Raw genomic sequence first — 288,358 nt, 5'->3', positions numbered from 1 at the left:
TCAGAGGGGGGTTCACTTTTGACAGACAAACCCCAAACCCCCCACCCCCCCTCGTAGGGGTTGTGCCAAATTTGCGGTCTTTTGACGGTGTCTGCATGTAATGTCTCAGCAGCTATGGGGGGTGTGGGGGTGTGGGTGGCTTTGCATTAAAGTGGCTGTATTGTCACAACCAAATCCAAAGTGTAATTTGCAGTTCTCAAGTTTGGTTAGACCCTATAATTTTCCTAAACTCAAATATGTTCCCTTGACTACCAACCAGACCCCAACATAAGCTAATCCATTTTGGAAATTTGATGTCTTTTTCTTCAGCTCTGGATGCTGCTCTTCAGTTCTTGCATTGCTTGAGATGAGGCCATTGGTGATTTGGTTTGAAGTGCTAAAAACACCACAGAGGAGCCGCTGCTGCTTAAACCTTAACTCATTTTCCCAAAACCAGTTTCAAAGTAAAGATGCTTTTCTGCGAAATTACTGGACCGTAAATGCTCCGCTCCCACACTGTCGTGACTGATCCCCCAAAACATGGTTCTTTTACTTGTCAGATGTTTTTAGACGTTTTTTTCCCTAAAGCAAATTGGCTTTACCTGCCTGGTAATATTGCAAAAAGGAAGTGAAATTGCAACGCTACATGGGCAGACATATTGTATAAAAGCTAGTTGACTGCTGCCGTACGCACTTGAGTGTTTCAGCAGGTATTTAGTTCCCTCTGGGCTTCTCTTCTCCGTGCATGGATATTTGCTTTTCTTGCTTGAATAAAGTCAGCCCTGCAGAGTTGTCAATTACCCAGTTGAAGGATTCATGGAAAAGTAAATAAGCCTCAGCCAGGGCTTTAATGCTCCATTTTATTTCCCCCATGCGGCATTATAAGAAATGAAACTTTTGGCCCCTTGTTCAACAAATACAGAGTCGTAATGAATATGTATTGTAAATAACATCATGCACGCAGCTATATTATGATGACACATGATTGACCGTGACTGCCGATTTATTTCGAAGCCAAAATGAACTTTGGTAGGGTTTTCCATGAAATTGTTCTTCCTTAGCAAACACAAAATCTTCTAATCATGCAATTAACATTTAAACCCGTCCTAGATGGAAAAGGTAAATAAATATGCTAAATAACTTCTGTCATGAATTACGACATTCTTTAGGTTTTGTTGACTTTTGTTGCCATGGTTGTAATTATCAGTGCTGACTTCACCCACTTCCCACACTACTTTTTTGCTATTCATAGATTTTCTCCATTGCCCAGATTTATGATTATTATGACCACACATCACTTGAATGTAGGTTGTTCTAAAAATGATATTTTTGCAGTGTTATTACCAAAATAAATAATTGGGAACACCCCCCTGACCCAGCCTAGAAATTATTTAAATAAATGTAGAATACTCTCTTGTTAATGTCTTTCTTATTGTTTGTCCCATAAAATGTCACGTTTTAATTATTAATTGTAATATTAGAGCCATGTTTATTTATTTTTCTTGGTGATCTTCTGTTACTTATTCTAATCAACTCCTTGGCTCGGCTGCCAAAGTGTCCAAGTGTCATTCTGCCAATTAGAGAGCCTGAGCAGCTCAACCCCTGGCCCTCGTCGTCTCAGCCATCCATTTGGAGAGGCTCATTATAGAACCAGCAGGGGACACTCAAGGGGCGAGACCTGGGACTGGTTAGCAAACAGCTCTCCCAAAGGGGGATGGGAGACGCTGACTGGGAAATCATTATCGATCGAAATAGTCGAGAAGGTGTCAGGTGTTCTAGTTGTCTCTGTTCCACTCGGATTTTTGTACAGTAATCCTACAACCTGCCCCAAAAATCATTTTGGTTACAAATTTCACATCAAACTTCTGAATAACTGAAAATAGTTTAGTTATTAGTTTTCTAGTAAATTTAATGTGGCCTTTTATAAAAGGGGAAGTCAACCACCATTTTTTTGGGGGACAATATGATCTATGCAGCCCCACTGGTCTAAATACGGTATTTTGCTTAATATTCCGTTAGTGGAATATGTGGTAAAAAGCCAAATCCAGCATAACGGTGGCCATTTTGCAACTTGCTGTCGAGTGAAAATGACATCACAGTTGCTCAGGTCTCGGTTAACAACCAATCACAACTCAGCTTCAGAAAACAGGTAAGCTGTGATTGGTCATTGCCTGAGCAACTGTGATGTCATCATTAGTCGACAGCAAGTGGCAAAATGGCCGCCCTCTTAGATGGATAAAAACAGCTGGTTTTTGCTGCATAACTCATATTCCACAAATGTAATATTAATCAGAAAATCATGTTTAGACTTGTGAGGTCACATATAACCTATTATTGTCAAGAAATGCTTAAGGTTGACTTCCTTTTGAAGCAAGAGGAAAAACGCACATAATCACGGGGACCACTTGCTAACTCCCCACAGGAAGCTGTGGTTGAGAACTTTATAACTATGAGGCAGATGTGCTAACCACTAGGTCACCGCGCTGCCCAGTAAACATTATCTTTCTAAATGAAGAATTCTTTTAATACATATTTTACCTAACGAAGACATAATTTATGAACCATAATTAGAATTCCTTTGAATGATCCACATACACATATAGCTTTAAAACATGATGTTATGTACATTTGACTTCTTGTGTGGTGTAATACATAATGTAAAGGCATAATAATTAGAATAATACGTTAAAAAAAACTAGTTAACATATCAAGTCAATATTATACCCAGATGCCATGTTATGTTCCAGTCAGACAATAAAACAGTTTTGTTGAGACATATGAAAGTGAGTAGCATTTCCGTTGACGTTTGCTTCCTTTATCAAACCATCTGTTACTCGATTTATTCTCAGACTAATCCATTGCACATTGTATTTGAATAGACGGGTTTAAAGCACTTAAATGGCTAATCTGAGTCAGATTTGTCCATTTGGGTCAAATATGACTCATGCGTTCAAGGACATTTGCCTCCGACTGTCTTCTTTCTTACATTTTGCGCTACTGAATGCATAAGCAGAATGCTACTGTGTTTATATATGTCTGTGTGTGTATATGTGTATTATTCACTCTTGATCCTGTAAACTAGGTCCAACATGCGACACTCACGTGAAACAGTTTGAATATAACGAAATGACCATTTGACCACAGAAACACTCTTATGAAGGTTAATCTCCTCATCTCCCATGAACAGTCGACTCAGTGTTCTTTCCATGTGCTTTCATGCAATCCTAGCTGAGTTTTTTTTCTCTCTCTCCTAGTTTCAGTTGCGAGCAACCGCTTACAGTATTCCATTAGTGGGGATTAGCTGCTGTTCTGGTACGGGTTATTTGTCTGAGTCATGTTAATGTGGTTTGTTTTTGAAGTGGAAGAGCATGTGTATGATGTCATCATGTGTGGGTGTGTGCGCGTGTACATGTCTGATTATCTAATCTTGAGATGTCCGCTAAATCTTTATCCATATCGATTGATGAAATTAAGGCTGCACTTGGGTTTCTGTAGCATTGTGACTTTTCAGCACAAGATGTTAAATAAAGTCATCCTTTCATTTTGATACAGGATGTAGCCAGGGCTGGACTGGCACAAAAAAAATGGCACTGACATTTTAACTTACACCGGCCGGAACCTTGCTCAACAAAAATGCCCTGTATGCCAGATAGCAGTCCAGCCCAAGGTGTTCGTAGCTTATTGGTGAACTTAAGGATAAGCACTCCAAAGATAAAAAAAAAATTATGTAAAAGATATTCAGAGAGAAGTGTTTCAGCCAGTGATATGATGATGCAACGTCCTGCTCACCAGAACCTTGAGCTTTTAATATCACAAGGAGATCGGCGCTACAGTGGACTCAGACTGTAAGATTCGTAATTAGCGTTTGATACTTGATGATGTTTAATATAATTAAATGTAATTAGCTAATGGGAATAAAACTGCCAAGACCATAGCAGTTATAACTGGGCATGCTTATGCATACTGTGCTCAGACACAAATTTGCTCGCGAGGGTGCTCATGAATTGGACTTAAGTATTCCTTATCACTCACTCACTGTATCATATGCATATTATTTTTCTATTATTTTTAAATCAAATAATCAATTTCAAGATACATCTTTACTGACATTCCATTTATTACAAAGTCGCATTGTCACCACGCCGAATTAAATATGTAAACATGATCATAAAATAAGTTTTGAAATTATTTTGACAATACAGTTTTATCACTTTCATCATTAGCATAGCAATCCCAGGTCACTCTAGTGTATCTCCCCCCTGCCTTTATTGTATGCAGGACCAAAACTGCCCAAATAAATGAATAAATAAAAATATAATTCAGAAATTAGATAAAAAAAATATATAAATGGAAATAAAAACAACAAAAATATACATCATAAAAGTAAACATAAATGCAAAAATAAAACAACTAAATAAAAAAAATCTCTAATTAAATATGAATCAAATAAAAACACTGCTCTGGTATGTATTTATTTCATGCTGCAGACGCTGTCAGCATGAGATGCGTCATGAAATTTTATTTAAATAAGGGGGGCGGTCCTAAGCACATCTTGGGTTGGACTGTTCACAGTAGTGTGAAATCTGGGCCCACTTTAATGAACACACAGCTATTCTGTTGTATAAATGGCAACAGGTGGATGCTCATGTTAATAGTACCTTCTTGGGGAAAAAAAACAACAACCTGTTTTTCATTACTGTTGCTTTAAGAAGCCTCCTCTTGTGAAATCTTTCCTGAACCACACAGTGGTTGTTAATGGTGCGTGAGGGAGGAAGATTTTGACTTTTTGGGCTGTGACAAATCAGCAGTGTGATTGTGATTCTTGTGAAAAATAATCCACTGGTGGCTCTTACACACCTCCAGCTTTCCCTGCTTGATTTATGGATGTCTCAACAGTTACTTTGTTTACAAACAAAGTAGCGCCGCTCTTTCTCCAGAATAACAGGGATGCATTTCTGCCAACTGGCTGCGGTGTTATCTCCTCGAAGCCCCTGAGCGATCGTCCAAGTGGTTACCTTTCTATTTGTTCAGGTCTGCAGTGATTACTTTCGCTGCTGGTCAAATGTGAAGTGCTGTTTTTAGTCAGAGGGAAATAGCTGGTTGCAGCAGTGAGATGGTGGCCCATTCATCTGTTTGTCTACCCGTGAATGTGTCATCTATCCTTTTGCATCTCCAGCCTCAAGTGGACTTTGTTTTTGAGGCCTCCTCATTGTCTCATTAGCATCCAATGCTAATTTGGAAGCCATGTGGGGGTGGAGACTGGCTCTGTCCTACTCAGTTTTGATCGCACCCGAGTATAATGGACCCACTAAAATCACCATCAAAGCAGTTTGCCCCACCTCTACATTTATGTATTGTGATTTGCTGGCATCCTTTATTACACTGGCCAACAATTATTTTTTTGTTTTGAGCGCCAAAGATGTTTTCATGGTTTCTGATAATTCCAGCCTCCAGAGTCCAAAAATGATATCCGTTTCTTTTGGTTGGCTGGAACCACCACTAAATGCTGACAACGGGTGTCGTATGATACAATAAAATTAAGTTTTTATTTATTTTTTTATTTTTTTAGTGTCCTTAATTAGTGATTGAAATTTATTAATTTAATTTTTTTTGCAATTTCGAAAAATTTGTCAAATCAATTACGCCACGACAGTGCCATGAACAACTTAAAAATAAAAGTGTACCGACGGCACTTGTGTAGTGGTTAGCACTTAGCAGCTACTCGCTAACGCTGGAGCTGTCGATAAATGCTGCCAACAGGCGCCGTGTAATACAATGTCACCATAATTAAGTATATTTTTCAAAATCCTCAATTAGTGATTGAGCTTGATTTCAGGACATTGTGTTGTTGACATTGGTGGTGACAGTTTGTTAAATGACCACAACTGCCAGGAACAACTTTAAAATAAAAGCATCCCAAGGCACTGATAGTATATATTATTAAAATATTTTATTTATATATTATTATATATATATTATTATTTTATATTGTGATTTGCTGGCATCCTTTGTTACGCTGGCCAACAATTCAACAAGTACGGTGGAATGATTTTGTATAATTTTATATGGAAAAAAAAGTAGCACAACAGAAATATAATAGATTTAGGTTCCGGCCACATCTACGCTTCTGTTGAATCTAACCTGTTTGGATTGTGCAGGTCATATTGTGAAAGAATGACAAAGAGGATCCTTCTCGACGATGAAACACTCAAGACGAATATTGCTCTGATAGCTGAATGAGAGGAAAAGACATCCTAATCAGATTTATGCTTTATAAATGTTTGCATTATAACCTTTGAGCATTTTATATCAAGCCTCTTGAATAGGTTTGAAAGAGCTGTGTGTTGTTTTAGTGCACCATTCAGCCTTCCCTGCGTGATTTAGTGCACACACTGAGAGTCTTTGCTTAAAGTATGCAATACAGTATTACATAAAATATAACTGATGGCTTATGGCTGATGAGTCATTACGTCCGGGGGGAAGTCACTCCTGCTTCACTATGATTGATCATGCGTATGTTTTGGGGGCTGAAAGAGAATCCACCAACCTCCAGCATAACAGCTCCCCTCTTTGGTTTTCTTCTTCTTTTCAATCCACTCTTGTGTCAGCATCTGTGCCAGGATGGAGGAGCTCTACGCTGCAGTGGTGATCCTCTACTTATTCGCTGACTCAGACCACCGGACCATTTCTAACTCGGGCCAAACTGTGGTGATGACTGTGCACAAAACAGACAGTTGCGGGTTTGCTTGTGCTTGACTTTTGGATTCATTCACGCCACCTGATCCTTTCTCTTCCTATGACATTTTGGAGGAACATTCTTTCCATTCCTTTTTGGTGTTTTTTCCCCCATGTAGGCATTAACAAATTTTTTTTGTTGTGTATTTTAATATTAGTGTTTGTTTAAAAAGTGTGCCTAATATTTAGCCTTGCTTGTGTAATTAGATGGAAAAAACAAATTAGAAACTGAGTTGAGCAGCAAAATCTACCCATTTTTATACATCAATCAGGGTGGTCATTTTGCCAGTTGTTGTTGTCTGAAAATGACATCACATTTGCTCAGGTAACGACCTCAGGATCAGCTTACGAATGTCACATGACCAAATTTAGGAAACGGTGAAGGTAGGTCGTTAGCTGAGCCCTGAGCAACTGTGATGTCATTTTCAATTGACGGCAAGTAGCAAAATGACCACCTCCTCTGGTGGATATAAACAGAGTTTGCTGCTTAAGTCTTATTCCACAAACACAATACTGTACAGTGGTACCTCGGCTCACGAACGCTTCAGCTCACGAACTTTTCGCCTCACGAACATTAAATTCGCGAGCATTTTGTCTCGGCTGACGAACTAGTTTTCGGCGGACGAACCAAATCTCGCGACACGAGAAATCACGAGAAGCTGACGCACGCTCACGGCGTCCCAGTTCGTCGCCCCCTTTGTTTGAGTGCGGACGTGGTTTGTGTTCGGTAGACATTTTGGAGTACTTTTGGAGTGTACTTTTGCTACCATGGGACCGAAAAAGACCCCACAAAAGGCTAGTGTTAAGCCTAAGAAGACATTGAAGAAAATTACGGTCGAGCAGAAGAAGGAGATCATCGACAAACACGAACGAGGTGCGCGTTTGTCAACATCAAGTGAGAGCATCAAGACAAAGTGGAGTGATGTGCAGGATTTTGTCGAACAGTACCATTCAGAAAAGACTGTGGCTATGAGAATCATCAACATGATGAATGATAATGGGATGCCTCAGTTTCGTAAGACCTTACAACTCAGAAAGCAACAGGTGTCAATTAAGAGGTTTTTAGTCAGCGACAAGGATAAAGAGTCTCCTTAGAAGCAAAGAAGAGAAGCCACACCGGAGGACTCTCCTTCCAAACAGTAACTCCCTCCCTCCCTCCTCCTCCCACTCCATTCCATCAAGCCTTCAACTACTGTACCATCACAAAGGCAAGTTGCAAGTTTTGCAAATAAAAACACTTCATTATACAGTACAGTGTATTTCTTTAATTACAATACAATAGCACATTTATTATAAATAAAATAAGGTATATTTTGTGTAGTTTTAAGGCTTTTTTTAGTAGAAAATTGTGTTTTATGGGGACCTGGGAACGGATTATTCTCATTTCAATGGTTTCCTATGGGAAATACTTGTTTGGAAGACGAACTTTTCGGCTCACATACTCTCTGTGGGAACCAATTAAGTTCGTGAGCCAAGGTACCACTGTATTAATCATGTTTAGACTAATGGGGCTGCATAGAACGTATTGTAAAGAACATTTGTGGGTTGACTTCCCTCTTAAAACCAACTGTATAAATAAAAACTGCTTAATTTTGTTTGCAAAGGTAGACTTACTAACTTACCCACTACCCTCAATTGAACTGTTTCCTTATAATCCCCTCCTTTGTTCATAACATTCTAAACACATGTAATATAAATATTTAAGTCTATGTACAATTTTGAGCCCTGCACGTGCTTCTCATGTGCTGTTCAGCTCAGAATTGAAGGCCTGCCAAGATCTCCATCTGTAGTTGTGGTCAGGTGAAGGACAGCAGTGGTAAAATCTAGAGACGGGCGGGATACAATTTTCATCTTCTTATGGTTGTTTAAGGAAAACCATCATTCATCTTTAGTTGAAATTAAATATACAGTAGCTGGGATTTTACATTTAGCCTATAGAAAGAGCACCACGGCAGTAAAAGAGGGACTGAGAATCCACATGTGATGTTTTAACAGTGAGCCAGCAGCTACTGCTGCTTTTCTCCTTTGTTCATTTTTTGGCTTTATTTTTACGTCATAACTCGCCGGGGTTGTGAGGCATTAACTTAAATATTTAAATGTCTCCTATCCTTACACCAAATGGTTGCCATTGCAAAGTCTCTGCACAAGTAACTTAAAACAAAGAAAACAATGATTTATTTTTCTGCAACCACCACTGACAAACTCATTCAGCTAATGTGTTTTTTTTTCTTCTTCAGCTGTAATGAATGTGTGCAAGTGTACTCAATTGATAGCAAGTGCGGTTGGTGCTTGTAGTAAAGCGACATTGTGAGTTGTCTTTCACTGAGAGCATGCGGTTAAGTCCTCAGATGAACCTGAATGCATTTTGTTTCCCTCAGCTGGGTAGAGTTTTGGAACTTCTGTGCGAGTACCCATAGGGAGCACTGTTGTCCAGGTTGTGCATTGTGTGGCTGGACTGGCCAACGCTACTTAAATCATTGAATCCTTTGTCTTGGTCTTTATTCTGCTCTGCCAAGTTTTCACTAATGGTGAAAAAATATGTAAATGTGTTTGGTTCTAAATGTTGTATTTTGTTCTTTTTAAACAATATTTTTTGGCACAATCTTGTTCATGGAGCTGAAAGAATTTCCTTGTTGGTTAAAACAATGAGTCTAGTAAAGCTTTGTACAGTACTAGACTAAATGCTATTTAATGATTTGAATGCCCTCCTCTGGACATCAACGTCATTGCACCAGTTGTCAGTACTCATGTCACTGGCTATATTATCATCAGTTTGACACATTATGAAACTTAAGGGCCACACACTGTATGTAAGATTATTTGTTTTTATGGGGTCTATTTTGTTTGTTTGTTATGGGAGTTGAATTCAACTCATCTTGGATGAGGAGTGGTCAGGGAACGATAGCTCGACAATTAGCTCGGCTTGTCTTTATCCTGACTAAACAATAATTCAATGACATGCTCAATGGCTTGCACGTATTTAAATTGGATGCCTGTACATATGTTCATGGCGATATGACTTGTGAGGCCTGGGTCACTGCACCATAATGGAGCACAGTGGAGAATTCACTAAGTTCTTATCTGCTTGCCCTTCACTGGCAGAAATAATATGCTGCAATGAATTAGCACACAGATACTGCAGTCCTCCTATGCGCTTCTATAAAGACTCACGAGTCACTTCATTAGATACACACACACACACACACACACACACACACGTACAGTACTACTGTTTGGTTTTGATTAATCGGGACAGAGAGATATTGATTTAACAAACCAGAAACTGCTTTCATTATGATGGGTAAGTACTGCACTACTGTAAACACCAGCCACAATATTAATGCATTGTTTAAAAACAATATCCCTCCCGCAGTGTCTATCAAAATCGAGCTTAATAAGTTTGTACGCCATTAGCATGTGCACATAATGAAGTTCCCACCAATTAAACTCACACAGCAATTAACTACCGTAATTTTTGTTCATGTTATTGGAAAGTAAGCATTTCAATGAATATTAATGTTTTTACGTGATTACAAATAAAACTACTTTGTAATAAATAAATGAAAAATCTTCAGGAAAAAAAAAAATGCATATGCAAATATTTGTGTCCTATTTGGAGAGGGGAAAACAAATCCAGTTACTTATTAGAATATATGCAAAGTAGGCATTGCGCAACATCTGTGGTCTACTTCTGGCATTGCCTTTAAGCTTGTACACAAGGCAGAGTCATTATTTCATGAATTATGAATCAAAAACTTATTTTTACTGTGAGGTCCTACAAAACATTATCGAGCCTCTTCCGACACTAATGGTCACAAACTCTGTACTTAACTAATTCAGACCCAAAAACGTATAAATACATTTTTTAATGCTTTATCCTGCACTCCCAAAAATGTATTTATATGTTTAAAAAAAATTTTGTTTAATGCAGCTTCTGACTTGAAGAGGTCTCTTGAAACAATGGTAGTTATTACAAAAAACGGCAAGTAGGTGGCAGCAGAGTATACGCGATTAGCCAGGGCCATGTTGCAACAAGCTCTTTTTGCCAGTGTTTGTGAATAATGCTGAAACCTAGCTATAGTCTACTGCTATTGGCTGCAAAATGGACACAGATACAAATATACTTTTTTTCCTGATGAAAAAAGAGACTCTAATCTTTCTTTTGGTAGGCTCCATGTTTTTATAGCAATAGAACGCAATATTTTGTTGGCCTCGCAAAATCAGTCAAAATCCAGTAAAACAGCCGGGAGTGAAGGGGGTTGCTTCAGTGAAAATGGCTGGGAGTGAATGAATTAAAATAACATACATTGTAAAGTGCAAATTGCTCTAAACCATGAAACAAATGGAGACTCAACCATTAAAAAGTATTATTTTCCCCTCTTTACGTGATTGAACACATCCTATGTTTACTTGAATTCCAAAATACCATCACATGATTAAAGATGTTATTTTGAATGTTACCATGGAGACGCCATAATGATACTTAAGGTACATGAGGCAATAATCGAAAACATCTCACGCAATAGCAGTGTGCTGTTATTTCCCCTCTAATGGACAATTAACATCCAACAGTGTTCACAATAATATTGTAGCGTTTATTGTTGAGAAATAAATGATCTATTATAATATGGTAAGTTATGGCAAATTGCGACAATAAGTTCCAGTTGCTTTTGCTGCAGCCCGTATTCACAATGTTGCACAAGCTCTTTTTGGCCTTATTGTCGAAGACTCGCGGTCCACTTTTGATGGATGCATTGGCATAGAACTGCACTATAGTGCTAGACACTACAGTGTTATAGTTGTATTGATTCTTTTGCCTTCATCTTAAACGATATAAAACCCTGAGAGGAATCTCAGTTACGGTCTACCTTAAAAACTGAAACCTAGAACTGTTCCATGGAGGCCTGGTGAGATGATGTTTCATCACTTCTTATTTTATCCCAAATAACTGTGATTAATATGACAAATATTTGACACCAACTAATTCAAACAAAAATTCTTAGAAAAAAAAGATTTGCTTTGATGTGACTGATGAGAAGGGCTTTTAGCCTTGTGGCTTTGCTTGAATAGCAGTGTGGGGGACACGAGTGCAGCTGCAGTTGTGATTCATATCGTTACACAGCCCACAACTGTAATGTTTCAGACCTGCTGTTTTTGTGTGTGTGTGTGTAAATGACTGTGCACTCTAGAAAAAAATCATATCATGAAATTGACAGCATGTAATTGGGCCTTTAGCCTACAATCATTTGTTGCCTTAAACCAAGTCAGTATGTCACTTTTTTTTCTTGGATATATCATAATTTTGCTACAACCTCCATCTTCTACCTTTTTTGTAGCTGCCATCGTATCAAAGACTATTACTTTTTAAATTTTTTAGCAACTCCCCATATATCACAGAAATGTGTGTTTTCATCAGCATAATGTTTACAGTCGACAGGCTCCAAAGTATCATCGCTGCTGTAAAGCCTAAAATAGGGATTAACATCCAGATGAGGATTTGTTTAGTAACAAGCCCCAGAGCATTTTCATCTCAGCTAAGTCCACGTGCATACCAACACACAATACGCATGTACAAACATGCGACACATTATTGTGTGCTTTCAAGCTACACACATCCGTACACGTGGATTTTCCAAGTCCATGGTTTTTGGCTACAATGTGACTGCAATTGGATCTTGTGCGTCTGAACAAGGCAGAGGTTAGTTGTAGGCTATCAAAGACTAAAATAGCAAATAAGAATACCTATTTAAATGAGGAAAGTTGCTTTTAAATGATCTGAACAGAAAGCCTGCTTAACATTGAGATATTATAACTCAGGATTTAAAACAATGTTATGATTCAATTTAATGAAGGCATTCTTGTAAGTATAATAACAATGTTCAACACTGACATCTCGTCGGTAAAAAAAAAAGTCTAAACCCTCATTATTTACTGTGTTTTCCCCTTGACAGAGTTCATTATTGCTCTGTCAGCCACTTCAATTCTCATTAACATCTACAATTTGTCATTTACTGTGCATGTATATTGTGAGAAACACCCTTTCACACTTCATCATTTCATCATTTCACAGCTTGTATCGAATATTCATCACATAATGTCAATAGCGTGGATGGACAAATAGGTCAAATAGGTTCCTATACAATGACGGGCCAAAGGAACACCCACTGTGATTGACACTCTAAAGGTGGTATTCTTTTAGTATTGTCCAAACTGTGGCTCTGTGGCCATTTGTGGCCCACTGTACAATATTAAGCGGCCTGCGGCATGTATTAAAATTGACATTTGCAACTAATGTATTAGTTTTATATACTGTAGAGCTTTTCTAAATATGCAAAGATGCTCATGAACTGAACAAAAATATAAATGCAACAATTTAGTTTTTGCTCCCATTTTTCAAGATGGACTCTAGGATCTAAAACTTTCTACTCTGTAGAGATAATCCATCCCGCCTCACAGGTGTGGCATATCAAGCTGCTAATTAAACAGTACGATTATTGTGCAGTTTTGCTTTATTGCGGGGGTCAGAAAACCAGGGCCGTTTGTAGCTTCATGGGGGCCCTAGAAAAGATGTTTGGGGGCCCCAATATGCCAAACTACAATGAAGAGATTCCTAACTCTTTAGATGGTCTCCTAACATTCTATTAGACTTTATGAACAAAACAGACTGCAGTTAAAATTAAAAATCTTAAATTGACAGTCATTTTTACATCAATAAATAAAACAGCTTTTGGGTTTTTAGACAAATGTTTAATTTAAATAAAAGCTTCCCTGAGACGGTTTCTAACAGTTTGTGCAAATTTTCTTTTTTTAAGTTATGCAGCCTATTGTTTCAGCTGGCTGGCTGGTCTCAGACCATCTTAGAGGTGAATACCTCTGTATTAAGTTTACTGAGAGCTGATTGTAATATTTAGATTTTCATGATCGAGATCCATATAAATGATGAATGAGTTTGTGTAAAATTTGAAGTGTGGCTCATGTTGTGCCTGGAGAGTGTGTACGTTGTTACGGTTTGTCTTAAATTTTGTGCTGTATAGAGACTCACCTTGAAGAGAATTGCCTTTGCACTTGTTGAACCGGTTGAAATTGTAACCTTTTCCAGATGGGTCTGTAAACCCAATCTACGAGTAAGCAAATTAAGCTTAAGTTTAGAGGCTATCTTCCTAATGCAGGTTGGATCTGTTCCCTTGCCTCCATTATGTTATTTCTTCATGCGCTCTCTGCACGCCTTTTGGCTGGAAAATGCCGTTTATTTCCTTAATCAACCAATCATCTTGAATTGTTCAATGTCGGTATGGTTCTAAGACTGTGGTGGAGGGATTTCAGGCATTCCGATGATGAGATAAATGGCTGCCATGAAATCCGTCTGTAGGGTTAAGAGTCGAGGCTGTGGGGGTTGACACTCTACTCTGTCGGTGAAGTAAACACGCAGCCCCCCCAGCGAGAGTGCTTCCTTCAGAGCTGCCAAGTCTCTTTGCATGCCAGGATCTAGGCTCATTCATAAGACGTGTGCGTTAGTGTGAAAGTATGTGTGAGGACTAGCAAGATGACACCATTCTCGTGCTGGCAAAAAGGATGCAATGCTGTTCTGTTGAATTGAACTTCTTGTTAATCATGATGAACCGTCATACAAGGTAAAAACATCCCATCCCCGCTGTAACGAGGAGCTATCGGCACATAAAGATTGTGACTCAACAATGCCATAAAAACCTTCATTTTGCCCCAATGAATTAAAACTAACTGCACAAATAAACTCACCCCGCAGTTCATTACATTTGCAGCTTTTAACGCCCATACCAGCTTTAAATTTGATGTATTTTATCACATTTTGACAACAACACACAATGTACCCTATGAGTCAATGTCAGGCAGGCAATGAAGGCGGCTGCATGAGTGAGCGCGTCGCTCACTGTCATGGCGTCTGATGCTTCGTTAAAATGAGTTATTGACAAGATGACTGGCCAGGGACATCTTCGTTCCATACATGTAGTCCAGACCGCTTCAAGTCGAGTGAAACAGGTCCAACAAACTGGTGGCGGTAATGGAGAAAATTGTCAGTTTTATTGTCATTCAACGGCACGTGGCTTGTAGCCGGAGAGAAATAAATGATGGATGTTTGGAATAGTTGCCTCAGCTCACGGAGTAAGGTGATCTGTAAGACGAAATATTGTGAGTTTCTGTCGGCTTCTCTCTTGGTTGCATCTCTCCAGTACCTTGTACATGAGATAAACCTGTAACCTGGCAATAGCCAGATTGATATTGTGATTCACTCAAGGGAGTTCTCCACAATATCAATCTGGGACTGCTCCGCGGTGATTTGCTCGGGAAAGGCGGGACATTCTGTACAATACTTCAGGCTGATTGGGCCATGCGGCATCTTGTACACGTTTGTTTTGATCAATCACGGCCACGGTTGGAAATGTTGTTTTCGTCGAAGGGGGGGAAAGCATGAATATCGTGACCAGTTAAAAATGCACGAAGCGCCTTTCGCTGTTCAACATTCAACAAAGAAACGGTGAGTAATTCTGCAAGGACAGAATTAATTGCAGCGCCCATTCGTCCATGTTAGGTTTGATTGTTTCCCTCGGCGTCCGCGCTTCCTGGTTTCGTCACAGCTGCATATCACGCCCCTAACACAATGTCGCTCTGTGATTGGTCCGAACCACTAGTGGTTCAGATCGGTGGAAATCAACGGGCTCCGTACAAGATGTACTCACGGGAGTTTGAGAATTCACAAATACCGTGAGAATTCAGCTTGCAGAGCAAGGTTAATGAACCTGTCCATATGTGGCTAAATCAGGGGGCAGCAACATTTACTGTCAAAACAGCCATTTCAGGCCAAAAAATAAATAAATAAAAAATCTGTCTGGAGCCGCAAAACATTTGAACATTGTGATGTATTCTCATGTAACTGAGGGTCAAAGAGCTAATTAGAGCTGCACCATAACAGAAAAATATGCAGCATCCTATTCATAGAGATTCATTTTCTTCTACTTTTTATCTTCCGTATTTTGGATTTTTGTTGTTGTAATGTTTCAGACTTTGTTTTTCTTTTTTTTCCTTTTAGACTTTGCTGCCTTTTTTGTCAATTTTCTGACATTTTTGGCAATTTTATAGATATATGATATGTCTCCCTTCTTCCTTATTTGGACTTTTTTTTTTTTAAAACTATCAATTTGGCTTTTTTGTGGTCATTTAATTGTCATTTTTGGAATTTCTTCTTTTGTTTTTGGATATTTTATAGTTACTTTTTATTTGTTTGCATTTATGCCTTTTAAAAAAATAAAATCAAGTAATGTTTTGCCTTTTTGTTTTTGGACATTTCATGGTCACTTTGGAGATTTTTAGGTATTTTTTAAGACTTTTTCATCTACCTTTTGTGTCTCTTTTTCTTTGAAAATTTGGACTTTGACATTTTTGGAATATTTAATTATTCTTTTTTATCTAAATCATTAATCATCCAAACCATTTATCCATTAAAACGATTTAATCTAAAATAAAAAAATATTAATGTCTACTAACTTTTTTAGAGATCCAGAGGAGAGGGACTAAAGAGCCACATGTGACTTCAGAGCCGCAGGGTGCAGACCCCTGGGATAAATAAACAATCTTCAGATATGATTGTGAACATATTGCGCCACAGCTCTTGTTGGTTGTATTGGATTGTGCAAGAGTACCCAATGGAAATAGATTTTTGAGAATGTACAAAGCAACAAAATTCATTTGATAGTTTCAACCCATGAAAAAAAACGACACCTAAGTGAGAAAGGAATGGAAAAGTTAAATCTTTATTCAGCGCCTCGATTTCTTAGATGAGGAAAGGAGACTTTATTTATTTGTTCTTATGCGTCTTACACACTGCTGTATTATTCCAGACACTCTGTCTTCTCCCATTGAGCAAGAGAAAAATAGTTTCATCCACAGGGGATCCTTAGGTTTATATTAATAATGCTGAATGCTTGGGAAGGACAAGAATGGAGTCCCCGCGGAGGAAGCTGCCCGGATACCAAGTGCGATTGTGTGTGGTGAATGAACCCATGAGTGGTTCTATTTGGGTTATCGGAGGGCACTTGAACATGAGAGGGATTCACTACAGCTCATATCGGCTATTATAAAAAGCTGGTGGAATAAGGTTGAAGCCATTTCATGGTGAGGCGAAAGGCCACATGAGGTTGTGTTCAAGTGCCTGCTCGGTCTCCCAGTAGAACTTGGACGTTGCTGAGATATGTACTTCTCGCTATAAATAGAAAATTATTCCATTTTCAATCTATGTCCTGATAAAAATGAAAATTATGTGAACATTCCAAATCCTTCATAGGTGTGAATGTGAGTGTAAATAGTTGTGACCTGTGATTGTCTGGCAACCAGTGCATTGCTTCCCCTAAGTTTTTTGGTATAAGTTCCAGGTCACCGACCATTCCAAAATCAACAACTGATTGCCTTCAAAAGAGGAAAATACACCTTCTGGATTGGCACCATTGATGAGTTGTGACCTCAACCTGACGGAAATGCTGTGGCATAATCTCGAGAGTGACCAGACGTCGCAAGAATGGGCCAAAATTCATCATGACCGTTGAGCATGACATATGATATAGTTGCATACTGTAGGTTTCCTGTAGTTACGTAACAAAATTTATGTTATCTTCGATGTTGCCAAAAGTTAACATTTTCTTGTTCTATTGGGAGATATTTTATCTTACGGTAAATGAGGTGATACAATATATTCCTTATTTTACGTCATTCATCCATCTGGTCTGAGGTTATTGTAGTTAACAAATACCAACCATATAACTAAAACTAAAATTGAAAGGATAATTTTGTTTAAAAAAAATAAATAAAAACATGAGTGTATTTTCGCAAAAAAAAAAAAAAAAGATAAAAACGTGAGTGTTTTAGAAAATAGCAAACTGAAATTACATTTGAGGTATAACTATGATTTTAGCAAGAAATACCCATATTTTTGTCTTTGTCATTTTATTTCAAACATGAGCTTTTGGGGTTGATTTTAAATGTAAATGTTTTTTTTTTTTTTTTTTTTTTTTTTTAATATTTGTTCTATTACTGTATGACGGTACAGAACAAGGAAAGCCCAATCATGTAGTTTGTATTATTTCACAGTACTTAGTGTGACTTTTTTTTAGATTTTTGCTTTTTTACTTGCACTGGACAAATGCGCCATACACAGAAAAAAAAACTAATGCTAAAACCAATAGAAGATACACTATAACAAAGTTTTGTTTTTTTTAAAGAAAAAACTCATTCAAATTTATTTGGAAAACAAAAGTAAAAATTAAATAACTGACTAAAAAATCCCAAACTATTCAAATCTTGGTCTTACCTGCTCCTTCTATCTCTTTCCATTGTTTGTCTGTCAGGCAAATATTTAAAAGGTGAGTAGCTTTACTTTATACAGTAATTCATATTTAAAAGTATTTCATTTCTCTTTACACTCATGTGAATGTTAACAGTGGTAAAGTGTTATGATGGTTACAATATGCTTCTGGATCAATTGATTTCGCTTTACAATAATCCCCAGATTTTTATTTTTATTTTTTAACATTACCATAACATGGAACGGAATTCATCCAACTTTGGTGGTTCCACCATTTGTATGTTTTAGAGCAGCCTTGCATTGCACTGACTCTTTCTCACTTAGGAATTCAGTGAACGTTGCACATTTGTGATCTCTACTTCTTGGCCGCCACAGAAATAGCCTCTTGTTCCCTGGCGGCTATCACAGGCCTCCTCTTTTAATATACCGCAGTACATCCTCTCATACCCGACACTTGTAGCCCGCAGCTCGCTATGAACCTTCAACATCATGCTTGCAGGTAATGTCATTATGAAAGGAGTCGCATGATGACGATGTTTGAGATTTTTTTTCAAACCAAGACTTCAAAGTAAGAGGAAAGATGTCCTTAATTGTTAAAGGAAGCTTTAAATGAAACCTCAAAAGGATCCTGTAACAAGATTAAAAAAAAAAAAGACTTCTTACAGCTGTATCCAACCCCCAGCTTGCCCAAATCTTTTCAATCTAAAACAATCCCCGTATTTTCCACCCATCATGCGTCTTGAGACAGACTAAATCCCGCGGATTGCCGCAGTTTATTTTCTGCGAAATTAATGCGCCCATCACACAGACGCACGCAAATTAAATTGGGAGCCCGTTCTCTCGCAAGTAATTTCAGGGTCAAAACATTATCATCCAAATGCAAAATATAATCCCTTCTTCTCTAAATGATCTCACCTTGCTGAGATTGCACGTTATTTTCTTCTCGCTCTTTATCGCTTGTTTTTTTTTTTTCTCCTGGCAGAACTCCTATGCCAGGCGGGCCACTCTGATTGGAAAACCTTATCAGCAGAACACACATTTGATTAGAATTGTTTCCTAAAGTGAGGTCTCATTTCTGGCTAGTTGGCTGAGGTTTGTCTGAGAAAGTTCTGATTTTAGAGAATTCATTTACTGGCGTAATTAAAGAAAGTAATATAGATTATTTTTTATTTTTTTTGCATTTGATTTAAATCTTTTTTTCTCAGCTGCATATTGTTGGTGTGCACAATAAGAATATAACTGTAACATATTGTTTAACTTTGTGGTCCAGTAAGTTTTGAAGCCAATTAAAGCATTACCTCGTCTGAGCTTGTTGTAGTTAAAACTTTTTTGACTTTATATGTCTTAATGAGCCCATTAATAGTAACCGCAGGGCTCTTGGCTGGCGTGTTGATCTAAGTGTTATTAAAAAATAAAAATAAAGCCTCCAGCTTTGTGGTCCTTTTTTTAAAAACATTTGACACACATCCCAAGCTTGTCACATGAGTTCCCATCATTTTTTCCCTCTTATCTTGACATGATTATTTGTTGATATAATTTGTCCTCTCTTTTTATTGGTTACACAATCTAAGGAGCTCCAATTCAAAACCAATTTTGTTCAAAACAATAAAGATAGCAAAGCTATAGAGACACACAAACATCGATTTTTGTGAGTGAATGGATGAATGAAAAAAGAAAAGAAAACATGAGCTGATATAAAATATATTAGCTCTTTATTCGTGCAGTGGATGACTCAACTCAAGCAAGGCCAGCAAAGACAAATTAATGATTAATTATGTATATTGTAGAAATTAGCCACATTTCCTTCAAGCACACAAAGCTCAAGTTTTTCAGCTCAAGGTTAGAGACAGTTCAGACAGAGGAAGCCGATACATCCCTGCGACCCAATTCCACCGTATAGAGACATTATTGTAAAAACGTTTTTTTCTCTCTCATCTATTCTGCTCTAATTTGAATAATTCTTACATTGCTTTTAATGCTTCTCATGTTATCATTAGTTCTTTTATACTCAGTGGAATTGGATGTCTTCGAGCATAATGATATAAGGATATAATGAATAATGAATAATACAAGACAAAAGAAAAATATCAAGATCAAAGAGCTCTTGTAATTACATTGCTGGCTACTTTAAGCTTGGCATACATTGTGCAAATTGTCAGTTTTTGCCAGTTTCAAACCCAGTTCCGAGTCAATTGATCATTCTTGAATAAAGGCCCATTTGAAGGGTTACTTGGTTAGAACTTTAACAGTTTAACCCAGGGGTATCAAGCTCATATTAGCTCAGAGGCCACATGGAGGAAAATATATTACCAATGAGCCAGACCGGTAAAATCATGGTATAAACAATTGGTGTCAGTTATACGCAGATTTTCTCTATTTGCAGGCCAGCCCTAAATAACGGGTCTGAACTGTGAATATATTGTTACGAATGCAAGTAGAACGCAGCAACACTTAGCCCGTATGAGTTCCGGGCGTGTTATATCTACCTGTTTTGCATACATATTGTTCCCAGAATGCATTGTGTGGCACATTCATGAAGTTATAGGACGTTAATCCATGTCATATTTGAGTTTGTGTTAACAGTAGCTGAATGTGTGTTGTATTTAGCACGTTTGTTTGATTTATGTTGGTCTATGTTATCAACAATGTACGAACTGCATTGCTCATCTGAGGATTGCTTGTGAAATTGCACATTTATATGTTTTGATTTTGGCCGACTGATTAATTGGTCCAACGTTTGTTTTTTACTTTACAAAATCTCTCAGTTTTTAGTAAATCATTGTGGATGAATTCGTTCAGGCCCGCCCTCTCCATCTGCCCTCATAAAATTGGGCCTGGTAATTATTTTTTAATTTTCTATCCTTCCCAACATTCATAAAAAGCATTTAGAAAAGCAGCATGAACGTGCTATTGAAATGGATCGGGCACTTAAGAAGCTTCTCATTTGGAGCCTCTTTAGGGTATTTTCATTATATGACTCTCTGTGCAGGAACAACAAGAAAGCGTCTGTGCTTTTATAGCAGGCGTTCACTCGAAATCAAAGCAACACTTTGAAATTGCTTCGCTTGGCTGTTGGAGAGCCCATGAACAATTCACAATTACCAAGTGGCTTTTTTCCCTATTACACTCCTCAATGTCGAGTGTACCCATGATCAATTTGAAACACACACTGTACACACGATCAAAGACAGTTAAATTCCTATGTTTTATCGCTCTGTGGCAATCTGCTTGTCTACGATAACATTTAATAACAGTAATTCTTTATGCATTGACACTGTACATTTTTCTGTATTAATCTTACAATTTATTTAGAAAGGACTTTTCAGTGCAGACTGAATCAAGGACAGTGGCAGATGTTATGTGGTCTCTCTCGAGCGGGGTGCTGTAGGTGAGAAGGTCGAGTATGTGAGAAGCAGGCAAGGCTGCCAAGTGATTTACAAACAAGCAATAAATTTAGTAGTGGTATATCGGCAGTCAGGTTCAGGATGGAATGAGATCATAGTTTATTTTCAAGTATTTTGTTTTCATGTTTTCACGCTTTTATGGATCCATTAAGAGACACAGACATGTATTTTATTTTTTATTTTTTTAATCATCAATCCTTCATTCAGTATGTAAGAATTAATTATAAATTATTTTAATCAGTGAAAAGTGTTCTTTTTTTAAAATATGCAATCGCTGATTAGGTTAGTGGCAGCCTTGTGCGCTAAATGACAGATGTTGTTTCTCCAACTCGGCCACTCTCTTGCCTCATACATGATACTGATGGAATTTTAGCATTTTTATCATGACGTCTGATGTAATTAGAGTAATGAATTGAGGCAGTTTCTCAGAGCATAAACAAGCAAATCACTTAAGTGGAGAATGCATAATAGTCATTATTTGTATTTTCTGAATGCTACTCGACTCACCATGAAAGTATGTTTGAGTTATGCATCAATGCACTGACATTTTCTACGCCATCTATATTTAAGAAAAAGAGTCTGACAATTAGCTCAAATTGTGAGAGTACGTGTCTAGATAAGTTGCAATTCTCAATATTTGATAATGAGCTACCATTAGCCCTAAACAATGATAAAATATCAATATGCGTGTGGATGATTCAACAATCTATCCAGGAAAATTAACAATGGCAAACATAGGAGTATCACATATCAGGAAATGCAGTTTGAACAGATAACCAACAACAAATTAGTCCATAATGTTTCTTAAGACAAAATTAATTGCATTTTGGACAAAAACTGTTCATGAATGAGCCAAAAGTATCAGTCAAAGCTAATGATCCAAATTAATAGAAATTGAAAATATCGTCACTATTTGTCTTTATTATAATAATAATAATAATAATAATAATAATAATAATAATAATAATTAGTATTATTATTACTACATTTTTACATTTTGGGGATGTCTGCATTAAAGTTTCAATAAGTAAAACAAAACAAAAATGGACATAAGTGTTTTCCACATAGCAACGATATGCTTAATGAAGCCTGAGCCTACCAATAAATTTGACCACAATTTCACCTTGAAACTTGAGCATAAATGAGACAAAATAACTTTCCTAATAGATTTCTAATAGATACTGTACTGTCACAAGAGAAGCAAACTCAGGGCATACTTTATAGAAAATGAGATTGAGAGATCATATTTGTGATAAGCTGTCTGCATCCCACTCCAATTCTGTTTCCTTTCATTTACAACATGAATTATTCCTTATCTTCAACTGCAGGGTTCCCTGCTGTAATGTTGGCACAATGTTTCTAATCGAGTTTCTTATCTTTTAAACTCACATTGTTCTCAGAAGGGCTACTAAATCACAATATTACTTCTTTTTTTTTTATACTGGTAAATCGGTGGATTGGGTGCATACGTTTTTACTTTGACAGCAAGCAAAACGTGAAATGTACCACAATAACTAATGACAATGTCTCTCGAAATGGAAGGAATGCTTAAGTGGCAGCTACTGCATGTTACTATTTGCTACATACATTATGAATATGACTACAGTAACGACTATGAATTTATGATGAGGCGGAAGGAAGAAGCAACCCTGAAAGTAAGATGCTTTCATAATTTCAGCACCATGGACAGCATACATGTCCAAAAACCACTGTAAACCACTGACTTGAGTCAGAGCGAAAATATTCAGCTAAATAGCCAAAAAGGTCAAACCAGCCGAGCCATCCAAGCCCTTTAAACTTGCATACACATACACACATATATGCATATGGCTTTAAAGGGCTCTCGCATTTGATCTTTTAAGCCGAAGTACAAAGTTCACGCGCGACAATAGAAATCTCTGCCACAACTTCGCTTTGTCCATTTAAAGCTCTATCTCCGCTTTAATGACCCACGGATGTTAGCGCTGGCTGACTGCCTGAATGTTAAGAGTGACCATGTATAATATTTTATTTGAGAAGCGGTTTTGTGACAAGGATGAAGGACAAGCCCTTCCTTGTCCTTGAATAAATGCAGATGTATGGTAGTAAATACATACACGTTTCTTTGATGTAAGAAAGGAAATATGAGGAAGGAGGGAGGGACAAAAACAAACTCAATCTGTGCTTCTTTAAAGGGGTAAATATGATGCATTCATGTTAGCATGTATTCCGCCTCACCTGATGACAGAGTGCATGAAATGGTTTGCTCATCTTGTTAGCATTCTGCATCTAATGATGCATAAGAAAAGCAATCAGTGCGTCGGTAGCAGATGTTGTTGATGAGCAACCTTTATAATTTATTGAAGATTGCTGCAGCAGCAGAACCCCCCCCCCCCCCCCCGCCTCACACACACACACACGCACACACTTAACATGTTCAATAAACGGTGTTTGCATACCTTGCTTTCACCCTTCCTGCTAATGTGTACTTTGCATGTTATTTATTACATGCATTGTCAAAAGACCAGGGATTAATAAATGGTTTTGGAAATACAGTAAATGTCAACAAAAAATTGGTGCATTGCTGAGCAGTGTTGCAACGGGTACCTTGAAAAAGTAACTTAGTTACTTACTGCTTTAAAAAGTAACGTAGTTACTTTACTGATTAATTGCTTTAGAAAGTAACTTAGTTAGTTGACTAATTACTTGTTTTAAAAAGTAACTTAGTTGCAGTACTTTGTTGATTACTTGCCTTAAAAGGTAACTTACTTACTTTACTGATTACTTGTTTTAAAAGTAGACTTTACATTGATGGGATCAGACAGTATTTGGCATTTGCAAAATCGGTCATCGACTGTAATGTCTTATTTTGCCCAAACGATCAATGACGTCATTGATCGGCTCCACAAAATAAGATGTTAGATTTTACATTTATTTTTGATCAGTGTTTTTTTTTGTGTGAATCCCCCGCACTCCTTCCCCACTCCCATGCATTTCAATTGCCGTCAGTTATACTTGGGTTTACGGTATTCGTGGGCTGGGCTAGTCCCTATCGCCGCGAATGACGGCGCTCGACTGTAGAGTAAACATACGTTGTTTTTTTTAAATAGATATATTGCTCCTTTTTCTGATCAACTAAGGGATCAGTTAACTTTTCTTTTCTTTTTTTCAAACTCGTTAATTGCTGATTGGTCGAAAAAAATCTGGATTGTTTAAAGCCTATTTAAAAGTAGCTTAGTTACTTCAATGATTACTTGCTTTTAAAAGTAACTTAGTTTACGAATGAATTGCTTTTAAATGCAACTTAGATTACAAGTTCCTTTGATTAGTCCATTTAGGTACCGACCACCCTGCCTTACATAAAAATAATACACTCGCTCTCTCATAAACGTTTTATGATGCTTGTATGTAAGAAGCATATTCATTCTTTGCAGTAATTTTCACGGAGCTTTGAAGAGTAACTTAAGTCTGATTACTTGTTTGGAAAAAATTTTACATTCCAAAATGTGCATAGCTCGGTAAAACTCATGCGTAATTTAATTTGTCAAGGTTTATGTCAGCTGCAGCTAAATAGTATCAAAGGAGTGTGGTGTCCTTCAGTCTCATTTTTTTTCCCATCCCATGAAATAGATCTTTTCATTCCAAGCTGCTTTGTGCAATTGACCTTCAAAGCAACATTATTCTCATGTTGTCTTAATAGAAGTGGCTCATTCTATAGTTTGCGCGTGAAGGACGCTGGGGTCCACACACTGCTGTCCTCAACTGTCTTTTGATGCGATGGGCAAACGCAGCTTGACAGGGTCTTCCAAATTGAAACGTCAGCCATCGTTACACAGAACCTGCGTACAAAGAGTGACAGCGAGAGAAAGTAGAAGCTACCACTGCACCCCGTCCCCTTGTTTATGCATTTTTAATTTGCTATAGCATCGCTGATTATTCCACATCTCAGTCATATTCTACCACTTGACCAGATGCTCTCCTCCCCTCCCCCTCCCCTTCACCCCTCTCTCCCTCTCTCTCATTCTCTCGCTCGCCCGGCTCCAGCGAGATGAAGCAGGAGCTGGCGGAGGAAGGCAGCAGATGCTCCATCCTCTGCAAGCAGCACCGTTTCAACGAGCACTGCTGCATCCGCTGCTGCGCGCCCTTCACCTTCCTGCTCAACCCCAAGCGCGAGTGCCTGGACTGCCAGTACAACGTGTGCAAGACCTGCTGCACGTACAACAAGAAGGACAAAGCCTGGCTGTGCTCCGCGTGCCAGAAGGGCAGGTTCGTACTCGCGCACACACACTCCCGCGCGGGAAGGGGAGAGCTTTGGCAGAGGGGTGAATGGGAGCTCGGAATTGGAATTGGGTGATTGTAAGGAGAATGGGACTGAATATACACTTCAGGGATTCATGAAAGGGAAGAGGGGTGATTAAAGATGTGAGCTGATAAAGTGATTTTTTTTTTTTATTACTTGATGTGTGACTTTTATTGACATGTCATTTAATTACTAGTACGGGTGCATGTTTAAGTACATGACATTTCCTGGTCTTGATTGATGATTGTTTGTCTTTCAATCACATCTCTGTATACACAGTCAACATTTAGACTTGAAAGACGGCGAATATTTGTTGTGTGTGTGTGTTTTGCGCACACCGCCTTTGGGTGTTAGTGCCCCCACTTGCCAGTGGATGAATAGGCTTTTTCCATCGGCAGGGAGGGGGTTGGAAGTACTGTTGCATCAGAGCGGAGGAATTCATATGCTAATGGGGAAATCTAAGGCAGGCAGAGCAGATGTCAAATTGGAGAAGTAAAGGTGCTTGGGTTTGACAGGATGCTGTCCAAAAATGTTGCCCCTCCACTTGGCCCCATTTTCTCCTTCCATTCCCCTGACACTGCTTCTATTTGACTTTCATTGATTTTTGCGGTGTACTGAGGTAGCTCCACTGCCGTTGTGTTGGTATATAAGACGCGAGGGAGAATGAAATCGGCGGTATCTGAATGAGGTGGGCAAGGTTTGGTCTCGCCCCAGGCACACGCCTTTATTGGATATCGGCATCTGTGAAACGCGCCGCTTCTTCCCATGGGCTCAAATGTTCTCATTAGGGGTTTAGACTGGTCACAGATGGGCCTGATGTCACAACAGTGTCATGGACCGGCATCATGTAAACGCAGCACTTATCATTAGCGCATTATGCTGCCTTAAATCCGCTCTTAGCATGAATTACTCTCTCTGGGTGGTGTTGTGTCATTGGAAACGACTGTTTACAGCTTGCCCAAGAGTTATAGGCTTGGAAATATTTCGTTGGGCATATTAGCACTTACAGAAGACTGGAATTATGTCTAAATTATTTGTAAATGAAAACTCAGGACTGTGTACACCGTCCTGAAAACAGAAGCATGCAATCATAATAGAGAATGTGTATATTTGTGTAACTATTAATGATAGCAATATTTTAATAAAATGTGCTTTTTCCACCCAACATATCAAACATGTTGCACCAGGATTTGCTGTTGATTGCACACGCACACAAAGTACTCACAGGCACTGCTCACATTTCTGTAAAATAGTCAAATTGGAGAGATTTATGTCATTGCTATAAAAAAAAAAACACCAACAACATGTTCTGTATCTTTAAAAACCGTGGCCTCTATATCAAATCCCCATTTATCGCTTTGCAATTTTCTAACGGCATTCTGCACAATCCAAATGTAAATCCAATTCCCGATGGAACAGGCCAAATGCTCTCTCCCTCTGTCTCTCTCTCTATGCCTCTGTCTCTCTGTCTGTTTTTCTGTCTGTCTGTCTGTCTGTCTGTCTGTCTCTGTCTGTCTTGCTCTGTCTCTGTCTCTGTCTCTGTCTCTCTCTCTCTCTCTATGTCTCTGTCTCTCTATGTCTGCCTCTCTCTTGCTGTCTCTGTTTTTCTGTCTGCCTGTCTGTCTCACTCTCTCACTCTTTCTCTGTCTGTCTGTTTTTCCTCTCTGTCTCTCCCTCTCCCTCTCTCTCTGTGTCTGTCTGTATCTGTCTCTCTCTCTCTATGTCTGTCTGTCTTGCTCTGTTCGTTATCATTCCCAGTCGCACAAGTGTGATCCCTCCAGAACAGTAGAGTTGTAATCATTGCTCATATACTCGCACACAGAGGCTAAAGTCGCCTCTTCGCACTCATTAGTACCAAGTTTGTCAGAAAAGTTCCAAGACTGCTGCCACAAAAGATGTATCAAAACAAAACTACACATTTTCGGGCAAGACAATCACAGTACATCTACTTTGATCATTTGGCGTTTTCTTCATTCAGTGCGTGATAATTTTATATTCAAGAAAACTGAGCTGCAGGAGATCATATATATATTTAAAATATATCTTCTTTTTTTTTTTTAGAATAGTTCTGGAACTTTGCTGAGACAGTTCAGAAACAAAACTGCATCTTTAGACACACATGCACACTTGTATTGACTAAAACTAATTGTTTTAATGAGGCGCTTGAGAAGAAATAGAAGAAATATTGATTGGGCTTTGAGTTGTCCTGACCACTAATAGGGGTTGGAGTGTTAAAGGTAAAAATAGAACATGGAGAGAATCATGCGTGACTTTTCACTCCTGAGTAACCCTGCTCGTTTGTAGATTGAAGCAATTGCCCCCCACCCCCATCCTAAAAGGGGCATTGACCACTAGCAGCTTACACAAGCCAGAACATTTTTAGTGGAATATGAAAACTCCACCATCCAACCCCCATCTCCTGTTTAGGCCCCAAGCTACAAGCAGCCTGGGAACTGTTAAGGGGAAAGAGCAGATGATTAAGAGAGATGAGTGCCGGAGGTCGAGAGGGAGAGGGCAGGAGGAAGAAAGGGCAGCAGGATAGGGAAGGACGTGCGAGTAGTCTGTCCTAATTAGTAACAAATTTATGAAAAACATCTTGAATGCTCAGTCAACTCCCATTTATTTTCCCTTTGCTGGCATTTCTGATTATTTTATCTGCTTATAATTTAGATTTTGAATTGCTTTCTGTCTTTACCTTCCTAGCAATGTCCTTAACTTTACACATTTATATTTAGAGCAGTTGCACTACAGAAAAGGATGATTTTGTGCCTGCATATACAGTACATTCTTTAGGCCATGAAATAATCGAATTATATGCCTCGGTTTGTGAATGTGTGCATGCATACGCGTGCAAAGTGTAATGCACTTAGTGTCAAAACAGCTTTTTCCATTTCATAATTACATTGTAAGCTTGACTGTGAGGAGATTATAGCATTTACTGCAATGTCAATATAGCAACATACAGGACACACATGCACACAGAATACAATCACTTACCACAAAATTAGGAGATATTATAATATATTGAATGAACCGACGCACCAAGTGTGACTTTGTCATGATGGTGTAACACAATAACTGTCACACACAAGACAGCACACTAAAGTTTTCTTGTTATGGATGCCTTGTTTAAATGAGTAGTTGTAGTGGGTGCGGGTTATTGGTACGTCAGTCAAAAAGTACACAGAAACACAATTTAGTCTGCTAGCTAGTAGGCTCGCTCGCTATCTTACTAGTGTATGAGACCGCATCACTGTGCTTGTCACGTCTATTTATTGTTATAAGAACCATCTCATTGTATGTGTCTCAATCCAGCCATATTTATGAAGCGCTAATTTATCTTTTATTGTTTACATTGTAAAGTTCACCTGAAGTTATTTAATTGCCTCATAAGGGAAAAGAGTTAATGTTGAATGACACTGTAATTTCTGATCTCCCCCCCGCGTTGAGCAGGTGTATATCGATGGACAGTCAATCAGAGTAAAGTGAAGTGGTGAATATCAACCAATCAGATTACTGTTGGGGTGGAACCTAAAAGAACGAGGGGGAACGAAAAATGTACGAGGATGCTCAGGGACGGGAATCAGAATTAAGAGTTACACGGAGAGAGGACGAGACATTAAGGGTTTTGTGCCCACAATTAAGTTATACCAGTTCAACTAAGGTAATTGTCATGCTTTTGACCGTTTGTTTTACTTATTGAGATGTCATGAACGAATCCGTCGTGTGAAATTAATGTCCTTTAATTGTGCTGTGTCATTAGCGCAAACGAAGTTCTGCTATTGGCAGTTGGCTGCTGCTTAGCTCAACGTGGGAACAAGCTGAAGTGCGACTTCAGGAACTCAGGAAATGTGAATTTATGTACATTCGTAGTTAACACAGAGTGAATTTATGAAGGTTCGTGAATCTTGTTGATAGTGGGCTTCAGGATAAAGTGTGCTTGGAGACGCTGCTAAACGTACTCAGGACTTGTCGTGAATGGAAGGCCTATTTTCGTGGCCAAGCTAACAAACTTCTCTGCAGAAGGTTTGAACTAACGTTGCTCGGATCTGAAGGAATCTCAAACTTTTCCTTGTGGATTGCAAATGAGCTCCAACAAGTGTGCCAACGATTGGTACCAAACAAACTGAACAATTATTATTTTTCTCTTCTTATTATATTGTGTTTTGTAAATGAATGTTCTGTAATTTCAGAAGAGGCGGTGTATTTGCCATGTTTCACACAAATGTGATTCAAGTGATTTAACATACCATGCCAATGTAGGGTGCTATACATTTTTAACAAAAGTGTATGCATGGGAGTTTAACTACCTTAATTTCCTGACTATAAGGCACACCTGCTTAAGCCGCACTAACTAAGTTTGGGGAATACTGTACTACAGATTGTTCCATGTATAAGCTTCACCCGACTGTAAGCCGCAGGTGTTTTAATGTTATCGTACCGGTATATATAAGAGTTCCTGGAACCACAGAGGGGATTGTCCGGACAGCGATGACTGTTTGGGAACACAAAGCGTCCCATTTATTAACATCTGAACAACATTTGTGCAGTGCACAAATAATGCAACGCACGTCCTGCAGTCAGTCATAGTGCAGTATAATAGAACAAAACTTACAACGCTTGACGAGGCAATAACGTCAAATGGTGAAATTAAATCCGTTTTTGTAAGTGCTTGCCTGTAACGCGGCAGTAAAGGTCCATTAACGCGGCTGTTCAAAAAGACATTATTGTAACAAAAATAACCAGCCTACTGGTATAATATATATATATATATATATATATTTATATATAATATATAATAACAGCGTACTGTTAAAATATTCCCCATCTCTTTTCTTCACCTGCCTCTATGTTGCATTATGTATTGAAGCATCCCAGAAAGAATCTATTGCAGTTGCATGTGTTGCTGTGTCTATATACACCCCTGGTAAGCACTTCCATGAACTCTCTGGCTGCCTCCAGACAAGCACCTGCAGCTATGAGAGGTGGGATGGTCTTTTTTTTGGTCATCTTTCTGGGAGTATTTTTATCAGCACCAGCGAGCAAGACTGCGCTCTCTGGGGGAGGCTGTGCCCTACAGCACCACAAAGCAGGCACCGCCCACGTCTCAAGTTGAATAATTTACATGTCTGTGTCTCTTCTCTGTCCCACCGTTTCCTTGCCCTGTGTTTTTACTCTAAGGCTATTTGTATCTGCGTAGATGGAGGGAAAACAAGAAAACAATTCAGCCATTACTTTTTTGCTTATTATGAGCGTTCATCCTAACAATTTCATATCAGTTTGGTTGTGGCACAGGTTAACAAAAAACACCATTGGTGCTGCAGGGCACCCGATGGGGTGAAGACAAAGGAGAGGAGGCAAATGCAAAGAGAGAGAAGGAAAGCTTTTAGCCTAAAATCAAAATATAGACTTTGAATGTGAGCACTATGACAGGAAAAACTATGGAGCTGGTTGACATGATGATTCGAAGAATGTGTCCAGGAGAGCAGGTAGAAACGGTAATTAGGCTAGTTTAGTTTAAGTTTAGGGCTAGGTTCACATTATTTTATCATGTTGCTGATAAGAACACAAATGGAGTTGGGGTGGAAATGAGTCAGCTCGAGTGATGAGGCTTAAGCTTGAAATCGAGGGTGTTTTTTTAAATGTTGGTAGATAGGTGTGAACTAAAAGAGACGAAGAGATTTGATATATGTATTACATGAAGCTTTGTATTCCGATTAGAATGAGACAGAATGACCAAATGGAATGGAAATGCATCATATAAAAACACCTCAATCCAAATAAAGCCAAAGATGGGATGTGCAGCAGGTTAGGGTGATTAAGGTTTGTGATGGGAATGTCTTGACTAATGCCAGTTGTGTGTTAGACATATGGAACAAATACTCTGAGGAGTTGATGAATAAGGAAATGTGAGAGAAGGAAGACTGGTAGAGGTGATTGCTGTGGACCCGGAGGTAGCAATGATATTAGTATAAGATATTATGGGGAGAGTTCGAAAATCACTAAAGAGTATGAAAAATTTAAAGGCAGAGGTTTTTGACTAGGCTGTTCCATAGAATTCTAAATGGTGTGAAAAGATTGTTGTGTGTTCAAGTATGCTGCTGCTGCATGTTCTTAAGGACAAGGAAGACCTGCAGAGTTGTGGGAGCTAATTAGGAATAAAATTGATGAACCATACAAAGAAGTTACGAGAAAAAGAAATGGAGGCTAGACTCAGGACAGAAGTGAGCATTTGTGAGCTGCAGTGTGGTTTTTATGCCAAGAAAGAGTACTGCAGATGTAGTATTTGCCATGAGGGTGTTGATGAAGAAGGTACAAGAAGTATAGGGTACTCAGAAATGAATTGTGACCTGCATTGAGAGTCGGGATCAGGTGGAGGAAATTGTTGGTAGGTTGGAGCATTCACTGAAAAGCATAAGAGTGAAGATTAGCAGAATTAAGACTGGATGAATTAGGCTACAGGGAAAAGCGCTTCCAAGGGTGGAAGACTTTAAATACTTGGGGTCCAAAGTCCAGAACGGTGCTACCTGTGGAAAGGAGGTGAAAGAACAGATCCAAGCAGGTTGGAATGGGTGGAGGAAAGTGTCAGGTATGTTGTGGAAGAGTTTCTGAGAAGAAGCGAACGGTGTATAAAAAAAAAAATACAAAATAATGAGGCCAGTCATGATGTACAGTATGTCTTAGGGATGACAGGTGTCAGAGCTGGATGTGGTGGAGAAGTACTAATTACAGCTATTCTTTACTTAAATTAAAAATGTTTTTTTTTAAAAAATGCAGCATATTGAAATCCTCTATTTTTTTATCCTACCAGGTGCACCACTAATCACATACTCTGCCTCACTATTCCCTCTGTTACCCCAACCATCCTGGTCGATATATCATTTTGCGCAGGTGATTTGTATTTCCTAGTGGTGGCACAGTCAGCCGTGGCACAAAACGCACACAGAGGATTGCTGAACAGTGACCATACACACGCACACTCAGCATACTGCCGACTTAAGTTCAGACAATCCAGACTAATTTAAATGCCTTGCTCTGATTTATTGAAACATAACCTGAATCCAAAGTGTCTGCGCTGCGTGAAAGGCGTAGCTCAAAGCTAATTGGCTGTCAACTTCTTAGCAATTCGTCTTTGTCCTTTTATTGTTTCACTGAGAATTTGTGTCGATTTCTGCTTTGTAAGTGCTTCTTGCTGTGAGGCCCCCTGTGTTGCATGATAGGGGACGAGGTTGCGTAGCAGGTGATAAATCACTGCTGTCCAGGTAAACAAGTGGGCATGTACTCACAACACAAAGACCGTTTGCTCCTCGTGAATTTTGTTAGCCATGCCTAAATACTGTAGCTTGTGTCATTTTGCTGATTTTTCTCTGAGCTATTTGTGTCTCTAGAATCTCATTGGTTGGCTTACAGTTCTCAGGCAGGTTTTCTACATAAAGTACACTATTTATGTATGTTTGTGTGGCTCAGACTGAATGGATTCAATTATTTGGTTCAGTTGTGAGCCCAGTCACTGCAGCCTGCCTGTTACCAGTAGATGACCCTTGGAAAACTGAACGGCATGCTCCACGTGATCCGGGTGATTTTGTGGCTGGCAGCGCTCAGGCAAGTGATTGGAAAACTCATGATTCTTAAAGCGGTTTATGCTGTGAAATGACTAGTGGTTCAGAACAGAAGCAAAATCCCTTGGTTTTTTATATGCTTTGGTGGGATTGGAGAGAGAACCTGTTTGCTACTTATAATGTCATTACAATATGGACACTGTTGTGTAAAACCATTTCAGCCTTTTCTCTCGTCTTAACACCTAAATGTGCTTTTCACACAGTTTATGTTGCTTTCAAAGGCTTCATTCCTCCAAGTGGCGTCATGAATCCAGCAGATGGATGTATGCACCTCTTGGCCTTCTGGTGGCACAGCTTATCCTCATCCACAGCTTTCAAATGCAAATGAGAACAAATGATGGATTTTTAATGGACCACTAGCAATGCATTATCTGGTATTCACTTAATGCTTGTAAACTCACAATTGCGAAAGGCATAGCAATTCCTGTCCTCTGGAAATTCATGTTAAAGTACTTTTCTTCAGTAGAGAAGAAGCTCAACTTTATTGTTAAAAATATAGGCAGCATGAGTTGGATATAGAAAATATACTTAAAGACATTTTGATTACTTTTTCTAGTGCTGTCAAATGATTAAAAATTTAACTAAATTGCGCAATATTACATTATTCATTGCGATTAATCACGTTTTTCTACTACTATGTTCTACAAAGCTCGTAACTTGAGTAAAATATTTAAATTGATGTGAAATCATTTGCTCTTAGATGCCAGAAGACAGCTGGGATAGGCTCCAGCTGACCCTCGTGAACCAAAGATGTACAGTTAAACTACTTGAATTTAGCTTTGCATAGTGCGCCAACTATTTTAGAATTCTCCAATAAGCGTCAAGCAAGTAAAACAGAAAATAAAACTACCTATAGTCCGTGTTTATCCATCTTCCCGCCAGTGACTCATTCCAAGTTTGGCTCCAAACGTGAGCAGAGGCTAAAGGCCATCACAGGAAGTAAATAAAACTGCGTTGAGTTAAATTTTAAACACTTTAAAGAAATTAAATGAATCTTCCAGAGTTAACGCTTTAATTTTGAAGCCCTAATTTTTTTAATTTGCGGCCAGCAAGTACGGAAAAAGAAAAACCTTTGAATGAAAAGCAAAATATTAAAGGGGGACAGCAAGATCCACTCATTTCGGTCCATCTCAGGGGGCGCCAGCATTTTGCTTAGCCCTGAGCAACTGTGATGTCATTTTTAGTTAACAGCAAGTGGCAAAATGGCCGCCCCCCTGGATAAAAATTGGTGGATTTTCCTGCTTTATTCATTTTCCTGTTACAAGTATTGCCCATCACTCCCAATTTTTTTTTTCTATTGCCTTTTAAAACATTTCAGCCTGGGGAATGTATGTGCGTGTCTTGATGGATTAACCCTGTGTTTCTTCAAACCAACCAACGACAGTTCAACAAGGAAAAACTCTTTAAACTTCCCTCCAGCAAGGGACTGAATTTCATTTTTACTACCCACAGGAAATACATTCTTAAGAGCCTGCAGAGATCTAAAAGCCTGTAAAGCAAGAAGACAAGCGTTACGACCGCTTATCAGTGACAGACCAGTCTTATGGCTGGGACAGGTAATCAGCTATGTATCTTATTTTCAACATTCCTGGAGACAGCTGGGTGGAAACAGTACCCTCGGAAGTTACACGGGACATCAGTGCCCTCCAGCAGTCACTATCAGTATTACCCTCAAGAATCCTGCCGCTCATAATTAATCTGAAGTCTACATAATTCGGGACATAAACGATAAACCATCATCAAGTGACTACTGTTGTTTATTTCTGCACAACCCGGATGCAGGGCCTGGGCATAGGCAAACTAGGTGGTTGCCTAAGGCGCCATCTAGTGGAGGGGGTGCCAAATTGCAGGGCAAACAAAAAGATAACATATTTTACCCCCTCAGGTTTTCAAAAATAAAATATGTTATACAGCATATATATTTTATGTAATAATTTGTTTTTTGTTTAGTTTTGGTGTGGTTTATTGAGCATATAAATGCAATGCAAAATAAAAGTGAAAGAAAGAAAATAAAAATTAAAAAGGAAAATAATAATTATTATTATAGGGCGGCACGGTGAATGACTGGTTAGCATGTCCGCCTCCCAGTGCAGAGGACGTGAAATCGAGTCCGGGCTTCGGCTTTCCTGGGTGGAGTTTGCATGTTCTCCCCGGGCTTGCGTGGGTTTTCTCCGGGTACTCCGGTTTCCTCCCACATTCCAAAGACATGCATGGCAGGTCAATTGAACACTCCAAAGTGTCCATAGGTGTGATTGTGAGTGTGGGTGGTTCGTCTCTGTGTGCCCTGCGATTGGCTGGCAACCAGTTCAGGGTGTAACCCACCTACTGCCCAAAGCCAGCTGGGATAGGCTCCAGCGCCCCCCGCGACCCTTGTGAGGTCAAGCGGTTAAGAAAATGGATGGATGGAAGAATTATTATTAAAGTCAGAATTTACATGTTCAAAAGGAGTAGTTATCTAATCATACCCCCACCAACTTATATCATGTACAATAAGTTATTTTATTCAATAATAAATCATTAAAATAGAAAAAGAAAGCAAATCAAGAAAAAAACGAATAATAGAAAATAAACAGAACATGCACTTTTCTTAAATGTACAGATATTAGTGTAAGTTATAAACCCTTATCCATTGCTTACACTAAAATAAGTAAAAGATAAAATAAAGCCCTACATATACAATTAATCTAATCACAATATGATAAATTTCCCAAAATTAATCGTTGCACATACATGAGCACATACAGAATAACTTCTAGTTCAAATGACTACGAGATCATGACCTGGCACCTTGAACATGACCCGCTGTTTACTGTGAAAGGTAGGGGGAGGGGTCGCGCATCATCTCAGAGCGCTATTGATGGATGGATGGCACACTTGTGTTGTTGTCTATACATCAAAAACCTTTAAAATGAAATGGTCCAAGCCCTCAGGTGCTGCATTAAGAACGCGGCAAAAGGACGAGGGAAAAACAGGTCCAGGGTTGAGGCATGTATCATCATTGTCTATAAAAATAAACATGGAAATAGCGTTAGCTTCTTAGCTTGCTTGTAACTTGTTTACATCCATGCTACTCTGCGCATCAGAGCGGGACAAAGCTTGCTGGCTTTAAAATAAAGCAATCAGTCCAGTCCATATACCTGCAAATAGATATGCATAAATCATTGTTTCACATAACTTCGCTGTGGCACAGCCCTCGCCTTCAACTGAGGACTTGCCAAGTCTCTCTCCCCCCGTGCACCTGAACCAGTCCATAAGTGCGCCTTCATTGCAAGCTGACCATACCACTGGCGCAACGCTTTGATCCAAATATGGCTTCCCTTTTTAAGTTGTTTTAGCCTGATAAATCCTTAACTCCCAGTGCTGTTTGCGCTGGGCTCGACTATCTTGGCCCAAAGATGAATTTCATCATCTAGGGGAAGACATACTGGACTGGGCCGTGTCTCATTTTCTAGTAGGCTTGCATCGTTTCAAAGAGATGATAAAGTCATGTGATTGGCATATCAATCAAGTGGAGTCTTAAATTTATAAATAAATGCATTTTTTTCATTATCATCACATCCTGTAATCATTTTCTCCTTAAATCGTTCTAATAATTTATCGATGCAGTGACGGAAGGTGTTGAATGGATAATATTTCACACTTTTCCCCAGTCAAACCGTCGTCTCTGATCTCCCACCACAATCATTTTCCTCCCTAGAAGTAGTGAAACAACTGGCAGCGATTTTCATACTCATTAAATGATCTTCTCGCATCTACTTGAAATTCTGCTCTCATGAGAGTGAGGTATATTGTTTTCCATTATATCTGTACACGCTGAGGCTTGAGGTTGAAAAAATATTGTAGAACAAAAGTATTGGGACTGATGAGTTGGTTACCGGTTTTCCCTGCTCTTGCATGTTTGATTATAACTACTTAAAATTTTCATAGGTATGAATGAGTGTGCCTGTTTGCAATCCAGAGTGTACCCCCGCCTCTTAGCCAAAATCAGCAGGGATAGACTTCACCCTATGTGCCACTCGAGTGAGGATAAGTGGTATATCACATGGATGAATGGGGATCAAAGTTGTCTTGGACCATTTTATATGTACTACAATATGCAGATTTTTCTATACTGCTGTCAGTGCTGTGGGACCGCAGATGGTTCGCACACACTCATTTGCATGCATTATCGCGCAGACATGCATGTTTGTTTCTGCATGAGTGATGAGAGCTGTTTGAACTCATTAAGTTTAAAATAATGTGATGTTATTAAGTGTGCGTTTAGTCCTGGGTCTCCTGGGACGAGCAGCTCAGTGCTGGCCATATCCAAATATGCTTGTCCCCTTGCGTCCATCAGCTAGAGTACCGTGCGTAAGTATATTTTCAAATAAGTCACATAAGTTTAATCGAGGCAACTGGACAAAACCCGTGTTCAGTTCTAAATTCTTGGTGTGGAGTCCTCTGATTGGGAAAAGCATGAGATGGATGACTGAGAAGCTTCACAGACAAACACTCAAGCTTCACTTATTACAGTTGCTGGGGTTGATAGTCAAGCATTTTTAATAACTGTGCATGCCAACTAAATTTATGACAGACAGATAAAATACAGTTCACTTCACTTTTTATAGGACTTTGTAATTACTGTATACTCACAAATAAAGGCTAAGGTGGCATATATTTACTCTACTGCAGATGGTCAGAGGTGAGCAGGAGGGAGACAGCTACTTCCCGACTTTTCCGGTTTGCGGTACAAGTGTGTAAAGGACTGATGCATTGAAGACGACCTAGTCATTTTTCACAGGCTATAGCAACAACCTGAATGTGAAGTTTAAGACCCGAGAAGTCAACGCCCCCACGGTTTTAAAGCAATTGTCGCTGTTGCGCTGATGCCATCACACATTGAATTATCTGAAAGGGGATTGCCGTAGTATACGTTCCCGGCAATTTGCGCTTGGGTGGCGCCCGTCTGAAAGGGACAGTCAAATAAATCCTGGCTTTACTGGTATGCCTCTGTTACATCAATTTACGAGGAATGCAGTGTGAAAAGGGGCTTTTGTTTCTGTGCATGTGACACTCGGCGCATGGGTGCAATTATGAGCTTACTCAAACAGGCAGGGAAGCAGTAGTGCCTACAGTAAATTTACTCAAGAGGACAAACAAGAAAGAGAAAGGAGGACGGTGTTTGCTATACTTGTCTCAACATTACCCCTTTTGTCAATCACTCTTGTATACAACAAACTACTCCCTGCAGTCTTATGTGATTATTCTTGCTGGTCATTAGTTATAATCAATTTGGTCCCATTTAGGAGGGTGACCAAACCTCCTTTTTTGCCCGGACATGTCCACTTATTTACACCCTGTCCAGGTTTTTTTTGTTTTTTAAATCAATTGAAAATGAAAATGTCCAGTATGTGAATCTGACTGACTCTTAAACTTTTAAGTATCATTTAAATATCTTGAGGTTGAGCCAAGTACCCTACCATATACACTCTAAAAACAGTTAAACAGGTAAAAAAATAACCCACGTTGGGTCAAAATGAGACCGACTCCGTACTTGTGTCAATTTGACCCAACTTTCTGGGTTGTTTCATCCAACTACCGGGTTGGTCCCATTGATCCAAGTAGATTCTACAGTGTCACTCTAAAAACAGTTTGGTCCAAAATAACCCAGTATTGGTCAAAAAGGCAATGACCCAACTTTTTAGGTTTTTCATTTAGCACTTTTATTTTTGGGCTGGGGGGTCAAAATGTCAACGACCCAGAAAGTTGGGTCAAATTGACCCAAGTAGCAGGTCAATCTCCTTTTGACCCAAATGTATTTATTTTTGACCCAACTGTTTTTAGAGCTGTATCAATGTCTGTCCTTATCAAAACACAAGGCATGTCGGCATCCCATTTTTGTTAAAACATAATTTAACCTAATATTATTAACACTGTTCAGCATATGTATTCATCTGTTCAAACTTGCTTTGGTTCATTACTACAGTACATTAGACTTTGTGCAAATCAACGTCGTCACAACTCATTTATCAGCTGAGCTTGTCACTGAGCTTGCCGCAGCGGGTTTGGGCTTGGTCTCCTCTCCACTCTGAAATCAAATCAGCCATTCTGACATCTTATCAGCGGAGGCCAGTGGGGTGAAACAGACATCTGTGAAACGGTGCCAATGTTTTGTTGCTTAAACAGCAAACATTTACATTTGGAAGTATCACTCAAATCTCTGGGAATTGTAGTTTAAGCTTTTTTTTTCTATCTAGCAGCAAAATCGATTCTCGATGAGAATTCTGTTTTACAATGAAACTGGTTTACTGACAATGTTGGTCAATTCTGAGTATTATGTGACTTTTTTAAAACAGCTGTCAAATTAAATTTTATTTTGAATGTGCTGGTGTACTTACTGCAGCAGCCCACTGGCACGTATCACCTTGAATGTTGATCTAATAATCAGAAAGTATTCCACCCGAGAGTCAGGGAGAAACCGCGCCTCCTCTGCTTCTCATGGCTGGGATTGTTAACTATGACAGCATTGGTATGAATAATGCAACGCTTACCCGCATTGGCCATTCATGTGATGTTTGCACACACATGCTGCTTGACATGAAAGCAAGCGGGCTAAAGAACTGAGATGGTATAAGCAGAGTAGAAGTGTTTAAATGAGTCCACCGGAGGAGGCTTTAGCGCTGAACTCCTACGATTATCTCACCATGCAGCCTGTGATCTTTGCTGTCATCATGCAGCATTTTATGTCAAGTACATTTAACTTTTTACACAAGGGAAGTATAATTAAAGGACAAAATGAAAACCGCATATGCTAGCTGGGAAATTGGATTTTGACAATGACATTTCTTTCTTGCAGCTCACTCCATAGGGAAAATTGCAGGGATGTTCTTTTTGTGATTGGGTCGAGACTCGAAAGTGTCATGGGGCTCACAATTGATGGATGGTGCAAGATTTTCTCCACAGGCAATGTTACGCTTACTCCGAGACTTCATAGCAACAGAACCTTTCTTCCATATGAAGTGTTCTGATCTTTATCACAAGCGTGATTTGAATCATGGCCATCGGTGCATGACCACTTATTTATCAGTACGGTAGTTATAAGTACTTATACCACTTTTGTGACATTCGACCTGAGGACTGGACACTTTCACAGCAATGACATTTCCCGTTTTGTTTTTGGAGTCATTTCCCCTCTCATCCCCACCATCTGTCTCTCTCATCGAAATCCTGTAGAACTACATGCAATGAATGGGAAAGGATAGATGACTAAGAGAGAGGGGATTATTGTGTACGTGCACATGCGTGTTTGGTTTGTGAATCGTAACGCCGCTGATTCATCGTTCTCCCACGCCCTGTCTGCCAGACTGACCAGGAGATGGTTCTCCGGATCATGGCTCATGTGATGGCTTAAAGGAGCGCTCACAGTTTACCTTCACTCCGATGAGAATGGCCTGAACGCTGCTGTCATTTGGTACAGTGAACGGATTGTTTTCTAAAGCATCTGTCAGAGTGATACGCCGACTGTGTGTTCGGGTCATATAACATGCAAAACAAGGGTGTCATTACGCTAAACCCAGAAAGCATCAGAACATTGAAGCGTTCTAGTGGCAAGCCATGCAAATTATATGTTTCTACTGTGTGAACTTTGATCACAAGGCTGCTAGGCCTCTGTGAAATTGAAATGAAAGTAACGTGAATATTCTGTTATTCACCAACAATTCCCTTCAATTTTTATAAATTGCAGAGGTGGGCGTGTCGGTGAATTTCGAGAGTCTGTCATTCGTCAATGGCCAGGACACCCGTCTGTCGTTATCAATCCGTCATTATTGTTTTCAGAGGTGGTCACTTCCGTCTCTCCATCGGCTCAGTCGATTGAAGCAAGTTTTCGTCCGTCGATCCGGGTCAGTAATACGAATATGTGGACATCCGTCACCGATGGAGCCGACAGAGAGACGGAAGTGGCCACCTCTGGTTATTTTAACTGCGCTTCCATCATTGTTAAATTACAGCAAGTATTTTATGACTGTCAGTAAATTTCACCGGTACATTAGCCCGTCACTCTGTCATTATTATGGTGATGAACAGGTGAGTGGTGGAATAAAGTTTTTCAATGTTTTGAGTGTTAAAAATGAGATTTTCTTAGATTTTGCAGTTCTGGTAGAGTTTTCCTTGGAGTTCTTTTTCTTCTTCATCATCCTCTTATTTTTTGTCTTCTTTGACTTTTTCTTTGTCATCTTTTTCCCATCATTCGTTATTTGTCAATAAAACTGGCATCCATCATTGATGGATTGATGGACCTTCCACCAATGCCCACTTCTGATAAATATAATGTGAGCTTTAATTTCCTGTCATTTTTAAATTAGCCGCACAATTTAGGGGTTAATAATTAATAAATATACCAGATATACAGAGGGATGCCACAAAATGCCTGTGTAAGATCTAAAAAAGAAAAAAAGATCCTAATTGGTTTTTCAACACAACCCAGTGAGGTGTGATATTGCCACAGCTGTGTGTGCTGTTACACAGCAACCTGCGGCATCCCAGAATCAGACAATTAGATGCATGACAATGTCAGTTCCAGCTTCTGGCGTGACGTGTAAAAAACCTTGTCGGACAGTGACATATAGCTTTGAGCACAACACAGAGTGAGAAGTGACGCATCCCTGTATCGCTTTTTCGGATTTTCCTTCGCTACTTCTCTTGGCTGACTCATTCAAACTCATTTGCTGCCAAAAGCGTATAAATAGGTTCTATTTTAAATATTACCATGCTACCAAATACGTATTTATATGTTGTTGTTTTTTTTATGTTTTTTTTTAATGTTAGAGCATACAAAAGGCCTTGATGCAGCCTCTGAACTGAAGAGAATGCTTGAAGAAATGGTAGTTATTACAAAAACGACTAGCAGGTGGCAGCAGAGTATAAGAGATCAACAAGGGCTATGTTGCAAAAAGCTCTTTACCCCACTGTTTTAAAGAGATTTGTGAATAATGATGAAACTTGGCTACATTCTAATGCTAATTGCTGCAAAATGGAAACAGATGATGAAAGAAGAGACTCTAATCTTTCTTTTGGTAGGTTTCATGTTTTTATAGCAATAGAACACAATATTCTGTGGGTCTTGTAAAATCAATCAAAATCCAATAAAACAGCCGGTAGCGAAGGGGGTTGCTTCAGTGAAAATGACTGGGAGTGAATGAGTTAATAAGCCAGGAACACTAAATTTTTCCAAGTTGTTATAAAATTCCATTAAATCTCTTGATTTCACAGGTGTACTTAAGTGGCCAGTGTGGCTGCAAGTATCAAAGGCCAAACCGGTTCTGTTTGCTGAACGTCGCAAATCAACCATCAAGATTTCTAATTCTTCTGTCACCATCTGGTCTGATTTAGGGGGATTCACTGTGGAACTCTCAGCCCCAGTGTGAAATTTTGTGTGCGGTGGAGTGCCTGAGTGGTTTTGACTCACGGCAGTAAGCTTTGTGGAACTACATGACTACCAACTTTCCCATCAACATACTTAGTTATACAGGTTTAGATTTACATTAAAGTTAATTGCCATTTTTATGTGTTATGCAGGGCTTTGCACATGCACAATGTCATTCATTTTACTGGAAAAGTGTAGAGTGCACCTCCTCTATAATTTCCTACTAATTCCTCCTAAATATCATTGCTCAGATGGAGGGACATCAAGCAGCAATGACATTGAGGACAAAGGCTACGGTGATTCAGTCTCTTGATTTGTGTTGTGTGACTAACTTTATGCTCCCATGTGTGAGGGCATCCAGAGGCCTGTTGAGCCATTCATTTCATTCATAATTGGCTAGAGTGCAGTGATATAGCTCACTTTATAGGCTTGCCTTGCAGCCGGTTCTCCAGTGAAAAGCTCTCAGGGGAAGTGAAAGATGTGGGTCACAATTGGAAAAGGTGGTGTATTCCGTTGGGATATTTTGAATTTATAATTGCACAAGCGCTGCTGCAGGTAATTTTTTGGTTGCAGATCTCAAGACAAAGATTTATTTGTAGCTACATAATAAATAGGTCTGATTCTTGTATTTGTCTGAGTCACACTTTGAACTTTGTAAATTGTCATTGCAGAGACCGTAAAGACAGAGCTGGTCCAAATTGATAGAAGCATTAAAGGATATTTCAAAGAATGTGTGCTTTCTGCCGCCAGACCCATCATGCGCTAAGACTGACAGGAAGTTCAACTTTTCCTGTCTGATAAGTCTTCAGGTTGCTGGCCTCTGGTCATTGCGTTGCTCTTTGAAGTTACCGGCTCCATGTGGCAAAACTTAGGGAGCTATTCTTTAAGCCTCTGTGAAATCATCTCTTTCGCGGAGTTTCCTGTCTTATCAGGCAAGAACAGTTTGCTGCCTCCCCTACTTTTCCAATGACTATTTATTTCTTTTGGCAGTACAATATATAAAATGGGGATGTACTTTTGCAAAGGACTGCTGAAAATGGTTGGAGCCTTCCTTTCATGATGCCAATCATAGCAATGACCTTTACTTTGGAGCTCTCATGTGGCTGCTGCCTTTTGGCCTGCCCTTGCCTCCTGCTGCTTTGTATTCATTGCTCACTCAGCAGCTGCTGCAACCACAATAATAAACACAATTTTAAACTGTGAATACCTCTCTGATAGTGTCAATCCAAGCTAAGTATTGTTATTATTATCATTAAATTGTGCAGGTGACTTTGTCACACCACCTCAAACAGGCTAACAAAATTGGGAGTGACAGCTACACTATGCTGTCAGTGTCAGAACTTGATCCGGTTTATGACCTTTAATCTGCTGTTTCATCACTCTTGTCATCAACTGAGCTAACAGTGCAGTCCATTGTGAAGTGACAGCTTGCATTTCAACATGGCTCCTGATCGATACAACAGTCTCAATAAATGTTGCTCTGTATGCAACGCAGTGTAGTGTTCACTTGTGCATCAACTGAGAGTATCCCTACAATTAATATCCCTACAATCCAGCTGTTTTTTTCTCTCCATCTTTTGATTCCCAGACAGAATGAAATATATATGTAGAAACCCATTTTTGTTTACAGGTTGTTGTTGTTATTAAGCCCCCAGTGAATTGTTCTCCCTGCAAAGAAAGCTGCAGGTTTCATAATCCACACAGACTAGCCAGATAAAGACACCTGTGTTAGTGCTAATCATAACTGCAGGCTATGGTGTATCTAGATTTCCCACAACGCAGAACTGTGCCTCTCCGGATGTTGTCTTCCAAAAATTTCATTTAGTGTTGCAGTCGTGCAGATTATCTCACGTTCCTGTATTTGTCATTTTACAAAGCTTAGTTACTAATAGTGGTAAATTTCATTTGAAGCATGTTAGTATTCCGCAAGTGTGGTATGGTTGTGCTCTGGGAAGTCGTCCGTCTGTTTAGCCCAAAGGCAGAAACAGCTTGAGGTTTTCTAATAACAATCTTTTCTAGGCAAAGGAAAATTGTGTAACTGTTGCCAGGTGATCTTCCCCCCACATTTTAATGACAGTGGCAAATATAAGTAGTGCACCTATGTAGCATGAGCACATCCATGTAAAATCACATCTCGCACTAACGTCCATGTATAATGCAGAAGGCCTCTCTCTTCATTCGTCTTCCTGTCTAGTGAATGGCAATCAGAGAGCCACAGGGAGGTGATCAATATACTGGCGGCTTCCCAGAAAGGTCATAAGACGGGCTAGTCGCTACGAGCGACACGTTTGTGTCCTCTCATGGCCAGATGGTTTAAAACGATCCTCGCGCAAAAGGAGAAAATCTCATCTGCTTTTTAGCATTTGACCCACCACCTTGTCCTCTGTCTGGCAGGCATTTGTGGCAGCTCGAAATAAATAAGACAGCCCAGGGATGGGCAATTTAGAGGTAAATGCTGGAGGGGATCACAATTTTTCATCTGTGCTATTTGGGGGAGCCATACACTTCCTAGCCAGATGTATGACAATATAATATGTGCAAAATATGTGCTCTTAATATATGTGTAATACATTTCTCAATGCATGTCCATCTTAACCCAACAATAAAGGGTTTGAAGAAAACAAAATAATCACATGCTGTATTTGTTTCCCTAGTGCTCTCTTGCCTAAAAATGACCATTTCAGGGACGGTACAAAATTTCAGCAAAACAGCATCAAATACAAAAATCGGTGCATTTTTCATGAATATCAACTCTCAAAACTTTTATTTTTAATTATTGAGGTACTATGTTTGTCCTTCATATTATTCGATACCCGCTCAAAAATGATTTGGCCTACTCATGTTATAGTATGTATAGGGAAGTATAAGACCCGGTGTAAGTCCAACTAAGCCATGTTTGCTATCTAGTGGTGAATGGTGGTATTACAACATGAAACTACAGTCGATACATATTAGCATTTTTGTTTTCACGTTTAAAAATATATATTTTTAAAGACTGGTTTTCTTTTTGTTTTTTTCCAGGATTTCCCACTTCCAACGGCACCCCCCAATTTACCCCCCATTTTTCATGAAAGGCATATTGAATGTTAATCAGCTTTTTTTTTTTTTTTTTTTTTTACCAACCCCCAATTTACTCCCCATTTTTCATGAAAGGAATATTGAACGTTTATCAGCTCTTTTTTTTTATGGGGGGGGGGGGGGGGTAAACATTTTATTTATTTATTTATTTATTAATCACTCAGAATGTAGCTTGCGACCTGTGGGCCGCCAGTTGCCCATCCTTGACCCAGTCTGTGTAGTGTGGTGATGTAGCTGTAAACAGCACTGGCCTTGGAAACTCTGTCATTAAAAATGTACAATTCCATTTTGTACACCGTTGCGTAATTGTTTTTGTTTTCCTCTATTTTCTGTTTATACCCCTTTTGCCAATGTTTTAAACAAAAAACAAGTCATGGGATGTTGGATTAAAAGAGAGTGATTCTTGTTAGTTAAAAAATAAAGCTAGATCAATATTAATGTCCCTTTTCTGTTGTGTTTTCTGTAAGCGGTAGAGCTCAATATTTGTTCTGTTCTGAGCACATCTTTTTTCAACAGGAATATTTACTGCTCCAATTATTTACAATTGGCTAATCCCAGTTGAGGGATGGAAACCAAAGTACCCGGAAAAGCAAGGGGAGAATGCAAATATGTTGACGTTCCAACAGAGATTCAAATGCTGTACTGTTAAGTATCATATTCATATTCGTGTGTTGGCTGTTGTATTATTCACCATCCCTCCCTTCCTGTGCTCTTCCATTCACTCCAGCCTCCTCCCCAAGAAAGCAGAATCTCACTGAAACATATTTTTACTGCATTTTCCCTAAATATCACTCAATGGAGCTCATTTAGAAGGCAAAATAGCTGTGAGGAGAATCATAAGTTGGTTTCCCAGCACTGCAGCCAGTCTAATGAGAGGGCAGGGATGATGGAAGAACGTGTAGAAACAGTTTCGGGAGAGTTTCCATAGGAATCCCTTTTTACTTATTCATGCAGCAGCAAAGACTGTCCCAACCTCATTATGCATGTTTTTCCCATAAACCCATGCGGCTCATCCAACACTTGAAAGCTTGTACTCGATTCTCTTTATGCCCTTTTTTTAAACCACATCACTCCAGGGATGCCATGTCATGCTTCATTCATTGAGAAGCCTCTCTTCCTTCATCCTTAATCTCAAGCGCTCCTCGTCAGTTTGCTAATTTTAATTGTACAGATTTTTTTTTTTTTTAAGAATATCAGAGCATTGCAGTAGCAACCAAATGTTCCTTTATATTTGAGCAGTACGACAATATCCAACAAATTTAAAACAAAACTCATTATGCACTGCATGGCTAACTCACTTAAACATACAGTGATTAAGATCCTAATTAAGATTCCTCACTTATAAATTTGTTTGCTTCTCAGTCCAAAGGTCAGTCAATGCGGAGCTTTTCACAGTGCAGATTTTGTTAGTGTTGTGCATAATGCCAACTCATACAGTAGCTCTCTCTATCTCTCTCTCTCTCTCTCTCTCGCTGTCTGTGTCTTTCTCTCTCTCTCTCTCTCGCTGTCTGTGTGTGTCTCTCTCTCTCTCTCTCTCGCTGTCTGTGTGTCTCTCTCTCTCTCTCCCTCTCTCGCTGTCTGTGTGTGTCTCTCTCTCTCTCTCTCTCTCTCTCTCTCTCTCTCTCTCTCGCTGTCTGTGTGTGTGTCTCTCTCTCTCTCTCTCTCTCTCTCACTGTCTGTGTCTGTCACACACACACACACACACACACACACACACACTTGTCTTTGTATCATCGTGGGGACATTTCATTGACATGATGCATTTCCTAGCCCCTTTCCCTGACCCCAACCGTCAAAAGTGATTGCCTACCCGCTACCCCCATTCGTTACCCTAACCTCAACCATAACCCAATTCAATCCTAAACTCTAAAACCAAGTCTTGACCCTCAAAAAGAGGTCTAAACTTGTAGGGGCCAGGAAAATGGCCCCACGTGGACAGGCGGGCCCCACAACTATGTGAAATCCCCGAAATGTTGGCCCCACTATGTAACAAAAACAAGACCACACACCTAACCCTTGTCTTTGTATCATCGTGGGGACATCCATAGACATAATGCATTTCCTATCCCCCTCCCCTAACCCCAACTATCAAAAATGATTGCCTACCCCCATTCCTTACCCTAACCTCAACCATAACCCTATTCAAACCTAAACTCTAAAACCAAGTCTTGACCCCTAAAAAGAGGTTTGATCGTGTGGGGACCACCAAAATGTCCCCACAATTTCAAGTCGGTCCCCACAATGGTCATTAAACCTGGAAAAATACATGTGTAAGGGCCCCACAATGTAGCGCGCACACACACACACACACGCACAAACTGGTGTGAACATTTTATTTTCTTTTATATTCAACTATAGTAAATTGTAAACAAATTCGTAGTCCGGACAGGAGCTACTGATAGCCAGCCTCAAGCCATCTTCCAAATGATCATCAGTCATGGAGTCACGTGTATCTTCATGTGTGAAAAGGCTGACTCGTATAAATAAGTGGAGCCTAATAATGCTGTCATGGCCTCACTGCGTCATGTAACTGTAGTTCTTCATAGCTGAAGGGCTTTAATTAAAGATAATATTTATGGTTTGTTTTGAAAGTCTTTAACGTAGAATGTGTCAGCTTCTTCACTGAAAGCTTTTAAGGACTTCCTTTACGCAACGTTGCCGCACCCCCCAGCTAGGCCGCCCTGTGCAGCCGCTTATATTGCACATGCCAGAAACCGCTACTGTACCTCAGGCAGGAAATTAAGGAGCTGAGACTCATTAACCGGTCCCGCCGAAAGATGCCGATGATAATAAATCCACTGGGAAGAAGGAAGGGTGTTTAGGGGGGGGGGGGGGGGGGGGGTTTGTGCAGTCGGTGTGGTAGGCCATGGAGCCCCGGGGGCCACTCTGGATACTTTTAACAGTGTTGCTTTTTTCATCTGCTTCATTGATGCACACTACAGTACAAATACCATGAAAGAGAAGTCCTGGCATGTTCGTTCCTATTCAGGATGGTTCATATGTACACAAATTTAGTAAAACACTACTTTTTATATTCACTGTTGTATAGGAATGCCCCCGTAACTATTTTTAACTTCTTTTTTTGTGGCGTGGGAAGAAATTGTGGAGCCTAGAGTTCAAAATAAACTTGGTGAAGCAGCACTTGGCTGTTTTGCTGCAAACAATTGGAATAAGCTGCCAACAGAAGTGAAATGATTGTAAGTATAATTAAAAAAAAAAAAAAAAAAACACGTCTGACTGAGGTCTAATAAAGCATTTAAATTTTTATTTTTTTTAGTAATTTTGTAATCTTTTATTTCAGTTGTCTTTAAATATTTAGTGCTTTTGTTTTTAAATGTTGTAATTTTATGTAAAGCACTTAGTTACCTTCTGTATAAAATGCATTATATAAATAAAGCTGCCTTACCTTATTTGCAGTGAATAGGGACAGTGGCAGATTAAATAGTGAAATTTTGCGAGTTAGGGGTAAGCCTCCAAAGAGATTCATACTGTACTGTAATTACCTATAGATACCACAAGGTGGCTCCAAAGGACTACTTTTGTCCAAATGAAGCAACTCGGCTCCAATTCCACCGCACTAAAGAATGCAAATGTGTACATTTGTGAGGTTTACTGTAATGCTACTTTGGATTGAAACCTTCATAGCGGTGCTGATTTAACACAGTGTGGTTTTAGGTTGCTGCTTTTGGTGAGTCTGTTTATGTATTGTTTGTCATTGGCGACAATGGAGAGTCATAAAATCTGCATGGTTGTGTTCACTTTGGCTACTGATATGCACTTGAAAGTTAAAGTTGAGATACACGGTCCAAGTATTTAGTCATTCATGATTAAAATGTCACATTTCCAATTTTTAAAAGATAAATGACTACATTAAATCAATTTACATAATAGCACAAGGGCAAGATCATGCAACGGTGTGCACGCTGTATTCTGCTCTCATTCTATCGTGCTGCAGCGCTAATGGTGACAAATTTACTGCCCATAAAACTACTTTTGCTTACCATCCACTGCTTGTCAAAGAAGCACACAATGACGATAAACACTGCTAATGTGTAGGGCAAGCACATAGGCATCACAATAGTCTACATCTTAAATGGGTTTTAAACGTGATAGTTTAACAAATAGGCTGCCTATATCAATCAAATCCAAATTACTTTATGGATGGGTTTTTGAAGAAATCAACTTATGATGCAGTTTGAGCTAAATACAAATAAATCTTTCATTTGTGTTTTGCAGGATTTTGAGGACACAGTCCCTGGAATGGTATTACAACAATGTGAAGAGACGCTTCAAGAGGTTCGGCAGCGCCAAGGTTTTGAAGACTTTATATAGGAAGCACATTATAGAGAGAGGAGCACTATCTGATCTCCCAGGTAAACTCATCCCTTGATGTCAGCTTGAATCCTCACTTTGTGTGTGCGTGCATGCGCGTGTGTGGTGATGGTTTCCCTGCAAGTGTGTCCTGCCGGGTAATACGCGCAAAAGGTTGCGTCCATTTTTGTTTTATCCTCCGTGGTTGGCTCTGTGATGGGCAGCAGCAGGGCAGCTTTTATCCATTCTGCGCCCCTCCCGATAGCATTGTTTTGACCCGGCTGCAACATGATCAGTCTGTCTCCACAGGGCATTATTTCCAATCCCAGTAGGCTAGATTAAATGGATGAAGGGAGCACTGAGGGGATAAATCAGGTCAGACTTTGGGCTAAACTGGATGAGGGGAAGGTTCAGTCTCTTGGCTGTAAGACATTTGCAGGCCTGAGTGATGTGGAAATATAATATTAATAATAATAATAATAATCAATACAAAGATAATACATAAATAAATAATTATTAATAATAATAAACAATACAAAGATAATAAATATAAAATAATAATAATAATAATAATAATGTTTGTTTGCAATTCACAACACATACAAGCCCTTATCCTTATTGCACTGAAGATGATGTACATGAAAGACCCAAATGTCTCGCTCCCTTTTCTTTCTCGCTGTCTGTAAGAAGGTCACGCATTCGCTATGGACACGTTACTGAGCTCTCGGCGGCCATCATGTCAGCCGCCATTCCACATCTCCCAACAATTGATTTTGTGAAGATCAGTCCCTTGGTGATGAAAAGAAATAAAAGCCAGCGTTACTGCAGTGCATGTGAAATCCGCCCAAGCTTCAGGAATGGAAGAGTTTATGAGAATGTTTTGCATTCCTGAGGCGTTGCCCCTATTTGCATGAGAGTCCATTATTTTGAGTTTCTGGGCCACATCATAAAATCCCATTCTGGAAGTAGAGCAACAAAGATGATGTAACAACAATGTTATTGAATCCATTTTCTTTCCAATGCAGCACAAAATGAAATTAAACACATACTGAATCATGGAATGTATGTAGAGCCCAGGAAGTTGCAGTACTGAAAAAGAACCATATGACCTTGTAATATTAACAAACACATGATTTTCCTTTGCTGCCTGGCTGGGAGGAATGTCTTCTGCCGATAAAGGATTAAAGTTTAAAGACGACTGAAGTGGAAAGTCAAGCATTCAAGGTAGTTGTTCGATTTTATGCTAAGCTACCAAAAGCAGCCACTGGATCTTGTTCCACATGAAAGTGCCAACATTGCGTTGACCTTCTCATCGCACAGAAAGCTTCGTTTCAAAGAATGTTAAACAACCCCCGAAAGAGTTCAAAACAAGTTTATTTGAGGACCTGTGGGAGTGAATCAGAAAAAGTGGAGAAAGTGCATTTTGTGCTACTTTCCTCTGTGGCTCACAATCTCTTTAAATAAATAAAAAAAGTAAGTGATGTATTCGCTTAAAAAAATATTATTATTTTTTTTTTTTACCATGTAGACTTGTATTGGCTTATTTCACACCTGTTTTACTTGATTAGAATGTTTCAAACTAAGGCATTATACATGTCACGCTTTCCTCCTGACATTTGCATTTCCATACTAGGAATGGCAATGGCAAACATTTGTGGGAGTTTTCCCACCTCCTACAGCACATCTAGTTAACGCATTTGCTTCCAAAAACATATAAATGCGTTCTATTTTAAATGTTTTAAGTATCCCAAAGACGTATGTATACATTTTTTTTATGTTTTTTTTCATGCTAGAGCATACAGAAGGCTTTGATGCAGCCTCTCAACTGCAAAGAACAGTTGAATAAATTGTATTTATTACACAAACGACCAGCAGGTGGCAGCAGAGCAAAAGAGATCAAACACGGGCCATGTTGACAAAAAGCTCATTACTCACATTTCTAAATAGATTTGTGAATAATGATGAAACTTAGCTATATTCTAATGCTAATTGCTGCAAAACGGAAACAGATAGAAATATACTTTTTTTCCTGATGAAAGAATCCTAATGTCATGGCAAATGAACTGCTCAGAATTAGGTGTTGTGACGTAGCTACATCGGCTACTCAATATCCACGCACGCTCCCACTCAAATCAAATTTGTGTGACGCAGCGTCACGAGTCATGACAGACAATCAACGCCAACAATATACACGATCGCTATTTGTGGGCACACAGACCTTTTTGGTAACTCCTGCTAATAATATCGGGAACACGCAACAAAAAAGTTGGCCTGGTAATTTCTTGTTGTGCTTTAGTGATGTGCTAGCAACAGCACATCAAATACAGTATAAACAATCCAATGAGTACACAAAGTAAAAAATCACCTATCATGAACACTGCTAAGTTACCAACATTTACACAGTTAAGATAGCACTTAGTGTATTATGCTCTTATTCTGAAAAACAACATGCAGTTCTTCCAGTGAAGGATTACAGCTAACTTAGCTATCACTAAATGGTAACTTTTGGTGGTTAATGTCACATAAATTACTCCAGAACTATCTTAGGGCAGGACAAGGCACAGCCACAGTGCAATTGAAACTGTTACAAGAGAAATCATGCTAAAATAACAAATTTCTACAACTTTCAACCACCCCAGTTTAAAATAGTGGAAGTCTCCATCCTTTGCTGTGTGTGTGGTTGTTGTTTTTTTAACCACGTCATACTACGACAGTTGTCTGTACTGTGCCATGTAGAGCTAAGAGCACTAGACACAACATTTTTCCTCCGTATTCTCCGGTACAACTCCACTGATATGTCATGGACTCTGAAATCACTCCGCCAGCACCTCTCCTGCCACTGTCACTTTTGAGCATTTGCAGCCGAAATGACAGAAGTGAAAGACCCAAGTTGGTCACGTTACCCTTTTCCGTAATCTCTTCTTTGCTGAAGAGCTCAGCTTTCTTGCCCTCAACCTCCTCTTGAATAAAAATGTTGCTGTCATTTGAAGAGGAAATCTTACTGCCCCAAACTGAGGCAAGAAAACTTGAACTCTTTTAATAGGAAGTCAGTTGCAATGTGTTACACTGCAGTAGAAAAATAAAAGATCAAACAGGAAGGCAACTAGCCAGTAAAGTCATGTTTCCACGCGGAAGTGAAAAAGATGGCTTGAAATGATTGTCTTCCTATGCTGGGTCGTATCATTAGAGAGGGCCTGAGATGCTCAGACACCCAGAAGGAAGTCATAATTTCTCTTGTCTTTGTCCTTTCATCTGAAAGCTTTGTTCCTCAGACTATTGTGCGTGATGGGCAGAATGTTAAATAGAAGCCCAGAGTCACATGAATGTCTGCAATGAAAGTGACAGTCGGTGCAATAATTGAACAAAAAGTCTGCTCGCCCGCATAAAGGGACATTTGAACATGAGAGGAGGGCGAACTGAAACTCTGACCTTTGTCAGCTGAAGCCGATTTTGCTCACTTGACATTCACTGTCAGATTGAATTACGCACATGTTGCTAGTTCCTCGACTGATCCCCAGCCAGAGATCCAACTTTTCAAGAAGCAGCTTTTGCTGTCATGTGATGGGTTGATTTGCCTCTCTGCCACAATCCTTTTCACCGTAATGACAGGTTGACGACTACCATTTAACATCTCACACATTTGGCTTGGTCTGCTTATACTGCAATTTAATGTATTATCCTCTTCTATATACTCAAAATGTCACACATAGTTAATTGAAATGAAAAGACTGGATGTTTATAATTGCGACTGAATGAATTGTTTCTATATTTATGGTTACCTGCAGTTATGGTTAACCCGATTGACTTCAAAATTGGGCTGGACCATATCAACACCAAGATCAACAACAGGGAAATAAATATTGTTTTCAAAGTATTTTTTTAGGGGAACGGTGCATCAAATTTGGCGGCGCATTTCATAATTTTTTCAGAACGAAGAAAACATTGAAAGAAATTGGGAGGCATATTCAACATCCCATGAGCTACAAAAAAGTTGTTTGGAGCCATATGTTAAACCTAACAGAAAGTCCGCCATTTTGTCTTTGTTTTGGAATCGGGCACCAGTTTTGGAGTGGTCATATTTTAATGAAGTCCTCCTAGAAAATGTGTCCGATAATCTTCAAACTTTGGGTGTTTCATCTAAAGATGTTTAAGATGAAAAGTTATTCAAAGATGTATTTTGTTGCACACTGTTGCCGTGGCGATGCGCTCTTTTCAAAGAAAAATTATGCTTTGTATTGAGGGTCTAAACCTTGGCAAATACTCTTTGAAACGTTGCACACACAGAAGGCCTGGCAAAAATATACTGTATATATTTTATATTTTAGAGTGTTTTTGTCCTACATTCCAGGATAGCGAGGGCCCTTTATAGATGCTAGCAGCTCTAGTTATTACTATTAGTAGTAGTATTAGTAGCTTCAATAATTTTGGTTAAAAAAATCATGTTGTTTGTGGTAACTTGTGTAGCGGTTTTAAAGTGTTTTAGCTGTTCCTGCAGCACTACAATTGTTGAAAATGAATACTAAAATCTTCAATTGGAGTCTAATATTGCATGTGGTTTAAAGGATCTTTGTGGAGTTTATCACTTTTTTTACTCACGACTGCCACCTCTGGCCCAAAGCGTAACTGCAGCATCTGTGTCAGGCTCGTTTATGGTGCACGTGCACGATCTTAAAGCGACAGCCACAGTTGACAAACGAAGACATGACTTCAAACGAGGTAAGACAAACTCCGCCCCTCCCCAAAGAAACTGTGGCGTGTGCAGGGTCGCTCTACTATAAAAGGAAGATAAAAGCTGATACGTGCAGTCAGAGAAAAACAGTCAGGGCTCTTCATACTCATCTGGGCATTGGTGGAGCGTGCATGATGTAGAAAAAACTTTGTTACCTTTTTAAACGGCACAATGCACCTTCAATGTCATGACGGATTGCAATTAAAATGGTATCACTTCAGCAGAATACAAGAGAAACTCTTAGTAGATCTGCATGCCAGCTTGTTTACTTTCCTCATCCCTTGTGATGTTAGCAGATAGCCTGTCAGTTGAGTCCTTGTTGTGAAAGCATTGTTAATAAGACATTTGCTGCCAGATGCTCCATTATAATTGAAAGGAAAGCATCTGGACTCTCTCCGCTGTCTTCTGGCTGATCTAAATGCTGCCGGCACTTCAGGATCTTTAGTATGAAGGAAAGCTATACTGTCTCATTTTGTACAGTATTTGTGTTTTCTCTGTATATGTTACTCAGTATGTAAAGTGTTTGGAAACACATTGGCGCCATAATAGCACAGCAAAGATGTATTTTGTAATATAGTAGAATAATTCACACACTGATGAACATTGTGCACATCACTCTCAGTAGTAAGTACACAACACAATTCCAATAAAGTTTGGATGTTATGTAAAATGTCAATAAAAAGCATGCAAGCAAATAAAATGGCTGAATTCACCACAAATACATTTCATGTTCAAACTGATAAACTTTTTTTTCTCTCCCTAGTTCCTACTACTGTATTTACTTCAAAAGCTTGGAATTCTTTCCAATTCTGACTTGCTGTACAACTTCCTTTGCTTCACAGAAGGGGGTCTTTGTTGTCGTATTTTGCATATCCATCAAACACATTTGGTATGCTGGCAGGCCAATGTAGTATCAACGCTCTTTAACTACAAAGCCACATGTGCAGAATGTGTTGCTCCAAAACCTGTATGTACATGTTTCATCCTGAATAGTGCCCTCGCAATGGATGCATATGGATGCTAATAGCCACCCATACTATCAGAGACTTTGGCTTTTGGACTTTTCTTTGATAAGAGCCTGGATAGAATTTTTTTAGTTTTAGCCTGGGGGATGTGACGTCTATGATTTCCAAAACTAATTTGAAAGGTGAACTCATCAGACCGCAGTTTACTTACCCACTTTGTGTCCGACTATCCAAGACGAGCTAAGGCCCAGAGAAGATTTTTTTTCTGGCTGTTGTTGATACAATATATGGATTTTGATTTTCTTTGTACATTTTTAACTTAACTGTTTACCTGATCCCACGTGGTAACTGGTAACATCTTTTATGCAACTATGTGCAACGACACCCCCCCCCCCATTTATTTTCTTTTTTCACTAAATGATCATTATTGCTGTTCCTGAGAAACAAACATAACAGGACGGTTAAATGAGTGACCGAGTACACCAAATCTTATATACTTTAATATTACACAGTTTACTGTAAATGTCCTCGCTGTTGGGTTAAAATGATTTTATTCCAATTAATTTCCTTGTAATTAAATGTACCTGCTAATTTAAAGCAGCAGTTCTCACTTGCAGCCTTATAAAGTTGTTCCTTGGCAGCACTGTGGAGCTTTAAGAACAACAACAATAATGTTTTAATGTTCCTGAAAGGCAAATATTTTTTTTTTCCCTTTTAACAGTAATTTAAATGCCTCTCTTTGGAGCGCGCCATGCACATTGGGGGTGCTGTGGTATACATTAAGGAAGAGATCGAGGTGAGGGGGCTGTGCAAAGAGTGCACAGCTAAATGCTAATGTCAGCACGCTCACACGCCCCCACAAAGACTATTTTGGTCTTATTTAAGCATGTTTGCAAGCCTCCACTTTGCTGGTCAACCTTAAAGGGCCTGGTGACAGCTGATGGAAAATGGCACTTTAGCAAAGCACTGTTTGTTTATTAAAAGATAAAAATGCATTAAGTTAAGTTGTCACAGAGCTCAGGACACTGCATTAATTTTTTCTTCCTCCATTTTGTCTGCTGCGTTCACCGTAAACTCAAAATCTCTTGCAATTGTCACTCTGAAATCCCTCCGCCTTATCTCTACTATTAGATGCGATGTCACATTTTTAAATTCAGTCTTTCCTGATGCAGTAGCTGCCAGAATTTGCAGCGCATACTCAATGGAGTCGCAAATAGTCCACATAATCTGCCTTTCTTTTTGTCTCCTACCTCTCATTGCATCATAGCTGGTCTAATATGAGCTTGTTATGGAAGAAAGAAAAGCAGAAAAAATATGCGTCAACACCCCTCCGCATTGTCTAAGAATATTTGGCAGCCTTGTGAGAAATGTCTTGAAGCAATGTTCAAATATGAATTTTGTATGCGGCATCCCATCTGGTTGTTTACTTTAATCAGCTGACATAATACTGAAATCCCTCAACGTGAATTATTTATAAAGCTTTGTCTAAGTGTGTTTCCAATGCATATTCACGTGATAATAAACACACCGGTCACAACTGCAGTCGGACATCAATGCCAACTACAATCAAAGTAATAAATTTTAGTCTATCATGAGCAAGGCTGCAATGGGCTGTATAAATATTAGATTTTTTTTCACTATGTTCAGCTACTTCCACCATTTTCCTTGCCTATTGTCGTACTTTCTGCCCTGCTCGTGGAGACAATGTAGTTGTAAAGTGGCATTGATTGGGCTCGAATAAAAAAACATGTCACTAATCTTTGGGAGACTGTGAGTCTTTGTGACTGCTGGGTATGCAACGGCGCTGCACTTTGGTAAACATAAGATTCATATTGCAGTAAAGTCACCTCACTGCATATTTTCCTAAGATGAACATTTATGGGAAGACTGAGCTCCCATCCAATGGCAACATGGTGTAGCAGCAGAGTGGCGGCTGTTGAAGCTAGGCTCATCATCTAGACTGGGTGACAGTTTGTTATGGCCGAGGCCGTTAAGTGCGTCTGGCTCCATGAAGGCAAAATCACACCCAAACCACAAAACAGAATCTGACTCTCAAACTGAAACGACAGCCAATCCAGCTGGAAGACCAATCAAGAATGAGGAGTCTTGTGTGGGTTTTGGTTTGGAACGATGACTCTGAATTATGGCTGCTGGAATTTGTATTCGGGTTTGAGAGTGTGAGAGGAAATAGTAAACGCATAATTCACTATGACAGATTCAGATTGTTTGCTTCTGAAACTGTGTACCCATTTATCCTGTGTATTTATACACCTGGATTGATGTTAACTACATAATATGGGAGTCAGCCCAGGGGTAATGATCTCCAAAGGGAAAATGTGTTTTTAAAGTAAAATGATATAAGAACCATTTTAACATTATTCATACAATTTTTCAATAAATTGTAATCACATTTGCATTTAGGTCACATGAATGTCTCCCCAAAAAGTTTTATACGTAAATATAGCAGATTCCTTCAGAGACCTGTCCTGAATAGTCTGAGTGACTGTTTGTTTTGAAGCCAAAATATATCATCACGTGAATTGTCATTGGGTTTTTGTTAAAATAAGAAAATAACTGAAATGAGGAATTCAGATGACAAGAATACAAAGGGTACGAGGGGATCAGCGGCAGCAGCACAGCAGGCAGACTTGAATATGATCACAGTGTTGGCATTAATGTGACAGGGTGTCAGATTGGAGGGGTGACTCACAGCTCCTACGTCTCTTTCCCTCAGAAAGCAGCGTCCACGAGGGAAGTTTTGGCAATGACAACGATGGCAGCATATGTGGCAGTGACTCCTTCTACAAACAGAGTGAAGGTGAGGACGCGGCCTCATTGACATTTCCCACTGTTCTTTTTTCACCATTGAAACTTTTTTTTTGCCTTTTCATGAAGGGTGAAGCTTATACGTTTAGCGTACATTGTCTAACTCATGCCAATGTGTAACATGCTCAAGAAGAAAAAAAAGGGATACCCTTTGAAAGAAAGTTAACCCAAAAATATTCTTGACAATATGTTCTATGCAGCCTCACTAGTCTAAACACGGTAATTAATATTGGAATATGAGTTAAACAGCAATCATCACTTTTCATCCATGTCGGGGGGCGGCCATTTTACCACTTACCTCAACCAAGGAAGAACTGTCTTTAACTGACTCAGACCATATTTTACAACTTGGTAGATATCCATCATATGCCTGAATTTTGTCAGAGCCAAACAATGAGATCCATCCATTTTCTTAACTGCTTTTCCTCACAAGGGTCGCGGGGGGCGCTGGAGCCTATCCCAGCTGGCTTCGGGCAGTAGGCGGGGTACACCCTGAACTGGTTGCCAGCCAATCGCAGGGCACACAGAGACAAACAACCATACTCACAATCACACCTATGGACAATTTGGAGTGTTCAATTAACCTGCCATGCATGTTTTTGGAATGTGGGAGGAAACCGGAGTACCCGGAGAAAACCCACGCAAGCATGGGAAGAACATGCAAACTCCACCCAGGAAGGCCGAAGCCCGGACTCGATCTCACGTCCTCTGCACTGGGAGGCGGACGTGCTAACCAGTCAGCCACCGTGCCGCCCAAACAATGAGATATTATTGAAAATAATCTTAAACGGGGAAAAAGATTGTTGCAGTTACACCTTGGTCAGGATTTGTATTATCTACTCTTCTTTGGCCCATGCTCCACCCATCACAACATTAATTGAAATTAGTTGTCTGTTTTTGTGTGTTTTATATATGTGTATATATATATATATATATATATATATATATATATTTTTTTTTTTTTTACACTTTAAGCCTTTCAATAAAAAAATATTCACTTATTTTCACAGAAAAAACATGATATATTTGTGTAGGGATGGGTGAGTACAGAGACTAGATTTTGGTATTGGACCACCTTAGTTCAAGTTCAAGTTCAAGTCCTTGTGTATTGGCCGCCCTCTTATGGCCGTTTCACGATCAGGAACTACAAATGAGAAGAATAGAAAATTACCATTAATTCTATGCACTTTTAAGGAAAAATGCTGTATTTGTATACTGGTCTTTATAATGGGTTGGGGGGCGGGGGGGGTTGTTCTAGTGGTATCGGTACTTGGTATCAGTGACTACGGAATAGTTGAGTACTCCATAGTGATATCGGTCTGAAAAAAAGTGGTTTCGAACATTCCTATATTTGTTTGTTCTGTTATGTAAACAGTCATTGTTTTCCAACCCTTATTGAGTCAAGGCACCGATAATTACATAATGACACAGATGTACTTAGTGAGTAATCTGGAGATTTTTTTACTGAACACAAATCTAATGTACTCGTAAGAAGCTATAAGTTGTTATTTTGTTATTGGAAGATTCAATTGTTCTGTCTGTCACTATATGTCACTAGCATAGATAGATAGATATTAATCAATTAAGTGAAAATGGATCATTTCCCACGTGCCCCTCTCGGCACACTAGTGTGCCACTGCAATTTGGTTGGGGATCACTGGTCTAAGTGTTCTTCATATGTGTCACATCAGGGCATAGTATGGCTGAGACGCTTACGGTCGCATTGCGTGTTGCTGAGGAAGCCATAGAGGAAGCCATAGCCAAGGCAGAGGAGTTCAGTGACAGTTTGGTGAGACATTTGACCTCGCTTCCTCCCGTCTGTCCCACAATGATCAGAAGAAAGTCTGATTTTTCTGCATAAAATAACCGCAATTATGTGTTTTGGTGATCGCTAAGTCGTGCTAGCATTTTTAATGGGTTGTATGTGTGTATAGGAGAAGCAGAATGAGGCTCGGTATTTGCGGGACCACAAAGAAGAGCTCATAGAAGAACTTGCTACAACCATTGTACAAAAGGTATTTTGAGTTGTTTTTTCTTTCCTCATGCTTATAAATAGAACACTCTTCAGTGGGTAGAGAAGAAAACACAAACTTGGCTAACTATTAAAATGTAAATTCACAGTGTACAGTATACTTATAAATATAATACCTAAAATTCAATTCTCCCCAGACTTTTGCATTGCATTTTTGTTGTAACTGCTTCTTAGTATAAAGTTGTACAAAAAAATGTTAATGCTTTCCCCCCCCTTTTTTCTTTTCTTTTTCTTTTTTAACTGTTTTGACTAGATCATCCAAAGGAGGAAGCGCTCAGAGATGCAGACAGAGTATGACTTTGTCTGGCCTCAGCCTCAGTCCTTGATTCAGACCAGTGATCAAGCCTCACAGTCGCAACCTCAAACGTCTTCACAAGGATCTTCGGACCCCCTCAAAGCGTCCTCCAGCCTCTCGGTTAGTGAATGCCTCCACACAAGCACACCATGCTGCCGGCATCCCAAGCAAAACAAAAAAAAGTCTGTATTTGTGTGCTTCATTGTTAACTAATTGTCTGGATGATTTTATGAGAGCTTGATAGGGATGCGAATCAAAAGCTAGTTCGAAATTTCCTTGCGACAAGAAAAAACATTAAGACTGTTTAGAGAAGGTTTGGGAAATGCTGCGACCTTGAACGAACTCTGATGTGAAATCAGCATTCATTAGCGTTGCAAACGTTCGTCTCTCAGTAGGATACGGGCTTAAAGGCCTTTTCACACTGCACTTGTTTTTTTGGGGGGGGGGTTGCCGCAGGGCAGCGCACAAGGATGACGTTGGCTTGCATAGCACTCAACCAGGAAGTAACAGGGAGGCTTTTGATGCTGGTTGACTTAATTCTGTAAGCACTCTGAAATCACTCCGCCAGCCCCTCTCCTATCGGTTGAGCCTTCTGATGTCAACGCGCCACCGCTTTTGAATTGAGCATCTTTCCATTTGAGGCCTTGGCGTGCGCCCAAGTTGTAGCATGAATTGGTGCAAGTGCAGTGTGAAAAGGTCTTTATAGAGTCAATCAGAAGTCGACCCCCCCCACCCCACCGCCAGATTTTTTATTGTTTTATTTTACATTAGTGTAATTGTAATGTTGTGAATATATTAACTGTTTAAAGGTATTTCTGATCAAAATATATAAAATATTCAGTAATTTATAAAGGAGGCATTCCTTGAGAAACTAAATAAACCTACAGGTGTCTATTACCTGTTATTTTGTCTTTATGTATTAAATCACATTTCACCCAAAAAAATGAAACGACTGAAGCAACAATAAAACAGATGAATAAAAATATGCAGCACACAGTTTACCAGTTGCACATAAACACTTTTGTTAGATTCTCACAACTTTGCCTGCAGGGACTTTTTGTCATCAGTGACATTTGTCATCATCCCGTGCTCGAGCAAAGCATCAAAGCTGCACTCCCAGGGCCTCCCCGCTCCGTTTCCCGCTGTTTTACTGTGTCGTGATCAAAGTCTCGTGGAATGCGCTTGGATCCTTCCTCGGCAGCTCAGCCCGCCACAGGACGGCCTCTGTTTATCAGCTTCCTTTCATACACGCTCAATTAGACACACTTGCATGCAAATATGCATTGGGTTACTTATGCTGTGGTCTAGGCTCACTGTTATCTCAGCATTGCATCCGTCTCCAATTATTGTGCCTCTCTTTTCAATATTAGCTCTTTATTGGCTTGTTTTTAGCGCCACCTACTGATGACAATTTTTAAGCTCACTGAGTTTCTCCTTACTGGTACAGAACTTCTTAGTGGATGTATTGAGATTAGTTACCTCTATTAAAGTGATTGTTTTGAATTCCCTTTAATACATCAACTAAATTCAGGCATACAGAATGCAAAAGGTGTATAATTTAGTGCTTATTCCAAATGAGTAATGTTCAGCCTTCTATATTCCCGTTGTAGCCCAGTAAATGGTCCTTCATGTGCATTTCTACCTGTGTTTGTATGTGTGTGTGTGTGTGTGTATTTTCAGCGCTCACGCTCAGCCTTCTCCCTCACCAGTGACGACTCTCCCGAAAAAAATTCTCAGGACGAGGCTGTCGGTACAGGCAGCAGTCTACGGGAGTACTCGTCTCTGAAGAGAGAGGCCAAGGCTACGTCGCTGCCCACCTGGAAGAGTGTCGACCGTCTGGACAATTCCAGTATGACAGTTTATTTTTTCGTATCCTACCAACTTAGTTTATAGTCAAGATTTATAGCCGTCATTGAATGTGTGTGTAAAATATAAGTGGCGGTATTATTTGGAACACTTTTTACATTTGTCAGCGGAACACAACATGTTCTATAAGCCACTTCAGTCTTTTTAAAAGTCAGAATGTTTTTTTTTTGTTATGGCAACAAAAAGTGATTAGAATCAGAATCATCTTTATTGGCCTAGTAAAACACACAAGGAATTCATCACCGCTAGTTTGAGCAACTGTGACAAACAAAAACATATTCACTAGTATGGTAATTTCGATACATCTTTGAATATGCATTATGCAAAGGTAAAACCTTAAAGGAGAAGTCAACCTTAAACATTTTATGACATGTGACCTCACTAGTCTAAACATGACATTCTGATTAATATTACATTTGTGGAATATGAAAGATGCAGCAAAATCCAGCTGTTTTTATCCATCTCAGGGTGCTGCCATTTTGCCACTTGCTGTTGACTGAAGATGACATCACAGTTGCTCAGGCAATGACCAATCACAGTTCACTTGATTTCTCAAGCTGAGCTGTGATTGGTTGTTACCTGAGCATCTGCGATGTCTTTTTCACTCGACAGCAAGTGGCAAAATGGCTGCCTTCTGATATTGATCAAATCTGTTGGATTTTGCATCTTAACTCATATTCCACTCGCGCATTATTAACCACAATACCATATTTAGACTAGTGGGGCTGCATAGAACACATTATTGTCAATTAAAAAAATGTTTGGGTTGACCTCTTTGAAATAACCCCAAAGTAGCCTCACTTCACCCTCCCACCCTCTTGCGTCTGTGCCTAAAGAAATGGTCCCAGCTCACTAATGCTCATGCACAGTGGCACACAAAGGCAGCTACATTGCTAGCATGACTACTGCCAAAAACTAAATGTTACCAGTTTGTAGTATTTTGGGGAATGGAGAGCACATTAGCCTCCTTTTAACATTTTGGTAATCTACCATGCAATTCTATTTGAATTAAAGTCCCCACCCCCCACCCCTGTTGCTAGTGTCAACTGTTGGAAGGATTTGTTATTATGATATTATTATTTGTTATGAAACCCGTCCTTCGTGTTTTGCCTTGTACATCCAGGTGCATCCTCAGTTCTTCAAAGTCCAGACGGCAACTGGATCGCTCTTCACAGCTCTCAGCTTTCTCGTCCGAGCCTCCTCACAAAACGGAAAAGCCTAGTGTTCAGTGTCTTGGAAAAGGAGTCCGGCGTTGTCTCAGCCTACGACGAGATGGGTTCCGACTCCGAGGAGGACGACCAGGGCAGCTGGGGCGCAGCGCTGCAACAGTTCCGCCGCAAGCTATCCGATGAGACCTACTACACGGACTCACAGCATGACCCAGAGTGGACATATACACAGCACCTGCCCGTGACCTCACCTTCCTCTGGGCAGTACACCAACACAGAGACCCTCAATTCTGACTCAGAGGCATCATCAGCACGGTCTTCGTGTGCTCGGAAACCACCTCAAAACCTGCTTTGGAAGAAAGGACCATCAGACACGCACCTTCACCCTTACCACCAACCACTGTACCAACAACACCTACACCAAAACCTCTCTCCATATCCGCTTCTCTCAGGGTCTCTGGATGTGAACTTTAACCCCAAGGTGTGTGCACAGATTATTTTTGGTGGAAGAATTTAAATACTTCCTTGACCACTAGACATTATAATTGGTAAGGGGCCGCACTAGGCCTTATTTTAAGATATCAGTATTTTTTACGTTAGGGCCCTCTTGTGGCCGTTTTATGATCAGGAACTAGAAATAAAAAAAAATAGAATACAGTATAGATTTGCCATTAATTTAATGCAATTTTAAGGCAAATGCTATATTGGAATATATAGGTGTTTCTTTAAAATTATCTGTCGTTTTTAGGGGAAATTTTAGGTATCATATGTAGTAGTTGCAGTACTTTGTATCTAAATCTGTGAATACTCAAGAGTTAAGTATTCGTACTGGTATTGGTCCAGGGGGAAAAAAAGTGGTGTTGTTTACCCTTAATATTAGCTATATTTACAATCTGTGATGCAGTGCACTTCTATACCACTGTAATCTACAACCAATGATATTGTTAAAAAGTTAATTCTTCACTTAATACCTTTCTAAATTTGTCAGTCACAACTGGAAATGGCATTTCAGCAAATTGAGTTAAATGGTCAGATACTACAAAAAGTGTTTGACCAGCTAAATACTGACTAGTAAAGAAACTCATTTATCCTATCCACATTTGCAGGTGATGGGGGACAGCAGCGAGGCAGAAGAAAGGCAAAATGACCAAGTTAGAAGGTCACGGCGGCGGCGCAAAAGCAAGAGAGAGCCATCAAATGAGAGCAGGTCCGGGAGCCAGAACTATTCGCAGTCCATTCAGGTAACATGGCACCAAATTCAAATTATGACTCCCTCAGGGTTTGTGCATGAATGTTGAGAAATGCTGTTAAGTCAAAACTTTCAAAGGTATAAATAAAGCACTGCATACATACATTTACACTGCGATATTGCTTTAGTGTCAATGAGATTTTAAATGTTATCGTGAAACCTTGATTTGCCACTGGGAGGCGCAAAACATCTACAGTTCCATTCATTTTTTTTGCTGAGCCTATCCCAGCTGACTTCTGGCAAGATGTCTGAACTGCATCCATAATCCATCCTCTATCTCACTTATCCTCATTAGGGTCCTAGGTGAGCTTGAGCCTATCCGAGCTGAATTTGTGTGGGAGGCAGGTTATACTGAACTGAGCGCCTGCCATTAATAAGGCAGTGGGCACACGTTTTAGGAATACTCAAAGAATATATTTGAATTTTAGGTTAAACAGATGCAACAGTTTTGATATCATCATTTGCAATCAATTTTGTTACAGCTCCTGACTTTCTTTGTTGTCATTAAAAGTATGCATTGTTGAATATTTCATTAATATGTTCAATTTGTGTGATAATATTTTTCCCCTGAAGGAGAGCAGTGGTTTTCTTCTCAATGACCTACTGAAAAGGAGCTTAAGCGAGGATAAGCCTGTACCTGACACAGTGCCAATGAGCACAGCAGCACCAGATGCCTTCACATTAGATGCCATCACACCCGAGTCTCAAGACTTGGACAAAGTTGCCCCGAATGCAGTGGACCCGACCAGCCCTCTTTCACCGCCGGGGCCCCGCCATGTCGGCTCGGGACACGTGTCTTGCACTGGCGACCCACTGGAGCAAGAACTGCGGTCCAGAATCAGTCAGCTGGTCAGAAGCCGCACCAGCAGCAGAGAGAGCAGCTCGTCGGAGGAGGACTCGCCCGCTCATAAACAGATGGAGAAAGAAAGTGGCAGGCCAAAACCGAAAGACACGGAAAGAGAGAAGCCAAGGTCAAGTGTCAAATTAAGAGAAAAAGCAAGTGAAGCAGCCGGTCAAGTGAACGGTCAAGAGATGACAAGAAGCGAAAGGTTGATCAAAAGTCCAACATTGAGCGGAGAAGGCCGAGTGACGGAGAGGAGGTTAGAGAAGCGAGCAGGGAGTTTGGAGGAGGCAGTAGATGAAAAGGAGCAGAAGAGAGGAGAGAGAAGGAAAAACAAAAGACAGCATAGGCGAGATTTGGAGAAGGAGATGACAGAATGGAAAAGTGCGACCAGCTCGCCTGCTGTTACGCCATCTTCCCAGGAGGGGCTGCTGTCTGACAACCAGGTACAGTATGCTGCGTATCTGTTTGTCTTGCTATCTGTTTTAAATGTCTTCTTTTCCTCCTCATTTTACCGACCTTTCCTTTCCATCATTCCATATCTGCAAATGTGATGCAACAATTGCCTCTCTGCCGCCCTCTTTTGCGTCCATTTTTCATGTCCTCAATTCTGCTTTTCCACTGCTCGCTTGTGCTTTTCTTTTCTGTGTGTGCTTGCGCGCGTGTCAGGAGCGACACAATGACTTGGAGCAAGAGCAGAGGCTTCAAATGCTCTCCTCTCTCTTACAGCAGGTGAGATTTCAGGAAGAAAAGATGTCAACGCATCTTTTATTTTGATCCAAATCCACTCACTAACATTTACGTTCACATGCACAATACGAATCTATTACTTTCCACTTGTACTATTACTTTCCACTGGTCAGACTGCCTGACCTTCATATATGAACTTTAAGAATTAAGCAGCAAAATATTGCTGCATGTTGCTCTTAAAGTATACCTCCGGAGTAGCGGGTCGAGGTATTGATGGGGAAACGGAGCATATATTGTAAAGCTTGATAGATATCCAATTTTCTCATTTTTGTGTCTATAGTCTTCGGCTTGTTAATTTTAATACTCGTCACCATGTTGAGGGCCGATGTCATGTCAAGGCCGTGTCCCGTGCCCATTAGTTACTAACCCCTTAACAAATACGTTTCGGGAGCTATTACAAACTTGCTTTAATACAAACAGTCAAACAAGAAACTCGCTCGGATGCAGTTTTCTTGATAAACCATATGTATTCCTCTTTCTGGGCACACTTAAATACGTGAATATTATTCACTCTATGCGTCACTGATTTTTTTTTTCAGGCGGCAATGACTCAGCCTTACCTCAAATGTAGTCCTGTAGTTCACATGGGGAGGGGGAGACAGAGTGGTCCAAAGTGTTATGGTTCTCATCTGTACCTGAAAGAAATAACATAACCATCACAAGCTATACAATGTGGCAGCCTCTCCACTATGTTGTGCGCATTATTTTCCTCAAAGAACATGATCAAATTATTTCTATCAAAAGTAAATTAAATACCATATTATTATGACTGCTTCATTAATTCTCACAATAGTTTATCACAATATCCAGTAAAAGTCCTATCAAATGCTGTCTTCAATGATGCCAGTAAGGAGTTACTCCAAAATGTGCATAATTTAAAGTAATGACTAATCTAAAGCGTTACTTTTCCCAGTCAAGTAATCAGACTAGTTACTTGGCATAGTCACAAAACATTACAATGTGATACTTAATAATTTGACAAGGAGGTGACCTTGAAAGTTTTTTAAGATGAACCATTTTATCATCAACATAGCAATTTCAGCAAATGGCTTCTGCTTGAATAGTGAGGCACTGAGGGGAGCTTTCAACTTAACGTTCAAGTCTGGGAGCGTGACGTCACTTATGCGTCATGTCACGTTTTTAACACGTTGACAACTTGCGTGTTTACTCGCATATAAAACAATGGAGGAGGGAGAGAGATTCGTGTTTTCAAGATGGACTAATACAGTCACTTTTTTTATGTTAGCTGAAGATAAAGATATTTAAGGGTTATTGCACTATGCGTGCTGTCGACAAATTGTTATTTAGCTTCAAAAGTACAATCATGGACGGATGGATAGATAGACATACAGTGTGCATGATTCAAGCTTAAAGGAAAGCCCCACCAGATTGTGTGAATGCAGGAAGTCCCCCAAATGTAATTGTTATATTTATAAACAATGTATATTCTAAATGTTAAGTTTTGCCAAGACATGTAAGTCCGATTTTTTTTTTTAAATGCCTTTATTTTATTAAAATTTGTATTTAAGTCTGCAAAGATATGGAAACACTGCCTGTGTTTGCAAAGCTAACGATATCTAATAATTAATTGATTGATTGTACAGAACAGAAATTCCTTAGTCCAACAATAACATCAGGTAAAAACAAATAAAAAATCGTATTCATAAATGCATGTTCACTTTTCATTAACACAATCAAAGCGCTATTGATTTAAAACCAAAATCATAATTATGCTGATAGTTTATAGTGGTATACAACAAAATATTCTCAGATTTTGGATTACTTCTGAATTATTACTTTCCTTTAGCTATTTAAGATTTGAAGTTCTTGTTGTGCATCATTTTTAGTCTTTTAGATTTATTTATTATCTCGATTTTAATACCGTAATCCTAAAGGTCTCATTAAATTGTGCAGTTGTACCTAATATTGTGGCTATTGATTGGTACAAAGGAGGACTAATAGATGACTCACAATCTTAAAAATACAGTACACTCGTCCTGTGCTGGTGTTGCGTGATCACTGTCAGACTCATAACAAGGCCACACATGAGAGTAGTCTCTCACAATATGTGTAATATGGATCATGTTTTCTATATTTATAACTCAACAGCTTGTGATGACTGCTCAGCGTGTAATGGGAAGGGGGGAATCAATCAATGACGATGTCTTTGTCTTTTTTTTTTAACTCAGGGGCATATTTTAAAATGGATTATTTCTACCTCTTTCACCCATTAAAGCCACTTGGGTCTGCATTAATTAGCAAGGTCCGACATTAACGGGCTTTGTCGAGCCACTGTAGTTCACTGCTGCTGGCCTAACCACGCCACTTGTAATTGAAGAAATCAGCACGGTGTTGCTTTTATAATAGCTAATATTCATATTTTTAAAATAAAATGAAAATGAATAAATAGATAAATAATATTAATAAAAATAAATGTGTCTATTTTCTTTGCTCTTTTTACCCATTCTGTGCACATTCAATCACCCCCACAGGGCCACCAAAAGGCTTAATGTAGAACCCTGATTAACACCAGGCGCTTCAACAAAATCATAAATAATGTTTTTTTTTTTTTTTTCCAAAAGTAGCTTAAGTATTCATAAGGATCAGCCCAAAAATTACAGAAGGTAACAAGGGGTACAAATGACTGAACTGCATGCAAAATATAAAGTTAACGGTGGAAAAGCATAAAAAAAGAAAAAAGAAGTCAAAACAGCGGTCAAGCCAACAACTCACAGCCTGCGGGAACCATGAAGCAGCGTACACCAGGTTTGTTGGAATTACCCTTACTTGGCCTGAAATCTAAGGGATGGCTTCTGAAAAGATTAGAGATTTTATCCTCTTAGAAAGGAGAGATCTCTAAAATGGACTAACTTGAAAGTGCGCTGCAGGGATGACATCAATGCACTTAAATTGAAACTACAAAGACGGCGGTCTGCAGTTGCCAATAATACAAGAGTAAAGCAGGCTGAGCAAAGCTAACATAGTACATAAAGGGCAGGTTATCAACACTAATCACATTCATTAGAAAAAAATATGCTTTTCCTAAACTTAGGAAACCTAAGTCTGTGCTTCTCTGCATCCTCCCTTCACCTTAGCAGCTCAAGCTGTGCCTTTTATCACGCTGAGAGTGATCAATACATATACTGATTAAAGCTTCAGCGAGTGATTCATTTCATATTGAGAAAAGATCTGTCTCCCTTCTCTTTCATGTTAGGTGTTTGTTTTTCTGGGTTTGATCAAGCATGACAGTGTCCTTACTGAAATGGATCCTGTGGATATTGATAGTTTGAACACCAGAGAACTATAGTAGTTTTTTTTCTTGTGAGTGTTGGAGAGGTTGTTGGCAATAATTGATCCATTTAGTGCATTATGGCCTGCTACAGTTTTTAGCCCCAGATACATATAAAATGATAAATATAGTTAACTCATTCATTCCCAGCCTTTTTTACTGAAGCAACCGCCTTTGCTCCCGGCTGTTTTACTGGATTTTAAATACTTTTGCAAGGCCCACAGAATATTGTGTTCTATTGCTATAAAAACATGGAACCTACCAAAAGAAAGATTAGAGTCTTTTGTTTTGGGGAGCAAATTAGTTAATTATGTAAACCATATATACTAGATGCTCTACTGGTGCAGCCTGCCAGATCTTGCTTTATACCTGAAAACTTAATTTTGAGTGTTTTTGTAGATAGCCTGTGGCTGAGCTGATAATAAAATGCTGATATTGTGTATGTGTTTCTCAAATGAAGCAGAAGTACTCGGCGGCTTCTCTCTGCAGCATCACCACAGAGGTGTTGAAGGTTTTGAACGCCACCGAGGAGCTGATCAGTGAGGCAGGAGGGGATGGCTGCACGCCCACAGAACCTCAAAGCGTGACCACCATCTCCAACAACTCTGAGACCCGCAAACTGGACCAGAGGCTCACTAAGATGGAGGAGAATGTAACTCTAAATGCTTTGTCTCACCTCCTTGAAGTTATTTGTCCAAATCTAATTGGACCTCATTGGTTCTCACCTTGAAGGTTTACCTGGCTGCTGGTGCTGTGTATGGCCTAGAGGGGGCGCTTGGGGACTTGGAGCAGTGTGCCCGCAATATCAGCAGTGGGACCACAGATACAGAACTGGCTTTCCTGGAAGACCAGGTGGCTACTGCTGCTGCTCAGGTCCAACAATCTGAAATGCAGGTATGAAGGAGATTGAGATTGGGAAGTCATAAAATGATAAGCGTCTTTCTTGCTCACCACATTTAGCGGAGCACTAGGCCAAATAGAAACAGCCCACTCCACTCCAGCTGTGTTTTTCTTATTGGAAGTCTTGAATGAATGCCATGTTCAAACATAAGATTCTTCACATTTTGACTTGGCACCAGGATACCTTAGCCGCAGTTCAAGTTATCATTCATCAAGTTATTCAAGTATCTTTCATTTCATGTCCACTTTCAGGTATCCAACATTGAGGCCAGGATATCAGCTCTTAAAACTGCAGGGTTAAATGTGACTGTTTGCAATCATTTTTCCAAGTTCAAGCCAACAGCAAAGGTATCTAATCACAAAGCCATACAGTATGTCTATATACGTCTCGTGATGACGTCTGTTGTTTTCCTGACAATGCAGCCACAAACCCTGGACTCGTCACGCCATCAGAGGAGGAAGCTGCCAGCCCCTCCACTAAAAGGTACCAATAAAGTGGTTTGTGTTTCAAATAGTGCTGTCACTATTATTTTTTTTTTGAATCAGATATTGGTATTGGTATTGATATCAGAATAATTACTGTCGAGGCTGAAATCAGAGCATTTGGACAATTTTAAGTTAAACGTGGCTCCAAACAATTACTTGATTATTACGTATTATTATGTAACATGCTCCTGGAGTTTGATTTGCAACAACGTATTCCCCAAACATTTTTTTGGTACATTTTCTATTTAATTTGGAATATTTTATTCAAAAAAAAAAAACCTTTTACGGTAACACACATTTCTTTCTTTCTTTTTCTTTCTTTCTTTTTTTGTCTTTCTTATTTAAGGTATGCGCAACCAATAATTAGTAAAAATAATTTATAGGGATGGGCGAGTACCGATACCAGGCGTCTATCGGGCCGATACTAGGCCTTATTTCCAGGTATCGTTTCTCGAAACACCCTCTTGTGGCAGTTTTTTTTAAATCAGTAACTACAAATAAGATTAGAAGAATAATTTAATTTTATGCAATATTAAGGGAAATGCTATATTGTGATAAATTGGTATTTCTTTAAAATGATCTGTCATTGTTTTTGGAGTAAATTTATGTATCAAAAGTAATATTAGCGTTGATACTTGGTGTCTGTGTCAGTGACTACTCAAGAGTTGATTGCACTGGTATCGGTCTGAAAAAAAAATCGAGCATCCCTAATTTTTGGTAAAAAATCTTTTAGAAAATATCATTCCAAAAATGTTTTCTTATCTTGTAATTGACAAATATGCCCTTTATCTCAGTTTAAAAGACATAATCATAGGGGGATTTTTTTTTTAAGTGCATACGTGCGAGTGTGCATGCATGTGTGGGTTCATATGTGTATCTTCGATCAGTGTGTGACGGGGAGAGGCACTTTATTCACTTCTGCTTGATATCACACATTTCCCTTATTGTGCAAAGACAAAAGCTTGCTTGCTGAATGGAAGTAAAAGTGAATGCATCTGCTGGCCAGTGGACTAATTAGTTGAAAAGCTCCATTAGATGTAAAGCATCCAAATGGAAACTTGCACAACAAGAGACCAAGGCTGTTTTATCAACCAACAAGTCGTCGTTGCCTTTTAATACCATTGAATGGCTTTTTTCCCCCGTTTTTTTTTTCTAATAACCAACATCATCTCATATGCAGCTCTGATTCATATTTGTTTTTTTTAGCTAGTTGCATGAAACAAGCAGTGACCAAGACATCTTAGTCACATGGCTGATTTTAGATTAATTACCTCCGCCATGTGTTATTTTGATTACCGTTTGATTGATATGATTTGTTTACATTTTTACACAACTTCTAAACAAAAACCTTATTCATTAACTAATTCTTTGATACTTATCTGTAAATGATGTTTCTTCCTCTCTTTTTTTCTGCATTGTCACATTTCAGATAAGATGGAGCCAGAGCAGTCGGTGGAAATCTTTCAACCATAGCGATGTCGATGAGGAGCAGCAGCACAAGTCCCTCAGGGCCACACATCAGAGCCCTGTGGACAAGGGCCCCCCTACCACCCCACTCATCCAGTGCCTTGATCCAGCGCCCGCCTCCAGCTCCACACCAAACAGGAGCCTCCACCTGCCCTGTTGCGGCCCACAAAGCACTCAGCCCTTTCAACGACATTGACAGGATGCAGACAGCAAAGATGAGTGGACAGTCTCTGCCTTAAAACAGCTACAAAAAAAATCTGTGTACAAATATACAACTTTCATTTCTACCGTGATAAGGATGGACAATAAAGTCATAATTATGAGAGATTTATCTACAGTTGGGGCTGGAATGTCACCCGTGATCCAACTGTTAAGCCCCCTTTGAGATTTCATGAATGATTGTAATTCCCATTCAGGATTGTTGTTTTAAGATCATTCCAGACTGCTGGGAAGTAGGAAATATCCAACTTGAAGCTTATATAAATATATATATGAATTAATATTTTATAGCAGTGGTGTCCAAACTACAGCCCGGTGGCCATTTGTGGCCCGCAGCCCCACGGGATATGTAAAAAAATAAAAAATAAAAATAAAAAAAATAATAAAAATTGACATGACCTGCAAACATATTGGGTGCTAGTGTTGGAAAAAGTGTCGGGTTGCAACACACTTGACACTTACTATAAATCGTAAATTAGACTTTTAGAGCTTTTCTAGATATGCAAAGAAACTACAGCTAAAAAAGTAATAAAAAGTCTCTTTTCTTAATTTTCATCAATTTAGATGTTTCCGTTTCAGAAGCAAAAAAGTATTTCCCCCTCTTTCTGCTGCCTGTCAAAGTCTAAATTGTTTGTAAGTTCCTCAAGCAAACACTGTTTTAAAAATGGTCATCATATTACTCCTGCTTTGGTTCTGAATGTAGAGATCTGTTAAGAGCAGGGGCAGATCTATTCTAATTGGTTGGCTATGGGCCACCCCAAAATCATGAAAAATCTCAAAACTGTTTGCCTTATCTTCAACAGGTGCTAAGAATAACACACAAATAAATTGTTTTAAAATAAATCTAATACATAATGCTTGATTAATTGGTTTTAGCGTGTTTAATAGAATCGAACAATGCCAAAGTGGCCCTTGCATCCTTCTATTTTTCTATATGCGACCCTCAAAGGAGACGTTTGGACACCCTTGCTTTGCAGTATTGTCTCACTATTCAGGCGATAGGCACCGAGCCCTGCCACAAATAGTTAAAATCCGTGATGTGATTGCCCACCCCTAAAAAGGTTTAATCATTACCTATCAGATGCATGAACCACAAAATGGACTCAAAGCACTCATTGACCTGTCTAAATGAAGCTCCTCCCCTTACTTAAACATTGTTCAGTGGCACTAAGACACCACAAGATGGCAGCAAAATAATACAAATATGTGAGTTAGTCAGCAAATTAGGTTAGCACAAACACCTGCGAGTAAGTGAATCCGAGAATAGTGGTTCACAAATATGGGTGGAGCAGTTATTTGCATTGGCGAAGGTCTCTATAATTGTGTGGCATCACATTTAGATTTGCTCCAGCTTTGATTGTTGTTCTAAATCGCTTTTCTAAGTCAGAGGTTGGAAATTTCTGACTTCTCAGTGTCAACATTCTTTTTCCTGCCATCTAGCCCAAAAAAAAGTCTGCACACTTGTAGAACTTTAGATGAGATTTCCAGCCAGTAGCTAGCTGTCTTAGAATGAAGCCAATAAATTACACCTGTGACGATTAGTGCATTATTGAACCATCATATTAGTTTATATATATTTTTGAATTCATACATATTTTTGTATTGTTTCCACATTGTGCTGAAAGCTAAGCAAGAGTTCCAAATGTCTATTAATGTCATATCTTCACTAGCATCATCATATCATATATTCTCATCTAATGTTCTACTAGAATGCAAATGAGAGAAATGGTCTTTACCGAAATGTTCAAGATTAATTAAATGCTAGCCGTAAAAGACATTATTCAAATCAAAAGTGATTAAACGGAGATGGTCCGACATTCATCTTTAGTGTAAAAGTGAAACACGAGCCACCCATTCACTGCAGTATTCTCTTCTCCTGCTCTCATTTTCTCTCTTACTTTCCAACTTGGTGGCCTTTTGTTAGAGCAACGGATATTTTCCTGTCCAAACTTTTGTGTCACATGGATTTTAATGGGCTGTTTTTTTCAGTGTCATGAAACCACAATTTTTGTTACAAGCAATTTATTTTTGTACTTACAGAACATTTTTTATGCACATTATGGCAAATGACAAAGCTTTATTTTATCCTCAGTGATTCCTGTGCGACATTACTCCAAGTGCTTTCTGTCCATGTCTGCATTTAAAACTGATGACGACAAAAGAGATTATCATGATTCTTATTAAATGTGAGAATACTGCTTTTTTTTTTTTTTTTTTTTTACCCCCCCCCCCCTCATAATAGCCATTAGCAAACCACAGGAGTGCAAGGTTGCTTTCCTGACTGAAAAAACAAGAAAGCAACACTTCCTTGCAACCTTTACATGTTTTGTTTATTTGCACATCCTGTTATCTTTTGCCATTCTCGGAGTGTTGATACAGTATATAAAAGCATGTTTGTGATGTACAATGTCATGAGAAGCACAGCTGCAAGGGTCCAATTATCAACGTCCTGTATTTTTGTAACAAAAAAAATAATCTCAGAATTTAATATACAGTATGTATATGTATGGAAAAAATGGATATAATATAAAATGTGTATATTGCCCAATCATAGTTGAACTATTGTAGTATGATGCTTCACACAGGAAACTGCATCCAACGTTAATAATGAAATTGGTAAAGCATCACTTCCTGTTTAACTCCAGTGTGACTGACGAGGTTGAAGTTTACCGTGCACAGTGCCACATTCACTTTATGTGCTGTTGTTTGTTGCAGTCCATTTGCCATGTTGGGGAAAATATTACCATGCAAAAAAAGTGTGTATATATATATAAATAATACACCTATGTGTGCCACTGGGCACTTGGAGAAAGATGTATAATGAATGAAATTAAATTTGCAAGTTGAAACACTCTTTGGATAAGATCATATTTATTCATCAATATAAACAGCATTTCCGTATATACACAACACATTTTCGCAGGTTGATTTTAATAACAATCACCATGTAGAATTGAAACACAGAATGAGTGTTGTATAAAGCAAAGCCTCAGAGTTTGTTGGTTGATGCAAGGGAAAGATGCATGTTGTCATGGTAACCAGTCCTCATTCTCTCCATGCAGCACCTTGCCAAGGTTCTCCTTGTTCCGCAGACTGTCTAAGAGCATCTCCAGCATCCTGACAACCGGCTCCATGCGCACGTCAGCCATCGCCTCAACGTGGCTTTGTCGCTTCCCGAAGCGCCCAATGGGTCTCACGCCGCGGCCCACGTACCAGAAGGGGTCAATCTCTGGACCTGGATGACAAGCAGGTGCAACATATGATTACGAATATCATATAATGAAGAGCAGCGTTACGGGAGGGTCATTTTACATTAAACTCATTGTGAAATTCAAAAAGTGATTCAAAGTCATTTTCAGTATCAAAGTTTAAAGCAAGGGGGCAAGAATCCTGGGCGTACCTAATCAATTGACCAAGATGGCCGCCGCCCTGGGTGGGCGGAGTGGCAAGAATCCTGGGCGTACCTAATCAATTGGCTCAGATGGTTGTTGCCCTGGGTGGGCGGAGTGGTGAGAATCTTGGGCGTACCTAATCAATTGGCCAAGATGGCCGGTGCCCTGGATGGGGCGGGGGGACAAGAATCCTGGGCGTACCTAATCATATGTCCAAGGTAGTAGTAGTAGTAATAGTATTTGCAATAGTAGTAGTGGTACATAGGTCAAGCCTTGAGTACACATAGAAAAAAAAGGGAGTGAATTGAACTCAACAGTGAGAGAGATGACAGGCAGCCCTGATTGGCTGAGGCAGTTGCTATGCAGAGATGAAAGACCAGGCAGTATAGCTAAAAAAAAACATTATTTAAATAGCAGTGCATTCCATTACATTTAAAAACAAAAAAATAATGTGTTTTTATTTGTGATTTTTTTATTTTTAAATTGGAAATGAGCTGAACAGTTTAAAATTAGAACGATTGGAATGGGTCAAGAAATGTGGAAGTTAACCATAATCAACCTAAACTAAAAGTTCCTTACTGTCGCTTTAAGAAACGTGCATTCACGCACACACATTTGACTTTAACTTGTTGGACACATCACGCACACACATTCAACTGAGTTGTATGAAAAAGCGCACAATTCGAACAAAAGTCTCTCGCGACTTAACTGTTCAAGATGCAGATTCCAGAAATAACTCTTTAGAACGGCAAGGGTTTGGGGAACGCGAGCATGTTCTCATTTTTTCTATGGGATGAAAAATAACCTAATTAGAGCAGGTTGAAAACTTGGGATTTTAAAAAAAATGAGGAGGAAAAGGCAACCAAAATAACATGGGGTTGAATGGACGGAAAAGTGTGACTTCTCCTCGCTTGAAGTGAAATAAAAGGTACTAAATGACACCGTTGCCAAACAAAATATCCGAATTTGATGTTTAATGAGCAAAGATTGTGGCAGTTGAAGTGAAAATGATTTTTCTAAATCATTTTTTTTCTCTCCTCACTCTGACGTTGATTGCTCCACTCTGGCAGACGCAATACACACCAATGTTAAAAGCCTTTTTTTCTCCATTTTGGTCACTCTCTTCGAACTCGCACAAGAGGGAGCGCTTACATCCCTTAAAAAAAAATCGACACTGAGCTAAAGATGGGAAAAATTGCAACAATATGAACTAAAAATCATATCATTTGGAAAAAGATTGTTGATTTGTGGACTTTTTTTCCTTTCTCCATTCATTCCAATGGGACTTTTTTCGGGAATTTGGGGAAATTACGTCGCCATGAAAACTTCCAAGAAAAGTCACGCCGCAGCGAGTCAGATTGAGCCGCATCTTTTGATACCTCATTTGTGCCAGTGCGTTCAACGGTACGGGCCGCATTTTTGCGGTAAAATCCAAGGAATAATAATAAACAACAATAATAATAATAATAAAGCCGCTTTTCTAGGATAGTAATATGTGCCTGCTTTGCTTCGTAAGCAGTAGCTCCGCTAATGCTTTGCTCCGCAGCAGTCCCATAATTAATTACATTCTAAATGTAATAAAAAAAAAAATACAATTAACAAATAATAAAACAGTGGATTATAAGCATTATTAAACTACTTTATCTTATTAAAATTATAAATAAAATTAAATTAAATATATAAAAATAATCTATTAGAATTAAAATTAAAGTCTAAATTTAATAAATAAAACATTTAAATTAATAAATAATATTTAATACACATTTTAGTGTGTTTCAGTCGATTATAATCCTTATTATTAAACTACTTTATATGTCATTAAAATATGTAAATAAACTACCTTTTCTATTTAGCAAATGCTATTAAACAAATACATGAAATTCAACTTCCACTTACTTCTGTTGTCCACGTTGTGCACAATGTGGAAGTCGTGCTCCACTGTGGTGCTGTGCGCGCTGCAGGAGGAGAACAGGAGGAGCAGGACGAGGAGGCAAAGAGCCAGAGATGCTGGCAGCCCGCGCCTCACCTGGACGTTGCTCACCTTCCCGGGCAACATGCTGAGGAGTCAGTCGAAGGCACTGCAAGAAAGGGGCTGGTCAGTCACTTTATACACACACCTCACATGCTCAAACAGGTGGGGAGAAGGTCTACTGATTTAATCATGCACTTGACACCACATAATTTAAAATGTAAAATGTTCCAAGGGAACCAAACTTGGTAAACAGTATAAGTATAACAGTATAACACAGCTGGAAGATGTTGGCTGATAATTTCAAGGGCAAATCTGAATTAATACTGATTTTCCATAATGACACATTTTGGACATATCCAGTTTAAAATTGGTTATCAAATTGATAAAGTGATTACAATACTATTAGAGAAATGTGGGGTTTTTTTAAACATTGATTTACCATAATACACAATAAGTCATTTTCTTATCAAGATTTCATGCTAACATCCTTTCAATAATACCTACCGATCGTTAAAAATAAGGGTGAGAATGAATTAAAAAAAATAAAATAAATTCAAGCTGTGGAAATAAAACAGTAAATCAAATACAAAACATGATGTAAATTCTCTCATAAAGCTCAGTAGATTATATAACAATATTATTTTTTTTAATCTTTTTTTTAAATTATTTAAAAGTGAAATAAAAACAAAAGCTTACCCTAAACTTTGGTAAGAGGCTGAGGTCAACTGGCGAGGTCTGTCGTTGTTTGAGCTACCATAAGCAGGTGTGTTGCATCTTATATATCTGTGCTTCTCATGTGCCTGTGGGGTGATGAATAAACACGCGCACGCACGCAGAGGACACGTCTCCCCCACCCCCCTCCCCATGCCCTTACCTTCCCACTCCTGGAAGCCCTTTGCAAATGGACATGTCCTTTTCGAGCTGTCTTGCCGTCTGTCACGCAGCAGAGGCGTCCATCAGCAAGTTGATGACGTGAAGACAACTTTAAATTAGTCAACATGGGGAAACCCAGCTCCTTCAAGTACATCTCTGTCAGACTGTGATCCACAACTGCTGTGGGCGTCTTTTTCATGGACCTTTCATCAATCTTTTTGATTGCTAAGGGGCAAGGCAGGACACAATCGGTGTTCTGATCGGTGTTCTGATCGGAGTGTGAACGGAAATTGCTTGTAGTCAATTTTTTTAACCAAAACACCTTTGGCCATGTGAAGGCTTACAATACCCAAATCAGTCGTCATGCATGTTGAAAAAAAAAAAGAAAACAAATACTGCTAATACATCAATGTGTAACTTTTTCCTAACTTAACTTTGAAATCATTAGCATTTCTTAGCATAAGGAGACTAAAAACTACTCTATGAAGAATCTGATTCTGTCTGGTTCACCTCTTGAGAAACAACACGGTGTCATCAGCACTTGAGTGAATAACTTCACCTCACCTCTGTAAATGGCACCGCAGATGAGACCTGGGAAAGTCACAGCATGGAACCACATCATGACGACTACTGCCATGTGAGATTTTTACATCACAAGTCCTTTTTCTTCTTTTGTTAAAATATGTAGGCTACTCTACAAATGGATTCTTTCAAAAAATTGTGAATTAGAATGTCACGACTTGCCTGGTAGCATCCTACCATTATGCTGCTTCAAGTCATTGAGAAATGTGCTATTGATTGAGAAAGACCAGTTTGGGCGAGTGATTCACAACCAAACCTGCGTTCTCTAATTCATTCCTTGTACCTGCTACAGTATATTTAGTTAATCGCCTTATAAATTGTAGCAGAAACATGGCGTGGGCTTGGTCTTTCCATGTTTGGATCACCCGCTTACCGGGGGGGGGGGGGGGGGGGGGCGGGGTATAAGTGGTAAACTAAGCTTAACAAATGAAAATATTTGTATCCACACAGCATTATTAATAGGTGTTTATATACATATACTGTATATATATTCGTGTTCCTGTGGCTTTTGGATATGGCATCACTTAGTAAGCTAAAAAAAAATGTGGGTTCAAATCCTACATGGCTCATGAAATCTGAAAAACACTAATTGTATTTAGAATTAACTGCATAAACGGTGTTTAACACAATAAAATCAAGGGAAATATTTTAGCAGTAGTAATCAAAGCAACATATTGGTTATAATTTTTAAAAATCGTCTTTTTTATCATTTAACAGGGAAGAATAACATGCCTTGCCTTTTTTTTTTTTCAAACTTTGCTGCCCCCCTGTGGTGAGTATGCTAAGCATAATTCATCCTTTCATTGTAGAACGGCTTAAATTCAAATGTGGGGGCCGCTGGAGATAGTCTGGGTGTGTCAAGTATTTTTTATTTTTTCTAATGTATCTTCTCTAAATCAATCTTCTCAATCTTTATTGATAACAGTTCAGAACATGAACGTTTACTCAAAACGTGAACAAGATTATTGACACGTCTCCCTGGTGTAGTTGAGCACCGCTCCCTCTGTGCATTCAAGGCACGTTAGGGGTGCCCCTGTGTTAAAAATCAAATATGTTTCTTCTTTTTCTTGAAATTGGCTGTTCTTATCGTCAAACTTTCTCTTCATTGCAAGATTTGAAAAATACATGGCAAGGACTGGGTGACAAGATACGAAGAAGACTTGAAAAATCGTCAATTTTATCATGAAATTTACCCGTAACAGTGAACACACACTTAGTGCCACCCTTCGTCCACTAGGTGTCGCTTCAGAATTATGTTTCGCCAAAAGTTGTCACGAGCCTGAGACACGCAACACAAAATTCCTAGGCCACCAAAAGGTAAATGTTTTTTTGCTGTCATTTATTAATTATTATGTCAACATATTTAGTTTTAATTTTCCCTTGTACATGAGCCGGTATTTGAATGTTAGCTACACAGGTAAACATACAAAAACATACATTTGAATTATTGGATTAGTGCACTTGGCAATTGAACAAGTGTGATTTAAATAATTATTTAAAATAAAAAATACTAGTTTATTTTCTTCAGCCTTTCATTATTGAAGAGGTTCTGGCTATACATTTCTCAAGTGGTAGCCGGCCTCACCGCAGTCACACAGGAAAAAGAACCAGGAATGGCAAAAAGGAAGTGGAAGATCACGCAGGCAATCAAATTAAGACAAAAACGTACATTTTCCTGGCATCTAAGAAAAATGTATTTGCTATTCAACATGATCTAAACCTTATCAACATACTGCAGGGCCCAGAGGCAGGCGTGTCACATCTGAGTGGCCCTTGTGTATATTTTTGAAAATATATAGAATTCTAAACTAATTAAAAAAGCATTGCATACATTAGCAATTACAATAGCATTATAAGAATACAGCTACAGCAAAGAATAAATATTAAGATAGCAGAGAACAAAACAACATAAATACTGCATTGCACAAATTAGAGAAACTTAAGCACAATGGCTTGCTTTCATGATAAGCAATATTATCTTAACGTTACAGAGTATTAATTGTAACAGAGGTCCCTCATTCCACCAAATTATCATCAAAAGCCTAAATAATAATAAAAATCTTAACATGGGTACAACCAACCAAATGATGCACAAGTACAGCAGTACTAATATTTACAGCAGCATTGACAAATGCCCCTATAGGCATGTTGTGATGACTGGCATCATCAACACCCCAATTGTTAATTACTGTTTTTCTCTAATAGTAGTTGTAGTTGTGTGTTTCTCACACATGTGTTATTGTGTCATGCTGTATTTTAATTGCACTATGAGTAACATTAGTATGGTGTTTAGTGACCACTTACCAGCTTGTTGGTTACTTCTGTGTTGCATAGTTGGAACCAACTGGAGGTAGATGACTGTTACTATTTGATTCATTAAAAAGTCCATGTGGTATAATTATGGCATCACACTACAAGATGGACTTTGGTCGACTGGTGCATGCTAAATGGTGGTGTCACGTTACAATGAATTATACTGGTGCCATTACAGACTAGTGGACGCAAATTCCCCATGCAAAATCCTGTTTACCAGTGTCTTTATTTAGTAAAAAATCTTATCATGCTGCCTTAAAAGTGGCTGTGGATCCTTGCCCGGCCTAGCTACAGGTCATGATGGATAAACTCAGTGTTAGAAAGTTACTAGGGGCTGAAATTAAAATAAAATAAAACACTTACATAATATTTCCATTTTAAGAAGATACAATGGTCGTTTAAAAATGCCATATGAAACTATCACAGCACAACCCATGTGCAATTTTATTTGTGGTTCACACATCATCTTTTGCCACATTACACAGCAATCAAAATGTGAGCTGTATTGTGTCGAAGAGGATGACTTTAAAATGTAGTAACACACCACGCCAGTAGGAGATAGTGTACAGTTGTACACCCATTGCCTTGTCTCGCCGGTAAACAAGCCGAAGAAGACGGATCAGAAGTAGAACGTGACAGTCGAGTAGGAGCAAGCGCTTCTTGAAGAAATGATTTATTGTTCCTCAGCGAAAGTACAAACGTCTTTATGTTGCAAAAGGAACTACAGTAAATAGCAAAGGGGAAACCATTTGGAGGTCGAGTAACTGACATTTGACAGCCTGCGCACTTGCTTCCTGTTTTGTCGGTGAGGTAGATACGTCAGGAGCTACGGTGTTACAAACATACTTTGAAGAGGAACAAAACCGGACCCCTGTCTGTCAGTGTCTCTTTTCTAAATGCGTCCGTTGACACTATGTCACTGAGTTCGGGCGGTTGGACAGCCAGTGTCGCGACGGAAGAGCGCGCGCTTCCTTCGTGTCTCGAGTATGGAGCGTCGCAAGTCGAACCCGAATGTCAAACCGTCCTCATGTCGGTTCGGGTATCGTTGTGCCATTCTGGTATTCGACCGCTTCGTCTTCCGGGCACTGGTGGGGAGTCTGTTCGCCTTCAGCTCAGTATGGACCCGGAGAAGTCCGGGGAATTCCGTCTGTCGCTCCAAGATTGCAGTAGCAATGGTCGTTGCGTGGTGAGTTCACTGTATGACGTCACAGTTGGATTTATTTGATGTGACATTTGGCTTGAATGGGTCGAGTAAAAAAGGGGGGGAAAGTACTCGAATTATGCTCTTTAGTAATTCTGGTCACGAGCAAAATTATTGTAGCAATGGTCTTCTAACACGTTATTAAAGTCTCATGCTTTATTCCCAATGAAATGCAGGTTTGCAATGAGCTTTAGGGCCATTTTCAAAGCAGCTTTCTGGCTTTGAACCTACTGGAGCCTGTCAAGTGTTTGGAGTCCTATTTGGGCCCAAGTTTTTTAAGCACTGGTTATATAAAATTTAAAAAAAAGTCTTACTTTTTATAATCCTATGTCATACCAGTAAACTCTTGATTTGTTATTCAGCCAGTATTTAACATTGCAATAAAGTATGAAAATGTTTTGCTCATGTGAAGTTGATTGATGATGAAAAACAATTCCCAAAAGCTTTGAGCTTTTACTGTAAAAGGCATGACGAACAACAATTCCCAAAAGAGAACAAGTATGTTTGGGTGTGGCAGCTTTGGCTGAATAGAAAATAAAACAGACCAACCAGGCTATAGAGATAAAGGCGAGTAATATTGCACCTTGTTGGATCAGACATCGTCAGTCTCATTCTTACTGTTATTAATTATTTTTTTCTCTCTCTCCAGACTATTACCAAGTATGATTTGAGATCTGTGAACTATAAGGTGAAAACGCCAAAATGCCACGAGCTGAGTCTGGCAGCGCCTCCGCATGATCGTATCAGCTTCAACTTTCGCTGTGAGCAGGAGGCTCAGCAGTGGGCCACTGTAATGATGACATCACTGAGAGAAGCGCACAGAGGTCAGCGACCTGTACATTTTTACATCCACAACTTGCACTGCAAATTACAATCGCATTTTGTTTGATCATTTTAACTTTCACAAGTTTTAATGAGACATCGAGCAGCATGGCTCAGGTCAGCATGGCTCAGGTGGTAGAGTGGTCATCTCAAAGTCTGAGGGTTGTTGGTTTGATCCTCAGCCTTTGTTGTGACCATTGAGCAAGATACTAAACCTCCTTTGACTGATGTAGAAAAACACTTTAAGTGAAATACCATTTACACATCCACCTTATTCCTAGGCCCCGTTTTAGCCTTTGCGGATGCAACTTCTGGTATAAACTGCAATTAAATTATGTTTATTTGGTAACTGTGCAAGTCTACTGACAATTACAGACTTAAACAATGTGGCAAAGCCAGTTGTAGCAGCTTAGAAAAGAAAACATCACAATCCCAGACTCCCAGTCCCTGCTAATGTAGTTGGAAGAGGAAAATGACCTTAAAAAAAAAAGACCAGCGACAACGTACAGTCACATGCTTATCTACTTTCTGAGACGGTTAAGCAATGAGCAATAAACTTAAAAAAAAAAATGTTTTTTTAAGTCACTCCGGTAAATGAGAAAAGAAAAAAAATGTTTAAAAAAAGAAAACATCACTACAGCAAAAGAAAGTTGGCAAATGGCCCACTGCTACAACGGTGGCGTACAGGAACTTGTACCATAATTGTTTCTACATAAGAGCCCTCAGTCAGGAATAATTTACATATAATGCATGTTTTTCACAATTTAAAACAGTTCCCAGGTGTCTTGAAGGTCTCTGATTCATCCAGAAAAAGACATAAAGGACAAAGAAGTACAGCACACTGTACGTTTTATATGGTCAACCCTGATTTTCTGATAACTTCTCAAATTTCTGGCACAGGGCTGATGCGGTGCATATCTAGATACACAGATTTTATTATTCTGTGTAATTATTGTTTTTTTCTGCTCTCACTCAGCAGCAGCCTCAGAAGATGGTGACACAGAGTGTCCTCAATTCCAGGGCAACTCATCTTTGCAGAAGTTAGGTGCGTGTGGAACATTTAAAATCTTACTTATAACTGATCATCTCTTTATTATTCATGTGCTCATTCAATCATTCATGCATTGACTCATTGGATATATGGCACCGGCTTCATCATCCATTTGTCTGGATTTTTGCCAATTTCATTTTTTGTTTTTGTGTGGACGTGTATGTCAACATCTATAGAAGAGGCTTGCATGGAGCTGACCAGAGCCATCGAGGTCGGTGACATGAAGGCGGCATCCATCTTTGCTGCAAATCTTTGTAGTCAAAAGGCTGCACTGAAGATCCAGCCCTCTAAAAGACAACGTGAAGACGCTGAAATCAAGTAGGTTGTTTTTTTCCCCTTAGAAATGGTTGGTTTATTCTAGGCCAGACACCTAAATAGCAGACTTGCCAACTTGTAAAGTTGAGTGGTAGTTTCTCAAATGTTGCCCGTTATCTCAAAACAGTTTGACAGTTGTAGTTGAGGATTCGTCATCATCATGTTGCATCACTATGAAAGTTTCTCCTGTGATGACGACCGCAGCTTTGAAACAGCAGGTTTGTGTCCCACCTTGTATTCATTCCCTTGTTGGTAGGATTTTAAGATAATTTTTACCTGTGATTGTTTTCTATCCAACACCTCAGATGTTCCTCGAGTACGGCTTTCACCCATGGGTGCAGCGTTGGGTGATTGGCCAGTGCCTGTGCACGAACCAGCGCTCCCTGGCCTCTTACGGCGTTCGTCAGGATGGCGACACAGCGTTTTTGTACCTTTTGTCAGCGTGCCACGCTCACCTGACACACCAACTCCTCCAGCAGGACCAGGAGAGCGCACTCCTTCACAGTTCACTTCCATGTGCAGCTTTGCGCTCACTCTCTGATCATAACAGTAACGCATTTCAAGAACGGAGGCCCTTTCTTACCTTGCCACCCAGATTAAATAATGGCGACAGTGGTGAGTGACGCTTCTGATTTTGCACCAGTCATACCAGGCAAATCAAGTGTAGAGATTTTCCAAATTTGTCTGCATAGAGTCCCAGAGAAGAAACCTCAGTGAGCAAGAAGTCAATGTCTCCAATGTGGAGTTGCCTCAACTATATGAAGAGTTGACCATAAACGCACCCGTCTTTCAGGTAACACACTGGAAAGATGCAGTCAATGGACACAATTTTAAGTACACTCACACAATCGAATGAAGTCCACTACAAGAACCGTTAGTTGTTTGTTTTGTTTTTTGGACATTGCAACAACAGTAATACCCAACCATTGTGTACCATTAAGTACTCAACTGCACTGTGTTAAATAATTCAAATGTAGGTGATTACTTTGCCATCAAAAAGCCCTTTTTCTGTCTTGTTTTTGTTGTGTTATAGTTTGAGGAGGCACAAAAGCATTAAATATTGACATGTCTTTTGACAAAAACAAACAAACTTTTTTCCTCTATTTGGTCAGAAATTTGTGTTAAACCAATTGGTGTTCTATATTTGATTACAAAAGATCAGGAAAAAGCCAGAGAGAGAAGTTATCTTTTTTTCTGGTGAAAGAGGGGAAGAGTGTCCTTTGGTAGGTTTGCCAATATTTCCCTGTGTCATATAGTGTGACAGAAAACCAATTAAAGGCTCTTCCAATATGGTACAATGTTTAAATTCAATTAAACTCTGTATTCCCTTCTTCCAATGTTTATGAATTTGGAATATGACTAGTGCTGTCACTATAGAATATTTTTATAATCGATTATTCTATAGATTATTCAATAGATTATTCAACTAATCAGTTTCATTTTAATTTTGCATTATAGTGTATTACAAAAGATTTTTTCCACCTGATTACCACAATTTATTTATTTATGTTTCCCTACTGGTTGTGCAGATAGGTTACATTAATAGTGGAAAAAATTCACTGCCAAATTTCGCTTGATGTGTTCTCACATTTTTCCCAATATAAAATATTGTCATTGGCTCAATGGGCTCTCTCTCAGCACCACTCTCACTCTGGCCATTGTCGTCGTGGTTACTGAGGTCAGGCACACCTGGATTAATCAGTTTGTCTAATCATGAAAGACAGGAAGCGAAGGGGTGGTATTGAGTTCAGGAAGTAGTGGATTTGTGGAAAGAGCCCATAAGGGTCGGGCAACCCTGGGCTGGGAAATATATCACCAATAGTACCCAGAGCATGTCTCACTTTAAACTGATCAGCTTTACAGGTGGCATTTCTGCTTTGAAGGCAATGTACTGTAATACATTGCTTCCTGAGCAGAAGCATTTATTAGAAAGTTGGCCTCGGATTGAGGAGATACTGTGAATTGATGGCAAAAAATAAATAATAAAAATGTGCATGTATTCCTTCAGGGTTGGCCGTGTCCTTCTTGTACGTACATCAACAAACCGACCCGGCCCGGCTGCGAGATCTGCAGCACGAACCGCCCTGAGACCTACGATGTTCCGGGCGAGTACGAACCAGACTCAATGGAACTTAGATGGCTCCAGGAGGAGAAGGATGCAATTACAAAGTACCAGCGGGTAGGAGAACATTCTTTATCTGGGAATATAACACTAAGTATTGGAACAACAAGGTCAAATCCTTTGTTTTATAAATTACAGGCCATGCCATATATGAGCATCTGTGTTTCTAAGTTTTGCCAATAATGTATGATATGATGGCTAATGAAAACCCTCCTTGTCCCAGGCAAGGGAAGAGGAACGGCAGCAAAATTTTGCCCAACTAGTGATGATGGACAGCCAGGACTTGGTACCCAATCCTGAGCCTCTGGACTGCAGGATCTGCTATGTAGAACTTGAACCAGGAGAGGGTACACTGCTCAGGGAATGTCTCCACTGCTTCTGCAAGTAAAGAGGCTGAGAGATTCTATGCATAGACACTCAGAATTTTTTTTCTAGTACTGAATATTGTGTGTGTTTTCCTAGAGACTGCTTGCGCTCCGTCATTATGCTGAGTGAGCAGCCGGAAGTGTCATGTCCCTACAGAGATGACACGTATGCCTGCACATGCTCCTTGCAGGAGCGAGAGATCAAAGCTGTGAGTAAAACAAAGACAATTCGGAGGTTTATTTCTGCATTGCTATTCTTTTAACATTTGTATTCCTTCCATCTGGAAGTTGGTTTCACCAGAGGAGTATCAACGTTGGCTGCAGAAAAGTCTGTCCGTGGCAGAGTCCCGATGTGAGGGAAGCTACCACTGTGCCACCGCAGATTGCCCGGGCTGGTGCGTGTACGAAGACACGGTCAATGTGTATCACTGCCCCGTATGCAAGAAGCAAAACTGCCTCATTTGCAGGGTAAGATTAAATATGGCACATTATGCACAACAATAAAAATAATATTGATGATTGCTTCCCCAGGCTATTCATGAGGGAAAAAACTGTAAGCAATACCAAGATGATCTTGCAGTCCGCGCTATCAATGACTCTGCTGCACGGAGCACAACACATCTACTTCAAGTGAGCTAAATGTATAGCATTGTCAGCATCTATCTATATTCTAATTGATATAACGCATTTCATATCTTGGTTTTCACAAACAGACCCTGGTGCAATCTGGGGAGGCGATGCACTGTCCCCAGTGTGGCATCATTGTGCAAAAGAAGGATGGATGTGATTGGCTGCGCTGCACTGTCTGTCACACTGAAATCTGCTGGGTCACCAGAGGTCGACGCTGGGGGCCAAAGGTAAGTTGTTTTGATCAACTATGTACAGTGGAGCTTCCAAAGTTCAACACAACATGTTTCAAGGCACTTGCTGACCTTAGGTTGTTTACATTGAAATTTTCATCAATCCATTTTCCATAGAAAGTCCAAATGAATGAATCGTATCGAGGCTCAAAAGTCAAAGTGAATTGATTGGTTCCAGGCTCAAACTGCAACCACCATGAAACCTTTCAACACTACGGACAATGTTGTAACATGCTAACATAGCTAATCAGAAATCAAGTGAGCCGTGATTGGCCATTGCCTGTGCCCTGAGCAACTGTGATGTCATTCTAAGCAAGTGGCAAAATGGCCGCCCCCTGAGATGGATAAAAACGGGAGTATTTTGCTGCTTAAATTACATCCCACAAACTAAATATTAATCTGAATGTTTAGACTAGTGGGTGCCCATACTACAATTTTTTGTAAAGAAAATGTTTGGGTTGAATTACCCCTTAAGTAATTGCACTACAATAGTGTTCAACTGGTAGACACACTGTAATCTGACATTATTTGGTTAAAGATAATGACCCTAATAAATCTAGTAAATGTGCAAAGCAAATGAAACAATATGTATTTATTTTGTATTCATTGTTTAAGGGTCCTGGTGACACTACTGGAGGATGCCGCTGCAACATCAACCAAAAAAAATGCCATCCAGAATGTCAAAACTGTCACTGAGTCGTGCATAAGTGGTTTTGTGTGAAATGACCTAGAAACCAAGTATTGTCTGACAAATTATTAGTTAGTAGAATAAGTTTAAAGCCCAGAGCAGACTGTGAAGGATTGTACTATAAAAGGCACAAGAAAGGCAAAATATTTCTTGATGGTTCCTGACAATCACTGTCTAGCTTTTTGACAGCCACGATGTCAAATTAAAATCCAATTCCGCAACATAACAAAGTCCCAATGATGACAAAGTGACGATTTATGCGTGTGGTGCCTTTGAAAAGGATTCCTCTGCAAATGTAGCCTTCCAAATGTGTGACTTTGACATGCTGAACATAGATGCAATACACCAAAGTGGCCTTTTACTTGCACAAACTCTTGAATCAGGAGGATCATCTTTGTGCCCGTGCAATGTAGATTTTTTTCTTACAATTTAATAGTCTTTTATAGTTTTTATAAGCATGTGTGCTTTGTCCCATTATCTTATTTTGTGCCTGCTGAATGGATACTGAATTTCTCTCTACATTTGAAACAATGTAGCAGCTGATAGGAAAACAGATACAGTTAAGGTGCGCAACATCCTGTAATGAGTGAGTAGAATATTGATTAGCGGGCTAATATTAATAGGGAAACTTGTCACCTGTAAACACATGTTGTATAAGCTAATGACTCCATCCAAATCCTATTTCCATATTTTTGAATGCATGGTTTGACTTTCATGATTTAAACATTAGGTACTTAGACCCCCCCTAGACAGGGTGCCTCCTAAAAAAAAAATATGACTATCCTGCACTGACAAGCCATGTTAAATACTGCACTATCTTAATATGTAATCAAATGTCATCGGTGTGTTGTCTGGTGTGCCTTAATGTTCATTAAATACCCTTTAAACGATAACCTTTTGTGGAAGATCCTTTTATAATATATTATCGCTCAGTCTATGCCTGCTTTAAATAATCACCTTCTCTCTGCGACAAACCCCTTACTAATAATAAATACAATCTAGTGAGATTAACTACAACACATGGTATACCTGCATAATCTAATCACAGCAGTTATATAAAATGACACTAGAACCAATTATGTTGACAGTCATATTAGCAAAGTGTCAGGCGTATGCCTCCAAGAAAAGAAGACGAGCACAGTAATACATTTAGCTCATGTCACAACTGTGTAAAATTAGGACAAAAACAATACATCATGCATGCGTTTTGATAGTTTGTTTGCTGCTGTTTTCGCTTTTTTTTTTCAAAGCCGCCACAACACTTCCTGTCCGGCACTATCTATTTTATTTTGAAATCTATCCTACAACTTCTTGTCTGACTGCACGTTGGCTGAAATCTGATTGGACAAATCACCAAACTCCCCTTTTTACTACAGGAAGTAGTACGAAAGCTGTTTTGAATAACTTAACTATAAATTTATGGAATAAATCACCAGAATTTAGGTTGCAAACGTACCACTCTCGCTCGAATTTACTTTTGAATGTTAAAATAAGGGGTTCGGAAAATTGATGTTATTTACTTATTTCTGTGTGTCTCATTGTGTGTTTATGAAGGCGTGTGACAGTAAACGTGTTTCAGTGCTCTTTGTAACGGTACGTCCACAACATAAGTTTGAAGGTTGTACCACGTACAATTGTACAATTAATAAATAATGATTAACCTCCCTCACTAAAATTCACCGTGTCCTTGTCGGACCCGATTTGCTGTTGGAAGAATGGAGAGTGCATGGGGGCGGAGCTCGAAATAATCGTGTGTGAGTTACAGTGTAGCTGGTTAGAAGCACACGCAAAGGATGGTTCCTTGACCTTAGGACACCGAAGACTAGACTTGACAGAACGACTAAGCTGTTTGACGGGTGAGTTAATTCGTATCGTTTTTAATCGGATGCACGGTACGCATCGCACACGTAAACACAACCGAAGTAGACCACTTGCACCACGGTCGGGTTGCAAGCCTTGTGCATATAGTTTTGTGACGTTGCATGAAGACAGACGTTCAAGTCATTTACTGACCACTACAATGTACAATAGTGTTAATGCCCACTCCCGTTTGTACACGTGTCATATGAGCATAAGTGTGATGCAATGTGTGTCTCAAACTGTAGCTCATTTACAGTTGTCTCCGACCTAAGGTGCACTGTGCAAAATAGTGCTCAAATGTCTAGCATCATTTGTAAGTAACTTGCACAAGTTTATAATACCTTCTACTACTAGCTGATTTAAACACATGAAAACTGTTAAAAATAATAATAATACAAAAAAATCAGGTACTGAACGAGCAGAGCACATACATTCACAAAGGTGTCTGTCTCAGGTGTCCATATCACTGCTCACCATGGCCCACACCGAAGGAAAGTTTGACTTTGCCATCGACCGAGGAGGAACCTTCACGGACGTGTTCGCTCGTCTACCAGATGGCCGAGAAAGGGTCCTCAAACTGCTCTCCCGTGACCCCCAGAACTACAAAGACGCTCCCACTGAAGGCATCCGCAGAGTCTTGGAGGAGGTAATCTTGATGTCTGAACATGTGTAGTGGGAACTACAATGACAATAATGAACATGTTTTTAAAAGAATACCTCTCAGGCAGATTTGATTAAAACTAGGGATGTAACGATATTCAAACGTCACAATACTATATCACGATATGAACCTCATGATACAGTAATCATCACAATTTTGTGAGGAGGTCGGTGAAAAAAGTGCACGATACTGTATAAAAACTGATGAGATTGTGTGTGTGTATATATATATAAAAGCTTGCGTTGGAAAAAAAAGCACTACTGTATTGTGTTTTTGTGTATGTCAAATGAACAGGCTTGGCCCATCATTTTAAATGTATTTTATACAATGCTAATTAGCTGTGGTAATAATTATACATATAGTTAAAATCGTACAGATAACATTAACATCAATGTCAATGCATATAAATGGCCTACAATCTCTAATAATGCTAAATATGGAGGTATACTTACTTATTAATTTGTCATTTGTGAAGGAATTCAAAGGTTACGTTCCCCTTCATCTGGCGATTAGTGTGGGTCTTAAACGTAGGTGGCCAAAACATGTCTAATTCAAATTTGACTGCACTGATAAACTAACAACTAGAGGACGCTAGAACTGCACAAATGGAAAACATGGCCTTTTTAAAAAATGTGCTGCTTTTAATATTGCGACACGACCACAACAATATTGTGGCAGTTTTAATATTGCCGTTATTGTTACATCCCTGATCAAAACACTGATATAGTTGTTTTTTGTACTCTTCTATTATTGGACTTCCCAGCTAATCATTATTGCAGATCATTAAAAACATTATTATACTGTAGAAAAAAAAATATTAAATGAAAATATCACAGATGCCATTTTTTTTTTATTACAATGTGATGTATTGGAACTGAATTTGCGTTATGTCTACGTCTTCGCCGGCAGGAAACGGGATGCGCCTTTCCTCGCGACCAACCCGTCGACACGTCTCGGATCGGCTGGATTCGAATGGGCACCACTGTGGCCACCAACGCGTTGCTTGAGCGAGAAGGGGAGAGGACGGCTCTGCTGGTCACTAAAGGCTTCAAAGACTTGCTGCACATTGGAACACAGGCCCGGCCAAAGCTGTTTGACTTGGTTGGTAATCCTCACCCTGCAACAAAAACAGCAGGTTATATCTTGTACTTTGGAAACCTTGGGAATAACCAAGGTTGTTTTGTCGCCTTACAAAGAACTGTCTTAGAGTTTGCCCTCTGACCAGTGAACCATTAATGGTTATGTGGTTGCTTATCCATTAGTGTCCATCTTGAAGGCTAAACAGAAGTTGTCTGTGCTTTTGGAATGTGTATATGTTGTACTATGAACAAAGAACTTACTATTACACGACCCTTCCTATCAGTTTATCTTCACCGTTCTGTACGTGTCCAGTGTCCTTAATTGTTTTCTGCACTTTGTCCAGTTTTACATAACACATTATATAATGTTCATATGTGCATTCACAGGAGGTATCAGTGCCTGAAGTGCTGAATGAGGAGGTTATCGAGGTAGACGAGCGCGTTGTCCTGAAGCAAGATGGCTGCCAGCTACCCAGGAAGGATCCCAAACGTGTTGTCACAGGTGAACAAACAAAACTCCCTGCAAGTTCACTTTTACAATGTTTTCATTTTAGAATTGTGTTTTTGAGAGTCATCCAAATGTAATCCATGGGGCACAATTACCAATTAGTAATTAATAGTACCGATGTTTGTTTTTGGAACCCCGACCAAGTCAAATAAGTGTGAGTAATTTGGCACCAAATGAGTTCACCTTAACATATATCCTAGCAAAACAAGTTTCAGGAATCCCATGGTGTTTATTGGTGTGTGTACAGATGATCATGTGACTCATTTGAATGTGTTTTCTTTTATCGGTGTCTATCCCCAGGCAGCACCGGGGATAGTCTGGAAGTATGGCAGGAGCTTGATCTGGAACGTGTGGAGAAGGACCTGAAAGAGGTTCTGTCACGTGGAATCAGCAGTCTGGCTGTGCTTCTGCTTCATTCCTACACGTCAGTGCAGCTACATGTTGTATACTCTTTGCCTAATGGTGCATTCCATGAAAGTGGGAAGTCGGGAGTTTCCCGAAACGTGCACTGGAACGCCACTCAAACTGTGAGGTCCAAGTCGCAAAGTCGGAATTTTTTTTATTTTTATCTAACGTCCAATAAAAAAACAAAACCATATGATTTTCTTTTATTTCCCTCAATGATTTTTTTTTAATGAAATGTATGCAATGCTTATAAAATATGATATTCCCTTATTTATACAGCAAATAATGAAAGTGGTTTTGCTGGAGAACACTAAATGTGTTTTGTCTAACAAAACAAAAAAAGTATCACAATCAGCCATCTTTGTTGTTTACAATTGCCTGGAGCGCTTTGAGGTACAGCTGGTACAATCTGAGTGGGATAAATCTGACTTCCCATTTTTATGGAATGCAGCCTAAGTCTACATGTTTAAAAAATGAAAACTTCCTACCTCTGAGCCTAAAAAGATCTATATACTGATGACACTTAGCTGTAACTGTATATTCACAAAAATGTTTTTACTTTTTTACATCCCAAGTCATGAAACTATGGAGGACCAAAAATGGCAAAATAAATGAATAAAAGTGAAAATAAAAAGATGTAAAAATACAATTCATTAATTAAATACAAAAAATGGCAGGTATATATATATATATATATATATATATATATATATATATTTTTTTTATATCTGTTTTTATTTTCACATTTATTTATTTTTAATTTAGGCATTTTTGGTCCTCCATATGAAACTCAGTTGTTGGAGAAATGTTAATGCCAGACTCTCATGCAATGTGAGCCTGGGTGCTTAAAATAAGTCAAAATGGAAAACCCTTAAATGAATTATAAATAGATATGTCCCATGTGACGATGCTTTTGTCCTTTTGCTGTATGTTGTAGCTCTGTCACAATTTCCCCCCTCTTTACTCCACAGGTGGTCTGACCACGAGAAAGCCGTGGGTGCCCTGGCTCGGCAGCTGGGCTTCACCCAGGTGTCTCTATCCTCTGAGGTCATGCCCATGGTCAGGGCGGTCCCTCGAGGTTACACCGTCTGCGCTGATGCCTACCTCACACCCAAAATCCGGGAGTATCTTAAAGGCTTCACCTCTGGATTTAAGGATGCTTTGAAGGTACGCTGGTTGAATTGAGTGTTATCGTTGATCATTATCCTAGAAAAGTGCATAGTGATTATTTCAGCGGGTTAATCTTGTGTTACTTTCTGTCATTAGGATGTGGATGTCCTGTTCATGCAGTCGGATGGTGGTCTGACTCCCATGCAGCAGTTCTGTGGCTCGCGCGCCGTCTTGTCTGGGCCAGCCGGCGGGGTCGTGGGTTACGCTGTCACTTCTTACAGCCAGATGGAGAAGAGACCTGTGATCGGCTTTGATATGGGCGGTAGGTCTCTGGTGTTGTTTTGTTTGTACAATATGAAGATTTGTGTTATAATGTCTTTTTATGGCTGCAAAATAATCCCGCATATTCTATACTTAACTTCTACAGGCACGTCTACCGATGTGAGTCGTTACGCCGGCCAGTTTGAGCACGTGTTTGAGGCGACCACAGCTGGAGTCACCCTGCAGGCGCCTCAGCTCGACATCAACACTGTTGCGGCAGGCGGAGGGTCGCGACTCTTCTTCAGGTCTGTCACAGCAACCGTTTGACCAGTAACAAAGTGCGATATTTGGACTTTGTTACTGGACTTATGTCGTTTTTTTCCCCCTAAATGTCTGTATTGCTCTTACATTTTAAAATAGATATCTCTACATTAAATAGGCTTGTGACTTTTTTTCAACCTTCAGGGATGACAGGTGTGAATCAAAGTCTATGCACACAGGGAATTTGTCTTCAAGTTGAAGTTACACTAGTATTATATATTAAGACACTGAAACAAACAAAATAGAAAGTGGCGGAGTTACAAAATGTAATAAAAAAAATGCTAGTATATAGAGGTAAAGTTAGTTGTGGTTGAGATGTTGGGAACTTATAAGTTGTAAAAAATAATAATAATATTAAATATTAAAAGTTTTTTTCTTTTTTCTTTGTGCGAAATTATCAAAATGGGGGTATCCTATATAATTAACAATAAAAAAAAAAAAAATGTTTTACTTTAGTACTTACCATAATACATAATACTTACCATAATAAATAATACTTTCCATGCAGGAGTTGAATAAATACTTTTACCAGAGCCTTTTTTTTTTTTTTTTTTTTACACAAGTGCTACAAGTCTTTGTACGTCAACTTAATTACAGAGTGTGATTATATTGATGTTTGCCACCTTTGAGTTTGACCGACTGATTATTGATACACCTCTTGCATTGGGTCTCCTGAGATTGTGTTAGCTGTGCAGTAAATATTGGCATGATGTCTTGTCTTCTCATTTCAGATCGGGGATGTTTGTGGTTGGACCAGAGTCTGCTGGTGCACATCCAGGACCAGCCTGCTATCGGAAAGGTAATGTACATAATTGTCATTGCTATACTTGTGTCTTCATCCATACACCTTAAAATGCAGGGTGTTAAAAAAAAATGCATCACTTGAAATATAGATATCTGAGTAATTACTATAAGAAAATACTCAATACTATAATGGGCTACAAATATATATATATATATATATATATATTTTTGGAACACCCAGCAAGTTCACACAAAAACTGCTTGTGTGTATTACACTAGTAAAACGTTGTAACATGACATCCCTTTTTGATTTTCCCAGGTGGTCCTCTGACTGTGACAGATGCTAACCTAGCTCTCGGCCGCCTCCTCCCTTCCTTCTTTCCCAAGATATTTGGTCCTGGCGAGAACGAACCTCTATCCCTGGAGGAGACCATGACGCATTTCCGTTGTCTCACCAAAGAAATCAACCACTTCCTGTCCTCTAATCAATCACAAGTACTATTATTTATCTTGATAACACCTCATTGGACCTATTTGCAGTCACAAAATGCTAAATGTTGTATTGCTGTTTCCAGTGGAACATTATAGTGAGTGAAGTGTCAATCAATACTGTGCACTGTAACTCCCTAAAGACTAAATTTTATTGCATATCTTGTATGGAGGACCAAAAATGCCAAAATACAAAATAAATAAAATTGAAAATAGAAACTGATATAAAAAATATAATTCAAAAATTAAATATAAAATAAATAAAGGGAAATACAAAAAACAAAATTATATAAATAAATAAAGATATTAAAAAAAAGTGAGATTCAGAAAATAAAAATAAATATAAAAAAAATTGTGGAAATAAATACAAAACTAATAGAATTAAATGTCAATCAATAAATAAAAATGCCCTGCTCTCATATTTATTTATTTCATGCTGCGGACTAGTCTGCCCGTTCTACAGCAAGAGAGAATTCACACACATGAAAGAAATTATGGACGTTGTTGTTAACAGGAACTTGTGTGAAGTTGCCGAGCAACTCAAGTCGCAAGTTGTGGTGACGGGACAAGAAAGTCGTCCATTGCTGGAGCTCTCCATGCAAGCTGGCGAAACTTCCTTGTTCGCCAACTTTTTTTGGTGTGATTAAAAGAACACTACCAGCGAAAGGCTGTTTGCAACGACGGAGTCCAACCCAAAACACGCTAAGGACCGCCCCCTCATTTGAATAATATTTCATGGCACATTTCATGCTGACAGCCTTTGCAGCATAAAATAAATACATATGAGAACAGAGCCTTTTTATTTATTGATTTATATTTAAATCTATTTATGTATTTATTTTTGTATATATTTTGGTATTTATTTATATAGTTTTATTTTTTGAGTCTCGTTTCTTAATATATATTTTTTTTACTTTTGTTTATTTATTTATATTTGTTTTTATTTCCATTTATATTTATTTTTTGTATTTAATTTTTGAATTATATTTTCATCTCCATTTTTATTTGGACTTTTATTTATTTATTTTGACATTTTCGGTCCACCATATCTTGCAATGAGTCACACTATATTGTGCTAATGTTTACAACAATAACTGTAATATATGAAATATTTTTGTAATATATATTTTTTGCAGGCTGGTGCAAATGGAAGAAACCACTCAAACAATGGTACTTTGCCCAAAAGCCAATCTGAAATGACCTTGGAAGAAGTGGCCATGGGATTCATCCGCGTGGCTAATGAGGCCATGTGTCGGCCAATCAGAGCCCTGACGCAGGTACTGAAGTAACAATGTACACTTTTTTTTATTTGAGTCTGCCTAAATACGTTGAATGTTATCTATCATGTCTGCATTCTAGGCAAAGGGCCATGACACATCTCAGCATGTGTTGGCATGTTTCGGGGGCGCCGGTGGCCAGCATGCCTGCGCAATTGCACGAGCCCTTGGGATGAAGACCGTCTTTATACACAAGTAATAGCAAGGCTCAAGCTCTGTCTCTTAAAGGGGGCACAGTATGAACCTGGAAAAAAAACTCAGCACATAAAGCCATATAATTAACACTTCATTTTTAGCTTGCAATATTTGTCAATTGTTTATTGTGCAATGTATATTTTTGCTCATTCAGGTACAGTGGTGTGCTGTCAGCCTACGGTCTGGCTCTAGCGGACGTTGTAGAAGAAGTGCAGGAGCCGTGCTCGTTGCAGTATGAACACAGCTCTTTCAACAAGCTTGACCGTAGAGTGGAACTGCTCTCAAAGCGCTGCCACGACACACTGCGTGCGCGTGGATTCAACAGGTCTGGCAACATAGTTCTGTCTCACACTATGACAAATGTCTTTGCAACATTAAAGCATTTTTTTCCATATCCTCTCAGTGGACAAATAACCACTGAGGTTTTTCTCCACCTGCGCTACGAGGGCACAGATTGCGCTCTCATGGTGACTGCAGTCGGTTACCCCCGAAATGAACAGACTTCGCAAGCTGGCGACTTCCGCAGTGCTTTTACTCAAAGGTTTGTGCGCTAAGAGGTTGTCCATGTCTGCCCATGGGATACTCAGCTGAGGATTTGTTTGTGTCTAGGTATCTAAAGGAGTTTGGATTCACCATCCCAGACAGGCCCATCATGGTAGATGACATCAGAGTGAGGGGATGTGGCAAGTCGGGCATCAAATTGATGTACAAACCAAAGAAGGGACGCGGTCAGGCCAAACCTGTTACGGTATTTGGACGTTACTGCAGAATACCCCCTTCCCCCCAAATAATATCCATACGCTCCATACACTAATTTTTTATGTTTATCTTTATATTCAGGTCAAATTTTAACCCGCTTTGACTAGGGATGCACGATAATGGTATTTTCAACCGATACCGATAAACCAATATATACTTTCGAGTCCTACTATAAGTACAAATACATCGAAACATTTGTAACGCACCAGGAAGCTGAATTTTATTCATATGTCTGCTTTAAAGACAACCAGTAACTAATTTTGAGTTTGCCAAAACAAAACAGTCACGTTTTAAAAATTCAACAAAAAACTGTGAGGGTAACATTTTGGGGAGACACATCTTGAGCCACAACCACAACAGATGGACCAACGCGGCAAGTCTATTATTATCGGTTGATTTTTTTATTTTCTGGTTTATCTGTATAACGTCAAATTAGTTGATAATTGCAGATAATTATCGGCGGATTTCTTTATTATCTGGTTGATCTGTTTGACGTCAAATTGGTCGATAAATGCCGATAATTATTGGCTACCGATATTATCGTGCATCCCTTGTTTTGACTAATGATAGTAATACAAATACCTTAAATACTTTTCTTTCACCCTAAAAACCCAGTTGTTTTTATCCATCTCAGGGGCGGCCATTTTGCCACTCGCTGTCGAGTAAAATTGACATCACAGTTTCTCAGATCTGAGGTAACAACCAATCACAGCTCCGCTTCAGAAAACAGGTGAGCTGTGATTGGTCGTAACTCATAACTCATATTCCATAAATGTAATATTAATCACAATGTCATGTTTAGACTAGTGAGGTCACATATAACATATTATTGTCATGAAATGTTTAAGGTTGACTTCCTCTTTAAGTCGGAGAACCTGCGCAATTGGTGACAACATACTTTTTTGCCCCACAGTAAGGGTTTAATCAGCTTATCATATTCAGTTTTTCATAGCCCACTCTTTGGTAGATAATGAATCATGAAGGCTTGTGGTCTAGAAATGTGCTTAATGACAATGTGTCATCTTTACTCTTCTGTCTAGATGACCAAATGCTACTTTGAGGATGGTTACCATGATACAGCTGTGTATCTGTGGGAGGAACTTAATTATGGTCACACCATCCCGGGACCAGCCATCATCATTGACAAGAACAGGCATGGACACTTGAATTATGTTGGATAGCTAATATTTTGTTATTAATGATATTTTAGATATGTTTTTTTTTTCAGGGTTTGCAGTGCATCATACTGATTGATTCCTGTTTCTAATATTTTGCCCCTTTCATGCAATTAATAAAGTAACCAAAAAATAAGAAGCAAGATTCATTGTCTTTCTACAATATAAACAATAATGAGTATATAGTCAATATATATAATATAATAATATTAATATATAGTCAAGGGAGGATTATTGATAGACTTCTTGTGTTGTATTCCATCAGATTTTGAATAGTTTTGTATTTCCTCCTCAGCACTATCCTGGTGGAGCCCTGCTGTGAAGCCTGTTTGACAGAAAGGGGTGACATGTGCATGACGGTTGGTGCTGACCCTCACAGCGCAGTGGGCACACAACTCAACACAGTGCAGCTCTCCATCTTCTCCCATCGCTTCATGAGCATTGCAGGTTGGCTGATAACAGGATCGGAAAAATTCAGCAATTATGCAAATTCTGACATGTTGTGGTCCATCTGTGGCCCTGTAGAACAAATGGGCAGAGTTCTGCAAAGAACTTCCATCTCCACCAACATCAAGGAGCGTCTCGACTTCTCCTGTGCTGTGTTTGGACCAGATGGTGGTCTGGTGTCTAACGCGCCCCACATTCCTGTCCATCTTGGTGCCATGCAGGAGACTGTCCAGTTCCAGGTGTGGAAGCTTTGCCTGCTGTTCAATTGATCTAGTTTTACCCAAAGTAGTAAATTCTTGTTTTCTGTTCAGATCAAATCTCTTGGGGATAAACTAAAAGAAGGAGATGTGATTCTCAGTAACCACCCATGTGCCGGCGGCAGTCACCTTCCTGATCTCACAGTCATCACTCCAGTGAGTTCATGTCCCGCAGAGTCTCTCTTTTAAAAAACAAAACAAAAATTCTTCTTCCCGTCCGATGCCAACACTCCCTCATTGAATTTCAGGTGTTTAAGAAAGGCGTTAGTGGGCCGGTGTTCTTTGTAGCCAGTAGGGGGCACCATGCTGACATAGGAGGCATCACTCCAGGCTCGATGCCCCCACACTCCACCTCTCTGCAGCAAGAGGGCGCTGTCTTCATCTCCTTCAAACTGGTAACAGGTGGCGTCTTCCAGGAAGAAGGTAGGACAATAACTTTTTTTTTTAAATCATTCAATGCTGTAAATAAGATAATTGTATTTTCTATATTCATTTCAAAACATTTGAAATTCTGCACAGGGTCAGACTAGGCTAGTAGGTTAAAATGCTTTATGAAATAATAAATGATAAAATAACCACATGCTACGTTCTTCCGACAATTCTTTTCCGTTTTGCTACTTGGCTGCTCTCGCTGTCCTCTCCTTAGCTGTGACGGAGGCCCTGATGGCGCCGGCCCAATACCCCGAGTCGTCCGGAACTCGGAACCTCCACGACAACTTGTCGGACTTGCGCGCTCAGGTAGCAGCCAACTGCAGAGGCAGTCAGCTGGTGGGGGAGTTGATCAACTGCTATGGACTGGCAGTAGTTCAGGCCTACATGGGCTACATCCAGGTAACGATGGCTCCAAGAGCAAACAACAGAGAGTAGATCACCAGTGATGGCATGGCTTGTATATATTGCAGAGTAATGCAGAGTTGGCAGTGAGGGACATGCTAAGAGACTTTGCACATCGTCGTCGGCAACAGACTGGCTCCTTGGAGGTGGAGTCAGAGGATTTCATGGATGATGGCACCCCAATTCGGCTGCGGGTCCAGATAAATGAAGAAGAGGTGATCATCTTTAAAAAAATTAATAATATTTTTTAATTAATTAAAAAATAATAATTAAGAGCTCAGTATTATTTATTCGGCAGCCTTCCCAAGTCAACATGTCATCCTCATCACTCTCTTTTTATTATTATTATTTATTTATTTTAAGAAAAGGTGATATTCTAATAATGACAACACTATATCTGTTTTTTTTTTCTTTCCTTTTTTTCTTTGTTACATTTTCACACTCTAAAAAGCTGCCATGTAAACAAACAAGCTTTCACTTAAAACAGTGTCATGAAATCTGCCTTAAAAGGAATATGTTAGCATTAATATCCTTTAACCACTACAGGGCAGTGCTGTGTTTGACTTCACTGGAACAGGCACAGAGGTTTGGGGGAACTGCAATGCTCCACGAGCGATTACCCTCTCTGCCCTCATCTACTGCCTGCGCTGCATGGTGGGACAAGACATCCCCCTCAATCAGGTCTGATGCTTTTCCCTCTTAAATCTAATTTGTCCGGGACATCCGTTGCATGAGTGGAGCCTTATTGCCATGAAATGAGCTCTTCAATGTTTTTTCTCTCCATACACATTCAGGGCTGTCTTGCCCCAATCAAAGTCATCATCCCCCCAGGTTCCATCCTGCAGCCTTCACAGAATGCTGCTGTTGTTGGTGGGAATGTGCTCACATCCCAGAGAGTTGTGGACGTCATTTTCAAAGCCTTTGAGGTCTGCGCCGCCTCTCAGGTGAGGGTGGCGGCGATAAGATGATGCCACTCATGGATTTTAAAAAGTGGCCAATGTATGACAACCTACGTCTTTGTTATCAGGGTTGCATGAACAACGTTTCGTTTGGCAGCGAGAAAGTTGGATACTATGAGACTGTTGCTGGTGGTGCTGGGGCTGGGCCAAGCTGGAATGGGAGAAGTGGCGTTCACAGTCACATGACCAACACACGCATTACTGACCCAGAGATTCTGGAAAAGAGGTAAGAGATCTGGTTAGAGCAGTGGTCTGCAACCTGTGGCTCTTTAGTCCCTTTCCTGTTGCTACCTGTGGATCACCCCCAAAAAAAGATAGAAATTAGTATTTTATTTTAATTTTAATTAAATTTTTAATTTTTAAATAAAATGTTCTTTAAATTAATTATTTAAAAAAATAATAATTAAATATTCAAATAAATTTGTCAGAAAAAAGAGGCAAAATGGGTATAAAAAGTTTTTTAAATTACCTAAAAATGACCAAAAAGTGACCATAAATGTCCAAAAGGGAAGAGGAAAAGGTAGAGAAGAAAACACTAAAAGAGTAAACATAAATTGTCCAAAAACATAAGGAGGCAGAAAATTACCATATAATGTCTTTGGATTTGCCCAAAAAAAGTCAGAAATAGATTTTTTTAAAAAGGCAGAAAAGAAAATGTTTAATAAGTAACCATAAAATGTCCAGAAAAAGAGAGGTAAAAAATTGCAATAAAATTGCCAAAAAGTCCTATTTTAAAAAAGGCAAAAAAATTTATAGCAAAAAAGGCCAAGAAAATGTCCAAAAAAAGGACTAAGTGAGGCAGAAAATTACTATAATATGTCCGTGAAAATTGCCAAAAATGTCCGAAATTTGACAGAAAGGCAGAAAAGTCTAAAATGTCTGAAAAATGACACTCACACACAAATAATAAAAATATTTTTCTGTTAGCTCTTGGGCCCTCAGTACATTGGACTACTAACACTAGCACACTTCAATGTTCAAATGTTTTGCGCTCCAGACAGATTTTTGGTTATTTATTTGTGTTAGACAAAAGATTAATTTCAGTACAATAATTAAAATATTATCTATTGTATTTAATTGTATAGGCAGAGCAGTAACATAGTTTTAATCTAGCTTCACATAATAATCTAGCTTTATGCATAGACTATTTATTGTAGCTAACTTCTTGTTTTGCCCATCTCTACTAGGTACCCAGTAATTTTGGAGCATTTCTCTTTGCGACCCGCTTCAGGAGGTGCAGGGAAGTATTGCGGAGGAGACGGTGTGATTCGGAAGCTCCTATTCAGGGACAAAGTGGTCCTTTCTGTACTGAGTGAGAGGCGATCCACGCGCCCCTATGGCCTTGAGGGTAAACATTACTGCCTTCAGAATGGCTTTGTTTTTAATTTGCGTTATCATTTTCGACAATGTTCTTTTTCTCTGATGTCAGGGGGTGAAGCTGGTGCGGCGGGACTGAACCTGCTTCACAGAGCTGATGGCAGAGTGCTCAGTCTGGGTGCGAAGACCAGCGTGAGCCTTCAGCCTGGGGTAAGATATCAAGATGACCTCTTTTAATACTGATTTATAATTCCCCCTCTTGTATTAGATACTATGCGAACTTAAAGACAACTTTTGTTATGATATACAGTCTATTAGTACACTTCATTTTTTTTCAATATACAAGCCGCCATTTATGTACGCGCTGTATGGTGGCAGTGAACTAATTTCAACTCACTTCACAACAAATAACAGTTTGGTAAATAGTGAACAGTTCATCAAAAAAAATTTCGAACAACTACACAGGTAAGTACATTTAGCTTAATGCTAGCAAACAATGCAAAACGCCATCTACTAATTACTATTTGTAGTGAGTGAGCAAGCAAGCAGCCCGGCAAACAGAAGTAGCGGGAGAAGTGAGCAAGAGTGGCTAGCAAGAACTAGCTGGAGCGGCTAACAAGAGCGGCTAGCGGGAGAAGCTGGCAAATGCTAGTGAGAGCAAAGTGAGTGCATAGTATTAAAAAAATTATACTACCTCCTGGTGGCCAAGGCGGGTACACCAGAAGGAGCAGCACAATTAATTGGATTACAGTTTTAAATCATAATGCAAAAAACATTTAAAAAATGTTCTGTTTAACTCATTTGCTCTATTTTAAATGTTTTAAGTGTCCCAAAGATGTATTTATACATTTCTTGTGGGTTTTTTTTATGCTAGAGCATACAGAAGGCTTTGATGCAGCCTCTCAACTGCACAAAACGGTTGAAGCAATGGTAGTTATTACAAAAACGGCTAGGTGGCAGCAGAGCAAAGGAGATCAACCAGGGCCATGTTGAAAACAAGCTCTTTTTCCCAGTGTTTTCAACAGGTTTATGTATAATGCTGAAACATAGCTATTCTATTCTAATACTAATTGCTGCAAAATGGAAACAGATAGAAATATAATGTTTTTCCTGATGAAAGAAGAGACTTGAATCTTTCTTTTGATAAGTTCCATGTTTTTATAGCAATAGAACACAATATTCTGTGGGCCATGCAAAATCAGTCCAAATCCAGTTCAGCCGGGAGTGAAGGAGGTTGCCTCGGTGAAAATGGCTAGGAGTGAATGAGTTAATTGTATTATTACGTAGTTTTTTGTTGTTGTTGTTTTTACATTTTATTTAATTGTGTTTTTATAAAATACAGTATTCTAGATGCTGTTTCCCTCTATCAAAAGTCTCAAAGATTGTTTTTATTTGTTTGAGGACAAGACTGGAACCGATTAATCACAATTCCATTCTTTTCATTGGGTAAAGTTGATTTGAGATTTAAAAAAAAATTAAGTTAAGAGCGTGATAAAACAAATTAAACTCGTAAGTCTGAAGAATAATTTCAATCGGGAGTTTTATACCATTTAAAGGGATTCTCCATTACAATAATATTCCAAATTGATAATAATTGATTTGATTCCTTTTTGCCATAGTCGATCAAGAAAATTTACCTTGGAGTTACAGGCCCCGGGTGATTGGGGAATCCATGTGCTAACTCTACTCTGCATGTGTCTGTTTCCCTCTACAGGACATGTTCTGCCTATACACCCCTGGTGGAGGAGGGTATGGCAAGGAGGAGGAAGCAAATAGAAGACCACAGACAAAGCGCAAGCGCTTGAATGAGACTTTCCCTGAGAGAGGCAGCGTCTTTGACTACCGCATGGCACAAGAGGGAGTGTGACAGATTGGAAGCAAAGTAAACACAAGTGGAAAGGTGGAGTGATTTGATGGAATTATAAGATGTGTTCAAAGGTGGACTTTGACAAAAAGAGATACATTAAAGTCAGATGTTTCACAGAAATGTATTTATTTGATCATTTATTAACAACAATTCTAATGGCTAATATATCCATGAGAATTAAGACAGCTCAAAATTATTGAACACTTTTTCCTCTCCTGAACTGGAGTTTAAATTGTGAAATATTGTGGTTGCTTTTGTAACCAAGCACAATAGGGCAAAGTCGTACATTTACATTTGCGAGTGATTGTTGAGGTGCAGCCCAGCATTGTCTTGCATTTGGGTGGGGCTGGTGGTGGTGGGGGTGGGGGCTGTTTCCCTCCCTTTTTTGGGCGAGGAATGATGCACGGGGACGCATGGTGAGGGAGTGCAGGCATGCGTAGGCCGCTGATAAAGAGATAGCGGCCACTGCGGAGGAAGCAGCAGGAGGTTGACGGCTGCTGGATTTTGGATGTAAATCAGATGGTTTCTTTGCGCTCGCTGCAAATTCCAATTCGGAGCCCGCGGACGGTTGATCAAAGATAACGTCTGTGTTTATAGATCTCAATTCCTGTGCTCAAACACCATCTGTGGTACTATGAAAGATTGGAGAGCCTTTGAGCCTACCCAGAATTATCTCCGTTAGTTTATCAGCTCAAAGCTTGCAAGAGCTGCGGCTTCTTTGACACCAAACATGACTCATTTAAGATGAGGCAACTATTAAAAGAATGTTCTGTAAATGCTGACATCAATATTTCTGTTTAAAAAATATATATATATTTTTAAATTAAATTATGCATAGTACAATGATAAAATCTCTTGCCAGATAAGCCGAAGTCTTACTTTTATTTTTAATCGATTTTGGTCATAAATCATCATAATTCCACTTCATAGAGTACAGTATTTACAAATTTAATAACACTAAACAATTAGACTAAAACAGCCTTTTATTATCAACCCTGTTCAGCACCATGACATTCTTTACACACTTCTGCCCCAGAGACAACCTCAAGGCAAAAGGATGACATATTTTTTAAAAACAAAAATATTCACAGGTAGACAGTTTGTTTTGATAGACAATCACATGACTACAAAAGAGTGCAAATTAACCCACAGTGCAAAGTCCACATTTTCGACAGCATAAAAACATGAGGTAGTCTGAGTCTTAAAAAGAGACGAACCTGAGCAATATTTAAAAGGACATTACAACTGCTACAAACAATTAGCATGATTGATCCGTGCAAGTAGTAATGCAGTGTAAATGTCTATAATATATCATGCCCTTCAATGCACTATTAAAGCAGGACAAATTTATTGTATTTAATGAGTTTGTAACACCAAGGTTTTATCATATGCACCATTTACTGCCCAGTTCCTTTCAAACAATCGTAAAATTCGGGAAAAAAACACATTCAGCTGTCCAATAAAGGCAATCTTACTAATAAAAAAAACAGTCCAAGTAAGGCCGGCAGTGCAGTGATAATGCTGTATGTGGGAATATGCAAATTGTTTTCCTTGTAGGAATGAGGTAGATATGCTTGGTTGTACAATATGAGGTAGTTTGTTTTCAATAAAGAGGTTGTTGTTGTTTTTTTACTATAATTTGTTCTATGCGGCCCCACTATTCTAAACACAGCATTCGGATTAATATTGCGCTTGTGGAATATGAATTGAGCAGCAAAATCCACCTGTTTTTATCCATCTCAGGGGGGCAGCCATATTGTAATTGCTGTCAACTGAAAATGACATCACAGTTGCTCAGGTCTCATAACGACTAATCACAGTTCAGCTTGTCAATGTCACATGACAAACTCTGAAAACAGCTGAGCCCTTGATTGGCCGCTGCCTGAGCGCTGAGCAATTTTGATGTTATTTTTATTCAATAAGTGGCAAACTGGCCGCCGCTTGAGATGGATAAAAAATAGGTGGATTTTGCTGCTTAATTCATATTCCACAAACACAGTATTAATCAGAAATCCACCTGTTATTATCCATCTCAGGGGGCGGCTATTTTGTAATTGCAGTTAACTGAAAATACAGCTCAGCTTGCGTTTGTCACATGACCAAACTCCGAAAACAGCTGAGCCCTGATTGTCTGTTGCCCGAGCGCTGAGCAATTGTGATGTCATTTTATTCAACAAGTGACAAAATGGCCACCCCGAGATAGATTAAAAACTGGTGGATTTTGCTGCTTAATTCATATTCCACAAACGCAATATTAATCAAAATGCTATTTTTAGACTGAAGGAGGCGCATACAACATATTGTCAAGAACATTTTGGGATTGCCTTTCCCTTTAAAGCTACTGAATTTAGAATATTCCATTTTGAATCGCTACTGCCACCTGCTGATGAAAAATGAAACTGCACATACCGTTCTTCACATACACACCACGCACATTACGTCACATCCGCAGACAGGGCGCGGGGAAATTCTAACCCGAATCCAGTCTGAAAACTATTGGCCAGAGGCTTGCAGGAGTACCCATTGTGAACAGCTAAGGTGTTGATCTACTAATTAGAAGGCATTTCAGTCGTAAATGGTCAAATAAAAAGCTTATTGTAAAGTTATTTTTGTGAGAGAAAAAAAGTTCCATATCGCAGCTTTCAAGGCTAACTTGGAGTCAATCACAAGGAAGGAGTCATGCTACATCACCTATGAGGAAAAAAACAAAAAAATGGGTTGACTTTCCCTTTGAAGTTTTGCACAAACAAATGTAAATTGTGGATTGCATGCCATAAAGTGACGGTTTAAAAAGTCAATAGCATAAAGGAGTCAATACTGAGAGTACCGGTTTAGGGACGACGCATTCTGTAGCGTGTACTGACTGGCTGCTTGGTGATGCGAGTTTTGATTGGGTGGCAGTAATGCGTCAAACACACTCTTATTTGGTGGCGCGGACTGCAGCATGTGGTCCAAGTCCATGACGAGCGGAGGGGGTTGGACGGAAACCCGCCCGCTGGGGAAGATTGGCCAGTAAGTGTGGCTGAGAAAGTGACTTGGCGCCACATGAGAGCTGCCATAGCTGTAAAAAGGAAGTCCACCATGTAGGGGCATTAGAGAACCGCTGTTGAACCGCATGCTTGGTGGGGCAACTGCATTGGGCGGGGCGTATTTGGCGTAGGAAGTTGGCAGCTCCCAAGGGGCTGCGATTGCATCCCGCCGCGCTGATTTATGTAGTGGAGGTTTATATTCCTCATAACCGCTTGAACCCGCTTGACCATCAGGTGGGAGACGCTTCCCATGAAAGGAGACCCCCTTCCAGTCGTCTTCAGAGGATGAAGAGGAGGTGGAAGCTGGGCTAGCAGAGCTGGCAGAAACACTACGGGCAGAAGATGCGTAGCGGGGACGCGGCAAGGGCGATAACTGGGGGCGCTCCGTCTCGCCCCAACAGTCTCTCATGCCCACGTCGACAACCCCTGAACCGCTATTGGGGCGAAGGCTGTGGAGCAAAGAGTCAATAGCGAAGGATGAGTCCAGCTTGGGTCGGTAAAAGTCCTCTTGGGGAGGGGAGAGATCCCTGGGCCGCATGGGGGGGAGGGTTGTCACAGGGTCAGTGGGCGGCGGCAGTGGTGGCTCAGATTCTGGCTTGTGACCCTGCAGGATGTAAGGGGCCAGATCCTGAGCGAAGATGGTCTCATCCTGGCGGGACACGGCCGTGTTCTGCCTCTTTAAGAGCTCCATGGGAACGCAGCTCAGCTCCACGGCCCAGAAGTTACCTTTGCCCTGAGGCTTGCTGGGATCTTTTAACACCTGCGGGGGTGCAAGGAGGAATGGATGATGAATATTCAAACCACTATTTCACATTTACTCACAATAACCACGAACACGAAGAAGCTTCAAACTGGTTTAGGATTTCAAGACCATCAGTGTTGTCGCAACAAGTAGAAATTTGCTAATGGAAGCCCTCCATGTATATATTTTTTTCCACTTTAAAAACAATATATACAGCATCTGGCAAGTTTGAGGATTCTGTATAGATCAGTTGTCTCATTTATACATTTTGATTGTCAGTTTTGAGAAAGAGTTTAGTTTGGGTAGAGATAGAGCATTTATCAATCTAGCTGATAATCAACACTGATGTTCAGCATTTTGACCAATATTAGCATTGGATGTTTTTAAAAAAGCTGTTGGCCAATAAAATATTAATTTAAAAAATGTGTTAAATTGAGGAAACTATTTAAATTGAAGTAGTTATTTTGTCATGACCGACACCTCCCGTTAGCGTTGTTTTGCCACGTGACCGCTTAGCTTAGCGGTTAGCATTGTAAAGTCACATCAACAAATTCACTACAGACAAGCTTAAAGTTCCTCAAACTGTAATTCTGATTCAATGTCATGAATCAACTACCTTGTAAATTAAGCGTATAGTAGGCTGGTATATTTTCACTGACAAAACAAATTGAAAACTTTGTGAAAAGAGACAGCTGTGGCCGTTAGGGTATCATCAGTCCCGACTGCTTAACTGTTCAATTCTTCAACAAACATGTGAAACAAAATGGCTCGTTTATAACTCCCAACTAGCTGCAAGAAATTTTAAACATAGCTTAAAAAAAAAGCACAGACAGGTCATTTGAACCCTTGACGCTGACCTGTATTCTAACCACTACACCTCAAGCTGGTACACATTTATTGGAGTAGAATTTGTACTTGTAGTTCTTGCGCAATTTATGGCAAAATAACTCTTAAGTAGTGCGTTGACGGTCATGGCAAAATTACCACTTCTTATTTCAATTTTCACTTAACTTTATAAAGAGACACCGCTGACCCTGGAAACTCTCCGCACCTTTGCATGAAAAAGTTTGTTAGTTTTTGTTTGAAATTAACATTCCAGATATTTTGAAATTTGGAAAAACTTTTACTGTAGAAAAGAATATGGCGCTATTCACTTGTTCCAGTTTTCATTTAACTGTTTAAGACATGCCGATGGCCCTGGGAGCCTTTTTGCTAGAATTTTCAACCGAAAGGGAATATCAGCTCCAAATATTGGTTATTGGCCTAGAAAGAAGTATTCAACTAAACGGTTTGCAATTTCAAACGGTGGTCTTCAAATAACTCATGATAAATGGTAATGGTGTATACACTCAACTTCTTTCACTGCAAAAGTATGAGTATACAAACCTTAACAAAGCATTCGTATGAAGACAGGTTGTGTCGCACAGAATCTCTCCAGCCTTTGTAGTTCCCCTTGAAGAATGGGAAAAGGGTGCTGATCTCCTTCAGAATCTGAAACGAGACCAACAAACATGAATCACTGCAAGATATATGACAATAATGCTTGATAAACAAAACTAATAAATTGTGTAGAGGCTCATGTACTGTCCTGTGTCTAATCATGATACATATCAGCATCTGGTTTCACTGCGGTGCAAGCTTATCACAGCAAACCCAATAATGGCATGGCTGGCAGTCACTCAAGTGTCAACAAGCGTTGCTGTTTTCTGTCCAATATTGACACTACATTTATAGTATTGGCAACAATGATACGTTATTTTCTTGAAGAAAGTTCCACTTTTGTTGTGTCATTAAGTCATTGACCTGCTAAAGTTAAACACGTCTGTGCGTAAAATACACCCAAAGCGACAATTAGCCGACACATGCATGTTTATATTCTTGTTTACCTCAGATAACGTCAGCTTCTTCTCTGGAGAGCGTTGAATCACCATGGCAATCATGGCAAGGTACGAGTACGGTGGTTTGGGGTACCGCTGATAATTCTTCTTCTTGCCGCCTTTTGCGCTGGTCGTGTCCCGGTCACCGCTCCGCGCACCCCGCGGAGCAGCTTCTTGTTTCGGCTCGGCATCGTGAGCGTTCCCATACGACGGCTGCGGTGCTCCGAGTTTGTCCATGAACGCGCCGCTCATGTGCTCCTGCTGTTGCGCTACTGCGGGCTTTTCCAAGCTCGGTGGCGGGTGCTGGGGGAGAACCATCTGAGCCGATTGCTGGTTGCTCCAGTGCCGGACTGGGTGGCCGGGCGGACAACTTTGCCGCACATCCCAGCTCAAGTCGAGCTGATGGTCTGCGAGGTGGGCGAAAGCGGGTGGTGCCATCAGATTGTGGCCCGGCCAGTGCTTTGTCATGCTTATGGTTCCAACACGTTCGGACAGGAGGACGGAGAGGTAGAGAGATAGAAGGGGGCTGGTTGGGGGTGGGCGGTCAAAGAGTCGGTCCTTAACTTGTGGCAGACTGCTGGCTCCAGGCTGGCTATTTGAAGAGCAAACAATTAACAGTTTCATGTAAATCCCGCTGCGTAATCGAGAAGAGAATGACGCGTTATCTGAGAGCAGGATGACTGATCGCCGCGGGGGGGCTGGGGAGGGACTTGTGTATACGATAGTAAACCTGTAAAGTACCTTTATGATAATATCAGTTTACCACTTTAACGCATTGATGCAGAGTTTGTTCTGGAGATGGAGCGTATTTGAAAAGGATTTACGCACGACCGTTGCGTTTTGCCAGGGAAGATACAGGTATTACAATTATAAACATAAAAACTAATTAAAATGGAATTTATCCATCTAATTATCACCAATAAACTACAACCAGTATTAAGTTATACTGAATGCACTCTAAAAGGAGGATAATAGAGAGCTGTTTAACAAGTGGTAATTTCAATTGAGTCTTACATGCAATCAACATTTTTTTTTTTACAGGCAATATACAAAAGGAATCTGTCATTTGCAAACTACTGTAATTACCAACATTGTACTAAATTAATCCTGAAAGCAATTGCATTATGAGATTATTTGCAGTTAAAATAATCTCAGATCACTCATTCGATAAATTACATAAATGCAAAATTTAAAAACGAAAACTTGCATGCATAACTGCAAGGCTCTAGTTTCCAAACATGTTACTCACAGTTTGACTTCTCGGGTACTTCGCAGGATGCCATTCACCACAGAAAATGGAGAGTTTCGGGAATGCACATCTTTTGTTCCAATTGACGTAGTGCTAATGTGCCAACTCTTGCTTCCCAGCAAGACCGTGAAAACAAGTTAGATTAGAAGAAACCCCGTTGGCAAGATGACGACCGACAGTACATCCCAAAAAAAAAAAAAAAAAGCAAGCTGTTTAGCATGTGAGTAGATTTCGGGGGCCATTCAAAACCATTTGTAGGTTTTGTTAGGCTGACAAGCTGCGAAGTGTCGTCGATGGGCAGGGCATTCACACCTTGGACAAGAACAATCTTGTATTTCCAAAATACCCCAAAATGTTCCGTTGGAAAAGCCTCGAATCAACAAAATCATAATTTACTTTGCTACTTCACACGTTGAGTGGTCTGTGTCAGTTTTTATTAGGTCTATTATAAAAAGACGTAGGCCTATTAACTGGCACGTATAAAATAAACAGTAGACAGTAAACATCCACTATTTTTTGTAAACAGACTATCTGTTTAAATATTTATCGTTACACGTCATATAGGCTTTATACTGTACATTACCACACACGCACACACAGGTTATCAATAGACAGTACTGGCTGACTCAATTGGCCCTGCTTATATCCCTAAAATTGCATATTTTGATTACTACATTTGCACCTTTTTTTTCTCCAAACATTTCTTATACTGACCCCACATTGCAGCCCTCAAATAGCAAATATTGACTCTACGTACCATTGTTGTTTTTACGCCCGAACAGGACGTAAAAAAATGGACACATTTGTACATCCTATCAACTGTCACTTTAAATCCCTTAAAATGAAAATACTAATGGAAATATATAACAATTATGGGAAGTAGCTTTTGATTGATTCAAAACAGACCCAACAATAAAATGACAGTATTTTTTTTTAACAACGTATTTGCTCCTTTTTCAAACATTTTCTCATGTTGGCTCAACTTTATTACTGTATTAGCAAAACACCAGCATTTGGCATGTTGCACTTATATTCTTATTGGCCCAACCTTATGTCCCTCGTATAGTAAATATTTACCTTTTCTGGCGAGCAGTTACTTTATTTAAACGTGCAGTTAAATATCCCAATTTTCGGCTCATATTTTGGGTATATACTATATTGTAGGGAGGAAAAAACATTTTCTTACGTCCTGTTCTGGCGTCCGGGGGTTTTATAAATTAATGAAAATGTCCGGTTAGCATTGCGTGACTAATAGGAGGTGAAGTACACTGTATAACTGCGACTGGTACCACAATTTCAAGGCCGGGGAAAGTGTTATCTTTTTTTTTGGGGGGGGGGGGGGGGGGGGGGGGGATGGGAATATGGTCACCCTACTATTCATTATTTACCCTGCTGTACAGTTCTCAAAAACTTGAGGTACAAATATTTACTTTGTACACATGCCGCTACTTTTATTTATTTTTAATTTTAATTTGCTTGTGTTCAATTTCATCAAATAACAATAGGTCTTACCACGTGATTCTGCTGCTTTTGAACGTTACCGACCTTCTTGTTTTTGTTGTTGTTGTTGATTACTTAACTTTTTTCACCTGCTGCAACTTGCTGGAGATTTGTTTCTCTGAATCCTTGCAGACACAAAAAAGTGTGTCTCCCTCTAGTGGTTTCAACTCAGTATATTATGGAGCGTCATAATAAACACAGTCATTTAGAACTCCCACAAAATTTGATTCTGTGTTGATTTTGTGTAACATTGAAGTCAAACATGTGCAGGCAACCCCCACATTCGTTCCCTATGCACAATGTTTTGAAGCAATTTGCATACGTAGTGAAGTGCTCAATGATTTAAATACAAACTGTCAATCTATCTCTTCCTGTGTGCTGGAGTGTCGCCTAATAGGTTTGGCCTGGATTAGTGAACTACGCCTGCGAAGAATGGCGAAACCATATGAATGGGAAAGCGTCTATTCTAGAACAACACTGTTCACTGATTGTGTCTGGACAAATCCCCTTAAAGCTGCCCAGGGATGCATCCTGCGCATCCCCAAGATGAGAAATGAAGTTAAGGCCTTCAGTGGCAGGGACATTTCTACTTCTGCATTTGTGGAAGTGTGGAGACTTCACAATCCATTTTAATGTTCGATCTAACTTTGACTTTGAACTTTTTTTTCATGCAAAGTTTTCTTGCTTTTCTATATTATGTATATTATTACTGTGCTTAAATTAAAAACTGTAGTGGGTGATTCAAGTAATAAAATACAAACTGCACATAAATAAATGTTTTAAAACAGACTGAGCAAATGTTAAATGCAAATTATAGAAGATAAGAAATACAAGTGAACCACAGCATGCTTGGGCAAGGATGCTTTTTGTATGCAACTAGAGGGAGTCCACATACCACTTGGGGTGCTTGTCCCACACTTTGTGACTCTGTATTACCTGTTGAAGAATAAAGAATAATATCCTGCCTATGATGCGTTTAGAAAATTAAAAACTTTTTTTTAAGCAATGAAACATTAGCTACTCTGTTGTATTTGGTATATTGTCTGTATTGTTTGTAAAAGTTGAATTAGTCACATGAACCATTGCTGAAATTAGAATCTCAGTTTTATTGTTAAAATATGCTCTAAACATACAGGAATTAAAAAGGTCTTTCACAGCACAGTCACTATATTAAAAAAGATAGAATACAATAAAAGTTAATGAAAAACACTTGCAAAAAATAAATGAATGAATAAAACAAGAAATAAATAAATGTGGGACATTTATATTTCCAGGGAGCATTTTATTGTAAGATAGACAGACAGTGTTTTTTTTGTTTTAGATACTAAGTATCCTTACCCCCCCACATTTATAAAAGTGTGAAGGGATGATGCATTTTGGGGTCACTGACTACTTGTATGGCATAGATATTTGATTTTGACACATAGGTAAGCTGTTTTGGGAGAGATATGAGCTTTTGCAGATGATCATAAAATGATGATGATAAAAGTATATCTTATCGTATCGTATCCATGGTGTTGAGCCAAAGCAATTGAGAAGGATCTTTGCATTTGTGACAGTGCCGACTCTTTGTTTGGGAAAGGAATTTGGAGTGAAGCATGTGGGACCAGTTTTGGGATAGATATGTGCTTTTGCTAATAAAATGATTGTGCACAAATGCAAATCTGTTTGGCCAAATGAGCTTGCAGTTTTGAAAATGTCATCTCAGTTTCAAGAAATGAGCCAAACCAATGGAAAAAAAACTTTAACAGTGTTGGTCAGTAACTAGTTACTAGTAACGCATTACTGTAACTTAGTTACTTTTTTACAATAACTAATACTCTAACCTTACTAACGCATTACTTCTTTGTAAATACAGTAACTCTCACTTTATGAGTACTGTCCTAAGCATCAGTTAAGCATTAGGTTAATAGTGAGTTAATCATTTATAAAGCATGTTTCTGACATAATCATTAGTATGTATTTAATAAATCATAAATCATCATCAATCATAAATGTGTTACCCATCGTTAATAAGCTCATCTATAATGTGATCAATGATTGCATTTTAATACTTTATAAATGATAGAATCAGCATTTCTTGATTATGTATTGCATCATTTTCTAAAAAGCTATTTAGGAATTGTCGATAGTTTTTTTTTTTAAGATCATTTAGAAGGTAGGCGGGGGTGGAGGAGTTTGTGGCGGATGCTCACAATTTTTTTAACAAGTGGACAATATGTGCTGATTTGAAGACCCCATTTTTCTTTTATCGCTCAGTTCCTTAGATCCCAATATTAGATTTGGCAGAGGCATCTTTTGTTGAATTAGTTATAATTCTTTAATGAAAAACATAATTTTGTCCTCCTGTAAACATCATTAAGCATATCATTTATACATGTATGAAACCCAGCCATCAACATGTCTTCTTAAGATGTCCTAAAATTACGTAATAACCAAACTAAAGATGTCTCAAGAGATTTTGGTACATCAAGACGTTTTAAGACAAACATTTGAAGACTGGTGTCTTCAAGTGACAGAGCAGCGCATGGGATGCTCAAAAAACAGGTTTTTGTGTCCTAAGAACATTTAAATCATTCACTGCCATTGACGGCTATAGACGTAAAAAAATCATTTGAACTATTTCTATTAGCTGAAAGCCATGTCTAATATAACAATATCGCTTTGGCGCCATTTTGTGGCATCTTTGGGCCAATGAAGGTGCTTGATTTAGTTAATACATAGCCTTGTCTCATAGGGGAAAAAAGTGCTTTGCTGTCATCGTGTGGCATCTGTAAGTAATTACAAAGCTATTTTGATTGGTGCCAATTACTTATGAGAACATTAATGTCTTAAGACATATTTACTTTTTGGCCTGAGGCAGCTCGTTTATTTGTTTACAACCTACAGCTTGTGACCAAAAGAATGAGGTCCCAGATACAAACGGTCGAAAAAGAGTTTCCTATGTATGTCTTGATAGCAAAGTTGTATTTTGTCTTTATCTTTCTTCAGTTGGACACTACTGTACACTCTTGAATGTTCTAGAAAGCCATTGGCAGTTTTAGAACTTATAAGTGGGATTTAATCTATAGAATTGTTTAATGAATAAGAATTGTTTAGAATGTCATAGTGTTTTCTGTTACGATACAGTATAATATTGAATCTTGTTATATGGGTCATTTCGTGACCTGTATTGATGACAGAAAAGTTAATTAAAGGAATCAAGTAGCGTAGAAACAAGACATTTAAGTCGCTGATTTACACTTATAAGAAATATTAGTGTGTTAATACTATAAAAAGATGTATTTTCATTACAAACAAGTGTGTTGGATTGAGAAGTCAATATTTGAAATGTTGAAAAAAGTGGTGAACTTGAAACACCTGTATAAAATAAGAGATTTGCTGTAATGGTTATTTTGTTTATATGTGGTGTGCTTGATAAAACATCCATCCATATTTGGATTTCATACTGTAACGCGCGGTGGCTTATCGGCCATGGACGGCGCAGCTGGACAGCAAAAACTGGAGAGCAAAAACTGGAGAGCAACAAAGGAACTGGACGTCCACAGGCTCACTTTATTTAAAGAAAACAATGTGATGGTGCGTCCTTGCCTCCCAAGAAGATGACATCACGGTCATTATGTGCAGGCACTCCATCACAGCTCCCACATCTACAAAGATGACGCCGTTGAAGGTGCCCGATATGGTCGTCCTCTTGGTCTTGCCGTTGTGGTACGTGCGGGTGAGGAGGGCCTCGTATGGTACGTCGGCCGTCGCCTTATGAATCGCCATTTGCACCTTGCATGAGTGCTGTGATGGCACCTTCCACTCCGTCGACAACGAGTGGGCGACAGTCTAACAGTGCTGATGTTTTTTTCTTTCTTTTTTTTTTTAGAATTTCCTTTTTTGTAATTCCTAAAATATAGCCTTCAATGTAAAAAAGTAATCTTACTAAATTGGATTAAAATTGATCAACCACAGATGAAAAGTTGATAAAAATGTGTTGTTTGGACCTAGCGGCAACTTTGAAGAATAAACAGTTTTTTCAAGGTGAGCGTGAAACCCACTAAAAAAGGGATATATTACCTACAGAACTGCTTTACGTGACTGCTCACTCTAACACTAAATTCTATTGGTCTGCTCAGAATGCGGACATATGTGGTTTAATAAAGAAAAGTCAATTCAATTGATGTCAAGTAGTAAATGTTCAGTAACCTTTTCTGAAGTACTTGTTGACTTTGCAGGTTGTCACATAAACTGCTAAGCTGATGAGGAAAAACTGCTTCTGCTGCTCCATCTGCACAAATGTCATCAATACTTGACCCTCTGAGTCCTGATAGAGGACGAGGAAGTGTTCTGCAGCATGGAAAACTGAATATGGCATCTCAAAATGCTTCATGGCAACTGGTGAGCTGACGCACCAAAAGGATTGATCACACTCACAACTATAGACAATTTGGAGTGTTCAATTAACCTGCCATGCATGTATTTGGAATGTGGGAGGAAACCGGAGTACCCGGAGGAAACCCACGCAAGCACGGGGAGAACATGCAAACTCCACCCAGGAAGGCCGAAGCCCGGACTCGATCTCACATCCTCTGCACTGGGAGGCGAACGTGCTAACTAGTCAGCAACCGTGCCGCCCCCAAGTACAAATATAAAGAAATATATTTATATATACACAGACGTAAAAATAAATACAAAAATAAAAACAAGCTAGTACAAACATAAAAATAAATGTGGAAATAAGTACAAAAATAAATATATAAATAGAATCAAATATCAATTAATTAATAAAACCACTCTGCTCTCATATTTATTTCATGCTGTAGGCAATGTCAGCATGAAATGCATAAGGAAATATTATCTAAATGAGAGGGCGGTACTAAGTGTGTTTTGTTTTGAACCATTCGCCTATTGGTTGATCGACATGCCAGTCTATGTCAGGCTCTCCCTATGCCACAGCAAAAATAACCAAATTCAATAAATAAATAAATAAATGTGGAATGCCCCCCCCCCAAAAAAAACTATTAAAAAAAAAAATCTTTATATGATGGAAGTTTGCATACAGGCTTCTGGTACTGAAGTGAATTACTGTATTAAGAATTTATGTAATAGATGAATCATTAAACAAAAGTATGACACCCAAAGTTATGTGATACATATCATAGAATCTGCCGAGTTTAGAAGATACACCTAACTCTTCAGGTTACTAGTAGCCCATTCTAATTAACATCTTAGAACAAAAACATTTAACATGTTTAACATTTAGTCTTCACATTGTATGACTATTGAAACACAGCCCGAGGCAGGATTTTCATCATCAGCAGGGTGTAAGAGATACAGAAAGATTTGAAGACTCACCAAAAGGCAGAAAAGTAGACGTCATCCTTGGAAATGTTCTTTGATCAGACACCTATTATGACTTTTGCCCATCATCTTGGCATACTCGGCTGAAAAAGAAAACAAATTGTGGGTTTGAAATTAATGGATAATCCATTGCATTTGAAAGTGTGAAAAACTGGTGAATAGATTTGAGAGTAGCTCATCTTCAATAAATCAGATGCAGATTAATTTTCTTAGCTTTTACCTTTAACATCAATAAAACTACTCAGCATGCCAACGCTTAAATTAACAAGTAATTCCTGACGTAAAAATGAGAAGCAGTAAAGCACGTTGGGGTTCATTTGTTGCGAAACAGCAGCATCTGGTGGACGACTGAAAAAATACACCAACAGTTATTTTGTTTTATTAAATTACACGTTATTGATTAAATGTCCATTAAAACCACAGGTACCTGAATTAATATATATCTGGCAGTAACTATGACTATTTTTTAAAAGACTCACAATTATTTAGGAATACATTTTACAGCACGTTTAATTACAAAAACATTTATACAACCAACCATTTTACATTTTGTTTTGAGAAAAGTGCAAATAAATAAACAAATATATTTTTGCAGTTACTACGATTAATGTGAAATGTTTATCATTTTATTAAATGCATGCTGGTCGAACGCTGGTTAGTTGGCATAGGCTACTCAATGCACTCCATTCCAGTAGTTGACTGTAGGGCACATAAACATATTTTGCTAACCGTCATAAAAATACACGAAGAAGACGACTCACCGATTGCAGATGTAAACATTGGGAGAAGAAGTTGTTTCTTCCAGTGGAGAAAAGTCATTTGATTGTTTCCAAATTTCGCTTGAACAGAGAAAATCAGTTTTACGGTGAATGAGGAGTCCCGGGTTGAGATGTTTTTTACTCATGCCGAATGTTGAGCAGACCAAAGTTGACAGTCAGCATCCATCCATCCATCCATTTTCTTTACCGCTTTTCCTCACTAGGGTCGCGGGGGTGCTGGAGCCTATCCCAGCTGGCTTCGGGCAGTAGGCGGGGTACACCCTCAACTGGTTGCCAGCCAATTGCAGGGCACACATGACCAAAGTTGACAGTCAGCAGTGTTTGGTCAAATTGTTAGCCAACAGTCCGGGCGGCAAATGGCAGTGATTCAGCCACGACGGTGAGAGATACAACTTGATGGTTTTGGAGTTGAGGAGACCCACCATGACTAGGGCGAGAGCGATGTCCGGGTCGTGAGCAGCACTGGCGGCGAAGTGTCAGTCGGATGACAATGGCAGGATGGTGGAAAATAAGCAGAATCTTGATGGTCGCTGCTGCATCTTGTGTTGAATCATTTACCAACTTAATTTTTCAGTAATACATACTCTAAATACTTTTTCAATCATGATCTGCTCCTGGTTCTCCTCCCCGCTTTGTAGGGATGGCAGAAATGGAACATTGAAACGATCAAATCACTTGGAACAATTGATTCACAAAAATAATCGATCTTTTGGAACATTCGAAAAAGTTCCATACAGCGACATCTGGTGGCCAATTGTAAAATATTACAATCAAACAGTAGAGCAGTGTTGCCAGCTCCCCAGTAAGGGAATTAACTATTACCTAATACCTAATTTACACAACTGGCAATCGGCATTTACTGTAATTGTAATGGATGCAATAAGAGAGGGAAATAATATTATGGGAAACAAAAAACTGAATAACCCCCACACCATCAAAATAAGTATAAAGTACAAATGAGCTTTTTGTTGCTTGGTTTGTTTTTCATTTTTCCTTTGAAACAGATCATTTCTCAACATGACTTAAATGCTTTGATGAAACCCACAGTACTATACCATCACATTTAATCAAAAACTTGTAGGCTACATTTCAAAGACAGTTTGTTCTTTGTTTTGTTTTTTTTGTTGTTTTTTTGGGGCGACAGGGCATTTTAAGCTTTGACAGAAAGTATTAGAAAGGAATAAAGAATGACCTGCACAAAACATGCCATCTGGACCAGGAATTGAACCTGCAACGGACTATCATCAGTCCATTGTGAGGCTCCATTACTACTGAACCAACCGCCGCGTTCAAAACTGTTGACATTTGATGATGTAGGTAGATGAATCAGCAGAAAGGGCAGTTTCACATACGAAGTATATTTAGGTTGGATTTTTTTCATATTCAAGACATTTTAATATAGTGCAATGGTGAGATATTATTCAATTTTAGAAAGGGGATAGCATGATGTTCACTTGCTGAAACAATGTGACGTTTGGAGGCGTAATGGAACACGAAAGGCAACTGCCACATAACAACATGATTCTGAGACAGATTTAGGAACGCGATTCGAATCACAAGTTCCGCCTGTGTTCCGGTACGTACCAAAACACAGTTTTGATTTTGTCATTACTACCGTTTTGATCTAATTAAACAATTTACACTTCATACCTCTGCCTTGTCGCTCTGTTCCCCTCCATCTGGGTCCACCTTCCTTCCACCTCACAACGTAGACCTGACAGAATAGTCCAAAAGTTTAAAAATAATTTTGGGTTAAAGAAAACTACTTTTACAACCACATTTACACATAATTACATTCTTATACCTATGACAGCAACCAAGCAAACTGTTATAGCATTAACACTTTATTTACCTAAATTAAAATTCTTGAACAGGTACTGTTTTACACAGTCTCTTTATTGTTCTCATCTTGGCCATGTGAGTGAATCTCAGTTGAAAAACTGACCACTGATATGAACCCAAAATGGTCGCCAATGCAATAGTGTATGAGAAATAAGCCCTGGGTTGAATGTTCCACTGATGTGTTGAGCATCACTGTCCCCTCAAGTTAGTTACAAAAGTTAGTATGAGCTTCATAAATCACCACAGTGTAGTTAAATATGACAATTAAAATCTTCATGTACTGTTACAAAATTGGCCTGTTAGCTAAATCTTTGTTATTGTTGTTTGGAAGCTGGCAAGCAATCTTGCAATACAGTACATAGAATTTGGAAATATTCCACCTTCTCTAACCTCCAAGCGAGTGTTAAATGGGTTAAAACACCAAGTCAATTCTGTAACTAGGAAAACACTTCATAATGACGATCTTCATATAATTCATAAAACAACGGATGTATTGCAATGCAAAACACATCAACATGCTGATAAACAATGTCACACAACAACAACTTGGCCATGTCCTGATGACATCACACACATCCAGCCAATCAGCGTCTTGGCCACGCCCACCAAAGAGCTTCACTTCTTTCATGTTCAATGCTCTTTGATTAACTGATCATGTGTGCACTACAGTACAGGTATATATTGTGCAGTTTGCAGTGCCACTCATACTCACTTCTGACTCTGCACCTGTACACAGCCAGCAAGCGAGCACAGAGAAAAGCACACGTCAACATGGTAAGTCAAAAATGTATATCCAAAAATGCATCATGTTGCTTTTTGGGGAGCAAAGTCTTACTATGTATGCATTATGTATTTTTAAGTAAAACTGTATAATCAGAGCTATAGTATGCATGTTTTAAATGTCTTACTATGTACTGTACAATTAATGTACTGTACATCATGTCATTTTGGAGAAAAAGTTTTACTATATGTACAGTATATGTGATTTGTGTTTTAAAGAAAACCTCCCCAGTCCTTTAATTTCTTTAGAAAAGTTAATTATGTCATAGTGGAGTTCGTTTGGCTTCTTTCGATTTTTAGAAACATTCTTATCATCGAAGAAAAACGGTTCATGGACGAACGAAGGCGTGTGCGTGTGGTAATTCTAACGTTGTGAAAGTACCCTGAATGCACCATGTTACTTGCGCCTTGTTATTCTGCCTTCCCCGACAGTGCTTTAAACTGTTTAATGACACCCTAGTTAAAGATTACTGTAAAACTAAACACTCAACAAAAATAATTGTACATTGTTTATTTAAATACAAGACATGCTTCGTTTTAAATACAATCGCCAAATGCTAAAGTGCCAACGTATGGAACCATTGCTAACGGGAAATTAGCATCAACTTCCGGGAGTGATATTCCTTCAAATAACGAATATTCACACACAAATGCTGTAGAAGCACATACTTACAGATAATATAGCAATACTCAGAGGCACGTATTATCCACAATCTGTGAAAAGCGAGTTGTATTATTTAATAAAGCTAAATCAAAACTTTTTTTTCCTACTCTTCTTGGTTCATTGTAAGTGTGTACTCTAATCAATAACGGTACTATACTGCCCCCAGGAGGTCAACACGCGCAGCACAGGAACCGCCATTATAAACAGTATTTTTATGTACTGTACAGTATTAATTTTGATAGCTATTATTTTTGTATATTCCTATTTTACTTTGTTTCTTATTCATTTTCAGGTTGTTCTTTCACATTAGAGAGTTAAATTTTCAATTATTCAAGATATATACATGATATGGCACAAAATAGATACCCAAGGCCCCAGGTTAGCGCAGTAAAGTAAGTCCCAAGTCTTGTGAAAATAAAAATAGAACAACAGAAGATAAAATAAATATCATTAAGGGTAAGGGCGATGTTTATTCATTTTGAATGGATGCAGCAGAATGTAAATGCAAGATGGAATTTCACATGAAATTTATTTACAAGATAATTTGTAGTTGACAAATATGAAAGAGTGTTTAAGAATAAAGTGTTCAACGTGCAGGGATGAATTGGCATGAGGCTATGATTGTAGTTGTGAGGAGTTAATTTTGTCTGTTGAATCAATACAAAGTTTTGACATCTATAAATGTTTTTATTAATCATGATTTCAATTTCAATCAAAATCTTGACCTTGATTATTATTTTTCCACTAACGGTGGGTCAAATGATTTTTTTTTTATATACAGTATATACCATATGTATATTTTATACGTCCTTCTAATGTCTGTTTTGTTGTTTGCTCAGGATTTTAGTCATCTTGAAGACATAAAGATATATTTTGAGGATTGTAAGATTGACTGGAGCCCACGCGAGCTGCACCTGGCCGAGCTGCTCTGCACCAAGACCGCACAGCTCGAGAGGCAGGGACAAAAGTACCTAAAGTGGCGGAAAAGAGCCGAGGAGCTTGAGGGGCGTCTGGAGACCTGTATGGAGACCATGTACAGCGAGCTGGAACTCCACACCGAGATCCTCGTTGAAGGCTTCGAGGGACAACACGTCAACCTAACGGTTAGCTCCTCACCTCCTTTCTTCTATTGGTTGATTTATGGGCAGCGTTGTGTTCTATAGTGGTTAGGATGTCTGTCTCACAGACTCCTGAGTTTAGGCTTTCCATTGTGTAGCTTGCAAGCTGCCCATGCGATTCTCTTCTATAAAACATGTTTACATGTTCGCTTCATTTAGAGGGGAGGTCAAGTGCCTTTACTAGTCTATACGGTATTCTGATTAATACTGCCTTTGTGGAATATGAAGCATGAAAGTCCATCTGGTTTTATCTGTTGCACGTGCCTGCCATTTTGCCACTAGCTGTCGACTGAAAATGACATTACAGCACCTAAGGGCGCAGGTGGCGGACATCACGGCCCACTTGATTTCTGGGTTTGCTCATGTGATATTCGAAAGCTGAGCCCTTAGGTAGTGTGATGTCATTTCAAGTCGACAGCAGGCGGCGGTACAAGTGTACGAAATTTTGATAGGATTGATGAATTGTTTAATTGACAGTTGGTGTCTCTCTTTCATTTGAAGAGTGACGGCATGAAGACATGGAGAAGAAAACAAGAGAAAGAAGATGGTGAGAAAGAAAGGAACAATAAGGAGCGTGCCGCCGAAGAGAAGAAAGAAAGGAAGGAAAAGAAGGAGCGTGAGGCCAAAGAGAAAAAAGAAAGGAAAGAGCACGAGAGGAAACTAAAGAAGGAAAAGACGGAGCGCGAGGAGAAGGAGAGGAAAGAGAGGAAGGAGCAAAAGAGGAAAGAAAAGAAGCAAAAGGAACATGAGAAGAAGGAGAAGAAAGAGAGGAAGCAGCAAGAGAGGAAAGAGAAGAAAGTCGTGCAAAATGTGTGTGAAAAGAAAGATGAAGAAAAAGGAGAAAAGGAGGCTGAAAAGAAAAGAGAGAAGAAAAAGGTGACCTTCTGCGAGAGGGTGACGGTTTATACGTTTAGTCGGGTGACCAATCCCTGTCTGTGTCAATGATTTGATCCCTTTGCACTTTCTATAATTTTTTCTCATTAAATAGTTGTATTTTTTATGGATTGTAAATAATAAAATATTTCTATAATAAACAATTTTGCAGACTGTATTTATTGATGTTTACTTACAGAAAATAATATTAGTAACATAAAAAAATGTCGATATGTGCATTGTTTTATTCAATAATTGGTTCTTATGTATTGCCATTTTTTTTTTAAATGACTGACAAGTAAGATGAAATAAAAGATGACTGATGAGATTTCAGTTAAGTCACAGCAAAAATTAAACCCTGAAATAATTAACATATTTGGCAGTTATTTAGCTAGTTATTAATGGTAAATTATTCTCAATTTTTAAAGAACAATATAGTACAGCTGGGAGGAAACTGCAAAAAACGTGAAACTTTTCTGTTACATGGCTTAGAACATTAATGACATCATTTCCTATGTTTTGTCATCAATGTGGATGGACATGTTGCAATTTATATCTTTCGTGTATCAACAAATACTGCCGTTTCATCAAAAATTAGCTGCCTGTGCTTTGTGTAAAGGACAGATTAGGTAAAACATATTTTCAATATTTTAACTAAATGTACCTTAGTTTAACATTTTTCAACAAAGATCATAATGGTATGATCCACTGTATATGTTTTAGTACAGCCAGGTTATAAGACCCAAATGTAGAAAATGGGATAAACAAACATAAACATTGCTACAGACCCTTCCCGACCGTGTGACATCACATTTGTGTGCCGCGTGCACAGGAAGCCATGCTGGAGGACCGACGGTTGGCGCGAGTGAGCTACAAGATGTCAGGACCAGCGTGATACACCTTTATTTTGAAGTTCTTTCCTGTCTCGAGTTAGATGGCATGTTGGATTGTGCAGATGTTATTCATCTGTTTTGAGGCCTTTCCAGGAGGGTCGAACAACCGTCCCATCTGAAGGTGAACTTTTGCAGCAGGTTTTGGGGTGCAAAGAACCCGCGACCCGAACAAAGATTTGCAGGTTTGTTAAATCTCCCACTTAAAGAGCTGTAAACAAAGGCAAAGTACAGTTGACAAGTTTTGCTGGCATCAGGCCGAATCCTCATGAATCACAATTTGGTGGTGACCATCGATTGGGAAAGAGAAGTTCTGAATAGACGGAAGGAGAGATTTGGGTCCTATGATGAGGAGTTCTGTTTTATTGCTGTTTAGTTTTAGAAAGTTTTTGTCCATCCAAGTTTTACAGTTGGTTATGGTGGAGAGGATGACGGGGGTAATGGATTTAGTGGAGATGTATAGTCGAGTGTCGCCGGCATAATAATGAAACTGTAGTCCATGGTGGCGAATGATTTAACCGAGGGGGAGCATGTAAATGGTAAACAGGAGGGGGCCGAGTACAGAACCTTGGGAGACTCCATAAATGACGGGGGAGGTGTAGGATTTGGAATTGTTGGTAAAAACGAAATGATGACGGTCGGAGAGGTAGGAGATGAACCAGAGGAGTGCTGTTCTAGTGATGCCAATAGAATGTAAACGGTGATGGAGGATGGAGTGATTCATTGTGTCGAATGCTGCTGAAAGATCAAGGAGGAGGAGGATGGAGATGGAACCGGAATCAGCGGCGAGAAGGAGGTCGTTGGAGACTTTGAGGGGGGCTGTTTCTGTGCTATGGTGTAATCGGAATCCGGACTGAAATGTTTCATACAACTGGAAAGAGTGCAGGTGGTGTTGAAGTTGTGCTATGACAGCGCGCTCCAATATATTTGAAAGTAGTGGAAGATTGGAGATGGGTTTGAAATGGTCTAAAATGTCTGGATGAAGGCCAGTTTTTTTTTCAGGAGGGATGTGATGGTGAGTTTGAGCGAACACAGGTGATGTGTTTGCATGCGTGTGGGCAGTCTTGTTTTCAGTGAACAAAAGTGAGGTCATCTTAAAGCAGTCACAGCAAGCAATGTGTTTTTATATGATAAATATATTCAATTGTCAAATACATAACAAAACAAAACAGTTCTCATAGCAAAGAAAATGTCCAGGATATCAAAATTATTGTCCCACATTCAGATTGCTCTTGGCAGTAACTTAGGTAACTATCACATAGTTAGACCAACTCAATGCAATAGTAGTTGAAAACAAAAAAAAACAAAAAAAAAAAAAACAAAAAAAAAAACACAAGCGGTCTCTAACTTAGCAAGTGTCAGCCCACAGTATTTCACCATTATGTCAAATCCAAAAGAACAAACTCAAATGTACAATACACATCACATATACGCATAAATATATACAGATGAAATCTCAACGGAAAGAATGTTAGTTTAGAAAACTGCAGAGGACCACTAACATCTACTTTCAAAATAATTTATAGATGTAGCCCAAATGCTCTGAAATAAGTGATTTGTTTGCCTTTTATAAAGTATATTATCTTTTCCAAAGGTAAAGTTGTGGACAGTTCCTTAATCCTGTTGAGGAATTTAGGTTTACTACATTCCTCCTCCATGAAAAAGATAGAGATCCATTTGGAATAGATTTCATACTTCAAATGGGAAGTTGACAAGGTTATTATTATAGCCTCTGAATTTTCCTTTTGAGTTTAGTTTTTTTATTCATTTAGTTTTAGTTAGTTTTCAGTAGGGGTGCACCGATCACAATTTTTTGGCCGATCACCAATCCCCGATCTTTCAAAAAGTTTGACCTGCCGATCCTGATTTTTGCCGATACCGATTTTTATCATTAAAAGCAACATATACCTTCAATGTTCCAATCTTGTTTTATTGGAAAACATTGAACAATAGCAGTGAACTAATACAAATGGGTTGTTTTAACTACACATGAAGTAGTTCTTTCAAATAAAAATGAAAATCCAATTAGTCATCTCAGCAGAACAGGCCAGTGGCTGACTTTCTCAGACCTCTGAGGAGGGAGATGAGAGGAAAAGATCAGTTTATTTTTAAGGGATCGGCCAATCACCGATCTTTCAAAATTAAGGAAATCGATGCACCCCTAGTTTTCAAGGTGGTTCTGTTAGTTTTTATTATGCAATAAATGCTTAGTTTCAGTATTAGTTTTAGTTTAAAAGAATGTGTATTACTTGTGCGCAATATTTTAAAACAATCATGGTGAAAATAAATCAACTTAAAATTACACTTAAAATCACCCCCAAAGACTCAAGCATTAAATTAATTACCAAAGACTAAAACAAAGGGCATTTTTGCTATAATTTTAGTTAGTTTTGAAAAATGTAAAATGTAGTTTCAGTTAGTTTTCATAAAAAAAATCAAAAAAAGTAATCTGTTTTTATTAGAGCTGTCAAACGATTAAATATTTTAATCAGATTAATCACATTTTAGAATTTTAATTAATTGCTTAATTTAAAAAAAGCTTTTTTATCACCATTTTTCCCCCGCCAAATTTGAAGAGCACTGGTTATGTGTTCATTCTTTTGACATTTAATGTTATGAGGACGTCTTCAACATTTTTTGATCCACTGCACACGCTCATCCTCCTCCTCTCTTTCTAATCAGTTAATTACTTGCATAATTTAAAATGGAAAAAAAATGACCCCAATATTTTGACATGAACAAATATTCTAAATGTAATACGCGAACATTTATTACATGCTTTACTTTAATGCAAGTAATTATGTTTATTGCTATAACACAACCTGTGCTACCTTAAACATATCCATCCGCTGTCACGCTAAAGGATAATCTATGATCAATATTAATAATCTGCGTTAATTTATGATTGTTATTATTATTAATTTTTGATCATTTTTTGTGATTAATTAATCAGTTAACGCTTTAACAGCACTAGTTTTTATTTTATTTCGTTAACAAAAATATTTTTAGAGTGTTAGTTTTAGTTTTTTTCGGGGGGTTTTGTGTGGGTGTTTTTTTTATTTTTCGTTAACTAAGATAATCTTGCTTGCGTGTGGATCCGGAAGTCATATTGATCGTCCCCAGTGACGTGCGCGTATCATTTAACGGGCTACTTTGAAGAAGCATGCATTTTTTGCTTTCTCTATTTAATAAATACAATAAAAGTAATTTAACCAGAGTACTCTACTCATGACTGACACAATTACGTCGATCGGTTCGGGGCGATACAAGAGTGAAAGGCATAGCCTTGACCTTGTATTATTCCAGATTCTCATTATATGCGGAAATAAATTAGCAAGAGATGGTAATGGGATGTTTTGTAACAAGTTGGGCATTATGTTTGATTTGAAAACATTGATTCTTCGAGCAAGGAAATCCACCGCTCAAGAGAGGAAAGTAATTGAATAAGTCATGAGGGCATAGTTAACCACAGTTATCTTAATCCCCAATTTTTTTACATACAGACCCTTTATTGAAGTGCCAATGTTCAGAAAAATCAAGTGTCCCTTTAAACATTGACATTTTCATCTAATGCTTTTAATCAGTGTGTTCCTCACTAGAACACTTGTGCCTCTTGACCGTATCCTTCTGAGAGAATCTACGGCAACAAACAAAAGGAAAAAAAATTCTCCCCCATGTTGGCTCTTGTGGGTTCATTTTAAGTCTATCTTTTGACAGAATTTTTTACCTCAAATGGAGCAGGAAAAAGGTTTCTCACCCGTGTGTGGACTCTCATGTGCAATGTTAAGTTTCCCTTCTGAGAGAATCTTTGGCCGCAAACAGAGCAGGAAAAAGGTTTCTCAACAAAATAAGTTCTGATGTGAAGACTTAAGTGACACTCCCACATGAATCTTTGCCCACAAACTGAGCAGGAAAAAGGTTTCTCACCCGTATGAGTTCTTGAGTTCTATGAGGTCTCCCTCTCATTGCCCACGTGAGTAGTGAAGTCACACAGCAGAACGAGGGAGTCCCCAGGAGGAGCGCTCTCCAGCACACCCTCCAAGGACTCCATGTTAACTGTGTGGGTTCTTGTGTGTCTTTTTAAGTTTCCATTCTGAGAGAATCTTTGACCACAAACTGGGCAGGCAAAAGGTTTCTTACCAGTGTGATTCTCGTATGACATATTAAGCCTCCCTCTCAACAGAATCTTTTCCCACACTTTGAGCAGGCAAAAGGTCTCTCTCCAATGTGAATTCTCATATGTTGTTTTAAATGGCTTTTATAGATTTTGACACATTGAGAACATTCCCAGTGTTTGTTGTCAGTGTGACATGTCAAATCACCTTCTTTTCTTCTTCTTCTCCTCCTCTCTTGATCCTCTGGCTCCTCCTCCTCACTTTTAAAGTAAGGGGATTGTTGCCCATCTTCCTCTTTAAAGTGGGAGGTCTCCTCGTCCTCCTCTTCCTCTTTAACGTGAGGGCGCTCTGGCTCCTGTCGCTCAGGACGAACATCTTCACTGATGTCTACAAGACACAAAAAGACAAACACACACAGTATTGTGGTTTATATTTACAATGAAGATTATTAGGAGAGCTAGATGCATTCAGACTTCTACCGTATTTTCACGGCCATAAGTGCAAAACAACATTGTAGTATTTTTTTCAGCAGCGGGTGCAGGACAACTTTGGGTTGTAAAAATGATGTTGATTTTTTTCCAAGTCGTGCCTGGGGTGGCGGGGGACGACAGACATTTATTCAGCATGGAGTGGCACACAGGATTTGATCGTACCCTTTTTTGGGGAGATGCAGCATTACCATATTTGCTTATGTATAGTCGTGTCAATTTGCATACTGTAGGTTCATGTGACGTAAAGATTCAGAGTGACTTAAGATATATTTGCAAGATACTTTACTGTAACAAGAACTGTCTGCAACAAGCAGTGGCTGGCAAAACAAGTCAATGATGTTATATACCAAATGCTTGGGATACCGCAAAAGCCGGCATAATTTCCGAGGACACGACAACGAGACTAAGGGTGTATTCAGACCAGAAAAGTCCTTTAGTCCGCTTGTTTGGTCTGGACCAAAAACGGACTTAATTTTTTTCGTTTGGTGCGGCTCATAGTCACACTGCGCTTTTTGCACGTGGACTATATCGCTTAATCACGTCGACCGCGTGACGATCTGTGCTCCCATTGGACAAAAATGATGAGTGTTGAACCAAACCCACATAACCAAACCCGGAAATAGAGGAAAACATGAAATTCCGACGTGCTGCATATGCCCTGCATATTTGTGATGCAAGATATTTGCGAATGTCACTGGCAGCTCATTTAACGGAGGTTCCGCGACGCTGTTTCTAACGCTGGAACGCGTTGTTGATTGCGTGCAGTAACCAGAGGAGCAGTTTCGCTCCGCGTGCCCACCACAACGTGCTGACAGCACCGTGGCTAAACAGAATACGGATGATTATGACTGAATATAGCACAATATTCACTACCGGCCAATATTCCCCCCGCGATGCTTTGCGTCAATTTACCGTGTGCACCCCTAAATTTTCTTCCCGTGCTCCGAAAATTTTAAGTTAAGGGCTACCGCACTCCTAGCAAAAAATGTTAGTCTGCAACCTTGATAGGTCATTGTTAAAGGGAACCGACTGTCATGACAAGTTTGCTTTATATTATTTATTTGGTGTTACTAACATAACTATGAGATACATTTTTCATAAATCATTTCCAGTTTAATACATTTTATAGAAACTTTATTTGGACGTACGCCGCCATTGTTATTTACGTTGCAACGCATTCAGTGCGTAATGATGTAGAATGGCGGCAAGCTCTCTGCCGAGCAATGTGAAACTGTATAAAGAAAGCAAGGTAAGCAAGGAAAGCTCTGTAGCGTTCCTAAAGAAACAACATGGGATCGGAAGAGTCACCCTCCCCCACGCCATGCTCTCGTCATTCACCAGACGCATTCAAGAGTTTTGATCGTCCGGGAAGATTAAAACTCTTCAAAGCGTAACGGGAAATAATTTTTGAAAAATGAATATCATAGTTATGTTAGTAACAACCAAATAAATAATATAGAGCAAACTTGGCATGACAGTCTGGGTTCCATTTAATATACCATGTAAATAATGTAGGTATGTGCTAGTCATGGGAAAAAGTGGTTGGAATTTCTTGCCGGAACTCCCTGACTGACATATTTAAAAAAACATTTTTTTTAAATTCCTACTCAAACCACCGGCATGCAAACAAATTACTCCTTTTGGTACAGTACACCGTATACACAATAAAACACAACAGATCTTACACTTGCATTAGGTTACTGCATTACACTTACAAGAGAAACGTTTTTTCAGTTAAAAAAATAAATAAATTCAATAATGTGCAAAATAACAGTTAACAAAAACACCAGTAACACCAAGCTCAATCTCCTAGTAATATTTTCCCTCATTCACTCACATCAACGTAAATGCAAAACCGCAATTTTAACTACATTAGAACAAAACATTACATTGTGCACATTGAAATGGAATATACTTTGAAGATAACGTAAGCATTGACTTTTTTTTAATTGCTTGGACACAGAGTTGCTTCACTTTATGACAGGAGATGCAGCCTACATAGATTTTGATCATGTAGCCATTCAATTTTGATGCCAATAAATCAGACTTGCTCTTTTTCCTCCTACACAGACAGTAGGGCTAATAGCATCGTCTGTACTTATATGTGGTTGGAAGGGTCCTGCTGTCTCTTCTAGCAGGGTGGCTCCCCTCCCCCAGCTGTGAGTCTAGGTTACCTTAATTCTTTCATCATCCCTGCCAGGTGGTGTTTAACAGACTTTATTTGCATCAGCGTCTTGCCGTCTTCATGAATGAATATATATATATATATATTATATATATATATATACATATTATATATATATATATATATATATTATTATTATTATTTTTTTAGATTAATCTGCAGATTAATTGCTATTTTTTTCTGTCAAAGATCGATATCGGCCTAAAAAAACGCATATCAGTCGGGCCCTATTAGTAATCTTAAATCGGCAATCTCTGCTAATAACATTCTTTAGTTCATTCTAATTATAAACCACAATACCAAGTTTATTTGTATTCTTGTGTCTTGCAGACGTTGGTCAAGATGTTCGAGCCAGAGCACCATCACATTAAAGAGGAAGAGGAGGGTGAAGCGATCACCCACTTTAAAGAGGAAGAGGAGCAGCAGTTTCCTTATATTAAAAAAGAGGAGCCAGAGCCGCCTTGCATAAAAGAGGAGGGACAAGACCCTCCATACATCAAAGAGGAGGAGGTGGAGGAGAAGATCTTTAAGCCATCATTGAAGAGTGAAGATGAAGGTCAAAGTGAGATAAGCAGAGGGGCGGAGATTACCAGCAGCAGCTCTTGTCAACACATGTCAACAAAAGGTGAAGGAGACCACTGGAGAGGATCACAACCAAAAGGCGTCTTAGCCCCACTACCAAATAGTGACAACATGCTGCCACACACGCCTCACAATAATGAGGATGATGAGCATGAGTCTGGAGGTGATATGACATGTCACATCGACAACAAAAGCTCAAAATGTTCTGATTGTGGAAAAGCATTTGCTTGTAAGAGCTATTTGAATCAACACATGAGTGTACATACTGGCGAGAAACCATTCGCCTGCTCAGTTTGTGGCAAGAGATTCAGGCGGAAGCATGATTTAAAACCTCACACAAGAACCCACAGTGGGGAGAAACCTTTTTCCTGCTCATTTTGTGGCGAAAGCTTCTCTCTGAAGCGAAGTTTAAACATACACACAAGAACACACACTGGTCAGGAGAAACCTTTTGTTTGTTCAGTTTGTGGCCAAAGATTCAATTTGATGGAGCACTTAACAAGTCATATAAGAACCCACACTGGGGAGAAACTTTACACCTGCTCATTTTGTGGCCCAAAATTCTCTCATAACACAACCTTAAAATCGCACATAAGAATCCACACTGAGGAAAACCCTTTCACCTGCTCAGTTTGTGGCCATAGATTCTCTCATAAGAAATCCTTAGAAATACACACAAGAACCCACACTGGTGAGAAACCTTTTAGCTGCTCAGGTTGTGGCCATAATTTCTCTTGTAAGGAAACCATAGAAAGACACAAAATAATGCACTCTGCTGAGGCTTTTGCCCGCTCACTCAGTCTGTTTGGTCCCTGTACAGCTGATATCAGTGTTTGGTTTGTATTGCCGGTAGAAAGTCAGGTTCATTTCCAGTGAGGGTTGGACGCCACAAAGGTTGACTTTTGTCACTGATTCTGTTACTAACCTTTATAGACAGATTTTTTTTCTTGAAACCTGTTAAAAACCCCAAACCCTTCACCTTAACCAGATACTTAAGAATTCCACCAGAGTCGCGAAGTTGTCACGAGACCAGAGGAAGGATTAAAAGAAAGAAAGATGAAACCAAGTGAAATCCAGCACCAACCAGACACCACCTACCACCCACAGTGTTACAAAACCAGAATATTTCACCAACCCCAGGAACATCTAAATTCCAACAGATTAGGGAGACCTCAATAGGCCAGAGGAAAGACTAAAGGAAGGAAAGAAGAATAGATGAAGCAGAATGAGATCCACAAACACCAGCCTCCACTGATTCAGCGACCAGTGGGAGAAGCAAATTCTGTTTGGATATTCAGTAGATGCTGGTGTGGTGGATCTGGCATGCATGAAAACCTCCACCAAAGAGGGGAGCCATCGACCTCGGCCCGACAAGGCATGGACAGAATTTCTAGGCGCAGCCGAGGCATTGACGGGGTCCGGTTTGTTGGCCTCAGTATTGCATTTCTGCATTTTGAAGATGATGTTTGGGAGATAGGGGGAGAAGCTCAGTCATCCGTGAGGGACTCTGAGTTGAGTTGCTGCTCCTCCATGTTGAGAGGAGTGGGATAAGGTGGCTCGGACATCTGGTTAGGATTCCTCCTGGTCACCTTCCTGTGAGGTGTTCTGCGTAGGTCGCATTAGCAGGAAGCCTCAGATTATTTCTGTCGGCTGGCCTGCGTACTATTTGGGGTTGGAGTTTCACAAAAAGTGGCCAGGGAGACGAAAGTCTCGACTTTCCTGTTAAAACTGCTGCCTCCGCGACCTGACCACAGATAAGCGGGTGGAAAATGGAGGGATCTTTAATTTTATTGTCTTGTACCATCTAAAAGCCTCCTGTGTGTACAAGTGTTTGGAATTAGCACTGGTGCTAAAAGCAACACATGCGCTTTTATGATGTTTAATGATGTACATACGAAGTAAGTTGATTGATTAGATGGACTGTGAAGAAACTGACTTTTGATGCAAAGGTAAGGAAGTGTGTGATTCACATCCAATGTAACATAAATGATTTATCATCACTAAATTAATTATTAAACCCAATGTTTTCTGACTTCCTCTGTGATATTATGTGGGTCTTATTGGGTTGAAAAATGAAATTAATATGAAGCAGGACTAAAATAGGACATCATTTAATGTAATCATAAGTTTGGTTATGACGCAGTAGTGCAGCACTGCCTCCATCCCTCCCACTAAGATGAGTCTATAAAGTCAATAAAACATGATTGTCATCCATCAGGCGTAAAAGAGCAGTTTTCAAAATTTGCGGTTTGACATTCTCCACTCACAGTCAAGGACATTGTAACACTTTTTATTCACACAAAGTTACTCACACATTAGAGTGCAACAAACGAAAGTTTAAGCCGAATTCTGTATATTTATGAAAAATAAAAAACGAATAACTAAAATTATATCTAGCGCACAGCGTAAATGAAGAACCAACTACTGTGACACTTTCACTACACAGTAAATTCTGTGGAGTAAATTTGACTCTATTTAGAGTGGGACCAAATAGACTCAGTTTTAGAGTAATATTTACACTTAGAAGAGAGTAAAATAAAGAATTGGAAAATGAATAAAAGTCACTCAAGGGTTGAGGAACAAACTCACGACCTTCAGCTTGGGAGACAGCTATAGATGCCCTGAGCAACAGAGCTCCTGCTTTGTGCTATTGTAGTGTATCGCTTGTGTCAGCTGGAATCTTCATAACTCAGAGACCATAAACATCTCGGAGCTAAGCAAACAGTAGAAGTAATGTAGCTCGGGAAGGTTCCTCAACCCTTCAGTGACTTTTTTTTCTTCCCAATTCTTTATTTTACTCTCTTCCAAGTGTAAATATGACTCTAAATTGAGTCAATTTGGTCCCACTCAAGATAGTCAAATTTACTCTAGTTAGAGTCAAATTTACTCCACAGAATTTACTGTGCAGTCACTATCGTCACCTTCCCCCTCTTGCCCATCCATATGCTTCTCTTTATTGGCCAAAGGTTTTCATTTACATCACAGCCAATATTTTCCCTTGTAATGCAACAAGGAAAAAAAACGATGTGAATGTCTCAACCATGCTCTACACTGATCTCCTGTGATATGTTTGACTAATTTTGTCAATTGAAAAGATGATTTAGCATATTATGACTTACACACTCAAATCCTGCTGACATGTTTTGGAGAGGACAGCCATTAGACTGAAAACCAACTAATGTAGTTCAATCATTGGCAATTTGATGAAAGCAATGAGAAATGCCATTCAGTTAAGACCAAATGTAAGGTGGTTTTGGCATTTGTCCATGGTATTTGGAAAATGTCGCCTTAGTTTCAAGAAATGTGCGGAGTTGTATATTGAATCATCAAATCATAGTGAGATTATCAAAAACATGTCAATTGCAATTGAAAATGTTATGGAATGTGTCACTGTTGAAATTAAATTGAAAAAATCCCAAAATATAATTATAAGATGTGTATATCGGGCTCCAGGAAACAACATTGATGCATTCAGAGATAAAATGACAGAAAAATCCAACTCATCAAATAACAAGACAGTTTGTGTGTGGTGATTTTAACATTGATTTGTTGAATCCTCATGGACAAAACACAAATTGCTTATTAATTTCTATCTACTGTAGGTAAAAGTAGTTTAATATCACATGTAACAGAAAGTGCTCTTAACCAACTAAGGGAAGATTTAACCACTCAGGACTGGAGTACAGTGTATGTTGAAGATGTAGATAAATCATATGAATCATTTATTTCTATTTTTTCAAAACTATATGACAAACATTGTTCACTTGTGGTAAAAATTGAAAAAAAAAAAGAAATACACGGATAAGCCATGGTTGACAAAAGGATTAAAAAATGCTTGCTCAAAAAAAAAATATTTTTTGTAAGGAATGTGTAAAACTTAGAACAAAGGAAGCAGAATATCAATATAAGAATTATATAAATAAATTAATTAGTATTTTGAGATATAGAAAGAAAATAGATTATAGTAAACTGCCTCAGAATAATAAGAAAAATGTCAAAATAACCTGGAAAGTCCTAAATGAAATCACAAAAAAGGAAAAAAATGAATAGCAATTATCCATGTTACTTTTCTCTAAATAATGATATCATCATCAGGGAAAAAATGCTAAAAGAAACTATTCTGGATGTTCAATCCCGAAGCATGCAGGATAATTTATTATTCTTAGGTATATCCGAGAATACCTCTGACAATCCAGAGTTTGAGATAAAAAAAATTATGACGACGTCGTTAAAAATTCCTCAGGAGACGGTAAATAACATCTCTTTTCACCGGGTACATTGGCTTGGAGCCCGTAGGGGCAACAGACCCCGTCCTATTATCGCCAAATTTGAGCATTTTAAACAAAAAGTATTTGTTAAAAGTAAAGGACGGGAGCTTAAAGGGACCTCATTTGGAATGAATGACCAATTCCCTAGAGAGATTAATGAGCGGCGAAAGGTACTGTTTCCTATAATGAAACAAAATAGGCAGGAGGGTAAACGGACTATGATGGTCGTTGATAAACTATACATCGATGGCCAACTATTCCGGAACCCCAACTCCACTCCCTGGCTGTTCTAATTGGCATTGATGGAACTAAACTTTGTTTGATTATTAGATGTATACATATACATATACTGTATATCTGGTTATAAAACCTAAAATATGAATACTCATTATGTTTAGGCTATATTATAAATATAATAATAATACATAACTATATCTAAAAGTAGATTTAAACAAAAAAAAATCTCGCTTGGGTTACCAGTTACTGGTGTATTTTAATGTTGTTTAATTCCCCACTAACTTCCTTCACTTTCACATCCCTACCCGTTTTTTCACTGTTATATTTACTTACACATTTCCTCACATTTTACACAAATTATATAAATCACCTAACTACTTTGATTCTATCCTATAACATGCCAGTATTGACAAATGGCCTATGCAGATATATACAGTACACAGGACTGAGTCTATATTGTTTGTATGCATAAATTAGTTCTGGTTTCCTGGAAAGTTTGTGGCGCTCGCTCACAGGCAAAAAGAATAAAAACTTTAGACCATCTCTTAAAATTAAAAGCAGATATTTGCCTCCTGCAAGAAACCCACCTACAAAAATCTGAAGAAAAATTACTTATTGATAAGAATTTTAGCCAAGCATACTCTGCCCCTTATAACAGCAGACAAAGAGGAGTGAATCTGTATACTCATACAAAAGAATTTACTCTTTACTCTAAATAATACAATAACAGACCCAGAGGGCCGATACATTATTATTCAGGTAACTATATTTAATAAAATATATACATTTGGCAATTTATATGCCCCTAATAATGATGATCCGGCCTTTTTCCATGAATTTTTCTCTCAGCTGTTTGATTTAGCAGCGAACTCTACTATTATTATTGGAGGAGACTTTAACACAGTCTTAAATCCATTAATAGACCGTTCTAATAACACAACATGTATAAGGCGATTACAATCTACTAAAGTAATAGGGGAATATATGGATGATTTTGGCCTCGTCGACAGCTGGAGACTTAAAAACCCAAATAAGAAGGAATTTACCTTCTTTTCCGCTGTGCACCGGTCTTTTTCAAGAATTGATTATTTTCTTACAAATAACTCTATTGCTGATAAAACTGTTACAAAAATACATCCTATCATTATTAGCGACCATGCACCAGTCTCACTTTCCCTACAAGTTGATTATACCTTTAAACCACCACCAACATGGCGTTTTAACATCTCACTGCTAAACGATGTAGAGTTTGATAAAATTATAAGGAAAGAGTGGGCAGACTTTTTGGAAATAAATGACTCTCCAGGCCTATCGCCATCTCTTCTCTGGGAAGCTGGGAAAGCAGTAATTAGAGGTAAAATTATATCATATTCATCTTATAAAAAGAAACAGGATCAAAAATTAGAAAATGACTTGGAAGATAAAATTAAACAACTGACGGATGAGTACGCAATAAACCCAAATGACCAAATATGGACTGACTTGCAAAATACAAAAATACAGTTAGACGATATGCTAACTAAAAAAACAGAGTTTATAATACAACAATTGAGATACAACAACTTTGAATATAATAACAAATCAGGTAAATTTCTTGCAAACCAACTTCAACGCAATCGGGAAAAATCTCTTATAACGGCTATCAAAGGGACAACTGGTGAATGTACACAATCACCAGAAGAAATTAATCAAATTTTTTATAACTATTATCGCAACCTATACTCAGAAACTAACAAGCCTAACCCTGAACATATTGAGGCATTCCTCAGTAGCTTAAATATGCCTCAGCTAACTACTGAATATAAAGATACTGTATGTTAGAAGCGCCACTTACTATAAACGAGTTGTACAGTGCTCTAGATAGTATGCCTAATGGCAAGGCACCTGGCCTAGATGGTTATCCGGCTATATTTTTTAAGCACTACTGGTTAATGCTTGCTCCGCTATTCTTAAGAGTAGTAACAGAAATCAAAACTAATGGTTACATACGTCCACACATGAATACAGCAGCAATTAAACTTTTTTTTTTTTTTTTTTTTTCTGGGGAGAGCTCAGTATTGATCATTTGACATGTCATCATCATTCTTCTCCCTTTTTTTTTTTTTGGTATGTGTGTGTGTGTGTGTGTGTGCGTGCGTGTAAAAAAAAAAAAAGAATTCCCATACCGTTCACCTAAACCGAACACTTCAAAATCCAGCCAGTCGTGGGGCCGCCAGGAGACCCGAAGAGGGACCAAAGAAAAGAAAGAAAAGCGAAGCCCAGCACCGACCAGACACCACCCACCGGGCCACTAACCAGAGTCCTTCACCAACCCCAGAGACATCTAAATTCCAACAAATCAGGGAGACCTCAAGGGCCCGAAGGAGAAACTGAGGAAAGGTAGAAAGGACAGACGAAGCAGAGTGAGATCCACAGACACCCGCCTCCACCGAATCAATGACCTGAGGGAGAAACAAATTGTGTCTGAGTTTCGATAGATGCTGGTGTGGTGGATCTGGCATGCATGAAAATCTCAATTAAAAGCAATTAAACTTTTCTTAAAGCCAGAAAAAGACCCCACCCTTCCATCAAGTTACCGTCCGATTTCACTAATTAACACTGATATTAAAATTATTACTAAGGCTTTCACATCTAGACTAGAAACAGTAATCTCGACAATTATTCATAGCGACCAAACAGGCTTTATTAAAGATCGTCACTCTACTAATAATATTAGGAGGCTCTTTAACCTTATTAGCATGTCACAGCGGCATGATAAAAAGGCAGTTATTATATCATTGGATGCAGAAAAAGCTTTCGACAAAGTTAACTGGTCCTTCCTCTTTGCTGTTTTAAATAAATTTGGCTTTGGGAAATCATTTATCCACTGGGTGTCAGTATTATATGATTCTCCCAAAGCTACATTTACTACTAATGCATACATGTCAACCCATAAGGTTTGTCCGTATTTCTTACGGATTTTTAAGTGTTGCAAAAGCATACGGGCGTATTTGGAAATGAATACGGATTTAACTGTTTTCATGAAAATAATAATATTAGTATATATTGCTTACCCTTTTTAAATTTATTTAGTATTTACTGTCGGCTACGTGCTACACGTGTGCATAAGCTCGATTTAAACAACAACCGGTCATAAAATCTCGTCTATCGCGCGAGACTTCTAACAGTTTCCTGACATGCGCAATTAAGAAATTTGTGTTAGCGCGAAAATTGTGAGTCGTTCGCAGTGGTTGAGAAAATGGGGGACAGGCCGGCCAAAAAAACAAGATACACCGGACGTTTTCGTTCGGAATGGACGGATTTATTTAAGGTAATTGGTCCGTCAAAACTTGGAGAAGAGTATGCATCATGTTCGCTTTGTTCACGGGACATTAAGGTTGCGGCATCTGGCATTTACGATGTCAAAGAACATTTGTTCATCACCCCTAGGTTCACAACATTTACATGGTATTTGTTTTGTTGCAGTGAGGTGAGAGCATTTTACTGTTCTATAGTAGGAAAAATGCTTAAGAAGTTCCCATTTGATGATGAAGTTCTGCGTGACTTGGTGGTTCTTGATCCAAGGAAGAGAGCTGAAATAGACTACACAAAGAGTAAGTTTTAATGTTTAAATAAATTATACATACACATAACCAAAGGATATTTATTTATCTCTCCTAGTTATGCCAGCATGAACATTATTGTACTTAAATCAAAAATTTGAAAATTGTAGTTACATATGTTTCTGTAAAGTTAATTTTATTTATTATTGTTTGTTTGCTGAATATTGTTGAAATATTACATTTATTAGATTTATTTATCAATCATTTGCAGTTGTTTCTTTGGCCAATAAGTTCACTCCAACAACAGACCTTGAAGCCCTGAAAGAAGAATTTGAAGATTATCAGCTCATGGAAGATGATGATGATCTCTTCTCCACCAAGAATGGCAAGCCCAGAAGAAATGATGAGGTTTGGGTGGATATCCTCAACAAGCAGACAGTGATGGGGGAAGTAAGATTTCCATCCATGAGGAAAGTTATGGAAGCTGTGTTGTGCCTGCCACATAGCAATGCAGATTGTGAAAGAGTGTTTTCTCAAGTGAGAAAAATTCACACTGACTGCAGGAAGAATTTGAACACTGACACTCTAACAGCTTTGCTGCAGTGCAAAATCAACACTGACACATGTTGTGACATTGTTCCAACAAATGAACAAGTTCATTTGGCCAAAAAGGCAACTTATGAATACAACCAAGAACATTGAGCTGTGTAACCTTGTTGATTCACCTTATGATGCCAGATGGCAGTCACTGTGATATTTAGAAATCTGTTTTTTCTTTGTACAATAAAATGTCATTTGGAACAAGATACTGTCAATGTCTTCATATAAGAAAGAAAGTAAGGTAAGATTAATGTTTTTGCATGAAACAGCTTTAGTATTGATAAAACTGACATAAGGATTTTTATGGGAAAATAAGGATTTTATGGGTTTGTAATACAGGTGGGACCAAATTAGGGTTGACATGTATGCTAATGGGATTATATCTAAGAGCTTTATTTTACAGAGAGGCACAAGACAGGGATGCCCACTGTCCCCTTTATTATTTGCAATATTTATTGAGCCACTTGCAATAGCCATACGCCAGGAAAGAAGGATTCAAGGAATTCACTCTGGGGTAACAGAACATAAAATTAATCTATATGCCGATGATATTTTACTTTATTTAGAAAACTTAACTTAATAACTAAATTCTCACAGTTGTCAGATTATTCTATTAACTGGACAAAATCAACACTTCTACCTATTACAGAAAATTCATGGAACCCTGCAAGCCAGGACCCACACTACTCATTTTCTATAGGTAATTTAAAATACTTAGGCATAAAAATCTCACCTAAATTAACTGATTTAATTCATTTAAACTTTTCTCCACTTCTGGATAACATTCATAGTGACTTGGAACGCTGGAATAATCATCCTATTTCTTTAATAGGACGAATAGCCACCGTTAAAATGAAGGTTTTACCTAAAATAAACTATTTTTTCTCAATGATTCCATTTAAACCTACGGCTAACTGGTTCCAGTTGTTGGACTCAGCCGTTACAAAATTTTACTGGAATAAAAAAAAAGCAAAGATTAGTCTATCTACTCTTCAGAAAAGTAAATCCAAAGGTGGTCTAGAGGCACCAAATTTTATGTACTACTATATAGCTAACCAGCTACAATATATCGTTCTATGGGCGCAACCCAACAGAGATACTAACTGTTGGCTGGAACTAGAACAAAAGGATTGTAATAACCTCAGACTTCTAGATTTACTCTTTATTACAACATCAATTAAGCGACATAATTGTTTTAAAAACCCAATGATTTCCGCCACCCTGACTGCTTGGTGGAAGGCATTAGAAATTACAAAAGCCCAAGTGGAGCCCTGTGGGCTTTCTCCCCTATGGCATAACCCTGACTTTCGAATTAACAACCAATCGTTTTATTTAGGTGTGTGGGAGCAGAAAGGAATTACACAGCTCCACCATCTCTTCTCAGATAATATGTTTATATCATATACATCCTTGCTCCAAAAATACAAAATAACAAACGGAAATTTTTTACATTATCTGCAAGTTAAAAATATGATAAAGAAACAAATTCCAACACTTCGGGGTACGCTCCAACCGCCTGGATTAGCTGAAGATATTACCAAGCTTTCTCCGACAACAACAAAAAAACTTTCAAAAATATACAGTATAAGTTACTTTCATATACGGATAAAATGTCTTTACCCATCTCAAAATGGGAGACAGACTTGTCTATAGCTCCGGAATCTGACTTTTGGATTCAAGTTTGTGAAAATGCATTTAAAATGACAAAACACACAAATTTACAACTTATCCAATATAAAATTATCCATAGAACATACATTACTCAATATATGATGAAGAAAATGGGACTCTCCGACTCCGACATTTGTCTCCAGTGTCTACAAAACACTACAGACACTTATTTTCATGCTTTATGGTTATGCACTCCGGTTATGTATTTCTGGACTAAAGTCTTAGAAAAACTTTCCGCTATCTTGGACTATAGGATACCTTTATCTCCAAACTTGTGTTTGCTAGGTGACCTAACAACAACTGACTTACCACACAAACAATTTCAATCTACACTTGTAGCCCTTACTATCGCAAAAAAAACAATTCTTGTTAACTGGAAAAATAAACAAACTCTGAATATCGACCAATGGTCTAACCTCCTCATGAATCACATTTTAATGGAAAAAATATCGGCCTCAAATAAAAAACAAAATATCAAAATTCATAGAAATATGGTCTACGTACTGTATATAGAATATTTTAACCTAATTTTGGTTATTTAATTCTGCCTGTTAGCGAGAGCCACCACATCGTGATAACTTACATTGATGTCTCTGCATTTGACAGTTTGTAACTAATGGTTGTATTTTTATAGTCAGGAACCCAGTTGCTGCCAACAGGATCGAGCAGATTCACCTCCAATGGGCACTAAGGGCTTATGTTCGGATTCACTGCATGCCAGGGGACTAACTCTACAGGTGCTGTCCCCCCCTGGCTGGGCGTGGGCGGGTCTGCCCCTCTGTTGGCTGCTGGGTGGCGGCTGCGTCTTGGTCGTTCCCTGGGTCTCGTGGGGGTGCTGTGTTGCGGGGCTCTCCCTGGTGTTCGGGGCGGCGCCGCCCCGGCGCGGTCCGTCGCTCTGGGCCCGGCGACGCGGGTCGGGGCCTGTGGGCCGCCGGGGTGCCCCGTGGTTCCCTCTCCCCTCCCCCTTCCTCCCCCTTGCTTCCTCTCCCTCTTCGCCTCTCCCCGCCTGTCCTCCGCCTCCCTGTCCCTTCTCCCTCGTCGCCCTTCCTCCTCCTCTCCCCCTCTCTCTGCGGCCCTGCCGCTGCCTCCTGCCCTTCCTGTCGTCTCCTTCCCCCGTCCCCTCCCCCTCCCCTGTCCACCCTCCTCCCCCTCCCCTAGGCCGGGGGTTCCATCCGTGGCCCGGGTCTCGGCGCTCCGGGGGCCGGGAGAGTGGGCACTTCGGGCGGACCCCGGTATCCGGGGGGCGAGCCCCGCCGGGGTCCCGGTGGGGTGGGTGGGGGATTGGTGGGCGGATGCGCTTCCCCCCCCCCCCCGCCCGGTTGTGGGGGGCCCAGCTGGTCGCTCCTCTCAACTCACGGCACTAGTTTTGCACAATACATTTTAGGGCACATAACACACTTTGGGGGGGGAGTGGGGTAGGGTGGAGACACCGTCTCCGCCCTGCAGCTCCCCTCCAATTTTAATGCACCACACAACTGGGGGGGGGGCATCGGTTGGGGCGGGCCGCAGCATGGAGCAGTGCTGCGGTCACCTGTCCCCCCCGAGGCCCCCCCCCCCCCCATTAATTTCTGGGGCTGTTTGGTTGGGGGGTGGTGGTGGGGGTGCCGGGGTGGGTGGTGCTGGGGTGGGGGGGTGTCTGGGGATTTGGGGACCTGGGGGCGGTTGGGGCTGGGTTGGGGTGGATGGCGGGGGTGGGGGGTCGTGGGGGGAGTGGGGGTTGTGGGCCGGTGGGGTGCCTGGTGGGCCTGCAGTGCCCCGTCCTGCTGCGTTGGGTTGGGGGCGCGGGTCACGTTGGGGTGGGGGGCGCTCCTGCTCCTGGGTTTGCTCTCCGGCCGGTGGCCCCTGCGGGGCCCGGGGGTCGTCCTTTGGCGCTGCCGCGGCCTGGGGGGCCCTGAGGTGTTGCGCTTGCTCTGTCCTGGCAGGGGTCGACGGCTCCCCTCTTTGGTGGAGATTTTCATGCATGCCAGATCCACCACACCACCACCCAGCATCTATCGAAACTCAGACACAATTTGTTTCTCCCTCAGGTCATTGATTCGGTGGAGGCGGGTGTCTGTGGATCTCACTCTGCTTCGTCTGTCCTTTCTACCTTTCCTCAGTTTCTCCTTCGGGCCCTTGAGGTCTCCCTGATTTTTTGGAATTTAGATGTCTCTGGGGTTGGTGAAGGACTCTGGTTAGTGGCCCGTTGGGTGGTGTCTGGTCGGTGCTGGGCTTCACTTTTCTTTCTTTTCTTTGGTCCCTCTTCGGGTCTCCTGGCGGCCCCACGACTCTGGCTGGATTTTGAAGTGTTCGGTTTAGGTGAACGGTATGGGAATTCTTTTTTTTTTTTTTTTACACGCATGCACGCACGCACGCACGCACACACACACACACACACACACACATACCAAAAAAAAAAAAAAAAATATATATATATATATATATATATAAAAAGGGAGAACAATGATGATGACATGTCAAATGATCAATACTGAGCTCTCCCCCCCCCCAAAAAAAAAGAAAAAGAAAAAAAACATCATCAGGGAAAACAAACAGATAGCTGACAAATTTAATGTTTACTTTGTGAACATTGGAAAATCATTAGCTGACTCCATTCAATCTTCAAGTACCACTGATGGTGTGAACATTAATATTATAAATAGTAATGTACATTCAATTTTTGTAAGAGAAACCGATAAAGCAGAAATAATAGATATTGTTTACAAATTTGCAGACAAAAGATCCACTGATTAGAATGGATATGACATGTTGATAAAAAAAAAACTTGATTGTATTATTAATCCTTTAGTTTATATTTGCAATCAGTCTCTGATGGTGGGAAAATTCCCCGTATCAATGAAAATAGCTAAAGTCATACCAATTTATAAATCAGGTAACAAGCATTTGTTTTCCAATTATAGGCCTATATCCCTCCTATCACAGTTTTCTAAGATCTTGGAAAAAATATTTATCAAAATGTTAAATGACTTTCTAACTAAACTACTTCATTTGCTCTGATCGATTTGGTTGAATAGATTGCAAATGCTACTGAAAGAAATGAATATTCAGTAGGCATTTTCTTGGATCTGCATAAGGCTTTTGACACTATTGATCATAAATTGCTCTCGTTAAAGTTTCATAGGTATGGTATTAGCGGACGGGCCTATGATTGGCTAACTAGTTATTTATGAGAACGGCAACTGTTTGCTTATATTAACAACACAAATTCAAAGATTTTTAATGTAACATGTGGTGTTCCACAGGGATCAGTTCTTGGACCCTACTTATTATTTTGTATATTAATGATTTACATTTGGTTACCACTTCATTGAAGGGTTTTATTTGCTGATGACACAACATTTTTTTGTAGTGGGGATCACCTGAAACAACTCCTGGATACAGTTGAGAATCCATCCATCCATCCATTTTCTTGACCGCTTTTCCTCACTAGGGTCGCGGGGGTGCTGGAGCCTATCCCAGCTGGCTTCGGGCAGTAGGCGGGGTACACTCTGAACTGGTTGCCAGCCAATCGCAGGGCACACAGAGACGAACAACCATACTCACAATCACACCTATGGACAATTTGGAGTGTTCAATTAACCTGCCATGCATGTCTTTGGAATGTGGGAGGAAACCGGAGTACCCGGTGAAAACCCACGCAAGCACGGGGAGAACATGCAAACTCCACCCAGGAAGGCCGAAGCCCGGACTCGATCTCACGTCCTCTGCACTGGGAGGCGGACGTGCTAACCAGTCAGCCACCGTGCTGCCCTACAGTTGAGAATGAATTACAAATTGTTAAGAAATGGTATGATGCAAACAAAATATCACTGCACAGTGGGAAAACAAAATGCATCGTTTTTGGAAATCGGGCATCAGATGAACCCAGAAAGATTAAAATTAATGAGGTTGAAAATGATACTGTGACCGAAATTAAATTTCTAGGGGTAATAATCGTAAATTATCTTGGAAATCTCATATAAACTATGTCAAAATGAAAATGTCAAAATGTATTGCTCTTTTATACAAGGCACAACATTTTATAAATCAGAACTCTCTGAAAATATTATATTATTCACTCGTAGTTTCATATATGATTTATTGTATTGAGGTTTGTGGAAATACTTATAAAACAAATACAAATGCTATTTTTTTGTTGCGAAAGAAAGCAATACAAATTACTGGTCAAAAAGCGTATAGAGAATCAACTCATCCACTTTTTATTCAGTTATATACTGTATATACTAAAATTTAATGACATAGAAAGTCGTAACACTCCAAATGATGTTTAAGGCAAAAAATGGACAGTTACCACAAAGTATCCCGACATTGTTTAAAGTCAGAGACAAAAAATATAATCTCAGAGGATCCCTACTATTTGAAAAACCCAAAATACGTACAAACATTAAAAATCACTGTGTGTCAGTAAAAGGTGTCAATCTGTGGAACAACTGTTCTGAAAGTATCAAAACCTGTAGGTATGATGAAAAAACTTCGTAAGGATGGTATGATAATGAGCTATACGATGGAAAGATAATCACAGATTTATTTACCAGCATAATGAAGTTGATGTCTGTTGAATGTTTGGTAATCTTTTCCATTGTTCATGATTTCATTTTTCTATTGGATGATCTGTGTTCATTATTGCACTCTGTATTGTTTTACTGCTGTTAGAATGACCAAGGCAGATGGTCATCATCTGAGCCCGGTCTGCTACAATTGAAAATGAAGTAGGGAGTTTTACTCTACCACTGCTGCCGTTGTGCTTGCTCAGAGGGTATGTGCAAGGTTAGACCTGGCTGTGGAGCGCCTTGTGGTGACTTGTTTTGATTTGGTGCTATATAAAATGTACAATTATTGAATTATTGATTATTTCTTATTTTCTTCCACAGAAATGAAAAGCTTTTGGTTCTGCCCCTTTAGGTTGTATATTTATATATGGAGTTAGTTAGTTAGTTTTAATTTTAATTTTAATTAAAAAAAAATTTTTTGGACCATGTTGAATTTTTAATTTGCCAATGAACCCAATAACATTTTCATTCATTCGTTCATTCATTCTCTGGGCTCCTGGGTTTGCTCTCCGGCCGATGGCCCCCGCGGGGCCCGGGGGTTGTGCCCTGGCGCTGCCGAGGCCTGGGGGGTTGTGCTTGCCCTGTCCTGGCTGGGGTCGACGGCTCCCCTCTTTGGTAGAGGTTTTTCATGCATGCCAGATCCACCACACCAGCATCTACCGAAATTCAAACACAATCTGCTTCTTCCTCTGCTCGCTGAATCGGTGGAGGCTGATGTCTGTGGATCGCACTCTGCTTCATCTATCCTTCCTTCCTTTCTTTAGTCTTTCCTATGATCTCTTGAGGCCTACTATTTTGTAGGAATTTAGATGATTCTGGGATTGGTGAAAGATTCTGGTTTGTAACCCTGTGTGTAGTAGTTGGTGTCTGGTCGGTGCTGGATTTCGCTTTTCTCTTTTCTTTGATCACTCCTTGGGTCTCCTGACAACTTCTCAACTCTATCGGGATTCTGAAGTATTCGGTTCAGGGGAAAGGGATGGGATTTTTAATAGGTTTCAGGTGAATTAATGAGTACAAACAAAAAGAAGAATGGCAAAAATAGGGTTAAATAACCTTTGCGTCTAAAAAATGTCAAAAAGAGAAATATTGTTGTATTCTCTAAGACTAGAAGGGAATACATTAATAAAAAGGAATGTAATTAATCATGTTGCTAAATAGTTGAGCCAAAAGAGTAAATTCCTTAAATGTAACTATACCTAAATAATTAAAATTTAAATTTAAAATTTGTCTTAAACTAGGTCCAATTTGTTTACCGAAAATGTAAAATGAAGTAGGAAAAATTACAGCCAAATGAGATTTAATAATTAAAATGATTCAAATAAAATCTATTCAAGTCAAAAACCAAGAAGAATTCCTCAAACCCAATAATGCCAAAAAGCAGTAGTCTGAGTAATAAGAGGAAGGATTCTATCATATACTTTCAGCTTTTATACTAAGACTAAATTCTTATAACTGAATAAAGTGTTTTAATTTACCAGTTAATGCTTCCAAGTTAGCAAATCTTAGTTTAAAATTTACTAAATTTGATATTCAAACTTTAGACTACATTAAATAATTCTATCTATAAATTCTTCTGACAACTCAGAGAAAAGATTTCAATCAGATAAAAGTAGGTCTGTATTTCTGATAATCCCTTATAAGACAATTTTCAAACTAAAGTTATTAGAGAAAAGATTTCAATCAGATAAAAGTAGGTCTGTATTTCTGATAATCCCTTATAAGACAATTTTCAAACTAAAGTTATTTAAATTCTTAGTTTAATTAAATAAAGTATTTAAATGTATAATTAATATAAAAGTTAATTCTCCTAATTACTAATAAGACAAAGTTTGTTAAAAATAATAATTCTAACTTTATTTCACAAAGTGACAATTCAAAAATTGTCGGAATAGTTTGTATAGACTACTCTGAATGTCTAGTATGCAGTTACTCTTTCACTCTAAAACTATCATAAAATAAGCTAGACCCAACTCAAAGTAAGAAGAAATAACTAGGAGAGAATTTTATTTATTTTTTATTTATTAACTACAGTATTTAGAAATAATACAACTGCTCGATATTACACAGACATCACTTCTCTTGGCAATTTCACAGCGCGAGCCTGATGCAACTCTTGCAGAGATTACTTATCTAAAACCCGGCTACTGCAAAAAGAAAAAAGAAAGAAAAAACACACAATATGGACGGAAGTCAGTAATTCTTTAGGACTAAATATTCGTACTTACTGGATTGCAAGGGAAAATAATAATAATAAAATCCATTAAGTGAGGGCAAAATAAGCTTCCAGTGAAATAATCCGTTATAGGTGGAAAAAAGTCGTTATAGGTGGAAAAAAGTGAGTGGCCGGCTCTCATTTTCCACGTAGATCTGAAAATTTTAAGACAGATTTGGGCAATAGAGGGGGGAAAGTGCTCTGATGACTTCCCCATTCACCCCACTGCTCGAGAGTGGTTCCCCTTCTCTGCCTTATTTCTAAATTTAGCTGTATTCAATATAAGACGAGTATTTCTCCTTTTTTAGTCCTGCGTTCTTACACAGTTGCTGTTTTAGAGACGATAACTGTCTTTTTCAAAGCACTATCACTAACGGGCCTCTACGTCATCTCCCCAATACATCAGCGTGCTCAAGGGTAGTCCCCCTTTGCTGCATTTGTCTTTCTAAACTAAAAAGTTTTAAAACTCAACTCACTTATAACAATATAACTACTCCACTGTTTGGATTAAATCACTTAAAGTTTCACACAAATGCCCTTTATATCAACAATTTCATGTCAAATACCATTTTGTTTAATAAAAAACATTTTTTGGTATAAAATATCACACCTATATGGTACTGGTTATAACTATGTGTTTAAATTGTAAGATAAACGTATGTACACACATGTCATTAGCCCTTTAATCTCACTAGTTAATGACAGGCCTACTGCGTTTCATGGCCTATAATAGAGAATAGCCATTCTTCAATCTTAACACACAAACGAAAAGTTTGTGGACATCTAATCCTTCTTAATAAGAGCAAGCTGTTTGTTTAATACTGTGGTGCCAATAAGTTTACTGAGTACACTTTTGGCATCAGCCATAACCAAATATAAAAAGTAATCTATATCAATAAACTCAAATGTTTTGATTAAATATGTGTGAGAATCATTTATCTCCTAACTCATTCATTGCCTTGACAGTTATAGACGTCAAAAATTAATTTGAACTATTTTTATGAGTTTAACATTTTTATTAACAAGAGTATTTTTTTTGTACATTTAGAACATTTACAAATTTTAATCGCCTGATGCCCCTAATTTTTAATTATCTTTTTAAAAAAATTTTTTTTTTAATGTTTTTTTATTAAGAAAAGATTATTAAAAATTAGGGGCGCCGGGCGGCTGTAATTTTTAAAAAAAGAATTAATCGCATGACTTCACTAGTTAACTTACAATTAATCACAAATTTTATATCTGTTCTAATACAAAAAAAATTCTAGGTTTTCATACTTTTGTTGACAAAAGTGGGAAAAAATGTTGAACTAATAGAAATATTCATCCATTTTCTTAACCGCTTGTCCTCACAAGGGTCGCGCTGAAGCCTATCCCAGCCGGCATCGGGCAGTAGGCAGGGTATGCCCTGAACTGGTTGCCAGCCTATGGACAATTTAGAGTGTTCAATTAACCTACCATGCATGTCTTTGGAATGTGGGAGTAAACCGGAGCACCCGGAGAAAGCCCACGTAAGCACGGGGAGAACATGCAATCTCCACCCAGGAAGGACGAAGCCCAGACTTGATCTCACGTCCTCAGGACTGGGAGGCGTTCGTGCTAACCAGTCACCCACCGTATTTTAGTATTTTTTCTTTAAATCACGTCAGGCGATTACATTTTTTAATTGTTATTAATCGCATCACTTCACGTTAACTCACGATGAATCACAAATTTTATATTTGTTATAAATGTACAATAAAAAAATGTCTAGGTTTTCATACTCTTGTTAACAAAAGAAGAAAAAAAATGTTTAACCTAATTGCAATAGTTAAAATGAATTTTTGACATCTAGAGCCGTCAATGGCAGTGAATGAGTTAATAATCTTAGAAATTCTGCTCTTAGATACTATATTATTCTCAAAACAAGATCAATAAGACTTTATGGCTTGATATAAGAGTTTAAGGCTAGGTTAGATAGCTGATTTTTGCAGTGGCATGTGATTATCACGGTCATCATGGGCAGGGCTCTGCGTTGTACACGGGCCGGCAACGCTGCATCCTAGCGTGCGCGTCTTCAACGACGACGCCGTTGAAGGTGCCCGATATGGTCGTCCTCTTGGTCTTGCAGTTGCGGTACTTGCGGGTGAGGAGGGCCTTGTACGGTATGTCGATCGTCGTCTTCCGTATCTCCATTCGCATCTCGCATGAGTGGTTGGGTGGCACCTCCACATTCACGGTCTCCAAGCGGGAGATGGTCTCCGCATGGGTGGTCTTGCTGGAGAACTGGAAGGTCATCTTACTGCTCAAACTCAGGTTGCCTGACGACAGTAGCGGGACATTGGCCGTGATGCTGCTCTTGACGCCCATCTTGATAGCCCGGCCGATGTTCCATGTGTTCTCAATCATGGTAGTCGCGGTGATATTCAGCGTCATGGTCAACGTCTGTGAAATTTCACATGGGGAATCGTCAAAGTACTGTTTTCCAAATTGAAAATGTTCCACAGTTAATCATGACAAGAGTAATTCAATGACAATCGGTGAAAGATTGACAGCAATTTTCTGGAGACTTTTTCGTAAATTTCCATGGAAAGTTAAACTGTGGAATTTTAAGACTGTATTACAAAATCAAAAATTCCATGGGAATTCCTGGGAATTTATAGTGAGAGTCACATATTTAATGGAAAAGTATCAAAATCAAGAGAAGGGGTGGAGAATTCCCAGTAAATTTCTGGAAGGTTTTTTTTTTTTTGTAAATATCTTTAGATATTTGAAAGTCAGAATTTTGAAACACTGTATTGCAAATGGGAAATGTTCCATTGGAACTCCTGGGAATTTATAGTAATGAATGGGGAATTGATGGTTATTTGAAGCTGCTCAGTGTAGAAAATTACCCAAAAATATCTTTACAATAGCTTATTTAGATATAGATAATACAATACAATATTTAGGAACTATTTTGGATAACTAGTTGACTTGTAATACAGACAAAATTCTGAAGAAGGCCAATCAGAGATTGTTCTTTTTGATGAAGTTGAGGATTTCTCACTTGTGAAAATGTTCTATTCGTCATTCGATGAATCCTTACTCACGTTTGCAATAATTTGTTGGTTTTGCAATCTCAGCCTGGTTAATAAAAACAAGCTAGGAGGTGTTGACAAGTAGTGTAGAAAGATAACTGGGATTGATTTTATTGATCTCAGCCAGGTCTACCAAACTAGATGTAATTGAAGGACTAAGGGCATCCTGCCCCCCCCCTTTTTTTTTTATTTTTTTTTTTACAAAGTTTCAATTATTGCCATCAAGGAGGTTGGCCTTGTCTAGTCCAAACAATACCAGAGATCATTTGTACCATCAGCTTTTAAATGTTTAAATCACTTATGAGTTGTATTCCTTGTATCATGATGACATTTATGACTTGTTTTTTATTGTTTGTTTTTTGTGTTTGAAAAAAACAAAAACAAAATAAACTGAATTTTATTTACATTATCTGCAAGTTAAAAGTATGATAACGAAACAAATTCCAACACTTCGACGTACTCTCCAACCGCCTGTTTTGGCTAAAGATATTACAAAGTTTTCTCCGACAACAACAAAACAACTCTCAAAAATATATGTTACTTTTGTATACTGATTTAATGTATTTAACGATCACGAAATAGGAGACAGACTTGTCTATAGCGCCGGAATCTGACTTTTGGATTCAAGTTTGTGAAAACGTATTTAAAATGACAAAACACTTACATTTACAACTTATCCAATATAAAATTATCCATAGAACATACATTACTCAATATATGATGAAGAAAATGGGACTCTCCGACTCCGACATTTGTCTCCAGTGTTTACATAACACTACAGACACTTATTTTCATGCTTTATGGTTATGCACTCCGGTTATGTATTTCTGGACTAAAGTCTTAGAAAAACTTTCCGCTATCTTGGACTGTAGGATACCTTTATCTCCAAACTTGTGTTTGCTAGGTGACCCAATAACAACAACTGACTTGCCACGTTAACAATTTTAATCTACACTTGCAGCTCTTATCGCTAAAAAAACTATTCTTGTTAACTGGAAAAATGAACAATCTCTGAATATCGACCAATGGTCTAACCTCCTCATGAATCACATTTTAATGGAAAAAAAATCTCTGCTTCAAATAAAAACCAAACATCAAAATTTATACAAACATGGTCTACGTGTATAGAATCTTTTAATCTAAATATGGAAATTATGGGTGGGGGGCGGGGGTGTGGGGTTAGGGAAATTGGGAGTAATTTAGGAAAATTTCCAGTGTGTTTTTAACAACATTATGTCAAGTTTTCATAAATTTCATGGGAAGTTAGGCTCAAGAAGTTTTGAGTTTTTGTATTCCAAAATGGAAACTCACCAATGGAATTTGTAGGGAACTCACAGGGACTTGAGGGTCATTTAATGCAAAAAGATACAATCAAAGGGATGGAAAAGTGCTAATGAATGTCTGGAAAATTTCCATTGGAAGTTTTGCTGTACTATTTTGAAACCTCGTGTTACAAATCTGAAAAATTCCACGACCATTCTTGGATTTGATAGAAATTGAGAACTGACTACCTTGCAGCCCCTATTGATCATATTGGTGATGTGAATGGTCCGGGACGAGTTCTCGAAGATGGCCGCACGGTCCAGGTCGTAGCGGACGTTGCAGATGTGCTGCTCGTACGGGTCCTGGTTGATGGTCAGGATTTGGTAGCTCTTGTACCAGTACTCGGAGCCCTTCCACGGCAGGAAGAAGGCCTCTTGGCTCGGCACCACCTTGCCAAGGCCGTATTTGTTCCTGCCCACGTAGTTGGTCTCGTAATCGAGGCACGTCTCCACACTGTTCAGCGGCACAGAGCCGTATGAGCCTTTCTTCCACTCCAGGATCTCAAAGTTGTCAATGTTGGTCAGGATGTCGAAATCGGTGCCATTGTGCTCGACTGCTCCAAAGGGGTAGTGGCAGTAGGGTCCCAGCGCGGGGTTGTAGAAGCCCGGTATGCAATGGTACGTGCACACATAGTCGGTGCGCCCTGTGTAGTGGATGTAGAAGCCCACTGCACCATCGGGCAGTGACCCTTCCCACTTCACCCACTTCAGGTTAACGTTGTCGCTAAACAGGGACTCAGACGGAGTGGCCAGAGCGGCGCCCGGAGCCGGAACCCAGTTGGGATAGGATTCTGTGGGAGAAAGCGGATGAGGAAATGCGAGAGTCTGCGTAGGCTTTTGTGCTCAAGGGACACGCATGGGACAGGTCATTCGTAGATCAAGTTAAAAATACAAAAAACGTTAGATAGGCTGATTTTAAACTAGGGATGGGCGAGTACCGATACCACGTATCGGTATCCGGCCGATACCAGGACACATTTCATGGTATGGGTACTCGCAACAGATATCGATACTGGTATCAGCACCCGCTCTTGTGGCCGTTTTTCGGCTGAAATGGTTATTTTGCATTTATTGACCACCACAGGGGGCTCCGGTAAGAGAGCACATAAGTCTTCAGTTGTACTCAACAATTTAATTAGCTCTGTAGTGCAGACAGATCTTTGTATATTATATAGTATAACGTCATTGACTACTGCACTGCTATGAGATGAATGACGAACGGAGAACGTGAAACAAAACGGAAATACAGAGCACCCTTCCAAATTAAAAGCATGGATTTCAAAACAAGATATAATTAAACATCGCACACTAAACAGCTTGAGGAATTCTTAACATGGTCACTAAATTACTTGAAGCCCTATTGTACTAAATTGAATTCTTTGCACTTCACTGTATTCCTTAAAAATAAGTTGTACAACCACAAAATTTTATTTTGATGGGGACTTTTTCCCCCCTGGCCACTGGATTATTTGTTTCATTGTATTTATCTATTTAAAAAAAAAATCATTTTGTGATCTATGCAAAATGACATTTTGAGCAAATTGAATTTTTTTTAAATAATTGCCATTCATTTTAAGTAATTTTAAGGAAATTTCCTATAATTGGGATATATAATCATTTTAAAACAATGTCCTTTTTTTGGTAGAAATTTTCTGTATCATAAGTACCGAACATCCGTAATTTTAACAACACAAAAAAACACCCATGTAACACATGACACAACACAATGCAAATAACACACAATGTAACGCAGGAAGTAACACAGGTGTTTACCTTTCCATACGATGACTCTGGCAATGATACCGGTCACAAGCAAGCACAGCAACAACAGCAGCGCTACCTGGTCATCAAACACCACAGTCAACATTTTCACATATGGAATGAAGTACTTCCACAAACTTAACTAACGCGATAGACCTCTTGAACTCGGACTTTTCCGAGTTCAAACCAGGAAGTGTGTACGGGAACGCCCCCTTGAAGTGGGGAAAAAAAGGACCCCGACTTCAGCGACGGACTACAAGTGATGTCACTAAACAATTGGCGAACCTTTTGGAAACACAGACCGTGAATAGTAAAACACAATTTACTAGAGTATAAAACTAGATAGCTTTCTTCATTCATAAATATTCGCCATAATTTCACGTAACAACGTATGATGTGACAGTATGCCGCTATCTCCCTGCATGAAATTATACAGAGAACTACATGGAATGATTATGAAGATAAAAACAATAAATGAAGCAAAATTGCAAGAAGGTAAGTTTGCTGGAGGTCAAAAAGAGTTTTGAGGACCAAAATAAAAAACAACTTATCACTATCCGCCATTTTGGTGGTTTACTTTCGCTTCAAACGCTTTCAGGGACTGGGAAAAAAAAACAAGTCTGACATATCCGACTTCCGACCACCCTCGAATGCAGCATAATTACCCATCTTTGCACAGGGCTTTGTATTAAATGAGAGTAAATGTCCCCAAAGCAGATGTGTGGCCGGGAAACAGGTGAGTCGGACCGAATGTTGTCATCATCCCACGTCTCATACGGGCCTTCAATAGTTTCAGTTTTGTTGCCAAGACATACATTGAGCTTTTCTGTAAACCTCCTCCTCCCTTCCGCCGTTAAAGTGCTTAGATAGCGGCAATTTCTTCGTCTACGCGGTGTGCATACAGCCAGCCAGGTTTTCTGGACCTCAACCATCCGCGCAAAAATGTCAACAAAGGATCCTCCTATACAACATTCCAAAACGACAACATTTAAATTAATCAAATCTAAGTAGTAAAAATGATAGACAAACTCACCTTAAGTGGAATCTTAAGTGGATGGCACCTTTGTCCAAGTTTTTCATTGTTTCCATCCTCAAGGCTCATTTTCTCCACCTCAGCCATTTTGCGCTTTTATTGAAGAAAGTCTCGCTGAGTTTAACAGAAGGCATGTACCACCTAGTTAGCCCTGGCTGGTTCTGAAATAAAATTCACTAAGCAGAATACTGACACAACTGATGAAGGGCTCAACATCACAAAGGAAGATTTAACACATTACATCATATACTGCTCTGTGACATAACAAACATCGAAATTAGGCTTATCATCATAAAGGAAGTTGTTTTTTATTTATTTAAATACATTAGTAACCACACAGGAGGAGAAAATAATCGACTTTCTTGACTCATGCAATTTGCCACTGACTTCTGAATGTTTGTGTTTTCTTTATATTTGCTAAGTAAATGTGCTTTATGTGCAGTTATGTTACAATTAGACCTCGCAGGGTAAACACTACCTGGCCTGTCTTTTTTTAATTCCATTTCATTCCATTACGGTTGCTATATTTGCACTTTGTTTACATTTCAATTGTGGAAAAAAGGTGGCTTAAATATTGTGCTGATAAGAGTTCTATTATTCCAAAGCAACAATCACAAATCTATTGTTCAGTAATTATTACCAATATCGTCAAAAATATTGTCACTGCAAATTTCTTTGAAAAATGTTTAGGCCATATCACCCACCCCTAGTATATACTATTATTGGTCTATTTCTGGTTTCAAGCTCATTCAAATCAACTTTGTAAATGTAATTGGAGCCTGACATCACCTCCAAATTCCAGGTGATGGGCACGCTATCTGCTCTGAAACTATTCTGCGGACATAAAATAATAAAGTTTGAAGACGAGCAGAAGGGTAAAATATAAAAGGTTGTGGTAATATTTGGAGGCCCTCTGCTCTGTTGCATTAAAATCCATTCCACGCTGCCCATTATAATGTGTCTAAGAGTGTTCCCGCAGAGCATATATCCCAGAGGAGCTGTGGTCCAATGACAGAAAGCGTCCCGCCCTGCTACCACATCGTCCTCCCCCCCATCGGGGCTCAGTCACTCTATTCCTGAATAATTACCTTGAAGTGATTAAAGAAATCAATGGATTGCAGCCACTCCCGAGGGCACTTAGGTCTTGGATTGTCACACAACTGTCCAGCTCACTTTAATACCTTAAAATTCTGATTGTCGTACGAGTGTGACTAAGTTACATTTTGATTGAAATACATTTTCTCAACAAAGCTAGATAAAACTTTCACACACAAAATAAAACCTTACAGAGAACATCATAACTTCTTTAAACAATGTGTTTCTGGGCATGTATTGTCACGTGAGGTGCGGAATTAGGACCCACGCGCAGAGAACGGGATACAGCTGTTGGCAAACAGTCATTCTCAAGAAAAATACAAAATAACAAAAGAGCGGCGAGCTGGGCTGGATGCAGCTGTTCTTGAAGTAAAAACCTTGGACGGGAAGTTCTTGACTCCAAAATCTTGAACTGATTTCTCGGCTAATTAACCTCAGCATACTGACAAAAGTCTCATTCAGTAACTCTAGACAAGGGAAATGCACAATTCTATATGACAGAGTAAAGGCCTGTATGACAAAATCACTATAGAAAAAATAGGAGTGACTGAGCAAACTAAGATAGGCACAAAGCAACTGCATAGCAACAGGCAAAATTATCACATTGTCATCATAAGTAACTAACCTCATAACATGTATCATCTTTTGCAACATTTCTCCTCTCTGACAGCATCAAGGTTGATCGCCGGCGCCGATATTTGATATATTGAAGCATAGCGGCATACATCGCTCTTTAAAAAAAAAAAAAAAAAAAATCAATTTAAAGTGACAGTGTGTAAAATTTAGCACCATCTAGTGGTGAACTAAAAGTTAATTCATTTTAAAAACCCAGTATTAATTTCAATAATATGCAAAAAAAAAAAAAATTCATCACATCAACATACATTTTTATATAACATAATCCTTGATGTAGGAATAACCATTTTTATTACATAGGTCATGGTTCACCACCAGGTCATGGTTCATCACCATCTTTCTGCTAAGGATACATGAAGCAGAAGAACTTAGCGAACATAGTTGCATACATAGCTTTTACTAGCTCGTTGCTTTTATTAGCCACTAACTTCGGCTAACTTCTGCTTGCCCAGTCACTCGTCACTCGCTCGCTCGCGTCAAATAATAATTGGTAGTATTTGGTGGTAGGCTTACAAAGTGTGGTCTCTCTGAGGCACCGTAGCGTCAAAATGCACGCGCTTCGAATGCATTCTAGTAGTTCACCACTAGATGCTACTAAATAACACACACTGTACCTTTAAAAGGATAGTGGAACATCAAAACATAAAAAAAACACTCAAACTAGTATGTTTCACATATGAAAAGCCATTTAATAAACATATAATTAAGTGCATTTAAACAAAGTAAAGGGTTGAAGTTCGTATTTTTTTTTAAATTTCTTTTGACACCAATATTTTTCACTTTAATTGTAAATAAATATCAGCTCCAAATGTTGGTTATTGGCCGTGAGAAAACATTGGTTTATCTCTAACACAGACTTTCCCTCTCTCGCCATGATGAAAGTACTGCATTTCAAGGCATGAATTTAATCCTTGAAAATATTTTACAAGAAATGGAGACTTCATGTTGCAAAGAATTCGCAACAAAGTATGGAATCTGATTTAGGAATACGTTAGTTTGTTCAATTATTTCTGGGCTCTTAAAAAGTGTAAGCACACATAGTGTAAAATATCTTGTGATTCCTAGATCTATGTCTTACACAAGTATTTTCTTATTTGTTGACTTGGACCCAGAGTATTCTTTAATTTGACCAGCTGTTGTGGAGGAGTTTGTCTTGACAAGGTGAAAGATTTGTCTTTCATCCACCAAACTTGTTTTCCACCGTCTTCAAAGTCTGTTGGTGTTTTTGAGCTCACCAGTGCGTTCTCTATTAAGATTGCACCAAACAGTTGATTTGGCCACACCTCATGTTTTTGCTATCTCTATGATGGGGTTGTTTGGATTTTTCAGCCTTATAGATGGCTTGCTTCTCTGATGTGAAATGTTAGCTGCTTTTTGTAAGTGAAATAATGAGGGAATGACGCACACCCACACACATCACATTGGCTGTCTTGATAACACTGATGACACTTAATAATAATGCAATCACATAAGGACACGTAGGTTTGAGGATGGGCAGCTCTTCCTGGGAAGGAGGGGCTGCCACTGATTTATAACCCATTCGCTCCTGAGGATGGGATGCCTGACTTCCTGATCCCACGGGAAACGGAGGTACCACCCACCTGTTGTTTCTACTTGACCATAGTTTATGTACTAATTTGTTGTATTCAATACTGAAAGACAAATTTAGTGTATTGGAACTTGGAATTTGCATACATCATCACCTGCAAACATTACAAGGACCAGGGAAAAAGAACTCCTCTGTAAGTGTTACAACTGTCTTACTAGTAATGTTTTTATACTTCGAGTGCCACACAATAAGTGTTACTATAGTAAAAAACATTTTTTTTTCCCTGACGAGGTTTCAGGGGCCATCTGTGGGGGCCTCGTTTAGGAACGCTGTGTGTTTCATTGTGTGTTACATGTGCGTTATGTTGTGTGTTAACAATAACATGCAGCTTGATTTGATATGTGTATTACACTGTTTTATATTACATTGTATGGGTTACAGGCCAATGGATGTCATACAAGTCATACACGATGCTAGTTATGACACTGGTGACACCCCTCCCTCCGCCTGGTTGCGTGCAGTCCCACTGGTCGCTCCTCTTAAATGACTTCACTAGTATCACACAATGCATCTTGTAAATGGATACATAGACACATTACGCATTCCTTGGTGGTGGGGATAGATCGTGGGGGCTGTGGGCCGGTGGGGGCGCCGTGTGGGCCTACTGTGCCCCCTTCTGCTGCACACGCATTGGGGCGTCGGCCGTGTTGGTGGGGGCCGCTCCGAGGTCCTTGGTTGGCTTCTCCGGCCAGTGGCTCCTGCGGGGCTGGGAGGTTGTGCTCTGATGCAAGGGCAGGGTTCACAAAATTGAATACAAAATGCAAATGTTAAATTCAGTCACATTTAAAAACTAGTCATTTTTATGTTTCTCTTTTTGTTTTTAATGTATTCTTGAATTACTATGCTTTTATTATTATTATTATTATTATTATTATCCCCAAATCTGGTTGCATGGCTTTACTTTTTTTTCTCTGTCTCAACGTCACCTACTATTCCCAACAATTACATATACCACCATTTTAAATTAATAGTAATGAAATGATCAGCCATAAGCCAAACATGCTATTGAGCACGCAAGGGTGGGTGGGGGTCTTGGGGGAGGGGGAAGGAGGTGGAGGAGACAGTGAGTGAGAGAGAAATGCTTCATCAGATTTAAATAACACGGTTATGTCAACCGGTCCCACACAACTATTTCATTGAAATTGGATGAATGTTGGATGACTAACATTTTGCTAAATGATCAATTCTCATTATGTTGAATTTACTTAACACCATTATGTAGAATTTATTTAACACTATTTTTTCTCAATTTACTAAACATGGTAGTGCTTTTCCACCTATTAAGGCAAAATCAAGGCATATTAAGTTTTGCTTCACACTTACTTCTCATGCACTTACTGAACGGTCCATAATTCACGCGGATCAAGCAGGTAAATTCGGGCCACTCCTGCTGAGTCACTCTGGGCCTGGTTATAGGTCTACCAAAAGCATTTTAATTGCTGATTTTGAATTAAACCCAAACCCCAAAAATGAACAGCACCCCCTGGCGGCCAACCTGGAAATTCCCAGGTCCTCCTGTTGGGTCAGGCCAAGCCTGCTTAAACGTGTTACATTGTGTGTTGCATGTGTCTAAAATTGTGTTTCTCTTTATGGTGGTGGTGTAAAGTGCGGCGAAAAAAGATCAGGCGTGGACAGAAGAGGAGGATTCAGTTCAGAGAAGCACACCGTCAGGGTGAGTCTTCTTTCATCAGTCAGAACCAATCATTAATTGATTAATTCATCATCATCATCAACTCCTCATAATGTTAATGTCAGAAACATGAATTGATTGTTATCAGATTAAAATGTCACTGTTGAAATGGTTCAGTTCCATCTGGTTTATAATGCACTGTTTAATTGCTGCTCTGTTGAATTAACAGTTACACAATAAACCACCACTGATTCATGCATCATCAATATCGAGCACCTGGTTGCGTTTTTTTTCTTTGCTAACTAAAGCTCTTAGCAAAGAAAAAGCACCTTTTTGCACACATAGTTCCTGTTCTCTTTTTGTCCTCACTAGTGAGACAATTCAGCACATTCAAACTGTCTTACTAGTAATGTTTTTCCACTATTTGTGCCACTTTTAGCTGACGAGTACACAATAGCCTTACAAGTAAACTACTGTGCAATGCTACTAACACTGTAGGCTTCATGAAAAGTGCACTAGCTGCAACTTGACATACTGGTAACAAAACTGTGCACTAGTAGACATCTGCGTGCCACTAGTACTACTAGTGAAGTTCTAGATGTTAATGAGTAGATTTAAGGACACACACACAAAATTAGCAAGACAGGCATTCTACTAGTGTTCTGAATTGTCTTACTTGTGAGGTCAGTGTGTGTAATAGTATGGACCTAATGAATAACTACAGTAGGATGCACTAGTAGAATGACTAGGGCACACGAGCAGAATGGTTAGGACACACCAGTAGACGACTAGTAGCGGGACTAATAGAAATCAAAGGTACACTAGTAGAACAAGCACAACACATTAGTAGGATGCCTAGGGCACACTAGTAGAACTACAACAAGGCTATGGTGAAACAACTAGGAGACTAGTGAAATGACAAGGACACAGTAAAACAACCACACTCACCACTCAGCACACTAGTCATACGACTGGGGCACACGAGTAGAACGACTAGGACACACTAGTAGAACAACGAGAACACACTATGAGTTACTAGTGTTAGTGAAGCCAAACAGTGTACTATTTAACATACATTTGAGAGTACTACAAGTGAAGAGCAAGATGTTAACAGGTATACTTTTTAATGTTATCAGTGCTACTAGCAGCACACAGTTGGATTCAGTCAATTAGTGCACAGTTCTGCCCACTAGTAGCATGTACAGTAGTTGTCATGCTATATTGTCTATAAACCAGCCCTGAATATGTGAAAATGTTGACTGTGGTGTTTGATGACCAGATGAGGATGCTGCTGTTTCTGTGCGTGCTGGTGGGCGGGTTCTGTGCCGCTCTGTCAGAATGTGAGTTATTTGATTATTGTTATTGGATTGTATGTTGTCTCATGTGTTAGATGGGTGCGTGCTTGTTTTACAGTGTGCATATATATTGTGTCATTCATATATGCAATACAGGCCAAAAGTTTGGACACACCTTCTCACGCAATGCATTTTCTTTATTTTCATGACCATTTACATTGTAGATTCTTCAAAATAGTCACTCTTTGCCCTGGTGATTTTTTTCTGCACGCTATTGGCATTCCCTCGATGAGCTTCAACGTAGTCACCTGAAATTGTTTTCCAACACTATTGAAGGAGTTCCCAGAGGTGAGAATGCCAAGAGTGTGCAAAGCAGTAATCAGAGCAAAAGGTGGCTATTTGAAGAAACTACAATCTAAAATATGTTTTCAGTTATTTCACCTTTTTTTGTTAAGTACATAACTCTACATGTGTTCATTCTTAGTTTTGAAGCCTTTAGTGAGAATCTACAATGTAAATTGTAATGAGAATAAAGCAAACACATTGAATAAGGTGTGTGTGTGTGGGTGTGTGTGTGTGTGTGTGTGTGTCCAAACTTTTGGCCTGTACTGTATTTCCACTTTAATAAATAACCCTTGAATCATATTGTACCCTGCATGTATGGAGATATTATTTGATTTAAAAAATAATTGGATGAACATTTAGTTAAATAAAGTGAAAATAATAAGTTTATAACACGATTATTAACCAATTTTTTTTGTATATTAAACATGTCCAGCCATCCTTTTTTTTTTTAAATCTCAATAACTGATTAATTTTGTTTATGATTCAATCAAATATATAAGAATATTTTTTTAAAACTTAGCTAGTTATTTAAAAAAACCTAACTTTTGATTTTTTTTCTGAAGTCATTCTTATGACTTCAATTTATATATATTACATTCTTGTTATTTACAAATTAGTCAAATCTTAGGAATTATATGATTCAAAAATATATATATATTTTTTAATTTAAAAACATTGCATTCTCTATTAAATAAATGGTTATTTATGTGAAAGCATTCACACATGTTATTTAGATTTTTTTCTTTTTCTTTTTATGTTCTCCTCACATTTTTGTCCTTGGTCATCTTCCACATACAACATTCAGTTTTTACAGTTCCAATTTCAACTTGTTTCAAAAATTCATGCCAACCGAGAACTAATTTTCCTCACTCCACTTATGTACAGTTTTCACACAATTTAACATTTAATATAAAATTTTCCCCATTCATTTCCAATGGGACAGTCATTCAACTTTAAGCCACTAATGATGAAACACTTATATCTCGTGTGACACCTTGCCTGCATTCACTACCTGCATGTGTGCGTGTTCAGTTGAAGCAAGAAGGGAGCGATGACTCACGTGATTCTCGCAGCTGCTCTTCCCATGCATTTGGACAGGAAATGTGTAAATTCAGCTATTTTAATGATACAATCATTGAAATTATTAGCTTGAGAAAGAAAATCACTGAAAAGCATAGAAGTAAAATGGAACATAATTAATGTATCATTTATTTCTTTATTTTACTGCTCACATGCAGTGGAAAGCAAAGAACAGCAGAGGGCCCTGGTGTGGCAGTGCCGCCCTTGTCTACCCTGACTGTCAGAGGCATGTAAGAAGGTGGTTCAAATCCCGGTTGGAGAAATATTTCATTTTCAGAAATGGCCATTGTCTAATTATACAACATCTATTGAATTAAATATCATTTCACATTATTAAGTTGTTTTTTTAAATATATGATTCCGTATTTTCAATTAAAAAACTCACTCATTCAACTTGGCATTCAGCAAATTCAACAGAAGTTTTATACCGCATCAATAAATACAATTACATAGTCCACAATAGTGATGTGGTTAACGCACATGCCAAACGGGTGGAAGATCTCAGTTTGAATCCTGTTTGGAGCACATTTTAGTCCAAGCTTTTTTTCATATAATAATCATTGTCTAATTATTTAACACCCATTTCTCATTCCGTAGATTCAGTTTTAGTGTTATTCAACATTTTAAACCCACTAAATCCCTATTCATTTTCAATTATACATTTACTGGCATTCAGCAAGACATTCTTCAGTACCATTATACAACATTTCAGTGGCTTTATCAAGTCACCTGTGGCTCAGTTGGTAGTGTGACGGAGCATTTGAAAATTAAATGGGAGATCATGGTTTGAATCTCAGCTTAGATTCATTGCGGTTCAAGATTTAATTTAATTTATTTATTTGTTTATCTATTTATCATACTACTAACTGATAAGTTGCAATGTTCACATAATTATTCTTTCAGTATTTTTCAAAAGCATTCCAAAACATTCCATATGCATTCAAATATTAGCATTCAGCTTTCAGCATTCACACGCAATTTCTCCAGAAATTGTACGTCTAGCATTTATAAATTTATTTTATTATTAGAATCAACATATTTTACTTTTTTTTCCATTTTCATTTAACATTATCTACGAATGACCTGGCTCACACATGTCCTTTGAGCACAAACTGTATCATGTCAGGTCCTGGCAATTGAGTCTCCTCATAACCATTTCGCTTTCCCCCGCAGGCTCCCTGAAAGTGGGAGAAGTGGGAAGGGTCACTGCCCATTGGTGCAGTGGGCTTCTACATCCACTACACAGGGCGCACCGACTATGTGTGCACGTACCATTGCATACCGGGCTTCTACAACCCCGCCCTGGGACCCTACTGCCACTACCCCTTTGGAGCAGTCGAGCACAATGGCACTGATTTCGACATCCTGACCAACATTGACAACTTTGAGATCCTGGAGTGGAAGGAAGGCTCATACGGCTCTGTGCCGCTGAACAGTGTGGAGACGTGCCTCGATTACGAGACCAACTACGTGGGCAGGAACAAATACGGCCTTGGCAAGGTGGTGCCGAGCCAAGAGGCCTTCTTCTTGCCGTGGAAGGGCTCCGAGTACTGGTACAAGAGCTACCAAATCCTGACCATCAACCAGGACCCGTACGAGCAGCACATCTGCAACGTCCGCTACGACCTGGACCGTGCGGCCATCTTCCAGAACTCGCCCCAGACCATTGACATCACCAATATCATCAATGAGCGCTGCAAGGTAGTCAATTCTCAATTTCTATCAAATCCAAGAATGGTCGTGGAATTTTTCAAATTTGTAACACGAGGTTTCAAAATAGTACAGCAAAACTTCCAATGGAAATTTTCTAGACATTTACTAGCACTTTTCCATCCCTTTGATTGTATCTTTTTGCATTAAATGACCCTCAAGTCTCTGTGAGTTCCCTACAAATTCCATTGGCAAGTTTCCATTTTGGAATACAAAAACTCAAAACTTCTTGAGCCTAACTTCCCATGAAAGTGTATGAACACATGACATAATGTTGTTAAAAACACACTGGAAATTTTCCTAAATTACTCCCAATTTCCCTAAAAAAAACCCCCATAATTTCCTTTCGGATGTTTTCAATTAAGAAAACAATATTTCCACAGTTCTCCATCTAAATTTTCAGACTTTCTTGATGCTCACTGAGTGGATTTTTTCCACCCCTTTGTTTGAATGTTTTACTTTTCCATTAAATAGCCATCACTTCCAAACTGATTACTATTCCCAGGAATTCCCATGGAATTTTTTCAGATTTGTAATCCATCCATCCATCCATCCATCCATCCATCTGAACCGCTTAACCTCACGAGGGTCACAGACCCGTCTTTGGGCAGTAGGCCGGGTACACCCTGACCTGGTTGTCAGCCAATCGCAGACGTATAGTCATTAAAAATCCCATGGTTTAACTTTCTGTGGAAGTTTTTCAGATATTCACTGGAAATTTATTTACTTTTATTTTTATTTTTATTTTATGAAATACTCAGCTCTCTCTCCCAAAAATATTTGAGAGAGAGCTCAATATTTCAGTTCATTCAGAATCAGTTCATTTGGTAATCTTACCGATTCGACATGTCATCATCATTGCTCTCTCTCTTTTTTTTTTTTTTAATGTGCGTGAGTATGTGCGTGCGTGTGAGTGTGTGCTCATTAATTCACCTAAAACCTATTAAACCTATGTGTCTATTAACAAAGTGTATTGTGCAAAACTAGTGCAGTGAGTTAAAGAGGAGCGACCAGCGGGGCCTCTCCCGGGGGCAGGAGGCGAACCCGCCCACCAGGCAGATTAAGACTAACAGGCAGAATGAAGTAACCAGATTTAGATTAAAAGATTCTATACACGTAGACCATGTTTGTATAAATTTGGATGTTTGGTTTTTATTCGAAGCAGAGATTTTTTTCCATTAAAATGTGATTTATGAGGAGATTAGACCATTGGTCGATATTCAGAGATTGTTCATTTTTCCAGTTAACAAGAATAGTTTTTTTAGCGATAAGAGCTGCAAGTGTAGATTAAAATTGTTAACGTGGTAAGTCAGTTGTTGTTATTAGGTCACCTAGCAAACACAAGTTTGGAGATAAAGGTATCCTACAGTCCAAGATAGCGGAAAGTTTTTCTAAGACTTTAGTCCAGAAATACATAACCGGAGTGCATAACCATAAAGCATGAAAATAAGTGTCTGTAGTGTTTTGTAAACACTGGAGACAAATGTCTGAGTCGGAGAGTCCCATTTTCTTCATTATATATTGAGTAATATGTGTTCTATGAATAATTTTATATTGGATAAGTTGTAAATGTAAATGTTTTGTCATTTTAAATACGTTTTCACAAACTTGAATCCAAAAGTCAGATTCCGGAGCTATAGACAAGTCTGTCTCCTATTTCGTGATCGTTAAATGCATTTTATCAGTATACAAAAGTAACATATATTTTTTAGAGTTTTTTTGTTGTTGTCTGAGAAAACTTTGTAATATCTTTAGCTAAAACAGGCGGTTGGAGAGTACGCCGAAGTGTTGGAATTTGTTTCTCTATCATACTTTTAAATTGCAGATAATGTAAAAAAATTCAGTTTTTTATTTTGTTTTTTTCAAACACAAAAAACAAACAATAAAAAACAAGTCATAAATGTCGTCATGATACAAGGAATACAACTCATAAGTGATTTAAAAATTTAACAGCTGATGGTACGAATGATCTCTGGTATTGATTGGACTTTGCCTTCTTAGACAAGGCCAACCTCCTTCCTGATGGCAATAATTGAAACTTTGTAAAAAAAAAAAAAAGGGTGGAGGGGGGGTGCTGGGGTTCTGCCAGGATGCCCTTAGCCCTTCAATTACATCTAGTTTGGTAGACCTGGCTGAGATCAATAAAATCAATCCCAGTTATCTTTCTACACTACTTGACAACACCTGCTATCTTGTTTTTATTAACCAGGCTGAGATTGCAAAACCAACAAATTATTGCAAATCTGAGGAAGGATTCATCGAATGACGAATAGAACATTTTCACAAGTGAGAAATCCTCAACTTCATCAAAAAGAACAATCTCTGATTGGCCTTCTTCAGAATTTTGTCTGTATTACAAGTCAACTAGTTATCCAAAATAGTTCCTAAATATTGTATTGTATTATCTATCTATCTAAATAAGCTATTGTAAAGATATTTTTGGGTCATTTTCTACACTGAGCAGCTTCAAATAACCATCAATTCCCCATTCATTACTATAAATTTCCAGGAGTTCTATTGGAACATTTCCCATTTGCAATACAGTGTTTCAAAATTCTGACTTTCAAATATCTAAAGATATTTACAAAAAATATATATTTCCAGAAATTTACTGGAAATTCTCCACCCCTTCACTTGATTTTGATACTTTTCCATTTAATATGTGACTCTCACTATAAATTCCCAGGAATTCCCATGAAATTTTTGATTTTGTAATACAGTCTTAAAATTCCACGGTTTAACTTTCCATGGAAATTTGCGAAAAAGTCTCCAGAAAATTGTTGTAAATCTTTCACCGATTGTCACTCTTGTCATGATTAACTGTGGAACATGTTCAATTTGGAAAACAGTACTTTGACGATTCCCCATGTGAAATTTCACAGACGTTGACCAAGACGCTGAATATCACCGCGACTACCAAGATTGAGAACACATGGAACATCGGCCGGGCTATCAAGATGGGCGTCAAGAGCAGCATCACGGCCAATGTCCCGCTACTGTCGTCAGGCAACCTGAGTTTGAGCAGTGAGATGACCTTCCAGTTCTCCAGCAAGACCACCCATGCGGAGACCATCTCCCGCTTGGTGACCATGAATGTGGAGGTGCCACCCAAACACTCATGCGTGATGCGAATGGAGATATGGAAGACGACGATTGACATACCGTACAAGGCCCTCCTCACCCGCAAGTACCGCAACTGCAAGACCAGGAAGACGACCATATCGGGCACCTTCAACGGCGTCATCTTTATTTTTTTAAATTTATTTTTATTTTTATTTTTATTTTCTTGAGAGAGCTCAGCATTGATCATTTGACATGTCATCATCATTGTTCAACCTTTTTTTTTTTTTGTATGTGGATGTGTGTTTGTGCGTGTGTGTGTGCGTGTGTGCGTGCGTGCGTGCGTGCGTGTAAAAAAAAAAAAAATCCCATACCGTTCACCTAAACCGAACACTTCAAAATCCAGCCAGAGTCGTGGGGCCGCCAGGAGACCCGAAGAGAGACCAAAGAAAAGAAAGAAAAGCGAAGCCCAGCACCGACCAGACACCACCCACCAGGCCACTAACCAGAGTCCCTCACCAACCCCAGAGACATCCAAACTCCAACAAATCAGGGAGACCCCAAGGGCCCAAAGGAGAAACCGAGGAAAGGTAGAAAGGACAGACAAAGCAGAGTGAGATCCACAGACACCAGCCTCCACCGACTCAATGACCCGAGGGAGAAACAGATTGTGTCTGAGTTTCGATAGATCCCGGTGTGGCGGATCCGGCATGCACGAAAACCTCCACCAAAGAGGGGAGCCGCCGACCCCCGCCAGGACAGAGCAAGCGCAACACCTCAGGGCCCCCCAGGCCGCGGCAGCGCCAAAGGACGACACACGGGCCCCGCATGAATAATATAGTGCAATTAGTTTAAACATTTTTTTCTTCTTTTGTTAACAACAGTATGAAAACCTAGACCTTTTTTTTATTGTACATTTATAACAAATATCAAATTTGTGATTAATCGTGAGTTAACTATTGAAGTGATGCGATTAATAACAATTAAAAAATGTAATCGCCTGACGTGATTTAAAAACAAAAAAAACTAAAATAAGGTGGGTGACTGGTTAGCACGAACGCCTCCCAGTCCTGAGGACGTGAGATCGAGTCTGGGCTTCACCCTTCCTGGGTGGAGTTTGCATGTTCTCCCCGTGCTTGCGTGGGCTTTCTCCAGGTGCTCCGGTTTACTCCCACATTCCAAAGACATGCATGGTAGGTTAATTGAACACTCTAAATTGTCCATAGGCTGGCAATCAATTCAGGGCATACCCTGCCTACTGCCCGATGCCAGCTGGGATAGGCTTCAGTGTGACCCTTGTGAGGACTATTAGTTCAACATTTTTTCCCACTTTTGTCAACAAAAGTATGAAAACCTAGAATTTTTTTTGTATTAGAACAGATATAAAATTTGTGATTAATTGTAAGTTAACTAGTGAAATCATGCGATTAATTCTTTTTTTTAAAAATTACAGCCGACCGGCACCCTAATTTTTAATAATATTTTCTTAAAAAAAAACATAAAAAAAAAAAATCTAAAGATTTTTAAAAATTAGGGGCATCAGGCGATTAAAATTTGTAAATGTAATTAATCGCATGACTTCACTAGTAATGAATTTTTAACGTCTATAACTGTCAAGGCAGTGAATGAGTTAGGAGATAAGTGATTCTCACACATTTAATCAAAGCATTTGAGTTTATTGATATAGATTACGTTTTATATTTGCTTATGGCTGATGCCAAAAGTGTACTCAGTAAACTTATTGGCACCACAGTAATAAACAGAAACAGCTTGCTCTTATTAAGAAGGATTAGATGTCCACAAACCTTTCGTTTGTGTGTTAAGATTGAAGAATGGCTAATCTCTATTATAAACCATGAAACGCAGTAGGCCTGTCATTAACTAGTGAGATTAAAGGGCTAATGACATGTGTGTACATACATTTATCTTACAATTTAAACACATAGTTATAACCAGTACCATATAGGTGTGATATTTTATACCAAAAAATGTTTTTTATTCAACAAAATGGTATTTGACATGAAATTGTTGATATAAAGGGCATTTGTGTGAAACTTTAAGTGATTTAATCCAAACAGTGGAGTAGTTATATTGTTATAAGTGAGTTGAGTTTTAAAACTTTTTAGTTTAGAAAGACAAATGCAGCAAAGGGGGACTACCCTTGAGCACGCTGATGTATTGGGGAGATGACGTAGAGGCCCGTTAGTGATAGTGCTTTGAAAAAGACAGTTATCGTCTCTAAAACAGCAACTGTGTAAGAACGCAGGACTAAAAAAGGAGAAATACTCATCTTATATTGAATACAGCTAAATTTAGAAATAAGGCAGAGAAGGGGAACCACTCTCGAGCAGTGGGGTGAATGGGGAAGTCATCAGAGCACTTTCCCCCCTCTATTGCCCAAATCTGTCTTAAAATGTTCAGATCTACGTGGAAAACGAGAGCCGGCCACTCACTTTTTTCCACGTATAACGGATTATTTCACTGGAAGTTTATTTTGCCCTCACTTAATGGATTTTATTATTATTATTATTTTCCCTTGCAATCTAGTAAGTACGAATATTTAGTCCTAAAGAATTACTGACTTTCGTCCATATTGTGTGTTTTTTCTTTCTTTTTTCTTTTTGCAGTAGCTGGGTTTTAGATAAGTAATCTCTGCAAGAGTTGCATCAGGCTCGTGCTGTGAAATTTCCCAGAGAAGTGATGTCTGTGTAATATCGAGCAGTTGTATTATTTCTAAATACTTAATAAATAAAAAATAAATAAAATTCTCTCCTAGTTATTTCTTCTTTCTTTGAGTTAGGTCTAGCTTATTATATGATAGTTTTAGAGTGAAAGAGTAACTGCATACTAGACAATCAGAGTAGTCTATACAAACTATTTTATTCTGACAATTTTTGAATTGTCACTTTGTGAAATAAAGTTAGAATTATTATTTTTAACAAACTTTGTCTTATTAGTAATTAGGAGAATTAACTTATACATTTAAATACTTTATTTAATTAAACTAAGAATTTAAATAACTTTAGTTTGAAAATTGTCTTTTAAGGGATTATCAGAAATAGAGACCTACTTTTATCTGATTGAAATGTTTTCTTTGAGTTGTCAGAAGAATTTATACATAGAATTATTTAATGTAGTCTAAAGTTTGATAATCAAATTTAGTAAATTTTAAACTAGGATTTGCTAACTTGGAAGAATTAACTGGTAAATTAAAACGCTTGATTCAGTTATAAGACTTTAGTCTTAGTATAAAAGCTGAAAGTATATGATAGAATCCTTCCTCTTATTACTCAGACTTTTTCTAATATTAGTAGATTTACTGCTTTTTGGCATTATTGGGTTTGAGGAATTCTTCTTGGTTTTTGACTTTAATAGATTTTATTTGAATCATTTTAATTATTAAATCTCATTTGGCTGTAATTTTTCCTACTTTATTTTACATTTTCGGTAAACAAATTGGACCTAGTTTAAGACAAATTTTTGAATTATTTAGGCATAAATAAATTTAAGGAATTTACTCTTTTGGCTCAACTATTTAGCAACATGATTAATTACATTCCTTTTTATTAATGTATTCCCTTCTAGTCTTAGAGAATACAACAATATTTCTCTTTTTGACATTATTTAGACGCAAAGGTTATTTAACCCTATTTTTGCCATTCTTCTTTTTGTTTGTACTCATTAATTCACCTGAAACCTATTAAAAATCCCATCCCTTTCCCCTGAACCGAATACTTCAGAATCCCGATAGAGTTGAGAAGTTGTCAGGAGACCCAAGGAGTGATCAAAGAAAAGAGAAAAGCGAAATCCAGCACCGACCAGACACCAACTACTACACACAGGGTTACAAACCAGAATCTTTCACCAACCCCAGAATCATCTAAATTCCTACAAAATAGTAGGCCTCAAGAGATCATAGGAAAGACTAAAGAAAGGAAGGAAGGATAGATGAAGCAGAGTGCGATCCACAGACATCAGCCTCCACCGATTCAGCGAGCATAGGAAGAAGCAGATTGTGTTTGAATTTCGGTAGATGCTGGTGTGGTGGATCTGGCATGCATGAAAAACCTCTACCAAAGAGGGGAGCCGTCGACCCCGGCCAGGACAGGGCAAGCACAACCCTCCAGGCCTCGGCAGCGCCAGGGCACAACCCCCGGGCCCCGCGGGGGCCATCGGGCGGAGTGCAAACCCAGGAGCCCAGAGAATGAATGAATGAATGAATGAAAAATGTTATTGGGTTTATTGGCAAATTAAAAATTCAACATGGTCAAAAATGTATTTTTTTTTTAATTAAAACTAACTAACTAACTAACTAACTAACTAACTAACTAACTAACTAACTAACTAACTAACTAACTAACTAACTAACTCCATATATAAATATACAACCTGAAGGGGGTAGGCAGAAGCAAAAGCTTTTCATTTCTGTGCCTACCCTTCTAGCACTACAAAATAGAAGAAAATAAGAAATAATAATTCAATAATTGTACATTTTATATCGCACCAAATCAAAACAAGTCACTCCACAGCCAGGTCTAACCTTGCACATACCCTCTGAGCAAGCACAACGGCAGCAGTGGTAGGGAAAAACTCCCTACTTCATTTTCAATTGTAGCAGACCGGGCTCAGATGATGACCATCTGCCTTGGTCATTCTAACAGCAGTAAAACAATACAGAGTACAATAATGAACACAGATCATCCAATAGAAAAATGAAATCATGAACAATGGAAAACATTACCAAACATTCAACAGACATCAACTTCATTATGCTGGTAAATAAATCTGTGATTATCTTTCCATCGTATAGCTCATTATCATACCATCCTTACGAAGTTTTTTCATCATACTTCATAACCTACAGGTTTTGATACTTTCAGAACAGTTGTTCCACAGATTGACACCTTTTACTGACACACAGTGATTTTTAATATTTGTACGTATTTTGGGTTTTTCAAATAGTAGGGATCCTCTGAGATTATATTTCTTGTCTCTGACTTTAAACAATGTCGGGATACTTTGTGGTAACTGTCCATTTTTTCCCTTAAACATCATTTGGAGTGTTACGACTTACTATGTCATTAAATTTTAGTATATATAACTGAATAAAAAGTGGATTAGTTGATTCTCTATATGCTTTTTGACTAGTAATTTGTATTGCTTTCTTTCGCAACAAGAAAATAGCATTTGTATTTCTTTTATAAGTATTTCCACAAACCTCAATACAGTAAATCATATATGTAACTATGAGTGAATAATATATTTTTAGGGAGTTTTTGGTTTATAAAATGTTGTGCCTTGTATAAAAGAGCAATACATTTTGACATTTTCATTTTGACATAGTTTATATGAGATTTCCAAGATAATTTACGATTATTACCCCTAGAAATTTAATTTCGGTCACAGTATCATTTTCAACCTCATTAATTTTAATCTTTCTGCGTTCATCTGATGCCCGATTTCCAAAAACGATGCATTTTGTTTTTTTGTTTGTTGTCCACTGTGCAGTGATAATTTGTTTGCATCAAGCCATTTCTTAACAATTTGTAATTCAGTCTCAACTGTATCCAGGAGTTGTTTCAGGTGATCCCCACTACAAAAAAATGTTGTGTCATCAGCAAATAAAACCCTTCAATGAAGTGGTAACCAAATGTAAATCATTAATATACAAAATATTAAGTAAGGGTCCAAGAAATGATCCCTGTGGAACACCACATGTTACATTAAAAGTATTTGAATTTGTGTTGTTAATATAAGCAAACAGTTGCCGTTCTCATAAATAACTAGTTAGCCAATCATAGGCCCGTCCGCTAATACCATACCTATGAAACTTTTAACGAGAGCAATTTATGATCAATAGTGTCAAAAGCCTTATGCAGATCCAAGAAAATGCCTACTGAATATTAATTTCTTTCAGTAGCATTTACAATCTATTCAACCAAATCGATCAGAGCAAATGAAGTAGTTTAGTTAGAAAGTCATTTAACATTTTGATAAATATTTTTTCCAAGATCTTAGAAAACTGTGATAGGAGGGATATAGGCCTATAATTGGAAAACAAATGCTTGTCACCTCATTTATAAATTTGTATGACTTTAGCTATTTTCATTGATTTGGGGTATTTTCCCACCATCAGAGACTGATTGCAAATATAAACTAGAGGATTAATAATACAATCAAGGTTTTTTTTTTTTTAATCAACATGTCATATCCAATTTAATCAGTGGATCTTTTGTCTGCAAATTTGTAAACAATATCTATTATTTCTGCTTTATCGGTTTCTCATTTAAGATTAAACCACTGGTGATACATCCTTTGTGGACAGTGGTGAAAATATTATCAACAAGTGTAGCAGAGTTAACAGTTATCCTACTCGGGTGTGTAATAGAAGGGTACAGTCCTAAGCAGTACATAGAAATTAATAAGCAATTTGTGTTTTGTCCATGAGGATTCAACAAATCAATGTTAAAATCACCACACACAAACTGTCTTGTTATTTGATGAGTTGGATTTTTCTGTCATTTTATCTCTGAATGCATCAATGTTGTTTCCTGGAGCCCGATATACACATCTTATAATTATATTTTGGGATTTTTTCAATTTAATTTCAACAGTGACACATTCCATAACATTTTCAATTGCAATTGACATGTTTTTGATAATCTGACTATGATTTGATGATTCAATATACAACTCCGCACATTTCTTGAAACTAAGGCGACATTTTCCAAATACCATGGACAAATGCCAAAACCACCTTACATTTGGTCTTAACTGAATGGCATTTCTCATTGCTTTCATCAAATTGCCAATGATTGAACTACATTAGTTGGTTTTCAGTCTAATGGCTGTCCTCTCCAAAACATGTCAGCAGGATTTCAGTGTGTAAGTCATAATATGCTAAATCCTCTGTTCAATTGACAAAATTAGTTAAACATATCACAGGAGATCAGTGTAGAGGATGGTTGAGACATTCACATCATTTTTTTTCCTTGTTGCATTACAAGGGAAAATATTGGCTGTGATGTAAATGAAAACCTTTGGCCAATAAAGAGCAGCATATGGATGGGCAAGAGGGGGAAGGTGACGATAGTGACTGCACAGTAAATTCTGTGGAGTAAATTTGACTCTATTTTGAGTGGGACCAAATTGACTCAGTTTTAGAGTCATATTTACACTTGGAAGAGAGTAAAATAAAGAATTGGGAAGAAAAAAAAGTCACTGAAGGGTTGAGCAACCTTCCCGAGCTACATTACTTCTACTGTTTGCTTGGCTCCGAGATGTTTATGTTCTCTGAGTTATGAAGATTGCAGCTGACACGAGCGATACACTATAATAGCACAAAGCAGGAGCTCTGTTGCTCAGGGCATCTATAGCTGTCTCCCAAGCTGAAGGTCGTGAGTTTGTTCCTCAACCCTTGAGTGACTTTTATTTATTTTCCAATTCTTTATTTTACTCTCTTCTAAGTGTAAATATTACTCTAAAACTGAGTCTATTTGGTCCCACTCTAAATAGAGTCAAATTTACTCCACAGAATTTACTGTGTAGTGAAAGTGTCACAGTAGTTGGCTATTCATTTTTGCTGTGCGCTAGATATAATTTTATTTTTTATTTTTTTATTTTTCATAAATATACAGAATTCGGCTTAAACTTTCGTTTGTTGCACTCTAATGTGTGAGTAACTTTGTGTGAATAAAAAGTCTTACAATGTCCTTGACTGTGAGTGGAGAATGTCAAACCGCAAATTTTGAAAACTGCTCTTTTATGCCTGATGGATGCCAATCATGTTTTATTGACTTTATAGACTCATCTTAGTGGGAGGGATGGAGGCAGTGCTGCACTACTGCGTCATAACCAAACTTATGATTACATTAAATGATGTCCTATTTTAGTCCTGCTTTATATTAATTTCCTTTTTCAACCCAATAAGACCCACATAATATCACAGAGGAAGTCAGAAAACATTGGGTTTAATAATTAATTTAATGATGATAAATCATTTATGTTACATTGGATGTGAATCACACACTTTCTTACCTTTGCATCAAAAGTCAGTTTCTTCACAGTCCATCTAATCAATCAACTTACTTCGTATGTACATCATTAAACATTATACAAAGCGCATGTGTTGCTTTTAGCACCAGTGCTAATTCCAAACACTTGTACACACAGGAGGCTTTTAGATGGTACAAGACAATAAAATTCAAGATCCCTCCATTTTCCACCCGCTTATCTGTGGTCAGGTCGCGGAGGCAGCCGTTTTAACAGGAAAGTCGAGACTTTCGTCTCCCTAGCCACTTTTTGTGAAACTCCAACCCCAAAAAGTACGCAGGCCAGCCGACAGAAATAATCGGAGGCTTCCTGCTAATGCGACCTACGCAGAACACCTCACAGGAAGGTGACCAGGAGGAATCCTAACCAGATGTCCGAGCCACCTCATCCGACTCCTCTCAACATGGAGGAGCAGAAACTCGACTCAGAGTCCCTCACGGATGACACGGATAATCTGTTGGAATTTAGAGGTTCCTGGGGTTGGTGAAATATTCTGGTTTTATAACTCTGTGGGTGGTAGGTGGTGTCTGGTTGGTGCTGGATTTCACTTGGTTTCATCTTTCTTTCTTTTAATCCTTCCTCTGGTCTCGTGACAACTTCACGACTCTGGTGGAATTCTTAAGTATCTGGTTATGGTGAAGGGTTTGGGTTTTTTAACAGGTTTCAAGAAAAAAAATCTGTCTATAAAGTTTAGTAACAGAATCAGTGACAAAAGTCAACCTTTGTGGCGTCCAACCCTTACTGGAAATGAACCTGACTTTCTACCGGCAATACAAACCAAACACTGGTATTGGTTGTACAGGGACCAAACAGACTGAGTGAGCGGGCAAAAGCCTCAGCAGAGTGCATTATTTTGTGTCTTTCTATGGTTTCCTTACAAGAGAATTTTTGGCCACAACCTGAGCAGCTAAAATGTTTCTCACCAGTGTGGGTTCTTGTGTGTATTTTTAAGGATTTCTTACGAGAGAATCTATGGCCACAAACTGAGCAGGTGAAAGGTTTTTCCCCAGTGTGGATTCTTATGTGCGATTTTAAGGTTGTGTTATGAGAGAATTTTGGGCCACAAAATGAGCAGGTGTAAAGTTTCTCCCCAGTGTGGGTTCTCATATGACTTGTTAAGTGCTCCATCAAATTGAATCTTTGGCCACAAACTGAACAAACAAAAGGTTTTTCCTGACCAGTGTGTGTTCTTGTGTGTATGTTTAAACTTCGCTTCAGAGAGAAGCTTTCGCCACAAAATGAGCAGGAAAAAGGTTTCTCCCCACTGTGGGTTCTTGTGTGAGGTTTTAAATCATGCTTCCGCCTGAATCTCTTGCCACAAACTGAGCAGGCGAATGGTTTCTCGCCAGTATGTACACTCATGTGTTGATTCAAATAGCTCTTACAAGCAAATGCTTTTCCACAATCAGAACATTTTGAGCTTTTGTTGTCAATGTGACATGTCATATCACCTCCAGACTCATGCTCATCATCCTCATTATTGTGAGGCGTGTGTGAAGGCATGTTGTCACTATTTGGTAGTGGGGCTAAGAGGCCTTTTGGTTGTGATCCTCCCCAGTGGTCTCCTTCACCTTTTGTTGACATGTGTTGACAAGAGCTGCTGCTGGGAATCTCCGCCCCTCTGCTTATCTCACTTTGACCTTCATCTTCACTCTTCAATGATGGCTTAAAGATCTTCTCCTCCACCTCCTCCTCTTTGATGTATGGAGGGTCTTGTCCCTCCTCTTTTATGCAAGGTGGCTCTGTCTCCTCTTTTTTAATATAAGGAAACTGCTGCTCCTCTTCCTCTTTAATGTGATGGTGCTCTGGCTCGAACATCTTGACCGACATCTGCAAGACACAAGAATACAAATACACTTGGTATTGTGGTTTATAATTAGAATGAACAAAAGAATGTTATTAGCAGAGATTGACGATTAAAGATTACTAATAGGGCCCGACTGATATGCGTTTTTTTAGGCCGATATCGATCTTTGACAGAAAAAAATAGCAATTGATCTGCAGATTAATCTAAAAAATAATAATAATAATAATATATATATATATATATATATATAAAATATGTATATATATATATATAATATATATATATTAATTTATGAAGACGGCAAGACGCTGATGCAAATAAAGTCCACCTGGCAGGGATGATGAAAGAATTAAGGTAACCTAGACTCACAGCTGGGGGAGGGGAGCCACCCTGCTAGAAGAGACAGCAGGACCCTTCCAACCACATATAAGTACAGACGATGCTATTAGCCCTACTGTCTGTGTAGGAGGAAAAAGAGCAAGTCTGATTTATTGGCATCAAAATTGAATGGCTACATGATCAAAATCTATGTAGGCTGCATCTCCTGTCATAAAGTGAAGCAACTCTGTGTCCAAGCAATTAAAAAAAAGTCAATGCTTACGTTATCTTCAAAGTATATTCCATTTCAATGTGCACAATGTAATGTTTTGTTCTTTTTTTTTTTTTCTCCAGGAGAGCTCAGTATTGTTCATTCGATTTGACATCATCATTGCTCTCCTTTTTTTTCTTAAAAAAAAAAAATCTCTTTTTTTTTTTTTTAAATCTATATACATATATATATACACATATATATATATACAGATTTTTTTTTGTATGTGGGTGAGTATGTGTATGTGCGTGTGTGTGTGCGTGCGTGCGTGCGAGCGTGTGTGTATTCATCAGTTCACTTAAAGCCCATTAAAAAAAAAATCCCATACTAATAATATAATATAATAATAAATTGCCAAATGCAGAAACATCAATGTAAGTTATCACGATGTAGTGGCTCTCGCTAACAGACAGAATTAAGTAACCAGAATTAGGTTAAAAAATTCTATATACGTAGACCATGTTTCTATAAATTTTGATATTTGGTTTTTATTTGAGGCAGATATTTTTTCCATTAAAATGTGATTTATGAGGAGGTTAGACCATTGGTCGATATTCAGAGTTTGTTTATTTTTCCAGTTAACAAGAATTGTTTTTTTAGCAATAGTAAGGGCTACAAGTGTATATTGAAATTGTTTATGTGGTAAGTCAGTTGTTGTTAGGTCACCTAGCAAACACAAGTTTGGAGATAAAGGTATCCTACAGTCCAAAATAGCGGAAAGTTTTTCTAAGACTTTAGTCCAGAAATACATAACCGGAGTACATAACCATAAAGCATGAACATAAGTGTCTGTAGTGTTTTGTAAACATTGGAGACAAATGTCGGAGTCTGAGAGTCCCATTTTCTTCATCATATATTGAGTAATGTATGTTCTATGAATAATTTTATATTGGATAAGTTGTAAATTTGTGTGTTTTGTCATTTTAAATGCGTTTTCACAAACTTGAATCCAAAAGTCAGTCGGTGCTATAGACAAGTCTGTCTCCCATTTCGAGATGGGTAAAGACATTTTATCAGTATATGAAAGTAACTTATATATTTTTGAAAGTTTTTTTGTTGTTGTCGGAGAAAGCTTGTTAATATCTTTAGCTAAGACAGGCGGTTGGAGCGTACCCCGAAGTGTTGGAATTTGTTTCTTTATCATATTTTTAACTTTTAGATAATGTAAAAAAATTCCGTTTTTTATATTGTATTTTTGGAGCAAGGATGTATATGATATAAACATATTATCTGAGAAGAGATGGTGGAGATGTGTAATTCCTTTCTGCTCCCACACACCTCTGCTCCCACCCACACAATGTTTTGTTCTAATGTAGTTAAAATTGCGGTTTTGCTTGGTGTTACTGGTGTTTTTGTTAACTGTTATTTTGCACATCATTGAATTTATTTATTTTTTTCACTGAAAAAACGTTTCTCATGTAAGTGTAAGGCAGTAACCTAATGCAAGTGTAGGATCTGTTGTGTTTTATTGTGTATACGGTGTAACTGTACCAAAAGGAGTAATTTTTTTGCATGCCGGTGGTTTGAGTAGGAATTAAAAAAAATATATATTTTTAAATATGTCAGTCATGGAGTTCCGGCAAGAAATTCCAACCACTTTTGCCCACGACTAGCACATACCTACATTATTTACATGGTATATTAAATGGAACCCAGACTGTCATGACAAGTTTGCTCTATATTATTTATTTGGTTGTTACTATGATATTCATTTTTCAAAAATCATTTCCCGTTACGCATTAAAGAGTTTTAATCTTCCCGGACGATCAAAGCTCTTGAATGCGTCTGGTGAATGACGAGAGCATGACGTCGGGGAGGGTGACTCTCCCGATCCCATGTTGTTTCTTTAGGAACGCTACAGAGCTTACCTTGCTCACCTTGCTTTCTTTATAGCCGTTTCACATTGCTCGGCAGAGAGCTTGCCGCCATTCTACATCATTAAGCACTGAATGCGTTGCAACGTAAATAACAATGGCGGCGTACGTCCAAAGTTTCTATAAAATGTGTTAAACTGGAAATGATTTATGAAAAATTTATCTCATAGTTATGTTAGTTCCACCAAATAAATAAAGCAAACTTGTCATGACAGTCGGTTCCCTTTAACAATGACCTATCAAGGTTGCAGACTAACATTTTTTGCTAGGAGTGCGGTAGCCGTTAACTTAAAATTTTCGGAGCACGGGAAGAAAATTTAGGGGTGCACACGGTAAATTGACGCCAAGCATCGCGGGGGGAATATTGCCCGTTAATGAATATTGTGCTAGATACATTCATAATCATCCGTATTCTGTTTAGCCACGGTGTTGTCAGCATGTTGTGGTGGGCACGCGGAGCGAAACTGCTCCTCTGGTTACTGCACGCAATCAACAACACGTTCCAGTGTTAGAAACAGCGTCGCGGAACCTCCGTTAAATGAGCTGCCAGTGACACTCACAAATATCTTGTATCACAAATATGCAGGGCATATGCAGCACGTCAGAATTTCATGTTTTCCTCTATTTCCGGGTTTGGTTATGCGTTCAACACTCGTCATTTTTGTCCAATGGGAGCACAGATCGTCACGCGGTCGACGTGATTAAGCAATATAGTCCACGTGCAAAAAGCGCAGTGTGACTATGAGCCGCACCAAATGAAAAAAATTAAGTCCGTTTTTGGTCCAGACCAAACAAGCGGACTAAAGGACTTTTCTGGTCTGAATACACCCTTAGTCTCGTTGTCGTGTCCTCGGAAATGATGCCGGCTTTTGCGGTATCCCAATCATTTGGTATATAACATAATTGACTTGTTTTGCCAGCCACTGCTTGTTGCAGACAGTTCTTGTTACAGTACAGTATCTTGCAAATATATCTTGAGTCACTCTGAATCTTTACGTCACATGAACCTACAGTATGCAAATTGACACGACTATACATAAGCAAATATGGTAATGCTGCATCTCCCCAAAAAAGGGTACGATCAAATCCTGTGTGCCACTCCATGCTGAATAAATGTCTGTCGTCCCCCGCCACCCCAGGCACGACTTGAAAAAAAATCAACATAATTTTTACAACCCAAAGTTGTCCTGCACCCGCTGCTGAAAAAAATCCTACAATGTTGTTTTGCACTTATGGCCGTGAAAATACGGTAGTAGTCTTAATGCATCTAGCTCTCCTAATAATCTTCATTGTAAATACAAACCACAATACAGTGTGTGTTTGTCTTTTTGTGTCTTGTAGACATCAGTGAAGATGTTCGTCCTGAGCGACAGGAGCCAGAGCGCCCTCACGTTAAAGAGGAAGAGGAGGACAAGGAGATCTCACACTTTAAAGAGGAAGATGGACAACAATCCCCTTACATTAAAAGTGAGGAGGAGGAGCCGGAGGATCAAGAGAGGAGGAGAAGAAGAAGAAAAGAAGGTGATTTGACATGTCACACTGACAACAAACACTGGGAATGTTCTCAATGTGTCAAAATCTATAAAAGCCATTTAAAACAACATATGAGAATTCGCATTGGAGAGAGACCTTTTGCCTGCTCAAAGTGTGGGAAAAGATTCTGTTGAGAGGGAGGCTTAATATGTCATACAAGAATCACACTGGTGAGAAACCTTTTGCCTGCCCAGTTTGTGGTCAAAGATTCTCTCAGAATGGAAACTTAAAAAGACACACAAGAACCCACACAGTTAACATGGAGTCCTTGGAGGGTGTGCTGGAGAGCGCTCCTCCTGGGGACTCCCTCGTTCTGCTGTGTGACTTCACTACTCACGTGGGCAACGAGAGGGAGACCTCGTAGAACTCAAGAACTCATACGGGTGAGAAACCTTTTTCCTGCTCAGTTTGTGGGCAAAGATTCATGTAGGAGTGTCACTTAAGTCTTCACATCAGAACTTATTTTGTTGAGAAAACTTTTTGCTGCTTAGTTTGTGGCCAACGATTCTCTCAGAAGGAAAACTTTATTATACACATAAGCATCCACACTGGTATTAAACCTTTGTCCTGCTCTGTTTGCGGCCAAAGATTCTCTCAGAAGGGAAACTTAACATTGCACATGAGAGTCCACACACGGGTGAGGAACCTTTTTCCTGCTCCATTTGAGGTAAACAATTCTGTCAAAAGATAGACTTAAAATGAACCCACAAGAGCCCACACAGGGGAGAAATCTTTTTCCTTTTGCTTGTTGCCGTAGATTGTCTCAGAAGGATACGGTCAAGAGGCACAAGTGTTCTAGTGAGGAACACACTGATGTAAAAGCATTAGATGAAAATGTCAATGTTTAAAGGGACACTTGATTTTTCTGAACATTGGCACTTCAATAAAGGGTCTGTATGTAAAAATGTCAGCTCAAATTTGGGGATTAAGATAACTGTGGTTAACTATGCCCTCATGACTTATTAAATTTTTCCTCACTTGATCGGTTTAATTTTTGCTGTGACTTAACTGAAATTTCATCAGTCATCTTTTATTTTATCTTACTTGTCAGTCATTTAAAAAAAAAAATGGCAATACATAAGAACCAATTATTGAATAAAACACAATGCACATATCGACATTTTTTTATGTTACTAATATTATTTTCTGTAAGTAAACATCAATAAATACAGTCTGCAAAATTGTTTATTATAGAAATATTTTATTATTTACAATCCATAAAAAATACAACTATTTAATGAGAAAAAATAATAGAAAGTGCAAAAGGATCAAATTTGACACAGACAGGGATTGGTCACCCAACTAAACGTATAAATCGTCACTCTCTCGCAGAAGGTCACCTTTTTCTTCTCTCTTTTCTTTTCAGCCTCCTTTTCTTCTTTTTCTTCATCTTTCTTTTCACACACATTTTGCACGACTTTCTTCTCTTGCTGCTTCCTCTCTTTCTTCTCCTTCTTCTCATGCTCCTTTTGCTTATTTTCTTTCCTCTCTTGCTCCTTCCTCTCTTTCCTTTCCTTCTCCTCGCGCTCCTTCTTTTCCTTCTTTAGTTTCCTCTCGTGCTCTTTCCTTTCTTTTTTCTCTTTGGCCTCACGCTCCTTCTTTTCCTTCCTTTCTTTCTTCTCTTCGGCGGCACGCTGCTTCTTATTGTTCCTTTCTTTCTCACCATCTTCTTTCTCTTGTTTTCTTCTCCATGTCTTCATGCTGTCACTCTTCAAATGAAAGAGAGACACCAACTGTCAATTAAACAATTCATCAATCCTATCAAAATTTCGTACGCTTGTACCGCCGCCTGCTGTCGACTTGAAATGACATCACACTACCTAAGGGCTCAGCTTTCGACTATCACATGACCAAACCCAGAAATCAAGTGGGTCGAGATGGTCGCCACCCGCGCCCTTAGGTGCTGTAATGTCATTTTCAGTCGACAGCTAGTGGCAAAATGGCAGGCACGTGCAACAGATAAAACCAGATGGACTTTCATGCTTCATATTCCACAAAGGCAGTATTAATCAGAATACCGTATAGACTAGTAAAGGCACTTGACCTCCCCTCTAAATGACGCTAACATGTAAACATGTTTTATAGAGGAGAATCACATTGGCAGCTTGCAAGCTACACAATGGAAAGCCTAAACTCAGGAGTCTGTGAGAAAGACATCTTAACCACTATAGAACACAGCGCTGCCCATAAATCAACCAGTAGAAGAAAGGAGGTGAGGAGCTAACCGTTAGGTTGACGTGTTGCCCCTCGAGGTCTTCAACGAGGATCTCGGTGTAGAGTTCCAGCTCGCTGTACATGGTCTCCATCCAGGTCTCCAGACGCCACTCAAGCTCCTCGGCTCTTTTCTGCCACTTTAGGTACTTTTGTCGTTGCCTCTCAAGCTGTGAGGTCTTGGTGCAGAGCAGCTCGGCCAGGTGCAGCTCGCGTGGGCTCCAGTCAATCTTACAATCCTCAAAATATATCTTTATGTCTTCAAGATGACTAAATACCTGAGCAAACAACAAAACAGACATTAGAAAGACGTATAAAATATACATATGGTATGTACTGTATATAAAAAAAAACATTTGACCCACCATTAGCGGAAAAATAATAATCAAGATGAAGATTTTGATTGAAATTGAAATCACGATTAATAAAAACATTTAAAGATGTCAAAACTTTGTATTGATTCAACAGACAAAATTAACTAAATAAATAAAATAAATAAAGTAAGTAAGTAAATAAGTAAATAAATTTCATGTGAAATTCCATCTTGCATTTTCATTCTGCTGCATCCATTCAAAATGAATAAACATCGCCCTTACCCTTAATGATATTTATTTTATCTTCTGTTGTTCTATTTTTATTTTCACAAGACTTGGGACTTACTTTACTGCGCTAACCTGGGGCCTTGGGTATCTATTTTGTGCCATATCATGTATATATCTTGAATAATTGAAAATTTAACTCTCTAATGTGAAAGAACAACCTGAAAATGAATAAGAAACAAAGTAAAATATATAATAATAATAGCTGTCAAAATTAATACTGTACAGTACATAAAAATACTGTTTATAATGGCGGTTCCTGTGCTGCGCGTGTTGACCTCCTGGGGGCAGTATAGTACCGTTATTGATTAGAGTACACACTTACAATGAACCAAGAAGAGTAGGAAAAAAAAGTTTGGATTTAGCTTTATTAAATAATACAACTCGCTTTTCACAGATTGTGGATAATATGTGCCTCTGAGTATTGCTATATTATCTGTAAGTATGTGCTTCTACAGCATTTGTAAGTGAATATTCGTTATTTGAAGGAATATCACTCCCGGAAGTTGATGCTAATTTCCCGTTAGCAATGGTTCCATACATTGGCACTTTAGCATTTGGCGATTGTATTTAAAACGAAGCATGTCTTGGGTTTAAACATACAATGTACAATTATATTTGTTGAGTGTTTAGTTTTACAGTAATCTTTAACTAGGGTGTCATTAAACAGTTTAAAGCACTGTCGGGGAAGGCAGAATAACAAAGCACAAGTAACATGGTGCATTCAGGCTACTTCACAAAGTTATAATTACCACACGCACACGCCTTCGTTCGTACATGAACCGTTTTTCTTCGATGATAAGAATGTTTCTAAAAATCGAAAGAAGCCAAACGAACTCCCCTATGACATAATTTACTTTTCTAAAGAAATTAAAGGACTGGGGAGGTTTTCTTTAAAACACAAATCACATATACTGTACATATAGTAAGACTTTTTCTCCAAAATGACATGATGTACAGTAGATTAATTGTACAGTACATAGTAAGACATTTAAAACATGCATACTATAGCTCTGATTATACAGTTTTACTTAAAAATACATAATGCATACATAGTAAGACTTTGCTCCCCAAAAAGCAACATGATGCATTTTTGGAAATACATTTTTGACTTACCATGTTGACGTGTGCTTTTCTCTGTGCTCGCTTGCTGGCTGTGTACAGGTGCAGAGTCAGAAGTGAGTATGAGTGGCACTGCAAACTGCACAATATATACCTGTACTGTAGTACACACAAGATCAATTAATCAAAGAGCATTGAACATGAAAGAGGTGAAGCTCTTTGGTTGGGCGTGGCCAAGACGCTGATTGGCTGGATGTGTGTGATGTCATCAGGACATGGCCAAGTTGTTGTTGTTGTGTGACATTGTTTATCAGCATGTTGATGTGTTTTGCATTGCAATCCATCAGTTGTTTTATGAATTATATGAAGATCGTCATTATGAAGTGTTTTCCTAGTTACAGAATTGACTTGGTGTTTTTAACCCATTTAACACTCGCTTGGAAGTTAGAGCAGGTGGAATATTTCCAAATTATATTTACTGTATTGTAAGATTGCTTGCCAGCTTCCAAACAACAATAACAAAGGTTTAGCTAACAGGCCAATTTTGTAACAGTACATGAAGATTTTAATTGTCATATTTAACTACACTGTGGTGATTTATGAAGCTCATACTAACTTTTGTAACTAACTTGAGGGGACAGTGATGCTCAACACATCAGTGGAACATTCAACCCAGGACTTATTTCTCATACACTATTGCATTGGCGACCTTTTTGGGTTCATGTCAGTGGTCAGTTTTTCAACTGGCACTCATATGGCCAAGATGAGAACAATAAAGAGACTGTGTAAAACAGTACCTGTTCAAGAATTTTAATTTAGGTGAATAAAGTATTAATGCTATAACAGTTTGCTTGGTTGCTGTCATAGGTATAAGAATGTAATTATGTGTAAATGTGGTTGTAAAAGTAGTTTTCTTTAAACCAAAAATATTTTTAAACTTTTGGACTATTCTGTCAGGTTTACGTTGTGAGGTGGAAGGAAGGTGGACCCAGATGGAGGGGAACAGAGCGACAAGGCAGAGGTATGAAGTCTAAATTGTTTAATTAGATCAAAACGGTAGTAATGACAAAATCAAAACTGTGTTTTGGTACGTACCGAAACACAGGCGGAACTTCGCGTTCCTAAATCTGTCTCAGAATCATGTTGTTGCGTGACAGTTGCCTTTCGTGTTCCATTACGCCTTTAAACGTCACATTGTTTTAGCAAGTGAACATCATGTTATCCCCTTTCTAAAATTGAATAATATCTCACCATTGCACTATATTAAAATGTTTTGAATATGAAAAAAATCCAACCTAAATATACTTCGTATGTGAAATTGCCCTTTCTGCTGATTCATCTACCTACATCATAAAATGTCAACAGTTTTGAACGCAGCGGTTGGTTCAGTAGTAATGTAGCCGCACAATGGACTGATGATAGTCCGTTGCAGGTTCAATTCCTGGTCCAGATGGCATGTTTTGTGCAGGTCATTCTTTATTCCTTTCTAATACTTTCTGTCAAAGCTTAAAATGTCCGGTCGCCAAAAAAACAAACAAAGAGCAAACTGTCTTTTAAATGTAGCCTACAAGCTTTTGATTAAATGTGATGGTATAGTACTGTGGGTTTCATCAAAGCATTTAAGTCATGTTGAGAAATGATCTGTTTCAAAGGAAAAATGAAAAACAAACCAAGCAACAAAAAGCTCATTTGTACTTTATACTTATTTTGATGGTGTGGGGGTTATTCAGTTTTTTGTTTCCCATAATATTATTTCTCTCTCTTATTGCGTCCATTACAATTACAGTAAATACCGATTGCCAGTTATGTAAATTAGGTATTAGGTAATAGTTAATTCCCTTACTGGCGCTGGCAACACTGCTCTACTGTTTGAATGTAATATTTTACAATTGGCCACCAGATGTCGCTGTAGGGAGCTTTTTCAAATGTTCCAAAAGATCGATTATTTTTGTGAATCGATTGTTCCAAATGATTTGATCGTTTCAATGTTCCATTTCTGCCATCCCTACAAAACAGGGAGGAGAACCTGGAGCAGATTCAGAATAAGAAAACAACGTCCATGATCAAACGCAAATGGGGCAAGGTGTTGGCAAGACGCGGTGGCACAGCAAGACATGGCAACGGGGTTCATAAGACAATGGACCGACAAGGACTGACAGGAAGCAGGAGGCTAAATACACAAACACTGATTGACATAACAAGACACACCCGGGCAAGACACAAGTGGCTGAGGGCACTGATTGGTTGACAGACGAGGAAGGGCAGGCAGACACAGGTGGACATGACAATGCTTGAAGAGACAAGGGAAACACAAGAAAAACAGAACCAAAACACAGATCATGACTAAAATGACTTGAGGAATAAATCAAACAAAAATCAAACTAAACCCATCCGAAGCCATGACTTATTCATTGAACATAATGGAACATTGCATGCAAATAAATTGTTTTCATATTTTTGCTCTTGGATTAACTGCTTGTTTCGGAGGTTGATCAATTCGGACTTTGAACACTTTGCAGGAACGAATTATGTTGAAACTCCGAGGTACCACTGTACTTGGCATCTCTGCCTACTGCATAGGCCTTGTTTTCGTTTTTTAATGTGATTATTTTCAAGAAATAGCATGAAATCAATTCACTCTGTAAAATTATTTGATTAAAACAAATAAAATCATTATTTACCAAAGAAAAATTGAACAATTATACAAATGAGGTAAATGGGAGGAAAAAAGGACAAAAAGGCTCATCAACTCATTGGCATTGTGACTGGTTGGTCACCTGTGAACAGATAGATAGTGATTTCATAGAAGGACAATCACTTTTTTTCCGCTTGTCCAAATTTGACTGCTTTGACCTTCTTTTCTTCCCTCCCACACTCCTTCATTTCTTTATTCTCCTTCTCCATGTGCTCCTTTTGCTTTTTTATCTGCTGCTTTCGTTCTTTCTGTTCTTGGGACTCACAGCTTTTCTCTCTGTGTTTTCTCTTCTTTTACACTTCGCAGTATCTCGTCTGCATCGCTCATGTCATTGCTTTTGAGTCACATCTGTTAAAATGAAAGAGAGATACCATCTGTTAATTAATCAGTTCTCAGGCATCCATTTTGTATTCATTGTTAGGGTCATAGTTGAGCTGGAGCCTGTCCCCGCTGGCATTGGGTAAGAGAAGAGGTAAAAAAAAAAAAAAGTCTACACGCCCCTTTTTAAATGCCGTGTTTTTGTGATATAAAAAATATGACATCAGAAAGAAAATTCCACCTGTCGCTGAAACTAACGTTTAATCTGTTGACCAGTGTGTAATTAATGTAACAAGCATTTTATTGCAAAAGTGGGAACAGCATTATCATGATTGAAAAAGTATTTAGAGTATGTATTACTGAAAAATTAAGTTGTGTATTAACAAACAGCTAGTAAATAATTCAACACAAGATGCAGCAGCGACCATCAAGATTCTGCTTATTTTCCACCATCCTGCCATTGTCATCCGACTGACACTTCGCCGCCAGTGCTGCTCACGACCCGGACATCGCTCTCGCCCGAGTCATGGTGGGTCTCCTCAACTCCAAAACCATCAAGTTGTATCTCTCACCGTCGTGGCTGAATCACTGCCATTTGCCGCCCGGACTGTTGGCTAACGATTTGACCAAACACTGCTGACTGTCAACTTTGGTCTGCTCAACATTCGGCATGAGTAAAAAACATCTCAACCCGGGACTCCTCATTCGCCGTAAAACGGATTTTCTCTGTTCAAGCGAAATTTGGAAACAACCAAATGACTTTTCTCCACTGGAAGAAACAACTTCTTCTCCCAATGTTTACATCTGCAATCGGTGAGTCGTCTTCTTCGTGTATTTTTATGACGGTTAGCAAAATATGTTTATGTGCCCTACAGTCAACTACTGGAATGGAGTGCATTGAGTAGCCTATGCCAACTAACCAGCGTTCGACCAGCATGTATTTAATAAAATGATAAACATTTCACATTAATCGTAGTAACTGCAAAAATATATTTGTTTATTTATTTGCACTTTTCTCAAAACAAAATGTAAAATGGTTGGCTGTATAAATGTTTTTGTAATTAAACGTGCTGTAAAATGTATTCCTAAATAATTGGGAGTCATTTAAAAATAGTCATAGTTACTGCCAGATATATATTAATTCAGGTACCTGTGGTTTTAATGGAGTTCAGCCAAGTATGCCAAGATGATGGGCAAAAGTCATAATAGGTGTCTGATCAAAGAACATTTCCAAGGATGACGTCTACTTTTCTGCCTTTTGGTGAGTCTTCAAATCTTTCTGTATCTCTTACACCCTGCTGATGATGAAAATCCTGCCTCGGGCTGTGTTTCAATAGTCATACAATGTGAAGACTAAATGTTAAACATGTTAAATGTTTTTGTTCTAAGCTGTTAATCAGAATGGGCTACTAGTAACCTGAAGAGTTAGGTGTATCTTCTAAACTCGGCAGATTCTATGATATGTATCACATAACTTTGGGTGTCATAATTTTGTTTAATGATTCATCTATTACATAAATTCTTAATACAGTAATTCACTTCAGTACCAGAAGCCTGTATGCAAACTTCCATCATATAAAGATTTATTTATTTTTTTAAATACTTTTTTTTGGGGGGGCATTCCACATTTATTTTTTATTTATTTATTGAATTGGTTATTTTTGCTGTGGCATAGGGAGAGTCTGACATAGACTGGCATGTCGATCAACCAATAGGCGAATGGTTCAAAACAAAAGACACTTTGTACCGCCCTCTCATTTAAATAATATTTCCTTATGCATTTCATGCTGACATTGTCTACAGCATGAAATAAATATGATAGCAGAGTGGTTTTATTAATTAATTGATATTTGATTCTATTTATATATTTATTTTTGTACTTATTTCCACATTTTACACGTTTGTACTAGCTTGTTTTTATTTTTGTATTTATTTTTACTTTTATTTATCTGTGTATATATAAATATATTTGTTTATATTTCTACTTGGGGGCGGCACGGTGGCTGACTAGTTAGCACGTTCACCTCCCAGTGCAGAGGACGTGAGATCGAGTCCGGGCTTCGGCCTTCCTGGGTGGAGTTTGAATGTTCTCCCCGTGCTTGCGTGGGTTTCCTCCGGGTACTCCGGTTTCCTCCCACATTCCAAAGACATGCATGGCAGGTTAATTGAACACTCCAAATTGTCTATAGGTGTGATTGTGAGTGTGATCAATCTTTTTGGTGCGTCAGCTCACCAGTTGCCATGAAGCATTTTGAGATGCCATATTCAGTTTTCCATGCTGCAGAACACTTCCTCGTCCACTATCAGGACTCAGAGGGTCAAGTATTGATGACATTTGTGCAGATGGAGCAGCAGAAGCAGTTTTTCCTCATCAGCTTAGCAGTTGGAGTGCCTGCACATGATGACCGTGATGTCATCTTCTTGAGACGCACCATCACATTGTTTTCTTTTAATAAAGTGAGCCTGTGGACGTCCAGTTCCTTTGTTGCTCTCCAGTTTTTGCTGTCCAGCTGCGCCGTCCATGGCCAATCAGCCACCGCCCGTTACAGTATGAAATCCAAATATGGATGGATGTATTATCAAGCACACCACATATAAACAAAATAACCATTACAGCAAATCTCTTATTTTATACAGGTGTTTCAAGTTCACCACTTTTTTCAACATTTCAAATATTGACTTCTCAATCCAACACACTTGTTTGTAATGAAAATACATCTTTTTATAGTATTAACACACTAATATTTCTTATAAGTGTAAATCAGCGACTTAAATGTCTTGTTTCTACGCTACTTGATGCCTTTAATTAACTTTTCTGTCATCAATACAGGTCACGAAATGACCCATATAACAAGATTCAATATTATACTGTATCGTAACAGAAAACACTATGACATTCTAAACAATTCTTATTCATTAAACAATTCTATCGATTAAATCCCACTAAAAAGTTCTAAAACTGCCAATGGTTTTCTAGAACATTCAAGAGTGTACAGTAGTGTCCAACTGAAGAAAGATAAAGACAAAATACAACTTTGCAATCAAGACATACATAGGAAACTCTTTTTCGACCGTTTGTATCTGGGACCTCATTCTTTTGGTCACAAGCTGTAGGTTGTAAACAAATAAACGAGCTGCCTCAGGCCAAAAAGTAAATATGTCTTAAGACATTAATGTTCTCATAAGTAATTGGCACCAATCAAAATAGCTTTGTAATTACTTACAGATGCCACACGATAGCAGCAAAGCACTTTTTTCCCCCTATGAGACAAGGCTATGTATTAACTAAATCAAGCACCTTCATTGGCCCAAAGATACCACAAAATGGCGCCAAAGCAATATTGTTATATTAGACATGGCTTTCAGCTAATAGAAATAGTTCAAATGAATTTTTGATGTCTATAGCCGTCAATGGCAGTGAATGATTTAAATGTTCTTAGGACACGAAAACCAGTTTTTTGGGCATCCCATGCGCTGCTCTGTCACTTGAAGACACCAGTCTTCAAATGTTTGTCTTAAAACGTCTTGATGTACAAAAATGTCTTGAGACATCTTTAGTTTGGTTATTACGTCATTTTAGGACATCTTAAGACATGTTGATGGCTGGGTTACATACATGTATAAATGATATGCTTAATGGTGTTTACAGGAGGAAAAAATTATGCTTTTTCATTAAAGAATTATAACTAATTCAACAAAAGATGCCTCTGCCAAATCTAATATTGGGATCTAAGGAACTGAGCGATAAAAGAAAAATGGGGTCTTCAAATCAGCACATATTGTCCACTTGATAAAAAAATTGTGAGCACCCGCCACAAACTCCTCCACCCCCGCCTACCTTCTAAATGATCTTAAAAAAAACAACTATTGACAATTCCTAAATAGCTGTTTAGAAAATGATGCAATACATAATCAAGAAATGCTGATTCTATCATTTATAAAGTATTAAAATGCAATCATTGAGCACATCATAGATGAGCTTATTAACGATGGGTAACACATTTATGATTGATGATGATTTATGATTTATTAACTACATACTAATGATTATGTCAGAAACATGCTTTATAAATGATTAACTCACTATTAACTTAATGCTTAACTGATGCTTAGGACAGTCAGTTAGTGTCGAATCTGTGGAACAACTGTTCTGAAAGTTTGTTTGTTTGTTTTTTTCGTTTTTGATGTTGAATTTTTTATTTGCCAATGAACCCAATACAAAATTTCATTCATTCATTCATTCATTCATTCATTCATTCATTCATTCATTCATTCACTCATTCACTCATTCACACATTGTGCTAACTGTAGGCTAAATGTACACAACCATTTGCACAGATCCACTCAGGCAATTGAGACATGTACAAAGACATTGGCACTTTGATGAAAGCAATGAGAAATGCCATTCAGTTGAGACCGATTGTAAGGTGGTTTTGGCATTTGTCCATGGTATTTTGAAAATGTCACCTTAGTTTCAAGAAATGTGCCAAAACTGTAATAGCATGGGACGAGAGCAGCACACATCTTTCTCATTTGTTTCTGCTTTCTACCTGCACATACAGGTAAACATTTTTATTTCTGCGGTATACATTGCTGGACCTGTAACATAATACTACATTTAACAGTTTTTCTCCATATGTTTGGCATATTTTTTGAAACTAAGGTGACATTTTCAAAATACCATAGACAAATGCCAAGACTACCTTACAATTGGTCTCAACCGAATGGCATTTCTCATTGCTTTTATCAAAATGCCATAATAAAAATTCTTTATTTCAGGATATACCCCTTGAGATGCAACATCTCATTTTGCATGGGGATCCCAAAGTGGCTTAATCAAATAACTGCAAAAATGTGAGGAGTGCACTCACTTGTGTGAGATACTTTAAGTCTCATTACAAAACCTAACCCAGGCTTGAAACCCTAACTTCACGCTAAGTTGAATCCATGCATAATCACTTTGGAATACTACTTTCGATGGCACACACAATGAAGCGACAAGTGTTGTCAAAGCTTTATTGTGGAAGAGTATTCAAACTGACATCACTGAATCAATCAATCAATCAATCAATCAATCAAACTTTATTTATATAGTACTACGTTAAAATGCAACTCAAAGTGCTGAGCAATTAAAACATCCATTGATGTATTGACACACTGCAAAAACTCCTTCATATTAGATAAAATACACTTGTTATGAATATAAACAATTGAAATTATCAGTGCGATAAGATACAGTAATTTACTAACTTTGATTTCTTGGAATAAGAAAAATGTGTAGATCCATACTAAAGTAAAACTTCTCTGCCATGTGCAATAGATGGCACCTCTGGAGTTGATAACATCTTAGAGCTGTGGCGTCAGCAATACAGTAGATTGTTCAACTGTTTTCCGCATGAGTCTTATGATCTGTGTGATGTTGACCATGCAGACGTAATTACGCCGGATGAAATGCACAAAGCTGTTACTAAACTGGCTGATAATAAAGCATGTGGGCAGGATAGGGTTACAGCTGAACATCTAAAGTTCGCAAGTGATAGGTTAGCACCTCTGCTCTCCATCTGCCTTACAGCTTTTCTCCTCTGGCCTGCATTGTGTCAAAAGTTCTGGAAACAATCCTCTTGGACAGGATATCCCATTTAATCAAATCTACAGATAATCAGTTTGGGTTTAAGGCTGTAATGGGCACAGACATGTGTGTTTATGCATTAAAAGAGATTATTCAAAAATACAAGCGGCAAAACTCATCAGTTTTGATGTGTTTCTTGGACGCTTCTAAAGCATTTGATAGGGTGAATCACCGAAAGCTGTTTACGAAGCTGATATACTGTACAACTAAAATAGAGCATGAAGTGTCGCGCTTTATTTGCACATAAGTTGAGTGTCAAGCAGGGAGATAATTGAATTTGGTATGACCCAGCCAAGGACTGAACCTTCAACCTTCCAGTCTGAGGGCAGACACTCTACCAGTACACCACTGAGCTGGTACTATATTTACTGGAAAGAGGAAAAATGAGCATAGTAAATATAACGAAACCACAAACTGATGATTTTTACAAGAAAAAAATACTTGGGGGGCTGTGGGCCGGTGGGGTGCCTGTTGGGCCTGCCGTGTCCCGTTCTGCTGCGTTGGCTGGGGGCGTGGGCCGTGTTGGAGTGGGAAGGTGGGCGCTCTGGGCTCCTGGGTTTGCTCTCCGGCCGGTCGCCCCCGCGGTGCCCGAGGATTGTGCTTGCCCTGTCCTGGCCGGGGTCGACGGCTCCCCTCTTTGGTAGAGGTTTTTCATGCATGCCAGATCCACCACACCAGCATCTACCGAAATTCAAACACAATCTGCTTCTTCCTCTGCTCGCTGAATCGGTGGAGGCTGATTTCTGTGGATCTCACTCTGCTTCATCTATCCTTCCTTCCTTTCTCAAGTCTTTCCTATGGTCTCTTGAGGCCTCCCTAATTTGTTGGAATTTAGATGCTTCTGGGGTTGGTGAAAGATTCTGGTTTAGGTGGGTAGTAGATTGTGTCTGGTCAGTGCTGGATTTCACTTTTCTCTCTTTTCTTTGATCACTCCTTGGGTCTCCTGACAACTTCTCAACTCTGGGATTGATCTCGGGATTCTGAAGTATTCGTTTCAGGTGAAGGGTATGGGATTTTTAATAGGTTTCAGGCGAATTAATGAGTACAAACAAAAGAAGAATGGAAAAAATAGGGTTAAATAACTTTTGCGTCTAAATAATATCAAAAAATAGAAATATTGTTGTATTCTCTAAGACTAGAGGGGAATACATTAATAAAAAGAAGAAATTTAATTATCATGTTGCTAAATAGTTGAGCCAAAAGAGTAAATTCCTTAAATTTAACTCTACCTAAATAATTTGAATTTAAATTAAAAAATTGTCTTAAACTAGGTCCAATTTGTTTATCAAAAATGTAAAATAAAGTAGGAAAATTACAGCCAAATGAGATTTAATAATTAAAAATAACTCAAATAAAATGTATTAAAGTCAAAAACCAAGAATTCCTCAAACCCAATAATAATGCCAAAAAGCAGTAAATCTACTAATATTAGAAAAAGTCTCAGTAATAAGAGGAAGGATTCTATCATATACTTTCAGTTTTCATACTAAGACTAAAGTCTTATAACTGAATAAAGTGTTTTAATTTACCAGTTAATTATTCCAAGTTAGTTAAATCTTAGTTTAAAATTTACTAAATTTGATAATCAAACTTTAGACTATATTAAAGTAATAATTCTATCTTTAAATTCTTCTGACAACTCAGAGAAAATATTTCAATTAGATAAAAGTAGGTCTGCATTTCTGATAATCCCTTATAAGACAATTTTCAAACTAAAGTTATTTAAATTCTTACTTTAGTTAAATAAAGTATTTTAATTTATAAGTTAATTCTCCTAATCACTAATAAGACAAAGATTGTTAAAAATAATCATTCTTCACAAAGTGACAATTCAAAAATTGTCTAGTATGCAGTTACTCTTTCACTCTAAAACTATCATAAAATAAGCTAGACCCAACTCAAAGTAAGAAGAAATAACTAGGAGAGTATTTTTTATATTTTTTATTTATTAACTATTTAGAAATAATACAACTGCTCGATATTACACAGACATCACTTCTCTGGGCAATTTCACAGCGCGAGCCTGATGCAACTCTTGCAGAGATTACTTATCTAAAACCCAGCTACTGCAAAAAGAAAAAAGAAAGAAAAAACACACAATATGGACGAAAGTCAGTAATTCTTTAGGACTAAATATTCGTACTTACTGGATTGCAAGGGAAAATAATAATAATAAAATCCATTAAGTGAGGGCAAAATAAACTTCCAGTGAAATAATCTGTTATAGGTGGAAAAAAGTGAGTGGCCGGCTCTCGTTTTCCACGTAGATCTGAAAATTTTAAGACAGATTTGGACAATAGAGGAAAAGTGCTCTGATGACTTCCCCATTCACCCCACTGCTCGAGAGTGGTTCCCCTTCTCTGTCTTATTTCTAAATTTAGCTGTATTCAATATAAGATGAGTATTTCTCCTTTTTTAGTCCTGCGTTCTTACACAGTTGCTGTTTTAGAGACGATAACTGTCTTTTTCAAAGCACTATCACTAACGGGCCTCTACGTCATCCCCCCAATACATCAGCGTGCTCAAGGGTAGTCCCCCTTTGCTGCATTTGTCTTTCTAAACTAAAAAGTTTTAAAACTCAACTCACTTATAACAATATAACTACTCCACTGTTTGGATTAAATCACTAATAACTGTCTTTTTCAAAGCACTATCACTAACGGGCCTCTACGTCATCCCCCCAATACATCAGCGTGCTCAAGGGTAGTCCCCCTTTGCTGCATTTGTCTTTCTAAACTAAAAAGTTTTAAAACTCAACTCACTTATAACAATATAACTACTCCACTGTTTGGATTAAATCACTTAAAGTTTCACACAAATGCCCTTTATATCAACAATTTCATGTCAAATACCATTTTGTTTAATAAAAAAACATTTTTTGGTATAAAATATCACACCTATATGGTACTGGTTATAACTATGTGTTTAAATTGTAAGATAAATGTATGTACACACATGTCATTAGCCCTTTAATCTCACTAGTTAATGACAGGCCTACTGCGTTTCATGTCTTATAATAGAGAATAGCCATTCTTCAATTTTAACACTTAAGCGAAAAGTTTGTGGACATCTAATCCTTCTTAATAAGAGCAAGCTGTTTCTGTTTAATACTGTGGTGCCAATAAGTTTACTGAGTACACTTTTGGCATCAGCCATAAGCAAATACAAAATGTAATCGATATCAATAAACTCAAATGCTTTGATTAAATGTGTGAGAATCATTTATGTCCTAAATCATTCACTGCCTTGACAGTTATAGTGTAAAGTTGCTTAAAACAGTAGTCTTAACATTATGTGTATTTTAAAGAATATCCTGTATATATTTTTATGTTTTTATATTATCAACTGTCGTTTAGAGGCGCCGCTCAACTTTCTCTAATGTTTTGTATTTTTCCATGACGTATGAAACGAAACTGAAACTTAACTGTAATAAAAGCGACGAGGTGGCCGGGGGAGGAGAGAGAGTCGGAAGGAGCCGAGCGTGAGTTAAGGTCTCGCGCCTCCTCTCCTCTCCCAGCCGCGGTTGCAATAAAACAAAGCAACAGCTTCTGCCTCCTTTTTCCTTGGTGCACGGTCAGTAACTAAGGGGATCTGTAATATCAGACCCAACATTTAATTGGTGCCGAAACCCGGGACCTGCATCTGGACGGACGACCGCCGCCGAACCGAGGACACCGAGAATCTGTCGACAGCGTCTCCCCTTGCGTGACGGGTCTCGTCGCTCCGGCCACGGCCGTTCGCCCGGACACCGGGTCCTGCGAACCAGACCGGCACCGAGGACTAACAGGTATTATGCTGTTTAATTATCACGATTTACACAGAAGTTTGAAAAAGGAACACTAAATATACTGAAGAAGTAAGAGAAAAATAGAAAAGTGGGGAGTAAAAGAGAAGCGCTTGGGCGTTGGCCCGTGAAGAAGAGAAAAAAACCCATGGTATATATGATCCGGGCATCAAAGGGATCACGGTTTTATTAGATGAGATCCAAAATACTTTTATTGACTAGTTTTTAACTTGTTTAAAAAAAGTGTCGTTTTCGGGTGCCCGGGTAGAGGAAATTAAACGTTGCCGTAAATACGTAATAATTTACACCTCCCCACTCATTGGTTACCAAAATATCTGTGTTCAATATAACAAAGATTTATTAGGTCAGAACAGAACTGACTGCGATTAAAAATAATCGCCTAAAACACAAATCATGGTTTTAAATTAGAAAGTGGTGCACCACAGAAAAGACTAAGTGTGTGTGTTTGTGTGTGAGTTTATGTGTGTGTGTGTGGTTGTGTGCGTGTGTTTTTGTGTGGGTGTGTACTTTGTGCGTGTTTATGAGATAAGGTTAGAAGGGAGTAACTGCTGCCCGCTCGGGAATAGATACAATGGGCCAGTCATTGAGAAAAGAAATAGAACAACACCAGGATGTTAAGTTTGTTGCAAGCTTTGACGCTAATGCGTGCAAGTATCTGGAATCCTGGGTGACCAAGTATGATTTTAACCCGTCTTTGAGAGATGTCAGGAACAAAGAGGAAGTTAAGAAAAGTTTAGTGGAGAAAAGAGCAAAGAAGATTAAAAAGGGAAAGAATGTAGAAAAATTGGAAGCACAACTACGTGCTGTTGAAGTGTGGATAAAACAGTGTAAAATGAGGGCAGAAAGCATTTTGGAAAGTGAGAAAAGAAAAAAGGAAAAGACAGAAAGAAAAATGTATCAGATGAAGATAAGACCAACGGAAGAAACCGGCGCCAGACGAAGAGACAACGGAAATGCACCGGCTGAAGTGCGACAGCAAAATGATCCAGAAGAGGAAGTAAACGTCAACCAACAGCGGTAACCGCCTACCCCGTCTACCTCCTCCCCAAATTCCACCTTCACGAGTTTTGGGGACGGAGCCTCCCCTCCTATTGGAAGCCGTACAAGATCAAACAAACCAACAGCAGACGTCCTGGCTGCAACAACAAAATTATACCCAGACATTCAGCAGGTGGCAGCATATCCCATGGTAGCTGTAGCCAACCCAGCTTATGGAATGCCAAATCCTGGTCAACCTGCTCATCCACAGACCTTGCTGCTCTATCGCCCATGGACCGAAGAAGAAAAAGTAGCCGCATGCGCATCAGTTCCTCCCATTGAAGACAACGTTGAAAAATGGGCAGCTGCAATTAGAGAACTACATGGATCCTATCACCTCAATGGCAATGAATTACTAAGTGTCCTACGTCTGACCGCAGGACATCGAGTTGGAAGATTCCAAGGAGCCTTTGCTCCAGCCAACCAACGAGGCCAAGTCTACCAACCAGGCCAAGAACTAGACAACGCCCTAAATACTCTTTTAGAAAGAGCCATCGCAGTGTTCAAGAAACCACCTGATTTAACTAAAGTCCGCCAATGCCGCCAAGAACCTGAAGAAAGCGCACAAAAATATGTGGACCGCCTCCAAGACGTACTGAAACTACATGGTGGCATCGAAGAAAGCACTGAGGCACAAAGCACATACCAAACATTACTGCGGGCAACATTCCTGGATGGACTAGTGGACGGTACAGTCAATTTTATCAAGAAACATTACCACACCTGGAGAACTGCCCCGGTGAATGATCTCGTAGCTTGGGCCTCACACGCTGAAGACCTAAAAAGACAAAAAGCGCAATCATCAGTCTTCAATGCCATGCACACATTTTTTCAACATGCCTCTCCTCCACCTTCTGGACCAATTTACTACCAAAACCAACCCAATCGGGGTAGAGGACGTGGACGCGGAAGAGCAAGAGGCCGACCAGCCACCAGACAGGATGTGTGCTACAATTGTGGCAAGTACGGCCACTTTGCCCGAGATTGCCGCTCCAAACAAAAAATTGAGACCCCAAAATCTGACCACTGGGATCCAACCGAATGACGCGAGCAGGAAAGGTCAAGTGATGAAAACCCTGATGACACCAGAACGATCGTCGAGGTGCTTGACCTGACAGTCCTGTTTAGCCAGATGTCCTCTATTGACCCTGCAGTAAGAAAACTAGGCTTAGGGCCATTTACTACAACATTGAAATTCATTGTGGATTCAGTAGCACAATCCTCCGTGATCACTGATCTACCAACAGGTGTCAAATTGTCAAAAAGCACAATAATGGTCATAGGAGTGGGAGGTAGACCAGCCATCCATTACTTTACCGAACCACTGACCATTATTGATGAAGACGGAACAGAATACCCAGATCAAACTTTCGTTTACGTGCCTCATTGTCCTGAAAACCTCATCGGACGAGATTTGATAAAAGCCATGAGCCTTGTATTAATGGTCGAAGGCTCCAGCATGGTCGTGACAAAAAGAGGACAAGAAACACCAATGCAGATGTTAGTACTAGAAGGAAAAGACAAACCACGCCCATTCTACAGTCTGGATCCGATCCAAAAAGGTCCAACATCAGTAACAAACAATCTGCAACAGATGCCAGAACAAATCCTACCAAATTCAAATTGGGTGCCCCAAACCACGTACCCACTTCACTCCACCATCCGCTTCGCCCCGAACAAAGAGGACAGAGACTTCTTTGATCAATGGTCCCGATTGACAACCATGCGGGCCCAAATAAAGGACCTAATTTGGGACGAACAGGCAGGATGGATGGCAGCCACAGTAATCTTTCCAGATTACATATATGCATTAACCACATATGAAGGCTTTGGCATTCCCTTCCACATTTCACTGGCAAAACCAACAGGCTGGAGATGGAAAGACATAGGATCAAAAATAAGAGATGTAACATGGTCCGAACAACGACTTCCGTGGACTCCATGTCAAGATGGAAGATTTAAACGCATCATGTCATCAGGAAACGTGGTCTGGAGGAAAAAACTAAACTGGGTGACAACATTTGTCCCCAGCACCCACCTAAGTACATGACATCCGGAGGAAACCACGATCCTGGCACTAAAAGACGCCATGGATCAAATACCACCTCAGCTGTGGTCAGCGTCAAAAACCGATGTGGGCCTAATGACCACAGCCACAGAAGTAACAATTGAACCAAGAACAAACTATCGCCCACGAATCAATCAATACCCACTCAAACCTGATGCCAAAGAAGGAATCACACCAGTAATCATGAACATGGTAAAAGCTGGAGTGCTCATAGAAGCCCCCAAGGTAACTTGTAACACTCCAATCTTTCCAGTAAAGAAAGCAGACACCACGACCTGGCGAATGGTCCACGACTTAAGAGCCGTAAATCAGGCAGTAAAACAGAGAGCCCCCTGCGTCCCCGACCCCCACACTCTACTCAATGCGCTGAAGCCAGAACAGAAATGGTTCACAGTAATTGATCTAAGCAACGCCTTCTTTTCCATCCCATTGCACGAGTCCGCCCGTCATTGGTTTGGTTTCACCTTTAATCAAAAGAAGTACACCTATACGAGACTACCCCAAGGCTATGCAGAGAGCCCCACCATTTTCTCTCAAGAAATCAACAACTGTCTGAGCCTCCATGAACACAGTGAAACCACTCAAATACGTAGATGACATTCTCATCGCCAGTCCAACCAAAGAAGAAAATCAAGAAGAAGCAGTGAAACTGTGTCAACACCTGGCAAAGACAGGAAACAAAGCCTCACTGACCAAACTACAGTGGACTCAGACCGAAGTAGTTTTCTTAGGTCACATCATATCGGCAGAAGGAAGAAAACTAACCTCTGATCGGAAACAAGCTATCCTTGATGCCCCCAAACCAAAGACCAAAAGACAGATGATGGCCTTCCTAGGCCTAGTGAACTTTTGCCGTCTATGGGTTCTGGACTTCGCCGAAATAACGCAACCACTGGTGGATTTAATCCACAAAGAAGACCGACCAGTCATCCCCCGCAGTCTGTTCCACGCAGTAGCCACATTGAGTCATGGGAAGTCCCATGTCTCAACAGGAGGGATCATATCTATGGTAGAACAGACAATGACATTACCACAGGGCTTACAAACCTATTTTAAAACTTTTTGTAGGTCATGTATGGTCTGTTGTCGTCACAATGCTCAGGGAAACTTAAGACCACAGAGAGGGAAATGCCCAGTGGGCTCCTACCCATTTAAAGTTTAACACATGGACTTTATTGAACTACACAGAAGTGGTCAGCACAAGTACTGTTTAGTGTTAGTAGACTCACTAACTAAATGGGTTGAACTTGTTCCTTCAAAACATCCAAACGCCCTCACAGTAGCTAAAGCTATTTGTAAACACATAATACCAGAACATGGCATTCCACGAGTCTTGTGGAGTGATAACGGTAGCCATTTTGTAAATACCATCGTTGACAATATGGCCATCCATTTAAAATCAGCCATGGTCAGACAAAAAAGGAGAGGCAGATCCACTGACTAAATGGTTATGTGACTTGTTTAAAGAACGGACTGTGTCAAGAGCAAATGATCTGCCCTCTACTTCTCTTCCTCCTGCACAGGAAACGGTGACCCCGGGTGACCTGGTGTTGGTGAAGGTGATAAAAAGGAAAACATGGTCGAGCCCACGCTGGGACGGCCCATTCGTTGTTCTCCTGACCACACCCACCGCTCTCAAAATCGCTGAGAGAGAGACGTGGATCCACCAGAGTCACTGCAAAAAGGTCACCGAACTCAGATAAGGGATTACCCCCTGATTCTTGTCAAAAAGAAGAAGAACAAAGGAGAAGATGACCCTTTTTCAGACATTGTTTGGACTTTGATCATTATAATGTTTATCTTATGATGTGTTATTTGTTCCTGCTGTATTGTCCCAATGTCTAAGAGATTAGTCGCCCGTATGTTCGTGGCCCAGATGTATCAATATAACTTACTACGCGTAGAGGATTATGTTGACACTGTGGAGACCGACACAAAAGTGTGACCCTCATCTTATTGTGTTTCCCTAACTTCAAATTCAGTTCCATTCTCAGACCAAGAGGTTCTCGTCACCGTGCGGTGGGGGAGTTATGGAATTTTTCCCTTTAAGTTAAGGGTTTTCGCCATTTCCTGAGAATGGTTCAAATGTTGTGAATCTATTAATGAAGTAATACTGAGAAAACTTAATTGTTTTAGTATTTACTGATGTCCTTTTAAATCCACAACAGGAGGGAATGTAAAGTTGCTTAAAACAGTAGTCTTAACATTATGTGTATTTTAAAGAATATCCTGTATATATTTTTATGTTTTTATATTATCAACTGTCGTTTAGAGGCGCCGCTCAACTTTCTCTAATGTTTTGTATTTTTCCATGACGTATGAAACGAAACTGAAACTTAACTGTAATAAAAGCGACGAGGTGGCCGGGGGAGGAGAGAGAGTCGGAAGGAGCCGAGCGTGAGTTAAGGTCTCGCGCCTCCTCTCCTCTCCCAGCCGCGGTTGCAATAAAACAAAGCAACAGCTTCTGCCTCCTTTTTCCTTGGTGCACGGTCAGTAACTAAGGGGATCTGTAATATCAGACCCAACAATAGACGTCAAAAATTCATTTGAACTATTTTTATGAGTTTAAATTATTTTTCCATTTTTATTAACAAGAGTATGAAAACCTTTTTTTGTACATTTAGAACAGATATAACATTTGTGATTAATCGTGAGTTAACTAGTTTAGTCATGCGATTAATTACATTTACAAATTTTAATCGCCTGATGCCCCTAATTTTTAATAATCTTTTCTTTTTCTTTTTTTTTTAATAATGTTTTTTTTATTTAAGAAAAGATTATTAAAAATTAGGGGCGCCGGGCGGCTGTAATTTTTAAAAATAATTAATCGCATGACTTCACTAGTTAACTTACAATTAATCACAAATTTTATATCTGTTCTAATACCAAAAAAAATTCTAGGTTTTCATACTTTTGTTGACAAAAGTGGGAAAAAATGTTGAACTAATAGAAATATTCATCCATTTTCTTAACCGCTTGTCCTCACAAGGGTCACGCTGAAGCCTATCCCAGCCGGCATCGGGCAGTAGACAGGGGTCTGCCCTGAACTGGTTGCCAGCCTATGGACAATTTAGAGTGTTCAATTAACCTACCATGCATGTCTTTGGAATGTGGGAGTAAACCGGAGCACCCGGAGAAAGCCCACGCAAGCACGGGGAGAACATGCAATCTCCACCCAGAAAGGACGAAGCCCGGACTCGATTTCACGTCCTCAGGACTGGGAGGCGTTCGTGCTAACCAGTCACCCACCGTATTTTCGTATTTTTTCTTTAAATCACGTCAGGCGATTAAATTTTTTAATTGTTATTAATCGCATCACTTCAATAGTTAACTCACGATTAATCACAAATTTGATATTTGTTATAAATGTACAATAAAAAAATGTCTAGGTTTTCATACTCTTGTTAACAAAAGAAGAAAAAAAATGTTTAAACTAATTGCAATAGTTAAAATGAATTTTTGACATCTATAGCCGTCAATGGCAGTGAATGAGTTAATAATCTTAGAAATTCTGCTCCTGCATACTATATTATTCTTGAAACAAGATCAATAAGACTTTTTGGCTTTATATAAGAGTTTAAGGCTAGGTTAGATAGCTGATTTTTGCAGTGGCATGTGATGATCACGGTCATCGTGGGCAGGGCTCTGCGTTGTCCACGGGTCGGCACTCCACCACAACGCCCACATCTTCAAAGATGACGCCGTTGAAGGTGCCCGATATGGTCGTCTTCCTGGTCTTGCCGTTGCTATACTTGCGGGTGAGGAGGGCCTTACACGGTATGTCGATCGTCGTCTTCCGTATCTCCATTCGCATCTCGCATGAGTGGTTGGGTGGCACCTCCACATTCACGGTCTCCAAGCGGGAGATGGTCTCCGCACGGGCGGTCTTGCTGGAGAACTGGAAGGTCATCTCACTGCTCAATCTCAGGTTGCCTGACGACAGTAGCGGGACATTGGCCGTGATGCTGCCCTTGACGCCCATCTTGATAGCCTGGCCGATGTTCCATGTGTTCTCAATCTTGGTAGTCGCGGTGATATTCAGCGTCATGGTCAACGTCTGTGAAATTTCACATGGGGAATCGTCAAAGTACTGTTTTCCAAATTGAACATGTTCCACAGTGAATCATGGCAAGAGTAATTCAATGACAATCGGTAAAAAATTTACAGCAATTTTCTGGAGACTTTTTCGTAAATTTCTATGGAAAGTTAAACTAAGACTGTATTACAAAATCGAAAATTCCATGGGAATTCCTGGGAATTTATAGTGAGAGTCACATATTTCATGGAAAAGTATCAAAATCAAGTGAAGGGGTGGAGAATTTCCAGTAAATTTCTGGAAATATTTTTTTTTTTGTAAATATCTTTAGATATTTGAAAGTCAGAATTTTGAAACACTGTATTGCAAATGGGAAATGTTCCATTGGAACTCCTGGTAATTTATAGTAATGAATGGGGAATTGATGGTTATTTGAAGCTGCTCAGTGTAGAAAATGACCCAAAAATATCTTTACAATAGCTTATTTAGATAGATAGATAATACAATACAATATTTAGGAACTATTTTGGATAACTAGTTGACTTGTAATACAGACAAAATTCTGAAGAAGGCCAATCAGAGATTGTTCTTTTTGATGAAGTTGAGGATTTCTCACTTGTGAAAATGTTCTATTCGTCATTCGATGAATCCTTACTCACATTTGCAATAATTTGTTGGTTTTGCAATCTCAGCCTAGTTAATAAAAACAAGCTAGCAGGTGTTGTCAAGTAGTGTAGAAAGATAACTGGGATTGATTTTATTGATCTCAGCCAGGTCTACCAAACTAGATGTAATTGAAGGGCTAAGGGCATCCTGGCAGAACCCCAGCACTTTTTTTTTTTTTTTTTTTACAAAGTTTCAATTATTGCCATCAGGAAGGAGGTTGGCCTTGTCTAAGAAGGCAAAGTCCAATCAATACCAGAGATCATTCGTACAGGTCAGGGTGTACCCGGCCTACTGCCCAAAGACGGGTCTGTGACCCTCGTGAGGTTAAGCGGTTCAGATGGATTGTTGGATGGATTAGAAATGTGAACAAATTCCATGGGAATTCCTGGGAATAGTAATCAGTTTGGAAGTGATGGCTATTTAATGGAAAAGTAAAACATTCAAACAAAGGGGTGGAAAAAATCCACTCAGTAAGCATCAAGAAAGTCTGAAAATTTAGATGGAAAACTGTGGAAATATTGTTTTCTTAATTGAAAACATCCGAAAGGAAATTATGGTTTTTTTTTTTAGGGAAATTGGGAGTAATTTAGGAAAATTTCCAGTGTGTTTTTAACAACATTATGTCATGTTTTCATACACTTTCATGGGAAGTTAGGCTCAAGAAGTTTTGAGTTTTTGTATTCCAAAATGGAAACTTGCCAATGGAATTTGTAGGGAACTCACAGAGACTTGAGGGTCATTAAATGCAAAAAGATACAATCAAAGGGATGGAAAAGTGCTAGTAAATGTCTAGAAAATTTCCATTGTAAGTTTTGCTGTACTATTTTGAAACCTCGTGTTACAAATTTGAAAAATTCCACGACCATTCTTGGATTTGATAGAAATTGAGAATTGATTACCTTGCAGCGCTCATTGATGATATTGGTGATGTCAATGGTCTGGGGCGAGTTCTCGAAGATGGCCGCACGGTCCAGGTCGTAGCGGACGTTGGAGATGTGCTGCTCGTACGGGTCCTGGTTGATGGTCAGGATTTGGTAGCTCTTGTACCAGTACTCGGAGCCCTTCCACGGCAGGAAGAAGGCCTCTTGGCTCGGCACCACCTTGCCAAGGACGTATTTGTTCCTGCCCACGTAGGTGGTCTCGTAACCGAGGCACGTCTCCACACTGTTCAGCGGCACAGAGCCGTATGAGCCTTCCTTCCACTCCAGGATCTCAAAGTTGTCAATGTTGGTCAGGATGTCGAAATCGGTGCCCTTGTGCTCGACTGTCCCAGAGGGGAAGTGGCAGTAGGGTCCCAGGGCGGGGTTGTAGAAGCCCGGTTCGCAATTGTTCATGCACACATAGTCGGTGCGCCCTGTGTAGTGGATGTAGAATCCCACTGCACCAACGGGCAGTGACCCTTCCCACTTCTCCCACTTTCAGGGAGCCTGCGGGGGAAAGCGAAATGGTTATGAGGAGACTCAATTGCCAGGACCTGACATGATACAGTTTGTGCTCAAAGGACATGTGTGAGCCAGGTCATTCGTAGATAATGTTAAATGAAAATGGAAAAAAAAGTAAAATATGTTGATTTTAATAATAAAATTAATTTATAAATACTAGACGTGTGAATGCTGAAAGCTGAATGCTAATATTTGAATGCATATGGAATGTTTTGGAATGCTTATGAAAAATACTGAAAGAATAATTATGTGAACATTGCAACTTATCAGTTAGTTGTATGATAAATAAATAAATAAATTAATTAATTGAATTAAATCTTGAACCGCAATGAATCTAAGTTGGGATTCAAACCATGATCTCCCATTTAATTTTCAAATGCTCCGTCACACTACCAACTGAGCCACAGGTGACTTTATAAAGCCACTGAAATGTTGTATAATGGTACTGAAGAATGTCTTGCTGAATGCCAGTAAATGTGTAATTGAAAATGAATAGGGATTTAGTGGGTTTAAAATGTTGAATAACACTAAAACTGAATCTACGGAATGAGAAATGGGTGTTAAATAATTAGACAATGATTATTATATGAAAAAGCTTGGACTAAAATGTGCTCCAAACAGGATTCAAACTGAGATCTTCCACCCGTTTGGCATGTGCGTTAACCACATCACTATTGTGGACTATGTAATTGTATTTATTGATGCGGTTGAATGAGTGAGTTTTTTTATTGAAAATACGGAATCATATATTTAAAAAAACAACTTAATAATGTGAAATGATATTTAATTCAATAGATGTTGTATAATTAGACAATGGCCATTTCTGAAAATGAAATATTTCTCCAACCGGGATTTGAACCACCTTCTTTCATGCCTCTGACAGTCAGGGTAGACAAGGGCGGCACTGCCACACCAGGGCACTATGCTGTTCTTTGCTTTCCACTGCATGTGAGCAGTAAAATAAATAAATAAATGATACATTAATTATGTTCCATTTTACTTCTATGCTTTTCAGTGATTTTCTTTCTCAAGCTAATAATTTCAATGATTGTATCATTAAAATAGCTGAATTTACACATTTCCTGTCCAAATGCATGGGAAGAGCAGCTGCGAGAATCACGTGAGTCATCGCTCCCTTCTTGCTTCAACTGAACACGCACACATGCAGGTAGTGAATGCAGGCAAGGTGTCACACGAGATATAAGTGTTTCATCATTAGTGGCTTAAAGTTGAATGACTTTCCCATTGGAAATGAATGGGGAAAATTTTATATTAAATGTTAAATTGTGTGAAAACTGTACATAAGTGGAATGAGGAAAATTAGTTCTCGGTTGGCATGAATTTTTGAAAGAAGTTGAAATTGGAACTGTAAAAACTGAATGTTGTATGTGGAAGATGACCAAGGACAAAAATGTGAGGAGAACATAAAAAGAAAAAGAAAAAAATCAAAATAACATGTGTGAATGCTTTCACATAAATAACCATTTATTTAATAGAGAATGCAATGTTTTTAAATTAAAAAATATATATATATTTTTGAATCATATAATTCCTAAGATTTGACTAATTTGTAAATTACAAGAATGTAATATATATAAATTGAAGTCATAAGAATGACTTCAGAAAAAAAATCAAAAGTTAGGTTTTTTTAAATAACTAGCTAAGTTTTAAAAAAATATTCTTATATATTTGATTGAATCATAAACAAAATTAATCAGTTATTGAGATTTAAAAAAAAAAAGGATGGATGGACATGTTTAATATACAAAAAAAATTGGTTAATAATCGTGTTATAAACTTATTATTTTCACTTTATGTAACTAAATGTTCATCCAATTATTTTTTAAATCAAATAATATCTCCATACATGCAGGGTACAATATGATTCAAGGGTTATTTATTAAAGTGGAAATACAGTACAGGCCAAAAGTTTGGACACACACACACACACACACACACACACACACACACACCTTATTCAATGTGTTTGCTTTATTCTCATTACAATTTACATTGTAGATTCTCACTAAAGGCTTCAAAACTAAGAATGAACACATGTAGAGTTATGTACTTAACAAAAAAAGGTGAAATAACTGAAAACATATTTTAGATTGTAGTTTCTTCAAATAGCCACCTTTTGCTCTGATTACTGCTTTGCACACTCTTGGCATTCTCACCTCTGGGAACTCCTTCAATAGTGTTGGAAAACAATTTCAGGTGACTATGTTGAAGCTCATCGAGGGAATGCCAATAGCGTGCAGACAAAAATCACCAGGGCAAAGAGTGACTATTTTGAAGAATCTACAATGTAAATAGTCGTGAAAATAAAGAAAATGCATTGCGTGAGAAGGTGTGTCCAAACTTTTGGCCTGTATTGCATATATGAATGACACAATATATATGCACACTGTAAAACAAGCACGCACCCATCTAACACATGAGACAACATACAATCCAATAACAATAATCAAATAACTCACATTCTGACAGAGCGGCACAGAACCCGCCCACCAGCACGCACAGAAACAGCAGCATCCTCATCTGGTCATCAAACACCACAGTCAACATTTTCACATATTCAGGGCTGGTTTATAGACAATATAGCATGACAACTACTGTACATGCTACTAGTGGGCAGAACTGTGCACTAATTGACTGAATCCAACTGTGTGCTGCTAGTAGCACTGATAACATTAAAAAGTATACCTGTTAACATCTTGCTCTTCACTTGTAGTACTCTCAAATGTATGTTAAATAGTACACTGTTTGGCTTCACTAACACTAGTAACATGAGTTACTAGTGTGTTCTCGTTGTTCTACTAGTGTGTCCTAGTCGTTCTACTCGTGTGCCCCAGTCGTATGACTAGTGTGCTGAGTGGTGAGTGTGGTTGTTTTACTGTGTCCTTGTCATTTCACTAGTCTCCTAGTTGTTTCACCATAGCCTTGTTGTAGTTCTACTAGTGTGCCCTAGGCATCCTACTAATGTGTTGTGCTTGTTCTACTAGTGTACCTTCGATTTCTATTAGTCCCGCTACTAGTGTGCCCAAGTCGTCTACTGGTGTGTCCTAACCATTCTGCTCGTGTGCCCTAGTCATTCTACTAGTGCATCCTAGTTATTCATTAGGTCCATACTATCACCCACACTGACCTCACAAGTAAGACAATTCAGAAAACTAGTAGAATGCCTGTCTTGCTAATTTTGTGTGTGTCTCCTTAAATCTACTCATTAACATCTAGAACTTCACTAGTAGTACTAGTAGCACGCAGATGTCTACTAGTGCACAGTTTTGTTACCAGTATGTCAAGTTGCAGCTAGTGCACTTTTCGTGAAGCCTACAGTGTTAGTAGCATTGCACAGTAGTTTACTCGTAAGGCTATTGTGTACTCGTCGGCTAAAAGTGGCACAAATAGTGGAAAAACATTACTAGTAAGACAGTTCGAATGTGCTGGATTGTCTCACTAGTGAGGACAAAAAGAGAACAGGAACTATGTGTGCAAAAAGTTGCTTTTTCTTTGCTAAGAGCTTTAGTTAGCAAAGAAAAAAAACACAACCAGGTGCTCGATATTGATGATGCATGAATCGGTGGTGGTTTATTGTGTAACTGTTAATTCAACAGAGCAGCAATTAAACAGTGCATTATAAACCAGATGGAACTGAACCATTTCAACAGTGACATTTTAATCTGATAACAATCAATTCATGTTTCTGACATTAACATTATGAGGAGTTGATGATGATGATGAATTAATCAATTAATGATTGGTTCTGACTGATGAAAGAATACTCACCCTGACGGTGTGCTTCTCTAAACTGAATCCTCCTCTTCTGTCCACGCCTGATCTTTTTTCGCCGCATTTTACAACACCAACATAAAGAGAAACACAATTTTAGACACATGCAACACACAATGTAACACATTTAAGCAGGCTTGGCCTGACCCAACAGGAGGACCTGGGAATTTCCAGGTTGGCCGCCAGGGGGTGCTGTTCATTTTTGGGGTTTGGGTTTAATTCCATCCATCCATCCATTTTCTTGACCGCTTTTCCTCACTAGGGTCACGGGGGTGCTGGAGCCTATCCCAGCTGGCTTCGGGCAGTAGGCGGGGTACACCCTGAACTGGTTGCCAGCCAATCGCAGGGCACACAGAGACGAACAACCATACTCACAATCACACCTATGGACAATTTGGAGTGTTCAATTAACCTGCCATGCATGTCTTTGGAATGTGGGAGGAAACCGGAGTACCCGGTGAAAACCCACGCAAGCACGGGGAGAACATGCAAACTCCACCCAGGAAGGCCGAAGCCCGGACTCGATCTCACGTCTTCTGCACTGGGAGGCGGACGTTCTAACCAGTCAGCCACCGTGCTGCCCTGGGTTTAATTCAAAATCAGCAATTAAAATGCTTTTGGTAGACCTATAACCAGGCCCAGAGTGACTCAGCAGGAGTGGCCCGAATTTACCTGCTTTATCCGCGTGAATTATGGACCGTTCAGTAAGTGCATGAGAAGTAAGTGTGAAGCAAAACTTAATATGCCTTGATTTTGCCTTAATAGGTGGAAAAGCACTACCATGTTTAGTAAATTGAGAAAAATAGTGTTAAATAAATTCTACGTAATGGTGTTAAGTAAATTCAACATAATGAGAATTGATCATTTAGCAAAATGTTAGTCATCCAACATTCATCCAATTTCAATGAAATAGTTGTGTGGGACCGGTTGACATAACCGTATTATTTAAATCTGATGAAGCATTTCTCTCTCACTCACTGTCTCCTCCACCTCCTTCCCCCTCCCCCAAGACCCCCACCCACCCTTGCATGCTCAATAGCATGTTTGGCTTATGGCTGATCATTTCATTACTATTAATTTAAAATGGTGGTATATGTAATTGTTGGGAATAGTAGGTGACGCTGAGACAGAGAAAAAAAAGTAAAGCCATGCAACCAGATTTGGGGATAATAATAATAATAATAATAATAATAATAATAATAATAATAATAATAATAATAATAAAAGCATAGTAATTCAAGAATACATTAAAAACAAAAAGAGAAACATAAAAATGACTAGTTTTTAAATGTGACTGAATTTAACATTTGCATTTTGTATTAAATTTTGTGAACCCTGCCCTTGCATCAGAGCACAACCTCCCAGCCCCGCAGGAGCCACTGGCCGGAGAAGCCAACCAAGGAGCTGGGAGCGGCCCCCACCAACACGGCCGACGCCCCAATGCGTGTGCAGCAGAAGGGGGCACAGTAGGCCCACACGGCGCCCCCACCGGACCACAGCCCCCACGATCTATCCCCACCACCAAGGAATGTGTAATGTGTCTATGTATCCATTTACAAGATGCATTGTGTGATACTAGTGAAGTCATTTAAGAGGAGCGACCAGTGGGACTGCACGCAACCAGGCGGAGGGAGGGGTGTCACCAGTGTCATAACTAGCATTGTGTATGACTTGTATGACATCCATTGGCCTGTAACCCATACAATGTAATATAAAACAGTGTAATACACATATCAAATCAAGCTGCATGTTATTGTTAACACACAACATAACACACACAGCGTTCCTAAACGAGGCCCCCACAGATGGCCCCTGAAACCTCGTCAGGGAAAAAAAAATGTTTTTTACTATAGTAACACTTATTGTGTGGCACTCGAAGTATAAAAACATTACTAGTAAGACAGTTGTAACACTTACAGAGGAGTTCTTTTTCCCTGGTCCTTGTAATGTTTGCAGGTGATGATGTATGCAAATTCCAAGTTCCAATATACTAAATTTGTCTTTCAGTATTGAATACAACAAATTAGTACATAAACTATGGTCAAGTAGAAACAACAGGTGGGTGCTACCTCCGTTTCCCGTGGGATCAGGAAGTCAGGCATCCCATCCTCAGGAGCGAATGGGTTATAAATCAGTGGCAGCCCCTCCTTCCCAGGAAGAGCTGCCCATCCTCAAACCTACGTGTCCTTATGTGATTGCATTATTATTAAGTGTCATCGGTGTTATCAAGACAGCCAATGTGATGTGTGTGGGTGTGCGTCATTCCCTCATTATTTCACTTACAAAAAGCAGCTAACATTTCACATCAGAGAAGCAAGCCATCTATAAGGCTGAAAAATCCAAACAACCCCATCATAGAGATAGCAAAAACATGAGGTGTGGCCAAATCAACTGTTTGGTGCAATCTTAATAGAGAACGCACTGGTGAGCTCAAAAACACCAACAGACTTTGAAGACGGTGGAAAACAAGTTTGGTGGATGAAAGACAAATCTTTCACCTTGTCAAGACAAACTCCTCCACAACAGCTGGTCAAATTAAAGAATACTCTGGGTCCAAGTCAACAAATAAGAAAATACTTGTGTAAGACATAGATCTAGGAATCACAAGATATTTTACACTATGTGTGCTTACACTTTTTAAGAGCCCAGAAATAATTGAACAAACTAACGTATTCCTAAATCAGATTCCATACTTTGTTGCGAATTCTTTGCAACATGAAGTCTCCATTTCTTGTAAAATATTTTCAAGGATTAAATTCATGCCTTGAAATGCAGTACTTTCATCATGGCGAGAGAGGGAAAGTCTGTGTTAGAGATAAACCAATGTTTTCTCACGGCCAATAACCAACATTTGGAGCTGATATTTATTTACAATTAAAGTGAAAAATATTGGTGTCAAAAGAAATTTAAAAAAAAATACGAACTTCAACCCTTTACTTTGTTTAAATGCACTTAATTATATGTTTATTAAATGGCTTTTCATATGTGAAACATACTAGTTTGAGTGTTTTTTTTATGTTTTGATGTTCCACTATCCTTTTAAAGGTACAGTGTGTGTTATTTAGTAGCATCTAGTGGTGAACTACTAGAATGCATTCGAAGCGCGTGCATTTTGACGCTACGGTGCCTCAGAGAGACCACACTTTGTAAGCCTACCACCAAATACTACCAATTATTATTTGACGCGAGCGAGCGAGTGACGAGTGACTGGGCAAGCAGAAGTTAGCCGAAGTTAGTGGCTAATAAAAGCAACGAGCTAGTAAAAGCTATGTATGCAACTATGTTCGCTAAGTTCTTCTGCTTCATGTATCCTTAGCAGAAAGATGGTGATGAACCATGACCTGGTGGTGAACCATGACCTATGTAATAAAAATGGTTATTCCTACATCAAGGATTATGTTATATAAAAATGTATGTTGATGTGATGAAATTTTTTTTTTTTGCATATTATTGAAATTAATACTGGGTTTTTAAAATGAATTAACTTTTAGTTCACCACTAGATGGTGCTAAATTTTACACACTGTCACTTTAAATTGATTTTTTTTTTTTTTTTTTTAAAGAGCGATGTATGCCGCTATGCTTCAATATATCAAATATCGGCGCCGGCGATCAACCTTGATGCTGTCAGAGAGGAGAAATGTTGCAAAAGATGATACATGTTATGAGGTTAGTTACTTATGATGACAATGTGGTAATGTGGCCTGTTGCTATGCAGTTGCTTTGTGCCTATCTTAGTTTGCTCAGTCACTCCTATTTTTTCTATAGTGATTTTGTCATACAGGCCTTTACTCTGTCATATAGAATTGTACATTTCCCTTGTCTAGAGTTACTGAATGAGACTTTTGTCAGTATGCTGAGGTTAAATATCCGAGAATTCAGTTCAAGATTTTGGAGTCAAGAACTTCCCGTCCAAGGTTTTTACTTCAAGGACAGCTGCATCCAGCCCAGCTCGCCGCTCTTTTGTTATTTTGTATTTTTCTTGAGAATGACTGTTTGCCAACAGCTGTATCCCGTTCTCTGCGCGTGGGTCCTAATTCTGCACCTCACGTGACAATACATGCCCAGAAACACATTGTTTAAAGAAGTTATGATGTTCTCTGTAAGGTTTTATTTTGTGTGTGAAAGTTTTATCTAGCTTTGTTGAGAAAATATATTTGAATCAAAATGTAACTTAGACACACTCGTACTTTAAGGTATTAAAGTGAGTTGGACAGTTGTGTGACAATCCAAGACCTAAGTGCCCTCGGGAGTGGCTGCAATCCATTGATTTCTTTAATCACTTCAAGGTAATTATTCAGGAATAGACTGACTGAGCCCCGATGGGGGGGAGGACGATGTGATAGCAGGGCGGGACGCTTTCTGTCATCGGACCACAGCTCCTCTGGGATATATGCTCTGCGGGAACACTCTTAGACACATTATAATGGGCAGCGTGGAATGGATTTTAATGCAACAGAGCAGAGGGCCTCCAAATATTACCACAACCTTTTATATTTTACCCTTCTGCTCGTCTTCAAATTTTATTGTTTTATGTCCGCAGAATAGTTTCAGAGCAGATAAAGTGCCCATCACCTGGAATTTGGAGGTGATGTCAGGCTCCAATTACATTTACAAAGTTGATCTGAATGAGCTTGAAACCAGAAATAGACCAATAATAGTATATACTAGGGGTGGGTGATATGGCCTAAACATTATATCACAATATTTCAAAGAAATTTGCAGTGACGATATTTTTGACGATATTGGTAATAATTACTGAACAATAGATTTGTGATTGTTGCTTTGGAATAATAGAACTCTTATCAGCACAATATTTAAGCCACCTTTTTTCCACAATTGAAATGTAAACAAAGTGCAAATATAGCAACCGTAATGGAATGAAATGGAATTTAAAAAAAACAGGCCAGGTAGTGTTTACCCTGCGAGGTCTAATTGTAACATAACTGCACATAAAGCACATTTACTTAGCAAATATAAAGAAAACACAAACATTCAGAAGTCAGTGGCAAATTGCATGAGTCAAGAAAGTCGATTATTTTCTCCTCCTGTGTGGTTACTAATGTATTTAAATAAATAAAAAACAACTTCCTTTATGATGATAAGCCTAATTTCGATGTTTGTTATGTCACAGAGCAGTATATGATGTAATGTGTTAAATCTTCCTTTGTGATGTTGAGCCCTTCATCAGTTGTGTCAGTATTCTGCTTAGTGAATTTTATTTCAGAACCAGCCAGGTCTAACTAGGTGGTACATGCCTTCTGTTAAACTCAGCGAGACTTTCTTCAATAAAAGCGCAAAATGGCTGAGGTGGAGAAAATGAGCCTTGAGGATGGAAACAATGAAAAACTTGGACAAAGGTGCCATCCACTTAAGATTCCACTTAAGGTGAGTTTGTCTATCATTTTTACTACTTAGATTTGATTAATTTAAATGTTGTCGTTTTGGAATGTTGTATAGGAGGATCCTTTGTTGACATTTTTGCGCGGATGGTTGAGTGGCAGAAAACCTGGATGGCTGTATGCACACCGCGTAGACGAAGAAATTGCCGCTATCTAAGCACTTTAACGGCGGAAGGGAGGAGGAGGTTTACGGAAAAGCTCAATGTATGTCTTGGCAACAAAACTGAAACTATTGAAGGCCCGTATGAGACGTGGGATGATGACAACATTCGGTCCGACTCACCTGTTTCCCGGCCACACATCTGCTTTGGGGACATTTACTTTCATTTAATACAAAGCCCTGTGCAAAGATTGGTAATTATGCTGCATTCGAGGGTGGTCGGAAGTCGGATATGTCAGACTTGTTTTTTTTTCCCAGTCCCTGAAAGCGTTTGAAGCTAAAGTAAACAACCAAAATGGCGGATAGTGATAAGTTGTTTTTTATTTTGGTCCTCAAAACTCATTTTGACCTCCAGCAAACTTACCTTCTTGCAATTTTGCTTCATTTATTGTTTTTATCTTCATAATCATTCCATGTATTCCTCTGTATAATTTCATGCAGGGAGATAGCGGCATACTGTCACATCATACGTTGTTACGTGAAATTATGGCGAATATTCATGATTGAAGAAAGCTATCTAGTTTTATACTCTAGTAAATTGTGTTTTACTATTCACGGTCTGTGTTTCCAAAGGGTTCGCCAATTGTTTAGTGACGTCACTTGTAGTTCGTCGCTGAAGTCGGGGTCCTTTTTTTCCCGACTTCAAGGGGGCGTTCCCGTACACACTTCCTGGTTTGAACTCGGAAAAGTCCGAGTTCAAGAGGTCTATCGCGTTAGTTAAGTTTGTGGAAGTACTTCATTCCATATGTGAAAATGTTGACTGTGGTGTTTGATGACCAGGTAACGCTGCTGTTGTTGCTGTGCTTGCTTGTGGCCAGCACCATTGCCATCGTCATCGTATGGAAAGATAAACACCTGTGTTACTTCCTGCGTTACATTGTGTGTTATTTGCATTGTGTTGTGTCATGTGTTACATGGGTGTTTTTTTGTGTTGTTAAAATTACAGATGTTCGGTACTTATGATACAGAAAATTTCTACCAAAAAAAGAACATTGTTTTAAAAATATTATATATCCCAATTATAGCATATTTCCTTAAAATTGCTTAAAATGAATGGCAATTATTTAAGAATTTTTCAATTTGCTCAAAATGTTATTTTGCATAGATCACAAAATGATATATATATTTTTTTAATAGATAAATACAATGAATCAAATAATCCAGTGGCCAGGGGGGAAAAAGTCCCCATCAAAATAAAATTTTGTGGTTGTACAACTTATTTTTAAGGAATACAGTGAAGTGCAAAGAATTCAATTCAGTACAATAGGGCTTCAAGTAATTTAGTGACCATGTTAAGAATTCCTCAAGCTGTTTAGTGTGCGATGTTTAATTATATCTTGTTTTGAAATCCATGCTTTTAATTTGGAAGGGTGCTCTGTATTTCCGTTTTGTTTCACGTTCTCCGTTCGTCATTCATCTCCTAGCAGTGCAGTAGTCAATGACGTTATACTATATAATATACAAAGATCTGTCTGCACTACAGAGCTAATTAAATTGTTGAGTACAACTGAAGACTTATGTGCTCTCTTACCAGAGCCCCCTGTGGTGGTCAATAAATGCAAAATAACCATTTCAGCCGAAAAACGGCCACAAGAGCGGGTGCTGATACCAGTATCGATATCCGTTGCGAGTACCCATACCATGAAATGTGTCCTGGTATCGGCTGGATACCGATATGTGGTATCGGTACTCGCCCATCCCTATTTTAAAATCAGCCTATCTAACGTTTTTTTGTATTTTTAACTTGATCTACGAATGACCTGACCCATGCGTGTCCCTTGAGCACAAAAGCCTACGCAGACTCTCGCATTTCCTCATCCGCTTTCTCCCACAGAATCCTATCCCAACTGGGTTCCGGCTCCGGGCGCCGCTCTGGCCACTCCGTCTGAGTCCCTGTTTAGCGACAACGTTAACCTGAAGTGGGTGAAGTGGGAAGGGTCACTGCCCGACGGTGCAGTGGGCTTCTACATCCACTACACAGGGCGCACCGACTATGTGTGCACGTACCATTGCATACCGGGCTTCTACAACCCCGCCCTGGGACCCTACTGCCACTACCCCTTTGGAGCAGTCGAGCACAATGGCACCGATTTCGACATCCTGACCAACATTGACAACTTTGAGATCCTGGAGTGGAAGGAAGGCTCATACGGCTCTGTGCCGCTGAACAGTGTGGAGACGTGCCTCGATTACGAGACCAACTACGTGGGCAGGAACAAATACGGCCTTGGCAAGGTGGTGCCGAGCCAAGAGGCCTTCTTCTTGCCGTGGAAGGGCTCCGAGTACTGGTACAAGAGCTACCAAATCCTGACCATCAACCAGGACCCGTACGAGCAGCACATCTGCAACGTCCGCTACGACCTGGACCATGCGGCCATCTTCGAGAACTCGTCCCGGACCATTCACATCACCAATATGATCAATAGGGGCTGCAAGGTAGTCAGTTCTCAATTTCTATCAAATCCAAGAATGGTCGTGGAATTTTTCAGATTTGTAACACGAGGTTTCAAAATAGTACAGCAAAACTTCCAATGGAAATTTTCCAGACATTCATTCGCACTTTTCCATCCCTTTGATTGTATCTTTTTGCATTAAATGACCCTCACGTCCCTGTGAGTTCCCTACAAATTCCATTGGCGAGTTTCCATTTTGGAATACAAAAACTCAAAACTTCTTGAGCCTAACATGAAATGTTTGAAAACTTGACATAATGTTGTTAAAAACACACTGGAAATTTTCCTAAATTACTCCCAATTTCCCTAACCCCACACCCCCGCCCCCCACCCATAATTTCCATATTTAGATTAAAAGATTCTATACACGTAGACCATGTTTATACAAATTTTGATGTTTGGTTTTTATTCGAAGCAGAGATTTTTTTCCATTAAAATGTGATTTATGAGGAGATTAGACCATTGGTCGATATTCAGAGATTGTTCATTTTTCCAGTTAACAAGAATAGTTTTTTTAGCGATAAGAGCTGCAAGTGTAGATTAAAATTGTTAACGTGGTAAGTCAGTTGTTGTTATTAGGTCACCTAGCAAACACAAGTTTGGAGATAAAGGTATCCTACAGTCCAAGATACCGGAAAGTTTTTCTAAGACTTTAGTCCAGAAATACATAACCGGAGTGCATAACCATAAAGCATGAAAATAAGTCTCTGTAGTGTTATGTAAACACTGGAGACAAATGTCGGAGTCGGAGAGTCCCATTTTCTTCATCATATATTGAGTAATGTATGTTCTATGGATAATTTTATATTGGATAAGTTGTAAATGTAAGTGTTTTGTCATTTTAAATACGTTTTCACAAACTTGAATCCAAAAGTCAGATTCCGGCGCTATAGACAAGTCTGTCTCCTATTTCGTGATCGTTAAATACATTAAATCAGTATACAAAAGTAACATATATTTTTGAGAGTTGTTTTGTTGTTGTCGGAGAAAACTTTGTAATATCTTTAGCTAAAACAGGCGGTTGGAGAGTACGTCGAAGTGTTGGAATTTGTTTCGTTATCATACTTTTAATTTGCAGATAATGTAAATAAAATTCAGTTTTTTATTTTGTTTTTGTTTTTTTCAAACACAAAAAACAAACAATAAAAAACAAGTCATAAATGTCGTCATGATACAAGGAATACAACTCATAAGTGATTTAAAAATTTAACAGCTGATGGTACGAATGATCTCTGGTATTGATTGGACTTTGCCTTCTTAGACAAGGCCAACCTCCTTCCTGATGGCAATAATTGAAACTTTGTAAAAATAAAAAAAAAAAGGGGCGGGGGGCTGCTGGGGTTCTGCCAGGATGCCCTTAGCCCTTCAATTACATCTAGTTTGGTAGACCTGGCTGAGATCAATAAAATCAATCCCAGTTATCTTTCTACACTACTTGTCAACACCTCCTAGCTTGTTTTTATTAACCAGGCTGAGATTGCAAAACCAACAAATTATTGCAAACGTGAGTAAGGATTCATCGAATGACGAATAGAACATTTTCACAAGTGAGAAATCCTCAACTTCATCAAAAAGAACAATCTCTGATTGGCCTTCTTCAGAATTTTGTCTGTATTACAAGTCAACTAGTTATCCAAAATAGTTCCTAAATATTGTATTGTATTATCTATCCATCTATCTAAATAAGCTATTGTAAAGATATTTTTGGGTAATTTTCTACACTGAGCAGCTTCAAATAACCATCAATTCCCCATTCATTACTATAAATTCCCAGGAGTTCCAATGGAACATTTCTCATTTGCAATAATACAGTGTTTCAAAAGTCTGACTTTCAAATATCTAAAGATATTTACAAAAAAAAATCTTTCCAGAAATTTACTGGAAATTCTCCACCCCTTCACTTGATTTTGATACTTTTCCATTAAATATGTGACTCTCAACTATAAATTCCCAGGAATTCCCATGGAATTTTTGATTTTGTAATAGTCTTAAAATTCCACAATTTAACTTTCCATGGAAATTTACGAAAAAGTCTCCAGAATATTGCTGTAAATCGTTCACCGATTGTCACTCTTGTCATGATTAATTGTGGAACATGTTCAATTTGGAAAACAGTACTTTGACGATTCCCCATGTGAAATTTCACAGACGTTGACTAAGACGCTGAATATCACCGAGACTACCATGATTGAGAACACATGGAACATCGGCCGGGCTATCAAGATGGGCGTCAAGAGCAGCATCACGGCCAATGTCCCGCTACTGTCGTCAGGCAACCTGAGTTTGAGCAGTAAGATGACCTTCCAGTTCTCCAGCAAGACCACCCATGCGGAGACCATCTCCCGCTTGGAGACCATGAATGTGGAGGTGCCACTCAACCACTCATGCGAGATGCGAATGGAGATACGGAAGACGACGATCGACATACCGTACAAGGCCCTCCTCACCCGCAAGTACCGCAACTGCAAGACCAAGAGGACGACCATATCGGGCACCTTCAACGGCGGCGTCGTTGAAGACGCGCACACTAGGATGCAGCGTTGCCGGCCCGTGTACAACGCAGAGCCCTGCCCATGATGACCATGATCATCACATGCCACTGCAAAAATCAGCTATCTAACCTAGCCTTAAACTCTTATATCAAGCCATAAAGTCTTATTGATCTTGTTTTGAGAATAATATAGTATCTAAGAGCAGAATTTCTAAGATTATTAACTCATTCACTGCCATTGACGGCTTTAGATGTCAAAAATTCATTTTAACTATTGCAATTAGGTTAAACATTTTTTTTCTTCTTTTGTTAACAAGAGTATGAAAACCTAGACCTTTTTTTATTGTACATTTATAACAAATATAAAATTTGTGATTAATCGTGAGTTAACTATTGAAGTTATGCGATTAATAACAATTAAAAAATTTAATCATCTGACGTGATTTAAAAAAAAAAAAACTAAAATACGGTTGGTGACTGGTTAGCACGAACGCCTCCCAGTCCTGAGGACGTGAGATCGAGTCTGTGCTTCGTCCTTCCTGGGTGTAGTTTGCATGTTCTCCCCGTGCTTGCATGGGCTTTCTCCAGGTGCTCCGGTTTACTCCCACATTCCAAAGACATGCATGGTAGGTTAATTGAACACTCTAAATTGTCCATAGGCTGGCAACCAGTTCAGGGCAAACCCTGCCTACTGCCCGATGCCGGCTGGGATAGGCTTCAGCGCGATCCCTTGTGAGGACAAGCGGTTAAGAAAATGGATGAATATTTCTATTAGTTCAACATTTTTTCCCACTTTTGTCAACAGAAGTATGAAAACCTTGAATTTTTTTTGTATTAGAACAGATATAAAATTTGTGATTAATTGTAAGTTAACTAGTGAAGTCATGCGATTAATTCTTTTTTAAAAATTACAGCCGTCCGGCGCCCCTAATTTTTAATAATATTTTCTTTAAAAAAAAAAAAAACATTAAAAAAAAAATCTAAAAAAAGAAAAAGAAAAGATTATTAAAAATTAGGGGCATCAGGCGATTAAAATTTGTAAATGTAATTAATCGCATGACTTCACTAGTAATTAATTTTTGACGTCTATAACTGTCAAGGCAGTGAATGAGTTAGGAGATAAATGATTCTCACACATTTAATCAAAGCATTTGAGTTTATTGATATAGATTACGTTTTATATTTGCTTATGGCTGATGCCAAAAGTGTACTCAGTAAACTTATTGGCACCACAGTATTAAACAGAAACAGCTTGCTCTTATTAAGAAGGATTAGATGTCCACAAACTTTTTGCTTAAGTGTTAAAATTGAAGAATGGCTATTCTCTATTATAAGACATGAAACGCAGTAGGCCTGTCATTAACTAGTGAGATTAAAGGGCTAATGACATGTGTGTACATACATTTATCTTACAATTTAAACACATAGTTATAACCAGTACCATATAGGTGTGATATTTTATACCAAAAAATGTTTTTTATTAAACAAAATGGTATTTGACATGAAATTGTTGATATAAAGGGCATTTGTGTGAAACTTTAAGTGATTTAATCCAAACAGTGGAGTAGTTATATTGTTATAAGTGAGTTGAGTTTTAAAACTTTTTAGTTTAGAAAGACAAATGCAGCAAAGGGAGACTACCCTTGAGCACGCTGATGTATTGGGGGGATGACGTAGAGGCCCGTTAGTGATAGTGCTTTGAAAAAGACAGTTATCGTCTCTAAAACAGCAACTGTGTAAGAACGCAGGACTAAAAAAGGAGAAATACTCGTCTTATATTGAATACAGCTAAATTTAGAAATAAGACAGAGAAGGGGAACCACTCTCGAGCAGTGGGGTGAATGGGGAAGTCATCAGAGCACTTTCCCCCCTCTATTGCCCAAATCTGTCTTAAAATTTTCAGATCTACGTGGAAAACGAGAGCCGGCCACTCACTTTTTTTCACCTATAACGGATTATTTCACTGGAAGCTTATTTTGCCCTCACTTAATGGATTTTATTATTATTATTATTTTCCCTTGCAATCCAGTAAGTACGAATATTTAGTCCTAAAGAATTACTGACTTTCGTCCATATTGTGTGTTTTTTCTTTCTTTTTTCTTTTTGCAGTAGCTGGGTTTTAGATAAGTAATCTCTGCAAGAGTTGCATCAGGCTCGCGCTGTGAAATTGCCAAGAGAAGTGATGTCTGTGTAATATCGAGCAGTTGTATTATTTCTAAATACTGTAGTTAATAAATAAAAAATAAATAAAATTCTCTCCTAGTTATTTCTTCTTACTTTGAGTTGGGTCTAGCTTATTTTATGATAGTTTTAGAGTGAAAGAGTAACTGCATACTAGACATTCAGAGTAGTCTATACAAACTATTTTATTCCGACAATTTTTGAATTGTCACTTTGTGAAATAAAGTTAGAATTATTATTTTTAACAAACTTTGTCTTATTAGTAATTAGGAGAATTAACTTTTATATTAATTAATTATACATTTAAATACTTTATTTGATTAAACTAAGAATTTAAATAACTTTAGTTTGAAAATTGTCTTATAAGGGATTATCAGAAATACAGACCTACTTTTATCTGATTGAAATCTTTTCTCTAATAACTTTAGTTTGAAAATTGTTTTATAAGGGATTATCAGAAATACAGACCTACTTTTATCTGATTGAAATCTTTTCTCTGAGTTGTCAGAAGAATTTATAGATAGAATTATTTAATGTAGTCTAAAGTTTGAATATCAAATTTAGTAAATTTTAAACTAAGATTTGCTAACTTGGAAGCATTAACTGGTAAATTAAAACACTTTATTCAGTTATAAGAATTTAGTCTTAGTATAAAAGCTGAAAGTATATGATAAAATCCTTCCTCTTATTACTCAGACTCTACTGCTTTTTGGCATTGTTGGGTTTGAGGAATTCTTCTTGGTTTTTGACTTGAATAGATTTTATTTGAATCATTTTAATTATTAAATCTCATTTGGCTGTAATTTTTCCTACTTCATTTTACATTTTCGGTAAACAAATTGGACCTAGTTTAAGACAAATTTTTAATTTAAATTTTAATTATTTAGGTATAGTTAAATTTAAGGAATTTACTCTTTTGGCTCAACTATTTAGCAACATGATTAATTACATTCCTTTTTATTAATGTATTCTTTTCTAGTCTTAGAAAATACAACAATATTTCTCTTTTTGACATTATTTAGACGCAAAGGTTATTTAAACCTATTTTTGCCATTCTTCTTTTTGTTTGTACTCATTAATTCACCTGAAACCTATTAAAAATCCCATCCCTTTCCCCTGAACCGAATACTTCAGAATCCCGATAGAGTTGAGAAGTTGTCAGGAGACCCAAGGAGTGATCAAAGAAAAGAGAAAAGTGAAATCCAGCACCGACCGGACACCAACTACTACACACAGGGTTACAAACCAGAATCTTTCACCAACCCCAGAATCATCTAAATTCCAACAAATTAGTAGATCTCAAGAGATCATAGGAAAGACTAAAGAAAGGAATGAAGGACAGATGAAGCAGAGTGCGATCCACAGACATCAGCCTCCACCGATTCAGCGAGCAGAGGAAGAAGCAGATTGTGTTTGAATTTCGGTAGATGCTGGTGTGGTGGATCTGGCATGCATGAAAAACCTCTACCAAAGAGGGGAGCCGTCGACCCCGGCCAGGACAGGGCAAGCACAACCCCCCAGGCCCCGCGGGGACCATCGGCCGGAGAGCAAACCCAGGAGCCCAGAGAATGAATGAAAAATGTTATTGGGTTCATTGGCAAATTAAAAATTCAACATGGTCAAAAAAAAAATTCACAGATCATCCAATAGAAAAATGAAATCATGAACAATGGAAAAGATTACCAAACATTCAACAGACATCAACTTCATTATGCTGGTAAATAAATCTGTGATTATCTTTCCATAGTATAGCTCATTATCATACCATCCTTACCAAGTTTTTTCATCATACTTAATAACCTACAGGTTTTGATACTTTCAGAACAGTTGTTCCACAGATTGACACCTTTTACTGACACACAGTGATTTTTAATGTTTGTACGTATTTTGGGTTTTTCAAATAGTAGGGATCCTCTGAGATTATATTTTTTGTCTCTGACTTTAAACAATGTCGGGATACTTTGTGGTAACTGTCCATTTTTTGCCTTAAACATCATTTGGAGTGTTACGACTTACTATGTCATTAAATTTTAGTATATATAACTGAATAAAAAGTGGATTAGTTGATTCTCTATACGCTTTTTGACTAGTAATTTGTATTGCTTTCTTTCGCAACAAGAAAATAGCATTTGTATTTGTTTTATAAGTATTTCCACAAACCTCAATACAGTAAGTCAAATATGAAACTACGAGTGAATAATATAATATTTTCAGGGAGTTCTGATTTATAAAATGTTGTGCCTTGTATAAAAGAGCAATACATTTTGACATTTTCATTTTGACATAGTTTATATGAGATTTCCAATATAATTTATGATTATTACCCCTAGAAATTTAATTTCGGTCACAGTATCATTTTCAACCTCATTAATTTTAATCTTTCTGCGTTCAACTGATGCCCGATTTCCAAAAACGATGCATTTTGTTTTCCCACTGTGCAGTGATAATTTGTTTGCATCAAACCATTTCTTAACAATTTGTAATTCATTCTCAACTGTATCCAGGAGTTGTTTCAGGTGATCCCCACTACAAAAAAAATGTTGTGTCATCAGCAAATAAAACCCTTCAATGAAGTGGTAACCAAATGTAAATCATTAATATACAAAATAATAAGTAGGGTCCAAGAACTGATCCCTGTGGAACACCACGTTACATTAAAAATCTTTGAATTTGTGTTGTTAATATAAGCAAACAGTTGCCGTTCTCATAAATAACTAGTTCGCCAATCATAGGCCCGTCCGCTAATACCATACCTATGAAACTTTAACGAGAACAATTTATGATCAATAGTGTCAAAAGCCTTATGCAGATCCAAGAAAATGCCTACTGAATATTCATTTCTTTCAGTAGCATTTGCAATCTATTCAACCAAATCGATCAGAGCAAATTAAGTAGTTTAGTTAGAAAGTTATTTAACATTTTTGATAAATATGTTTTCCAAGATCTTAGAAAACTGTGATAGGAGGGATATAGGCCTATAATTGAAAAACAAATGCTTGTCACCTGATTTATAAATTGGTATGACTTAAGCTATTTTCATTGATTTGGGGAATTTTCCCACCATCAGAGACTGATTGCAAATATAAACTAAAGGATTAATAATACAATCAAGGTTTTTTTTTTATCAACATGTAATATCCATTCTAATCAGGGATCTTTTGTCTGCAAATTTGTAAACAATATCTATTATTTTTGCTTTATCGGTTTCTCTTACAAAAATTGAATGTACATTACTATTTATAATATTAATGTTCACACCATCAGTGGTACTTGAAGATTGAATGGAGTCAGCTAATGATTTTCCAATGTTCACAAAGTAAACATTAAATTTGTCAGCTATCTGTTTGTTTTCCCTGATGATGATATCATTATTTAGAGAGAAGTAACATGGATAATTTCTATTCATTTTTTTCCTTTTTTATGATTTCATTTAGGACTTTCCAGGTTATTTTGAAATTTTTCTTATTATTCTGCAGCAGTTTACTATAATCTATTTTCTTTCTATATCTCAAAATACTAATTAATTTATTTGTATAATTCTTATATTGATATTCTGCTTCCTTTGTTCTAAGTTTTACACATTCCTAACAAAAAATATTTTTTTTTTGAGCAAGCATTTTTTAATCCTTTTGTCAACCATGGCTTATCCGTGTATTTCTTTTTTTCAATTTTTACCACAAGTGAACAATGTTTGTCATATAGTTTTGAAAAAATAGAAATAAATGATTCATATGATTTATCTACATCTTCAACATACACTGTACTCCAGTCCTGAGTGGTTAAATCTTCCCTTAGTTGGTTAAGAGCACTTTCTGTTACATGTCATATTGAACTACTTTTACCTATCTCGTTATGTTTAATTAATCTGGTTCTAAAAGCAACAAACACAGGCAAATGATCGGTTATATCATTTAAGATTAAACCACTGGTGATACATCCTTTGTGGACAGTGGTGAAAATATTATCAACAAGTGTAGCAGAGTTATCACTTATCCTACTCGGGTGTGTAATAGAAGGGTACTGTCCTAAGCAGTAGATAGAAATTAATAAGTCAGCAATTTGTGTTTGTCCATGAGGATTCAACAAATCAATGTTAAAATCCCCACACACAAACTGTCTTGTTATTTGATGAGTTGGATATTTCTGTCATTTTATCTCTGAATGCATCAATGTTGTTTCCTGGAGCCCGATATACACATCTTGTAATTATATTTTTGGATTTTTTCTATTTAATTTCAACAGTGACACATTCCATAACATTTTCAATTGCAATTGACATGTTTTTGATAATCTCACTATGATTTGATGATTCAATATACAGGGCAACTCCGCACCTACTTGAAACTAAGGCGACATTTTCCAAATACCATGGACAAATGCCAAAACCACCTTACATTTGGTCTTAACTGAATGGCATTTCTCATTGCTTTCATCAAATTGCCAATGATTGAACTACATTAGTTGGTTTTCAGTCTCATGGCTGTCCTCTCCAAAACATGTCAGCAGGATTTCAGTGTGTAAGTCATAATATGCTAAATCATCTTTTCAATTGACAAAATTAGTCAAACATATCACAGGAGATCAGTGTAGAGGATGGTTGAGACATTCACATCGTTTTTTTTTTCCTCGTTGCATTACAAGGGAAAATATTGGCTGTGATGTAAATGAAAACCTTTGGCCAATAAAGAGCAGCATATGGATGGGCAAGAGGGGGAAGGTGACGATAGTGACTGCACAGTAAATTCTGTGGAGTAAATTTGACTCTAACTAGAGTAAATTTGACTCTATTTTGAGTTGGACCAAATTGACTCAATTTAGAGTCATATTTACACTTGGAAGAGAGTAAAATAAAGAATTGGGAAGGAAAAAAAGTCACTGAAGGGTTGAGGAACCTTCCCGAGCTACATTACTTCTACTGTTTGCTTGGCTCCGAGATGTTTATGTTCTCTGAGTTATGAAGATTGCAGCTGACACGAGCGATACACTATAATAGCACAAAGCAGGAGCTCTGTTGCTCAGGGCATCTATAGCTGTCTCCCAAGCAGAAGGTCGTGAGTTCGTTCCTCAACCCTTGAGTGACTTTTATTTATTTTCCAATTATTTATTTTACTCTCTTCTAAGTGTAAATATTACTCTAAAACTGAGTCTATTTGGTCCCACTCTAAATAGAGTCAAATTTACTCGACAGAATTTACTGTGTAGTGAAAGTGTCAAAGTAGTTGGTTCTTCATTTACGCTGTGTGCTAGATATAATTTTAGTTGTTCGTTTTTTATTTTTCATAAATATACAGAATTCGGCTTAAACTTTCGTTTGTTGCACTCTAATGTGTGAGTAACTTTGTGTGAACAAAAAGTGTTACAATGTCCTTGACTGTGAGTGGAAAATGTCAAACCGCAAATTTTGAAAACTGCTCTTTTACGCCTGATGGATGACAATCATGTTTTATTGACTTTATAGACTCATTTTAGTGGGAGGGATGAAGGCAGTGCTGCACTACTGCATCATAACCAAACTTATGATTACATTAAATTATGTCCTATTTTAGTCCTGCTTTATATTAATTTCCTTTTTCAACCCAATAAGACCCACTTAATATCACAGAGGAAGTCAGAAAACATTGGGTTTAATAATTAATTTAATGATGATAAATCATTTATGTTACATTGGATGTGAATCACACACTTTCTTACCTTTGCATCAAAAGCCAGTTTCTTCACAGTCCATCTAATCAATCAACTTACTTCGTATGTACATCATTAAACATTATACAAAGCGCATGTGTTGCTTTTAGCACCAGTGCTGATTCCAAACACTTGTACACACAGGAGGCTTTTAGATGGCACAAGACAATAAAATTAAAGATCCCTCCATTTTCCACCCGCTTATCTGTGGTCAGGTCGCGGAGGCAGCAGTTTTAACAGGAAAGTCGAGACTTTCCTCTCCCTGGCCACTTTTTGTGAAACTCCAACCCCAAAAAGTACGCAGGCCAGCCGACAGAAATAATCTGAGGCTTCCTGCTAATGCGACCTACGCAGAACACCTCACAGGAAGGTGACCAGGAGGAATCCTAACCAGATGTCCGAGCCACCTTATCCCACTCCTCTCAACATGGAGGAGCAGCAACTCAACTCAGAGTCCCTCACGGATGACTGAGCTTCTCCCCCTATCTCCCAAACATCATCTTCAAAATGCAGAAATGCAATACTGAGGCCAACAAACCGGACCCCGTCAATGCCTCGGCTGCGCCTAGAAATTCTGTCCATGCCTTGTCGGGCCGAGGTCGATGGCTCCCCTCTTTGGTGGAGGTTTTCACGCATGCCAGATCCACCACACCAGCATCTACTGAATATCCAAACAGAATTTGCTTCTCCCGCTGGTCGCTGAATCAGTGGAGGCTGGTGTTTGTGGATCTCATTCTGCTTCATCTATTCTTCTTTCCTTCCTTTAGTCTTTCCTCTGGCCTATTGAGGTCTCCCTAATCTGTTGGAATTTAGATGTTCCTGGGGTTGGTGAAATATTCTGGTTTTGTAACTCTGTGGGTGGTAGGTGGTGTCTGCTTGGTGCTGGATTTCACTTGGTTTCATCTTTCTTTCTTTTAATACTTCCTCTGGTCTCGTGACAACTTCGCGACTGGTGGAATTCTTAAGTATCTTGTTAAGGTAAAGAGTTTGGGGTTTTTAACAGGTTTCAAGAAAAAAAATCTGTCTATAAAGGTTAGTAACAGAATCAGTGACAAAAGTCAACCTTTGTGCCGTCCAACCCTCACTGGAAATGAACCTGACTTTCTACCGGCAATACAAACCAAACACTGGTATCAGTTGTACAGGGACCAAACAGATGAGTGAGCGGGCAAAAGCCTCAGCAGAGTGCATTATTTTATGTCTTTCTATGGTTTCCTTACAAGAGAATTTTTGGCCACAACCTGAGCAGCTAAAATGTGTGGGTTATTGTATGTATTTCTAAGGATTTCTTACGAGAGAATCTATGGCCACAAACTGAGCAGGTGAAAGGTTTTTCCCCAGTGTGGATTCTTATGTGCGATTTTAAGGTTGTGTTATGAGAGAATTTTGGGCCACAAAATGAGCAGGTGTAAAGTTTCTCCCCAGTGTGGGTTCTCATATGACTTGTTAAGTGCTCCATCAAATTGAATCTTTGGCCACAAACTGAACAAACAGAAGGTTTCTCCTGACCAGTGTGTGTTATTGTGTGTATGTTTAAACTTCGCTTCAGAGAGAAGCTTTCGCCACAAAATGAGCAGGAAAAAGGTTTCTCCCCAGTGTGGGTTCTTGTGTGAGGTTTTAAATCATGCTTCCGCCTGAATCTCTTGCCACAAACTGACCAGGCGAATGGTTTCTCGCCAGTATGTACACTCATGTGTTGATTCAAATAGCTCTTACAAGCAAATGCTTTTCCACAATCAGAACATTTTGAGCTTTTGTTGTCAATGTGACATGTCATATCACCTCCAGACTCATGCTCATCATCCTCATTATTGTGAGGCGTGTGTGGCAGCATGTTGTCACTATTTGGTAGTGGGGTTAAGAGGCCTTTTGGTTGTGATCCTCCCCAGTGGTCTCCTTCACCTTTTGTTGACATGTGTTGACAAGAGCTGCTGCTGGGAATCTCCGCCCCTCTGCTTATCTCACTTTGACCTTCATCTTCACTCTTCAATGATGGCTTAAAGATCTTCTCCTCCACCTCCTCCTCTTTGATGTATGGAGGGTCTTGTCCCACCTCTTTTATGCAAGGCGGCTCTGGCTCCTCTTTTTTAATATAAGGAAACTGCTTCTCCTCTTCGTCTTTAAAGTGGGTGATCGCTTCACCCTCCTCTTCCTCTTTAATGTGATGGTGCTCTGGCTCGAACATCTTGACCGACGTCTGCAAGACACAAGAATACAAATACACTTGGTATTGTGGTTTATAATTATAATGAACTAAAGAATGTTATTAGCAGTGATTGACGATTTAAGATTACTAATAGGGCCCGACTGATATGCGCTTTTTTTAATATATATATAAAATATGTATATATATATATATATATATATATATATGTATATATAATATATAAATATTCATTCATGAAGACGGCAAGACGCTGATGCAAATAAAGTCTGTTAAACACCACCTGGCAGGGATGATGAAAGAATTAAGGTAACCTAGACTCACAGCTGGGGGAGGGGAGCCACCCTGCTAGAAGAGACAGCAGGACCCTTCCAACCACATATAAGTACAGACGATGCTATTAGCCCTACTGTCTGTGTAGGAGGAAAAAGAGCAAGTCTGATTTATTGGCATCAAAATTGAATGGCTACATGATCAAAATCTATGTAGGCTGCATCTCCTGTCATAAAGTGAAGCAACTCTGTGTCCAAGCAATTAAAAAAAAGTCAATGCTTACGTTATCTTCAAAGTATATTCCATTTCAATGTGCACAATGTAATGTTTTGTTCTAATGTAGTTAAAATTGCGGTTTTGCATTTACGTTGATGTGAGTGAATGAGGGAAAATATTACTAGGAGATTGAGCTTGGTGTTACTGGTGTTTTTGTTAACTGTTATTTTGCACATCATTGAATTTATTTATTTTTTTAACTGAAAAAACGTTTCTCATGTAAGTGTAAGGCAGTAACCTAATGCAAGTGTAAGATCTGTTGTGTTTTATTGTGTATACGGTGTAACTGTACCAAAAGGAGTAATTTTAGGAGTAGGAATTTAAAAAAAATGTTTTTTTAAAATATGTCAGTCAGGGAGTTCCGACAAGAAATTCCAACCACTTTTGCCCATGACGAGCACATTCCTACATTATTTACATGGTATATTAAATGGAATCCAGACTGTCATGCCAAGTTTGCTCTATATTATTTATTTGGTTGTTACTAACATAACTATGATATTCATTTTTCAAAAATCATTTCCCGTTACGCATTAAAGAGTTTTAATCTTCCCGGACGATCAAAACTCTTGAGTGCGTCTGGTGAATGACGAGAGCATGGCGTGGGGGAGGGTGACTCTTCCGATCCCAAGTTGTTTCTTTAGGAACGCTACAGAGCTTACCTTGCTTTCTTTATAGGCGTTTCACATTGCTCGGCAGAGAGCTTGCCGCCACGCCATTCTACATCATTACGCACTGAATGCGTTGCAACGTAAATAACAATGGCGGCGTACGTCCAAATAAAGTTTCTATAAAATTTATTAAACTGGAAATGATTTATGAAAAATTAATCTCATAGTAATGTTAGTAACACCAAATAAATAATATAAAGCAAACTTGTCATGGCAGTCGGTTCCCTTTAACAATGACCTATCAAGGTTGCAGACTAACATTTTTTGCTAGGAGTGCGGTAGCCCTTAACTTAAAATTTTCGGAGCACGGGAAGAAAATTTAGGGGTGCACACGGTAAATTGACGCGAAGCATCGCGGGGGGAATATTGCCCGTTAATGAATATTGTGCTAGATACATTCATAATCATCCGTATTCTGTTTAGCCACGGTGTTGTCAGCATGTTGTGGTGGGCACGCGGAGCGAAACTGCTCCTCTGGTTACTGCACGCAATCAACAACACGTTCTAGTGTTAGAAACAGCGTCGCGGAACCTCCGTTAAATGGGCTGCCAGTGACACTCGCATATATCTTGTATCACAAATATGCAGGGCATATGCAGCACGTCGGAATTTCATGTTTTCCTCTATTTCCGGGTTTGGTTATGCGTTCAACACTCGTCATTTTTGTCCAATGGGAGCACAGATCGTCACGCGGTCGACGTGATTAAGCAATATTGTCCACGTGCAAAAAGAGCAGTGTGACGATGAGCCGCACCAAATGAAAAAAATTAAGTCCGTTTTTGGTCCAGACCAAACAAGCGGACTAAAGGACTTTTCTGGTCTGAATACACCCTTAGTCTCGTTGTCGTGTCCTCGGAAATGATGCCGGCTTTTGCGGTATCCCAATCATTTGGTATATAACATAATTGACTTGTTTTGCCAGCCACTGCTTGTTGCAGACAGTTCTTGTTACAGTACAGTATCTTGCAAATATATCTTGAGTCACTCTGAATCTTTACGTCACATGAACCTACAGTATGCAAATTGACACGACTATACATAAGCAAATATGGTAATGTTGCATCTCCCCAAAAAAGGGTACGATCAAATCCTGTGTGCCACTCCATGCTGAATAAATGTCTGTCGTCCCCCGCCTCCCCAGGCACGACTTGAAAAAAAATCAACATAATTTTTACAACCCAAAGTTGTCCTGCACCCACTGCTGAAAAAAATCCTACAATGTTGTTTTGCACTTATGGCCGTGAAAATACGGTAGTAGTCTTAATGCATCTAGCTCTCCTAATAATCTTCATTGTAAATACAAACCACAATACAGTGTGTGTTTGTCTTTTTGTGTCTTGTAGACATCAGTGAAGATGTTCGTCCTGAGCGACAGGAGCCAGAGCGCCCTCACGTTAAAGAGGAAGAGGAGGACAAGGAGATCTCACACTTTAAAGAGGAAGATGGACAACAATCCCCTTACATTAAAAGTGAGGAGGAGGAGCCGGAGGATCAAGAGAGGAGGAGAAGAAAAAGAAAAGAAGGTGATTTGACATGTCACACTGACAACAAACACTGGGAATGTTCTCAATGTGTCAAAATCTATAAAAGCCATTTAAAACAACATATGAGAATTCGCATTGGAGAGAGACCTTTTGCCTGCTCAAAGTGTGGGAAAAGATTCTGTTGAGAGGGAGGCTTAATATGTCATACAAGAATCACACTGGTGAGAAACCTTTTGCCTGCCCAGTTTGTGGTCAAAGATTCTCTCAGAATGGAAACTTAAAAAGACACACAAGAACCCACACAGTTAACATGGAGTCCTTGGAGGGTGTGCTGGAGAGCGCTCCTCCTGGGGACTCCCTCGTTCTGCTGTGTGACTTCACTACTCACGTGGGCAACGAGAGGGAGACCTCGTAGAACTCAAGAACTCATACGGGTGAGAAACCTTTTTCCTGCTCAGTTTGTGGGCAAAGATTCATGTGGGAGTATCACTTAAGTCTTCACATCAGAACTTATATTGTTGAGAAAACTTTTTGCTGCTTAGTTTGTGGCCAACGATTCTCTCAGAAGGAAAACTTTATTATACACATAAGCATCCACACTGGTATTAAACCTTTGTCCTGCTCTGTTTGCGGCCAAAGATTCTCTCAGAAGGGAAACTTAACATTGCACATGAGAGTCCACACACGGGTGAGGAACCTTTTTCCTGCTCCATTTGAGGTAAAAAATTCTGTCAAAAGATAGACTTAAAATGAACCCACAAGAGCCCACACGGGGGAGAAATCTTTTTTCTTTTGCTTGTTGCCGTAGATTGTCTCAGAAGGATACGGTCAAGAGGCACAAGTGTTCTAGTGAGGAACACACTGATGTAAAAGCATTAGATGAAAATGTCAATGTTTAAAGGGACACTTGATTTTTCTGAACATTGGCACTTCAATAAAGGGTCTGTATGTAAAAATGTCAGCTCAAATTTGGGGATTAAGATAACTGTGGTTAACTATGCCCTCATGACTTATTCAATTACTTTCCTCACTTGATCGGTGGATTTCCTTGCTCGAGGAATCAATCTTTTCAATTCAAACATAATGCCCAACTTGTTACAAAACATCCCATTACCATCTCTTGCTAATTTATTTCCGCATATAATGAGAATCTGGAATAATACAAAGTCAAGGCTATGCCTTTCACTCTTGTATCGCCCCGATCCGATCGACGTAATTGTGTCAGTCATGAGTAGAGTACTCTGGTTAAATTACTTTTATTGTATTTATTAAATAGAGAAAGCAAAAAATGCATGCTTCTTCAAAGTCGCCCGTTAAATGATACGCGCACGTCACTGGGGACGTTCAATATGACTTCCGGATCCACATGCAAGCAAGATTATTTTAGTTAACGAAAACTAAAAAAAACACACACACAAAACCCCCTGAAAAAAACTAAAACTAACACTCTAAAAATATTTTTGTTAACGAAATAAAATAAAAACTAGTGCTGTTAAAGCGTTAACTGATTAATTAATCACAAAAAATGATCAAAAATTATAATAATCATAAATTAACGCAGATTAATCGCACTATTAATTTTGATCATAGATTATCCTTTAGCGTGACAGCGGATGGCTACGTTTAAGGTAGCACAGGTTGTGTTATAGCAATAAACATAATTACTTGCATTAAAGTAAAGCATTTAATAAATGTTCGCGTATAACATTTAGAATATTTGTTCATGTCAAAATATTGGGATCATTTTTTTCCATTTTAAATTATGCAAGTAATTAACTGATTAGAAAGAGAGGAGGAGGATGAGCGTGTGCAGTGGATCAAAAAATGTTGAAGACGTCCTCATAACATTAAATGTCAAAAGAATGAACACATAACCAGTGATCTTCAAATTTGGCGGGGGAAAAATGGTGATAAAAAAGCTTTTTTTAAATTAAGCAATTAATTAAAATTCTAAAATGTGATTAATCTGATTAAAATATTTAATCGTTTGACAGCTCTAATAAAAACAGATTACTTTTTTTTTTTTATGAAAACTAACTGAAACTACATTTTACATTTTTCAAAACTAACTAAAATTATAATTATAGCGAAAATGCCCTTTGTTTTAGTCTTTTGTAATTAATTTAATGCTTGAGTCTTTGGGGGTGATTTTAAGTGTAATTTTAAGTTGATTTATTTTCACCATGGTTGTTTTAAAATATTGCGCACAAGTAATACACATTCTTTTAAACTAAAACTAATACTGAAACTAAGCATTTATTGCATAATAAAAACTAACAGAACCACCCTGAAAACTAGGGGTGCATCGATTTCCTTAATTTTGAAAGATTGGTGATTGGCCGATCCCTTAAAAAATAAAACTGATTTTTTCCTCTCATCTCCCTCCTCAGAGGTCTGAAAAAGTCAGCCACTGGCCTGTTCTGCTGAGATGACTAATTGGATTTTCATTTTTATTTGAAAGAACTACTTCATGTGCAGTTAAAACAACCCATTTGTATTATTTCACTGATATTGTTCAATGTTTTCCAATAAAACAAGATTGGAACAGTGAAGGTATATGTTGCTTTTATTGATAAAAATCGGTATCGGCAAAAATCAGGATCAGCAGGTCAAACTTTTTGAAAGATCGGGGATTGGTGATCGGCCAAAAAATTGTGAGCGGTGCACCCCTACTGAAAACTAATTAAAACTAAATAAATAAAAAAAACTTAACTCAAAATGAAAATTCAGAGACTATAATAATAACCTTGTCAACTTTCCATTTGAAGTATGAAATCTATTCCAAATGGATCTCTATCACTTTCATGGAGGAGGAATGTAGTAAACCTAAATTCCTCAACAGGATTAAGGAACTGCACAACTTTACCTTTGGAAAAGATAATATACTTTATAAAAGGCAAACAAATCACTTATTTCAGAGCATTTGGGCTACATCTATAGATTATTTTGAAAGTAGATGTTAGTGGTCCTCTGCAGTTTTCTAAACTAACATTCTTTCCGATGAGATTTCATCTGTATATATTTATGCGGAAATGTGATGTGTATTGTACATTTGAGTTTGTTCTTTTGGATTTGACATAATGGTGAAATACTGTGTTCTGACACTTGCTAAGTTAGAGACCGTTTGTGTTTTGTTTTGTTTGTTTTTGTTTTCATGTACTATTGCATTGAGTTGGTCTAACTATGTCATAGTTACCTAAGTTACAGCCAAGAGCAATCTGAATGTGGGACAATAATTTTGATATCCTGGACATTTTCTTTGCTATGAGAACTGTTTTGTTCTGTTATGTATGTGAAAATTGTATATATTTATCATATAAAAACACATTGCTTGCTGCTTTAAAATTACCTCCCTTTATTTCACTGAAAACAAGAGACTGCCCACACGCATGCAAACACATCACCTGTGTTCGCTCAAACTCACCATCACATCCCTCCTGAAAAAAAAACTGGCCTTCATCCAGACACCTTAGACAATTTCAGACCCATCTCCAATCTTCCACTACTTTCAAATATATTGCAGCGCGCTGTCATAGCACAACTTCAACACCACCTGCACTCTTTCCAGTTGTATGAAACATTTCAGTCCGGATTCCGATCACACCATAGCACAGAAACAGCCCTCCTCAAAGTCTCCAACGACCTCCTTCTCGCCGCTGATTCCGGTTCCATCTCCATCCTCCTCCTCCTTGATCTTTCAGCAGCATTCGACACAATGAATCACTCCATCCTCCATCACCGTTTACATTCTATTGGCATCACTAGAACAGCACTCCTCTGGTTCATCTCCTACCTCTCCGACCGTCATCATTTCGTTTTTACCAACAATTCCAAATCCTACACCTCCCCCGTCATTTATGGAGTCCCCCAAGATTCTGTACTCGGCCCCCTCCTGTTTACCATTTACATGCTCCCCCTCGGTTAAATCATTCGCCACCATGGACTACAGTTTCATTATTATGCCGGCGACACTCGATTATACATCTCCACTAAATCCATTACCCCCGTCATCCTCTTCACCATAACCAACTGTAAAACTTGGATGGACAAAAACGTTCTAAAACTAAACAGCAATAAAACAGAACTCCTCATCATAGGACCTAAATCTCTCCTTTCCGTCTATTCAGAACTTCTCTTTCCCAATCGATGGTCACCACCAAATTGTGATTCATGACGATTCGGCCTGATGCCAGCGAAACTTGTCAACTGTACTTTGCCTTTGTTTACAGCTCTTTAAGTGTGAGATTGAACAAACCTGCAAATCTTTGTTCGGGTCACGTGTTCTTTGCACCCCAAAACCTGCTGCAAAAGTTTACCTTCAGACGGGACGGTTGTTCGACCCTCCTGGAAAGGCCTCAAAACAGATGAATAACATCTGCACAATCCAACATGCCATCTAACTCGAGACAGGAAAGAACTTCAAAATAAAGGTGTATCACGCTGGTCCTGACATCTTGTAGCTCACTCGCGCCAACCGTCGGTCCTCCAGCAATGGCTGCCTGTGCACGCGGCACACAAATGTGATGTCACACGGTCGGGAAGGGTCTGTAGCAATGTTCATAATTGTTTATCCCATTTCTACATTTGGGTCTTATAACCTGGCTGTACTAAAAAATATACAGTGGATCATACCATTATGATCTTTGTTGAAAAATGTTAAACTAAGGTACATTTAGTTTAAAAAAAAAAAACAAGTCTTAAATTGAAAACATGTTTTACCTAATCTGTCCTTTACACAAAGCACAGGCAGCTAATTTTTGATGAAACGGCAGTATTTGTTGATACACGAAAGATATAAATTACAACATGTCCATCCACATTGATGGCAAAACATAGGATATGATGCCATTAATGTTCTAAGCCATGTAACAGAAAAGTTTCACGTTTTTTGCAGTTTCCTCCCAGCTGTACTATATTGTTCTTTAAAAATTGAGAATAATTTACCATTAATAACTAGCTAAATAACTGCCAAATATGTTAATTATTTCAGGGTTTAATTTTTGCTGTGACTTAACTGAAATCTCATCAGTCATCTTTTATTTCATCTTACTTGTCAGTCATTTAAAAAAAAAAAAGGCAATACATAAGAACCAATTATTGAATAAAACAATGCACATATCGACATTTTTTTATGTTACTAATATTATTTTCTGTAAGTAAACATCAATAAATACAGTCTGCAAAATTGTTTATTATAGAAATATTTTATTATTTACAATCCATAAAAAATACAACTATTTAATGAGAAAAAATTATAGAAAGTGCAAAGGGATCAAATCATTGACACAGACAGGGATTGGTCACCCGACTAAACGTATAAACCGTCACCCTCTCGCAGAAGGTCACCTTTTTCTTCTCTCTTTTCTTTTCAGCCTCCTTTTCTCCTTTTTCTTCATCTTTCTTTTCACACACATTTTGCACGACTTTCTTCTCTTTCCTCTCTTGCTCCTTCCTCTCTTTCCTCTCCTTCTCCTCGCGCTCCTTCTTTTCCTTCTTTAGTTTCCTCTCGTGCTCTTTCCTTCCTTTTTTCTCTTTGGCCTCACGCTCCTTCTTTTCCTTCCTTTCTTTCTTCTCTTTGGCGGCACGCTCCTTCTTATTGTTCTTTTCTTTCTCACCATCTTCTTTCTCTTGTTTTCTTCTCCATGTCTTCATGCCGTCACTCTTCAAATGAAAGAGAGACACCAACTGTCAATTAAACAATTCATCAATCCTATCAAAATTTCGTACACTTGTACCGCCGCCTGCTGTCGACTTGAAATGACATCACACTACCTAAGGGCTCAGCTTTCGAACATCACATGACCAAACCCAGAAATCAAGTGGGCCGTGATGGTCGCCACCTGCGCCCTTAGGTGCTGTAATGTCATTTTCAGTCGACAGCTAGTGGCAAAATGGCAGGCACGTCCAACAGATAAAACCAGATGGACTTTCATGCTTCATATTCCACAAAGGCAATAGTAATCAGAATACCGTATAGACTAGTAAAGGCGCTTGACCGCCCCTCTAAATGACGCTAACATGTAAACATGTTTTATAGAGGCGAATCACCTAGAACACAGCGCTGCCCATAAATCAACCAATAGAAGAAAGGAGGTGAGGAGCTAACCGTTAAGTTGACGTGTTGTCCCTTGAAGCCTTCAACGAGGATCTCGGTGTTGTGGTGGTCTTGGTTGGGGAGTTCCAGCTGGCTGGACATGGTCTCTATCCAGGTCTCCAGACGCCCCTCAAGCTCCTCGGCTCTTTTCCGCCACTTTAGGTACTTTTGTCACTGCCTCTCGAGCTGCGAGGTCTTGGTCAGGTGCAGCTCGCGTGGGCTCCTGTCACTCTTATTATCCTCAAAATACGTCTTTATGTCTTCAAGATGACTAAAAACCTGAGCAAACAACAAAACAGACATAAGAAGGATAAATAAAATATACATATGGTATGTAGTATATATATATATATATATATAAATCCACCATTAGTGGAAAAATTATAATCAAGATTATTTTGATTGATATTGAAATCACGATTAATAAAAAACATTTGTCAAAAAACAAAACTCACAACTACAATCATAGCCTCACGCCAATTCATCCCTGCACGTTGAACACTTTATTCTTAAACACTCTTTTATATTTGTCAACTACAAATTATCTTGTAAATACATTTCATGTGAAATTCCATCTTGCATTTTCATTCTGCTGCATACATTCAAAATGAACAAACATCGCCCTTACCCTTAATCATATTTATTTTATCTTCTGTTGTTCTATTTTTATTTTCACAAGACTTGGGACTTACTTTACTGCGCTAACCTGGGGCCTTGGGTATCTATTTTGTGCCATATCATGTATATATCTTGAATAATTGAAATTTTAACTCTCTAATGTGAAAGAACAACCTGAAAATGAATAAGAAACAATGTAAAATAGGAATATACTAAGATAATAGCCATCAAAATTAATACAGTGCAGTACATAAAAATACTGTATATAATGGCGGTTACGCACGTTGACCTCCTGGAGGCAGTATAGTGCCGTTATTGAATAGAGTACACACTTACAATGAACCAAGAAGAGTAGAATTTTTTTTGATTTACCTTTATTACATAATACAACTCGCTTTTCACAGATTGTGGATAATATGTGCCTCTGAGTATTGCTATATTATCTGTAAGTATGTGCTTCTACAGCATTTGTGTGTGAATATTCATTATTTGAAGGAATATCACTCCCGGAAGTCGATGCTAATTTCCCGTTAGCAATGGTTCCATACATTGACAGTTTAGCATTTGTCGATTGTATTTAAAAATAAGCATGTCTTGGATTTAAACATACAATGTACAATTATTTTTGTTGAGTGTTTAGTTTTACAGTAATCTTTAACTAGGGTGTCATTAAACAGTTTAAAGCACTGCCAGGGAAGGCAGAATAACAAAGCACAAGTAACATGGTGCATTCAGGGTACTTTCACAACGTTAGAATTACCACACGCACACGCCTTCGTTCGTAGATGAACCGTTTTTCTTCTTCTTGATAATAATGTTTCTAAAAATCGAAAGAAGCCGGTTGAACTCCACTATGACATAATTAACTTTTCTAAAGAAATTAAAGGACTGGGGAGGTTTTCTTTAAAACACAAATCACATATACTGTACATATAGTAAGACTTTTTCTCCAAAATTACATGATGTACAGTACATTAATTGTGCAGTACATAGTAAGACATTTAAAACATGCATACTATAGCTCTGATTATACAGTTTTACTTAAAAATACATAATGCATACATAGTAAGACTTTGCTCCCCAAAAAGCAACATGATGCATTTTTGGAAATACATTTTTGACTTACCATGTTGACGTGTGCTTTTCTCTGTGCTCGCTTGCTGGCTGTGTACAGGTGCAGAGTCAGAAGTGAGTATGAGTGGCACTGCAAACTGCACAATATATACCTGTACTGTAGTACACACAAGATCAGTTAATCAAAGAGCATTGAACATGAAAGAGGTGAAGCTCTTTGGATGGGCGTGGCCAAGACGCTGATTGGCTGGATGTGTGTGATGTCATCAGGACATGGCCAAGTTGTTGTTGTTGTGTGACATTGTTTATCAGCATGTTGATGTGTTTTGCATTGCAATCCATCAGTTGTTTTATGAATTATATGAAGATCGTCATTATGAAGTGTTTTCCTAGTTACAGAATTGACTTGGTGTTTTTAACCCATTTAACACTTGCTTGGAAGTTAGAGAAGGTGGAATATTTCAAAATTCTATGTACTGTATTGCAAGATTGCTTGCCAGCTTCCAAACAAAAATGACAACGGTTTAGCTTACAGACCAATTTTGTAACAGTACATGAAGATTTTAATAGTCACATTTAAATACACTGTGGTGATTTATGAAGCTCATACTAACTTTTGTAACTAACTAGAGGGCACAGTGATGCTCAACACATCAGTGGAACATTTGACCCAGGACTTATTTCTCATACACTAATGCATTGGCAACCATTTTGGGTTCATATCAGTGGTCAGTTTTTCAACTGAGATTCACTCACATGGCCAAGATGAGAACAATAAAGAGACTGTGTAAAACAGTACCTGTTCAAGAATTTTAATTTAGGTGAATAAAGTGTTAATGCTATAACAGTTTGCTTGGTTGCTGTCATAGGCATAAGGATGTAATTAAGTGTAAATATTGTTGTAAAAGTAGTTTTCTTTGAACCAAAAATATTTTGAAACTTTTGGACTATTCTGTCAGGTCTACGTTGTGAGGTGGAAGGAAGGTGGACCCAGATGGAGGGGAACAGAGCGACAAGGCAGAGGTTTATTTATTTATTATGGAATTAATTTTAATTAATTAATTTTAATATTTTTTTCTTTAAAAAAAACGTTTTTTTTTTTTATTTAATTTGTGAGTTAACTAGTGAATTTTAAAAATTGTAATCGTCCGACGCCCCTAATTTTTAATATATATATATTTTTTTTTTTTTAAACATAAAAAATTTAAATAAATAAAAGATGATTAAAAATTAGGGGCATCAGGCAAATAAAATTTGTAATCGTAATTAATATAATGACTTTACTAGTTAACTCACAAATTTTATATCTGTTATGTTTTGATTTTCAGCTGTTTCTGATTTCTGGGGAAACAGCTGGAGGGCGGATCCTGCCAACACACCTGCTGCTCATTAGGTCATCAGGCCAAAATAAAAGCCTGGCAGCAACAGAGAGGAGTGTTGGCTTATTGCTCCGTGACGCTAATCACCATACCTGATGTTTTGATACTGCTACCTTTCTAGCGGCAATCTTTTCTGGTGTTGTGGACACCACTAATAATTAATTAATTAATTAGACTAGTAGCGTTTTTCTTTAATCAACTTTGTATGCTACACTCCTCTCTATTTTATCCTCCCCCCGGCGTGATTTTGTGTTTTCTTGTTTTTCCCACGACGTACACTTTTTGTCGTTGTCGCCTTTTGTTGAGCAACCTTTTGTCCACGTGCTGTGTGCTTTTTGTTGGTTCCTTAAAACTAGTGATGGCAAAATGAAGCCCCATAAAGCAGCAAAGCCCTGCAGCTAATACTTAACACACACGTCGGGGCTTCAAGATGATTCGTTTCCTCGACTACGCCATCATGTGGACAGAAAAATGTATAACATGCTTGGTGCATGCAATAAAATGGTGGGGTGTAAATCATGCTCTGAATACAAAAAATATATATTTGAAGAGTGTTTTAACATGAATTGGTCTGTGTTACTTTGTCTATGTTTGTGCTTACGCAACAAGGTAAATAAGGAGGTAAAATAAAGTGCTTATTCATTTTTATTTAAAAACAATATTTTTTCCAAAGTTTTATGACTCAGGTGGTTTCTTTTTTTGCAGAGAATTTCACCTGCTTTTGAAAAAACTCTTTCACATGGTACTGATGAAGTGTTTCTTTGTCGCTTTTATTTCGAACTACACTCAAATCTAGCGAATCATTTCCTGAATCAGTCACGTGGTGCATCCGCTTCGCGGGGCTTCAAACGTCACCACGTACGTCATCAACACGCGGATCGACTCGCCGTTCATGAACCACTCATCTACATTAGTCGGCACACGCTTCAGGGATTCGACCCGAGAAGCACATCACTACTTAAAACTGAGTGACTTTCGCTCTGGCTGGGTCTGCTCCTTTCTTTTAGGGTCCAACAAATTTTTTGACGTCTATAGCTGTCAATGGCAATGAATGAGTTAAGTGTGAGATTTAACAAACCTGCAAATCTTTGTTTGGGTCACGGGTTCTTTGCACCCCAAAACTTGCTGCGAAAGTTCACCTTCAGACGGGATGGTTTGTTCGCCCCTCCTGGAAAGGCCTCAAGCTAATTCAGCTCATTTTTGATGAAACTGCAGTATTTGTTGATACACGAAAGATTTAATTTACATGTCCATCCACATTGATAACAAAATATAGGATATTATGGAGGTAAATATGGTGCAAAAGTAACTTGTAAAAAAAAATTGTACCTGTAGAAAAAATGTGTTTTCCTAGTTACAGAATTGACTTATCATGAAGTGTTTTCCTAGTTACAGAATTGACTTGGTGTTTTTAACCCATTTAACACTCGCTTGGAAGTTAGAGCAGGTGGAATATTTCCAAATTATAGGCTCCAGCAACCCCCGCGACCCTTGTGAGGACAAGCGGTAAAGAAAATGGATGGATTTACTGTATTGTAAGATTGCTTGCCAGCTTCCAAACAACAATAACAAAGGTTTAGCTAACAGGCCAATTTTGTAACAGTACATTGATTGATTTTAATTGTCATATTTAACTACACTGTGGTGATTTATGAAGCTCATACTAACTTTTGTAACTAACTTGAGGGGACAGTGATGCTCAACACATCAGTGGAACATTCAACCCAGGACTTATTTCTCATACAGTATTGCATTGGCGACCTTTTTGGGTTCATGTCAGTGGTCAGTTTTTCAACTGGCACTCACATGGCCAAGATGAGAACAATAAAGAGACTGTGTAAAACAGTACCTGTTCAAGAATTTTAATTTAGGTGATTAAAGTTTTAATGCTATAACAGTTTGCTTGGTTGCTGTCATAGGTATAAGGATGTAATTATGTGTAAATGTGGTTGTAAAAGTAGTTTTCTTTAAACCCAAAATATTTTTAAACTTTTGGACTATTCTGTCAGGTCTACGTTGGGAGGTGGAAGGAAGGTGGACCCAGATGGAGGGGAACAGAGCGACAAGGCAGAGGTATGAAGTCTAAATTGTTTAATTAGATCAAAACGGTAGTAATGACAAAATCAAAACTGTGTTTTGGTACGTACCTTCGCGTTCCTAAATCTGTCTCAAAATCATGTTGTTACGTGACAGTTGCCTTTTGTGTTCCATTACACCTCCAAACGTCACATTGTTTCCGCAAGTGAACATCATGTTATCCCCTTTCTAAAATTGAATAATATCTCACCATTGCACTATATTAAAATGTCTTGAATATGAAAAAAATCCAACCTAAATATACTTCGTATGTGAAACTGCCCTTTCTGCTGATTCATCTACCTACATCATAAAATGTCAACAGTTTTGAACGCGGCGGTTGGTTCAGTAGTAATATAGCCGCACAATGGACTGATGATAGTCCGTTGCAGATTCAATTCCTGGTCCAGATGGCATGTTTTGTGCAGGTCATTCTTTATTCCTTTATAATACTTTCTGTCAAAGCTTAAAATGCCCTGTCGCCAAAAAACAACAACAAAAAAACAAAACAAAGAACAAACTGTCTTTGAAATGTAGCCTACAAGTTTTTAATTAAATGTGATGGTATAGTACTGTTTCATCAAAGCATTTAAGTCATGTTGAGAAATTATCTGTTTCAAAGGAAAAATGAAAAACAAACCAAGCAACAAAAAGCTCATTTGTACTTTATTCTTATTTTGATGGTGTGGGGGTTATTCAGTTTTTTGTTTCCCATAATATTATTTCTCTCTCTTATTGCGTCCATTACAATTACAGTAAATGCCGATTGCCAGTTGTGTAAATTAGGTATTAGGTAATAGTTAATTCCCTTACTGGGGAGCTGGCAACACTGCTCTACTGTTTGAATGTAATATTTTACAATTGGCCACCAGATGTCGCTGTAGGGAGATTTTTCGAATGTTCCAAAAGATCGATTATTTTTGTGAATCAATTGTTCCAAATGATTTGATCGTTTCAATGTTCCATTTCTGCCATCCCTACAAAACGGGGAGGAGAAACAGGAGCAGAGTCAGAATAAGAAAACAACGTTCATGATCAAACGCAAACGGGGCAAGATGGGGGGCAAGATGGGGGCAATCACTTTTTTTCTTGTCCAAATTTGACTGCTTTGACCTTCTTTTCTTCCCTCCCACACTCCTTCATTTCTTTATTCTCCTTCTCCATGTGCTCCTTTTCCTTTTTTATCTGCTGCTTTCGTTCTTTCTGTTCATGGGACTCACCAGCTTTTCTCTCTGTGTTTTCTCTTCTTTTACACTTCGCAGTATCTCGTCTGCATCGCTCATGTCATTGCTTTTGAGTGACATCTGTTAAAATGAAAGAGAGATACCATCTGTTAATTAATCAGTTCTCAGGCATCCATTTTGTATTCATTGTTAGGGTCATAGTTGAGCTGGAGCCTGTCCGCGCTGGCATTGGGTAAGAGAAGAGGTAAAAAATAAAAAATAAAAGTCTACACACCCCTTTTTAAATGCCGTGTTTTTGTAATATAAAAAATATGACATCAGAAAGAAAATTCCACCTGTCGCTGAAACTAACGTTTAATCTGTTGACCAGTGTGTAATTAATGTAACAAGCATTTTATTGCAAAAGTGGGAACAGCATTATCATGATTGAAAAAGTATTTAGAGTATGTATTACTGAAAAATTAAGTTGGTAAATGATTCAACACAAGATGCAGCAGCGACCATCAAGATTCTGCTTATTTTCCACCATCCTGCCATTGTCATCCGACTGACACTTCGCCGCCAGTGCTGCTCACGACCTGGACATCGCTCTCGCCCTAGTCATGGTGGGTCTCCTCAACTCCAAAACCATCAAGTTGTATCTCTCACCGTCGTGGCTGAATCACTGCCATTTGTCGCCCGGACTGTTGGCTAACGATTTGACCAAACACTGCTGACTGTCAACTTTGGTCATGTGTGCCCTGCAATTGGCTGGCAACCAGTTGAGGGTGTACCCCGCCTACTGCCCGAAGCCAGCTGGGATAGGCTCCAGCACCCCCGCGACCCTAGTGAGGAAAAGCGGTAAAGAAAATGGATGGATGGATGGATGCTGACTGTCAACTTTGGTCTGCTCAACATTCGGCATGAGTAAAAAACATCTCAACGGGACTCCTCATTCACCGTAAAACTGATTTTCTCTGTTCAAGCGAAATTTGGAAACAACCAAATGACTTTTCTCTGCTGGAAGAAACAACTTCTTCTCCCAATGTTTACATCTGCAATCGGTGAGTCGTCTTCTTCGTGTATTTTTATGACGGTTAGCAAAATATGTTTATGTGCCCTACAGTCAACTACTGGAATGGAGTGCATTGAGTAGCCTATGCCAACTAACCAGCGTTCGACCAGCATGTATTTAATAAAATGGTAAACATTTCACATTAATCGTAGTAACTGCAAAAATACATTTGTTTATTTATTTGCACTTTTCTCAAAACAAAATGTAAAATGGTTGGTTGTATAAATGTTTTGTAATTAAACGTGCTGTAAAATGTATTCCTAAATAATTGGGAGTCATTTAAAAATAGTCATAGTTACTGCCGGATATATATCAATTCAGGTACCTTTGGTTTTAATGGACATTTAATCAATAACGTGTAATTTAATAAAACAAAATAACTGTTGGTGTATTTTTTCAGTCATCCACCAGATGCTGCTGTTTCGCAACAAATGAACCCTAACGTGCTTTACTGCTTCTCTTTTTTATGTCAGGAATTACTTGTTAATTTAAGCGTTGGCATGCTGAGTAGTTTTATTGATGTTAAAGGTAGAAGCTAAGAAAATTAATCTGCAGCTGATTTATTGAAGATGAGCTACTCTCAAATCTATTCTCCAGGTTTTCACACTTTCAAATGCAATGGATTATCCATTAATTTCAAACCCACAATTTGTTTTCTTTTTCAGCCGAGTATGCCAAGATGATGGGCAAAAGTCATAATAGGTGTCTGATCAAAGAACATTTCCAAGGATGACGTCTACTTTTCTGCCTTTTGGTGCGTCTTCAAATCTTTCTGTATCTCTTACTGATGATGAAAATCCTGCCTCGGGCTGTGTTTCAATAGTCATACAATGTGAAGACTAAATGTTAAACATGTTAAATGTTTTTGTTCTAAGCTGTTAATCAGAATGGGCTACTAGTAACCTGAAGAGTTAGGTGTATCTTCTAAACTCGGCAGATTCTATGATATGTATCACATAACTTTGGGTGTCATACTTTTGTTTAATGATTCATCTATTACATAAATTCCTAATACAGTAATTCACTTCAATACCAGAAGCCTGTATGCAAACTTCCATCATATAAAGATTTATTTATTTTTTTAAATAGTTTTTTTGGGGTGGGGGCATTCCACATTTATTTTTTATTTATTTATTGAATTGGTTATTTTTGCTGTGGCATAGAGAGAGTCTGACATAGACTGGCATGTCGATCAACCAATAGGCGAATGGTTCAAAACAAAACACACTTAGTACCGCCCTCTCATTTAAATAATATTTCCTTATGCATTTCATGCTGACATTGTCTACAGCATGAAATAAATACGAGAGCAGAGTGGTTTTAATAATTAATTGATATTTGATTCTATTTATATATTTATTTTTGTACTTTTTTCCACATTTAGTTTTATATTTGTACTAGCTTGTTTTTATTTTTGTATTTATTTTTACTTTTATTTTTCTGTGTATATATAAATATATTTGTTTATATTTCTATTTGGGGGCGGCATGGTGGCTGACTAGTTAGCATGTTCGCCTCCCAGTGCAGAGGACATGAGATTGAGTCCGGGCTTCGGCCTTCCTGGGTGGAGTTTGCATGTTCTCCCCGTGCTTGCGTGGGTTTTCTCCGGGTACTCCGGTTTCCTCCCACATTCCAAAGACATGCATGGCAGATTAATTGAACACTCCAAATTGTCTATAGGTGTGATTGTGAGTGTGATCAATCCTTTTGGTGCGTCAGCTCACCAGTTGCCATGAAGCACTTGGAGATGCCATATTCAGTTTTCCATGCCGCAGAACACTTCCTTGTCCACTATCAGGACTCAGAGGGTCAAGTATTGATGACATTTGTGCAGATGGAGCAGCAGTTTTTCCTCATCAGCTTAGCAGTACAAAAAAGGAAATTCTGAAGAAAAAAAAACATACACACATACACAAAGCCTTATTAAATCTTCCTCTCTGGATGATTTTGGAAAGATAATTGGTCCCTTGTGAAAGATCAGACAGAAAAAAAAATATTTATCTGTATGTGCAGGTAGAAAGCAGAAACAAATGAGAAAGATGTGTGCTGCTCTCTTCCCAGAATATGTTATATAAAAATATATATATATATTAAAAAAAACATTAAAAAGGTGGTGGTTCCTCAAGTTCAGCACTGTGAGACTGTCGCCCACTCGTTGTCGACGGAGTGGAAGGTGCCATCACAACACGCATGCAAGGTGCAAATGGCGATTCATAAGGCGACGGCCGACGTACCATACAAGGGCCTCCTCACCCGCACGTACCACAACGGCAAGACCAAGAGGACGGCCATATCGGGCACCTTCAACGGCGTCATCTTTGTAGATGTGGGAGCTGTGATGGAGTGCCTGCACATGATGACCGTGATGTGATCTTCTTGGGAGGCAAGGACGCACCATCACATTGTTTTCTTTTAATAAAGTGAGCCTGTGGACTTCCAGTTCCTTTGTTGCTCTCCAGTTTTTGCTGTCCAGCTGCACCGTCCATGGCCGATCAGCCACCGCGCGTTACAGTATGAAATTCAAATATGGATGAATGTTTTATCAAGCACACCACATATAAACAAAATAACTATTACAGCAAATCTATTATTTTATACAGGTGTTTCAAGTTCACCACTTTTTTCAACATTTCAAATATTGACTTCTCAATCCAACACACTTATTTGTAATGAAAATACATCTTTTTACAGTATTAACACTAATATTTCTTATAAGTGTAAATCAGCGACTTAAATGTCTTGTTTCTACGCTAGTTGATTCCTTTAATTAACTTTTCTGTCATCAATACAGGTCACAAAATGACCCATATAACAAGATTCAATATTATACTGTATCGTAAAAGAAAAAAATATGACATTCTAAACAATTCTTATTCATTAAACAATTCTATAGATTAAATCCCACTTATAAATTCTAAAACTGCAGACGGCTTTCTAGAACATTCAAGAGTGTACAGTAGTATCCAATTGAAGAAAGATAAAGACAAAATACAACTTTGCTATCAAGACTTCTTCTTTTTTAACACCTTATAAGTAACCATCCATCCATCCACCACATCTGGCTCCTTTCAACGGGGAGGAGCAGCATCTTGACCCCGGGACCCTCCCAGATGACCGAGCTTCTCACCCTTTAAGGGAGATTCCGGACACTCTACATAGGAAACTCATTTCGACCTTTTGTATCTGGGACCTCATTCTATTGGTCACGAGCTGTGGGTTGTAACCAATTGAACGAGCTGCCTCAAGCCAAAAAGTAAATGTCTTAAGACAAAAATTTGTTTTGGGGCCATCCCATGCGCTGCTCTGTCACTTGAAGACAGCAGTCTTCAAATATTTGTCTTACGATGTCTTGATGTACAAAAAATGTCTTGAGACGTCTTGAGTTTGGTTATTAAGACATTTTAAGACAAGACACGTTGATTGCTGGGTAAGGATTTGGACAATTTTCATTTAAAAATGCCGCCAAACAATTACTCAATTATTAAAATAGTTGTTGATTAATTTAATAATCGATTACTTAATCGATTAATTTTGACAGCTCTAGAACGTGTTAAATTTAGTATGTTACGGCTAGTTCCAGCAATGACTACCATCGTAACAAAAATTTTGGTTCAGTCGATTAGATTTTGATTCACAAGAGTTCAGTTTGAATCGATTTTTCCCGGTTCAATTCACTTCAGTTCAATCCAATATCGATTAATTATGGAACATCAATTCTTCTTAAGCATCAAGGATGTGATTAAAAACTCAACAAATATTAAAGTAAATTTTGCAAAGGCAGGAACTGGTCAAATGATAGTTTATTAATGAAAGTAACATAAATTATTGACATCAGCATGGATGTGTCATGTCTGGGAAGATCTGGTTTTGGTTGAGGGTCCCGATTGGTCCTGAGTGGGTTCCTGCCCTTCCGTGGGTTGACCAACCCGGGCCCTCAGCCACTTGTGCCTGGCCCCAGGTGTGGCTAGTTACCCAATTAGTGTGGGTGTATTTAGTTCCCGGGTGATGATCGGTCCGTGTGGGATCATTGCTACTTGTCCCGGTCACCCCCGGGGTCTTGTCTGTCACTTTGGTTTTGTAGCTTTTCAGTTCCTTGTTTATTTAGTGCCAACCAGTTCCCCGGTTAGTGTTTTCTGTAAAATAAAGCACGCCAGTCTCGCCCGCACTCCTGCTGTGGTTCTCCTGCCTCCCTGCATTTTGGGTCCTCCATCTCACACGCCGACAGACACCACGCCGCTCCGTGACAGGAACGTAACAAAAGCAATTGAGAAGAATCTTTGCAGTTGTGACTGTACCGACTCTTTGTTTGGGAAAGGAACTTGGAGTGAAGCATGTGGGACCAGTTTTGGGATAGATATGTGCTTTTGCTAATGAACAGGTTTTTTTTGTAGTAGTAGTAAAAGTTTTGCACAAATGTAAGTCTGTTTGGCCAAATAAGCTTGCAGTTTTGAAAATGTCATCTCAGTTAAAAGAAATGTGCCAAACCTATGGAGAAAAACTAACAGTGTTGGTCAGTAATTAGTTACTAGTAACGCTGCGCATTACTGTAACTTAGTTACTTTGTAAAATAACTAATACTCTAACCGTCTAACACATTACTTTTTGTAAATACAGTAACTCAGTTACCGTTGCGGTAACACTTTATAATGAGTACACACTTTTAAGCATCAGTTAAGCATTAGGTTAATAGTGAGTTAATCATTTATAAAGCATGTTTCTGACATGAATAATCATTAGTGTGTAGTTAATAAACACAATCATAAATGTGTTACCCATCATTAATAAGCTCATCTATAATGTGCTCAATGATTGCATTTTAATGCTTTATGAATGATAGAATCAGCATTTCTAGATCATGTATTGCATCATTTACTAATCAGCTATTTAGGAATTGTCATGTTTTTTTAAGATCATTTAGAAGGTAGGCGGGGTTGGGGGAGTTTGTGGCGGGCGCTCACTATTTTTCAAGTATGTGCTGATTTGAAGAACCCATTTTTCTTTAATCGCTCGGTTCCTTAGAGCCCAATATTAGATTTGGCAGAGGCATCTTTTGTTGAATTAGTTATAATTCTTTAATGAAAAATATACAATTTTCCTCCTGTAAAAGTCATTAAGCATATCATTTATACATGTATGTAACCCAGCCATCAACATGTCTTAGGATGTCCTAAAATGTCGTAAAAAAACAAACTCAAGACGTCTTAGTGCAATATGCATATGTAGCAATTGTACTACAATAAATCCCTGTATGGGAAAATAAAAGCCTAGCAAAAAACGAACTTCACTGTTTGCATCTACCATTCAGGATATTATCTCATTATCGTGAATCGGGACTTACAGAAGCTATGTTTACATTTCACAAGAATATTTTTTTCTTGAGTGCTTTGCATTCATTTCATTGCTGATGGTTCTGATGAGTGATGATGCAGACCAATCTTTGAGTAGTACTAAAAAATACCTTATGAGAGAACATTTAGATTCACATTCTTACTGGTAAAATCTACTTTAAGATCTTCTCCCACACCTATTTTATACTTGTTGGTACACCACACACTGCGATATTTTCGCTGTAGAGGAAGAAAATAACGTGAAAAGTATGCAGCGAAGCGAAAACGTCAATGTGTTCAACATACTGTAAGTGTGGCAACGCAAGTTGGACGCCGCGAGCGCACTTCTCTCGCGAAGCATAGATTTATATGAGTACTGGAGTAAGAGTGCGCATGGTGATGTGATGAGCGCAGGGCTTCCATACTATATGTAAATCCTTGGATGAGTGACGCTAACAGCTTTTGGGGATTAAAAAAACAACAACTTCTCCCCTCCTTGTAAAATGAAGGAATAATATTGTAGTATTGTTATATTACCAATAGATGGCGGTGCTGCTCTGTGCTAAGTTTGAAAGTTTTTGTTTATAGCTTTAACACTATTGCTTGCTGTGCACACAGAATGGAATAAAACTGAGATTTACTGAGATGCACAGGTATATTATTATTGTTATTGTTATTGTTATTATTATTATTATTATTATTAATTACAACTACTATGATTATTAATATTGTTATTACTGTACGTCAGCATTAAATACTAAATCATATGTACTGTTTTTGAGGCTTTAACACCCTCTTGCGGAAGTCGTTTGCAGGAGCAGAGGTGACAGGTGGTTGTTATGGTGAAGCATTTCCCTGGAGGGGCTGGCCGTGGCAGGAGCAGCGGGCAGCAGCTGACTCACTTACACACAACCTCGCACAGGAGCCCTCCCCCTCCTCGCTCACGGGCAACAGCACAGGTAAGATGCTTTTTTGGTAGTATTCTGAGTTCTACTTTTACAAAGTAAGCAGGCGGTTAGATTGTTTGCGTAAGTACGTCTCCGCTACCTGGCTGCTGAATGTAAAGCTAACCTGCGTCTCTTGGATGCTAACATGGCAGAAGAATAAGGACAGACGACTTTAGCGAAACGTATTGGGCAATCTAAAAAAGTTGGCCGAGGGAAAGCACAGAACGCACGTTCGCTGATTTTACTCCCTCGCGGTCTCGATTGAATTAACGAAGTCGAGCAAGTTGAACGAACCGCCAAATGTACCTGTCCGACAAGCCACCTGTTCCGGTTAGCTAAGCTATTCGGCTGCTGTTATCCGTTATATGTAGCTACTGCTTATGCCTTTTTTAATGCACTAATAATGGTAATCTATCCGTCATTCAGATCAATTTATCATGACAATAGTTGAACGTTTCTTTGGAAACTCATTTTAGTTATATGATGATATTTAACGTCACCATGTACAATGAAACAATTTCATATAGTAGGCTATACACCTATAATAAAAACAAACAAACAAACATGAAATGTCATTACACTGATGCATAAAAAAATAATGATTAATTGTGCATGAATCTTATTTTAATATTAAAAAAAAATCATAACTGTTGACAAAAAGTCACTTTCAAGAAGCTGACATCTCAAAGTTTTCACACAAAAATGACTCAAAAGAGATCTCCCCTTTGCAACCTTGATCACAGATCTGAATATTTTGCCTCAGGGTTTAAGTAAGCTTCATGTAGTTGTGTTTGATTTGGGTGTGTCACTGAAAAAGGCTCAACTACCTCACACACGTTTTAGTTATGTTAAACATAATCAATATTTGCATTCTTGTCAAACCAGTCCTCCAAGCTCTCACTCATATGTACACTACCCATTCTTATTCAGGTATATACAGTATGGAATATACAGTATGGTACATACAATCAAACATTTGCTAATTTCACTAGTGTACAAATGAATTTAAGTTTTGCTGGCAGACACACACAGGCAGAGTGTTTATGGTGTCAGACCTTGGAGGAAATCGTGTAAAGGTCAGCTGACATTTCAACATTGTATTGAAGTTAAGTGGACCTTGGTCTACTTTAATCCTATGAGGAAAGCATAGTGTATCGAGTAAAAAAAATTCTTTTCACATGAACAATATTTGTTTTATGAGTTTTTATTGGAGGTTTTAGATAACAATGTTGCAACAGGTGGTTTCGTCGTACTGCATATTGGTAGTTAAAATAAAAAAATGAACTGCTGAGAGTATCCAGTGGAGGAATGGAAGGATTTTAGGCTTACAATTTATCTACGATAACACTGAATTAGTCACAGTATGTTCAATTTATTAACAACGTGTATATAAAAATGTTGTCACTGTCCAACAAAAATTTGGCACTATATATCAAAATTTGTCATAAAAAGAAAAATTCTTATCCAAATAAAGAAAAGCTTCATGTTTCAAATAAAAGAAAAACATCGCAATGAAGTCACAACCAGGTAAAACAATAATAAGCCTATTAACAAGTTAAAGTACACTTTTAGACGGTTGGTCAACTGTAATGGACTCCAAGAAAGTTTTAGTTTGCTATACTTGCATATGATTGAAGGTTAATGTAACCGTATCAGCGATGGGGTATCGCGTCTGTCGCAAATTTATGGCACTGCTTGAGCCAGGAGCATGGATGTAAACATTGCACATTCCACTGCATTTTAATGTACTGTCTGTACACAAAAGCATTGTACATTCCTTAAAAATTTGTTTTACTGCCACTTTGAATGGTTTTATCTTTAATCAATTGATTTTCCTTATTTTAAATAGGTATATAAAATAAAAAGACTATTATGAAATACTATTTAGCCCATTCCAAAGCTTTTTATATTGACAATAGTAAATAATAGTATATTTTCCAGAATCCTGTATCATCTTTTGAAACAGTTATGATGACATTAGAGTTTTAGCCCATGCTGCTGACTCACACAAACACGGTCAGTGTGTGATTATTTGGTAAGCAGATTAGCTCACTTGGCGTCCGCCCGAAAATCATTCAAGAATCATCCGTACTGAACTCAGCTTTGTTTCATCCAACAGCTTAGCTATGGCAATCCACAATGACTGTGCCACGCCATTTCATAACGAAAAAAACACCTGCCTACTCCCAAATGTTGCCACATTTAAGGCCGGAGCCAATCCGGGATTTCAGCAGGGCTTTGTTCCTGCCAGTTCAGTTACCGCCCTCTTGCTGAATGCTTCAGCAGCGTGTTAGTATGTTCATAGTGCCCTATTCATTGCCCTCTTTGAATGAAAGTGTATGTTCCAGAGCAGCTCTGGACTCCCCCTCCTGTTAAGTCATGAGGTGGAAAAAGTCCACAAATGTCAGATTGACCCAGGAATATTTGAGCTGGCACTGAATATTTGCTCATATTTCTCCAATCAGTTTATAGAAAATCATTAAATTAAACATTCTCAACTAGTGGTGCGCAGTACGATGCCAGGGTGCGTGTGACCTCAGGGAACTTCTTCTTCTTCTTCTTCTTTTTTTTTAAGTGTATTTGCACCTCCTCTACAGTAGGTAGCAGTGGCACATTCATTGTCAGAGCATACAGAAAGAATATTAGCTTATCTGTGGAGGTTCACTTTTATAGACAAATTATACTATTTATAGTAGGTAAAGAGTTGGGGGCCGCAAAATATTTTCTTCTTCCTTGGGGGCATAACAAAAACTAATTGAGAGACCCTGCATTAAACCCATATTCGTATTAATATTGTATCTGAAAGCTATCACATTGACTTGACATATGCTTCTGTTTGCTACAAATGTGGGAAATAAAATGTGTACAATTCAATACCTTTAAATGTAATAAATAGGCCTTATACCCTCACGACCTATTGAAGCCAAGCAGTGACCCATCAAACACCAACACTGATAAGTCGTCTAATATACCCGCATATCAACAACTAATGATCAGCCACAATGGGCTTTCACTGGTATCAAATAGAACACTTACGCCTCTGGAAGCGTAATTAGAATCTTATCAGGCCGATTCTTGAGTTCCTTGACTGACTTCTGCTTATTTGACTTATTTGACACACTGTATGGATGCTTTATTTATTATCATGGCCAATGTACTCCTGTTTTAATTTACCAATTGTATCTGGACTTACACCGCTAACACAGCAGTTAATGTTCCTGTGGGGATTTTCCTTGTTTCTCCAATCCTTTCATCCTTTAAAACTCCTTTCAAACCACACATAATGTTGTTTTTCTATCTTCTGACTGCAAATAGTTTTCCTCTTAGCCTGACAGGTCTCCTATGGACTGTGAATTGGAAATTGTGACATTTACCTGTACGAAGAGCACAAACATAAATGGTAATGTTTGGCATAGAGGTTTTTTGGGAGTGGGGCTGGGTTCAGCCAAGGGTGTTATGTTAAGCTGTTGCCTCAATCTAAGGAAATCCTTACATTCTAGAAACAAAGGGTGAGAGGGCAGCCACCCTTAAAATAGTACCACAATGTTGTAAAGGAGCAAATGACAAACATTTGTGTCATGCCAAGGCCGCTTTTTTACTCTATCGCACTGCATGCCTCGAGTTGACCTTCCTCTCGGTGCTGTGTCTAAATAATATATGAATAGCTGAGAAAGGGCCAAGTGTGTGTGTGGGTCGCAGACGTGACTCGGTATGTTACGCTAATAAGAACTTGCTTGAAGCATGCCAGGCTATGATGCTGCCCTGTCTCATGTCTTCGACCAGGTTCGGCCCACCTTACATCTGTTCACACCTCTTCAAGTCTTACCTTGTGTTTAGGATGCCGGCAAAGTGTGTGTTGGGCTGCAAGGTGTGTCAATCATTAATGACGAGTCCCACCATCTCGGGTTTCTTTCGGGAGAGGAGGGAGGAGCTCAAGAGTTAAAATTAACAAGGGTAGTGCTTGTACATTGTACTGTAACATGCCAATTAAATGAACTGTCCCTTCCTTTCCACAGTTGCATCCAACGCAGTCCAGCCAAAAGTTGTCCATCTGATCACCAATCACCACCAAAGCACTGCGTGCATCAACTGCAGTTGAATACCTGGATCCACAAGAGATTTTGACAAACTAGCCCAATCACCATCGATATGAATTACAAGCTCAAATGGAACATCTAAGCTAGAAAGAACTTGGGACAGTGGGTCACTGGTCAAGCGTCACATCATTAGCATGGAGAGGAGGACTGACGATCAGTTGCAACCCTCAGCTCGACTGTTTTTGCTTTTTGACACTTTTTTCATTTTTCCTGCCATGATAGACGTTTCAGTCTGAACGATGGGAAAGAGAAGAGACAATGCAGTCATTCGATGTGTTGCTCCTTTCTGCAACCATGGAGATATCTGTCATCTGATTCCACTCCAAAAGTTTGAATCAGTGCATATACGTATTTTTTTCCTTTAGTTTTTCACGATGCATTCACCCTCACCTATGCAATGTCATAAGAGACTAGTGTAGGACCTATGCTTCAAAACAACTAAAGACCACCGAAATATTGAGTGACTATTGTGGCATTATGGCTGCGGACCACGGCGAGCTGCTGGCTGAGATGTCCACCATTGGCCGTCTGAGTGCCACCGAACGCCTCAAACATGCCCAGAGGCGGCGTGCTCAACAACTGAAGGCATGGACCCAGATGGAGAAGGATGCAACACGAGGCTCTAAAGCCAAAGCGGATAAGAAGAAGAAGCGTACAAGAAAAGTGACCTTCCCCAGCGCCGTCACGCTTCTTGATGCAGCTGCACGCAATGACCTGGATGAGGGTCAGTAGACGCATATTGGTCATATGCAATCATTTAAATAAGATGTAGTAACTACATCAGGTAAAATTTGGGTTAAAAGGGAAGTCGACCTTAAATATTTCTTGACAATAATATATGTGACCTTACTAGTCTAAACATGACATTCTGATTACTATTACATTTGTGGAATATGTGTTACAAAAATCCAATTTTTATTTTTTTTATCCATCTCAGGGGGCGGCCATTTTGCCACTTGCTGAGGGCTCAGGAAATTACCAATCACAGCTCACCTGTTTCCTGACGCTGAGCTGTGATTGGTTGTTACCTGAGATCTGAGCAACTGTGATGTCATTTTCACTCGACAGCAAGTGGCTAAATGACCGCCTTCTGATTTTATTTAAAAAAAAAAAAACTACTGGATTTTCCTGCTAAACTCGTATTCCACTAATGCAATATTAACTAGTGGGGCTGCATAGAACATATTATTGTCAATAATTTTTTTTTTTTTTTGGGGGGGGGGGGGGTGTTGACTTCCCCTATTTCTGTTTTTCCCCGCAGAGATGGAAAATGATGTGAAAACACTGCAGAGAAATCAATGTTTTCAAGTTGGGCCCGCTTAGCGAGTAGCAACATAAGATGGCCGCCGCGCATACAAGTAGTTCCTGTACTCAAAAGACCAAGATTAGACCCGATAGGGTTTATATGCCCATATATTCGGGTTAGAAAAGGAGTAACCCAATGGGTCTTATTCGGGGTTTTGGCACGTTATTCCTTCAGATCAACTCTGGCCATTCAAAATACAGTGACATGTGAAAGCACATCCTCACTTATATGTTGTCATGCAAAGCCTGAGAAGACATTGATCAGGTATTAATATTATGAGTAAAAACTGAATTAAAGGAAGACATGTATAATTGACACAGACTTTAATTCTCTGACCGTCTTTGTCTTCAGTGTCGTTTGTCAGGTGCAGGATCAAAGCTAAGAATGGCGTCAAATCCTTTAAGTTCATTGTTAGCTTGAACATTGACAAGCATGTCTATTTATGGAAGCTTGACTTCTACAATGCTTTTCATGTAAGGTTTATGTGTATATCCTCTAGTGAGGGAGCTGCTCAACAGTGGGGTGAGCCCTGATTTGGTCAATGAAGACGGACTGACTGCTCTCCACCAGGTAAAAACACAGCATCAGTCTGGATCGTTCATTTGGATTGTCAACTACTAAAGCCCACACATGTTTTATAAACAAACTCTAAATGTTGAACAATCTAAACATTTTGCAAGTGCCCTTAAAAGTGGTATTCATCTGCCTGGCACTGTTTGTCTTTATTTTGTCTAAACCTTCACTTATCTTCATTATACAAACACTCCGACTCCTTCCTAGAGTTTTTGTTTAAAATGAACATTCTTCATGAACAAGTTCAGTAAGATTCCAAGGACAAGGTCATAAAAATCCTGTTTTGTCTGATGAGCTCCTCTGTGAGAAGCACTTTGCCACTATTGTTGTTGCTATGACAGCAGCATATTTTCCTTCGTTAAAATGTCTGATGTTCACACACATGGTGCTTTATTTTATTCAATTGCAAAAACATAACATAACAATTTGTTTCATGCAAATGACCACCTGTCCTGTCCTGTCTTGTCCTGTTCTGCCAGTGCTGCATAGATGACTTTGTGGGCGTGGTACAGTGCCTCCTGGATGCCGGTGCCTGTGCCAACGCCTGTGATAGTGAGCTATGGACCCCGCTGCATGCTGCTGCCACCTGTGGCCACACTGGGCTGGTGCAGCTTCTTATTCAGGCGTGAGTTGACCCGATGAACACTTTATCCTCTGGCAAGTGACTCTTTCTGGTTGAAAGAATGAAAGAAAAAAGAAAAAAAGAAATTAGTATAATTTTTTTGGGACATTTATTTTAAATTTTTTTAGTTCAAATATTATTCAAATGAATTAATGATTTAGATTTTAACAATTAAATATTCCAAAAAATTTGTCAGAAAAAGTTTTTTAAAGAGTATATTTAAAAAAGTAAAAAATAAATCATTTAAAAGTAACAATAAAATTCCAGGGCAGCACGGTGGCTGACTGGTTAGCACGTCCGCCTCCCAGTGCAGAGGACGTGAGATCGAGTCCGGGCTTCGGCCTTCCTGGGTGGAGTTTGCATGTTCTCCCCGTGCTTGCGTGGGTTTTCACCGGGTACTCCGGTTTCCTCCCACATTCCAAAGACATGCATGGCAGGTTAATTGAACACTCCAAATTGTCCCTAGGTGTGAATGTGAGTGTGGTTGTTCGTCTTTGTGTGCCCTGCGATTGGCTGGCAACCAGTTCAGGGTGTACCCCGCCTATGCCCGAAGCCAGCTGGGATAGGCTCCAGCACCCCGCGACCCTTGTGAGGAAAAGCGGCCAAGAAAATGGATGGATGGATGGAATAAAATTCCATAAATAAAAATACCATAAAGCTTCCCCAAAAATGTCAGAACGTTTCTTGCAAAAAAGGTAGGAAAAATGGCAAAAAATAGCCATAAAATGTCCAAAAGCGAAGAAGAGAGGCAGAAAAATGACCATATGTCTATAAAATTGCCAATAATGTCAGAAATTTAGAAAAGTCTAAAAATGTATTTAGAATTTACAACAACAACAAATTCTAAAAAGGGTTAGACTACATACATTAGACTAACACTAACATAATGTTTCCTTTATCACAGTGGACCCCAACCTTTTTTTCACCACGGACCGGTTCATACATGTCCACAACTTTGGCGGACCGGCAACCCAGTGGGTTGAGGGTGGGGGGGTGCTTGGCTGTTCGTCGGCTGATTAATAAAAGGCTACGACAACAAACGCAAGTCCACTACCATAACAAAGGTAACAAAACGCGACTGAGATGATTAGCATCTTGACGTGTCAAGAGTCCGTCGTAAACAGAGAGAATCTGGTCACTTTTCAAAATAAAATATTTTTAAGCCTCGGCTAATCTATTAACCGGAAGTACAGTAAGTTTTTTTTATTCTTTCAACTGTGCGGCCCGGTCCAAAGGTGCCCACGGCCCGGTACAGGTCCGCGGCCCGGTGGTTGGGGACCACTGCTTTATCACACTCTTCAAATGTTTTGCGTCTCCATACAGATTGTTGGTTATTTATTTGGCCTAAAATGGCTCCTTTGATAGGAAAGCTTGCTGACCCCCTGGCCTAAGCAATGCCAGTAAGGCTTCTGGTCACTCTAATCCATGTTTCCTCCTTTTTGTGTGTTATGCACCTGCAGCGGGGCCAACCTGATGGCAGTCAATGCTGATGGAAACATGCCCTATGACCTCTGTGAGGATGAGGCCACTCTTGAGCTCTTGGAGATAATCATGGCTGAACAGGGTCAGAGACGGGTCAAATAATATGACATTAACAGTTACACTGCCGTTTTATTTTATTGACTGATAGCTAAAAACATAATTAAGATGAAGTCTGTTTGTGCAGGAATAACACAGGCCCGTATTGATGAATGCAGAGGCGCTAAAGAGGCGGCAATGCTTGCTGACATCCAAGCTCTAGTTCACAACGGAGCTGACCTAAACAGTCAGGATGATAATGGGACAACACTGGTGAGAATTTTCTTTCCAAATTGCAAATATTGTCCTCCAAAGCTCAGTTTTCCGTTTCTCCACTTAAAAAAATGCATCTTGGTATTGATGATAGTGTTTGTTCTTTATATCAATGTAAATTATCTTGTGCCACTTTTTGTTGAACTTCTAGCTGCATATAGCATCTGCCAATGGATATCTGTCTGTGGCGGAGTTGTTACTGGAGCACAAGGCTCAGGTGGAGGTAAAGGACTGTGATGGCTGGACGCCTTTGCATGCTGCCTCCTGCTGGGGACAAGTCAGTACTGCAGTCTTAGAAACTTCATCTAGAACTCAAAATATACAAGAGGAAATAATGGTTTGTTTGTACCCTAGATTCAAATGGTGGAGCTGCTGGTGGGCCATGAAGCCAGCTTGGACACAAAGTCTGTCCTGGAAGAAACTCCCTTAGGCATGTTTTATTTTTTTTAATGTAAAACATTCATCCTTGTCGTTTTCGTACTTGTAATAATATCTGAATGTTTTTAAAGATGTGTGCATGGATGAGGAGGTCAGAGCCAAACTATTGGACCTCAAGCACAAACATGACGCCATCATGAAGAGCCAGGATCGTCACAAGGGCACCTTGCAAAGGCGAGCTTCTAGTACTGGCAGCAGAGGGTAAGATTAGATGTTCGGCTCCCTGCTGGTGTTGTTGGATAAACAACTTCTGTCTGCTTTGTCCGGACAGGAAAGTGGTTCGTCGTGTCAGTGTGAACGAGCGCTCCAGCCTGTACAGGCGGGAGCATCACAAAGAGGCCATGGTGTGGCAGGAGAGGGGCCGTCAGCCTGAACCACAAGATGACGACGAGGACCGTCAGACTGACAATGAGCTTCATCAGCAGGTGAGCATGTCATTTTTTAAGAAAAAATATGTCTTGTCATTAAAATTGACAAATAATTTAATGCTGTTTTTGAAATAAATCCGGCCATTCCTCACTGCTTCCCTTCATTTTTTCCTTTATCCACTCTCTTTAGTCCTGTTTTCGCCTCACCCACATTATTGAAATAGCACAAATGAAAATGACTAGCTCCTCATTGCAGCTGTCTACAGGTCATTTTCTATTCTCATCCTCCTTGACCTGTGTGCGACCTTTGACACCATTTCGCACCTCATCCTCCTCAATCAGCATCCCCCACGCCGCCCTAGATAGGTTTCATTCATACATTAAAGAAGATACTCAGTTCATCCAGCTAAAATCCTTTTCATCCAACCCCTCCCCGGTCACTTCAGGTGTGCCTCAGGGCTCTGTACTGGGGCCTCTGCTTTTCATTAGCTAACTCTTTCCCCTGGCACAATTTTCCATACATTTTAATATTCTCTGTACCACTACTATACTCTACTCCTCCTTATCAGAAATGAACGACTGATTCTGACCTTATTCCAGTACGCACTCTCACATCCTCCTCCTCCTCCTCCATCCACCTGACCGTTCCACCTGCCCATTTTAGCATCCAGCTCTGAAAGTCATTGCCACCAGATCTCCATAACTCAGTTTTTTTTCATCGCTTTTAAATGTAAACTCAAAACCTACCTTTTCAATTATGTATGTAGATTTTCAAGATTTTAAATGTTGTTTTTTATTTTATTTTTATGTTATTTTATTATTATTATTATTTATTTACAGTGTCCTTGAGAGTTAAGTAATAACATTTATTATTATTATTATTATTATTATTATTATTAAATTCTAACGTTCGGGGTTCGAATATCGGCTCCAGCCTTGTGTGGCGTTTACATGCTCTCCCTTTGCTTGCTTGGGTTTTTTGTCGGCTCCTCCAGCTTCCTCTTAAATTCCAAACGCATGCCTGTTAGGTTAACAGGAGACTCTAAATGGAAAATAGATGAATGCATGCATGGCAAGAATCAACAATTGAGGTGTTTGCCTTTCCCTCCTGTAAAATATTTTATTCAAGGACTGCTCATATTCCAAACAATTGCCTGAACAAATTAATACTGCGTTGCTTAAAAGAAACAAGCGGAACAGTGGAATGAAAAGATAATGCAACATCAGACTTTGACCGCTGATCTTTGTTGATAAATAAGAGCATGTCAGCATGTCACTTTGAAAATCCCCACCTTGAAGATACCATGGTTGACAGAATATAAGCATATTCATATAAGGAAAATCACTTTTTCATTTTATTGTATTATTTCCAATAAAATAATGAAGCAAAAATGAAATAATTGGATACAAATAAATGCATTTGAATTAACCAACCAATTGGAAAGAATTAAATGAGTGTAACAAATATTATAAGACTCTTGATAATATAAATGTTTGATTGTCCAGATTATTGCTCGTACATACAAACATCAATAATTTTTCATTCCTTACGTTTTGCCATTCAGGCTGGAGTTGAAGCCTCGTCACATGCAGATGAGCCACAGGCTGTCAGCGATAGCGTGTCAAGCCTCGGCAACGGCGGGACAGCTGTGTCTTTGGCCTCCTCCGTGCCCGGAGAGCAATGGAGCGGCGGAGGTCGCATGGACCGCAGCGCCTCCTACGATCTCAACCCAGCATCAGCGCCCGTAGACGACGAAAGCTCAGACAGTATGACTCGGGAAAAATCCCACCACACGTTGGCCGACCTGAAACGGCAGCGGGCGGCAGCCAAGCTCAATAAGTACCCGGCGCCTCCGCCGCCTTTGACCCCACCCATAGAAGAGGAGATCCCCTCTGCCACCGGGTCCGAGGTGACAAGTCCTCTGGCGCAGCATGGGACACGTAACACAGAGACGGCGGCGTCCCCCAGCCAGGTGTTCTTCACACCAGCCAGTGGAGATCCCCCTCTACTGAAACTGAGAGCTCCCGAGGAAGAACAGTCCACCAACAAGGAGCCTTGCTGTAGACTCATGTAGAGACACAGAAGATGGACACTTTTTACTCGCATGGCATGAACATTCTTCATATCATGTGTCTGTCATTTAGGCCATTAAGTGTTATCCTTACGCTTTCCCATGAGTTGACTGCATGGTCTCTTCTTCACTTATCCTGTGCTCTTCACATAAGCCTAAGAATGATGTCAATGTCGTGTAAATCGACTGAAGCTCAATGACAAAGTAGCTTGTGATTTATTATTATTGAAACTATGATCTTTGTGTTGCACTTTCTTCCAGAAACTGACGGTACATGTGCTTTACAAGTTGTATTCACCTTTATAAGATAACTAAACATTTTATGGTTGGGAATTTGTAGTACTGTACAGAATCACCATTCATACAAAGTTGTAAACAAGGACTGTTACCTTGCATGATTTGTTTTCAATTTTTGAATTAGCCTTAAGTCTATATTTAAATTTTAATGCTTAAGTTTGTAAATGGTATTTTTCTCAAAAGTGTGATTTACTGTAATTTATAATTAAATTCACACCTTATTCACGCAACTCATCGTATATTCTTTGAAAGCTTCACAATGATGCTATCATAACATTTTTAACATTACTTAAGGATAAACTTGGTTTTCAAGTGAATTAACACATGCCAACTGATTTGTTGGAAATCATTGAGATATGAGTGACCCAACGTACGGTTTTCCCAGATACTAGCCATTGTTCAGCTATTTGCTTTAACTGGCAGGCGCAACTTTCAACTTAACAACCAACCGTTTTATTTAGGTTTGTGGGAGCAGAAAGGAATTACACATCTCCACCATCTCTTCTCAGATAATATGTTTATATCATATACATCCTTGCTCCAAAAATACAATATAAAAAACGGAAATTTTTTACATTATCTACAAGTTAAAAATATGATAAAGAAAAAAATTCCAACACTTCGGGGTACGCTCCAACCGCCTGTTTTAGCTAAAGATATTAACAAGCTTTCTCCGACAACAACAAAAAAACTTTCAAAAATATATAAGTTACTTTCGTATACTGATAAAATGTCTTTACCCATCTCGAAATGGGAGACAGACTTGTCTATAGCACCGGAATCTGACTTTTGGATTCAAGTTTGTGAAAACGCATTTAAAATGACAAAACACACAAATTTACAACTTATCCAATATAAAATTATTCACAGAACATACATTACTCAATATATGATTAAGAAAATGGGACTCTCAGACTCCGACATTTGTCTCCAATGTTTACAAAACACTACAGACACTTATGTTCATGCTTTATGGTTATGTACTCCGGTTATGTATTTCTGGACTAAAGTCTGAGAAAAACTTCCCGCTATTTTGGACTGTAGGATACCTTTATCTCCAAACTTGTGTTTGCTAGGTGACCTAACAACAACTGACTTACCACATAAACAATTTCAATCTACACTTGTACCCCTTACTATCGCTAAAAAAACAATTCTTGTTAACTGGAAAAATAAACAAACTCTGAATATCGACCAATGGTCTAACCTCCTCATAAATCACATTTTAATGGAAAAAATATCTGCCTCAAATAAAAACCAAATATCAAAATTTATAGAAACATGGTCTACGTATATAGAATTTTTCAACCTAATTCTGGTTACTTAATTCTGTCTGTTAGCGAGAGCCACTACATCGTGATAACTTACATTGATGTTTCTGCATTTGGCAATTTATTATTATATTATATTATTAGTATGGGATTTTTTTTAATGGGCTTTAGGTGAACTGATGAATACACACACGCACGCACGCACATGCACATGCTCACCCACATACAAAAAAAAAAATATATATATATATATATATATATATATATATATATATATATATATATATATATATATATATATATATATATGTGTATATGTATATATATGTATATATATTTTAAAAAAAAAAGAGAAAGAAAAAGAAACTTTTTTTTTATTATTATTTTTATTTTTTTTTAAAAGGAGAGCAATGATGATGTCAAATCGAATAAACAATACTGAGCTCTCCTGGGGGGAAAAAACAAAACAAAACTGGCAGGCGCAGTATGGTGGCAGCAGGGTTATTATAGTTTTGAAATTTTCATTTTAGTTAATTCTGTTTCATTTTGAGTTTAGTTTTTTTAAATTAGTTTTTAGGGTGGTTCTGTAAGTTTTTATTAGTTTTAGTTATTTAAAAAATACTTGGCTTAGTTTAGTTTTAGTTAGTTTCAGTATTAGTTTTTGTTTTTAAAAGAAAATGTGTATTACTTACACTATAACACCATGGTAAAATGAAAGTAACACGTTTCTTACCTAGTGTTGAGTGACGTCATCTAAAGGTGCTTTTCTATTGGCTGCTACTAGATGACATTTCTTCTGTGTGACACAACTTTCTAACATCCTGATTCCGGTTAATATCGAAAAATATTGACAAAGTTATTCCTAAAGACTCATGTATTAAATTAATTACCAAAGGCTAAAATGAAGAACATTTTTACTATAATTATAGTTAGTTTTGTAAACATAAAATGTTGTTTCAGTTAGTTTTCGGTTTGTTTGTATTTTCGTTTTTAGTTTATTTTGTTAACAAAATTGTTTTTAGAGTTTTTGTTTTTTCGTTAGTTTTCATTGAAAACTTTCGGTGGCAGTGACTCAACTCACTTAACAACTAGCTGCGGTTTGTCTGAGCGAATTTGTAAATATCTGTCAAAAAGAGACTTCAAGCTATTTCTGCCACTCTGTTAACGTTTATCAATCTAAATTTTAGAGCAGATTAGGCTTAATTACGTGGTTGTTTTAGACTTCTAAACCCAGTCTGCTTGCTCAATGCTAATGCTGACAGATAATAGGAAACGTCACCATAAGCAATGATTCACACCTATGTGGTGATGTTATATCCCTTAAAGCAATCGAGGTTTGAGCACAAATAGACAACAGTACTCGTAGACGCAGTTTTGAACTGAGGTTTCCATGTCAGTATGACTGTCTTATACTGCCAAGACGCTCACCAGAATGAACAGTACAATGTGTAGTCAATTGAATTGAATAATAAAATGTCACAAATTATTTTGAATTCTGTTTATGTCATTACTATTTGTTTTTACAAAGTGTAATATTCCAGTGTGCTATTTTCCTCATTGAAAAAAAAAAACGTTTTGGGGGAGGCTGGAATGGATTCATGGCATTTCCATTCATTTTCATGGGGAGAGATGATTTGAGATTGTTTTGAGTTATGAGTGTGGTCAAGGAGCAAATTAAACTCATATCTCAAGGCACCACTGTATACTATATTTTGGGTCATTATTGATGTGAAAGTTTGTATACATCAAATTGTAGGTATATTTATCATTCTCAATCTGAATGAGTCTAATCATCTTCAAAATTTAGAAAATGTTTTCACTGAGAAAACAAAACAAACTCATAAACATACTTTCTCATGCATTCATTGAACAGTGTAGAAGATGTTTCATAATAATGATGATGATGTTGGATCAAAGGTTGCCACACTTATCTATGACGTATGCAATTGCCACCTAAGTTCACGTGCACAATGTGAAAATATCCAAAGGCAAGAGTGGCATAAAATGTTTTGACTTTACGAAGGTATATGCTTTACACACTGCAAAAAGCATTTAACAGTTATTATTACTGTTCTCTAGCATCCTTCTCTGTCCTAAGACAATGGAGTTTGCACTGGTTTAGTCTGTGTGGGGTTTTTTTGCATTTCCTGCTATGGCTATATAGTCCAATGTGTGAGTGGCAAATTCTATTGATGAAGTCGATTCTCCGTTTACTGGTACTTGTGGATACCAGTTTCAGCCTGGTTTGTCTACGAGCTCTTTGTTCTTCTCATTTAGTCTCTCTCTTCTCCTCAGCATGATGCCTGCCTTTACAATGGATTGCCAAGCGACACGATCTGAGGCCACTTCTTACAGATGTGATGGATCAATGGCACCTGCCTTGAGGTCACACTTGCATATGTCTTTGTAGCGTAGGGCGGGCCGTCCCACAGGTCGATGACCCGTGGCCAGTTCAACATATAGGATGTCCTTATGGGTATGCTTTTTATTTTTATTGTTATAATATTCCAATTAAATTTGAATGAGCAGTGGTAAAGCTCCATCCTCGTATGCCCATGACACATACAGTATTTAGGAAATAAATCATCAATTCTATTATTTTGAATTTTTTTTTAATTTTAATTTCCACATTGTTTTGTTTTTACACTGGCATGAGCCGCATTGCTCTTGGGAGAACACAATGGAATTGTGTTACGTGAATGAAGTAGTGTAAATCTAACCTCAAATCTGAATTTAAAAAAAAATATATATATATATATATATATATATATATATATATATATATATATATATATATATATATGGCAGCACGGTGGCTGACTGGTTAGCACGTTTGCCTCCCAGTGCTGAGGACGTGAGATCGAGTCCGGGCTCCGGCCTTCCTGGGTGGAGTTTGCATGTTCTCCCCGTGCTTGCGTGGGTTTTCACCGGGTACTCCGGTTTCCTCCCACATTCCAAAGACATGCATGGCAGGTTAATCGAACACTCCAAATTGTCCATAGGTGTGATTGTGAGTATGGTTGTTTGTCTCTGTGTGCCCTGTGATTGGCTGGCAACCAGTTCAGGGTGTACCCTGCCTACTGCCCGAAGCCAGCTGGGATAGGCTCCAGCACCCCCGCGACCCTTGTGAGGAAAAGCGATCAAGAAAATGGATGGATATATATATATATATACTGTATGTGTGTGTGTATGCGTGTGTGTGTGTGTGTTCCCACTTGCAGATTAGATAACTCTCGTCCTTTAGTCCCTCCCATAGCAAAGTGCTTTAAAAGATAACTCTCGTCCTTTAGTCCCTCCCATAGCAAAGTGCTTTAAAAAGGAGAAAGGAGTGGTTTGCATGTTGGTCTGTTTATTGAGACAGCTTCACATGCACTCTCAGTAGTCAACATGGACTTTTCCAAAAATGCAACAGAGCGGCCAGAGCCTCTTAAGGCAGAAGTGAAAGGTAGTTTCTGTTTTAATTTTTACACTGTGTGCTTGCCATCAGAAAATATCGCATTAGTGATTGTTTTATGGCTTTGCTTTTGTTTTAGGGAACATCCCCCAGTGGTTGCAAGGCACCTTACTCCGCAATGGTCCTGGGATCTTCTCAATTGGGGACACCAGCTACAACCACTGGTTTGATGGCATGTCCATCATGCACAGCTTCTCATTCAAAGACGGTTGGTCTCTTCGCTTACAGTACTTTCGATGAATAGTTAATTAATTAATAGACTCTTTTTGTTGTTGCTGTACTGTCACAGGTGAAGTGACCCACAGAAGTCGCTTCCTGAGAAGTGACACCTACAAAGCCAACATAGAGTCCAACCGAATTGTTGTGTCTGAAATGGGAACAATGGCTTATCCGGACCCGAGCAAAAACTTCATTGTCAAGTAAGCGTTGTTCGTGATCTTTAGCTTAACCCTCTTGTTAGGTTGGTTTGTCTGCAACGGCAATAATGCTCCCGGGTCAATGTAACCTGGGCTACTACAGTATGTTCAATGTTGAAAACACATCCCGATAAACATTATTAACCACTTTTGTTGCAAATATTTCAAATAAACCATTTTGTAACAAGTTTCATCATGAAATACTAGTTCTTTACTTTCAAATGGGTCAGTTTTGTCATGGTCTTTGTTTTGGTTTGTTTTATTGGTCATGTTTTCCTAGTGTGTCTCATGCCATGCCATGCCATGCCATGCCCTGCCCTGCCCTGCCCTGTCCTGTCGTCATCATCAGTTCCTTGCTTCGCAGTGTTCCTATTTGGTTTTTGCCTTGACTTGTGTTTTTGGATATTGTTGACTTTGTTATTTTCGCCAAGTACCTTGTTTGCCTTTTTCTTAATTAAATCCCCTTTTTTACTGCATCCTTGCCTGGCTGCTTTTGCTCCCTGCATTTGGGTCCTCCACCAAATTCTAGCCTTTCTGACAAGTTTGACCCACGCTGTTTAATGTTCCAAAGTCATCCTGATAATTATAGCCCATGATTAACAGCTTTCAAAGCAAATACTGTATGTAAAACCATTTTAATTGTCTGTTGATGAGAAGTTTCATAGCAAAAACAGAAAACTGTGTCACTTTGACCCGGGCTATGTTTAATGTTCCAAAAGCATTCTGATAAACATGTAATATTTTAAATAAAACAGTGTCCAGTGAACCTTTTTAATTGTCTGTTGTTGAGAAGTTACATTGCGAAAAGCTACTAATTTATAGTTTTTATTTAAATGGGTCACTTTGACCCTGGCTATGTTTAATGTTCCAAAAGCATTGATAAACATGTAACATTTCCATTAAAAGGGAGTCAAAATGAACCATTTTAATTGTCTGTCGACGAGAAGTTTCATAACAAAAAAATACATTTGTAAAAAAATAAAAAATAAATCACGCTTTAAATGGGTCAGATTGACCCGGAATGTTTAATATTCCAAAACAAGCCAATAAACATTGTTTATGGCTTATTATTACCAATTTTCATTGCAATAAATAAATAAATTGTTGGGTCATTTTGAGCCAGGATATTTTCAATGTTCCAAAAGCATCCAGAGAAACATTATTAACTGTTTTAATTGCAAACATGTTGAAATGAACCACTAACTAACTGTTGGTGTCAAATTTCATAGCAAAAAAAGATATGTGATGTCCTTTAACTTGAAAGCGGGTCATTTTGACCCACAAAATAACAGGAATTTGAAAAAAATGTTTTCCTTTCTTTCAAGGGCAATTACCTTCCTCAACCACACAGTGCCTGACTTCACTGACAATGGCGCCAGCAATTTTATCAAATACGGTCAGGATTATTTTGCCACCTCAGAAACCAACTACATTCGTAAAATTGACCCAGTCACCCTGGAAACTCAGGATAAAGTAAGCTAAAATAAAAAAAATTAAAAAGTGATAATTTTCATGAAGTGTATAAAGTATGCAAATTGTTTCCACTCAGGTGGACTATATGAAGTTTGTCCCAGTGAACTTGGCTACGTCCCATCCACACTACGACAAGGAGGGCAACGCTTACAACATGGGCACTTGTATAGCTGAAAAGGGCAAGACGAAATACCTCCTGTTCAAAGTCCCCGCCGTTTCGCAGAAAGGTGAATGAGGACGTGCTCTACTTTGTCCCTACAACTCAACTTGCTGGATCTTATCTGCAGTCAAAATGCAATAAGACACGAGACTTTGTGCACAATTTCTGCATGTAAACACAGATATGTGTAGGGGGAAAAAATCTTGACGCAGCAAAAAAAAGTGAGTTATTGTTAAAACGTTTGGCCATAGACCAAGACAAGAAAGTCCCTGCTCTGAAGAACGCGGAGGTGATCTGTTCGGTCCCCTGCCGTTCCCTCCTGACGCCGAGCTACCATCACAGCTTCGGCATGACGGACAACTACTTCATCTTCATCGAGCAGCCCTTCAAACTGGACATCCTCAAGATGGCCACCGCCTACATGAGGGGAGTCAACTGGGCTAGCTGCCTCAAGTTCCATCCAGAAGAAAATGTAAGACTGCTTTTAATTTAGCACACTCGTTAAGAACCACTGAATATCTAAAAGTTAAGATCCTAAAAATTCAATTTCCCTTCAGACTTTGATCCACCTGCTAGACAGAAAGACAGGCAAAGAGGTGGAGACCAAATACTACACTGAAGCCATGGTCGTCTACCATCACGTGAATGCTTTCGAGGTCGATGGTTGCGTCATATTCGATGTTATCGCCTACAAGGACAGCGGTCTTTACGACATGTTTTACCTGAGCAAGCTAAAGGAAAAACCGGGATCTCAGGACGAAAGCTACTCCAAACCGAGCTATAGGAGATTTGCGCTTCCCGTTCAACCAACCAAGGTGAGAAGAAAATGACAATTTGACTTTGACACCAAAGGGGATACTAAGCTGTACTCGGTGTGAAGGGCGCAGCGATCGGCGAGAACCTGGTGAAAGTGGCGTGCACCACGGCCACAGCAGTGAAAGAGAAAGAAGGCAAATTAACGTGCCAAGCAGAGGTGCTCCGTGGAGGTAAAGTTCACACCAGTCTCAGCAAACTTCTGTGTGTAAAAATGGATCTTTGACGTCTATAACCGTCAATGGCAGTTAAAAGTCACATTTTTATCTTCATCAGGGATTGAACTTCCAAGAATTAATTACGATGTCAACAGCAAGCAACACCGCTTTGTGTATTGCAACTGCGTTGAGGAATCGGCGCTCTCAAAAGAGGTAAAATTCTGATTTGACATTGACAAAATACAACAATTGGAATTCCTTTGACTTGGGAGGGCATTTTTGAATTGGCAGAGTAGTGTTAATTTCATTAACAAAAACTAAACAAAAATATTTTCGTCAACACAAAACTAGATTAGTCTAGACTAAAACTCGTTTGAGTCATTAATAAACAATAACTGGGACTAAAGCGTTATGCATTTTTGTCCACTAAAGAAGACGAGACCAAAATTTACTTACACTTAATAAAAACTGGACATTTTAGTTCATGAAAAAATATATGATTTTGTAAAATCCTGTCTCTGCTAATGACACACCCCCTTACAAATCTGCAGCTAGCTCGTGCAACAGGAGGTGAAAGGTTTAAAAAAAAAAAAAAAGAGAAAGAAGTCAATTATAGTTAAGATGTAGCATTATACAGCAACAGCAATAACATTCCAACAATCATGTTAATCCGACCGCTAGCTTATAGCATGGAGCCATAGTAGTCACTTGTTGATATGCTGTAATTGTGTGTCAGGTTGTTTTTCATCAAAAAGATGAGACATTTTTTTATGTGAAATAGTTTTAGATCCGAAATGTTTAACATTATCTGCTGACAAAAAATAAATAAAAAATACAGGTGTAAAATGATTGTCTTGACTAAAACTAGACTAAAATGTTCACAGTTTTGTTGACAAAAACTAGATAAATATATATATATTTTTAATGTTTTCTTTGACTAAAATGCTAGATTTATAGTCGACTAAAAGTTGACTTAATAAAAACGGGATGAGGTTGACTAACTAACAAGCATGATTGAGACTGGACAAACTGAGACACAATTTAAAAATGTCTGATAAAATTAACACTACGGCAGAGTCTTAAAAGTAAGGAAATGCATTGTTCACTGCAACATTGTTATTCCAAATAGCATAAATGACAAAACCACAAGGTGGGAAATTCTTAAATGTTGACTTAGAAGCTGTTCAAACAAAAAGTAAACCCCATTTGGCCTCGATGACTGCACCCATGGGTTGTCTTCATTTAGCAAAGCCAAGCGCAGTGTTAACACAAACAATGGGATGAAAGGAAGACCATTAGGCTTTGGTAGTACAGAAACCATACTTTTAAGAGCTTCCCCTCATTATGAGTGTATGCCCAAATCACTGCTCTGACGTCAGCGAGAGGAAATACGCACAAGCGCTCGTTTTGTTTCTGTCAACAGGATGATGTTTATTCTTCCTTCTTAAAAAGCACAACATCCTTTTTCATCCATGTTCATTCATCATGTTATGTCTTTCCTTTCAAATGAGTGCATTAATTTGGGACCGACCTACACTATCTCAAGTCAACTTTATGTATGAGCAAAGTTTTGTGGCTAGTACTAATCAGTTTATCTCATCAATTTAGATAACATAATTACTTAATAGTGGTAAACTGTCCCTTATCAACGCTCTCGTTTGTGGTCATAAATATGTGAGGCAAGCAAGAAAATCCACCACAAATGTATTTTCATATTTTACAAAGCACTATGTCGTACTGTTACTTTCAAGATACAGTAGCAGGCTTACATTTATATATTTATAATCAACCAATTAACCTCAAGTGAGTTAATCTGATCTTTTTGCTGTAGATTGCCAAATTTGACACAGAAACCAAGCAATTGTTAACCTGGAGTGAAGACAACTGCTCGCCGTCCGAGGCAGTATTTGTCCCCAGGCCGAATGGCGAGTCAGAGGACGATGGTAATCAAACCATATGCTTGTATCAATGTGTTACAATATCTACACAACTCTGACAACGCTTTTTTTCTTCTCCCTGTAGGTGTGGTTTTATCTTCTGTAATCAGCACCAATCGCGACCAGTCAAACTTCATCTTGGTTCTTGATGGCAAAACATTCAAGGAAGTAGGTCGAGGTTATGTCAACGCAGAACTCCACAAGGACATGCATGGATTTTTTGTCTCTCAAGGGAATTAGCCACTTATAATTTAGTGTGCATCAGTCTACATTTAAGGAGAAACAATCTTTTGTCAACATGTGAAGCATGTAAATTACACACTACAAAGTGATGTAGATTGTATCAAAATGTTCTGACAGAATTTTCATAATTTTGTATGTTGGTGAAAATGTGTGGAGTAAATCTGCTTTATTATTGTGTATATCTTTGACTTGCCTTTTGTGCCCCTGTTTTCACTGGAAAAATAAGCATATTAAAATCACACAGCAACTGGAATAAATCCAAGCGAATGTCACCACGTGCTTTTTTTGACAAAGACGTGCGGTCTGGGTATGCAACTGCAAGTGAGGCATTGAAGCCCCCTGTTGGCCAACCATTATAAATGATTATATAAAATTATGCTCCATTTTAGTTCTATGGTCTGTGCTTACGATAGCCTCGGTGATTTTTATTTTGTGTATATATTTTGTTTGGGGGGTCTTCTCCAGCACCTATTCTGGCATGCTGGCGTCAGTTAACGGAATAAAGCACTTTGGTGCATCATCCACCCCCCTACTGCCATTTTGATATAACAAGCACTTTGGGCATTTAACTCAATGGTTATAAACACATGTTTGGGTGTTTCATTCATATATATATATATATATATATATATATATATATATATATATATATATAGATATATATATATACATAGTACAATGGTTTATTTTTTATGAGGTTATCAAATCAGTGTATCGCCTGATCCACACTCCTGTCCGGTAGGTGGCGGTAGAGTACTTGAACGCCTATTGCCAATCGCCATTTACATCAAATAAGAATATTCCCGTCACTACACTATCATGGTGGCGAGAAAACACTATTGCAAAAATAACTGCTCGTTATCGTCTCCACTCTTCTAGCGATAACGATTCTTAGCGAAAAGGATTTCGAATTTCTAAACAGCTACAATGGGGAAAAAAGATAAAGGGGATCGAGGTGAGTGAATTATTTTATTATGTTTAGGTTGCTAGTTTAGAATCGATATCCCTGGCTCAACTAGCAAGCAATCCACCTTTTAAATGGGGATTTAGTTATAGCATGTACCTATTGTTTTATAAATCACATTACACGTTCCGTCCCGTTTCATTCCATTACGTTGTATACATGTATTATTTACTGCGTTACAAAATGCTGCCATCAATGAGGATCTTGTCAACATTATACTGTTGCGTTATATTGTGCAAGTTCCAGTTCACTTGGCTTCTTATGCTGACTTAACTTAATAGTATGTTCATGTATTAAGCATTTTATGGTCTACAGAGAAGAAGTCTAAAAAGCGTTTCTATGAGGAGGAGGAAGATGATGAAGACGTGGTGAGTGGCAAGTCTCAGGAGGGCATACCTGCTGCTGCGGGGAAACAAGTGGATGAATCCAGCACAAAGCTGGATGAATATGGAGCCAAAGATTATCGTGTTCAGATGCTTCTGAAGAGTGATCACTCTTCACGACCCCTATGGGTGGTAAGATATCCGTTCAGACTATCAGAATTCATTCGAACTAAACATTCGTCATTGCTCTAATTCATTCAATTCCTTTTGTCTCCCGCAGGCTCCAGATGGACACATCTTTCTAGAAGCATTTTCACCAGTGTACAAGTATGCACAGGATTTCCTGGTGGCCATTGCAGAGCCAGTGTGCAGGCCCAACCACATCCATGAGTACAAGCTAACAGCATATTCACTGTATGCAGCTGTCAGTGTGGGGCTGCAGACCTCTGATATAGTGGAGTATCTGCAGAAACTCAGCAAGACCTCTGTGCCTGATGGAATTGTGCAGTTTATTATGGTATGCATTAGAGGTGGACCTGTATTGATATCAGACCTGACACTGTAGGCCTGTACTGTTAATGGATGGTTAAAAGTGCTCCGATATTACAACACTCAATACCAAATTTGTTTCAAACTGTTTTTATGACATTCCAGTTGAAGGTTAGTGTAAAACTAAACACAAAATAAAGATAATTGCACATGTTGTGTATTTAACCTAACATAGTTTGCCTTACACATACCTTGGAGATAAAAGCTAATTTAAAAACACAATTGACGGGCTAAGGAATGGCATTGACGTCAAAGTAATGTGATACAACAATAGTTCCAGGCAGACGCGTTTCTGTTCTGCCTAGATTTGCACCCTGGGTGACCCAATCCCAGTTCTATGATGGTGATGGTTTCTTGGTCTACAACATGGGTTTTCTTTGTGTTTGAATGTATTATTTGATATTTATTTTTTCCCAGCTCTGCACTGTGAGCTATGGCAAAGTCAAGCTGGTGCTCAAGCATAATAGGTACAGCCACTTCAAAATGATTCCCTTTTATTGTTTTTATAGCTCTTTATTTAACTTTCTACCTGTGTCTGTCTTCAGGTATTTTGTTGAGAGCACATTCCCTGATGTGATTCAGCGTCTCCTGCAGGACGAAATGATCCGAAAATGTCGCCTCAGTGCTGCTGATGGGACAGACGGCGGGCTTATTACTGAGGTCATCCACAGCAAGTCAGCGGTATGCCCCCGATTAAACATTTTCTTCACAATAATGTGTTTTGAGTTTGGTCATGTGACATTTGCAAGCTGAGCCATGATTGGTCGTTACCTGAGTCCTGTCATTTTATGTCGACAGCATGTGGCAAAATGGCCGCACCCTGAGATGGATGACAGCGGGTGCAATTAGATTAGATTGCTTTTATTGTCATTATACTAAGTACAATGAAATTATATTTTGCTGCATAATTGATATTCCACAAACACAATAGTAATCAGAATACCGTGTTTGGACTAGTGGGGTAAAACGTATTATTGTAAAGAACATTTTTGATTTCCTACTACTTACTTTGATGTACTACGGTACTAATGAAGAAACCTAATTCCCAGGTTCACGAATGATTGATACTGCACTTCTTAAACAGATCTCCAAGACTGTTGAGGACAAAGGAGGTGCTTCCACCTCACAGCAGCTCACTGATGGTCAAACTTCAGACCAACAGATCCCCGAAGACATCTTCAGCTACTATGAGCAGATGGACAAGGAGGAAGAGGAGGAGGAAGAGACTCAGACCGTGTCTTTTGAGATTCAACAGGTGCGCGTTACATGTTTTGTGTGTCGGCTCATTGGTTCAAAGCCAAATACAGTAAGTGGTGTTCTAAGGGATGTAATACCTGATTACATGTCCTTATTTAAGGATAGTTGCCTGATGGAAACTTTGAACTAGATTACAAATATACGCTCACTGCCCACAACATTAGGTAGGCTTGCAAAAGAGCCGTTTCAAGAATTCTCCATATCCCAAAGGAATTATGCTCAGTTTTGAGTGATACTGTCAAAGAGGTATTCATTTAACGTTTATTATTGTGTATATATTTTGCTGTGATGTAGTAGTAATATTATAGCTCTTTATCAGAAGAAATGATTTGGCCATTGAGTGTACATACCAATTTTTAATCATCATTGTCTTGTGTAGGAGATGATTGAGGCGCTACAAAAGCGCTGCATTCAGCTGGAATACCCGCTCCTTGCCGAGTATGACTTTCGGAATGATACGGTCAACCCAGATATCAACATCGACCTGAAGCCGACTGCTGTACTACGACCCTACCAGGAAAAAAGTCTGCGCAAGATGTTTGGCAACGGACGCGCTCGTTCCGGAGTCATTGTGCTGCCCTGCGGTGAGAATGCTGGTTTACTGTTGCTAAGGGAGGTGCAATAATGAAATAAATCTGTCATAAGGAGATTGTAAGGGTAAAAACAGAAATATCAAATGTTTTTATGTCAAATGATTATGTGTGTGTAATATTTCCAGTCAAGTAATCAGACTATAGTTGCTCTATTAAGATCATTAAAAGTTACTTGGAAAATATATTTTCTTCCACAGAGAGTGGCACCTGCTACTACCACAGGCAGTAGCACTTAACTGCCTGCAAGGGGCACCAATGAGCAAGAATTGACATGAATTAAATGAACAGCACACTCTTCTAACCTTCTTATTTTTATGTAAAACTAATGAATAATAAAAAAAAATAATAAGAAACTCTGTTATTAACTATAGTGAAATGCATTGTGGGATTATTTAAATTAACATTAACAATCTGAGGGAGTTTTCACGTGTCCATAAACAGCAAGAGGAAAGAGAGACTTGTGTTTTCCAGGTGTAAGTACAGTCACTATTTTGAGTTTGTATGAGCTAAAATAAAAAATATTGAGGTGTATTGCACACTCTGAGTCGACAATGTTATCTACGTAGCTTCAATAACACTGTTAAAAAAAAGAAAAAGATCTGAGGTCTTAAAATGTAATCATCATATCCATAAACAATGTACATTATAAATGTTGAGGTTTTTCCATTACAATTAATTGTTAAATGTCAAGCAAATAAAGCTGTCTTTGTTAAAAAATATGAAAATATACAGGTGTATGTTTTTAAGTGACGTCTATAAAGATTTTTTTTAAAAATTAAAAACAAGTAGCAAATTAAAATGAAATTAGTCTTTTTTTTTAATTAACATTATGTTCAGTTAAAAATGTTGCTCTGTTTATATTATTTTTTATAAAAACTAACTTTATTCTTAAACGTCACTATTAAAAACACACTTCAATTAAGTGGCAAAACCGAGTGTCATTTATGTTATCTATCAAAGTAACTTGTAATCTAACTTTGTCACTTTACTGATTATTTAGATAAAAACAATAATTGACTGATTTACTGCTTATGACTTACTGATTACTTGCTTTAAAAAGTAATTGTTATTTTTAAAATTAAGTAAATAACTAAGTTAAGCAAATAATCAGTTCCATTTTCAAGGTAACTGTGGCAACACTGGCCACAACATTATGTACATTTTCTGTGCTGCTTTCCAGGAGCGGGCAAATCTCTAGTGGGTGTGACAGCAGCGTGCACGGTACGCAAACGTTGCCTGGTGTTGGGTAACTCCTCAGTGTCCGTGGAACAGTGGAAGTCCCAGTTCAAGATGTGGTCCACTATCGATGACTCTCAGATCTGCCGCTTCACCTCCGACGCCAAGGACAAGCCCATCGGTTGCTCAGTGGCCATCAGCACCTACTCCATGCTGGGCCACACCACCAAGCGCTCCTGGGAAGCTGAGAGGGTCATGGAGTGGATGAAAAGCCAAGAATGGGGTCTCATTATTCTTGATGAGGTACACACCATTCCTGGTAAGTTTAACATAAAATGTCATATTTCCTTGCCAATAAAATAAAAGTAGTCTGATATGCTTTTCTTTTCTTTTTTTCCTCTAGCCAAAATGTTTCGAAGCGTGCTGACCATCGTCCAGGCGCACTGCAAACTGGGCCTCACTGCTACTTTAGTTCGGGAGGATGACAAGATTGTGGACCTCAACTTTCTAATTGGGCCAAAACTATATGAAGCCAACTGGATGGAGTTGCAGAGCAATGGCTATATCGCCAAAGTCCAGTGTGCTGAGGTGAAAAGAGCCAAAGACCTCCCAGAAGTCGCGTAATATATGACACTTCCTTAACATTATGTCTATGTTGCAGGTGTGGTGCCCTATGTCTCCAGAGTTTTATAGAGAGTATGTGGCCATCAAAACTAAGAAGCGCATCTTGCTTTATACTATGAATCCGAATAAGTTCCGGGCGTGTCAGTTTCTCATTCGCTTTCATGAGCGACGCAATGACAAGATCATTGTCTTTGCTGATAATGTCTTTGCCTTGAAAGAATATGCAATTCGCCTGAACAAGTATGTATTTTCATACTCAAAAAAAGAAATATTTTTTTCTTATACAGTATTTCACTAGTAAATTCCTCTCTGTAATTTTCTGCTCAAGGCCCTACATCTATGGCCCAACCTCCCAAGGGGAACGGATGCAGATCTTGCAGAACTTCAAACATAACCCAAAGATCAACACAATTTTCATCTCCAAGGTTTGGATTATTGAGTGCCTTAGAAAAGCATCAAAGGGTGAATTTTGTTATTCTGTCTTCACTAGTGTTTAAGAACTAACAGTAGCCTACAGATAGCAAACTACTTTTCCAATAAAGACCAGGAAGCCTCTTGCTGTTTTGATAATTTACTGGGTGAAACTGTATTTAAAGTTTGAAACAATATAGATTTGAATCATTTACAAAAATTAGCTGCAAACCCTAAAAAAAAACGAGATCGTTGTTAGCCGTAAGCATAATGCTAATTTACATAGGCGCTACCATCGAAATGCTTCGTTAACTAGCGCTTAGTAACTTATGTCACATTGGATATTAAAACATAATTTAAACATCCAATTCAGAAACCTAGTGTTAGTCAATATTCCTCAAAATAATTAATCTTACAGACAGATATTTCTGAAGCCAAAATTACACTCTAGGCTTCAACACTCTAGATTAGCTCTGTAGCCGTGTAGAAGCATTGCATTGGAGTACAATGCACTACGGTAGCACTAGGGTCAAAACATACAAAATGCGTAAACACAAGTTTCTCCACAAGAGGACCGTACACCATCATCTTGGGGCATAAAACAACTCAGTCAGTTGTCTCCTCTCTTATGACGTTTTGACATTTTAGAGTTAATTTTTATGTCTTTACTACCAAACAGGTTGGAGACACCTCATTTGACTTGCCAGAAGCCAGCGTCCTGATCCAAATCTCTTCTCATGGTGGGTCACGAAGGCAGGAAGCCCAGAGACTTGGTCGAGTCTTAAGAGCCAAGAAAGGTTTGTTTTTTTTAGCGTTGGAACAGTAACGCAAATGTACGCTATGTGAACCCCCCCCCCCCCCCAAACAAAAAAAAAAGACTCTCACGTCACCTGTCTTCCTTCTTAGGAATGGTTGCAGAGGAATACAACGCATTCTTTTATTCGCTGGTGTCTCAGGACACCCAAGAGATGGCGTACTCCACCAAGAGACAGAGGTTTCTAGTGGACCAGGGCTACAGCTTTAAGGTGTATTTGAACTCTTCGATTGACTTAAGGATCTGAATTCTTTCTGTGACCAAGCTCATAAAAAAGTAATTCAAAAGAAGAAAATAGATGGATGAATGGATATTTAAGCCAGTTCTACGTATACAGACTAGAGCTAACTGCGTATGTCCTGGATGGACATATTGATATTTCCCCAACATTGGGAAGCCAAATATCTTGTAAAATAGCCATTCCTCATCTAAACGCCATTTACAATTTTTAGGTGATCACGCAGTTGGCAGGAATGGAGGAAGAAGACCTGATGTTCTCCACCAGGGAGGAACAGCAGCAGCTCCTCCAAAAGGTCCTGGCTGCATCTGATCTGGATGCTGAGGAGGAAACGGTGGCTGGGGAGCCGGGCACGAGACCACAGGTGGGTGGCAGAAAAAAATTATAAAAGCTTATAAATTGATGCAACATGATAAATTCTTGGCGTTTTTATTTCCAAACAGTTTTCAAGGCGAACAGGGACCATGAGCTCCATGTCTGGTGCTGATGATGCTGTCTATATGGAATATCAGGGTAAAAGCAAAGCGCCTTCCCTTGGCAAGGGCATCCATCCACTCTTCAAGCGCTTCAGGAAGTAGACGGGCTGGTAAAAGTTTGGACATTTGACCATTGGCCACTAGAAGATGGCGTGAAGAGGCCACAGTGGTTAGCACAGCCGCCTCACAGGTCTGAAGTTGGTGGTTCGAATCCGTGCTTTGGCCTGCTTGTGTGGAGTTTACACATTCTCCCCGTTCTCCAGGTGCTCCATTTTCCTCCGTTTGACTTAAAGTATCCGTAGGTGCGATTGGTTGTCAGATGGAATATGCTCCAGCACACTCGTAACCCTCGTTGAGGGTAAGTCGAATGGAAAATGGCCTAATGATTGGATTAAGCAGTTTGTTTGTTTTACAACTGTTTGAGCCCTAGTAGACTTGAAGCTGACAGATTTAAGTTTTAAGTCATGTTAATGTTCCACTTAATTACTTGATTATAGAATACTCAGGTATGAAACAGTCAACTCTGATGTTGTAAATTATTATTATTTTTTTTTTTTACAGTAAAAAGAATAAAAATTGAATGGAAAAATAATCCACCTAACCTTCTTTCTTAAAGCATTTCACATGCACAGTATTGTGTTAAGCATGTTTACAATTTATTATGATAAATGCCGGTAATCAAGTAGAAAGTGAGCCAATAAGATACTAAATTATTTGGGTGACAAAAGGCAAACTTTTTTTTTCACTTGGTAAAATTGAAAATGCATAATCAATTTGTTTTGGAGAAATCGGTAAATATCTACATAATCTGGACACGCCACTTTTTCGTGTTGGATGACTTCAGCGAAGGAACTGAAGACAACTTTAGTTCATTCTAAAATGCTTGTGTCACTTATAATGGGAAACTGCTCAATCATCACCAAAATTTATGTGGACATACTTTCTTATTCCAAAGTGTGACAACGGTAAGCCTCTCCTCAGGTGCGCATTTTAAGAAAATGAGAGGTGTTTACCTTCTTTTTTTTTTCCATTTACGCAGATGTGTTTTTCTTTGATAAAATACAGGGTTGCTTTTGCTTAAACAAAACACTAGCCAGGATAAGGAGCAGCAGCGTTACCCGCGGCGACAGGAAGCTCCAGCCCTGGTCAGGAAAGCCATTGTCAGCCAGAGCTGCGTTTGTGCTGCCACAGAGCAATTAGGTCCATTTCCATCAAAACTCTAAACCAAACTTTATCTTCCAAGTCAGAGTCATTGAAATGGTCACTGCAAACTACAGTCATCACGTCCATCCTATTTGGTGAGTAAATGAGTAAACAATAGCATTTGATTTTGCTCGTGTTACTTGCATTGGCATCATCTGATTCACCGTTCACGCCTTTTGAACATAAAAAGTAGACGAGTCAAATGTTTTATATCAATCAGACAGATTTATTTGCTCATCCGAACTATACAAAATAATCCCACAATTGTAGTTGGTAAACCATCTATAAAATAAAGACTAACAATATGGAAACTTGGAACTAGTCTTCCCATTTAATTTAGACTGAATATAAAAATCCATTTATTTTATTAGAATATTAGCAACCATCTTAACTCATTCACTGCCATTGACGGTAGATGTAAAAAATTAATTTGAACTATTTCTATTAGTTTAACATTTTCCCCCACTTTTGTTAAGAGTATGAAAGCCTAGGGAAAAAAATTATACATTTAGAACCGATATTAAAATGTTATAATTGTGAGTTAACTAGTGAAGTCATGTGATTAATTATGAAAACATTTACGCCCCTAATTTTTAATAACCTTTTCATTTTTTTTTAAGAAAAAAAAATATTAAAAATTAGGGGCGTCAGGCGAATACATTTTTTAATCATAATTAATCGCATGACTTCACTAGTTAACTCATGATTAATCACAAATGTTATATCTGTTCTAAATGTACAATAAAAAAATTTTTTTTTAGATGTTTTCATACTCTTGTTAATGAAAGTGGGAAAAATGTTAAACTAATAGAAATAGTTCAAATGAATTTTTGACGTCTATAGCCGTCAATGAGTTAAATTCAACACAGAAAAAGTTTGTATATTAGTAAACACTTTTTGGAGAATGTATCAACAGTGCATCTCTGGGCAGTTACTTCTGCTGACAATCTCAATCATT

The 288,358-nt window shown here is 38.6% G+C and overlaps 16 protein-coding genes and 4 long non-coding RNA genes across 29 annotated transcripts in view; 12 read left to right on the top strand and 8 right to left on the bottom strand.

Annotated features, from left to right (window-relative positions):
- The window catches only part of myripb (myosin VIIA and Rab interacting protein b), an 82,846-nt gene extending 6,772 nt beyond the window's left edge, over nt 1-76,074 (top strand). Inside the window, exons 3-18 of one of the 4 annotated variants that reach the window (XM_077554748.1) lie at nt 25,471-25,692; nt 50,063-50,199; nt 58,566-58,649; nt 60,349-60,446; nt 60,592-60,672; nt 60,943-61,104; nt 62,665-62,833; nt 63,974-64,500; nt 65,126-65,260; nt 65,842-66,555; nt 66,779-66,841; nt 70,612-70,800; nt 70,881-71,042; nt 71,301-71,396; nt 71,472-71,532; nt 72,964-76,074. In XM_077554748.1, the coding sequence (XP_077410874.1) occupies nt 25,471-25,692; nt 50,063-50,199; nt 58,566-58,649; nt 60,349-60,446; nt 60,592-60,672; nt 60,943-61,104; nt 62,665-62,833; nt 63,974-64,500; nt 65,126-65,260; nt 65,842-66,555; nt 66,779-66,841; nt 70,612-70,800; nt 70,881-71,042; nt 71,301-71,396; nt 71,472-71,532; nt 72,964-73,007 (2,944 nt within the window). In that variant the 3' untranslated portion in view covers nt 73,008-76,074. Of the gene's footprint in view, nt 1-25,470; nt 25,693-50,062; nt 50,200-58,565; nt 58,650-60,348; nt 60,447-60,591; nt 60,673-60,942; nt 61,105-62,664; nt 62,834-63,973; nt 64,501-65,125; nt 65,261-65,841; nt 66,556-66,778; nt 66,842-70,608; nt 70,801-70,880; nt 71,043-71,300; nt 71,397-71,471; nt 71,533-72,963 lie in introns of all 4 variants that reach the window. The other 3 variants (XM_077554747.1, XM_077554750.1, XM_077554749.1) reach the window with 3 other exon arrangements.
- A 145-nt stretch (nt 76,075-76,219) lies between these two features.
- prlh2 (prolactin releasing hormone 2) lies at nt 76,220-79,324 on the bottom strand. Its single transcript, XM_077554872.1, has 3 exons — nt 79,281-79,324; nt 78,509-78,690; nt 76,220-76,455 (listed from the first exon to the last, which is right to left on the bottom strand). The coding sequence occupies exons 2-3, from the start codon at nt 78,666-78,668 to the stop codon at nt 76,250-76,252; spliced, it is 366 nt and encodes a 121-aa protein (XP_077410998.1). The 5' UTR covers nt 78,669-78,690; nt 79,281-79,324; the 3' UTR covers nt 76,220-76,249.
- A 3,605-nt stretch (nt 79,325-82,929) lies between these two features.
- Nucleotides 82,930-90,669, top strand: shrprbck1r (sharpin and rbck1 related). Of its 2 annotated transcripts, none has more exons than XM_077554561.1 (14): nt 82,930-83,538; nt 84,203-84,377; nt 85,352-85,420; nt 85,603-85,744; nt 85,869-85,959; nt 86,047-86,356; nt 86,434-86,534; nt 87,750-87,920; nt 88,087-88,247; nt 88,326-88,437; nt 88,517-88,696; nt 88,760-88,858; nt 88,942-89,085; nt 89,704-90,669. In XM_077554561.1, the coding sequence occupies exons 1-14, from the start codon at nt 83,266-83,268 to the stop codon at nt 89,782-89,784; spliced, it is 2,109 nt and encodes a 702-aa protein (XP_077410687.1). In that variant the 5' UTR covers nt 82,930-83,265; the 3' UTR covers nt 89,785-90,669. The 2 variants fall into 2 exon arrangements, with proteins under 2 accessions (XP_077410687.1, XP_077410688.1); XM_077554562.1 differs by having other exon boundaries at nt 82,931-83,538; nt 85,355-85,420.
- A 144-nt stretch (nt 90,670-90,813) lies between these two features.
- Nucleotides 90,814-106,421, top strand: oplah (5-oxoprolinase, ATP-hydrolysing). Of its 2 annotated transcripts, XM_077554560.1 has the most exons (28): nt 90,814-91,632; nt 92,091-92,282; nt 93,207-93,398; nt 93,764-93,878; nt 94,185-94,308; nt 95,261-95,456; nt 95,556-95,721; nt 95,827-95,965; nt 96,713-96,780; nt 97,045-97,220; nt 98,351-98,491; nt 98,574-98,686; nt 98,841-99,011; nt 99,090-99,227; nt 99,296-99,434; nt 100,486-100,598; nt 100,916-101,067; nt 101,146-101,306; nt 101,379-101,480; nt 101,573-101,747; nt 101,971-102,155; nt 102,227-102,373; nt 102,705-102,839; nt 102,953-103,102; nt 103,186-103,343; nt 104,305-104,465; nt 104,547-104,644; nt 106,149-106,421. In XM_077554560.1, exons 2-28 carry the CDS (start codon nt 92,112-92,114, stop codon nt 106,299-106,301), a joined length of 3,939 nt encoding a protein of 1,312 aa, XP_077410686.1. In that variant the 5' UTR covers nt 90,814-91,632; nt 92,091-92,111; the 3' UTR covers nt 106,302-106,421. The 2 variants fall into 2 exon arrangements, with proteins under 2 accessions (XP_077410686.1, XP_077410685.1); XM_077554559.1 differs by having other exon boundaries at nt 90,814-92,282.
- Nucleotides 106,422-107,294: 873 nt separating this feature from the next.
- On the bottom strand, nt 107,295-112,800 carry foxh1 (forkhead box H1). Its single transcript, XM_077554541.1, has 3 exons — nt 111,959-112,800; nt 111,459-111,563; nt 107,295-110,090 (listed from the first exon to the last, which is right to left on the bottom strand). The coding sequence occupies exons 1-3, from the start codon at nt 112,571-112,573 to the stop codon at nt 109,113-109,115; spliced, it is 1,698 nt and encodes a 565-aa protein (XP_077410667.1). The 5' UTR covers nt 112,574-112,800; the 3' UTR covers nt 107,295-109,112.
- Nucleotides 112,801-118,929: 6,129 nt separating this feature from the next.
- On the bottom strand, nt 118,930-122,516 carry LOC144040437 (uncharacterized). Its single transcript, XR_013289733.1, has 3 exons — nt 122,477-122,516; nt 120,042-120,130; nt 118,930-118,974 (listed from the first exon to the last, which is right to left on the bottom strand). It is a non-coding gene; the product is annotated as an uncharacterized LOC144040437 (long non-coding RNA).
- A 790-nt stretch (nt 122,517-123,306) lies between these two features.
- Nucleotides 123,307-126,178, top strand: LOC144040436 (uncharacterized). The gene is made up of 3 exons (XM_077554609.1): nt 123,307-123,442; nt 124,952-125,215; nt 125,732-126,178. Exons 1-3 carry the CDS (start codon nt 123,323-123,325, stop codon nt 126,173-126,175), a joined length of 828 nt encoding a protein of 275 aa, XP_077410735.1. The 5' UTR covers nt 123,307-123,322; the 3' UTR covers nt 126,176-126,178.
- A 25,054-nt stretch (nt 126,179-151,232) lies between these two features.
- Nucleotides 151,233-158,828, bottom strand: LOC144040317 (natterin-3-like). The gene is made up of 4 exons (XM_077554431.1): nt 158,619-158,828; nt 157,598-157,664; nt 156,014-156,615; nt 151,233-153,867 (listed from the first exon to the last, which is right to left on the bottom strand). The coding sequence occupies exons 1-4, from the start codon at nt 158,703-158,705 to the stop codon at nt 153,439-153,441; spliced, it is 1,185 nt and encodes a 394-aa protein (XP_077410557.1). The 5' UTR covers nt 158,706-158,828; the 3' UTR covers nt 151,233-153,438.
- A 3,094-nt stretch (nt 158,829-161,922) lies between these two features.
- LOC144040324 (uncharacterized) lies at nt 161,923-165,124 on the top strand. Its single transcript, XR_013289693.1, has 3 exons — nt 161,923-162,091; nt 163,565-163,630; nt 164,868-165,124. It is a non-coding gene; the product is annotated as an uncharacterized LOC144040324 (long non-coding RNA).
- A 1,155-nt stretch (nt 165,125-166,279) lies between these two features.
- On the top strand, nt 166,280-173,846 carry LOC144040646 (natterin-3-like). Its single transcript, XM_077555014.1, has 4 exons — nt 166,280-166,333; nt 166,467-166,538; nt 167,494-168,009; nt 170,901-173,846. Exons 1-4 carry the CDS (start codon nt 166,280-166,282, stop codon nt 171,306-171,308), a joined length of 1,050 nt encoding a protein of 349 aa, XP_077411140.1. The 3' UTR covers nt 171,309-173,846.
- Nucleotides 173,847-179,868: 6,022 nt separating this feature from the next.
- Nucleotides 179,869-235,551, bottom strand: LOC144040644 (uncharacterized). Its single transcript, XM_077555013.1, has 5 exons — nt 235,498-235,551; nt 234,194-234,859; nt 233,956-234,022; nt 232,662-232,666; nt 179,869-180,510 (listed from the first exon to the last, which is right to left on the bottom strand). Exons 1-5 carry the CDS (start codon nt 235,549-235,551, stop codon nt 179,869-179,871), a joined length of 1,434 nt encoding a protein of 477 aa, XP_077411139.1.
- On the top strand, nt 184,821-191,238 carry LOC144040323 (uncharacterized). Its single transcript, XR_013289692.1, has 3 exons — nt 184,821-184,921; nt 189,763-189,826; nt 190,822-191,238. It is a non-coding gene; the product is annotated as an uncharacterized LOC144040323 (long non-coding RNA).
- LOC144040320 (uncharacterized) lies at nt 186,192-203,216 on the bottom strand. Of its 2 annotated transcripts, XM_077554437.1 has the most exons (5): nt 203,014-203,216; nt 191,766-191,848; nt 188,860-188,897; nt 187,159-187,422; nt 186,192-186,642 (listed from the first exon to the last, which is right to left on the bottom strand). In XM_077554437.1, exons 3-5 carry the CDS (start codon nt 188,860-188,862, stop codon nt 186,202-186,204), a joined length of 708 nt encoding a protein of 235 aa, XP_077410563.1. In that variant the 5' UTR covers nt 188,863-188,897; nt 191,766-191,848; nt 203,014-203,216; the 3' UTR covers nt 186,192-186,201. The 2 variants fall into 2 exon arrangements, with proteins under 2 accessions (XP_077410563.1, XP_077410562.1); XM_077554436.1 differs by having other exon boundaries at nt 188,860-191,848.
- LOC144040319 (natterin-3-like) lies at nt 207,138-216,379 on the bottom strand. Of its 2 annotated transcripts, XM_077554434.1 has the most exons (5): nt 216,212-216,379; nt 214,292-214,343; nt 212,983-213,043; nt 209,960-210,487; nt 207,139-208,415 (listed from the first exon to the last, which is right to left on the bottom strand). In XM_077554434.1, exons 4-5 carry the CDS (start codon nt 210,392-210,394, stop codon nt 207,987-207,989), a joined length of 864 nt encoding a protein of 287 aa, XP_077410560.1. In that variant the 5' UTR covers nt 210,395-210,487; nt 212,983-213,043; nt 214,292-214,343; nt 216,212-216,379; the 3' UTR covers nt 207,139-207,986. The 2 variants fall into 2 exon arrangements, with proteins under 2 accessions (XP_077410561.1, XP_077410560.1); XM_077554435.1 differs by lacking the exon at nt 212,983-213,043 and having other exon boundaries at nt 207,138-208,415.
- On the top strand, nt 217,897-227,065 carry LOC144040318 (natterin-3-like). 2 transcript variants are annotated; one of them, XM_077554433.1, is made up of 5 exons: nt 217,897-217,962; nt 219,568-219,681; nt 220,636-220,703; nt 221,691-222,291; nt 224,457-227,065. In XM_077554433.1, exons 2-5 carry the CDS (start codon nt 219,595-219,597, stop codon nt 224,883-224,885), a joined length of 1,185 nt encoding a protein of 394 aa, XP_077410559.1. In that variant the 5' UTR covers nt 217,897-217,962; nt 219,568-219,594; the 3' UTR covers nt 224,886-227,065. The 2 variants fall into 2 exon arrangements, with proteins under 2 accessions (XP_077410559.1, XP_077410558.1); XM_077554432.1 differs by lacking the exon at nt 217,897-217,962 and having other exon boundaries at nt 217,993-219,681.
- A 7,253-nt stretch (nt 235,552-242,804) lies between the features above and the next one.
- Nucleotides 242,805-245,559, bottom strand: LOC144040322 (uncharacterized). Its single transcript, XM_077554438.1, has 3 exons — nt 245,369-245,559; nt 243,637-243,903; nt 242,805-243,191 (listed from the first exon to the last, which is right to left on the bottom strand). Exons 2-3 carry the CDS (start codon nt 243,724-243,726, stop codon nt 242,808-242,810), a joined length of 474 nt encoding a protein of 157 aa, XP_077410564.1. The 5' UTR covers nt 243,727-243,903; nt 245,369-245,559; the 3' UTR covers nt 242,805-242,807.
- LOC144040325 (uncharacterized) lies at nt 244,604-251,092 on the top strand. Its single transcript, XR_013289695.1, has 3 exons — nt 244,604-244,687; nt 246,276-246,339; nt 248,705-251,092. It is a non-coding gene; the product is annotated as an uncharacterized LOC144040325 (long non-coding RNA).
- A 4,614-nt stretch (nt 251,093-255,706) lies between these two features.
- ppp1r16a (protein phosphatase 1, regulatory subunit 16A) lies at nt 255,707-269,077 on the top strand. 2 transcript variants are annotated; one of them, XM_077555099.1, is made up of 12 exons: nt 255,707-257,295; nt 261,121-261,237; nt 261,300-262,104; nt 263,186-263,256; nt 263,739-263,884; nt 265,342-265,445; nt 265,548-265,672; nt 265,824-265,949; nt 266,027-266,102; nt 266,182-266,311; nt 266,382-266,535; nt 268,044-269,077. In XM_077555099.1, the coding sequence occupies exons 3-12, from the start codon at nt 261,858-261,860 to the stop codon at nt 268,551-268,553; spliced, it is 1,689 nt and encodes a 562-aa protein (XP_077411225.1). In that variant the 5' UTR covers nt 255,707-257,295; nt 261,121-261,237; nt 261,300-261,857; the 3' UTR covers nt 268,554-269,077. The 2 variants fall into 2 exon arrangements, with proteins under 2 accessions (XP_077411225.1, XP_077411224.1); XM_077555098.1 differs by lacking the exon at nt 261,121-261,237.
- Nucleotides 269,078-273,448: 4,371 nt separating this feature from the next.
- On the top strand, nt 273,449-278,966 carry bco1 (beta-carotene oxygenase 1). The gene is made up of 11 exons (XM_077554545.1): nt 273,449-273,563; nt 273,652-273,780; nt 273,862-273,991; nt 275,314-275,461; nt 275,538-275,688; nt 275,873-276,093; nt 276,179-276,436; nt 276,502-276,607; nt 276,711-276,805; nt 278,424-278,535; nt 278,615-278,966. The coding sequence occupies exons 1-11, from the start codon at nt 273,506-273,508 to the stop codon at nt 278,767-278,769; spliced, it is 1,563 nt and encodes a 520-aa protein (XP_077410671.1). The 5' UTR covers nt 273,449-273,505; the 3' UTR covers nt 278,770-278,966.
- A 611-nt stretch (nt 278,967-279,577) lies between these two features.
- Nucleotides 279,578-286,789, top strand: ercc3 (excision repair cross-complementation group 3). Its single transcript, XM_077554802.1, has 15 exons — nt 279,578-279,727; nt 280,052-280,251; nt 280,340-280,576; nt 281,026-281,075; nt 281,154-281,289; nt 281,693-281,863; nt 282,245-282,449; nt 283,639-283,953; nt 284,038-284,222; nt 284,296-284,498; nt 284,587-284,683; nt 285,349-285,466; nt 285,576-285,694; nt 285,936-286,085; nt 286,165-286,789. Exons 1-15 carry the CDS (start codon nt 279,700-279,702, stop codon nt 286,297-286,299), a joined length of 2,349 nt encoding a protein of 782 aa, XP_077410928.1. The 5' UTR covers nt 279,578-279,699; the 3' UTR covers nt 286,300-286,789.
- The last annotated feature ends 1,569 nt before the right edge of the window (nt 286,790-288,358 follow it).

Source organism: Vanacampus margaritifer, chromosome 20, assembly GCF_051991255.1.
Source record: "Vanacampus margaritifer isolate UIUO_Vmar chromosome 20, RoL_Vmar_1.0, whole genome shotgun sequence".
NCBI classification, from domain to species: domain Eukaryota; kingdom Metazoa; phylum Chordata; class Actinopteri; order Syngnathiformes; family Syngnathidae; genus Vanacampus; species Vanacampus margaritifer.
This window is presented reverse-complemented; position numbering and strand designations above follow the sequence as displayed.

Excerpts from the sequence above, each read along its gene's own strand:
- prlh2 (XM_077554872.1), bottom strand. The coding sequence starts at position 78,668 with ATGTTGCCCGGGAAGGTGAGCAACGTCCAGGTGAGGCGCGGGCTGCCA. Across the intron at positions 76,456-78,508 it reads GCACAACGTGGACAACAGAA|GTCCAGAGATTGACCCCTTC; the intron begins GTAAGTGGAAGT and ends CTTGTCATCCAG.
- shrprbck1r (XM_077554561.1), top strand. The coding sequence starts at position 83,266 with ATGTCACTGAGTTCGGGCGGTTGGACAGCCAGTGTCGCGACGGAAGAG. Across the intron at positions 85,960-86,046 it reads CCGCAGCTTTGAAACAGCAG|ATGTTCCTCGAGTACGGCTT; the intron begins GTTTGTGTCCCA and ends CCAACACCTCAG. Across the intron at positions 86,357-86,433 it reads ATTAAATAATGGCGACAGTG|AGTCCCAGAGAAGAAACCTC; the intron begins GTGAGTGACGCT and ends TTGTCTGCATAG.
- oplah (XM_077554559.1), top strand. The coding sequence starts at position 92,004 with ATGAAAACTGTTAAAAATAATAATAATACAAAAAAATCAGGTACTGAA. Across the intron at positions 98,687-98,840 it reads AAGACCGTCTTTATACACAA|GTACAGTGGTGTGCTGTCAG; the intron begins GTAATAGCAAGG and ends TTGCTCATTCAG. Across the intron at positions 99,228-99,295 it reads CGCAGTGCTTTTACTCAAAG|GTATCTAAAGGAGTTTGGAT; the intron begins GTTTGTGCGCTA and ends GTTTGTGTCTAG.
- foxh1 (XM_077554541.1), bottom strand. The coding sequence starts at position 112,573 with ATGAAACTGTTAATTGTTTGCTCTTCAAATAGCCAGCCTGGAGCCAGC. Across the intron at positions 111,564-111,958 it reads AGAAGCTGACGTTATCTGAG|ATTCTGAAGGAGATCAGCAC; the intron begins GTAAACAAGAAT and ends GTCTCGTTTCAG. Across the intron at positions 110,091-111,458 it reads CATACGAATGCTTTGTTAAG|GTGTTAAAAGATCCCAGCAA; the intron begins GTTTGTATACTC and ends GCACCCCCGCAG.
- LOC144040436 (XM_077554609.1), top strand. The coding sequence starts at position 123,323 with ATGTGTGCACTACAGTACAGGTATATATTGTGCAGTTTGCAGTGCCAC. Across the intron at positions 123,443-124,951 it reads GAAAAGCACACGTCAACATG|GATTTTAGTCATCTTGAAGA; the intron begins GTAAGTCAAAAA and ends TTGTTTGCTCAG. Across the intron at positions 125,216-125,731 it reads GACAACACGTCAACCTAACG|AGTGACGGCATGAAGACATG; the intron begins GTTAGCTCCTCA and ends TTTCATTTGAAG.
- LOC144040317 (XM_077554431.1), bottom strand. The coding sequence starts at position 158,705 with ATGGCTGAGGTGGAGAAAATGAGCCTTGAGGATGGAAACAATGAAAAA. Across the intron at positions 156,616-157,597 it reads CAGAGTCATCGTATGGAAAG|AATCCTATCCCAACTGGGTT; the intron begins GTAAACACCTGT and ends TTTCTCCCACAG. Across the intron at positions 153,868-156,013 it reads TGATCAATAGGGGCTGCAAG|ACGTTGACCATGACGCTGAA; the intron begins GTAGTCAGTTCT and ends GAAATTTCACAG.
- LOC144040646 (XM_077555014.1), top strand. The coding sequence starts at position 166,280 with ATGACTCACGTGATTCTCGCAGCTGCTCTTCCCATGCATTTGGACAGG. Across the intron at positions 166,334-166,466 it reads TGCATTTGGACAGGAAATGT|TGGAAAGCAAAGAACAGCAG; the intron begins GTAAATTCAGCT and ends GCTCACATGCAG. Across the intron at positions 168,010-170,900 it reads TCATCAATGAGCGCTGCAAG|ACGTTGACCAAGACGCTGAA; the intron begins GTAGTCAATTCT and ends GAAATTTCACAG.
- LOC144040320 (XM_077554436.1), bottom strand. Across the intron at positions 186,643-187,158 it reads GGCAACACGTCAACCTAACG|AGTGACAGCATGAAGACATG; the intron begins GTTAGCTCCTCA and ends TTTCATTTGAAG.
- LOC144040319 (XM_077554435.1), bottom strand. The coding sequence starts at position 210,394 with ATGAACAATTGCGAACCGGGCTTCTACAACCCCGCCCTGGGACCCTAC. Across the intron at positions 208,416-209,959 it reads TCATCAATGAGCGCTGCAAG|ACGTTGACCATGACGCTGAA; the intron begins GTAATCAATTCT and ends GAAATTTCACAG.
- LOC144040318 (XM_077554433.1), top strand. The coding sequence starts at position 219,595 with ATGGCTGAGGTGGAGAAAATGAGCCTTGAGGATGGAAACAATGAAAAA. Across the intron at positions 219,682-220,635 it reads CACTTAAGATTCCACTTAAG|GTAACGCTGCTGTTGTTGCT; the intron begins GTGAGTTTGTCT and ends TTTGATGACCAG. Across the intron at positions 222,292-224,456 it reads TGATCAATAGGGGCTGCAAG|ACGTTGACTAAGACGCTGAA; the intron begins GTAGTCAGTTCT and ends GAAATTTCACAG.
- LOC144040644 (XM_077555013.1), bottom strand. The coding sequence starts at position 235,551 with ATGTGCAAAATAACAGTTAACAAAAACACCAGTAACACCAAGCTCAAT. Across the intron at positions 234,860-235,497 it reads ACACCAAGCTCAATCTCCTA|ACGTCGGTCAAGATGTTCGA; the intron begins GTAATATTTTCC and ends TGTGTCTTGCAG. Across the intron at positions 234,023-234,193 it reads CTCTGAAGCGAAGTTTAAAC|TCGCACATAAGAATCCACAC; the intron begins ATACACACAATA and ends ACAACCTTAAAA.
- LOC144040322 (XM_077554438.1), bottom strand. The coding sequence starts at position 243,726 with ATGTCCAGCCAGCTGGAACTCCCCAACCAAGACCACCACAACACCGAG. Across the intron at positions 243,192-243,636 it reads GACAACACGTCAACTTAACG|AGTGACGGCATGAAGACATG; the intron begins GTTAGCTCCTCA and ends TTTCATTTGAAG.
- ppp1r16a (XM_077555098.1), top strand. The coding sequence starts at position 261,858 with ATGGCTGCGGACCACGGCGAGCTGCTGGCTGAGATGTCCACCATTGGC. Across the intron at positions 263,257-263,738 it reads GACTGACTGCTCTCCACCAG|TGCTGCATAGATGACTTTGT; the intron begins GTAAAAACACAG and ends CTGTTCTGCCAG. Across the intron at positions 266,536-268,043 it reads ACAATGAGCTTCATCAGCAG|GCTGGAGTTGAAGCCTCGTC; the intron begins GTGAGCATGTCA and ends TTTGCCATTCAG.
- bco1 (XM_077554545.1), top strand. The coding sequence starts at position 273,506 with ATGGACTTTTCCAAAAATGCAACAGAGCGGCCAGAGCCTCTTAAGGCA. Across the intron at positions 273,992-275,313 it reads AGCAAAAACTTCATTGTCAA|GGCAATTACCTTCCTCAACC; the intron begins GTAAGCGTTGTT and ends CTTTCTTTCAAG. Across the intron at positions 275,462-275,537 it reads CCCTGGAAACTCAGGATAAA|GTGGACTATATGAAGTTTGT; the intron begins GTAAGCTAAAAT and ends GTTTCCACTCAG.
- ercc3 (XM_077554802.1), top strand. The coding sequence starts at position 279,700 with ATGGGGAAAAAAGATAAAGGGGATCGAG. Across the intron at positions 281,076-281,153 it reads CTGGTGCTCAAGCATAATAG|GTATTTTGTTGAGAGCACAT; the intron begins GTACAGCCACTT and ends GTCTGTCTTCAG. Across the intron at positions 285,695-285,935 it reads ACCAGGGCTACAGCTTTAAG|GTGATCACGCAGTTGGCAGG; the intron begins GTGTATTTGAAC and ends TACAATTTTTAG.